The sequence below is a fragment of the Xiphophorus hellerii genome, chromosome 6, assembly GCF_003331165.1.
Source record: "Xiphophorus hellerii strain 12219 chromosome 6, Xiphophorus_hellerii-4.1, whole genome shotgun sequence".
NCBI lineage: Eukaryota > Metazoa > Chordata > Actinopteri > Cyprinodontiformes > Poeciliidae > Xiphophorus > Xiphophorus hellerii.
In genome coordinates this window covers 10775491-11060027 of record NC_045677.1, presented here as the reverse complement: position 1 = coordinate 11060027, position 284537 = coordinate 10775491, and the positions used below count along the sequence as shown (strand labels likewise).

Sequence of the window (284537 nt, the reverse complement as noted above, 5' to 3'; positions counted from 1 at the left end):
GTAAATAGATTCTACTTGTGTGTAATTTAATCTCAGTATAAATCCAGCCGTTCTTTGAAGTCAGAGTGTTTTTTAGAGATCACCAGAAAAAACACAGCGTCATGACACAGCGTCTGTCTCTATGCTGTAACTGCGAAGTAATTTCCCTGCTGGGATGAATAAAGTACTTCTATTCTATTCTATTCTAAAAACCGCACACAACCTGAATACACTATCCCTAGTATGAAACATGGTGGAGGCAGCATCATGCTGTGTGGGACTATCCTGTGATAGGAACAGGGCAAAGAAAGAATGAAAGAATCTGTATCTCACGGAATTAGTCCGAAAATAATTTCAAAAATAAAATTTAAAAAAGTAAAATTGCTTTAAAGGTTATGTTGAATTACCTTCCTGACAATTGATATGTACAAAGCCAAACCTCACATGCACCGCACGCCTCTTACTGCTCTGTTTTTTACTGTTATTGTGAAAATGAATGTGTGGTTTCAGCTACTACTCAGAATAAAAATAAACAAAAAAGAGGAAGAAGAAAGCTATTTAAGCATGTTTTATTTGGCAACTTGACCCGTATAAAAACAGAACATGATATAAACAAAATATCAGAATTAAATTTTTTTTTTTAATTTTTAATCCTCCAAATTTTCTTGAATAAATTGTGAACAAACAAGCATGGCTTGACTTATTTAACCTTTCTGCTCTATGCATAATTTACAAATAAGTGTATTGTTGTAATTAGTTTTTTCTTTCAATGTTAATTCATCTGTTTGTTTCTTTTTACACTTTGTGGACGTTAATCTGATGTTTCTGTGAGGGGCGGGCCGCTGCTGCTGCTTTCACAGGGGCTGACGATCGTCTCCACTTCGATGATCTCAGTCACCAGATCTCTGATGATGGACACGCTGCCCAACGGATCAGAGTCCGACTCTGAACTTTGGACGTCTTCCTCCTTCTCTTGGGTTTGCTTTTCTTCTGCGTGGTCCGCTTCCTCCACCTCAGCTTCTACTGGGCTCTCGCCGTCCGTCTGATCGTCATCCGGAACTTCTTGCTTCTCCGTCAGCTGCTGTGTTGTTGAGACAGTGGCGCTGCTAGAATCACCTTCTGTTGGCGCTACACCTTCTCGTTGTCCTCCATCTTGCTCTTCAACTCCGGTCTCATTTTCGTCATTCTCTGACGCTTCTCTCTGTTTCTCCTCTTTTGCTCTCTCTGCCTCCCAGTTCTCCTTGATTTGGCCCGTCAGGTACACCGCCCTGTCGGTGGTCTGCTGGACCACAGGCTCCATGGAGCACGGTGCAATCGCTTCACTTAGTGACCCCAGGCTGAGTTTTACAGGACCCTCTGTGCCGGGCGATTGCATTTGTGACACAGACTGGACAGAGGAGGTCTCTGATGCCTGATCTGGAGTTTGGCCTGAGGTCGAGAGTTCAGGTGTTACTTGCGTCGATTCAGCGCTTGGAGTAGATTCAGTTTGTGCATCATCTGTTGTCTGGATCAGGACAAGCGGAGCTGGATCAGGCGACTCCTGGACGGCGGATCCTGAAGCAGCCGCATCAACTTCTTGAGCTTCGGCTCCATCCACGCTGGAAGACTCGACTGCTGTTGTGTCTGGTGCTTTGGATACTGCCTCGCTTTTATCCTCTTCTTTGGTTTCCATCACACTCTGACCCTCGTTGCTCTCATGTTCCTCAAACTGCTGCGTCACAACAATCACAGGAGACGGAAGCAGAGCGCTCGGATCAGGAGACCGAGCAGGACTGGGCTCACGTTTGGTGTCGTCCTTAAGTTCTGCATCGCTCTCAGGGCAAACGTCAAGCATTTTGTCCTGATCTTCCTCCACAGGAGCGGTTTCTTTATCAGCACTTTGCTCCTCCTCTAAGGAGTGTCGAGACTGAACTGCTGGGCTGTCAGGAGCAGAGCGAGGAGGCGTCTGTGCCAGCAGGCTGTACTCACTAATGGCTAAATCTGACGTCTCCAGCAGGACATTATTACTCTTCTTACAAGCAGCATCCTGGAGTGCTATAAAAACAAAAGGCATTTAGAATCATATAAAGTCCAAAAGAGCATATTTGTAGAACAGAAGTTGCACCCTGACTCCCAGGAATATGACTTTTTATGAACACTTTTCACTTCGACAAGATTGTCTTTATCTTGAGGTCAGATAATCTTTTATCCTGGACATGATGGTAATTAGCTGCTTATGGTCAAAGACTGATTATGTCAAACATGTCATCACGTCCTTTAATCTAGTGTTGTTCAAAGTCAGGGGCAACCAGGGGTTGCAGGGGGTCTTCAGAAAGCGGGAGGGAATATCAGAAAAAAAATTTCACAAAATTGTTCAATCAAGTATTCTTACCATAACTTTTAAAAAACCTAACATTTTTCAATTATTGACAAATAAGTTAAAATAATTTGCTGAAATATCATTTGCACAGGAAGCACTAGATTTAGTGCTTCCTGTGCTTTTTGCTGGAAAAAAAAACTTCTAAGAACTCCTGGCCAATCAAAGCCAGAAGGCACGAAGTATTTATGCTCTGTTTATGCTCTGACGTAAAGCACTTTGAACTGGCTTGTTGCGGAAATGTGCTACATAAATAAACTGGATTGACTGATTGATAAATGAATGTGATAATTATTGAATAGTAAATAAAAGTGAGGAAACAAAAGTTCTAAAAGTTGATGTTTCCTTACATATTTTGTAGAGTTCTCTGTGAGATTGCAAAAGGGATCCGCAGCCAGACGTTTGGAGAGTCATGGCATGGAGAGGTTTGGGAACCCCAGCTTTACAGTAATGACTTTATTCTGCTGGTTACAGATTTTAATAGGGATTATATACTTATATATCTGTGCAATTGTGTCTCAAAGCGTTCTGAATGACACGTCTGGACCTTGAGTAATGACATGTTGCAGGAGGAAAGATATGTTACGCTTTGGGACTGCCTCTTCCTGAACAGCAAACCAAGGGTTTGAATTTATTTGTTACATTGGCTGCATACTGAGAACTGGGTGTGTCACAAGGGGCAGTAGGTGTGTGTGTGTGCCTGTGTGTGGGTTTACCTCTGTGTATCTCCTTTTGGAGGATGTTTCTCAGAATGTCATCGTAGACATTGTGAACCAGAATAAAACGGCTGTAGTCAGAAAAAATGTACTGCTCAAACTGCTGGAGCTCCTGTACAAACAAAAGCCACACGTCAGATTTATACTGAGTGCAGTGGGAGTGGTAAAGGCAGGCGGCCTCCAGCCAGCGATGAGTCTCACTTACTGTTTTGTACTTGCTGTCCATCTTGCTGAGGAGAGAAGGCAGAGCGATCTCCAGCAGAGATTTCTGATACAGCCTCCTCTGCACCACTCTGCTGTCGTAGTCCAGCTGCTGCTCAAACACACACATAACCTTTAACACGCTGACTGAACACTTGACTTCATGACAACATATCATAGGGGCCCATTGCAATTAGCTTCTGGCCATTAGACCGGACAAGGATCTGTGTTTATCTTGCTGCCATTCACAATCATTGAGATGGTGACATGGGAAAAAAACAAAAAACTGGCCAAATCTCGCAGCAGCAAGAATCAGCATCTTGGGGTTTCTTTGACAACCACAGATATACATTTGTGAAGTCGGCTAAAGAACCAACTATAAATGGATGTGTGTACTTTGGTTTGATGAGAATAAAATTAAGCTTCTTAGCAACAAGGTAAACATATGGAAAAGCACCTCTTACCCACCTGTAAGTATGGAAGAGGATCTGTGATGGTGCAGGATTTTCTTTTCTTTTTATATATATATATGTTTAACTTATCTCACAGTTACACTCAGCATTGATAAACAGTCTTGCTTTTTTTGTAGCTGTGTATTATCTCCCTGTGGATAATGTGAGAGCGTAAGCAGTGCTGTGTCTGTGGGGTTAGGAAAGGGGCTTCCTTTTAGGATTGAGACGCCGTCCTGTACGCACAGGAAGCACAGTTTCTCACATAGATCTCACATTACATTTTAATAAAGCTCAAACATTAAGCCTTTTTATATTTAGACTTCTAGCATATTTTCCCATGAAACCTAAACCTCGGTTTGAGTTGACCTTTTTGGCCTGGATGGTCACCAATGCAGTGGAGTTGTTCACTTTACACATTGACCTGACTGACTCCTTACTTTGTTTTATTCCCCAAGGCATATGTAGTCTTTTTTATTTCAATCAAGGTATTTTTTAAAAGAATTGCATGTGTTCACCCTGAATATTTGCTTATATTATTCACTGCATGACTCCATGGTAACATTTTTACCTTGAATACTCTTTCTTTAGCTCTCTCCATCTTGTCAGGAACCTGAGACGATTGCAGTCTGGTCGATGGTTGGAAGAACCTCCCCAAAGTGTAAACGGCGCTGTCCAGTAGCTGCAAGAAACGCATGGAAAATATAATGAACATCTCTTTCCTGACCTTCAACTTTTGCCCCCTCCTCCATGTCACTTTGCAGCTGCAGCTGCACTCAAAGACGAACATCCCACCTGCTCCATCTCCAGGTGTGCAGAGTGAACGAGCCTCTCGACGCTGCCGAGTCCAAATCTCTGCCTTAAGTTTTCCAGTTTCTCGCTCAGGTTCTCCACCTTTCTGTAGTCTTCATCCAGTCTGATGGAGCGCAGAATGGTCAAGATCTGGAGAGCACACACACACACACCCACCCCCACACACCCACACACACACACACACACACATTCATGTTAAACCACATCAAGAAACTAAATGTGGACGACTCAGGCAGGAATTCACCTTTTGTATGTCCTCCACTTTTCCATTTGTGAGAGTAAAGGTGGAGTTCATCTGGGTTCGGAGCGTGCCCTGCATCCCCAGAATTCCTCCTCCGATGTGTTCGGTTAGCGCTTCAATGATGGAGGGCATGTAGGGCATCACAGCCTCGCTGCACACTTTCTCCGCTTCCTCACATATGTACGCTGGAATATATTGGAACATATTGATAGCATGTTCAGACATGTATTTTGCGTGAGGTTACAAAGTCGTATTTTCTGAGTTGACGTCAATATGGAGGTGTATTACCTCTGACTTTCTGGACCAGGAAGTCCTGAGAGGTCATTATCTGGTCCATGTTGGAAAAGATGAGCACCCCGCTGGCTGATGCAGTCTGACGACACTCCTCCCTCAGCGCCTCCAAACCTGCAGTCAGCTGTTCCAGCACCAGAGTGTAGGTCGCCTGAACCGTCTGTACATACAGAAATACAGACTAATATTAAATCAGGCATGAGACGCCTCTCCTCTAAGTTTAGGGTTTGATTTTTGCTTCTCACTGCGTCTTTCTGAGAAACGACAATGACCGATTTGGAATCAGAAGAGGAGGCCATATCTTTAAAAGTCACCCCAGTCTTCCGGTTTAAGCCAGGAGATCAAATTAAGATTTTTTTAAAAATGGGTTTTGTTTTGCTACACGAGTTATTCTCGGTTTTGTGGCTGAATGTGAATTACTCACACCCTGACCAAGACGTCAGATCACAAACATTTTTTTTGTGATTAAAAGCAATAAGAAGTCACACTGCAGATATAGATCTGTTGCTCACATCATTTCTTACAGCATTTAATTTAAAATAATAAAAAAGTAACTAACAGGAAAATGAGACATGATTGAGTCAGCTGCTGATGTTACGTGACATGAGGTTTAAGCTTTAGAATAATTGAATTATTTTAATGTCAGAACTCAATATTGTGCTTAGACAGAATTAATTCATTAGTTCCATTTCAGATGAAAAACATAATGAAAAGGTTGTGTTCAAACTGTTTAAATCAACAAAGTGACCTTACTGTATGTAAAACTCGTTCTAAGGAAAAGCACTACCATCAGGTAAGATAAATATTGAGCTACCTCGCCACAATGACACGAAAAATATTTGGTGGAGTCATGGTGAGGCTACCAGTACTGCACCAACTGTTGCAAATTTCAGTGGCTGCATCATGCTGTGGGCCGTTTCACTGCGAGTCATGCTGGCATTTAGCACAAAATCGATAAATGAATACCTTCAAATTGATCAACTTCAGCTCGAATCACCATTTCAGTGTTCAGAAACGTGGTCGGATCACTTATCATAGTTTAATTTACCAACAGAACAACAAGACACTTCTGACCAGAACTTTCAGCACTATCACGTTTTTAAAAATTTTTTATTTTTTTAATTGTTCTTGACATCACCGTGTCAGGGCCCGTCAGAAATGAGTAATCGCTACCCAAGGCGGCAGCCTTGGTTTTAAACAATGACTAATAACACACAAAACACTCGGTTTGTTAGTAAAACTTACTGCCTGCCATTGTCGGATCCGTTCAGTCTTCTTGCCCTTCACCTTAGACTGAAGCTGGCTCTGTAACCATGACAACACTTCCTCCATCACCTGGCGGGCCAGCACCTGCACACACCCTGTACGTGAGGCCCCCTGCTGACAGCTCACAGGCAGACAGGAAGCTGTGGGGTAAAGTTGCTGACCTGTTCTTCGGTGCCCAGCAGCTTCTCCCAGGATTCATAGCAGCCTTTCTCCTGTCGGTACAGACGGAGGGCTCGGGCGTACGCCTGGCTCTCGTGGGGCAAATCCTGCCAGGGGTCTGAGGGAAGTAAGGACTTTGTTAGGACTTCTGGAAATGATGATCATCCTCTCTTAAATGCAAACTTATCAATTTTTGTTTGATACATTTGAATCTTTAAATTTCAGCTAGTTTAAAATCAAAGCAGAACTGGTGGTTTAGATTGGTGGCGCTGTGCTTGGTTTGATGAGTAACCACAATGTCCTACTTTGAGTGCCTTCTCTTTGCTGCCTGACATACTGTATTTCTGTTGTTTGTTGTCAAATGGTGTAGATTAGAAAAGAAAATATGATGGTAAATATCTTCTCTTGTATTTTTCACTTTTCAGCTCTAACTATGTATTCATTTCTACATCAAACCAAAATATACCAATCAGCATTTTTCTTACTATTTTTAAAAGCTTCCTTCCCCACTGACCAATAATATTCCTTTGGATAAACGTTTTACTATTAAGCCATTGGGTACTTTTTTCTTACTAAACTTCAGTGTTTTGAGGAACAGAGAGTTTCGATTTCAGAAGAGACGTGACTTTCCATTCTGTCATCGTTTTCGTGAAAGCAGAAGTCCAGCAAACCATTCACCTGGCGGGTTTTATTAACCTTTCGAGAGACATCATGACGCGTGTGCAAAAAATCCCAGGAGAGACACAATTAGAGACACAGACTTAAACAGCAAAAACAATATGAAGGTAGCGCCTATTTACTGGAAACCTTTGATAACATTTTTAAAAATAAAATAAGCATCAACACAGTGGTGAAACACGTGCTTACAGTGAGTAAGGCGTTTTTATTCATGAATCAAAACTTGGACGCAAAAAAACCATTCATACCCCAAGACTTGTATTCATTTTTTGATCAATTTAAGGAGAAATCTTTAATTTTCTCCCTGATATTTGAAGGGGATATCGATCTGTCGATTGTTATCCATCCCTGTTTCATGTATTGTGACTTTTTAGACGATTTAATGAGCAGCAGCTACTGGTGACTATTTATGTCTTAGTTCCTGTCAGCTCATGATGTCTTTGCTCAGATATGTCATGCCTTGCTTTCGCAACGACCTCATGACAACTTTGAAGAGGGGTTTGTCTTCTGGTTTGTATCCTTGCTAACCACAGAGGAAGTGAGCAGCATTAATATTTTTATCTGTCGCCAAGGCAACTGCCACAGCATGAGTGACAAGCTGAAGCCTGCTCATGCAGCTGCTGCTTTCGAAACAGATGTCAGCTCTACTCTTCAGCAGACTCAAATATTTGTGCTTGAAACAGAAATCAAACTCGTTATGAAATAGTTGAAATCTAATGTGTTTTCTTCCAGGATTGCCCTACAAGTAGCTCCATTCATAGTCAAGTTAACCCCACAGCATCATGGCGACATCGCCGTGTTTCTTGGTTATAACGTGACATAAAGTGGAAAGGATTATGTGCTACGTTGTCTGTCTTGATGTAGAAAACTGAGTTTAGCTACAAAACTGCACAGCACGTCTCCTACAACTGATCACTTTTGACATTTTGTCATTTTGTATATTTATCACCCCCTACAGAACCGTGTTGTAACTGTTAATTTGTCCTGTAGGTTAGTGTTTTACCAAGGTTGCGGTGTCTAATACAGGCCCTGAGGCCAGACAGGAAGTGATCTCTTTCATCTTCTTGTTGAAACAGGAAGCAGGTGTGGCCTGTGTACGGCAGATGCAGATATACAGCAAACATATCTGGAGATGACGCCCCTGAAGAAGAAGAATCCTCCTTCACTCCTGGACAAACAAGCATCCATGTTACAAATCTGTCATTTTCAAAAGATGATATTGATCTTTGAATTAGCCTGTTTTTATATCATGCTTAAATGACTTCGAGAGGGTTTTAAAAGACTCCTGGCGCTGGATTTAAAATCTATAAAATACGAAAACAAACCATAACCCATGTTAGATGTGACCAATATAGCATTCATATGTTTTTCAGATTCGGTTACATGATTTTATGCCCCCAAAATAGATGTTTATCTTTAATTTATCCTAGTTTTCTTCATGTTCTACAAATTACTTTGAAAATTATTGCTGAGTCGTTTTTTTATTTATATAAAAATAGCCTTTTGAAGAATGTGATTGCTTCTGTTTTCTGATATGTTTATGTTGTTGATCCCGTTTTTCAAACTTAGTGTGGTTTCTACTTTATCAATTGTCTCAAATATACAACATGGCCGTATGTGTTTGCTGCTGCTTAAACGTGTGGATCATTTTTGCCCATTGCAGCTTCCTCTTTAAAAAGAGAACAAGATGACGAAGACTGCAATGCCAAGCTTGAAGTTTCAGAGTGATTGCATGCCCACGTTTTCAGGAACACACGCGATAAGTGCAACAAATTCAAGATTGGACTGTGATCCTCTTCCTTCTGGTGTGCAAACAGCAAAGTTACAATTGATGCAGTCAGGACTTGTTTGCAGATCATTTTGCTGGTTTATACAGCTCTAAATCCTAAATAAATCCTACATAATAATTCTGGCATCTGCTGGAAGCAGGATTTCAACCAGCAAACTAAGAACAAATTAAAACAGACAGCAAGGTCTTCATTTATCGTGATTTATTTTATTGTGTTGTTTTATTGTGTTTCAAATTATTTACATCTACCTTTTTATTCTTGAGTGATTCCTCATTTTGCAATTGTGGTTTTCTTGTCAAATTACTTTCCTACAGCTACTCAAATCTAGTTAGGCTGAAAGTGATTGTTTTAATACATTTTTCCCTATTTCTTATTTCTTATTTTTAATTTAAGAGAGTCGTCTCAGTGGAGGGAGGCAGAGGTAGTCAGTTTTTCCATCAGTAAAGCTATTCGTGTTACTGAGTTGGATGAAGTGTCGTATAAAGTACCATCGAGTATTCCTGCACAGATTTTCTCCAAGTGAACTCTCGACTCTTCCTCACTGGTGAACACGACTCCTCCTGCTGGCTGCAGGACCAGCTTAGGTGGAGATCCACGACTAAAAGTCTGGACAACAATATCCAGGATCAAGACGCCATAATCAGATGCGATGTAAACAAGAAAAAGGGTTTATTCGATGCTGGTTTACCTCCATGCTGTCGTGTATTTCCACTTTGTAGTCTCCCTTCAAGACAACATATTTCTCCTTGGATTTCTTCCCCTGCTCATCCCAGGAGGACATCTTAACGCTCCCCTGGTACAAAACCTCATCTCCGTCATTCTTGGGCTTCACAGAAACACACAGACAGAATTACACATCTTCAGCTGCACCTAGCGTGAATTTATATGGCATAGATGGATAAACTCTGAACACTTGCTTGTGGTTGATTTTTAATTATTTTGGCCCTGATTTCGTAGATAAAGGACAGCCAGTATGAATCCTAAAGTTGTGCTGATTGGATATCTACATAGTTTCAGTTCTCACCTTTTGTGTGAGCAATAAGCCATTCCCCTCTTTCTTAGGCTGAAACTCCTGGTGAATGTGTCCAAGGTAGGTCACGGAGTACTGCTGGCGGTAAAACCCACTGAAGCTCTGAAAGGTACCGTCGACGAGACCTGCAAACACACAAGGAGAAAGATGAAAAGGTCAAGCAACATTTTATCACTCAGTTCTTACTAAACTCTATAAAACACAGAGTATTATAAATTGTTGGGGAAGTGAAGAATGGCCTTCCAATTTTTTCCCACTATCTCAAGAAAGAAAAACTTGTTTTCTGGTAATATGAAATAGTTACTTTGGTAAACAATGGTTGCATTTTTGGGATCATAAGATGATTATTGCCCAAACACCTGTGGTTCTGCTACCCAGTTTATTGGTACGAGATGCCCTGCTGCACATTTTCCTCATGGGATTTTCAAGCCATAGAGATGTTTTTCTTCATATTATCAATTTTGTTTTCACAAGCTAATGGAAATTTTTTTTTGTTGTCATTACAACATTACAGAATACCTTGTAACAGTGGCAATAAAGCTAGCAATTTTTTCCTCACAATAGAACAGTTTCCTGTTTAAAACTTCTCAAAGAAAATAAACGGACACAAATTTAATGCTCTTCTACATCCGTTCCAACATTTCCGCTGTTAAGGCAATAAAACAAATATATAAAACTGTTTTTTCTTGGGTTCATGGAGTTTAGCTTGTGTTATTGTAGAGTGGCGTCCCATTAGCTGCACTGAACAAACTGATTCGTCCTCATTAGAGATTAGAGTGAGCTATTTAATCGACTCAATCGATAGATTTAAAACTAGACGTTGCTCTCATAATTTTTAGTAAAATTCAAGAATCAAATTTTTGGAAGATGGGCAGCCTCACTTCCACTTTATCATACGCTATGCTCTTAAATTTATGATCCTTCACAAAAGATGGTATGTAATAAATTCAGCAAGGGGTTCACTTACTGACAACAATACTAAAAAAGGTTATTTATGCCCTTAAATGCATCCTGTAGGTCAACCCTGTGCAATACAGTCTCAAGTAAAGAATGATTATTCAAACCATCGATTGGGTCAGTGGCGTGGTTTTTATCTTTTCAAAAGGTAAAAGACATTTAAAAATCTAAACAAAACCAACTAATTAATAATAAAAATTTATTTTGTTTTATCTTTTTATGAATTAGACATCATTCATGAATGATAAGAGTGTAATCGTTCATGACGGCGCCCTCCACTGGATACACCACAAGTTACTGAACAGTGAAACTTAATGAAACCTTCACTTCACTAAGCATGAAAAAAGCCTGACCTTGTAAGCATTCAGAGTAAGTTTGAGACAAATTTGCAAATTTGCTTTTGCCACTCCCTTCATATTTTGATTTTCTTGCAAAATTTCAAAGAAGAATCAAACGTGACAGGGAGACATTTAACTTTTAAAACTCATTTGATCATATTCCCACTCATCTTTCAATTTAATTAATTACTGTCAGTCGTGGATCAAATTCTTGGGGGGGAGAAAAACTGGAATTGGACATTTTCTTTTAGCATTCATGGTCAGGCATGACTTTTCCAACTATGTTGCAATGGAAAAATAGCTGAGACAGCTAAATTGAAACGGATGCAATGTTCTCATGGGCATTTATCACCACCAAACAAATGGAAACCTGCACCAAGACTTGAAAACAGCAAATGTGTATACATAAACAAAAAATAAATGTGCAAAGGACTGGGGTTTGAGGTTAATCTCTATTAATTTTTAAAGGAAGTCTTATAACAAATGATTATTTAAAGTACATAAGACTCATTTTAGATTAATTATTTGATGCTTTCCTACTTAGAACTTGTCAACATGTGTTGCACTAGTTAATAAGATGTTAATACGTGGTGTTGACAATATATTTTATTTATTTTATTAGATAAATAAGACATATTTATCTAATAAAATATATTTATTTTATAAATATAAAAATAAATAAAATATATTTATTTTATTAGATCAAATAAAATTAAATATATTTTATTTTAAGTGAGTATTTTTTGATTACTGAATTAACTTCCATCTGATTCATTTGTAAAAACATGAACACAAATGATATACAAACCTTTCTCAAGAGGATGGATTAAACAATCAGTTTATTCTTAGTTTGAACTTTTCAGTGAAGTGTTTATTTTCTCAATTGGACAGATTCACAGTTTTTAATTTGATTACTTTGTTCTAAAGGTCATATGATGTTATTCAGATGCTTAGCATTTCTTAGCTTTTCTAAGAAACACTAGTATTATTATTGACATAATATTGATCTTTTACACTTTGTAATTCTTTGGGAATGCTCCTACCTAATCCTACACAGAGCCCCGTCGGTATCTATGTGAGTCTTAGCAGCAGTTTTTAGGTTGAATCCCAAATTTAGAGCTACATCTTTATGTGGATCTTGCCAGGAATTATGTGCTAGATCTCCAAACTGTGCTCTCGTGATTTGTTTGAATGTGGATTTGTTATAACCTCTTGCTTAAAATTAGTTTGCTCTGTGAGGCCAGTATCACACGTTCTGTCTCGGTCTGACTTTCATCTCACAAACTGACCCAAACGCAAGGATACACAGAGAAAGATCAGACAACCCATAATAATATAATAGTTGGAAATAGCTGCAATTACATTCTAGTTTGCAGGGAAGATTAGTGACAGGATGTGTCTGAGCTGATAACACATATAGGAATGCGCACATGGAGGAATAAACAAAAGCACTGACATTTAAGGGAACCACAATGTTGGATTGGTTTGTACTTTGTTGATCGTTTTAAGGAAAAAATATCATGAATAATCTGCTTCTAAATCTTCCCTTTCTCTATTTATTTTAGACTGAAGTCATCTTGGTGGTTAAAGTGGGTGACATGCAACTGCAAGGTTCTTGGTGTAACTGTAGGGACCTTTGCTGATTTGTCACACCCCTGCCCACATTTCCTGTGTGCCGCTCCCCCGAACTCTTTCCACTAATGTCAAATATAATGAAACTTTCTCATATAATATCAGCACTGCAGTCTCCAAAGCTGTGACAGAGTAGTTTGTAGCAGTGTTTCCATCATTCTGGGGAAATTATTTTTGCCACAGACTGTTTATAGTTCGTATTATGTGGCTTGAGACTCTTTTAACACTTCACAATTAGGCTCAGGTCCCGTTAGATAATCAACTTAAAATTATATACCTAAAAACTGCGCAGATTGGAAGATACAATGCATAGTTCAAAATGAAAGCCCTGTTTTTAATCCATAGTTTTCTACAGATATAATGATCTATATAATATATTGTTTGCTACGGGTACAGCTGTAGTGGTTTTTGAGACTGAAACTACAGCTACTGCTGCTTTTGAATCAAAAATTGATGTATCTGAATCATTCAAACTTACATCCCTGCGTCTCTAACGTCTCTGCTCTCTGTGTAACATCTGTCTTTTTTTGTTTAGCTGTTTCCTTTAAGAAATCCCATACATCAACGCAGATCGTATCGTAACACCGGAGTCAGTTACGCTGTTATAAACATCTGATAATGAAAATACAGAAAGAATAATGTCTTCACTACCTTTGATGTGGTTGATTTTGGCCTCATCCAGCAACCCAGAGGAAGATGCTCCCATGCTGTATGTTTCCTTTTTTCGTCTACAAAAGTTGCATTAACTGAATTTGTATGCACTGTGTGCACAGGAGCACATCTCAACTGAGTGATTTACCCTGAAGTGTCAAGAAGTTTGAGCTCAACTCATTTCCTGTTTTTTTTTTTTTTTTATGACTCGGTGTGTGTGTGTGTATAGTTGGGCGGGGCTGTTAAATATGAGGTGAAATGTGTCAACAGCATCAAACTCAAATGTCACCGCTTTCTTTGCAGGGCCATCTGCTGGCAAAATGTGAATTGAAACACATTGTTTTGCACAATTTTCTGACTTTAATGCAACTATAGAAATATTATTATGACTGTAGAAAATTAGTCCTACTCAATGTGGAATAGGAAACAGCTAAAAAGAGCTTCAAAGAACTAAAATATGGATCAAAGTTTTGAAGCATTTTGATCTTCTTTTACTTTATTGTTGGTCACTTTCTGTGCTTTAATTTGAAATACAAATTGAAGCACATTAGTTTATGTAACATGTTTTGTAAAATGACAGATTTTGACATATTTTATATGTAATAATGGTGTGTGTAATACAATGAAGTTCAGTGACATTTGAACTTTATTTAGGGTTAATTAAAGACACTAATTGATGGCAGATGGTTCCTGACTCCTCTTTGAATGTGGTTAATTCAGAACACAGCAGGATCCCCGTTTATAACAAGCAAGCTCACTACTGCATAATCATGTTAATTATTTCTTGATTCATTACTTTAATTCCTAAAAAGTTGCTTTATTCAACTTTTACAGGATATGGGTCACATTAATAGTGGAAAATATACTAAAATGAAATATTTAAATTTTTTTCTTCACCTATTTTAGTTTTTTACTTCACAACGAACTGGTATGTGTAAGCTTTTATATGCATTATAGTACCCAAATCAGTTAGAAGTTTCATATTTTAATCTTTTACATTTCTGTTAAGGTACATTATAATATGTTTTTTCGTTTGAATGAGTTTGGGTTTTGTTCGAGAAAGGAAAGATTTAAAAAGAAGGATTTCAGGAATATGTATTTTCAATAAACGCGCTTCCTCGCATCTGACCAATCAGAATCTCTGTTGGTTGCCTAGTAAATGACAGAGTTGTTTTGATTGGCTGGCAACATTTGGCTATAATTTTCCATCTGAAAAGTCCAATCTGGATCCTCTCAGGCGCAGTCAGTACCGTGTGGACCGCCTAGGCAGTTCATTTTACTGACTAGACGCCGCAAAAAAAAACAGATTTAGAATTAATTTTATTAAAATATAACAGTCCACCAAGGCCTAACTTTATAAGTTGCTTTTCTATATCAGTTTTAGTGTGTTTTATTAGGATTCTCAGTCTAAAATGACTATTTAAAGACACTTTAAACCCCACTTTTTTGGAAACCAAATTGTATTTCCGATCAAATTTAAAGAGTTATCGCGCGCGCTTATATTTATGTGTTTATTGCCATCAGACAGGTAAGAGTCGCTCGGCTGTTTTGGCAGTATTTACCTGAGAATTACCTGGAAATAGTAACCACACAGTGCTGCTTATGTGGAGAATGTGGCGCATTCTCTCTGTGTTAGTTTTTTGCTGTACTATTCGCGGACTCGACGGTCTGGCGGCGGATACAAGTCAGGACCGGGAGGAGTTGAATTTGACTGGACCCCAGGAGCTCAGTAAGCCGGACAAAGGCGCCCCGTCCACGGGGAGAGCTGAGGACAGAGAGCAGAGAGACGCTCCAGCTGGGAGTCTGCAGCCCACCAATGCACCTCTGGAGGATGAGCTGGACAACCAGGAGAATATAATAAGCCAGGTCAGTGTTATTGTTATCATATACTCAGTTTAATGCATTTCATTAGGATTTTATGTGACTTATCAACTCAAACTAATACTTAAGAGATCTGTCCTTTTTTTTCCTACGATTTAAACGCTTATGGCATACCTTTTACTCCGACATCACTACTGTAAATGAATGCAGTTGAGCTAGCTGACTTTATTAGTCAGCTAATTTACAGACAGATTACCCCAGAGCATCAAGATCAAGAACAGACAAGATTGAGGATGAATTAGCTTTAGGTCTCACATTTAGAATCTAACACTGCTCAGTCCATCATCTGACACCGAACCCACCAAAATGTGGTAACCCACCTGAACTGACTGGGTGGGCAAAGAGAGCAGTAATCAGAGAAGCTGCAAAGAGAATTACTATAACTCTGGAGGAGTTGGAGAAGTACACAGCTCAGGTTGGAGAATCTGACGGCATGCTAGCTGTACGTCATAGACTCCAGTAAATCCGATCTTTATGGAGGTGTGCTAAATTTCCCAGAAGCCACGTAGTGGGTACAATAAAACACTTGACGGAAGGTGATCTGGTCAGAGAAAATGAATATTAATTCTGTACTCTTTGGTCTGCATGCAAATGCTGTGTGTGAGGAAAACACTCCAAACATACATCCAATGTCACAGTGGTCTAGTTTAGATCAGGGGTGTCAAACTCCTGTCCTCAAGGACAAGTGTCCTACTAACTTTAGATGTGTCCCTGGCCCAATACAGCTACAAGAAATGTCTACTAATGGTTCAATATTAGATTCAGGCGTGTTGAAGCACAGCCACAGCTAAACGTTGCAGGACACTGGTCCTCAGACACTAGAGTTTGACACTTTTTGCTTTGTTAGGACCATATTCAGGTGCTATGATGATCCAGTCAAAGTCCAGACCAAGATCCATTTCGAAAATTAATTAAGAGACATATGTTTTAAACTATATTTTATAGCACATGCAAATTATATTCAATATGAGGTGAACTTGAGGTTATCTTGAGCCATGCTAGTTCAAAAGGGTAGATCATAAAAACAGGAGTTTATATATAGTTAGAACCACAAGCAATGGTTTGTTTTTTCTTTCTTCACTGAATCAGTTTACTGTCAATCTTATATAATGAGCAATTTCTTGCTGAAGGTTTTGTGTAACTTTTGCAAAACTTTCCATTTACTTCATCACACAAAAGCCACAGGAGACAACAAAGCACTTGTGCATTCAGGACATAAGCTTTAGTTTTCCAGTTTCATATTCAAAACTGGATTGGGGGACATTTGTACTCTCATCACATCTCACTTGCAAAATAGGTCAGCATTTTATCAGTACTTTAATCTAAATCTAAACCTTAGTTTAAATCATAGGAAACACCAGACTTATGTGTGTGTGTGTGGGTGTGTGTGTGTGTGTGTGTGTGAGACGCTCACATTATGGTAAGCGTCTCCATCCATCTGGCAACTGGTTATGTAACATCTTTCCAGCTGTAGGAGCTCCAAACCAAAAAAACTGCCTGTTTGTAAACGGTTGTAACTATCTTTTCACAAAAGGCTCATCTCTGCTGCAGCTGCACACCATCAATCATCCTTCTGTTTACTTTATATTTTGACGAATGATGTTTTTTGGGGGGTTTTTCTGATTATGTTGCACAAACTAACAGATGGGTGTTTCCACTTTATGTCGACTGTCTGGAGCAGAAAGGAAATCCTGAAAAAGATCCCGATTCTTCTCTTTCAGCTGCTTGGAGACTATGACAAAGTTAAAACAGAGTCGTCTGGGTCCGACTGTGTGTGCCGCTGTGTGGTTCGACCAGTCAAGCGCTCTGACTGCAGCCGCATTCATGACAGCGATCCAGCATCGCTCTCCCAGGACTTTTACACTGTGGAAACAATCACCAAGGGGACAGACTGCAAGAAGTGTGTGTGCATGGCTCCTCCTTCAGCCGTCAACCCCTGCGAGGGAGAGTACAGATTCAAAAAGCTACAGGAGGCAAGCAAAGATGACATCAAGGTAGAAACTGAAAACTGGCTTTTGGTAACTGGTCAGGAATGAGGATGTTTTCTATAAACAATACTTTCTTCTGACATTTAGTCTTGTGTTTGTCTTTTCCAAGCTGGCAACCATCATTGATTTATTAGAAGGCTCTATGTATGGAATGGACTTGTTAAAGCTCAACTCTGTCACTACCAAACTGCTGGCCAGGGTGGACAGCCTGGAGAAGGTGAGTGAATTCAGACCCTATATGGAAACGATTAATCAGTTTAATAGATTATTAAAATACTAATTGACTAATAGTTAACTAGAGTCTACAGACTAAAAAAAAGGGCCAGTTTCTGAAAGAACAACATACTGAGCCAAAACTTTACAACAAAATATATACATTTTGTATTGAAGATAAAAAGCTCTTCTTTGTCTGTAAATATGTCTATGCAGAACTCCGACAAGTTGTGAAATTTTAGCTTAGCTAATTAAAAAATTTTAAAAAACCCTATCAAGAATCTTTGCTATTCAAACATACTTTGGAGGAATGCTATGTTGTCGCATTTTAGGTAATGAAATATTTATTTTCTTATTTAAAAAAGAAATTAAATTATTTGTTTATTTATATTTTTTAATACATGTATTTCTGATTTTGTATGAATTAGCAACTTTTGGCTTGGAAACCAAAATTGATAAACCAGGATCACATAATTGTTTTCTTACATGTCTTGGTCAGTTTTATGATTTAGCATATTAATGTTTTTGAGAGCAAACGGTCAGAGATTCCACGTCTGATAGCCTGGTGAAGTTTCCTATGATGCCTCCAGAACCATTAAACAAACAGAAACAGTTCATAACCTAAAATCCACAATTGCCTCGATACGATGCCGACCAGAAGTTTCAAGGTGTGCTGGCCTTGAAATATTGCAGATATTAAATCATTTCCCTTTAATCTGGTTATTTTCCACTAGCATTGATCAAATCTCTTAAAGAAATCAAATCTAGATGAATAAATGATAATAACAGACCCCAGATTCAATCTTACATTTTTGGTGAAGATATTTGAAAATGCAGTTTGTGAATAAATTTAACCGTTTATTTAAAAAAATATTTTGAGTTCTTTTGAGTCAGGCTGCATCCAGCATTATACATGTTTTGAATGATGCACATCTTAATAGTGATGGGTTTAAAACTTCTGCATTTCAGTCACTTGCTTCATTTGACATACAGATTGGTAAACTGGAACGAAGTATGGAAATATCTGATAATGTGCTAAACTGGTTAAAATTTAATTTGACAAATAAAAATCTGGGTGTGAAAAAATAAGTTCCTCAAGGGTCTGTTCTCAGCCCGCTATTGTTTAAACTTTAACAACCATATAAAGGCTCTTACTCAGTTTACTATCATCTTTTTAAAAAATAGGGAAATGGATGATATTACGTTAAATTACGGCACGTTAAATTATGGCACTGTCTCCCTGTGTTTAAAAAGATTGACTTTAAAATGTTGCAAATTGTCAATAAAGCACTGACGGGTGTTAAGACGTACTAAATTTCTGTCAAACATGAACCAGTCCAGAATTAAAGAAAGTGATTCAGTATTTTTGTTTTGATGCTCCTCAGTTCTGGAGCAAACTGCCTGAAAACTTGAGATGTTCAGAAATTGTGGAATAATTATAATTAGGATTCACGTTTTCAGTGAATTTGTTTGTGCACCCCAGGTTTTTACAAGGAATTTCACTGAAAGAACAAAAGAGAAAGAGCGCATAAAGGAGAAAAATAAGGACAAAGACAAGAAGGTTCAGCTGAAGAAAAAGAAAACCAGTGAATCAGAGAGACCTGGAGCAGCTGCCAGCAGCCAAAAGAAGGTAAAAAAAAAATCAATCAAATCAGAATCTAAGTAACATACTTCTTTGAGAAAAGTCTTATTTTTGTGGCTGAAAAGTCAAAAACGTTTAGTCCACACTTTATCTTGCAGAAGAATCTTGAAAGTCAAATAAAGAACCAACAGCAAGATGGCCGGGTACAACAGCAGCTAACCAAGAATGAGACAGAATCTAAAGCTTCTGTCAAAGACAAGAACACTGTGTTCATTAGAGGAGTGACCTTCTACAAGGCAGATGAAGACAGCTACAAAGAGGAGGAAGACGAGGACCAGAAGAAAGGAAGAGGAAAGAACGGTAAGTGTAATGGTAGAAGTGTACCACTAGCATTTTCGGAAAGCAGTCATGTAATTTGTTCTTTGTCTTTTAGTATTCTTAATCCCGAAGGTCGCAGAGGATTTGCTGAAAATTGACAAGCTGCCAACTGTTACCAAAAGTCCTGAACCGTCACTTCCTCTGAAGCCAAACCACGAGGGCCTGAACAACACTTCACCCACTCATCAGCCAAAAGCTTCCTCAACAACCAGCAAGCAAACAACAAGGTCAACTCCTGCAACCATCAGAGTGACTGAGCAAATCAGCCCTACAACTCCACGACAAATGAAACCCAAGCTTCAAACCAAGAACGGAGATTTTCCCTCCACCACACCTGTCACCCCACACACCACAGATACCAATATCCGTCCACCCGGTGAAGCAAACCCCACCACGCCACAACCAAGACCCAAAAGCCGCCTCAACTGGACGGAGAACCCCGCTGACCAACCAAAGGCCACAAAAAAGCCAGGTAGAGTTAAACCCAAAGCTTTGATTTTGTGATGGTGCAGACTAATGTCAGAAGTCTAACAGTGGGCAAATATTTATGCTTGGGAGAACATCAAAGTTATGACGCGATACGGTATCAACAAGGCGTGATTTTCTTAAGGTATGATAACCTTGGGTAATTTTAACATCATGATGTTAACTAAAAAATTTAAAACAAAGATGCATAGCAGGATCTAATTGCTTTGATTTAACATAGAAAAATCAATAATTGTTTCTTCTGCTGCTAAAATAATATATTTTTTAAGTTGCATTAATTTTGCCTGCAACATTCTTTACTGGAAGTTTTTCCACATGGGTTAGAAAATGTGTATATCGTTTTTAAGTGGTTAATTTAAAAACTTTTTGCCAAGCAATGGAGCTTTAAAGGCAGCTGTACCTTAATAGTAATGACAGATTGAGTTGCTCTAGTTTGCACTCCTTGACTGTGTTTTTCTTGAGTGGAAATATTCCTGAAAATGATTAAATTAGTCTTTTATGAATGTATGCAGCCAGTTGATGAGCACAGAGTAAAGGACAAAAGAACTGTGGCATCATTATGATGAAATATTTGAATGATTTTGAAGCTGTAACATTTTAAACCCTATTCTTTTTCTCTGTTGCCTGTCAGGTGTGTGTAAGGACACAGTAGCGAGCATCTCCGAACCGGCCCAGCAGACCTCTTATGGTCTCAGTGACGGAGCCTGGATGAAAGACGCCCGTGGCCACGGCAAGGTCATCTACCTGACTAACGGTCACTATGGCAACAGCCTGCTGGAGTTTAGAGACATGGACACTTTTAAATCAGGTATCTGGAAGACCAAAAACCTCCAAGAGTCAATTTAATAAACATTTATTATAAAATAATTTTACTAATTATGTATTTAGCAATATAAGATTCTAAATACCAATTAAAACTTCAATGCTAATTATTTGTCCGATTATTAGGAAAATTTAATGGTAACACTGATCGCTTTCTCTCTGACATGGTGCTACTGTCTCTGCTCCTAATATAGATAATTAACGATTGATCATAGAAAGCCTGTTTAATTCTCCTATACAATTGCAAAAAACGAGAAAATGACTGTATTTTCCTTGAATTTGTGTTTGATAAATATAAAATCTTTAGGAGATTATCAAGTGGATATTTATCTGTGAAATCAGAAACATTGGCAGAAATAAACGGTAAAAGTTTAAATTGGAGAAACATTTCTATAATGCTTGGAATGTCATCTCTAAGCAATATATGTCTAGTTTGCATGTTCTGAATGATTTCTATAAATGATTGACGATTTTATAAAGTACCATGAAGTTACTGAATTGTGTTTTTACCGTTTGTGCTCAGGCCAGCCGAGTAATTCGTACAAGCTGCCCTACGATTTCACCGGAACGGGCCATGTCGTGTTTAATGGCGCTTTCTTCTACAACCGGGCTTTTAGCAGGGATGTGATCAGATTCGACCTGAGACGCAGATACGTGTCTGCCTGGACGACGCTTCATGATTCCATCCTGGAGGAGCAAACTCACAGGACTCAGACTGAAGTAAGCCTGACCTGATGTCAGATGAATCAGGATCATTGAAAAGTATAGTATCATATAGTTGTTTAAGGTTCTACTGTCTGATACGGTAACCTTGAGGGAAAATACCACATTTTAACAGAATTTCTCATTATTTGCAGAGTATTCATTCAAAAATGTAAAGCTAAATGTATAACATGATCCCATTATTTTTATTTAATGAAATAGTAGAACAACGACTCCGTGTGGGATTCTTCATAGCTCGACTTTTGGGCCACTTGATATCATAGATATAAAAATATGTTTATGCTCTTCCTAGCTCTGACAATGAAGCACTAAAGCATCTCTTATCGTCTTATCTGTGTGCTGATGACATAGGGTGAGTGTATAGGTTCAAATTTCCAGTTCTTAATTCCTCCAACTTAAACTTGGAAACGTTTAAGTTAGAGGAGTGAATTCATCATTTAGAACGTAAATGGATTAAAATGCGACACTCATCTAGATTTAGTGACATGCAGTTCAATGATGCTAAAGACCACAGGGCAAGTAAAAATCTCGCTGTTGTTATTGGTGCCGACCTGTTAAAATCGAGATAAAATGTACCAATAAATCAAGTTATTAACCTTCTTTACTGCATGTTTTTAGTCCTCAGTCATTTACAGCCCGTTTGATTTTCCAGGTGGAGTTTGCGGTGGATGAGTCCGGCCTCTGGCTGCTCTATCCCGCTCTGGACACGGAAGGTTTCCACCAGGAAGTAATTCTCCTCATCCAGCTCCATCACAGAGACCTGCAGCCCATCCACACCTTCCGCACGGGCCTCCGACGCGGCCGCTACGGCAACACCTTCCTGGTTTGTGGCGTGCTTTATGGAGTGGATAGCATGGAGCGTCGCTACGCCAATGTGACATATGCCTTCGACACGCACACGCTTACACACACCGTGCCGAGCCTGGCGTTCACAAACATGTACACACACACTTCCCAGGTGTCCTACAACCCACTAGACAAAAAGCTGTACGCATGGGATAATGGACACCAGATGAATTATGATGTCGTCTTCGCTTATTAGTTTGACAGGAGGTCAGCCTTAGCGGACAGAAGAAATAAGCTACTAACAGAAGATTCAGTTCAACTGTGTTTTGTTTAATGACTGTAGATCAGTCAGCTGACATTACTCTGCTGCAATCAGCAGTGCAACATTTGCTCAGAATTTTAAAAAACAAGTTCTCCCTATGATTTATCTCAGCCTTTGTGTATCTGCCACTCAGAAACGTCCAGTCTTTAAAAACTTACTGAGAAATTAAGCATGCATGACCCCTTAAATATCAAGATATCACAACTACTACAGAAAGTTTAGAAGTGTATTTAAAGAAGAGTAGAAACTGTTGTGAATAAAGCATTAAGGAATTTTTAAAAATCAATACAAATTGATTTTTTTTTCTGTAATCAAAGCCATAGAACAGTCATGTAGAAGCTGATTCCAGATTAAAAACATCTGCTTTCTGGCTTTTTTCACATTTTAAGGGTTTGTCAGTGATAACCTTGTGAAGTTAGCTATAAATGGTTTTCCACTTTGCAGCAGCTTGTAAAATCCTGCAGGAAAATTTCAAAGTTAGTTATTGTCTAAAGTTAAACCGTAAAACGGCAGGTTTTCTACGCCTGACTACCCACCTTCATGCAGAAACGAGCCAGTCCTAAAGGCTAGATTTAGCCCTGTAACATCTGGTAGTTTTTTTGTTTATGAGCTTTGGCTTTCTCAGTTTAACTGACTGAATAAAGTTTTATGAAGTTACCTATAAAGGGTGTAACCCCAAAATAAAGACTGGTGAATCCTTAAAAATCCAAATTGCAGATATCATTTGTTAAATTTCGCCACTTCTTTGCCGACCCAATGTAAAGACAAGGTTAATCACGACTGATTACCTGCAAGTTTTACTTTTTACTTTGTTAATTTATAATAAATGTCTGAAAAGACCAAAAATAACCTGTTCTTTTCCAGACCTTCTCTGTTTCTTTTTCTTTGTTCGTCATCTGCATGCCTGTCCAGCCTGTTGTGGACATTATTTTTAGGAGCTGATTTAGTTTTCCTGGAAGCAGCAGAGCCACTGGAAGAATCCCAGAGTGGAAAATAAGCCCAGATGCTGGTGTACGTCCGACTGGGAGTGCTCGGGGCACAGACCAGGCCATTTATGTGTTAGAAAGCCTCATGTAAATTCAAACAGGGTGACGGGTAGCCATTTGTAATTCAAACAGGCCTTGCACGCCCCTCCAGCCTGGCTCGGTTCAACTTGGCTAACTTCCTCTTTTAATGTGAAATGGACTGAAAAGGATGTGAGTGATTGACCAGAAGAAAATGTTTGAAGCAGCAGGAGTTTATATCTGCTTCATGGATAACATCATTATCCTTTTGCAGCTTCAGACATGTGGAGTCAAAATAATTCACTAGACTAGAGGTTTACCTTCCAGCACAAAAGGAACTGTAAGCATATAGGGCTACATTGGAATAGTTTCGATCAAAATGTTAAAATGGCCTAATCAAAGTCACCTAAAACCATTATCTGTAATTTGAAAACAAATATTCACAAATGCTCTCTTTCTGGACGTCCAAAGCTGAGAGAAATACCCCAAAAGAGTTCCAGCTGTAATTTTGGTGGCAGATGCTTCTAGTAAAGCTTACTTGGACTAGTCCCCCTAGTCCAAGTAAGGACTAGGGGGACACAAATACAACGGACACTTTTTATATCTTTATTTGAAAAAAAACCCCTTTAAAATCATAAATTATTTTCCTACAACTTGACATTTATGTTGCGTTTAGACATTTAGTTTATTACATAAAATTCCAACAAAAAACATTTTGTAGTTCCAATGTGACGAAATGTGGAAAAGAAATTGCAAAATCTTTATGTGCCTGACTGAGGGGAAATAATTCTTCAAAATGGCTGACTAGCGTACATGCACGTGTTAAGTACAAACACATGAATTCCTGCAGAAATGTTCCACTGAAGCCCTCTTAATCCTCAGGAGTTGACATCAAGAGTTACGTAACCTTCATGTTTCAGTGGTGGTCTGCGAGCGAGTGCGGTAAATGACCACCAAGCAGGATGCAGGAGAAAGACGCTCATTCAGACTCCTAGAGCCGAGCGCAATGGGGGCATGTGTGTGTTCTGTAAAACTGCCTGTCCCTTAACTATTAGCTCTCCACCTCATGAGAGCAGCAGGACCACACATGCACATCTGGACACTCTATAAGAAACTTAAGGTATACTATCAAAGAAAAAGAACATCTGCATCACAGCACACACACACACCTATGCATATGACAAAGAAAGGAGTGGTGTTTAAATGTGTATCCCTTTGTGCCGCTGAGCTAAATTTGGAAAATAAAAACAGTTGGAGGCAAAAAAGGAACGATATGATGGGGGATCAAGATATGCGGGTCATAAATGCACTCAGTCACCCAGAGGTCATTTATATTTAACTGTGCAAAATGACAAAGAGCGGCTGAGGTGGTTAGAGTAAGAAATTGTGGAGGGGAAGGAAAAGAATGAAAATATATCACGGCAGGGGAAAATAAGGCTGAGTGGGAAGCTAGAAGTCAGAGGTCACAGGAAATGTGTGGGAATGAACTAGACTAGACCTGAAACTCTCAACTCAAAGTGAAGTCAATGCGACTTTAGGGCAGAAAGCAAAGACATCATACAAACATAAAACATATTTTATTACTTTTAGATGAAAAGCTATTTGGGGGTTTGTCTTTGAAAAAGATTTCAGTCACTAATGGAGTAAAGTTATATAAAAAAAAGCTTTTGACTATGTAAAGTACCATTGGGTTCCTTGACTGAGAAAAAAACAAGTATATGAGGTCTGATGGATATGTAGGACTCACTGGGAAACTATTGATTTGTTAATGTTTTTTTATTTAGAGAAAAAAAAGACTTGGAGCAGATTCTCCAGATTCTGGTACAGATTTGTTCCACAGATGCAGCTCAACATTAGAAACAGGTGTGTGTCAGTGCCAGTGGGGTTTAGAAAGTTAAATCATCTTCCTCCATATGTGTGCTTTCAGTCTTTACCAAAACAACTACACACAATACAAAAGATTTCCACCTTTTATCTGAACAGCATAATCCTACTCAGAACTGACTCTTTGCCATTATCCTGAAATCATTTAATTTACATTTTGACTTATCCCAGGGATTTGATGGAGCTGGATTCTTAATAGTTTTATCTGTTCGATAAATAAGATTAATGAGACTTTTTCAGCTGCACTTACATGAATTCGTACTGAGACATTTTGTTTTACTAGTTTGACCTCTGAAGTTGCACTAGATTTTATTTAAGGAATATCTGAGTAAGGGATGTCAATACAAATGCATGCCACACTTTTCAAATTCATATGTGTGTTAATCAGCTACAAAGAAATCTAGTAACTAGTCAAAATGCGTTCAGGGGAGTTCGAATAATTTAACGACCCTGCCTTTTTGTGTGTGGTAGGCATAATTTAATGAAAATTTTCCCAAAAGTGATGATGCTTACAAACTTTTACATTGGTTAGTATTTTTCTGAGGCCTGAAGGCATAAATGATGCCATTTTGTGTGCATTTGTGGAGTAATTTAGCAAATAATTGCCTGGGATACAATGTGCGAAAGCCCTGGTCTAACTTAATCATTGTAAATGTTTTCAGCATTTTTATAAATTTAAGGATGAAAGCTTTGTGTTGTAATGTTTTAGTTTCCATGGAGACCCTATACTGCTTGAGAGGAAATACTAGAAAGCAGCAAAGCGGATGAGAACAGAGTGAGCACAGAGGGCAGGAATGAAAAAAATAATTGAGGAGAGGGGAAACAGGACATGTGAGATGAATGAGAGGAGGAGGAGAAGGAGACAGGGGAGAGAGCTAATGTGCAAACCAGACATCAGGCTGCAACATCTGTTTTTTCACTTTGAGCACCTCAGACAGAGACGAATACGGCCAAGGCACTGATAGAAATAATGCTGCTGGCTTCTGCTGTGGAGACGGAGACGATGCAGAAATATCGAGCATATAAACGCGAGGAATCAGATGAAAGCTTGGAATATTTTAACGGCGATGTGTATTAATTCACACTTCAATCACACTCAGAGGAAAATATATTTATTATGAAGTCTGTCTGTTGCCTAGAAAATGCAAAAGAAACAAAAAGAATGTGATGTGGAAAGCTAAGAAAGAGTTCTCACACTAAACTGCATGAACTGCACTTCTTTTAAATACTTTTGTTTAAGACAGCCAAAAACTCGTTTAATGCCAGAGACCACAAATTGTGATAACCACTTTTCCTCTTTGGCCCAACAAGTACAGCAGATTTCTTTTTGAGTGTAATTCCCGTCCAAAGTTCCCACGAGCCAAGACACATGGAGACCACAGAGTACCAAGGTAAGGGGATTAAACCTGACTCACATGATCCATTATGTGACTCTTTCACTGTTAACACACCAGACCTGGAACTCCTTAATGGATCAGGTTTCAGAACGTGGATCACCGTATTGCATTGCTGACATTTGACAAATTTAAGCTACTTCATTGCCCAAAAAGGATGATCAAATCAGGTTAGTTTATGCAAAATGATGCACAAATACCTAATGAATAGAAATGTGTTATGTATTTTAGCAGCTATTTAAAATACATTTTAAGTTACAAGATGATGCAAATATGGGGAAAATTGAATAAGATTTATCTGAGCAGCACAATTAAATAAATGAAAGGCTGTGTAGTCGACCTTAGCAGAAGCTTAATACATCATGCAGAGGTCCGACTACAAACACCGAGCTTAAGTTAAAGTACCATGTAAGAAACAAAGATAAAAACCTTCATAAACAGAGGAGATGGACGATTTTAAAGGCATTTAAAGAGACAAGAAATGTAAACTCTTAAGCTTAAGAGCCTTCTGTAGAAAACAGTGTAAATAAAAATAGTCTTTCACTGTTTTTAAAAGATTCAGCCAAAAATATAGACAAGATAAAAGCATTCCAGACTCTCAGTGCCAGAGGGTTCTGTGGATTTAAGAGAGCAAGCACGAAACATTTTTATTCTTCAGTGAACAGATTCTAATCGGATGATGGCATAAAAACATGTTTCATGACAGAATAGTAAATGGATTAAATTTAAATAGGACATTTGCAGTCAAACTGACCGCTCAAAACGCTTCACTCTACAGACACATTCACTCACACTTATACAGCAAAAGGTGGGCAGCTTAGCATTAAGTGCCTTTCCCAGCAGCACAAGCTGCAGTCGCACCCTACAGCCTTGATGACTACTCTACCACTGAGCCAAAGTCAATATCTCTATTAAAGGGTGTGTAAATACTAGTTTACCTTGCTAGTACTGTGTTGCCCTTTGACATTCTGAATTGTCTTAACTCCTCATGTCTTCATTCCACAGATTGAACAAAGTGTTAGAAATATTACTCAAAGATTTTGGTTCATATTGACTCATATTGAGTTCTAGGTTCAAGTCTACACACTTGAACCTTAGGTTGTGCCATTCAAATGATACGTAACTGGGACTTCGGGCTGAAAAGTGAGCAAAGACAATATTCTCCACACCATCATATCACCACCGCCACCCTGAACCTCTGAGGTAAAGCAGGACGGATTCAGGTTTTCATCTTGTTTACGCCAAACTTTGTGAATTTAGTATAAACACATTTCCAGATCAGATCTGAGGTCAGATCTGATCTCTCATGTTAACAAGGATTCTTCATAAAAAATCAATAAAATTATGAATTGTCTATCAAAAATATTTATAGATTTTTTTTTAACTCCCTGGTGCTGATCTCCAGTGCTAACCAGGTATTGTGGACAGGTTACCAGTCCATCACAGAGTAGATAATCATGCACACACACAAACAGTTTAGAGACCGGCAGACCGAACATGAATATTTTCAATAATGGGAGAAAGCCAAAGTACACAAACTCCCCAACTTGGATTCAAACCTTGCAGTTTCTTGCTGTGCACACATGCAGGTACATCACAAAAATGTAGAAGAATTTACATTTTCTTTTACAAATTTTCAGAAAATGTTTCAGAAATCACAAACTGTTAAAACAACTTCAACCACAACATAAACCTTTGGTATGTTTTGCTATTTATGCGTGTCCCAGTCTCACTATTTACAACACATTAGAAGGTATTTTATAGACTTTTGTGTCAAACTCAATGAAGAAAAGTGTTTTAGATTCGAAAGTATATAACAAATACACTGCAAATTTATGGTAAATACTTATTCTTAAACATTTCAGAGCAGAGATTTGCTAAGCACAAGCGCTACAATACATTAATGTGGGTCTAGTTGTTTGCCTGCTACAGTAAATAAAACATGTTGGAGAAGCTTTTATTGATTTCCTTGTTATCACACTCATTCTTAAAGTGTTGTTAACTTGATTATTCTTGTCCTCCTAAAAAGCTGTGCCTAACAGTCAAACCACAAAGAGATGATGGATTCAAGTATTTCAACAGCATTTGTGAAAGGAAAGAAAATCTGCATTTTCTCTTTCCAAGTACACATCTGGTGTCTGAATCACTGATTTTATTATCACAATAAGTCAAATGTCAGGTTTATTTGCTGACAAAATGCTGCAGACATTCAGTACCATACAACCGGGAGCTCTGGCGTGGATCTTCAACACTTCTGAGCTTTCAGGATCTGCTTAGATAAACAGATCTAGTTCAGCTAATAAAACACGAGTACGTCATGAACTTTCTTTAATTCAATTACATGCACTTGTAATTCACTAGCCCAGCACTTCAGGTTCGTCTGTTATAGAAGATAAGAGGAATGATGCCATTGGACTGCTATGAATAAACTTGCTCTTGTTCAAACAACCATAATGTTTGCTTCACAATTCAGTAATAAGGTTTTTTCTACTTTACTTTCATATAATATTATTATTCTGAATTGTTATGCTAGCACTGTTTTTGGCAAATATGTGCATAAGCCCACTGCTTTGTTTAGAAGCAACCACACGGAGCAGCTGCAAATGGATGAATTGTATCAGGAGGTTTCCCTACCAAAAGAAATGATTTTGCATCATTCTGATATCCACCCTCAGTTCCTACACTTTTTTCAGTCAGATCTTCATCCCAGTCTATTTTGGTTCTTAGAAACCTGGGTCATCAAGATTCTCCTACCCCTACTGACAGAACCTGGCAAGTGGACTGCATTCTAAGTTACGTAATAAGTTATATCCTCGTTTAAAAGTGTTTGTCAAATACATTTAAGGTGTCATGACTGTGTTGAGATGAAGTTGGACCCAAATGCAGATGAGGCAGTGGTGTCGAGAAGATGTGATTATTTAATAATTTAAAAAAAGATGATTAAAAAAGTAAACTTACAAAACCACTGGGAACACAGGAAGTCAGAGCAAACAGGAGCCAAGTTCAAAGATATTGCTGATTGGGTTTCAGGTGTGATAACAAATAATCAGAACTAAGAACTCAGAAAAACCCAAAACAACCCAGAACCTTTACATGAACGTAACATGTTGGTCAGGGCAGGCATCACTTTCTGGAGGCTTCTTCTTGTTAACGGGATAATTCTGGATTTTGAGGGAGCTTCTGTTAAAAAGTCATAGGCATGAATCCAGATTCTCATGGGCAAAGGGTAACAGCGACTCCATGAGGGGCTAAGAGCCAAGTGGACTTCTGCTGTCTTAAAACATTTAATGTTTGTAGCTGGTGTATATAAAACATGTATTTTACCATCTCCACTAGGTGGAGCCACAGTACACACTGAAACAGTTTAAAAATGCTCTGAAAAAAAAACCTTGTAATAAAGCAAGGTTTTTCAACAATATTATGCTTCTTTGTTTTAGGTTTTTAAATGTTTTATTAAACGAATTGGATAAAACATCAAGTAAGTCAGAGTACTTTTCTCTCTCTACCTACATAATCATTGCATGGACCGTCAATCTAGGATGTAGCTGAAACACCAGGATTAATTTTTATTTAACTATGAACCTTTGTGCTAATAAATTGCTGTAATTGAAAGTAAAACTGTATTATTTGTCTTTAATATGTTCCGGTTGTGATCGTTGGATATTTAGTTTTTGATTTATCACTATTGACTTCCCATAGTCAGTTCATTTCTTTAAGAATCCGTGTGCTTTTAGTGCTACACTGTAGTATTTTATATGTCTTTCCACAGATAGTAAAGTTACTACCTGTGGTATTTTAGGAGTTGTGTGTATTCTTAGGTTTGTTAATGTGTTATCCCACAATTAATTTACTTTAAATTTATTGTCCTTAAAAAACTAACAACTTACTTTGATGTTATCTTTTATTTTCTCTGTTATTCAAAGCTCAACTGTGATTGCTTTAAATTACTTTACTTTCAACAGGATTTCTAGTCTCTTTTTATTGGAGAACAGAACAACGCGGTTGTAAAACAGTGAGGAACTGGTTTAACGACAAAGTAACATTTCAGAGTCAAACAACCTTAAAAAATCTCAACATTTAAAAACAGGTGTTTTGAAGTTTTTTCTGTCCCAGCACACAAATGTTTCAACAGATAGGGAAACATTATATTATGTTTAGATCATTTTGAAGTGCAGTTATGAAATGTTTTTCAATTCTTCTATAAAAAATATTTTGGATAGACTTCAAATCCTTAGTTTTTGACTTACTCTTGTCACCACACCAGTGTGTTCAAACACTGAAGAGCTGCTTAACTTGTGGGTGTTTACAACATTTCCTGCATCTTGGTTCAATGATGTTCTTTAACAAATCTCTCTGATCTTCACAGAGCGGCTGGATTTCTAATCTAAAATCACACCAATGGAGTGTGTTGACAAATGTATTTGTTTCCACACTTTTCAAAGAAACCATTTCACTTCGGAATGATGAATTACCTTGTGTTGGTCTTACACATAAAACCTAAATGAAATAAAAGGTTGGGGCTATAATGTGACAAAAATAGAAAAATAAATGTTCAAGAGGCACAAACATTTACACCTTCGTACAGCACTTCATACTGACAGAGCTCTCGCCGCTCCTCCGTCTGGAATGAGGTTTATCTTGATCAAACCTTCAGCCCCTTCAGGATTCCTGGTTTTAATTCTTCTTCTAGTTCTGTCGGCTCACAGAGAGCTTTAAACGCCTTCGTGTTTTACTCTGGCTGACATGGCTCATCAGGGAAATCCTGAGCTCAAGGAGAAATTTTGCTGCATGATCTGCCTGGACCTACTGGGGGATCCGGTGATACTTCCTTGTGGGCACAACTACTGCAAGAATTGCATAGAGGGCTGGTGGAATGAAAAGGAGCCGAGTGACACGTACAGCTGTCCTGCATGCAGACGGAGCGATAGATCCAGGCCTAATCTGGCAAGGAACACTCTGCTAGCAGAAGCGATAGAACTGCTTGGAAAGAGTCCAGCTGCACCTGAGCTTTGTTCCTCTTCTGGCCGTGAAGATTTCTGCTCCAATCACAAGGACGAGCAGATGAAGTTATTCTGCCGCACTCATCAGACATGCATCTGCGGCCTCTGTTCAGTGGAGGAGCATAAAGGTGATGACATAGTGTCAGCTGAATCGGAGAGGACTGAGAAGCAGAGAGAGATTCACTCAAACCTCCAGGAGATTCAGGAGAAAATTAAAGACAGAGAAGAAGACATTAAGAAGCTTCAGCAGAAGATGGGGGCTATTGATGCCTCTGCTGAGGAGGCAGTGAGGAAGAGCAGCGAGATTTTTGCTGAGCTGATCGACCTGTTGAAGGAAAGAAGCTTGGATGTGAAGCAGCAGATCAGGAGGCAGCAGAAAGCCGCAGAGAGTCAGATCAAACAGTACAAAGCAAGACTAGAGACGGAGATCTCTGAGCTCAGAGGGAGAGAAGAGGAGCTCCAGCAGCTGTCCCACACAGACGATCACATCCACTTCCTCCACAGCTTCTCGCTGCTGGGAAAACCCGACAAAGCCACAGATACGCTCAAATTTAAAGAATCTGCTCCGTGTTTCTTTAGGGATCTGACAGCAGCGGTAGCAGAAGCTGGAGGCAAACTGAAGCGCTTTGTTCATGAGGAAACCACGAAGACGTCAGCGATGGAGATGGAGCTGAATGTGGTGATGTCACCAGCTGAGCCCAAGAGCAGAGCGGACTTCCTGCAGCGTTCCCATCAGGTCAGCCTGAACCCGAACACGGCCCACAGAAAGCTGCTTCTGTCTCTGGGAAACAAGAGAGTCACACGCATCAACAAATTCATAAGTCCTCTTCATCCTGACAGATTCACAGAATGGACTCAGGCCCTGAGCACAGAGAGCTTTACTGGCTGCTGTTACTGGGAGGTGAAGTGGACTGGGAGAGTTACCATAGCTGTGGCGTACAGCAGGATGAGCAGAACAGGAAGGCAGAGTGAGTTTGGGAGCAACACGGAGTCCTGGGCTTTGGATTGCTACAGAGACTGTTTTGTATTCGGACATGACGGAGTAAAAACGTGCGTGTCCGGTCCCCAGTCCTCCACGGTGGGCGTGTACCTGGACCACACAGCAGGGAGCCTGTCCTTTTTCAGCGTCTCCGACAGCATGGAGCTCCTCCACAGAGTCCAAACCACGTTCACTCAGCCTTTACATGCCGGGCTTTGGGTCGGTGTTTGTGATGGATCTACTGCTGAGTTCTGCTAACAGTTTTTACGAGGCATCTTGTGAGACCGGATGAAAACAGAAACACCCCATGCTCTGCTGTTTCCCATAGAAGAAGATTGGGGCTGAAAGTTTTCAGGAAATGGGCTAATGTCTTCCAGGGGAGCAGGTGGATTCTTTGATAAGCAGGGGGGAAAAAAACATGTTTATTTTAAAAAGAAAACAGACGAGGCAGAAATGTCAGTGTTTTATTCATGGACTTAAAGCCAAAATTGAGATAATGAACTAACTATGCTTGAAATAGATGTAAAATATGTCTTCATCTTCTATATAAAAAAGTTACTTTGAATGCAAGTCTTCTGAAGATGCCTGAAATGTGCAACTCCAGGAGAGCAGTAAAAAATTTAGCATAGATCTCTTCTATTAAGGCCTCAGAGGTTTGTTGGAAAACATTAAAAAACAAACAGCATCTTCAAAATGCAACTAAGTGGAAGAAGGAGCTCTGGTCGGATGAGATGAACGTTTTGGCAAACAAGCAAAATGCTTTGTGTTTTATAGTTAAACTCTCAGATAACAATGCTCCTTCAGTTTTGAAAAGAAGTGGCAAAGCTGCAAAAATTGTACTTTTAACACTTTACATCACATTGCTGCTGTAAAGAGATAAATGTTCCATCAATAAGTGAAAGCTTTATTCACACAACTGAAGAAATATCTACACCATGTTCCAAATTATTATGCAAGTGATATTTTCTCAGATTTTCCTAAATGGTCAATGCAAATGATGGTCATTATAATTTTCAAGTCATGAACTATTACAGTATAAATCAAATTTTACTGAACAAAGTTCCCCATGAGAACAATAATTTTTTCAAAAAATAAAAAACTCAAAACACACTGTTCCAAATTATTATGCACAGCAGGTTTTCTAAACATTTTATGGATTATAAAGAACTGCAAACGGTCATTCTTTAAATGGTCACATGTACTAAAATCAAAAGCTATTTCAATCAAAAACATCTTAACAGACCAAGTTACATGTTAACATAGAACCCCTTCTTTGATATCACCTGCACAATTCTTGCATCCACTGAACTTGTGAGTTTCTGGAAAGTTTCTGTTTGAATTTCTTAGCAGGATGTCAGAAAACCTTCCCAGAGCTGCTATTTTGATATGAACTGTATTCAGATCTTCTGCTTGAGGAAACTCCAAAGGTTCTCAATAGGGTTGAGATCAGAGGTCAGAGGAGGATGGTGACCACACCATGAGTTTCTCCCCTTTTATGCCCATAGCAGCCAATGACACAGTGGTATTCCTTGCAGCATTCATTGTCATGCATGAAGATGATTTTGCTACTGAAGGTACGGCTCTTCTTTTTGAACCATGAGAGAAAGTGATCAGTCAGAAAGTCCATATACTTTGCTGAGGTCATTTTCACACCTTCAGGGACTCTGAAGGGGCCGACCAATGATTCTCTCCCCATGATTTCGGCCCAAAGCATGACTCCACCACCTCCTTGCTGATGTCACAGTTGTGTTGGGATGTGGTGGCCATCCACCACCAATCCACTACTGCGACCATCTGGACCATCCAGGGTTGCACAGCAGTCATCAGTGAACAAGTCTGTTTGAAAATTAATCTTCATGTACGGCTGGGCCCACTGAGACCGTTTCTGCTTGTGAGCTCTGGTTAGCGGTGGCCCAATAGTAGGTTCATGCACCGCAAGCCTCTGGAGGATCCTCCACCTTGAGATTCCAGAGGCACCAGCAGCTTCAAATAACTGTTTGCTGCTTTGTAAGGGCATTTTAACAGCTGCTCTTTTAATCCAATGAATTTGTCTAACAGAAACCTTCCTCATTATGTCTTTGTTCTGAATCAGCCACAAATCTCTTCACAGTACGATGATAACGCTTCAGTTTTCTTTAAATATCTAATGGTTTCATATCTTCTCACATGGCACCACACTATCTGATGATTTTCGTCAGCAGAGAGATCCTTTCTCTTTCCCATATTGCTTGAAACCTGTGGCCTGCTTAATAATGTGGAACATCCTTCTTTAGTAGATTTCCTTTAATTGAGCTCACCAGACAACTAATCAACCAGCTCTCTGAAATTAATTATAATGATTCAAAGAGCCCTGACACACAATGCCATCAATAAATTTAATAGCACAACAAAAAAACTTTATCTTTATGACACTTAAATCCAATTTGCATAATAATTTGGAACACGGTGTACATGTGTTTACTGAATGCCACTCCATTTTTCTTTATTTAAATACAATATTTGCAGGTATATTACATTTACAGTCACATGTATGCTCAGCATAGATGTTACTCGTTGAAAATAGTTCTTATAAATTTTTACATTTTCTTAGATTTTTCATTTTTACCATTACAGAAATGTAAAGCACAAATGTGAGCCATATTAAGATTGGCTCCCGAGTGAGGCGTGTGTGTGTGCGTGTGTGTGTGTTATTTCTGAATGTGAAGCAGCCGGATCTCGTCTACCCTGTTGCGATGCAGCTGGAAGGCGGGCATGACCCAGCGGCCGCACGAACACTGATCTCCGCACCAACTGAACGAGCCCAGCTTGGAGCGACACTTTGGACAGAGCAGCTGCACAAACACAGAAACTATGTGTTTTTTTATGTGAAGTCCAAGGAATATTATCCAGTCAAAGTTTATTTACACATTTACAACTACCTCAGCTGACCAAAGTGCTTCACAAGATAAATAAAATAGAGATTTTATTTATCTCTATCATAAAGAGATAAATAAAATAAGAAATAAAATGACGTTTGATGAAAGCAAAATGCAATAGTAAAGTTGGCCGTAAAATGCTAATACAAAGGAAAACCCAGACATACTTAATTTCAGCTGCAACAATTTCCGCAAAACTCAAATCAATTAAATTCTTTCTTTCTTTTTCTTCCCTTTTTTGAAGGGAAATAGATGAGTTTTCAGTCTGGACTTAAACTGACCAACTGACAGAGAGAGGAAGACTGTTCAGTCTGGGTGCTGCACAGAGGAAGCTCTGTCACCTCTAGTCTTCAACCTGGCTTTGGCCAATTTTTTCTCAGGGCTCTGGGTGGAGCGTAGGGCTGCAAGAGCTCACTTATCCTCACTTATGCAAGAGCTCACTTATCCTCCAGACAACTCAGTAGTTGTCTGGAGGATATTTCAGAAAATATGTCCCTGTGGTTCAAAACCGTTGCAATAACCTTATTTATACGATGCATAATGTTTCGTTACAATAGCGAAGAGAAAGTTCCTCAAAATTCCCAGATACTCCAATTGATGTAAAAAAGTTAAATAATAATTACAAAGTGCTTGATTCATATTTAAATTACATTAATGACCAGAATATTTCTTTATATATGAAATTATTTTCAATTTTTTTCTAATCTTTAGATATATATATTTTTATTCATGTTGTCTGTGATGTTGCCTCTGTTGTGTTCTTTGTGAAAGGAATCAGTAAATATTATGTGTTTTTGCTCAGTAAAAAGAAGAAATTGTCTGGAGGTTTTTACCCACTGAATAAACAGTATAGTAATCTTTGTGAGATTTCTGTGCTGCTGCAACAAAAGATAATTCTTTTTGCACATATTTATTGCATATTTTTACAAGCATCACTAAGTTCAGAGTGGAAAACAATGCAACTTATGGTCAAATTAAAAAATTTATGTTCTGGTAAGAAAAATGTTTATGCTATTAACTTAGTATACATGTGATAACTCAAAATAATTCAATATTTTTGGACAATTTTCCTCTAAACACTTTCTTACCGATGAGAAGTAGGCATGTTTCTGTGGTCAGACTCCCTTTTTTGTCCCAGTGTATGGCCCTAAGGATGTCTTACCTGTCCATTCATCACTCCAAGTAACGCCGGTTCCATCCACTGAACCGGCTCGATGAAGTACGAGGTACACTGGACTTCTCCTGAAAAAACACCGCAATTCACGTTAGAGATTAAGAGAGAAAATCCAAGATCAACATGTCCACCCAATAATGTCCTGAAACGTGGATAAAAAGCTTTTTTGTCCCCAAGTACTAGAACTAATACGGAAACCCACTTTGACCAGGAACAAAGGCACATCCAGCTTGGTGGCAACGATGTGTTTGCTGCATTGTGAAGTGAGAACTGACTCTTACCTGTGAGGTTACTGGGCTTCTTGTGACTGAAGGCTGATGCTCCCTCTCCTACAGAATGACTGAGAATACTGGAACCGCGAAACAGAGTCCGTCTGAAGAGAGACAGTGGACGGCAACGCAGAAATAAACATGAAACATCATACATGCAGGCGCATTTGTGATGCAGCTTTAGCAGAAGCAGTTTCACTAAGAAAGCATACTGAACTATGTGTAAGTTGAAGGAAAGCGAGTGAAGTCAACTTACCTGCATTTTCTGCATCTGTAAGACAATTCAGAGGAGTTGGAGTGGGCGGGGTCACATGCAAAAATCTCCCTGGGCAACTCTGTAGCGCCCTGCTGTAACTCTGCTCAAACGAACAGACCAGGGAGAAGGAACAATCAGAGAAAAAAAAAAACAAACGCAAAAATGATGCGCTGCGTCAAATGCAAGGAGTTTCTCATCTGGGTCTACCTGGGTATTTCTCTGTGACCTTCTGCAGTCTGTACTGTTTGTAGGAAGGACTGGATGGGTCCACTTCGCAGTGCATGGCTTCATAGAGATGCAGCTGCTCCTCAAAGCCACTGTTCACCCTGAAAACATACATCTGGAAACTAACAACTGGAAGCAGAAATTTTGCATCGTTGGGTGAAAACTAACTTTGCCGTTTACTCTCATTGTAACAACAAGGAGAGGCATGCCTCTGAGTCCCTATCTGTAACTGTAATCTGGACATTTCTGGAGTTTTATACAAGAAAGGTTGCTCACATTGGTTCAATCGAGACAACAAACATTAGTTTGTTCATTTGTGTGAAATTAGACATGAATTTCATAAGTATTAACCTGACCAAATAAAGTTTTATCTCTACGATGGGCACAGAGCAGGCACTCACTGGACATCCTGTTTGAGACTTTTCAGTTTGCTGTAGGCCTCAGTGAAGCCCAGCTGATGTTTCTTCATCAGATACGCCGTTACGATGGCGGCACTGCGACTCCGACCCGCCTGGCTGGAACGTGTGTAAAAACAGTGAATAAAAAACAGAGAAACAGGTACTCGCTGATGTGAGAGCAGGGAGTGTTTGATTCGATTTAAAGAAAATAAGAATCTAATGACAATTCTCAGGAGAAAAGGTGTAGTAATTCACCTTTGACCTCACCAGTGAACGAGTGCCGCTCCACCCGCTTTAACCGCCTCCTCAATGAAGACAAAACAGGCATCCATGTGACTGAGGAGGTCAGACGCGGCTTCATCTAGAACGTCGATCCACTTCCTGGAGAGCTTCCCTTCAGCAGGGAGCAGCGGCCCGGGATCCACAGAGTCCACAGACAGGACGTGAGTAACAGACACAGCGTCCAACGCCTGCCTGTCGTTCAGGTCGCCCGCAGTGCCGATGTACACACCAGCGTCCACCAGCAGCATGGCTGCAGAGAGAGGAAAACAAAAAGGTTGTTGGATAATGTTATTTTTTTAGTTGAATGCTTCTTCAAAGACTTATTCTGCTTTTGGCCTCATTCAATCTTGGATCTGATCTGTTGTCTTGTTTGAGCACCTTTACAATACTGTGAAACTTTAGGATAATTTGCATTAAATAATGAAACCCATATCATTTTCAGCTACTGAAGTATTTTAATTTGTTCTAAAAACCTTTCAAGGCATCTTCAGTGCAGAGAAAATGAACTTGTACATTCAATATTCAGTTAAGGAGCTCATTTTCACCTTCAAAACGGCATTAAACAAGTTTGCTATTTCGTGTGAAAAACAAAATTAATTATTAAAGTGACTTTGAACCTGAGCGAAGAATTTCTTTCCAAGGTGTAAAATATAACAGAAACCCTAAATAATGTTCATGTTTTAATGCCCTCTACAAAATCTTGAACTACAGATTTGTTTAAAATGCATAAACATAATTTATGAGATTAATCACTTTATGATTGATCCATAATTATAATCTAAGCGAACTCTTTCACAGCAGTGTGGGTATTTAAGTAAACACATTAAAATGTAAAGCCAAAAGATTACGCTAAAATTATTTTTTTGTGCCGATAAACATCTAAAATAGTGAAGTTGTTTGCTCATTTGTTTCAAAGACGTTGCGACGGACTATTCAGATGAAAACTGTAATCTTAAATTAATCACAGTAAACAAGCATGCTGTGTTAGTCTGCAGACCCACCTGTTCAACTAAATTATTTATTTTCCCCACAAAATCTGCAGCTTTCAATCTGGTCTGATGAGCCTTGAGCATAAATGTGTCGATTACAGTGGAAGCGAATATAATAAACAAACGCCGAGGCAAATTCAGAAGCAAACGAAGGACAGCAGCATGATACGGTGGTGTTTGGTTCGTCGCTTAAAGAGTACGGTCAGAAACATAAGAACGTACTCTTGTGTTCCGGTCTTATGTGGTTTCTTTTATTTTGGAAAACCCTCTGTTCAGAATGAATGAATGAATGAATGAATGAATAAATAAATAAAAAAATAAATGAATAAATAAATAAATAAATAAATAAATAAATAAATAAATAAATAAATAAATAAATAAATAAAGGGGACAGCAGTATGTATTTATAATTATATTATTGTGTTTTGACAAAAATATTTTCATCGGTCTCAAGTCTTTAAATCTTTCTGACTGATAAAAGTCTGTTAGTCTGAAAGGGTAAATTTTCTTTTTTTACGGAGACACAGTTGAATGAAAAGAATAAAACATATTTTATGAAAGCAGATTTATTCTCGTAATACTAAAACCTCAGTTGTTATCTGAATGATTACATTTCAAGTAGTTACTAAAGAATCAATAACTGAACTATTAGCAATCACACTAATCTGACAATTAATTAACTAACAAGACATAACAGACAAACATGCAATCTAGATACCTTAAAGAAATTCTGACAAGATTTGAAAATTAACGTTCAGGTTTTCTTTAGTTTATTAAAGACCAAACGGCCCGTCCCTGGCGAAAGGTAAACTCATGAACAAACTCAAAAATAAATGCATCACTTGGATTTCTAAATACCTCACTCTACTTTAGGAAAGGTTTAGACAATACATGCTCCAACTAGAGATACATCCACGTTTGTATAATTTGTCTATTGTGAAGTTGTAGCCGTTCCATCGTTTAAAAGGATAAACACATTTATTTTTTCTTTGTTTGCATGTGTCATCTGATTTATACATTTTACACAAAATATTTCTGGTCGAGTTAATAATTCCTAAATCAAACTAATAAAGAAAAAAATCTTAATATTATATTTTTTTTCTCACTTAATAAATGTTGTTTTAATAAAAGTTTGATTTTTGATGTTTTCAGTGACACGCTGATGCAATAAAATGTTTGTCACAAAAAAAGATGTTTTGAAAAATGTAAAGTAGCAAAATAATGCATAAAACTACATAAATATAGTTAGAAGCTCATTTTCACAGCCAATAAAAAGAAAAGCAAAATCTACGTTTAAATAAAAAAATTTTTAAAGATCTATTAAAACACACCAGGAAGAAATTTTTTATTGTGTTAGGTAATTCCTCTTCAATTGGGCAAGAATAATACATTAGAAATAAAGTTATAAAATAGGAAATTTTAAATAAAAGCGGTCGCAGTGTGCTCATTTTATGAAGTCATTAGTAAACAAAAGAAAGGTCATTCTTTCTGCACTGGAACAATAAAACTTCACCATGAAAGTGACCTCAACTATAAAACCAAAGAGCAGAAACAGGGAGGAAGATACCAAGAACATTAGGTAATGTAAGAGTTACTACCTCTGAAACAGAATGAAGTAAGTTTATGGTTATTCTGTTGACTCTTATTACAGCAGCTACAGACAGAATGAGGCACATTATGTCTGCAGTGAACAGTCTGACTTTGTAGTTCATTTTAAAACAATTAAATGTGCTTCTTCTTGTCATGTCACTCACTTTAAACGCACGATGGCTGTCTGGTGTCCTGTCTCTTGACACTTACAACATGTGCGGTGCTCTGAACCGCCCGCCAGCCTTCGGCCCACAGTCTGTAAATGGTCATAGTGTGGGGTGCTAATAACGTTTTATGAGCTTCTTTAATCTGACCGCCTGACCAATACAGTACAACCCTGCTGGGACTACACCCATCCCTGAGCGCTCATTAAGGCATAATTAACTGCGAGAAAGGAAGTGTATGAAGACAAACACACAGAAAACACAGTGGAGTTCAGCAGGTGAATAGGAAATAAGTGGGTGTGTTTATGCGTGTTTGTTCTGTTGACTCACACTGTGTGCGCTATTGCTCTACCAGATGCACAGTTGCACAATTTTAAGCCATTTGATATAAAAAAGTTTAGAAATTTGACCAGATTAAATTCTCTGTGTGCAACTGTTGCCAACAGCTACAGTGTTTATTTCTCATAAAAGTTCACATTTGTACTGTATGCTAATTAAACTATTCCGGGGACCAGCTAGTAACTATGCGTGATCTCTCATTGTATAGGCAGGAAGCATGAAAACGTTGTTTATTCTTTAACAGAAATGCTCTGAAGTCATGCCTATAAAATGTAGTCATATTTCATAAATTAGTATATGTGTTACGATGAGGCTCAGATTAAAAGTCAAAAGCTTTTCATTAAGCTCGTGTTTCTGTATTTGTTTTTTGTAAAAACCTAACAATAAATGCATCTCTATTGCTGCTGCAATATCTCACAAATACCATCAGACAATCTGTGTTGAATTAATTTCATTTTAATTACTTCTGATACTTTTCATAATAATTGTGTGCTGTTTTGTGCTATTTAGATCAATATTAGATTATTTTTTTAGATTATTATGCAGAGAGACTCCTATTATTGCAACCCATTAGAACGAACTTAGAATCCAGACAAAATTCTTCCAGAACAGGAACATTTAGCTTTTATTATTACTTAGAAACTGTGGAGTACTCATTACTTTTACAAATTTAGAGCACACTTTGAAAGACCAGAGAATACTTATACTTATCTAGTATCCCAGAAGTCCAGAGAATACTTTCTTACTTACTTACACTTATTTGGCAACACAGAACAGGGATTAGAACTTGGAACCCAGAAAAACTACTTTAGCAATTTTAGACTCCTTTTCTCCCAACCCAGGAAAGGAATTAGACCAGAGGATACTTACTTATACTTATCTGGTAACCCTGAATAGGAGTATCTAGTTTATTTACTTTGGATCAACAATATTAGCTTTTTCTTCTTTTGCTCTTTCTTTTGGTTTATTTTGTTTGTATTTCCTTTTAATTCATGTAAAGCACTTTCTACTGCCTAGTTGCTGAAAATGTGTTATATAAATAAATTTAATAAAATAATCAATTTCTCATTTCTGGCTCCGTCAAAAAAGCCAACCTCTCCGAGACGATGTTTAAGACCTGAAAACAGATGAACAATCGAAAGTCCACCACAAACATGTTCAAAAACAAATTATTTCAGTTTTGGCTCCGGTTCCTCGTCATTTAAACTGGTTGGTTAATGGAAATTTTAACCCAGGGGTAACAGTTGGGAGTGGGATCATATGTAACTGGAGACCTCAAATGAAAAAGATGAAGGAACTTCATTGTTTTTATTTGTGAGGCAAAATGACAAGGAGATTTCCAAGTACTTCAAAGGTATTAGATGGCATTTAAAACATGTCCCTAAACTTTTGTTATATGAATACCAATGAAAGTAACTAGAGTACTTTGAAATAACTTACTTTCTGCTCACAGTCAACTAATCAAGCGCAGGAAGCATTACCGGCAGCGTAGGACGTTTAAAAACACCTAGACAGTTTTTAATTAGTCTGAGGGTGTAGTGTTAGTGTGTTCGTGATGGTAATTAAAAGTGTCCTGTGTCAGTGGCTTTCCAGATCTGGTGCGTCATCCTGTTCCTCATATAAAAGCCCTACAGTCTGGCCCAGTGGCAGAAGGAGGAGAGAAGTGATACATAAAGGAGGTAATTTACGGTTACCTCTTTTCTGCTATCACTTTCTTCCTCCTATCGTTATAATTTATGTGTCCTTATCGTTGTCCCAGTCAGATTTTGTTCTAATTAAGACATAATATGGAGAAGATGATGACCAAACTGAGGCTTCTGCTGCTTTGCCTTTCTGCGACCTATGCTGCTGCTGCTGCACAAGGTAAGTCTGACACTTTCACAGGACTGAACTTGGACTTTCTGATGTTTAAAAAAAAAAAAGAGTGTAATGAATTTTAGATCTAATATTCATCTGTGCATCATGTTTCCCAATATTATTCACTTATAATTTATCTTGTTATATTTCAGGACTTTCCAAGCTGTGAATTATGTTTAACTCTGTTGTTTTCAGGCAGCTGCGTCGGCCGTTGTGGGGAGGTTTTCACAAGAGGTCAGCAGTGTACCTGTGACTTCAGCTGCCTGCAGCACAAAGAGTGTTGCCCTGATTTTCTGGCTACCTGCACCTCCAGTAAGATACTGACTGCATCCAGAGCCATTTTTCTTTTTGCACACGTCAAAGTAAAATTTATAGTCTAAATGTATGGACTTTTTTTCAGTATATTGTATCATGAATATGAATGTTGCATCTGGATCTCACCACATTTGATTTTGGGTTCAATTCCTTTCTGTCTTCATGTCCAGCAACGCATCTCAAGATGGAAGTTATATGTAAATACACATCACAAGGAGTTCTTAAATCTTTATTGACCTTCTTTTTGGTTGAAAACATAACTAATTTGATAGATATTTTATGTGAAAAGGCTATTATTTTAACTGAAGATAGCTACGCTTCTTTTATGCTTTGTTTTAGTTTCCTTCAGTCTTCTTCCAGTTAATTCATTTTAACTTTCTATTGCCAGTTTCTCTTGATTTCTTGTCCACTCATCTAAAAATCTCCCCAACCTCTTTGGGATTTAAGATTCCTAAATTAATATTTCCTCCTTATTTTGTGTTTATGTATTTCTAGATATTGACTGAAGGTTTTCACTACTATTTTAAACAGCTGTTTCTATTTCAAACTATTTAGACTCTTTATAAGTTAGTTGCACTAATTGACCTTTTCATTAATTTTGTGGATTTTTCATATTAATGTTTAAATCTTTCACAACACTCTTCCTTTAAAAGGATTGGCTTTGTTTTAGTGAAAACTTGTCACCTTCAAGTGATCATTTTAGAGGCCTTTTACGCATCAATATCTGTTTCTTGATCAGAATAACATTTTTCTATGATAACTGAACATTTGATCTCATAACATGTTAGTTAAATAACCATTCAACCCAGCTGACTCAGACGGACGGAAGCTGATCCGTGTTTCTGGGTCTTCTCAGCTCCGTCGTGTCGGGGCCGCTGCGGTGAGTCGTTCAGCAGAGGTCGGATGTGCGAGTGCGACCCTCTGTGCGTCCAATACAACACCTGCTGCCAGGACTTCCAGCTGCACTGCGGTAGGAACCTCCTCGTATTCCTTTGGGGCAAAACTCTTCATAAACCTCAAATTTTTTATCTTTTTTTTTAAACATAAAATTTACTATAGTACATAATAGGGAAGTAGGAGGAAAAAGATACATTTTGATTATTACATTTTTTTTACATATAAAGTGTAAATTCAGCTGTTTTGAAGAATTCACATATAAATTAGAAAACATTCGTGGCACAACAAAGACAAAGCAGACAGTTTGGAGGAAGGTTGTATTGGCAAGACATGGCTATCTACCCCTATGAGCAGGCCAGAAAATAAAAACATTATTCAGAGAAGGAGCGAAGAGGCCTGCAGTAACTCTGGTGACGCTGAAGGGATCTACAACTCAGGTGGAGGAAACTGCAGACAGAACAATTTTTAGTTGTGCACACAACAAATCTGCTCTTCATAGAAAAGTGGCAAGTAGAAAGTTCAATCCCAACAAAAATCATAGAGGTTTGTGGCTGGATGGGCCAAAATGTGAAGGGGTATAGATACTTTTCCTAGGAATTGTAAACTCATGCTGCTGAATTATTGATGAATCAGCAAAACTTTGCTAATATGCTGCTTTTGTTTCCACAGATGCCGATGTGAACGTCCCACATCATGGCGGCCCCCAACCTCTGAGGACCACAGTCTCCAGTTAGTAGAAATATTTATGTTGGCGATAGTTTTACTACAAAAAAAAAATTTACTTTTCTATCAGTCATTAGTTTGCAGGTTTTCCACAAAAAAAACAAAGATTTGGGATTAAAATTCTTAATTATTATCCCCCAATACTTTGTAAAGTCTGACACTGAGAATATGTAGGACTTTACTGAAGTCAGACGGTGATCAGAGAAACAAAAGCGTCAATTCAGAAAACTGACAAAAACACATTTTTGTAAAAATGTAGACCTTGAATAAAGAATAAGTATAGTTGTTCTTTCTGAGCATGTTATATCTACCAAATAACTGTTGTGTTCACCTATTTGTGCTTTGTTTTCTCATCTTTACCAGGAAACAGGAACCCAGGCAGGAGTCGGCATAGTTCCAACAGTGAGAGTGAGGAATGGTACACAGGTAGATCGATGTGATAAAGTCAAAAAATGGCTTTATTTTTTGTCAATGAAATGTAATTATAAACTTGAAATTAAAAACAATTATGCTGTGCTTATCCTATCACTTGGAGTTAATCTGTTTTCTAGTCAACACAAATAGTCTAAAAGGGAAAGGAGAATTCACTGTGGATATCTGCAAACATTTTGAGAGTTAGCCACGTCAGTCAGAACACGTTTCTATGGTGATCAACGCTGTGTTGTTGCTTGTTAACCTCTAAAGGCAGAGGTGGGCGTTGTCCTCAGTACCCTGGAGGTCAGTGTTCAGGAAGATTCGGCCCCATAAACCCTCTGCCAACTGGCTCACTGGGCTCCAATCCTGCCATTCCAGGTAAACATCTATAAGCCTAACTCTTTTCAATATTTAGAATTAAATCCCATCTCTAGTTTTATTTGTTGAATCTTGGATCAGAGCTGAAAGATATTTTCATTTCTTCTCCGTCTTGCAGGTGAAAGTAACACCCCGGTACGCCCGCTGCCCGGGCAAGTGTCTACCTCTCTGGGTGGGGCTCATCAGCTCTCAGCAGTTCACCTGCCCCGGCCCAGCAACGGTGCTCCGGTTCTGGATGGCAGAGTTCCCGTTAGCTCCTCCACCCATGGAGCTGCAGATGGGAAACTAAACGCCCAGCTGGTGATCACCCCAGGCAGCCTCAATCCATCTGGGCCCAGTCAAGGTAAGCTCACAACCTCCAAAACTGATAGATTTTTCTCTCACATTTACTTCTTCATAGTTTAATAGTCAATGTAATTAGCTTTTTGTTGGTAAAAATAAGGACTCTGCTCTTTTATTCCCATCAGGAGGTCTGGCTCAACCCAGACCCAGCACCCTGCTGGATGTGGCCCAGGCTTTGGGTCTCTCTGTTGGACAAAGAGTCCCTGAAGGACCTGGGACAGGTACGGTTAGTGATCTTATCAAGGTGTCCCTTTTAATGGGTTCTTGCTAATTTACCTGCATGTGTTTGTGTAGGAATGATGTCGAATGCCGACCTGTGCAGTGAATCCCCCATCAACGGACTGACCGCTCTCAGCAATGGCACCGTACTGATATTTAAAGGTCAGCTGTCTGATCATCAACAGGTGAGTTCAGTAATTGTGGCTAAAAGTGTGTAAAGTGTGTGTGTTGCAGGTGAGTTGTTTTGGGCTGTTGACTCCGTCGGAGGCTCCATCGGTCCTCCGCAAAACATCAGAGAGACTCTGGGGGTCTCATCGCCCATCGATACGGTCTTCACACGAATGGACTGCAATGGAAACACCTACATTATCAAGGTATTAAACTCAAAACGAGGCAATCACATCTAACATCCTATCAGACCTGGACCTTGTTGGATGTCTCAGCTGAATCCAACACCTTGAATGAAAAACCTATTTTAGCATGTTTGATCATGACAAGAGTTTGTCTCCTATAAATATTTGATTCATTAAATTAAAAATAAGATTCTCAAGGAGAGCTATGAATCAGAAAAGAGTCCAATCTGGATTATAAATTCATATTCAGGCAGGAGGAATAGTACAAAACATGACTTGTGTATTTTCTGCCTTAGACAAATCCTGTAAAATATCAGTATTATCAAAGGTTAACATCAGAGCAGTTTAGCACTGTTGAAAGCCAAGTAGCAAAACAATTTGGCTTTAAAGACTTCATACGACCTCAGCCTTTTTTCTATTATGCTGAATATTACACATTTTATTTCACATCAAGGGTTAAGATCATAGTTATGATCTTTGCCTTATGCCATGAAAAAATGTGTCAGACTGTGTGAACTCAACAAGATGCTTCCAATCTTTGGTCTCATCAAATTAACTAATAATTAATAAAATTTCGGTTCTTTTATGTGATGGAACATGGCCTTGAATTATCTCAACATGTATCCTTAAAATAAAATATTATTTTACCAATTAAATCATTGCAGTTTTATCTCCATATGGCCAAATTAAGATACTGCAGATATTTAATGCTTAATTTCAAAAGGTTCTCGACAAATGTAGAGTCATCTATTTATTCATATTTTAATAATTTCTCAATAGGTAGTTTTATCACTACGTTCTGCCACAAACAAAGACATTTTTTGACATGTGACCCAAATTTAAAATAAGTTTGACGGACCTGATTTAAGCCGCTTACTTCATGATGATGGGAGTTTTTCATCAGCTCTTTGTCCGTTGCCTAGGGAGACCAGTACTGGCGTCTGGATGAGAACCTGATGGTGGAGCCTGGCTACCCGAAACCTTTGACCTCTGAGTTTCCAGGTCTGACAGGACCCATCAGCGCTGCTCTGGTGGTGCCGGCCACCAGGAACAGACTGGAGACCATCTTCTTCTTCAAGCCGGGTGAGCAGGAAGCAGACGCAGTAATACGAACACTAAGAGGATCCAACAGATTTAAATCTACGTATCATCGTGTCCAGATGACGATACGACAGATGGACTGGTTTCAGACAGCGACTGCTTGGGTTTGTTAAAACTAATAAATGTTGTTTCTGTCTGGCCTCTAGGAGACATAATGCAGAGGTTCACCGTCCTCCCAGGCAGCTCTGCGTCCTGCAGGGACCAGCCAAGAAGCTCCATGCTGAAAAACTTTGCCCAACAGGCCGGTTAGTAAAACAGATATTTTGATGCGATCAAGTAAGGAGATCGCATCTGTTTTGCTTTAATCCACTTTCATGCTGTTTTCATTTTAGCAGCAGACGTTCTTCTGAGCGGGGAGATCAACATCAAAGTTTCTCTGACGGGCTTCCCGTCCCCCGTCACCTCCGCTCTGTCCATGCCCGCTCCCCAGAGCACCAACCCGTACCAACACTTCGTCTTCTCTGGACGTAAGTACCAGTCTGATCTGGATGTAGACCACAACGTGAGACACAGTCCTCAACAGTCTTCACACCCCCTTGACTTCCTTTTACAATTTGTATTTCAAAAAGTTTCACGTAATGGACCAACACAAATTAGTGCACATGAGTGGAATGACAATTTTAAGTGGTTTTCAAAACTGTTTTATACATAAGAGGATGTGGCATATATTTCTTTAAGCATTCCAGGTAGAAATTACTTTTACTGCAATGACACCAAGTCTTTACCAGCTTTTCATATCTAGAGTCTGGAAAGTTCGCCCATTCAAAGCTCTAGAAATTAACTTGGATGGGATGGAGAACATCTGCAAAAATCAATTTACAGGGTTGCATTAGATTATGATTTAGGTTAGGACTTTGACTGGGCCATTCTAACATGAACAACCTTGTTTCTAAGCCACTCCATTGAAGTACTGGCTCTAAGATCTGGGTCTTGAACTCTGTCAACAGATTCTCCCCCTTAGTTGTGGATCTCTGCAGCTCCTCCAGAGCAACCAGGGGAGTATTTGCTGCTATAAAGCAATAAATCACAATAAAAACCCTGATTTTTTATTTGTTTTGTGCTAGTAAAACAGAGAAATTGACTGGGTTGGAATAGTTTCAAGACACCGACTATTAAAAGCAGTGATGTGCCATAGTCACTGGCATATCAAAGCAAAAAATCCTTTGTTTGCTATCAGCATTCAGAGATCAGTACTTAAAAAACAAATAACGGAGATTAAAAAAAAAGTGAATATTGAAGGTTTATAAACAAAAATAGAGTAATGTGATTTGACAATATATTGTGAATTTTTCACCTTTAATTTTAAAGTGTTACATGCCCATTCCATTACCTTTTTTTGTTTGTTTTTTGCAGAACTATCATCTAATGACACATTTTTAATCATTACGGAGCCTCGTGTAATCCTGAACTCTTTGTTGTCTACACAGCTCTCTATTTCAGAGTCCAGATTACAAGAGACCTGCCAGTTCTGGTCAAACCCGACCCCCCGGCCTCCCTCACTCCTCTGCCCAACCCAATCCTGAGCCCTCTCGTCATGGCGACCAACCCTGCCAACCCGGCAGGTCAGAACCAGAACCCCCACCACCCGACTAATTCTATCAGATTCTGGTTGCGCTGTCCATAGGCGCCTCCAGCAGAGAACACTGGTTTTCTGCATCAAGATATAACAGGATGTACTTAAAGAAATGCTTTTTGCAGTAATTCACTGCTTTTCAACACTTTAGATGATGTAACAGTTATCAAATTTGAACCATCCGATTTTCCGTCTTCCTATACAACATCTAAGGACTTAGAAGAAAGTCATCACATGACATTGCTGCTATTTGTTATTCCACTTTATTCTTAAAAACACTTGCAGAATAGGCTCAAACAGAACAAAATAAAAACAAATCAGGATTCGTCTGAAAATCTAAAAACAAACAGGACAAATTACACCAAACCTCACTGGATTTTACAATCAAACATCTCTTATATGAGAAAAGACAACCTGGTACGTCTCCTATAAAATTGTGATAATAAATTTTTATGTGACCTTTAAACTTTTTGGAACATTGATGTTTAAGTGGGTTTTCTTTTTAAATGTCAGCGTCAGGCCACACCCCCTTTTCATGTGGCTCCGCCTCTTCCTGCTCGAGGAAATGTTCCTAAAACGAGAGATGAAAATCTTTTTGACTAAACGGACCCATGCTGTGATTAAACATGTTCATGTCATATATGCTGCTTGTTGCACATCAATAAACTGCTTTATCATTGTACTCTTGAGTCACTGGAGTTTGTTTAATTGCCATTTAATACAATCATGAAGCAAAGGTTAGAAAGCCGTCGGTTCTCCTTACCTGTGCGACTGAGGAACCGTCCTCTGCCTGAGAGGATGCTCATCTGACGCTGGCTTGTTACTGAGCGAGGCTGACTGTCACTGCTGGTGTCTGGTTAAAACAGAAAAGTGAGAATTTACGGAAAAACGTTCAGTGAAGGGACAAGCAAACAAAAACAGGTTTAGTAGGCAAGTGAGTACAACATATTTCCAGGTGAAAACAACAAAGTGCTTCCCAAAAGGTAAAAACTGTTGTGAACACAAGAAGGTAAAATACATTCATAACATTAAGCAGATAAGAGATGAGATCATATAATCAAGCTATAACGATAAGCCCGTCAAAAAAGGCCTATTTACTTTTTAAAAGTTTTTTAAAAATTAAGGTGCCACAAAGATGGAGGCAAACTACAACTTATGGGTCATGGCTGAAAATATTGATCTCCTCTGGTCTCCAAATGAGTCCCTGCTACAAATAATGATAATGGATTACAAGCTGCAATATCAAACCTGTTTAGATGGTGAGGGCATCAAAATGGTTAATAGATCAATGAAGTTTATTTGTATGCCACATTTCAGCAGTTCAAGGTGCTTTACATCATAAAAACACAAAAATACAAAATCATAGGACACAGTCAACAGTTGAAACATTATATTTTGACAAGTGAAATTGTTACACATCAGAATGTTTCAAATGCAACTCTAAACTGGTGGGTTTTTAGGCTAGATTTAAAGGCACTCCTTTTTAAGTGGGAAGATTATGCTCCAGGTGAACATTTTGGAAAAAATAGCCCCTTCAATGATGCATTTTGGTGAATTTTGCAAAAATAAATGGACAACATTCAGACAGGAGACAAACAAACCCGACGTGAGCCTATATTACAGCATGATGTCCTGGTAGGTTCAGCAATCCATGTTTTTAACTCATCGCTTCACTACCTGCCCATTACTCTAACAGCAGCTGTTAAAGCTGTAAAACTGCCAGAAGTAATTCACTTGTGACATAAATGTTGTTAATTTTACTTGAGGTGTAACGTGAACATTAATGGTCATGACTGTCGGCATTGGGTTTTTGTTATCCCAAACAGAGTTAGTTATTTTACATGACGAAAAGCTCATGTGACTGGAGGCCATTTTTTAGTTCCAGCATCAATGCTGAGGCATTCACAGTGTTTGTTTGTTGCAAGGTGCTGCGTTTTTACCCATCATGAAATCAGACCAGTAGATTTATAATTCATCAGTGTTGAGTGGAGACATGCCACGCTTTAGCTTTTTGGAAACGTTTTAACCCTGGTGAGATACTTTGTGTGATTGCTGCATAACAGACTGGTGTGTAAGGGCGATTTTATCGTCAGACTTCTTGTACAAACTGTTGGCAGATCTAGAGCATGAATGAGGAGCAGACATGGATTTAAATCAATCACAGAATCAGTCAGTGAGGATGGGATACCTGGACAAAACTATTTAATTTGAACAGCCGTTTTTCATTAGATCAAGCTTTACATGCTGCTAACAACAGCAACTGTTGGTTGAAACCTGAGGACGCTTAATTAACTGAATAACGTAAACCACAATAATCAAGAATTTACAATCCAGGCCATGATTTAAGATTAAAGGCTTATTGAACGGAGTAAATTACCAGGATCTTGACTTGTAGACGGCAGGGAGGCATCATCACGTTGCTGTCCTGTTGACTCCAGGAGCATCTGGCTGTCCAGAGAAACGTCAATATCTGGACTGAATACAGATACAAAAACTTTGGAGGTTCCATGGAAAAAAAACAACATATTTTCCTCCTGATTTAACTAAACACATTGTATTCAAGAAATCTGCACACCGACATCATCTATGGAGGTAAATGATAATTTAATAATAATGGCTTGCTCTGTGTTGCTCTTTTATGAGCAAAGTTTAGTTTGTAGCACAGATGGCTGGTACTTTTGTTATGTTTTATAAAAATACATGAGTATGTATTCTAATGAAAAACTAGACATTAAATAATTTCTTTAGTAAAAAGCTTCAGTGTTGCAGCTCTTCAAATCCTTTACAGAACTGTTAATGTATCAAATTACATCCTCTTTTACAACAATACACCATGTTTTCTAGCGGCGCTTTTCTGCTGTCAAAACCGTTTAACATCATTATTTTATTTGTTCAATTCAAAGTAAAAAATGAACATAATGTTAACTTCAACATGAATTCCTGCATTAGATCCTCACCCTTCTCCTTCGTGCTCCATGAAAACCTCATCTCCATCGTCTGCAGCAGCAGCCATCCCAGTTGAGGCAGTTACCATGGGAACTGACTGGGAGGCCAAGTTGTCGCCACTGTCAGAGGGCATATTCTCTGTAAAGACCGTCACTGAGGGAAACAAGAGTGTTAGCAAAAAGGAGTATGCCAAAGAAACAAACAAACAAACAAAAATAAGGTATGTGTCGGCTCACCTGGTGCAGCCACCTGTAAAGGTGTGGTAGGGACACTCCTCCCTCCGCCATCTTCATCATGAGCAGCCAGGAAGAGCGGAGATTCATACATCCCCAAGCCTACATGTACAAAAGCATTATCTATAAAATCAGATGACATTGCTAGGAATAGTTTGGTGAAGTCACTGTGTGTGTGTGGTTTGCACCTCCTTGAGACGCCAGCTGTCCCAGGTCCGAATGTGAAGCTGATGCCTGCTGCAGCAAATCTTCCGGAGGCCCGAACCTGAATCTGGTGGAGAGGCCTGCTACCTGTGGAGAACTGAGGAATTAAACACAGTTAGCATCGGTCATTCCCACACTGTTGGAAAGGAAGGAGAATAAACGAGCGCAGCGCCTGCAGAGATTCCTCCATGAGAAGAACAACAGGATGTGTATGACTCTTACTGTATAGCCTCGGCAAAACCATCGGTGCGGTGCGGGACCACCAGAGTGGGAGTACTGGGAACCATTCTGTCATCGTCATCAAAGAACGGCTGTAGAAACACGCAGACATTCTCAGCTGACATAAGCACCTTTACCTGCTCGATAAACTTCACATGAACTGATCAGCCACAAGATTTTATCCTGACAGAACAAGTGATTCAGTTTCCATACAATGTTCTGCCAAGAAGGTAAGAAATTACAAGTCAGAGCTTAGTAGAGGGGAGTCCAACAAAAATCATCTGAAGAAGCCAGCGATGTGTAATTTTTAAAATAATTTAACCACTGATTGTATTGCCAGATATATTGGCATATCAGAAAAGCGCGTTTTTATGTAATTTTCCGTATTTGAGGGCCTCCAAGTCCTGTCATATAGGTATGTTATATGTAGTGCATGTGTATTGGGATGAAGTGTGTTCTACAGTATCAGAACTGAGTTAATATCTTAATAACTACTAAGGTCTGATTAAATGTTTATAAGTGCCCCCTGGTGGCTTGAATAATTATTTCCAAATTACATAGAAAATAGTTTGGACTGCTGTTAGCTGGAGTCACTCCAAGCATTAAACATAAAAAGATGATTGAAAGTTCAATAAGGCAGACAGAGCATCTGCATAAAGCGTCATGAGATAAAATTTGTAAAATTAATATTCAGTATCTGCTGCAACATTTGTGTCATTTGTAAATGCTGAAACAATGGTATACATGTGCTGCCAGACTTTAAGTCTGGCAGCACATCCTTTACAGAACTGTTAATGTATCAAATTAACAGTTCTGTAAATTTGATACATTTGTTTTGGGGGTAACTTCTGATGGTAACTTCTTTCTAAATAAATAGAGACAACTATTTATGCTTGATTCTTAATTAATTACGCTGAATATAAACTATAAAGTCAATCAGACTAGTAATATAATCAAACATGATCATTTTCTTACCATGGAGGCTAATCCAGGAGTTAGTTGAGGTCCACGACCCGATGATGGTCTACGAAGTTGAGACGGTTGTCTCTAAAGAAGAAAACGAGAAGAAAAAGCAGACATTTCTATCACAGGACTGTAGATGTGTTTATTAAAAACTAAATTATAGATTTATATCAGAAAGCTCCAAAATTAACAATGCTGTGATTGCAGCAATGTTTTCGTTGTATTTTTATTTAAATGCAACATGATAGCGGTGTAACCTTCTAAAATGAAGCAGCTCCTTTGCAGGGTGAAAGTTAAACTCTTATAAGTTTAAAATACTTTTATCACGTCATCGCAAATACTTCAGTACTTGGAAGATGATTTAAAACATTAAGAGTTAGAATGAGTTTTTACTGTTCCCTTTAGTAAAAAAAAAAAGAAATATCCTGAGAAACAAGTACACCACTGACGCTGCATACTCCAAACAAAACCTCTTGTCACAAAAGTCAAACCTTTGTTAATATAGAATGATAGGTTTTGGTTTTACCTGTGTGTGTGGGGGTCCCAGTTCAGGTGCCGGCGCTTGGATGAAGAGCCGGGGTGACGGCCTGCGGGGCTGGGAGAGGCGGGGCATCAGGGAGGAGGAGCAGGGGGAATGTGCAGTGGAGCAGGTTGGAGGGTGGTGGAGGTAATCCCTAGCAGATCCTAGATCTGCTCCGCAACTGGTGCCTTCTCCTGAAGGAGACAGCGACTCGGTTTGGCGATGTCAAAGGTGTGCAGGAAGTGGTGTTGTAGGCTTTGGGCTTACCGCTCTGTGAGGGGTCAGCAGGGCGCTGGGAGCTGGTGGGGGCGCCACTCACATTCTCCTCAGCGTTGGAACCCCCTGAAGGAGCGGCTTCCTCTCTCTCATCTTCAGCCTCCTGACTCTCCTCGTTGTGCTCCTCTCCTCCTCTCATCCCGCTGTCAGCAGCTCCATCATCATCTTCTTCGTCATCTTCTTCCTAAGACAGTGATGAACAGAGAAAGTTAGTAGCAGAGACATGTGTGCATCTAAAAAAAAACAAAAAAAACACTAATTGGTTAGAAAAGAAGACAAACCTGCTCTCCTTCTGCTTCCTCTTCATCCTCTTCTTCGTCTTCATCCTCTTCTTCCACTCTCTGGTCCCCCTCTTTGCTCTCCCTGCTCTCGCTGTCGGTGTCGATCACAATGACGTCTCGAATTAAAGCCGAGCCCTGGGAGCCCTGGTCAGACGGGACGGACTGGGAAACTCCTTCGTCCTCCTCAGAAAACACCTGGAAGCCTTCCTCTGGGAGCTCCTGCAGAGTAAACACGGACAAATTAAAACACATTTGTATATATATAACTTTACAGTTCTACATGTAACAAAAACAAAGTGGAAGCTTGGACTTTTTGTTTTATGCCTTATTGCTTCTTGAGTCATTTCATTCAGGTTCGTAGTATTTGTTTGATTTTATTTTTGTATACATCCGTGTGATGTTTCTGCCTCATGTACAGTCATATTAATTAAATTAATGTATTATTTAAAATGTGAAAATTAATCTTTCCATGAAAAAATAATTAAACAGAAGTATTAATATAAAGTGTGTGTAATACCTGCTCACAGGTTGTTATTTCCAAGCGGTACTCTTATTCTGATAAATGAACTTCATCAGGATGCCGATTCTAATTTTTTAATATGACAAGCAGAAGATTTTTGCAAAAATAAAAAGAACGTCTACAAAATGCATTATTTACCGAGGTCATATTTGATGCAGGGTTTCCCCCAGTGTATTATAAGCCTGGTGGGCTACTAGGCTTTACTTGTGCCCCTACCAGGTTTAGCACTGCTTATTTATTTAAGTATTTTTAAAATGTTTGCATTTTTTAAGACTTTATAGTTGATTTTCAAGTATTAATCTTCCAATCTTTCAACTCACATAATTATTAAGTGATATTTTCAAATTTTCTGTCAACTTTTAAACATTTTTAACTCAAAAACAAGACAGAATGTTGGACGAAAGACTGCCCTAGCAAGTTTTCTGGGGGAAACCTCGTGATGTACTGATTTTTTTCTACCAGGTGGAGTTACAATGGTGTGTCAGAAATAATGTGTAAATCTTACAACAATCTGTATTGTGTCTATTTTCTAAAAAATGGTTTTGCTTCATTTCTCTCTAAGAACCGACCCGACTGTCATCAGGCGAAACCTGTTGCTCTCCCATGTCCCCCAGCTCTCCTTCCAGCTCTTCATCACCCTCCATCTGCAACAAGGCAAATTACACATACCTCATTTTTGTGCAGTAATTCTCATTTTTAAACTGTAAAACTGTTTTTAATACATCAACAATCTTTAGCAAAGGCAAAAAAGAAGAGAGCACTGAAATGGTAGATAATATTTTTAGTCTCTGTTTGATCTTTAATAGGATTCCACTGTTTCAACTAAAGCCAACCGTGCAAAGCATAAGGAACAGTTTGCCATGGCATCGCCTTCATTTAAGTTTTGAATTTAGACTTTATGCACTTGTAGTTTTACACCAGACAACCAACTTTCCATAGAGATGGTTAAGAATTTTTCACAGTTCAATAGAAGTTCCAACATGTGACAGAAATGGATCTAGAACAAAGTAAAAAGTGAGAAATACGGCAAATGATAAAAATTTAAATAAAAAAGGTGTTTATTGTGTTGTTTTAGTCTCTGGGTGTTGCAGACCTGCAGAGCGATTGTTGGTTTCAGTCGCAGTTTTTTAGTGTTCGGAGGTGTTTGGGAACTCTCAGGTCGACTTTCCTCTTCCTCCTCTTCGGTTTCTCTGCTTCGCTTTGAGCCAGTTTTAGCTACACCAAACAAAAACGTGAACATCGGCTTATACACTAAAATCAAACATTTGTGTGCTGTGTGCTTTATGGTAATGTCTGAAGTTTCAGGGTTAATTGCATCTGAAGGCGATGTTGTTGATCACCTGTTGAAGGCATGCAGGAGGAGGATGAGGAGGATGTGGATGGACATTCTGCCTCTATGCTGGAGCCTGCGTCCTGATTGGCTGCCTGCTGTTGGGTGGGCTGAACAAAGGCCGTGGCCTGAGTGCTGGTTGGCTGAGTTAAGGAGGCCAGAGGATTCATGAGGGAAGAGCTAGTGGAGTGAACAGAAGCTCCTGTAGAGATGAGAACTGTAGAGAGAAACACATTTTACTCTCCCACATCTAAAGTTACATTTGAGTTGTTCATTTTTATTTTATTTTAAAAGTTTCTGCGTTTTTACCCTCCTGACTCTCCGTCTGTGTAGTGGGCATCACTGTGGCTGTGGGTGTTGGGATGGGAACAGGTGCAGGTGTAACCATGGGCCTGATGCTGGCGCGAGGGGTGGCCTTGCTGCCGGTGGACGGACTCGGCTTGTTGCTGGGTGACTGAGTGCTTGGAGTGGGCCGAATGTTGGCGGTGGGTGGCTCAGAGGTGCTCAGGCTGATCACGGAAAAATTGACATTAAGACAATCAATTTGATTCAGAAACGAGAAATTTACTTTTTCTAGATCATTTCTCGTCCATCCATGAAAAACAACGTTATTGAATCCAAATGGAGCTTTAATCCTGCATAAAACAACAACGAAACATTCAAAACAAAAGCAAAGTCCTTGACGTTGGTGTTACCTTCCCCTGTCTTGAGCAGGACTTTTCAAAGAAATTTGTCTCTGGTCTGAAGATCTGGGCTGATCCAACTGTTGGAGGTAAAATTAACAAAAAAAAACAAAACAAAAAAATCAAGTCAATAAATGTATAGAAGAATCTGCTAATTTTAGCATATAAAACAAGATGCAGTATTTTAACAATTCCATGGTGTACCTTGGCTACGCCCTGGTCCTGAGTTTCCTCCCTCCCGTCAGAGTGAGCTTGTGTCTCTCTCAGTTCTCTCAGCTCTCTGTCCATTCGAAGAAGTCTTCCTTCGTACTGAGACTTGAGGGCGTTCATCCTGACCTCCAGCTCCTCTTTGCTCTGCTTCAGCTCCTCGTTCTCCTGACTGAGCTGCTCTTTGGCACCTGCAGGTGAAAGATCCAGACACTCAACACAGGAAACTAAACTTCAAAAACAATGAAACAACTAAATGTAGTTAGTTAAATCGTCAAAATATTTTCAGGTCCAACTTACTGTTTACTTGGCCGATTTTTAATTTGGCTCCCAGAATGGCCTTTTTGGTCTTCTCCTCTTTCTCAGCCATCTGCAGTTTGAGCTGATCTTCTCTGTTCTTACTCTCAGAAAGCTGCAGGAAACCAGATTAAATAAGATTCCAACATTAATACAACTATTGTTTTTACTTACGTCTTCATAAAAGTGCAGAAGAAACCAATCAAGAATGGATTGCATAATATTTAAAGCGAGCACCTCCTGTTTGAGCTTGGTCAGCTCATCATGCTGTGTCTGACTGAAATCTCCAGCAGCTGTGGAGTCATTGGCCTGGATAGACTGGGAACTCTGGCTGGTCAGTGCTGCTTGGCTAGCTTCATGAGCACGCTTAACTTCAATTAGCTGCTCCTGCAGTTTCATAATCTCTGCTTCACGCTCAGAAACGGTCTTAAAACACACAAAAAAGTACAAAAATGAATAAACACAATATGTACAACTGGATCTACCAGGTAAACACTCCTGATGCAAGTTTAACTGAGTTATGAAACATTGCCTGTTTACAAACATGCATCATTAAATTAACATTTGGAAAATATTTTGTCCAAATATTAGAAGCAGCAAACGTATTCAGAGTTTGTCCCTAACCTTCTGCAGGTTGTTCAGTTGGATTTGAAGCTCTGCCACCTATGTGAGGACATCAGATGATGAAGAAAAATGATCAGATACCTTTTACAAAAAGAAACCGTGTGTTTAGAAAACATTAACTCTGTCTCACCTTGTTTTCGGCTCGACTGAGAGAGGTCTTCAGGTTGCTGACCTCCTGACTGTGGTTCTGCTGGAGCTCCTTCTCTTTAGCAGCGTTCTGCTGGACTGCCTCTTTAGCCTGCTGAAGCTCCTCCTGCATCTGCTGCATCTGGTTCTGCCTGGCCTGGGCCAGAGACTGGACCGATTTTAGCTTGATCTGTGACTACAATCAGAACAGAAGAATATGCAGTATTAAAAGCATAAATACAATTATATAACACAAACGTAAACAGAGAAATGTTTTGTTTACGTCACTAAACAGAGCAAAATCCTAGAACAGTTTTAATCTCACCTGCTGGAGTTGGTTCTTGAATTGGTCAAATACTTTCTGCTTCAGGGCCAGCTGGCTCTGATTCTGCTGCAACTGGGTCTGGACCTGACTCAGCTGGGACTGGGCCTACAAAGGTAAAAAATAGAAGAAGAAAATGATTTTGAGCAGCTTCTTTCCATTAAAATTAGAGATAACAGCTGATGACATCCTGTTGAAATATGGTGTTGCGCTTAAGCGCTTTACAAAGCTAGACACATTTATAGACCATCGATAATGGGCTGAGCCTGTTTTGAATAAACTCTTATTAATAAAAGAGACAAACTGAATCAGAGAAATGTGCATTTGCATATTTTATTTGAAAGTCAGAGTAAAATGAAAAATCATTGATTCTCTGAGATCAAGCTGAAGAGGGAAGTGAGAAGGAGAAGTGAAAAACATACAATTAATTTTTATTCTCTTCAGAATGGGAGAACTTCCCTTTCCGTTCTCCTCATCCTTGAGTTTCTCTCACGCTTATAACAAAGACGCCACAGTTTATGCACTTCTCAGGCTTACACCTGTAACCTTGAACCAAAACTGGTTCAGATGAGTTGTCTGCTCCTTCTCAAAAACTCCTTCTCAGAAAACGTTTATCGGTTTTGCTTTTCCCCAGTAAATAAGCCAAAGTTTTATTTTGTCACAACAAGCCCTTTTTGGCTTATGAGGTTACGCTCTTAACTACGACGCTAACAATGCTTGATTAAAATCAAAAGATGCATTTTAATGGTGCACAAACTCCTTCCAGCTGCAAGCAAAGCTTTTATTTTCACCAGAGTGCCCCAAAGTGCAGCAGTAATTTATTTACTCAGATTTATAACAGAAAGGCTGAATCCTATGTTCAGAAAATACATTTATTTAAATAACAACCATGGAATGGAATGGAAACAATGGAAAATAGAGGCAACAAGAGACTACTACTACCTGGTTTATGGATTCAAGTAAGAAAAAATACAACATAAAAAAAGTCTTCAGTGAATGTGTGCATTTCCATTAAAAAAAACTATCTCTGCAGCAGTTTTATGTCCTTTTAAGCACGCTGGCACATTCAAAATAAAAACTTGACGGAAACATCTAAAAACTATACGGAATTAGCCAAAAAAAGGCAAATAGGATTTTTCTTTTGGATATGGTTTGACAAGGAAAATAAGCATGAACACCTTTAATTGTAACGCTCTTGCAGTTACGAGTCCTTTGCTGAAACTAGCATCCACTTTTGCTACATCTTGTGGTTTACCTCTTTTAGCCAAAGTAATCCCAAACAGGCAACTCTGTATTTTTTGGCAACTAATTTCGCCATTTTTGGACTTTTTTGTTCTAAATTTTCAAGTTAGTCTGTGTATGTTTACAAAGTCCAAAAGTCTCCTGAGCGAATATATTGCCCATAATCATTTATTTTACTAACAAATATCAGTTGGGAAAATTTTGCAAATCGTCCAACCTTAGTGCTCTGTTCAAAAAAGCTTTCAAACCGCACATTTAAAATGAATTTCATTCATGGAGACAACATGCAAACTGCATGTGGTGAGACCACAGTTTGGGATTACAATGCAGGCTTTTCTTGTTGCCAGGAAACAGTGCAAACCACTGGAGCACAGTGGAAAGCAAAATAATACAAACAAGCCCTAAAGCATCTTTATGTCTGTGTGTGTCACCTGTGTCAGCTCGTTCTGGCTCTGTGTGAGCTGGGTTTGGAGCTCCTGGAGTTTTTCTTTGCTCTGCTGATGTTCCTTCTGAGCCGCCTCCAAGTCCTGCTGAGACTTCTGAGCCTGATGGGGGAAAAAACAAACAAACAAAAAAAAAGGTCACTGTGATTCACCCAAAATCATCTCGAAAAAATAATTGCGCAAACATATTTATGCCAAACATGATCTGGTGTCAAACTAAATATTTGTAAATTAATATCTATATTTTATAGAGAATTTGCATCTATAAAATGTCAGATTTGTTTGCTAATTATATTTATTGATACTAATAAAGTCTGAATAGTATTCACAGCTGTTTGGGGGATAAAAGGACTAAATTTACACATAAGTTATAACCTTTTTTTATCAAATCCTTAGTCTAAACAAGCTAAAAATGCCATTTTAACTCAGCAGACCATGCATCCACTATTTAACATACTTGGTCCTGCTCAGGAAAATCCTAAAGGAGGAATGCTTACTATTTACAAAATTAATTGTTGTATGTTGTATTTCTTAAACTCTTAAATTACATCCACCTTTTGAACTCACCTCTGCCTGCCTTTTCTGAGCTTCCTCCTTCAGAGTATGTAGTTCATCTTGGGTCTTCTTCAGGTCGTTCTTTCCAGAAGTTTCCCCAGCCGTCTGGAACCCAAACTAATTATTAATCACTGCATCTTTCATTCACGCTCTTCAACATTAGGTCTGTAAAGTCAAAGGTTTCTACTTTGTGACTTAGATCAAAGATTAAGCAGAAATAAGAAGAACAATTAAAAGTCCCCATAAAATTACAATATACTGCTTTAGAGACGTTACTCCCTGACTAAAACCTGAAGCCACGAAATTAGGTAGACATAATCTAAACTAAATAACATATTTGCATATTTTTAACTCCACTACTGATTAAAATTGAATTAGATATTTAGATCTACATTTAGATTTTTTTATAGAAACAAAGTAAAAAGTGAAGCTGTGACAGATGTTCACAAAAGTAAAACCATTTCTAAACACTCCGGCTGAAATGAATCCATTTTTAACATTAATCCTTCACACACAACTGGTTGACAAGCACCAGCTTTAGTGGAAATAAGCATCTAAAAAGGTTTTACATTTCTGTATTGATTAATATCAGACTATCAATCTTTATTTGACCAAAGTGCTCCGTCCTACCTTATCATTCTGGGCTTTCAGCTCCTCGTACTGAGTCTTGTAGCGGCGTCCAATCTTCTTCACCTGAGTGATGGTCCTGTTCTTCTCCAGAATTTCATTGTTTTTGGTTTCCAGGTCTTTCTTAAAAGAGTCTTTTTCCGATGTCAAGCGGACCACAGAGTCTTTGAGACCTTGAAGCTGGGCTTGAGCTGAATTGCTGCTGGCGTTGGATCTAAATCACAAAACAGAATCAGAGTAGCAAAAATAAAAACGTGTGTCTCTTTGTATTCCTGCTGCAGTTTGAGTGCAACTCCAAGAAGCGCGGCAGTGAGGTGTGTTGTACCTGGCCAGCTCAGTCCTAAGCTTAGCCGCCTCTTCAATTAGCTGCGCTATGCGTTTCTGTTGTGCCTCTTTTTCAGCTGTGATTTTCTGTTTTTCCTCGGCGTCTCCCTCTTTTTGTTGGCTGACCAGGTGCTGTGGACACAAAGACTGAAATTTACTCAAATTGAAAAAAATTAAGAGAGACAGCAACACAGTGCACTACAACAAGTGAAAAAAAACACCACAAATATATATGTAAAGATAATAATTTTCCACAGATGTCTAAGTTCTGTAAAGTGGCAACTAAAAAGAAACCTTGTTACCTGATAAATCTTTGAGTTCACATAGAAAACAATTCAATAAGAATTTACAGCACAAAGGGAAGACTGATGGATAATAGTAATGTGTATCGATAATAGACAAATGTATTTATATTTGCAGTCCCAAATGCTAAACTATTTGAACACTGGTGTCAGGCTTTTGATGGACATTTGAAAATGCAGCTAGACTTGTTTGCTATTTAAAGATGCATTCAACCACTCCAGAATATTTCCCTCTTGACAAACATCCTAAATTTTCCCACATTATAACACAAAACTTATTCTATGACTGAGTCCTGAACCACTGTTGATAAAACACTAAAAGAGCAACTGTTTCCTTCTTACTTGAACTTTAGCCTTCCAGCGTTTGAGGTCGTCTTCCAGCAGCCTCTTATCAGCCTGCAGGGAACCATTTTTCTCCGACAGTATAGACAGAGAGTTATGCAGGGGGGCGATGTCTGACTGTAGCTTTGTTACCTGGAAGGAACAAAAGAAGAAACCATTTATGATCAACATCTTAAATGTCTTCAATTAAACATTTGTAATGTAATATTTCAGTACAACTGAAATACCAATAATAGACAACCGGAGGCAGCAAGAGACAGTATGAGAGTTACTGCTTGGTTCTTACTTTAGCCTGAGCCTGCTGAAGCTCCAGTTCCAGCTTATCTCGGTCCAGTTTCAGCATCCTGTTGTTTTCTTGCAGAGCGCTGATGCTCTCCATCTTCTTCAGCTGTTCCTGCTGCTCACACAGAGTCTTGCTGGTCAACTGGGGAAAGTTTAAACCACCAGACACTTATCATTACTATCTATTCCAGCTTTACTTGTCATGAAAGGCATTTCTGCATTGGTCAAAGGCCTGCAGTCTCGTACTTGCATCCTCTCTCTCTCTCCATTTAGAGCTTCCTGCAGCTCCTTCAGTTCTCTGTCTTTGTGCTCGACTTGCTGTTTGTAGCGAAGAGCCTCTCCTTCAGACGCCTCGGACTGAGCAACAGCAATCTCCTTCTCGCGACGCACAAACCTGAACAACACGCAAACACACTGAACTTAGCAACCTTTGCCTGGCACAAAGTAAAACAATCATTAAAGCACTGCTCTCTCACTTTGTCAATTGACAGGAAAAACAGTTAACACCTCAGAAATCTGGACTGAAATGAAAAATTTCATAAACCGCAGTTTATGATTCATAATACCTTCATTTCAATTCCCAAAATATACAAAAACCAGTGCTTTATTTGGCATCCAATCCAAACCCGGTTCAACAACCTTGGATTCAAAATCAAGAAGTAAAAGGAACTTGAGGTAAAAAATAAATAAATAAATTTTAAAAAACAAAATCAAATAACCCATTTTAGATGGGAAAAAAAACCCATTGGACCACATATTAACCTTAACTGTGCTAATAATCAAAGAGTTAAATATTCTCAAAAAAGTTACTTTTGGTTAAGAAGTTGCATAATTAATTGGCAATGCTTGTGTCAAAGCAGATGCAGTGACCCCAGCTGTGGTAGAGGTCTCACCTAAGGATTTCCAGAATCTGTTCAGTGGTTTTTCCGTCCTCACTAAATGAAAGGTCCAGTTGCTGCTGCTGCTGCTGTTGCTGCTGCTGCTGTTGGCGACTCCTGGCAGCCATTTCATCCATCTGCTGGAGCAGGAGACTATTTTGTTTTCCCAGTTCTTCAAAGCGAGATTTCAGACTGGATAGCTCTTCCTGCAAAAGAGTGGAAGCAAATTTGTTTCGACCAATCAAAGGCTAATGTAATATAGATATTTCAGCTTAAAAACACATCAAAGACCTTTACGATGGTCGTACCTTTAGTCGCTTCTCCGTTGTAATCCAGACATTAGTTTTCACTTGTAGGAGGGAAGTAGCTTTCTTCAGTTCTTCTTCGATCTCCCTCTTGCGTGCTGCTTCGTGCTGGGATGTTTTCTTCAGCTGCTGCAGAGCCTCCACATCGGCAGCATGAAGCATCAGCTCTCGTTCGTACTTGGCCTGCGCCTCGCCAGCTAGCTTAGTCTGAGGGAAGAATAGAGTTTGAGTAAAAGCCTGATTTCTAGACAAGCGAAGTTGGAATTTTAAGAAGCTGGTTTCTTTAAAATGAACCTGCAGCAGGCTGTTCTGTGTGGCTTTCTGTTCCTGTGTGACGGCGGCGGCAGCTCTCTCCAGGGCGTCCTGCTGTTCTGTCTGACTGGCCTTCAGACTGCGCTGCAGCTCCAACACCTCAACAAACAAATCAGGTTTAGACTCACTCCGAATGAATCGTGGCCAGAAAATACATACCAAAATGTTCATCAAATAAATACCCAACTAAGGAATTAAAAGCGTTTTTATTAATTTAAGTGAGCTTCGATATTTTAAGGGTGCGTTCCCACCAGCCTTGTTTAGTCCACTTTAATCCGACTCCACTTCTTTAGTCTAGAAAGTCCTGTTAGTTTGGCGAGGTGTGAATGTGCAATCAAACTCTTGCGCTGACCAAAAGATCGAACTCTGCTCCACCTACAAACTTCGGTCTCGGTTCAGTTGAAGTGAACTCTGGTCCGGTTCGAATTCAAATGTGAACACCAAACTAAAACAAACCAGAGAGTCTAGCACTAGCAGGAGAAATGACTTGAAGTTTTTGGCCAAAGACAAAAGTAAAATCTTACAATCGCTAAAATCTGACGCTGCTCCATTTTTGTTGACATTTTGTGGTGAAGTTGCACTCAGTGTCTTCTTCAGAGGTTTTAATTATTTTTCCTTCTGCGGATTTTGGTGCAGCGTCTCCACAAGCGAGGAGAGGAAAGGATTTTCAAAGGATTTGGTTTGTTTGACACATTGCAGTATGAAAGGGAATCACACCAGCTGAAAATGTAACAAAAGTAGTTTACTGGACTATGAGGTGTTAAAACACCGTAAATGAGTATGTTATCAATAGATCTAAAAAGGTTTGTATTTTCTGACCAAAAATATTAAAAAATGTACTGAAAAGTTGTTAAGTAGTGTCTTTCACTGTTGGAAGTTCTATTTAGAAAAACTGATGAGCATGAGAAGTTTGTTTCGCCTTTTAGTGCGGCTACTCTGCATAAGATCAGAGTGGATCACTGAGTTAATCTAAAATCTCGTTCGGTGTAAGGAAGACATCGTCTCTTTAGATTAATGGTCCTCCACTGCTTAAAATGGCAAAAGGAGCAGCTGGGCCCTGCTGTAGCAGCCGAGATGGTCTTACTTGTTTCTCCACTGCATCCACAGCCTTCTTCCTCTCCTCCAATTCCTGCTGCTTCAGCTTCTCCACCTCTAGCATCTTTTTCTCCAGCTGCTTCTGCACATCCTCCGACTGCTTCAGTCGGACCTCTAGAGGAGAGCGTGACTGAAGAAAAGACAGAAACATTGAGTATGTCCGTGTTTACTTTACTATATTCAGCCAACTTGGCACCATTGCGTTGTCTACCTCCTTTTCTTTCTTCAAGCTGTCTTCCAGAGTTAGAACTACAGATCGGTACTGTTCAACCGTGGCATTAGCGTTCTTCAGCTGCTCCGCCAGCTCAGCGTTTTGTTCCTCGGCACTTCGTAGTTGAGCCTTCAGGTCTGAAAGCTCCTGCTCTGATTGGCCGGGCTGCGGAGAGGCTGCTGGCACTGGGGAGTGTACTGTGGGAGACGAGCAGAGCCGCAAACACCGTCATCACCAAAACTCAAAGGTTTGTCTCTAAGTGCTGGATGTATCATGTGCATACATATGCACCTCTGAGTGGAGCCCGCAGGGCAGCAGATCTGATGATTGGGGTGGTTGTGATGCCGGAGGCGGTAGTGGCTTCGGAGGAAGACACAGACACCAGCTGAGCTTTCAGCGTGGTCACCTGCTGCTCAGAGCCACGCAGAAGCTCCTTGGTCTTCTGCAGCAAGATGTTTTGTGTCTCCAGCTGCTTCTTTGCTTCTAATAACTGGGCCTAGAATCCAGAAAGACGGAGCAGAATAAAAACATTTATAGTAAATAGTGCTTGAAAATCTAGCTACACTGTGCTTAAGAATCCTTAACTATGTCAAGAAAGAGAGAAACATTTTATGTACATCCATGGTTCGTCCGAGGGCGTGTCGCTGAGCAACTTCTTCCTCCAGCTTGGTCTTTATTGAGGCCAGTTCAGCCTCCAGCTGTTCTATTTTGTTGTTAAGTCGCTGGCGAGTCTCCGTCTCTGTACGGTCCATGGCCAACTTGAAAAAAAATAAAGACAAATTAGATGATTCAAAAGAAAATGTATGTGTATTTACTGACAAGAAATCTATTGAATTAAATGTAATATTTAATTTTAAACAGTCACCAAAAAGCCTTCAGCGGCAACTGCTAGTAGAACAGAAAGAGAGGAAACCAAAAGGATCCAGTTTGGTTGGATACCTGTATGGTCTTCAGGTTGGTCAGCAGAAGGTTCTGGTTGCGTTGCTCAGCCAGAACAGCTTCCTTTTCTTTATCGAGCCGACACTCTGCCTGCCGCAACATGTCTCTCTCTTTAGTCAGGTTCTCCACACGCACCTGCAGAACGGGAAGGGAAAAAAGTGGTTGTTAGTGGTTCATAAACTGATGACTTAAAGAAATAAATCCAGAACTTCTATGTTACCAGACTTACTGATATAAACTAAATCTAGCAATGAAGTATGGTAAAACTCGTTTCAAGAATTTAAAAAAAAGATCTCAAAGTAAACTGGCAAACGTAAAGTCTTATTAAACTAGAACTAGAAAATAGCCATCTGTATTTGATAAAAGATAAAGCAAAAAAAGAAAGCAACAAATGAATGCAAAGTCAGATGAGAGAAAAAGTAAAATATATACTCTCATAAAGAATACAAAAGATAGTGCCAGTTCACTATCTTTTGTATTCGTTATGAAAGTGTGTGTATATATATATATATATATATTTTTTTTTTCTGCTAAAACGTGGATAAGACTTGGTTGATGTCAGCCTTTTATGAAGACAAATGTAGGTATACAAAAAATATTGATTTAATTGAAACCAATTAATAGCTGAAATTTTATTTTTTTAAATTATTCAGAGGACTCTCACTAGAAATAAAGTCTCTATAGTGACTCAAGTTATATTTTCTCTGTTTTTTTAGTTTATGAATTCATAAATTTGAACATAACATGAATCTTTTTGAATAAAACAAAGCTATCAAGACATACATGGGTATATATTAATCTCAAATCAAGTGTTTGAAAACGCCAATATGATCAATGGTTATTGCTGAAGTGAACAAAATAGCATCCAAGGTCCAACACAATCTGACGTTTAAACTTAAAACAATATCCCCAATATTCTTCTTCTCCCTCACCTGTTCCAGTGCCAGTTTTTCATTGGCCTTCCTCAGGTCCTGGACCATCGTATGGATGTTGTGCTCGTGCCGCTGAACTGTGGCGGCCATTGTTTGGTTACTCTTCTGCAGTGCGCTGATCTCTCTGCGGTAAGCTGACACAGTTTCCTGAAGAATCTCATACCTGGACAAATAGATGCACACTTATCTTAGGAGTTGAGGACAGAAACAGGATTGTTTTTGCTGCTTACTTTAAGAAAAAAAACAAACCTCTTGTTACTGAAGTCCAGCTGAGAAGTGAGTTTGGCGTGGCTGGAGCGGAGCTCCGCCAGCTGCTTCTGCAATCGGTCGTTAGTTTCATTCAGCATCCGGTCATTCTCAGCCTTCTCTTTCTTATACAAGGCAAAAGAGTCGTTGAGCTGGAAGTGAACAGATTTACTTTCAGAGCGGAGACTGGGACGAGATTTCCGTAATCCATTCACCGTGTTAGAATAATAAAATGAGGGAAATAACCAAGCCTTGTGAAAATGCGAACCTGTTTTAGAGCAGCTTTTGTGTGAATGGTCTGGCTGGACTCTGCCGCAGCGGCTCTCTGAGGAGTGGAGCGAGTAGCTGGGGCGGAAGGACGGAGAATCAACTCCTGACCTGTCAACAAAAACAAGCAATTATGACCTCATTCTGTTAATTAGACGCTTCCAGTTGCATATTTCATTTAATCCGAGTATGATTTAAGTTGTAAACTTGCCCTTTCAGTACATTTTCTTATTTTATATTTTTCTTTTTCTGCGACTACATGCTTCCATTTGTCTGTCCCTTTGTTGGTACAATAAGTCTCCTCACTGAAGGACAATAATGGATATTTCTATCAGAGCTCTGGTGTCACCTTGAGGAGGCAAGCTGAAGCCGGTGCTCTGAGTCAGCAGAGCCTTGAACATGTCTCTCTGCCTAGCGTTGGAGTCGGCCAGCTGTTTCTGCTGGTTCCTCTGCTCTCTCAGCTGCTCCACCTCCTTCTGTAGTTTATCCACAACAGACTCCAACTCCGTTATGCTATATGCAGAGATAAAAGATGATAAGAAGAGAAGAAGGCATTTTCTTTTAGAACGTTTGTGAAACACTTCCAATAAAATAAAACCTACCGACAGGATTTCTTACCGTGCGTTATCCTCCCTGGACCGCTCCCTGCTCTTCTCCTCCTCCAGCTCCCGTAGTCTTCCCAGCAGGCTTTGGTTCTGTCTCTGGAGCTCCATCACGCTGCGGAACGACAGCAGGCTCGAGCTGTTCACCTCCGAGGTGCTGGAAATATCGGAGGAGCTGCCGTCGTCTTTGGACACCCGATTGCCGCGCGCTTCTTCCAACTCGACCAGGAGATTGCACAGCTGAGCCAGGCAAGTTAACACGTTAAACTCCAGATCTGGGTTACTGCTATGAATTCACACTGAATATCCGATACCTGCGCAGATGAATCCTCTAGTTGCCTCTCAGCCTTTAGTTTCTCTCTCTCCATGGCGTCGAAGCTCTGCTTGGCTTCATCTTTCTCTTTTTGCAGACTGTAGATCTCCTGGTGGCATAAAATGTTTTCCCATTTATGAAAGACATTACTTAATGCCACTAAGTGAATAAATTCATGTGCAAATAACTTGACGCACCGTTCGAGCTTGTTCCAGTTTGTTGCATAGGGAAGCCATTGACCTCTGCATGCTCTCATACTCCTCTCTCTGTCGCTTGAGCACAGGAGCTTTGGACTCCACCTCCTGCACTATTTCATCAAGGACTTTGCTCACCCTCCTCGTCTCCTGCTTCTCGAGCTGCAGATGGGTCTGACACTCTGCGTATGCATTATATAGCTAAGGGAAACACAGAAGGGGAATGTTTTACTCAGAAAAGTGGTGTCTGAATATAAAAATTCAACTCCAAACTCTCTCCGTGCTTGAAAATAAAGAAATGTATGTTTATTTCTAGCCAAAGTAGGGCTGAAACAATTAATCGATTACTGAAATAATCGTAAGTTAATTTTGTAGGTGATTAACTAGAGCAGTAATTAAGTCAAAACTGTACAAAATCAACTTCAGTTAACTGGGTTTATTTCTTACATCGAAAAATTTCATGCCAGGCTTGACAATTGCAGCGATGGCAGTCGCTGATGGACACATGGAGTCCAGCTGTTCTTCTGTCAAAGAAGACCCGCCTGCACGGGGAAAACACAGAACATTAGCACTACAATTACCATTGCTACACTCCATCTTCAACAGAATGAACACTGGCATCTGCAAAGTGTGTGAGTGAATATTCATACAGCAGTTTTTTCCGGCAGCCTTCATCGTTGCATTTTCCAGCTCCTTCTCCATTTTCTTTATCTTCTCTCTAAGTTCTGCCTCAACTCGTACCTTTTGCTCTTCAGCATCGGAAACTTTCTTCTCCAGACCCTTGTTAGCTGAAAAGTCGTAACATCGGTCAATCACAGAATATCAGAGATGAATGGCATATGGAAAGCTAAAGTAAAAAAAATACTCAGAGGTTCTACCTTCTCCTGTCTCTTTGACCAGCTTGCTAAGCTCCTCCACTGCTCTGCTCAGCTCCTGGTTCTTTGCCTCCATGTCAGTCGCTGCACCCTGCAGAAGGAAGCACCCCACATTGAGTTTTCTTTTTTTTAGTAATCAGTGATCAGTAATCAAGAGCTTTAAGATTTAAGTGGTTCTGACCTTGTAGAGTGAAGATAACTTGACATGAGCGTTGAGCTCAACACGGTATTTCTCCTCCATAGCAACCTGTTCATCCTTTGCCTTGAGGGACAGATGGTAAAAGAAATATACAAAAAAAGCAGACATAAGAGGGGAATCTTATCTAAAAATAAGTGTACATATATAGGACTAGGACTAATTACCTGTTTCAGTTTGTTATTGAGATCTTCAGCTCTTTTACTTTGGCTTTCGCTGAGTTCTTTCAGAGAAGTGAGCTGACTCTCAAGTCTGCTCACCTGTTGAAGAGAAATATTATAAGACATTAAGAAGCTAAACAGAACAACAAAACCCAACCCTAACATAGAAGCCTGCAGTATATCAGTGTTTTTATCCCCAGGTGTGTTTAGATGTTTGCCACCTGCTCGTTGCTGCTCTGCAGACTGCCCTGCAGCTCCAGTATCTCCTTCCCCTTCTCTCTGTTGGTGTTCAGTAACTCCTCAGTTTTGGTCGACAGCTCTGCAGTTAACCAATCAACTTTCTTCTCCAGCAGCTCTTTCTCCTGCTCCATTCGTTTCTCTCGGTGCTACAATTACAGTGATATATTATCTTTTAGAAGAAAAACTGCCTCTTTGGCTTCGTAAACTGCCTTGTAAAAGCATTAACATCCTTAAGCCATTGAGTGGATTTTACGTGGCAGACCAGCATGAAGTAGTACATCATTGTGAACCGGAAGAAAAGCTATCAGACCTGCACAGAGGCTGTCGATGACTGTATTTCATCCAGCTTTAGCTGGAGCTCCATCTTTAGTTTGTTGGTGTCGGTCAGCTTCTCATTCAGACGTTTCATGTCCTCTAAAAACACAAATGTCACAAATTTAGAAGAAATAAGGCAAGTCTTCTGCAGCTACAAACAAAAACCTGAGATGAGAAAACATCTCTAAAACAATAATGGAGATTTAGCCGTATTAGCACATTGTTTAGGAGCTCTGTAATATTTCAACGAAGACCTAAATAACAAAGTTACCTGTCAGGTTCTCCACCTCCTGCGTTCTCTTCTCCAGCAGCCTCTCCAGTTCTCTCTTCTCCGCCTCAATTTCATACTTTGCCTTGGTTTGCTGCAAAAAAAGATTAAAAAATACACAGATGCAGTACTATAACAATAGTGAAAAATCTAATTTGTTATTATTTCAGTGATTGAAACCAAAACTTTTGAACAACTTTATTGATCTAACAAAAACCCTTAAAAACACACATTTAACACAATCATGTTTGTGTATAATAAAGCTTCATTTGACCAAATTCAAACATCTGACGGACATTCAAGTGTCATCTGACCATAAGTAACTGTGTTTGACTGTATTTGCATAATGACCCACATTATCCATATACTGAATTTACCTTGCTGGACCCATGTTTTTAAATAAATATTTATGTACCATAATTAATTTCATTTTGGGTTTAAAATAGATATATTCTTGGAATAATTAATTCATACTGACAAAAAGGTTAAAAAATAAATTTAAAATAGAGATAAGAATAGATCACATAACTTTGAATGGAATAATAAATTATGTTAATCATATTTAGGAGCAGATCTGTCACATTAAGCAAATTAACCAGCCATCAGTACCAACCAGGGAGAGGATAAAATTAGGTTTGGGAACTGTTCATTTCCTTTACCTGTTGTGGTTGTTTTTCTTCACTGGTCTCATCCTCTATTCCTTTCAAAGAGCTCAGCTCTTCATCTGCACAAAGAGAAACATTCAGATCAAACGTTTAGCAACGTAAGGAAACCGATTTATTGGTTATATAATAAATAGATGAGAACTCACTTAGTTTTTTATTCTCCTCTTTCAGGATCTGCAGGTCGTTTGTGGCAGAAAGGATCTGTTCTTGGCTCTCTGTCAGTTGTTTCTCAAAGTCAAAGTATCGTTGCTCTGCAGGGACAAAATATTCAGCAGGTAAGCAGGGATACATAAGAATATGAAAGTAAATTTTTCTGTGCAAAAATGTTGACAAAGAATGTGTAAATTGCTTAAAGGAATATTATTAACTCTTTAAATTTGTGACAGAGTGAAAATTAATGTATATGGCTGCTTTTGTCACAATTTATGATGTTGACAATTATTTTTAGTTAACAGATTATTTATTTAATTTTTAGCAAAGACTTTTTTTCTACATCACCGTGTGTTATGATAGCCTGTAGGGTGCTGTCTGTGTAGTTCAGTACCAGTCTGAACTACCAGTCAGTATATTTATTTATATATATATATATATATATATATATATATACAAAGACAAAGTACAAAGATCAAAAAACACTTTTAGAATATTTTGCATTATTTTGTGATTTTGGCCTTCAAACAGGAGATTACTAAGCATCGTGTGATGAATCCCTCTCCACCGCCGAAGTTAGCTTTTAGCATGGCACCGCAGCTAGCACAGAAGGGTGATTTTTATCCAAAAATTGATCAAACACGGCAATAGTTTGTACACCGAACGACACAAATAAAGAAATTCTAGCAGTCAGGAGTTGTCTACAACTGGTTTATGTCATTTTAACACTAATAACAGTGAATTATGATAGTGGCTAGGCGGATGTTACTCACCACTGTCTGCTTTGAACCGCTCATGCTGCGTCTTTAGCGCCTCGTTAGCATTCTGCAGGTCTGCTACAAACTTCTCCAGCTTGTTTTGAACGCCTTTCGGGAGTTTGTTCAACTCTGTCCGCTCTAGGGCCTGCAGTAAGACGACCGCCATCTCCACCAACTCCTCCCCCAAAACGAAAGAAATAACTGGACTCCAAAGTCCTTAACTGTAGTCCTGGACTGTATTCTATCACCAAAACTGAAGAGTACGGACGACGGAAGTCTGAAGCTACGTTAATAGATGATACAGGAAATACAACTTAAACTTTCAAAATAAAACTGTTTGTGTGAAATGAATGATTTTCACTGTTAATAATAAGCACATGTGTGGACATCGACATTAATTTAGTTGTTTTTTAGTTGTTTATGCTTTAAAGTGTGACTTTTTAGGTTCATAACTACATTAGTACTATCGGATAAAACAAAGCGTTTGAGTCTTATTTTGAAGAAAACATGGAAGTGCTTCTTTAATTTTAGATCTAGCTTAACAAAATACTTTGAGCCATTCATGACGATATAAATATGCGACGGATATATGTCACAAAACAATTGTTGAAGTTGTAGTTTTTTTCCTCCTTTTGCTTTGCTGACGAACCACAGCCAGCTGTCAGAAGTGATTATTTTAGCTTTCAGGTTTGTACATATTTCACATTTGCTTCTATGAGGAAATTTATACACAGTGTGAAATTTATTTTGCTGAAACCCGTGGGTTCTTTTTTATTTGTAATCGGGCAAAACCATTACATAAATACATAAATGTAGCAGGAACAACTGACTAGCTAGTAAGATACACAGCCAGGTTCTTATAATCGACGAGCTTGAGTTTTGTTTCACGTAATTCAGCGACAAAAGGGTGAGTTTTATTTCGAATTTAAACTTTCGTCTTATTTATTGGTCTGTTTGTCTATTTTAGTGCTGTTCCAGTCCTCCACATGTCTTTCCCACTGCAAACCAACAAACATGAAATATTAAAGCTCATGACTTTATGTGACTTTTACTTTTCTTTCTTTCACAGTATGGGTCGGAGCTATATTGTTGAAGATGATGTGGAGGGATATCTGTCCAGACTGTGTTCACAGCTAGCAGGTCCAGTCACAGGTCTGCTTATTGGACAGGTGGGTCTTTGCACTTGCACATACTGTACATTGCTCTTCTTCATACTTATTTTAAGATTTCTCAGTGCAGTTTTGTGGTAGATCAACACTAAATTTTGGATGTTTGCGAAGTGGAGCAGTCTCTGCCAGCTAAGCACATCTAGAAACTAAATATTTAAATGTGAAAAGAAATTTTAATATCTCCACAGAATCCCAGTTGAATTTTGGTTTGAACTTTGACTGGGCCATTCTAACACACAAATACAGCTTCCTTCGATACCATATTTTTGTAATCCAACAAGTACAATTTGTGTGCTTATTTTTGTTAATGACAGCTGCTTTTCATGTTACAGTTTAATAGGATATTTGTCCCAAATACATAATTTGGTAGATTTTTTTTTTTTTAAGTGGTTGGAAAAAGGTACTGAAATTATTCAGTAAAAATACAGAGTGGTGCCTGGATGTCAAGGGGAAAAAATGTTAAATCTGTTTCAGAGATAATGTCTTGTGTATATTTAAAATCTGTGCTTTAAAATGATTAATCATTTGCACAGTTTAATGTTTTGTGAGCATGTTTTGTGTGTTGGGAAATGATATCAAGTCATGTTAAGTACTAAATGTTTCAGAGCACGGTCCAAAGGGATTTTGTTGTTATGGCAACAAGGACACCCCAAAACAATGAGTCTGCAGATGGCGGGAAGTCGGTGGACAAAGAGTGGGTGTCTGAGCACGCACGACAAGTAAGTAAAAAGATTCACACTTGTAGATACTGCACTTGTAGATGTTTTGAAGTCTTTTGCATCAAAGGAGTTAAAAAATGTGTTCATAAAATATGAGTCGGTTCCAGTGGTATAACAATATGCAATATGGAGAAGTCTGTCTGAATATTTGCCAGTGTTGCCAGCTTTAAACAGCAAGACTTTGTTGGTTGTTTCCAGGTATCCAGGATGCTGCCTGGAGGCCTGTCTGTGTTGGGAGTTTTTATAATCAGTGAGAGTGATGCCAAGGACACTCTAACCACGCTCCGACAGGTAATGGGACATTGCGCATATTTTAAAAACATGTGAAAATAGCTGGAAATGGTCAACTTTATAGACCTATAAGATACGTTAAGATAAGATATAACCTTATTAATCCTCCACCGTGGAAATTACAGTTGACAGCCAAGAAATAGCCCAAGAGTCTGAGAGCTCTCTGTGTGTGTTTGTTTGGATAGTTGGTGTTTTCGGTGGAGAACCTGATCTCCTCGGAGCGGCTCTGGACGCCCGCTGATGATGATGTAACAGACTGCGTCACGCTGCACGTCAACCCCAAAACCAGGAAGTATCCTTTTTCCCACAGCCGTGATGTTGTCTCTACCTCACACAGTGTGATGGTCTCTCTTTAACCTCTACCATCAGAACTGTCTGCAGAACATTTGACATCAAAGACCCCAAGGTTTGTGTGTATTTTGTCTTAAAATGTCTTTGATCTGCAGCTGTTACAGTTAAACCACTGTGCTCTCCTTCTATAAATGTGTACGTTTCAATACGTAGTTAATATTTCAAAATATGTTGATTAAGTTTTTTTGTCCACAACTTCTTCTTTTTATGTTTAGCCTTAGGGTAGTGGAATTGTAAATTATGATCCACTGAGTTTTTTTTTTCTTTTTTCAGAGTGTGGCCAAACCAGCAGACTGGAAGTACCAGTCAGGTGTGTGTTCTTCCTGGGCTACGGTGTCCTGTTGCCTGAGTGTAGACCTGATGGTACCACTCCCAGAAAACATGGCCTTCACAAGAAACATGGATGATTGCCTTAAGGTATAAAAAAACACCCACTCTGATTCATGAAACATATCATACAGCAGCTTGAGTGGAACTGGTTTTAGCTTCTTGTTTGTTTCAGGAGGAGCTGAAAGTTTGGGCACAGCAGATTGAAAGGGGAGTTTGTCTCATTGATGGAAAGAAGCTGCCAGAGGACTCAGAGCTCAAAGCAGGACAGGTTGTGTAAACATAAACACTACAAGTAAATAAATTAACATGCACATGATAATAAAAACAGATTATTTGGAGTTGGATTTAATGGTGATTATCTTCACTGAAACTTTCAAGTTGACTTCTGCTACCAGTTTGATTAAACCTGCAGTGTTCTCCTACATGCTTAAAAATTAAGTTATTCTACATCTTTAATGCATTTTATACCTGTATACAAAAAACAATGCAAAATGCCTGGCATATCTACCATTTGTTTTATAATAAGAACTTGCTAACAAGTGAAGTCCACCTATTCTATGATTATTAATTAGAAATTAACACTCAGCAGAAAACACCAGAACAGCAAACAACCCTTTGTGCATCTTTTGGGATGTATAATGTCAGATTATGTGTAAAAGAGAAAAATATATTTTTTATCTACTTTGTTTCCCTCTAGAAAAAGAATGTGAGACAGACCATCTTAGCTCAGTTGCTCATCACACCGGTAAGACACGCACAGCATCAGCCACATTTGTCCGCACTCCTGGTAAAGATGTCTAAAAAAGCTTTATTATAAAGTCACCTTATAATCTCCTAATGAAAGGTTTAGAAATTTTCAATTAAGTGCATCTATTTGTTGAAATTAATTGAGTGAAACCAAATAACTTCAGGCTTACGAAGCTTGTTTCTGGACACTGAAAGATGCTTTACAATGAAATCAGAAATTCAAAGCGAGCAGCATTTACACGTTTTCTTTATAAGAGTAAAAGTAATTTCACCGTCTGTGATTCTTCAAATTAGTCAGCTATTTTTGTTAGGTTTAATCTAACTTTTTTTTCTCTTTCTTAATAAATGCACTCAATTTGGAGGATATATTTTTCAAACATTTTCACTGTAATATTTTATTTGAATTAGTTTTAATAACTTTCTCCTTTTTACAGTTTTACATCATTTCCAGGCATAGGAACAAGTGGGGTTCACACAGAGAAATCTACTCTTGTTGTACTTTGCAAAAATGTTCTGCGTGGCGTGAATAGAGGTTTTGTGTAAAGTGATATTGGGTCCTTTACCTGAACTTCCTCTGGGTTGTAGGACGTGCAGACGGCAGCAGATGTGGTCCAGCGGTGCGGAGGCTGCGTGTCGGTCAGTGGAGCGATCCACAGCAGAGCTTTCCTTCACAGCAACAAACCAAAAGCTAAACTGGCTGAGAAGGTGATGCTTGTTACAAGCTGACAAAATGCGTAACTTAAAATAATTTGTCGACTAGTTATAGTTAAGGTTTTTGTTACGAACAGCTGCTGAAGAGAGATATCGTTTCTACGGTGGCCACAAGAGTTCAGATGCTGCTGGAGGAGCCGCAGACACAAAATGAGGAAAACAAGGGCAGAAAACAGATGGGTATGAAGTCGAACTTCACATGGTGGATTCAGTTAGTTATATGATTATTGCTGTACAGATTTATGTGTGAACTCAGGGCTGTGGTTCAGAATGACCTGATTCCACCAAATCCAGTTGGTTTAATGGTTTTATCAAGACCTTGAGACTTTTCCCCCCTGTTTTTTAAAAAGACATACTAACCTGGCTGCACCTTTATATTTAAAAGTTATAATTTAAACACCTCTGGAAATTACCCTAAAATGGTGCTTGTGGGATTTAAAAGTACTGGTGTGGAGTGATTTTTAGCAAAGCTTAGATAAATATTTCAGAGTAATCATCATTACAAACACGTTTTATAGTCTATCTTTAAGGTTTAAAGCTTTTATTACGGCTGTAGAATATATTTGGCGTATGGCAGGTTGTTAGACCTGAGATTAAACATAAATTAAGTTATCTGGAGATATTAAAAGCTTTATGATAATTTTAAAAAATCCCAAGTCACCAGAGGGGGAGCAGTAGGGTTCCATAATGACAAAATCATAAAATTAAAAGAATAAAAGGTAGATTGTTGTTGTAAAAGATGTTTCTGCTCTTGTTTGTGGTTTCAGAGCAGTTGTGCCTCCCTCGTCGTGTCTTCTGCGCAGTGAAATCCACTGGCCCGCTGAGTGTGTGTGACTACCAGTTTAGTGACGAAGGATTGTCAGAAATGACCGACCGGTTCAAGGAGATGTTGGACATGGACGCAGCCGAGGAAGACTTGGACGCCACTCAGGAAATGATTGCAGAAGTCATAGAGAGCGAGGTTACAGAAGGTACTAACAACGCTGTGCTGTGATTTTGCTGAAAAAGCCTTTTTTACTTATTTTTTTAAAACCTTGCCTACAATTATTCATATCACTATCCAAATGCAGTCTGCAAAAGACAGTACCATGCTGCGATTACGTTTGACTTAATTTATTTAGCAATAATTCATAACAAATGCTGTCTCAGGGCACTTCAATGACATGCATTCCACTTTGGTTCCAGTTATCAAACAATACAGTCAAAATAAGTGCATTAGTCAAACAGGTAACAAGTTTCTATATAAGGAAATTCAGCTGATTGCATTCAGTCATTAACTTACTACAATTCTTCATAGTGAGCCTGCATTACTGTTGTTTAGCTATACTGGTCTATAGTAAGCAAAATTTACTAAAGCAAAACATAGAAACTTCTTTTTAAGCACAAATCTGATTAAAAGTTATTGCAGCTGATCAAGTAAATATCTCTCATTTTCACGTTGAATAACTTAGCTGTGAATGCAGGTGTGATGTAACCATGGGTGCCTGATTCATTACATTTTATCTGTGTGTTTCAAGAAGAATCAGCAGAAGAGAATGAGATGCTGGATCCCTGGAGAAACAACTACATTGGTGAGGTCCATCTGCCCACGTTAGACCTCAGCAGCTAATTCAAGTTATATATAGATACAGAAAGTATTTGCCACCTCTTTCTGCTTTTTCTGATTTCTGCTGTTTTTACTTTGTTGTCTTGCTAACATGTTTTGATCATCTTTTCTTCAAAATGAATATTTTGAATATTTATTTATTCTTTGTCAAATGCATCCTATTAAAAACTGAAAATTCTTCTAATCTAACAGTGTCTTTGTTTTAGAAATGGGTTGCTGAATTAACATTTCAAAATCCTCCTCCTTGTTTAGGTGTTGCCATGGCTACTGCTGTCGCCCTGCTGGCCTTGGCTGCATCAATTGTGTATCTCAGTGACGTCTGAGGCTCCGTCCAAACACTAAAATGAAGTACTTTGTGTCAAACTCTTCTGGAAAATCTCTCACTGAATCAGAAAGCAGAAGAAGGGGTCCCAGAGGAGATGGCGACTTTACCCGTTTACGTGAACAGTTCTTGTTGAAATTTAACGTGTTTTCTTAGTGATACATTGCATCCTATTTGGAGAAAAAGAGAGGCTTGGCATTAAACACTTCAAAAGAGACACTTCTTAAGTTGCTAACCGTGGTGTAAAAAGTGTTTTTCTATTTTCTCAAACGGTGTTAAATAAAACTAAATATTTACAGAAATTCCTTCATCTGTGTCTTGAGTTTTTCCACTTTATTACAGCAGGATTCATCCAATCAGGATGGACTTTCCTCGAGCTCGAGTGTGTGTGGGCGTGGTTTGCCGTAGACTGAGAAGGAGCGATGGCGAGTAATATTGGCATAAACAAGGTGGATTATTTAATCTTTTTTGCGTCCCAGAAAAGTCGTCAGAGTGAGCTTGTCTTTAAATAAGGTAGTCCTCATTTAAAAACATATTGTATCTTTTTTCATTTTGTCAGTGTGATTGTACGGAAGCACATTACTGTCACGCAGGGGAAAAAAATTCCGAGCACTATCCCTAACTCACTGAGAGCGTCTGTAATCAGAACTGTGACTAAAATAATAATTAATAATAATAATTAATTAATTAATAATAATGGAGGAAGTGGGTTGCGGTCTAAGAGAAATTCAAATGTTTGACTTTGTTATAACGTGATGCGTATCTTGAATTTTATATATATATACAGTACAGACCAAAGGTTTGGACACACCTTCTCATTGAATTCAGTGAGAAAGTGTGTCCAAACTTTTGGTCTGTACTGTATATATATATATATATATATATATATACTAGCCCACCCTTCAAATATCATCACCACCAGCCGCCACTGCATGCCGGGCTCAACTCTCCCTTCAGAGGAGGAGCCTGAAGCCGACATTTTGCCCCAATTATTTGACTTGCCCAGTGCCCCAGTGCATAGCACCCAGAAATGTGCGCCCAGCTCTGTTGAACTTTGACCCTCAGAGCGATAACATCCCCATTTGTCGGTTTTTCCTTATCAGCTGAACAACCTTGGCATTTGTGGGACGTCAGACTGCTGTCTACCCTCTCTGTGGGGAAAGGAGTGAGCCGGTGAAATATACGACCTCCTGTGAGAGTATCAGTTGTGAGCTTGGCAGACCTGGACGGAGCTTCGGACGGCTGATCCACAGCTAAAAGCCCAGAATATTCAGGCGATCATCTTAAAGCAAAACAAGAAGATGAACAGAAACTTGAGTAAAGATCTCCCAGACATTGAGGTAACTTGTTGCATACACTTTTTTATTTACGGCTGCTATTACAATCAGTCAAATCTTATGATTAACTGTCCATATTATAATGTATCCATTGCACACAGTGTGAATTATGTTTTCAGAGTGCATACTTACTATGTTATTAAACAAGACCAATGTTTCTCAAGCGTTAGCACCCCTGTTAAAATTTTGGGGGATTTGAGGTGTAAGAATATTGAGGCTATGATAAATAATGAAGAATTGTTTTCAGCATGTGACATATCTGGACTATTTAAGGGGGAAAAAACTATTTTATGGGAAAAAAAAGCCAACTGCATGAATTGGGATCTTTGAACTTATTCTTTGTTGAGGCACCTTTTAGTTCAATTTTAGCCTTTTGTCTTATTGTGCCTTCTCCTGTTAATTGTTGTTTATCTCCCCAACTAGAATTGCCTCAGACTAATCCCATGATACAAAAGTATCAGTCAGGAGAAGGGTACAAAATGTTTACAGCATTATTTAGACTTTGACTTAAGAATGAGTCTTAAACTTACATAAAGTTTAAAACTTAAAATTAAGACTTGGACTTTAAAAAAACAACATTTTAGATTTGAATTATCATCTTTTATAATTAACTACAAATAGATTTGTGGAATAGTCTCCAGCATTGATTGTGAAGTTCAACAAGGAGTTATTTTGCGTCCAATAAACCAAGATAAGTATTGACCTCTTATGAAATAATTTTACCAGTAAAAAAAAAGTAAATTTTTTTCTGGGCTTGTGCTTTTGAAAAAACGCCACATTTGTTGTTCATTTACTTTGTAAGTGGGAGCAGAAATACTTTAACTCATTAATGGCTTTTCAGAAAGCTTTCAAACCAAGAAATTAAACTAGTTAAAACACTATTATCATCTTTAATTTTTAGTTCAAATTTGCAGCTTTTAATCTGCGAACCTGAGATTTCCTAAATGCTCACAATTCCACATAGCATGTGTAAAAAGACTAAAACTGGATTAAAGACATGAGTGTCTATAGTGAGACAATATCACACAAACTCTGAACATAATCATACTAACATGAATCAATCTTTTTGATTCACTTTATTTAGGCCAGTGTTTTCTGTCCGACCAGTAAAGCACAAGGACAAAGTTATATATACACTGCTCAAAAAAAATAAAGGGAACACTCAAATAACACATCCTAGATCTGAATGAAAGAAATATTCACATTGAATACTTTGTTCTATTCAAAGTTGAATGTGCTGACAACAAAATCACACAAAAATCATCAATGGAAATCAAATTTATTAACCAATGGAGGCCTGGATTTGGAGCCATACACAAAATTAAAGTGAAATAACACTACAAGCTGATCCAACTTTAATGTAATGTCCTTAAAACAAGTCAAAATGAGGCTCAGTATTGTGTGTGGCCTCCACGTGCCTGTATGACCTCCCTACAACGCCTGGGCATGCTCCTGATGAGGTGGCGGATGGTCTCCTGAGGGATCTCCTCCCAGACCTGGACTAAAGCATCCGCCAACTCCTGGACAGTCTGTGGTGCAACGTGACATTGGTGGATGGAGCGAGACATGATGTCCCAGATGTGCTCAATCGGATTCAGGTCTGGGGAACGGGCTGGCCAGTCCATAGCTTCAATGCCTTCATCTTGCAGGAACTGCTGACACACTCCAGCCACATGAGGTCTAGCATTGTCCTGCATTAGGAGGAACCCAGGGCCAACCGCACCAGCATATGGTCTCACAAGGGGTCTGAGGATCTCATCTCGGTACCTAATGGCAGTCAGGCTACCTCTGGTGAGCACATGGAGGGCTGTGCGGCCCTCCAAAGACATGCCACCCCACACCATTACTGACCCACTGCCAAACCGGTCATGCTGAAGGATGTTGCAGGCAGCAGACCGCTCTCCACGGCGTCTCCAGACTCTGTCACGTCTGTCACATGTGCTCAGTGTGAACCTGCTTTCATCTGTGAAGAGCACAAGGCGCCAGTGGCGAATTTGCCAATCCTGGTGTTCTCTGGTAAATGCCAAGCGTCCTGCACGGTGTTGGGCTGTGAGCACAACCCCCATCTGTGGACGTCGGGCCCTCATACCATCCTCATGGAGTCGGTTTCTAACCGTTTGTGCAGACACATGCACATTTGTGGCCTGCTGGAGGTCATTTTGCAGGGCTCTGGCAGTGCTCCTCCTGTTCCTTCTTGCACAAAGGCAGAGGTAGCGGTCCTGCTGCTGGGTTGTTGCCCTCCTACGGCCTCCTCCACGTCTCCTGGTGTACTGGCCTGTCTCCTGGTAGCGCCTCCAGCCTCTGGACACTATGCTGACAGACACAGCAAACCTTCTTGCCACAGCTCGCATTGATGTGCCATCCTGGATGAGCTGCACTACCTGAGCCACTTGTGTGGGTTGTGGAGTCCGTCTCATGCTACCACAAGTGTGAAAGCACCACCAACATTCAAAACTGACCAAAACATCAGCCAGACAGCATAGGTACTGAGAAGTGGTCTGTGGTCCCAACTGCAGAACCACTCCTTTATTGAGTGTGTCTTGCTAATTGCCAATAATTTCCACCTGTTGTCTATTCCATTTGCACAACAGCAGGTGAAATTGATTGTCAATCACTGTTGCTTTCTAAGTGGACAGTTTGATTTCACAGAAGTTTGATTTACTTGGAGTTATATTGTGTTGTTTAAGTGTTCCCTTTATATTTTTGAGCAGTGTATATTTTAAAAAATCTTCTATTTATTTTTTCAAAAAATCTTAACAAAAGGCTTTCAACATCAAATCTCAAAAATATAGCAAAATGGGCCCAAAGGAAATCAACTAAGGCATACCTAACTCAGGATAACAAACAAAAACTGACCTCACACAATGAACACACATTCATACACAAAGGCTAGCGTACACAAACAAGGAGGGGTGGGAGATGAGACAAAGACAAACAATGCATAAACATAAATAACTAATTCAAACAAAACATTTTGACTACAACACAGCTGTAAAAACAAAACAACCTAACACCAAAAATGTTTTAGCAGTTATGCTATTAGTAGAGAGAGAGGCAGATTGTTTAACATCAAGTCCCTGCTTCCAGCAGCCTGATGGTTTGTTATACTTCCTGGTTTGCCTTTCAACCAGTTCTGTTCCCCAGCAGCTCCTTCAAACTCAGCAAAACAAAGTAATTAATGATTCAAATAAACAAAAGGTGTTTACTAAATGTGTGCACCCATAATACTAAGCAACCTAATTCAATAAGCACCACAAAAAGAGTGAAATTATAAATATATTGTGTGAAAACATTTAAATAAATACTAACACTGGGGAAAAGATGGAGGAACCTCCACAGCCAGTTATTGACACTACAGTGTTCAGCAGTCTTATGCTCTTGCATATCAGCAGGATGAATTAAGAGCCAGAAACCATACGGTGTGGTTTTAACCTGAGTGACTGAACTTACGTAAGAAGCCATGTGATTAATGTACAAACTGTAGACAAGTAGCACATGGTGGGCAGCGAGGAGCTGAGTGAGCACGTGAGCTAAAGGATCAAAAGTTAACCATTAAAACCTGCATTTGCACAGACAGTAAAGTAAACATTGAAGAGCTTCTTGGTAATGTTTGGATACTAATGACTGGAGGAAAAGGTTTGTTGCAGCTACTCAGTGGATATAAGACTTATAGATTTTAAATAATAAATAACATAAGTACAAAATGCATTACTGTGGTATGAAAAAATGCAATTTTCATTTCTGCTGGCATGTGTTGATGGAGCAACAGGTCACTTCTCTTTGGCATAGTGTCCTTGCAGTTTATCATTATCTCAGCACATTGAACCCAAGCCTTCTATGAGCCTCTCTTCCAAGAACGTTCTTGTTTTTGTAGTTTGTTGGGGTTTTTTACCAGCAGATAACCGTTTGCTTTTCAGGCAGATAACACCAGAGGTTCTTATACAGTGACATTAATCAATATGGATCTTTTGTTTGAAAAAATAAATAAAAATAATAAAAAAGTAGTTAGTCAATTTTAGTAATATTAATACATTGCTTTATGCGTCTTTATATTTGATTTTGGATTATAACAAACAACACCGTCACCTAAATTCTAACTCTTACACTTGTTTTCATTTGTTTGGAAGGCACACCATGATAAACAGATTCCAATAATAATGGCATGTGAATTGTCTTTTATTCTGATATGTCAAATAATAATTAATAATATTAAATGTTGTGTTTTCACTAAGAGAGAAATATTTGCAATTAAAAATAAAGGACTGAAAACATCAGTGTGTAGTTAATGTTTATTATGTATTTAAAAAATGAATTGGGTTACTAAAATTACATTTTTCAATAATATTCTAATTTATTGCAACTGTATTTTCTGATTGAAACCTTTTTGGCGGGCTTTATATTATAAAAGCAAATCCAATGAGCCTTTACTAATAAACACATAGGCGCAGATAAAAAAAAAAAAGAATAGTCTAACTCTGTTAGAATCTGATTACCTAGAATAATTATTATTTTCTTCTTTTCAGAGCATCCTGGCTCTGAATCCCAGAGTGAAGAGCCATGCTCAGATCTTTTCTACTGCAAGCAAGAAGAAAGAGAAGAAACACTGGAAGAGAAACCCTGAAAGAAACTGTGATGTAAGAAAGTCATACATGACTCACACGCATCGGTGATGTCGGTGTAATTAAATAGCTGGTGTGTTGCTCGACTCTGCTTGTTTTCAGTCTTGCATGAAGTTAGAAAACAACTTTGATGACATCAAGCACACAACTCTGAGCGAGAGAGGAGCTCTCCGGGAAGCACTGCGGTAAAAAGAAACAATGTTGTTTTCTTAAGCAAATGAATCCCAGGCTCAGAAACAACCACATTATGCAACATAAATAAACTTTCTGAGATTAAATCGGGCAGTTTGGCCTTCATATGTAACTATAATTTGTACCAACAGAGAAGAAAAACATTACTAAGATTTTACTTGATGCTGGCAGCGTCTCTCACTAAAGCAAAATGTAGAAGTTTGAAGTCCTTTTAAAACAAAACTCTGTTAGGAGAGATTTTAATGATGACTAGACATGCAACTCTTCAAGTTCAAAACAATAAATGTACATTTTTCCAGTAAGACCTGAGCTGCCTCTGGCTCACTCATAACTCAAAGAACTAAAAGTGCATCAGATTGTTGTGACAGTGAAAGTCAATGTTCTGCATGTTGGACCTGACATGTGAGCTTTTTTGTTGAGAGCATTTTCCAAAGAATTTACAGTGTCACTTAGATATTTACATTCTTTTTAGTAGTTGTTTTTATATGCTATTTTATTTTTGTTTTTCTCTGATACTCTACTTATGTTTATCATTCTTTTCATTTTAAGATACTTTAAATTTAGTTCACAAGAACTTTAAAAACTTCTAAAAAGTCTTATTTTCCTCAGAATTTAACAATCTTTAGAATACATTTTTCCTATTCTGTTGTCAGTTTGTTGAATGATGTAAATTTTGTTTCCTTTTTTACTAGTAAAAGTACTTACTAGTACTAGTACTAGTACTAGTATCATTAGCTATGCTAATGATGATGCTTATTTGTTGAATCTTTTGGGATTGCATCATTAAAAACTTGAACTTTCAGATAGTAGCAGTTCATTTAATTTGAAGAGTGGAAGAACATGAACCAAAATCTGTTTTCAGGTGTCTAAAATGCGCCGACGCTCCCTGTCAGAAGAGCTGCCCAACAAACCTGGACATCAAGTCATTTATTACAAGTATTTCCAACAAGGTATGCAATCAGATTCTTCTTGTCACAAAAGGATAAGAAAGTAAATAAAATAGTTTATGTGTCTGTGTAACAGAACTACTATGGGGCAGCGAGGGCCATCCTCTCTGACAACCCTCTGGGGCTGACCTGTGGGATGGTTTGTCCCACATCAGAGCTGTGTGTCGGGGGCTGCAACCTGTACGCCTCTGAAGAAGGACCCATCAACATCGGAGGGCTGCAGCAGTTTGCTACTGAGGTACAAATATCCTCTGCTCCAGAAAAAACACTAAGAATCATCAGCTGTGGCGACCAGCTGCTTGACATCAGTTCGATTTATATACCAGGGCATGTTATTCTTGCCCCTTTACTGATATTGCTCAATTGTAATCATCCTCAGTTATATTAGCAAGCAGGAAATAATGCAAGCTTTTAAAGGTGTGAACACAAATGTGGACGGTCTTTGTGTCTCTGTACAGGTGTTCAGTAAAATGGGCATCCCGCAAATCAGAAACCCTGAACTCCCACCAGCCAATGAGATGCCAGAGTCCTACCACGCCCCCATTGCTCTGATTGGCTGCGGCCCAGCTTCAATCAGTTGCGCTTCTTTCCTGGCCCGTCTGGGATATGATAATATCACTATATTTGAGAAACAGAAGTACATCGGAGGACTGAGGTATAATGACGTCATACCAGCTCAACATGTTAGAGGATGCCCCCCTGTAAAAAGTACATTTATTATTCATATTAAATGAATAATAAATGTTTAATTTATTAATCTATTTCTATAGGAACAAGTGTTTGCTGTCAAGAAATACAGAGTATGTGAATGTTTATAGTCTGACTATAAGCAGTTTAAAACGGACTACGAAACACAATGACATCAAATTAAATGCGTAGTGCTGATCTACGACTGAACAACTGATCTATCTCCAGAAAGTGATTCAGTTTTCTTTTAAAATTAATCAAGTCAGTCAAAATAATGAGGTAAAACATTTTTATGAACAGAAATCTAGAAAGTGTGGTGTGAATTTTTATTTAATCTCATTTACTCTGGCATCTCTAAAAATCGAGTCATTACCATCTACCAAATCTGACAGGCTGTTCGGCTACAACATTAGAAGCAGCAGAGGTCCATTGTATCTTTGTTTCTAGGACAGGAACTCCATAATTCTGGCAATCAGGGAAAAGTGACCAGGAGAATGTCAAAGATGAAGGAAACTATAGAAATAGAAAACCTGTAAGTGGCTGCAAAACAAACTTCAGTCACCCTCTAGTATGATAATCACCTTAAACATATACCTAGAGCTACAATCAAATGGTTTAGATCAAAGCATATTCTTTGATCATATATTAGACTGATTATCTAACCTTCCAACCTGACCCAGCTCTGCTTGGTATTTAAAGAAGAAGGGCAGCTCTAATTGGGCCAAAATGTGCTTCTATAAAGAATTCCTGCAGGAAAACTGAAAATAAATGCACACCACACTTTTCAGATTTTTACTTGAAAACAATGTATTTTTTCTTCTTCTTAATTGTATTAATATAATATTAATATTTTATGTTTGTCTATATCACTAAATTCCAATAAAATGCATTGAATTTTATTAGTTTTATTTCTATTAGTGTTTCCATGTAGAGTTTGCTTAATCTTTGTACAGAAAAATGTCACAAAAGTACCTCTGAAAAAGGGGAAATCTTGACACTTCAGTGCTTGAACTTGCTCTTGCAGCACCTCAGAAATCCCTCAGTTCAGGCTTCCCTTTGAGGTTGTCCAGTTTGAAATCGATTTGATGAAGGACCTGGGAGTGAAGGTATTACCTTTGCTTTCTCGTGGCACATTTTGATGTTTGTAGGAGTTGTTGAGTCTTCACAGTTTTGTCAAAATGTGTGCAGGTGGTTTGTGAGAAAGGTTTAGGTGTTAATGGAATGACTCTTTCATCCCTGAATGGGGAGGGATTTAAAGCTGTCTTCATTGGGATTGGTGAGATGAATCCACTCATCATTACTATCAGCTATAATCCACATTAAGATCGTGATGTTTGAGAATGTCTGTGTGTGTTTGCATTACTCCAGGTCTCCCTCAGGCTAACAGGGCCAAGATCTTCCAGGGTTTAACTGTGGACCAAGGCTTTTTCACTTCTAAAGACTTTCTGCCTGTGGTGGCTTCTGCCAGTAAGAAAGGTAATCAATTCTTGCAAATAAACATTTGTAATGAATGAACAATTACATATATTATGTGAAAATACCGATCACTTTCAGTAGCTAGGTTTCTGAAACTTAGCTTGGTTTAGTTTGGTGAAATATATCTTAAGGCAAAATGCTGTGTAGGCATGTGTCAGTGTCGCTCTCCGCTCCCGGAGTTAAAGGGGGTGGTGATCGTTTTGGGGGCCGGTGATACCGCATTCGACTGCGCCACCTCAGCTCTGCGCTGCGGAGCCAGGAGAGTCTATGTCTGCTTCAGGAAAGGATTTACCAACATCAGAGCAGTTCCCGAGGAGGTATGATGAGGGCTCACACAGATGATGAGACACAATGTTTTAAAAACAGATAATTTGATGATTGCACGTGTTATTTCTGGTTTGTCAGATGGAGCTGGCTAGAGAGGAAAAGTGTGAGTTCCTGCCCTTCCTGTCTCCTCGTGAGGTCATCATGAAGAACGGTAGGATCACCGGGCTGCAGTTCTGTCGCACCGAGCAGACCGAGAAAGGTGATTGGTTGGAAGATGAGGATCAAATTATCAGGCTGAAGGCTGATTACATCATTAGTGCGTTTGGGTCCATGCTGAATGACCAACAAGGTAAGTTGTCTTCAAAGAATTGTGTTATTTCTATGTTATCACAACTACAGATTAAACATAAATATTTTCAAACTTTAATTTTTAACATAGGTAATCATTAAACATGTTACTATTTAAGCTTTGTAGCAACAATATATTTTAAATATGCAATGTTAAAAAGAATCTAAATGCCTTTTCTGATTTAAAAGTGTCCCATTCCACTCTTCATGTATGTTTTTGTAGTGACTGCAGCCATGGCTCCTGTGAAGCTGACCCGCTGGGGAACTCCGGAGATAAACATGGAAACCATGCAGACCAGCGAACCCTGGGTGTTTGCAGGAGGAGACGTTGCTGGTATGGCAAACACCACAGTGGAGTCTGTGAATGACGGCAAACAGGCTTCATGGCACATTCACAGATACATGCAGGTAAATCCGTCCTAGTATGGTTTATTAGTATCTATTGTCCTTAACTAACTGTGTTCACATTTTACTTGACTGTATAAACAACCTTAACATTGTTCCAAACATTTGGTTTCTAAGATTCAGAAGATTTTCTTAAGATTTACTTGAGAATTGTTTGACTGTTTTTGACAGTCGGACAGGTCTAAACAGAGCAGATATGTTAATGATCACTGTTGGAGAAAGGTATTGCTGTCATGCAGGCTGGTTTAACATAATGATGCTTATAATTCTGAAAAGAAATTCTATCTGTTGTTTTTCTAGTCTCTCTATGGACATACAGTGGACACCGTCCCAAAGCTACCTTTGTTCTACAGTGCCATAGATCAGGTGGACATCAGTGTGGAGATTTGTGGTCTGAAGTTTCCCAATCCGTTCGGCCTAGCTTCTGCTCCTCCCACCACCAACACAGCCATGATCAGACGAGCCTTTGAGCAAGGATGGGGCTTCGCTCTGACCAAAACCTTTGGACTGGATAAGGTATAAACACGAGTGAGTTCATACAAGAGTGAACTCAATTCTATAGACGACCATCTGAACGAGCTGTAAAAATGTGTTGCTGTAGGATCTGGTGACCAACGTGTCTCCTCGTATCGTGCGAGGCAACACCTCAGGGCATATGTATGGACCGGGCCTGGGCTCCTTCCTCAATATTGAGCTCATCAGTGAGAAAACAGCAGCGTACTGGTGTCAGTCTGTCGCTGAGCTGAAGAAGGACTTCCCTCACAATGTAAAGGATAAGTCAAGTCTTTCATAACACCTGCTAATTAAAACAGTTGGGACAGTTATTAAAGAACTATTATTTTTAACAACATATACTATTACATATGGACTCACACAAATGTTTGTGTGTATTGTGTCTGCAAAACCATGTAAAACAAACAGAGGGAATCATTAAGTTATTCAAAACATCTAAAAACTTTCTTTATCTTGCCCAGATTGTGATCTCTAGCATAATGTGCAGCTACAACAAGGAAGACTGGACAAAGCTTGCCAAGATGGCTGAGGTGAGAGAATCCACATTTTATTGATTTTTATCCCACACAAAGTGTGGTCAGTATAGTGATGATGGCATTAACAGGAGGACATTGTGAATATGTGTGTGTTTAGGAGTCAGGAGCAGATGCATTGGAGCTTAACCTGTCATGTCCTCATGGAATGGGAGAAAGGGGAATGGGACTGGCCTGTGGACAAGTATACACACTGCCAAAACGTTTTGTGTCGAGTTATTAGAATTATTATTATTTAGATCTTTAAGCACACAAGCTTTGCGGAAGGACGAATAACCTCTTTGACATTTTTAATTTTGTGTTGTCAGGACCCGGTGTTGGTGCGAAACATCTGTCGGTGGGTGCGTGCAGCAGTTTCCATTCCTTTCTTTGCCAAACTTACACCAAATGTCACCAATATTGTTGACATTGCCAAAGCAGCACATGAAGGTAGAGGCTTTTCACCATAACTTTTTCCACTTTTCTTTTTTTTTTCCTTTTTAAAAGTTGAACAGTTAACTTTAAGAACACCAGAGTAAAAATGGACGACTAGCAGAAATGGACTTATTCTTGTACTTGTTATGTGTTGTAGGTGGAGCAGATGGCGTGACAGCCACCAACACGGTCTCGGGTTTGATGAGTCTGAAGGCTGACGGCTCTCCCTGGCCATGTGTCGGTGTGAGTAAACGCACCACATATGGAGGAGTGTCTGGTAAATATTCAGTTCACCTTCTGAAAAACAATACAGAACAATGTGACACAATTTATCCTGATTCAGTGTCACACAAAGCTACACAACAAAGAGGCCTGTGAATGGACTTGTTACACAGTAATGCTTCACAAAATATTTGGGATATCTGTGAACTAAAGGCTGACATTAAAGAGTTGATAGGTGTAAAAAAATATAAGAGCATATTGGAAAGTTAATTACATATTTTAATTTGTAAATATGGAAACATGGTATTTAAGGAATCCATACAATGTGAATTCAATGTAAAGCTTAAAAAATAGCTGGGAATGATTTGTTAAGCAATGTTTTAGCATCTTGTACTCCAATAGTATAAAACAACTGCCTCTAAATGGAGTACTTACTTTCTAAACACTGTTGGGTGCAGGTAACGCCATCAGACCCATCACTCTGAAAGCCGTGTCAGCCATTGCTAAGGCAATCCCCTGTTTTCCTATCTTGGCCACCGGTGGTATCGACTCGGCAGAGAGCGGACTCCAGTTTCTCCATGCTGGAGCCTCAGTGTTGCAAGTAATGACAAAAATACTTTTACTTGTTTTTCTTCTAATGTGAGATTGATCCATACAATAAATGTTTAGACTGTAAATTCTTATATGGACAAAAATAACATAGTTGACCATCATTGTTACTCTGATGTTCACAATGCATTAACACTCCTATTTTTACCAACAACGGTGCTAGCAGTTCAGTTATTTCTAGTAGCGTTGTGTGAAACAGTTACTGTGAAAGGAAGCAGCTGGAAGTCTACATTTTCTTCACATAATCAGTATATGTTTTACTTAGTAGTGTAAGATACAATAAGTAGCTGTTAAAACCTTCTTCTGTGTTACCAGTAAACAACCAACCATCTGTTCGACATTTTTTTGTTAAAAAGGTATTTTGAGTAGAAATAATGTGTGTATTTAATACACAAACATCTGTCCTCATCTGTCTGCTTATAACAGGTGTGTAGTGCAATTCAGAACCAGGACTTCACACTAATTGAGGATTACTGTGTTGGTATGTGACACCACCTCATTTTGAACCTCTTTACAATCTTTAGATTGTTTGATTCCAGGCTCATGTTTAGTATGTGTTTAGGTTTGAAAGCCTTATTGTACCTGAAGAGCCTGGAGCTAAAGGACTGGGACGGTCAGTCTCCTCCCACTGAAAAACATCAGAAAGGAAAACCAGTTCTCAAACTGGGAGACCTGGTTGGGAAGGTAAACAAATAAAATCTTGCTATAACTGAATTAACATTGATCAATGGATTGGCTGTTGTGTTTGTAGATAATCTCTGATCTTTGGCAATTTAGTGGTAGCAGTACCATTGAAAATAACCAGAGGTATTTGAATAAATATTTCATAGTTCCTATTTATTTTTGATGTGTGTTTACAGAGCCTTCCTAGCTTTGGTCCATACCTACAACAGAGAACTGAAGCCATAGCCAAGTACAAAAGTGAACTCAGAAAAGCTGGTAAAACAGATGTGTCAGAAACAAACATCAATCGTGTCAACCAGCCCAAAAGACCAGTTCCTGCTGTCAAGGTAGCTCACAGTTTTGATATAGAATAATCAATTAATTTTCATTTAGTTAAAAAGAGTTTGCTGTTTTTGTAGGATGTGATAGCCAGAGCGCTGCGGTACATCGGAGCATATGGGGAACTTAACAACATGGAGCAGGTACACAAGCTGTTTTTACAAACTATAGCTAGTTATTTTTTATTTAAACTTTTTCTTCCAGATAAAATACAATTTAAATGAGGACACCAACTAAAGAGTCATACATCATACATAAACAATATTGAAGTCAATCCATATTTGTCATTTTAGGTCCAGGCTCTGATAGATGAAGATATGTGCATCAACTGTGGTAAATGTTACATGACTTGCAACGACTCAGGATACCAGGTACGCCTTTCAGTTAAATTAAAAGCATTTCTCTTATTATCAAAAATATAGATTTTAATATAGTTTTGGTTTTTATCAGTTTTTATTTGTTGGAGAGATTAATATGATTTCTATATATCCACCCAGGCTATACGGTTTGATCCAGAGACCCATCTTCCTTTCGTGACGGACAGCTGCACAGGATGCACTCTTTGCCTCAGTGTCTGCCCCATTATAGACTGCATCAATATGGTTACCAGGACAACACCTCATGTACCTCAAAGAGGCATACCCATTAGCCCTCTCTGCTAAAGGGATTATAAAACAGAACAAACCAATTAAATGTTGAGATTAAGCATTTTTGTGCTTTAGTTTGAGACAACTGCTCTGGCAAACTGGGTCACAGTAAATCAGAGTAGTTTCAAAGAGATTTTATTAAAAAGAATAGCTAATAAGGCATTAACTAATCTGTACAATTTTTTTTTACAAATAATTTGTATTAATTGCATTTGTTAATAATTTGTTATTACTTGCATTTGTTAATAATTTGATTAATGTTTATCTTGACTTTGTGGTTAACTTTATGGTTATCTACTCATCAATGGGGCAACTGAAAAAGCTTATAGCATACATTGTATATTCATGTATAAAAAAAAATCATCCCTACTGTCCTCATGGAGTTGAATAAAGCTTTGATGTTGCAGTAAACCATCTGTACTGTTAGGCTGAATGACACATTAACTGGGTTCTTGTTGCAAAAACAGAAGGGACGTGTGTGCATGTTTGTGATTAAGAAAATGTTGTTATAATTAAAAATGTTATATTCTGACATAAAGGGCTTTAAACATCTGTGTTTTAAATATATTGTAGAGATATGGGTCCTTTTTAGAAAGTGTATATTTTCACAAACCTAACAAAGCTCCCTGACTATGTAGGAAAGACAACCTTATTAGAGTAGGTAGACTTCTGAAAATACAATATCCGACTTCAGTTATTTTAATAATGACATGCTGGAAGGTGAAGCTTTACCTCAGTCTTAAACCTTCGCTACCTCTAACAGATTTTTTGCTATCATTATTAGTAGTAGTAGTATTAGTAGTATTTTTATTAGTAGTAGTAGTATTAGTACTCTCTGAAAGATACTCCCTACCGGAAGGTGGCGTTGAAGCGCCCTAAGGTTACTGTTTGTCTCCAGAAGGAGAAGCACGCCCATTTTGCTTGCACAGTGTATGTCGAAGTGTGCTGGCATATCAGACAGACTGAAGAGGACAAAGAAACGCAATGGACGGGTAAATATCATCATAAACCAAACGAATGCTTCTGTTTTCACCCTCCATAGTTGTGTGTGTGTGTATCAGCCGAAATTGCGTCTTGGATTCAGGTTTTTCGAAGCATGCTACATGTTGGCTAATGTGTTATACCATCGTTCTGAATCTTGCGAAAAACGTGATACAGCCAGCAAGTCTCGGTCAGGCAATGTGGGGAATATCCTGTCTGTATCCAGGCGTATTTTAATTTCACAACATGATATATTGCGTGACAAGACACTTAACCTCAGACGCTGAAGCTAGGAGTGTAGGGGAACGATACAGTAAAGAAAAAAGAAACGTATTCTCAATTTCTCGGTCAAATAATTTGCATTGTAACGGTAGCTAGCTGTATTATTATCTAGAAAAATAGATATAAAGGACTTTCATTACATGTTGACACCATTGTAGACTTTATAATGATGTTAGGAGCTGATAATAAAGCAGTTTGTTATGAGCCATGCTAATTGTCTGTCCACCTGTCAGTTGGTGCTGCTAGCTTAATCCCAACTGAAATAACGGTCCTTTGTTTGTTTGAGGCCAGTCTGCTGCACAGGACCGAGACTGTGATCAATGCACGGCTTTATCTCCGTTTCCGTCAAGCCTCAGTGCTGAAAAACAGCTGCTGGGGGTCAGAAATGCAGTCTCTTTTTCATATGGTGATGACCTTATATAGGGTTTATGCCTGGAATCAAGCCGCGTCTTTTGTGGACAAAACGTAACATTTCCAGAGTAAGGAAATAACGAAAGGTACAATGTTGGTTAATTTATGTCCTTGAATTTGCATTTAAACATGTGAGAAATGTTGCTCACAATCATATAAAAGTTTACAATCGAAGTATATTTTTATTTATTGCCATGAAACGTTCATTTTGTTGTTGTTAGCGTCAGCTAATTAGCCTGTAAGCTTGTCAGACCCCATAAGGTAATGTTTGTTACTGTACAATTTGATATTTACACCAATTTTTAAAAAGCAATACAATTTTCTACCTTTAGCCCCACAAAAAACATGTCCAGCTTGCATTTTTCCATACTTAACACCCAGGCATCCAACCATCATTCCCCTTCTGTTATTCTTGGTGTGTTGGTTGGGAGGGTGTGGTGCCTATTGCCGACTGTCATTGTTAAAGTTAATAGAACAAAAATTGTGGGAGTTCTTAGTCTTGATGTATTCAGTGAACAGAAGGAAAAAACAGGGTTCTGTTCAATAATTTTAGACTTTATTCACTACTTGAAATAATGGAACTAAAGCTGCCAAAGGCACAAAATGGCTTGGGGGCGAAACCACCCACACTTATTTTATGATTTAGATGAAATGACGTTATTTTCAGATACATATTTATAAGTAAGTATTAAACCACTTTTTGCACTTTTTACTATATAATATTATATCATTTATATACTTCACAATTCATCATATTGTACAGTAGTGATGAGACTGCAGAAATATTCTCTCTGCCTTTTCTTCAATATCTTTTTTTCCATTCTATTTCCAGTGATGTTGCAGTTGGTGTGAAGGTAAACTACATTACTTATTAATAACAAAACATTTTTTCATTACTCTGTGCTGTCATATCTGTCCTGTTCATTTTGTATTCAAGTTGGAGAATAAAAATGTGACTTTCTGCTTTTTGTCCTTGTTATTTAGAGAGGCTCAGATGAGCTGAACATGTATAGTAGCAGCCCCAACTCAATGACAGGTGAGTTTGATCAAACCTGCTGACATACTTTATTTAAACATCTGCAATACATTTTGTGCTCAGAAAGAAGGTCAGGAAATGACATGGGAAGTTGTGTTCTGTAAACAACTGAACCTCAGCAGATTTCAAATTGATAGGTTTTTTGTTTTTTTTATTCAAGTAGTTATTTACATGTGCAGCCTGTATGCCCCAGCTCCCCTTGTGATGGCTACAGTCTGTCAACTGTTGGATTGAGACAGCATTAAGCTACAATGATTTCTGTTTAATGTTTTTGCTTGTGAATCTATGTTCAGCAAACGGTAGTGACAGTAAGAAACAGCGCCTGGACGAGTCCCCTCCCTCCAGAGTGCTCCACATCCGAAAACTTCCCAACGAAGTGACAGAGACAGAGGTCATTGCTCTCGGCCTGCCCTTTGGAAAGGTCACCAACATTCTGATGCTGAAGGGAAAAAACCAGGTAGACTCTATAAAGTCCAGGCACATTAATATAGGCTTACTGTATAATGTTGTTCTCTTGGTTTTAAATATTGGCGATTTCATATGGTTCTTGTTTTTTAGGCATTTCTAGAGTTGGGTACAGAGGAAGCAGCCATCACTATGGTGAACTACTACACAGCTGTAACACCACAGGTCTGAAATCAGTATTTTTATTTTTCTCATTTTATTAATACATCATTTTGTTTTTAAACATAGTCAAGTATTTTTGTTGTTTTTCTTTAGGTCAGAAATACTCCTGTCTTCATCCAATATTCTAACCATAAAGAACTGAAAACAGATTCAGCTCTGAACCAGGTATAAATGGGCCTCAAATTTCATTTCAGACACAGAGCTTTCTTGAATCAACCATTAACAGACGTTGTAGCGGAAGAGTTTTCTCATTCTAATGTTGTGCGCTGTTTTTTTTTGTTTTTTTTGTCCACCCAGAGAGCCCAGGCAGTCCTGCAGGCGGTGTCAGCTGTCCAGGATGGCAGCTCTCCATCCTCTGACCAGGGCGTATTGGAGCTCGCTCCGCCCCCCAGCCCTGTGCTGCGAATTATTATCGACAACATGTTTTATCCTGTAACACTGGATGTTTTACAACAGGTAAACTCTGAGCATTTAAAACGTTAACACCGATAAAACATTGTTTATTCATGTGGTCTTTGAAAGACCCGTGATGGAACGATCAGATTAATAGCATTCATTGTTTTCAAATAAATCCTTTTTATGGGTTTTTTTCTCCTTTGTTTCAGATTTTCAGCAAGTTTGGGACAGTTATGAAGATTATAACCTTCACTAAGAACAACCAGTTTCAGGCTCTTCTGCAGTTCAGTGACCCAGTCAATGCTCAACAAGCTAAACTGGTAGGATACCAGTCAACACTGTGACCCACTTTGATCACATGATCTAATCCCACCCAGTGATCATTGGGATCATTAAAGGAGTCTTTAGTTAACAAAGAATTGAACCACTTTTTGTGAAACTTGAAATTTAGTTTTGGTCTACCAAAAAAAAATGTTGCTGGTAAAGGTGACGCAGCATCAGCTGTCACTTTCTAGGTAAAAGAACAACATGCGTTATTACTTGTTTAAGTTTTAGTTTATTTACTGGATATTCTGATTGATTATTACGTATTAATGGTTTATGAAAAAAAAATTATAATGAGCCTAAATCCTGAAACTCCCTTGTTAAAAATTTTAATTTCATATTTTTTATCAGGTTAATCACTGAATTTCTTTACTTTCTAAAATTGTCACTTTTAAGTTCTTTGACTTTAAAAAAAAAAAAAATTACATTAAAAAAAGATACCTTTTAAAATGTTTACTTTCACAGCCTTGTTCACAGCATGTAATTATTGTTCCTTTTTTAAAACAAGTGTTAGTTTCTTTTCTGCAAATAGAGTATGCATGAGAAATACTAAATAAAGTATGGTCACTGGTGACGCTCACACTTGCTTCTTCTCCTCTAGTCTTTGGATGGACAGAACATCTATAATTCGTGCTGCACTCTGCGGATAGACTTCAGTAAACTGGTCAACCTCAATGTTAAATACAACAATGATAAAAGTCGTGATTACACCAGACCCGACCTTCCGACAGGAGATGGAGAGTCAACCAACAAGGATCATTCTTTACTGGGTAAATACTCATCTGTTATTGACCGTTTTTACAATGTTCATTCATATGATTTTATTTGCTGTCACACATTTTACTCTCCAACTGAAAGACCTCTACACACATTTTTTTATCTGTATTTTTTTCTATTAAAATAATTGATAACTTAATGCTACTGTGCATACAGACATGTGCTAACTGTAGATTCATATCAAAGGAAATCGTTTAACTTGATTAACGGGTTAAGGGTTGATGTACTATAGATTTCCTAAAATGGTACTACAATATGCCATAGGTTGAGGCAAAACAAACTTAACTTGCATTTTATGCAAAATATCATGTTGGAAATGAATCCTAATAATTAGAAAGTGAAGTGTGTGTGGGGAAAGTTAAGGTTCCACACTATTCAAGATAAATACATCAGTGTGTTGCTCACAATGCTACCCCGTTGTAACACTGTCTTATTATCTTTTGGAAGATGCCTGTGTCATTTCTGATGGAAAACAATTTTTCTAAAAAAAATAAATGTTAAACCTTACTCTGCATTATGATATGAGCAGTTGTTCATACAAATGTTTTTGTCTTGTAGGTACCCCGTCTGGAGCTCTAGCTTCCTACTCTAGTGGAGGAGGTTACTCATCATCTCTCTCCCTCTCACAGGGTGGAGGTACATATATTTTTTTTCCTTTTAATTTCCATCCACTTGTTTATCTATATGTCCTGCTAGGATAATTGAAACTGTCTTCAATTGATCACATTCTCAGTGATTCACTGAGCTGAATAATAAAGAAAAGCTACATAAGAAAAGTTACTACAATCTAGTAATATAGCTGAGGATATTTCAGTTATTTTATTTGCCTATTAAATCAACGAGGAACAATTATTCCGTTAGTTATGTCAATCAATGAAATGAGAAGCTGTTTGTCTTTAAAAAGAAAAAAGTTCAACTCATTCTAGTTTTTTTTCTATATTTTGGTGTTGTATAATTCAGACTTGTTTCTTACCCTGGGCTTTCTCTTCAGGAGCCATCAGTCCCCTGAGCGCTGCGGCGGCGGCGGCGGCTGCGGCAGGTCGCGTCGCTCTCTCTGGATCCGGAGTGTCAGGTGTCCTGTTGGCGTCCAACCTGAATGAAGAGGTACACTAACCATAAGCAAAACTTTTCACACTAAAATCAGTTCTATAGGCTCTAGTTTTGCTCACTTATATATTTACGACATATTTTACAGTTTTGGATGATTCTTCTGAGTTAACAGTATACATTCTTGTGTGGGTGTGTGATTGTATGAGTGCTATGCATAATTTATGTTACTTTTTATATAAATATGGATCCTTCACCTCAGAAGTCTCTTTAGTTCTGTGTAATCGTCCCGGATTATTATAGTGACAGGATGACTGTGGAGTATAATGGTTTACAGTTTAGTTTAAATAAATAGTTTCACTTTCTCTGTCACTTTTTCTAACTCTTTCAAGACTATTTTTGGATTAGGATTTTTATAAATGGAAACACACTGAAGAAACCCCACACTAAGACAACTGTCAATTTTTTAAAATCATAAACTGACTTTGCACCATGGTAAACGCAGGTTTTTAGCACCATAATCAGTGTGGTTTTCTTCTCACAGCATTTTTACATTCTGATGAGGATTTATTTCTTCTACGAGAGAGTCAGCCTTAACTTGGCACAGTTTTTTTTCTTGCACTAAGAATTGTTTTTTTTGCGTGGGCATATGCATGAATTTCTTTTACTTTATTTTTCTAGCCATGAACTGTAATGTTCTAAACTCTGAGGTCTTTTAGCTAATTATGTCCAACCACTTTGTCCGTACCAGGCCGTACATCTTCAGTTGAACTTTTGACATGTTTTTTTTTTTTCTGTACCTGACAGATGCACAAAATTTATTCTTTTTATTTTTCTTCTTACAATTATGTTTATTCTCAGTCACGTTTTCTGAATTCCAAATATGTATCTATTTTAATATATCTATCTCAACTGTATCTGCTATCCTTTCTTATGTTTGTTGCTGTCTTTCTCTCTCTCTCTCCTCTGTCTGTTTCTCCAAGTACCTGGTGAGAGGATAAGGCCAAGGTGCAGGAGTTTTATCTTGGCCGTATTAAACCGTCTCACTCTTCTATTTACCTCAAGACCAGGAGACACATGCCAGCAGTGCTGCGTTTGAGCACTCTAAAAGGGTTATCAATGCGCACTACTGTAAACCGATATGTTTTAAGAACATTTAGTGTTGGCTTTGGTGACGCTGATACGAGGAATAATGCGTGTGCTTTCAGTATTGCGCAGTAGAAGATAAAAAATGTTCCAAAGCTGTGGTGATTCAGAAATAATTTGGTGAAAACATAACAGATTGAAATTATGCCGCACACTTTTAACAAAAATGTGGTCGCACTTTGTTTAAAAAGCAAGAATTATGAGCAGTGATAATGCAATAAACGATAGAAAGTGGGTAATTTCTGGTGGTTGAGTTTCTCAGTTGCTCATTATTTGAAAAGAAATCCAGATATTGTTATTAGCTGTTTTATTTTGGTAATGTTTCTCTGGCTACTACATTGCCATCTATGTAGGTGTAATAGTAAAATTATTAAACTGACCCTATGTTTTGCTCTGCAAGCATACACAATGCTGGTTTTGAACATGCTAGAGTTGCACAATCGCTTGAATCGAAAGCAACTTTGCAATATCAATCATGTATGTTCAACTAACTTTTACTGCTCATAAGATGTAGATTTAGTCGCTAAAATGCACATTTTCAAAGATTAGACTCTTTGAGAATGAACACGATAATGAAAAATGAAGAGGAGATTTAAGATTATACGGGTTAATCCCAACCAATATAACTATGGTAATATTCAGTCATATCAGATTGGCATCTTTTCCTAACATTTACAGGCCTAGGATACACACTTTAATTTTCTATGTACCGTAAATTAAAAGTGGTTGAGTGTTAATTTCAAGCATTGAATGTTGAGTCGTGTCACTTGTTCCTCATCTCCTCACTCTGTCATCAGTTTAAAAAAGCCTCTAATGCTCCATGTTACACCACATGAACAACCGGAATAAAACCAACAAACCCAAAGACAAATGTTTGTATTTAAGTTTGAAAGCGAAGATCCACCACTTTTTCCTGGGTATCGAATCCAAAATCCATCCATATCCATCAATTGGTCACATGTCTGTTTTGTGTCAGCATCGACCCCCACATCTCAGCATATGATGTATTTTTTTTACGCAGGACTCACGGTGTTTTAACCTAAATCCTTTAAGCATTAGAAAGCAAAGGCCATATCATCTTTCTTTGGAGTGATAAACTCATCAGTCTGACCTTCTCATCACGTACGGCAGTCCTAATGGTGCCTGTTTACCTTCAGCCATCTGCTTCATGGTTCTCCCGCCGCTCATTCTTTTACTCTGAGGTTATGATTCGTCTGGAGAATCCTTTTTTGTTTTGTTAATTTCCTCCCATCCCTCCTATTCTTCACTTTTACATGCATCCAGCAGAATGAGTGTGTGCGCGCGCGAGTGTGTGCTGCTGAAATAATGGAGTGAGACTTTGGAGTCCTTTATTTTGCGTGCGTGCTTTTTTGACTCAATCAGCAATCATTCAGACTCCGTTGATGTTCCACTGATGCTCTGTTTACTGACCTCTGCTTTGGTTTTTGTCCTCCTCTCCTCCTTTCTCCCCTCCCTGCCTCCTTTCTTCCCTCCTATGCTCCTCTCATACATTTTTATTTTCTTTCCATTTGACTCTCCCTATAACCACACATTCTTTAACGCTAAATCTTCTTCTGAACACCTTCCATATAAACCTTTTCTCTACTTTTCTCCCCGAATTACTTCCTTCTATTCTACTCACATTTCTTAATCTGAACTGAACTGGACTTTGGCTTTGCCATTCTGACCTCACCCTCTTCCCCCCCAAACTACCCCCTCCATTTTTGCTTCACCCCTCATCATCATGGAAACAACCACCACCTCCCCCTTCGTCCAACGCTGGGCGGTCTGATCTCTACCTTCGTCTCTCCTCTTCCTCCTCCTCTGCTCCTCCTCTTCCTGTCCTCTGCTCTGCGGTCTCTCTCTCTAAAGATGGTCACGCCTCAAAGTCTCTTTACCCTCTTCGGTATGTTCAATCTCTTCTATTCTATCTGTATATCTCTCTCTGTTAATCCAGTTTTGTTCACTTTCTTCAGTGATGTGGTGGGCACTCTGCTCTTCTCTATCTGCCTGTTTTTTCAAGCTCTTCTCTGTCACATTGTACATTGCAAAGTTGAAATATGCTACTGTCTTTACACTGAAAGAGCAGTGAGTCTGGGAGATTGTCTCTTTGGTCAGCTTATCTATTAATTGATGAGAACAAAGACACCAGAACCATTTAGGTCTTATGAAACCTTTAGCCTGGTCCTTAGCTTGTAGATTTTTGCTTCGTGAGTTAAAATGGGGGGAAGAAATCCAACCAGATCTCTTGAATAAACTTTATAACGTTTCTTTTCTTCTTTTTTTTTTTTTTTTTTGACTGATCGAGAACTGTCCTGCTTTCCTCATCATCCCTTGCGTTTGTTCCTAACCTCCCCATGAAAAGTGACTTGCAGAAATATTGATTTTCCTCAAATATAGCGTTCCAAACATGAAACTCACTGGGGCTTGCAACCAACGATTATTTTAATAATTAATTAATGTACCAATTTTTCTGATAATTAATAGAATTTTTAAAAATATATTTTACAGATTTACATTGAGCCACTTTTTTTTTTTAAATAGAAAATTAGAAATACATTAAAATATGAAAATGAAATAAATAATTAAATTCCTTTCTAAAGTAAGAAAAAAGGCATTTCATATAACGCAGTAAATCTGAACCAGGTAAAGCTTAAAACTGCACCACTTCAGGAGTTTTGGCCAAGACGTATATTTACAGACAAATGTGTTTTTATCTTGAATTCAAAATGTCTGTCTTTTTATGTATAGTTTGGTTTTATTGCTGCTCTTAATGTTTTGTTTTTTGGGGGTTGGGGGGTGTTTCAGCACATTGCCTTTTTTGAGTCTGTTTACAATTAATCAAATACTAAATTGGCTGATGACTATTTCAATAATTTATTCATCACAATTAATCTGATCGTTTCAGCCCTAATTTATATTGGGGTTTCATTAGATACACCAACTCATTCAAAATGAAGACAAATTATACCAGTTCTGACATTTTCTGCTCCTGTAAATCTGAAAATTGTGGTGTGTATTTGTTTTTCTGCCCCATTTACTCTGAGACCCCTAAAAGAATCTACTTCAACCAGAGACCTTTAAAGGTAACTTGAATGTTAAATAAAATCCAGGTCTGTGTTAGTTAATCTAAGCAAGTAACATGAAAATATCTGATGCTTGAAAGCTTACATGTGAGTGAGATGGACACCAAGAACATGTGTTTTTGTTTTTGCATGTCATAGCTGTTCTAACGCTAACATTGAGCAGATATGAGCCTAGTTTACGCACAGCCAATCTTAAACTCTCTGTGAAGCTATCCCCACTGATGCTCTGCAGAGTAACATTTGGACAGGGAGCCAGGTCCTTCAGGGTTGATGTTCTCACCACATTAATGGGTCAGTTGATCACAGCAATCCAGTGTACTCACCAGGACTCACTCTAGCTCTCCCTCTTTGCCTTTTCTCTCTCGAATTTGTAACGAGTTGTTGTGGTCATATAGTTGATCTCTCTTTTTCTTAAACTGTGCTGTTGGGATTGCCTGTCATCCAAGCCGGGCACAAATATCTCTAAAAGTAAAAACATTACCCCAACAAAAGCATTAAAGGAACTCTGTTGATTTTTTTCTTTTTTTTTTTTTTTTTTGTTTGTATCTACATAAGTGTTACCAGCAGCATGTTCTTTCAGGTTTAGTAGTGTTCTCTTCCTGCACCGTTTTACAGTTTAACCACCTAATCAAGCTGCACTCATGCCAAACATTAACCTGCCAGCCGGTTTGAGCTGTGTGTCAGTGTTAAAGTTCAGCTGAGGTGTCGCCACATTAAACGACTCAGATCATTTCAAGCACTTGATTGAATTGTGGTAGAAGTCAAATTGGAAGAGTCCATCTTTTCTTTTCATTTGTCTTTCTAGCACTAACTTGATTCCTTTCATCCTTCACACCTCTTCTTTTTTTATCTTGGTCGGCTCCATCTCTCCTGCTCTGTCTGTTCTATCCTTCTCATCTACTCCTCCGCCCTCGTCTCTCCTGCTCTCTCTCTCTCTTTCTCTGTCTGTCTCTCTCTCTCTCCCTTCAGGCGTCTATGGTGATGTCCAGAGGGTGAAGATCCTCTACAACAAAAAGGACAGCGCTCTGATTCAGCTTTCTGATGGCAACCAGGCTCAACTTGGTAAGATGTAGTAGTGTCGTAGGTATAAATTTATTTCCGACACTGTGTTAAATTCTAGTGGGGAGTTTTAAAGGTGTTGAAGTTTCTCATTTTCCCATCGTTCATGTTTTCGTTGCCCGTAGCAATGAGCCACCTGAATGGTCAGAAGGTGTTTGGTAAAGTGATGAGAGTGACTCTGTCGAAACATCAGACGGTAGCTTTGCCCAGAGAAGGCCTGGACGACCAGTTACTCACCAAAGGTAAGATGATTCATATTGTTATGATTTGCATTTCGTTGCTTTTTAATAAATATTATGAATATAATCTTTGTAGTCTTGCATCAAGTCTCCCTCAGACGGTCAGGTGAACAAGCAGGATTTTTGCAAATTTGCATCATGCAGTAATAATGAGTCCTAATCTGACGCTGTTTTAAAATCAGCACCATGTATCTACTTTACCTTGATAAATTTCTCTCAGGTATTTTGTTCCAGCCATTAGTTGGTGACGGTCTCTCCTTTTGCAGCAAGATAACAATCTACAGCACAGACATAATTTCATATCTGAATGTCTAAAAACACATAATAAGGACTTTTTTTATGTGGCCTAGTCCAAGTCCAGACTTGAATCTTAATGAGGTTCTGTTGCGGGACCTTAACCTGGCCATTCAGGCTTAAAAACCATCAAATGCAGCTGAAATAATTCATTCCTTAAAGAAGAGTCGACCGAATTGATGAAAGAGAGATTAACGAATTAACTTTCCTAGTGACAATGAGGCAAAACACTTCGGTTTGTTTCAGTGGCTTCGACAACCGGCTAAAATGACAGCAGCCGTCGGCTCAACCTTGTGAAGCAAGCAGGCCACAGCTCCAATACAATCCTGTCGTCTCATGTGAACGTTTTGTGTTTGTCGGACAGATTTTTCTGGCTCCCCCCTCCATCGCTTTAAGAAACCAGGATCTAAAAACTTCCAGAACATCTTTCCTCCATCTGCAACACTTCACCTCTCCAACATCAGGTAGAAGAAAATTCAGACGCATTACTTTGCAGCCTGGATCGCAGTTATTTCACCCAGTAGACATCGATTGGTGTTTTTGCTCCTAGGGATGGAGTCGGAGAGGACGATCTACGCCGCCTGTTTTCCAACAGCGGAGGAACCGTCAAGGCCTTTAAGTTTTTTCAGTAAGATGTATTTCGGAACAATCAGAGCTGTTTTAAAGAGGCCGACCTGTCACTGTTGATTTCTCTTTGAGTTTGACTCACAGGAAATTGAGGTGTTACAACATTGTCCCAGTCTGATCAGATTTTTATCTAAACTCAAAGGTTGATAAGGATCCTCCACGAATCCATGTTGATGGATTCGTGGGATGGGAGGAAAAAGTTCACATGATTTAGTGTTGGATGAGGTGATCAACAGTTCATCAAGGGGAAATTTGCTGGGTTTTAGTCACTCGTTAATTGATAGTTGCATCACTAAATAAACAGTTGGGTTTTTTTAATAGCACATCCGGTGTACATATACAATAATTTTTAACTGTGCTGTCTTGTTCACAGGGACCGTAAGATGGCGTTGATCCAGATGTCGTCGGTGGAGGAGGCGATTCAGGCTCTGATTGACCTTCACAACTATGACATGGGAGGAAATCACCATCTTAAAGTTTCCTTTTCAAAGTCCACCATCTAACCCGCACACCAAACTCCTAAACAACATCTTTGACTAGCAAAGAAGCCACTACCATTTTTCTTTTTTATTATTTTCTTTGAATAGTTTATTTTTTGTTTGTTTGTTTTGTTGAAGTATTGTAAAAAATTCCACTAACTGTGTTTTCTTTCTTTAAAGCAGTGAAAACTGTCCTGCGCTCAGTTTCTTTTCGAAGGCATCTCTGCTTTGACCTTTTCCTCCACTTTAAAGAGCAGCAAAACACCAGCTGAATGTTGTTTTCTTTTAGTTCCGATAGGTCTCGATCCACAGCAGTGTCACTGTTGAGTTTTGTTACAGGTGAACAGACGTTCTTTCAGAAGTAAAAACTAGTGACTTTTAAGCCACTACTTAGTGCAAAGTGCTGTTTTGATCTTGTGTTGCTTCACACAGAAAACCTGTGACTGTTCAGCTTCCGGTTCCCTTTGGATTAGTGGAGGAGGACTGAGGTCTCCTTTCATTTTCCTCTCCACGTTGAGAAGAAAATGACATTCTTCATGCTTCAAGGCAAACCACAGTATTACCTTTTTCAACCCTTAACTTGTCTGATTAGTGAAGTGCTCGGATTTTGATTGATATAGTCTCAGTGCACCGCTTCACTTTGTTCAATCTCACCATTTACATTAATACAGGTCAGTTTATTTAACAAAAAAGAATCTACACTGAGGGTCACTCTGAAAAATGATTTGTTTTCAGTAGGACCCTCAGGGTAAATACTGGGGCATGCAAAGTTTTTGGGCATCTCTAATCAAAATTTATTTATATTTTAAACTCCCTGAAGCACTCAGTGTAGCACAAGCTTCAAGTAAAAACAGTAACCTGTCCAAACTGTTTAAAAGCATAATGGCCGCTTACATTAGATTCTTAGATTTTAGTTCTAGATTGAGAACAGATTAAAAAATAAATTGGATATTAAGTCGTATAATGAATATAAATCAAGATGTTATTAAAATCTGTAGAAAATACTAACAAGGATTTAAGATTTTAAATTAAGCCTTTGAACCCAAACCTTTTTGCATGGTCTTCAAAGAATGCCACATTCCTAATTAGACAAATAGTTTTCATTTAAAGGGATAAATCATATTTTTTACTGTTTCACAGAAGCAAATGTAACCACACTGGCTCTCATTAAGCACCGTTCAGCAATCCTCCGGAAAAACCTTTTCAATCCCTTCCTTCTTTAGACGTTGCTACACACAACCCAGGTGTTTTGTTTTGTTGATGCCATGCATCGCATCCTTTGCAGGTCTTCAGTTTCCAGGGACGCTCAGAGACCACCAATATTTCGTTGTGTTAAAAGTCGTAAATCAAAAGGATTTACGTTTGTAGCTTTTTATGCATGGATGGTTTCCTTAAACTCAGCACACACCGTCTCATATCAAGTCAGACAGGACACGAACATTTTATGAAAAGTCTAAGGTAATTTCCTGTCCTCTTTGACCAGGAGAAAAATAAATCAGTCACTCTACTTGTTATACGGAACAACCACAGATTTACCGACTCAAACTCATGACCACAATCCCTTCATAGCAAAAGATTTTGTCTAAAACCGTTGATAACAGCAGTGTGAGCTCATGGCCTTCATTTGAAATTGCCACCATTTGCGGATGATACTTTGGTGTTCCTGAATCCTCTTTTTACTGCTGGATGTTGAATGTATTGATGTTGCCACACTGCAATCATTACGGGGGATCACCATGCAGAGCTTGCTCACTATGACGGACGGAGCCTGTTCAAATCGCATCTCCTTTGTTCGAAATGCAGCTGGGTGCATGCTACTGCTGTGTTTAAATGAGGTTTCTACATGTGATTCTGCTTTCGGTCTCTGATTTTGGGAGATCTGTTGGGACCACATGTGCCTTTAGTCTGTAATCTGGTTTTACTGGTGATACTTTAGTGTATAAACGGATCATTTTATTGGTTATATTTGCTGGTTTTGTGGTTTAAACCTGTACAAAGCCAATTTTTTTTTGAACGTTTGTCGAATAAAAGCCGAGTTCAGCTTTGACCTTCCCAATTTTCAAGCATTTTCAAGGAATGCTCAGGAGGTTTCGGCGTACTCGTCAGAAGCTTTACTCACAATTCCTGATTTAAAACGGAGAGAAAAAAAAAAAAAAGCAGACGTTGCAAAGCCGAGGTGAACTCGAAGCTCGAGGACATCTCCAAAGTAGGTGTTATTTTCCCAACAATTTCTCATAGCCGACATTTTTATTTTTGAGGTTTTATTGTAAATTTTCTACTTGATTTAAGTCTGTTTTGTGAAAAGATTTCAGACTAGCACAAATTAAACTCGTCTTTTCTACCAACAAGCGCAAGTAAACTTGTTTTTGTGTATGAACTCGAAGCCTTTGATCTCATCTGTATCTTACCTGTAATAAACTTGTCTGTTCTCACTGTTCAATTCTGCCAATCTCACTTCTTTCTCTCCACTTTTCTCTCTGTTCTTTCTCAAACAAAAATAAAAAAATTAGACATTATTACCTTTTTACAGAGATGAAACAAGGGCATTCTTGAGTGATAATACATCCAGCTTCCACGTTTTTCTCTCATTACAAGCACAATGCTATTTCATTGGGATTTTAGTTGGTCTTGCAGATTTGTTTACATCTTTTCATATCTGTGTCATGAATGCATAAACAGCTGTTTGAAAATTGTACGTGCCCATGTTAAATATCCATTAATACATCTTAACTGTCATGGGTGCAGCTGGAGTAGTTGAGTTTGCTCTTCTAACACAGGACTGAGTGAGCTTGCTGTGGATGAAACAAGGATGCACACTGATGAAATGTGACACAAATGGAGGCTCTAAAAATCTTTTATATAAATGGGTCTTGATTGGATTTGTTTCCCAATGGCCTGTTTGTGAAGTTGGATCCTGCGCTGCTCAGTAAAATCTAAATCACTTCATGCGAGACCACTTTGGGGAGCAGCTTGAGACTGGACTGTTGAGTGGGAAATTAGCACTAAGTGAAACCTCTGCTCTCGTCTCTCCGTCCTCTTTGATTTCTTTATCAAACGGTCACTAATGAAGCTCTCATTTCAGCCCAGTGAGCCTCTAAAAGGGAATAAGGGGGGAACAAGGAGGCAGACAAAAGACAGCAAATCTGGACTGATGAACTCATTCTTGGTAATTAGCAGTCTTTGGTAAAGCCTGAATGGGTTAGAATGGAAATACTCAGCAGCACACACCCATCCGAGCCACGATCTGAATCATGCTGTAAACATCACACTTGAATATAGAAGAAAACATTAAGTGCTCTGACTCCTGTTTGAAAACAAGCAGCCAAAAAATTGTCATATAAAAAAAAGACAGTGTAAATAGGACAATTTAAAATACATAGTCCACAACAATTCTGTTTTTTGTTATTTTATATTTGATGTTTTGACCCTGCCTCAGAAATTAATCTTGGCCTTAACTATAATACCTATCTGATCACTGCATATTTAAATATTACATGAATATTATAGTGACCTTGAAGCCCCCTGCTGGAGTGAGGGACTATAAGCAGCTGCTAAGTTGTTTGCTTGGGGCCTTGGCAGTCTGGTTAAAATTAAAGCAGAAAGGGTCAGATAAAACTCCACAAATCTTGGATCTTACATTTCTCTTAATGCAACTCATAATGGACAGTGTTTTTGTCTGTTCAGAAAAAACAAGTAGTTAAATAAGACTTATTTTATCGTAAAACACAATGTAAAAGTCCTGACTGAATTTTAATGTCTAATAAACTACTATTGTCCTCGTCTGCAGCAGGTGATAAAAGGCCTATTCGGATGAAAAATGTAACTTTCGCTACACGCAGTTCCACTGCTCACCGCCAGAGGTCGGTGTAAACCAGACGTTGCAGCCTGTCGAAGACTAGAGAAATAGCTTACATCATAACGGCAATAAAACCAAAGAAAAAAATATGTAAAACCTTTACCTGTGTACAAAAATGAAATATTAATATCAAACAAATGAATAAACATATTTAAGCTGTAAGTAAGAGTAAAACCTGTGACATGAGTGAGGAGTTTCTATTGGCATCAATCAGCCTAAACTCCCCTGTATATTTTATAACTGGACCCTCATTATGTGACCCAGTAGACACACACACACACACACCCACACACCCACCCACACACACACACACACACACACACCCACACACACACACACACACACACCCACACACACACACACCCACACACCCCCACACACACACACCCACACACCCACACACACACACACACACACACACACACACGTCTAAAGAGGAGAATAAAGGCTGATAGAGTTACAGTAGTGAACAACTGCTGTGTGGTGCAGATGGTGGACGGAGATTCGCGCCAGGTGCAGCTTCTGTTGAGCCCTGCAGGTGGTATTCAGCTGAGTTAGCCGCCGTCCCTCTGGCTCTTACGTCACTTTCACCTGACTCACCTGTCGATCCGCACCGTGAAACACGAAAACACGCGTTTCAATTAAGCTACTGTTAAAAACAAAGAACATTCAGAAAAAAAGTTTTGTTTTTATTTACTTTGATTTGTGGGGTGAACAAATCAAAGAAACATTTGCAGCAACACTGAAACACATTTCCTCGAGTGGAAAAACCTTCAAATTCTTCTCATTTACAATCAGACTAATCGGAGAAGTGATATCTGTTTTATTTTTGCTTTTTTTTTTCTTTCACAAAAAATATCCGCTGATGATTTAAAAAAAAAACAGCATTTTTAGAAAGTGCAATGAAATTCTGCTTTGGTGCATTTGGATCGATGGCATCACAGCTGATCAGTTGGTATTAGTAAACAATAAGATGACAGGGTTTTTTTTTTTTTTTTACAGTTTCACAAATATTCAAGTCACATTCCAGTCTGCCTTCACAACATGCTTTAATCTGTTTTATTCTTTAAAATGGTTCCTTAAATCCATCCGCTGTCCTCAAATGTGACTCCAATCTTTTACAGAATTCGTATGAGCACCTTTAAAGGAAGGAAGGAATTTGAAAATCAAATGGATGTCCAATCAGCTGGCTCCTACCTTTTGTGACGTCATCAGAGGCCTAAGCTCAGGGAGACTGTAAGCTGACCTAAATAACAACACAACAGCAGAAGTTATAAAAACCTGATCGCGTCACGTTGTTCTATAGATGACAAACTATGACAAATGTCTACATTGCTTTTGGATTTATTGTCTCTGTGAAACCACCATTGCAGATAGTTGTGAAGCTCAGAAAGCAAAGTTATGTGCAGTTTTTAAACGTGTTTGCAACGATGTGACTGAGCTAAATTAATTTAACCTCATCTGCATTAGAGCGAAGGGTAATAAATACATCCAAGCCGCCTGACCACAGTAACGTCACATTGACGACTTAGCCCTTTGAAATCAAGACCAAACATTAACATATTAACAGAGACATTCTTTTTATGGCGTTTTTCCTGTTTCCTTTCAAAGAGGCCGGACTCCTGCTGAGCTGTTTGGGATAATTTCCTGCCGTAATATTCATGATCCATTCGCTTAAAGGGAGAAAAAAAAAAAAGACAGACACATTTTACTGGCAAAATGCAGCAACTACAGCAACACACTACTATGAAAAAGCGTCTTCCGAACCTGATTGGTCTACCGTAATTGATGGAATCATAAGTTCTGCTTTCTACCAGAAAATCCTGAAGGAGGATTCGCAGCAGTCGGTTTGTGATTTTGAGATCAATCAGACATTAACCCAGAATCCACCTGCCTAACCCCAAACCTGACCGAAACTCAATTCACGCCCTTAATCCTAAACCTAATCCCCAAAAAATAAATAAATACATTTCTTCTTATTGGGCCTCATAAGGAGCAGTGGGTCACCACCACATAGTTTGTATTGGAAAATTTTAAATTACAAGGTGAGAAATGCCGAAACACACAGAAATCAAGCTAATTATGTCTCTGAATCAGTTCAGTTCTGCAAAGAAGAGTGGGTCAAAGTTCCTCCACAGGTCTTTACCAGTTATCTCAAATGCTTTTGGTTAATCCTAACCAACCAGTTAGGATTAGGGGGAAATTACTTTATTACATGAGGCCATGCTGGTTTGAATAGCTTTTCCTTAATACATGAAATAACCAATAGCAAAATGACCTTTTGTATTCACTCTTTATCAGATAGTAAAGATTGTAATGAATGAATGAATGAATGAACGAACGAGCAAACGGATGGATGGGTGGATGTAAGTAAGGAAGAAAGGAAGGTTTTATGTGACCAATAGCGTTTCTCCTCTCTGATGACCTCACGGCCCCCCTTTCCCCCCCTCCATGTTGTGTGTGTGCTCAGTGATGCAGATGATCCTCAGATCTCTTCCCCTCCCCCGCAGGGCCTTCATTTTCCTCACTCACACAGTCCTTGATGGAGCGGGAGAGAGGGCAGAGAGAGGGAGGGGGAAGCGGGCGGAGGTCATTAGTCAGGGGGAATGAAAAGAGAGCAGCCGCCCCAACACACACACACACACCCCCACACACACACACACACGCACACACACACAGAGCATGTACAGGCCTTATCCATGGGTGACAGCTACATCAGTGTTTGTGATGATGTGACCCCCTCCCTCCCTCCCTCCCTCCACCACCAACAATGCTCCATTAAGACCCAGCCTGGTGTTGGAGGAGCAGCAGTGAGCAGGTTAGCTCCTCTGCTGCCTCGTTGTGTAGTAAACATGATGGAAAGCCTCCTTTCTTCTCGCAGACCGAGATCTGGAAAACAATACAACGCCATCGATCAAACGGAGACAGTCCTCACTGTAGTGAACAGGGAGACAGAAAGCAGATCTGGAAATTAACAGATCACATGACATTCATTAAAGCCTAATTATCGTTTGGCTCATGTGCTTTTAGGTGTTGAAGGACAATAATCCCATTCAGGTTTCACACAGCACAGGCTTATGTTTCTGTTTCAGACCTCACTGGCCCTGTTACGGGCTGTTATTCTGTCCCAACTAATGCAGTCTGACTGTGTCCTAATTTGTCATAATAAAATCCGAAGATGTGACATTTCTAACAGTAGAATTCAACATCTGTGACTATAGACAGTTACGTTGAAATGGAGAATAAGTGGGGAAAGTTCAAGGCTTTCCACACAAACTAGACCAGCCTGGACTCCAAAGATGGCTTCCTTTAGATGAGCATTTGCTTTTGTACTGTGGTTTAACAGGGAGGGACTCATATGTGGTCTTTCTGCTACTCTTTCATCATCCTACTTTATGGTTTCTTTAGATGGGGGGGAAAAAAGGTTCTTTTGGACCTCCGCTGGTTTTCTGATAAACTCTCAAGTGGTGTGGATGTTTCTTATTTCCAGTCTCACTGAATCTCTTTTGGGGCTTTTAAAGGGGCAGTGTTATTGCCAAATCAACTTCAGCTTTAGCTTTACATCATGTTATGATGTCATTCCCTTATCAAAAACAAACCTGGGGTGTTGCTTTCTTTCATGGATGTTTGAGAAATCTTTTAATCTCCCATGGCAACCAGGTGTACAAACACCTGGGTGGATTTAGCTCTGCCTTCGAGACGCAGCTTCCAAGCTTCCACCTCACAAAGCGGCCCTCCCTCATGACTCCTCCCCCATTCAGCTCCTTCAGACTAGCCGGCAGCTATTAGCAAACACCTGGTGCAACTGCACACCAGCTGAACTCATGATACGAGCCACTCCTCAGTGATCATATTTAGTTTTTATTGCATCTTCCCAACAACTGAAGTTGACAGATTGGAAAGAAACTATGTCAAAATGGAAAGCACATAACACCTTTAACACTTGAAAGGTAAATATAAGTTGCACAGGCATGCGTCTCCGTACCAACAGCACCAGAACTCAAGAAGCTGGTGATAATGAGGTTTTTTTGACTTCATTCAGCATGCTGCGGTTTTGCTTTCAGGTTTGGACAGTCAGACTTGTTGCCAGATGTTAGTGTCCTCCACTTGAAGACTCTGATTTCAAATAGTTTTGGAACGTCTTGCAACTGGTTAAAAGGACTCATCAGCTGCTACAATCTTTTTTTCTAAATGCCTCGTTATTTAGCAATATTATTATCATGTTGATTGTACTGTTGATATAATCTATTTCTGATACTTGAATCTCCAAGTGTTTATATGAAAATATCCACATCCTGTTCTGGAATGTCCTATTTCTTTTTTTTTTTTTCTTTTTTTTTACTGCTGTTTATACCATGCAGTATATTTTTGTCAGTAATGCGATATCAAAATCTAAATATTTCCAAGAGTACTTTTGGTATTATACTTCTGTTTGCTCTGAATAAACAGAAAAATCATGTCTGCTGAAATCAGACATAATGGTGCAAGAAAGAAAAAGAAAAAGAATAAAACATATGCAAAGTATCAGGTGGATAAAGTGGCTGTTTTATGTCTTAATCTTTCAGAATAAATCATCTTTAGCTGAATGTTGATATTGTAGAATTCAGAAGAAGGAACTGTAACAAAAATCTGCTTTTTTCTTAGATTTTTAGTTTATTTTTACATTTATCTCCTTCATAATACCGTCCATTTGTATTTGGGGAGAGCCGCCCTGCAGGACCATGAACTCATCATATTTGGTGCAATAATGCAAACTGCCTCTTGTGCATGTGACATTTCTTTATAATTTATTACCCTGCCTGCTGCATTCAAAGACCGGGTCATATGTAATGAACATTTTGTATTAATGAGATTAGCGCCTTCTTTGGCCAGCAATCCGTCAGTCCATCTGTCTTTTCATCCGTCTGTCCGTCCCCTCATCCATCCATCAGCGCTCTGTCGGCCAGCCAATCGATACCTGATGTCAGGATGAGGTAAGTGATGACTTCAGAGTCATTAAGTGATATGATAGGCGGACACGGTGCCATCAGCAGCCGCAGCTGGAAATGGATGGACCCCAGACACCCTGGCTCGTATTTCACTGGTCCCTCCCTCTCACACACACATTTATACACTCCACAGACACACACTAGCCCTGTGAGGATCTCCTATCTCCTGCCATAGAAATGGATTTTTCCTCTGCAGACCACACAGGCCTGATTCATATCTCTATTGATTTAGATGAGGAGATGAACTGAATGGGATGAAATGGGATCGGCCCCTGAAATAAATTAGAAATTAATCATATTGATCAGATCCAGATACACACATGGCAGCAGTTACACATATAGTGCATAACAAGACTGACTGCAGCCATGCGACGCTCCTCCCCGAGTGAGCCGTAATCTGAAATTAATAACGCAGCAATACTGCTGAGAGCGCCTTGAGTCTCCTCAAAACGCCGGAGGTCATCACAAGGAAATCCTGGCCCTTGCTGCAGCTGAGCGGCTCCAGGAGAAGATGCTCCAGTCACATTTCAGCTGCCTGATCAGTGGTGTCTGACAGGTAGAGCTGATTGCAGACGTATTCATAACGTCTAAGCCAGGGGTGTCAAACTCCAGTCCTCGAGGGCCGGTGTCCTGCAACTTTTAGATGAGCCTCTGCTGCACCACCTGAATAGAATAATTAGGTCATTAAGGCTCTGGAGAACTGATCTACACAAGGAGGAGGTAATTAAGCCATTTCATTCCACTGTTTTGTACCTGTGGCACATCTAAAAACTGCAGGACAGCGGCCCTCGAGGACTGGAGTTTGACACCTGTGGTCTAAGCGATTACAGATTCTTTCACAACTTCAGTGTGTTTCACTGGGACAGAGCAACATAAAATAGTGCACAATTGTATTGTGGGAGAAAAAGGATTCAAGGTTGGATTATTGTCCAAATGAAAGTGTGACGTTCTGTGAAGGCCTCAGAGGTCGTTTTTTTTGCAGAACACTAGTGAGCAAAGAGCAGCACAAAGTCCGAGGAGCACAGCAGACAGGTCAGGGAAAGAGATGTGGAGAAGTTAAACAACTAAATCCTAAACTTTGAACATCTCATAGAGCACAATCATCTGAAAATGGAAATACTGCAACTCTATCAAAACATGACTGCTCACCTTATGTATTTTGCGGAATACAGAGCCATTTTATAGCGCCATCTAGTAACTGTGTTTCTGTATATTTCAAACATGACTTAAAAGAAATTTGACTTCATAATTTGACACCTTGAAATTGGGCCTCTGTCTCTTTAAGAAGCTCCTGTTCTTTCAGACCCTCCTCATTGAGAATGTTATCACAGCGACGCTTCTCCATTAAATCGTTCCACCAGGTGTTTGCTAATTGCTGCTGTTGCTAGTCTGGAGGAGCCGAGTGGAGAAGAAGAAACGAAGGACTGATCCAGGATGCCAGAATACAGTACAAACATATAATTTCATTCCCATTAAAAACAACTGAAGTGTTTGTTTGTTTGTAACGTGAATCAAAGCAGAAGTTCAGCGATGTCCATACTTTTGAAAGGCATTTTATACCAACTGGTTTAACCGCTGACACATCAGACTGTTGTTTTCTGCAAATCACATTGTAATCTAGAGAATTTAAGCTGTTTGGAAAGAATCCACTTAATTTAGCTTTTGTAACCTTTCACATATTTATTTGGGGATACTTACTTATACTTATCTATCAACCCTGAATAGGAGTATCTAGTTTATTTACTTTGGATCAACATTATTATTATTATTATTATTAGCTTTTTCCTCTCTTGCTCTTTCCTTTGGTTTGTTATTTTGTTTGTATTTCCTTTTAATTCCTGTAAAGCACTTCCTACTGCCTTGTTGCTGAATATGTGCTATATACATAAAATTACCTTTTGCCTTTATTTGCAGAATAAGACCCAACCATACTGTAACCTCATATAAACAGGTATTTTGTCAGACCACTAACAGGTCTAAGTGTTATCCCACCATCTCTCACTACTTCAGAGGCCTTGCTTCGATATAAGACCAGTCCATGCCACCGTTAGATGCTTGCATTATGGTTCCTGTGAGTTTTTTTACAACCCCAATCAAGTAACTGTCTCATAGAGCTGGTTCTCACTGGCAATTCCCATAAGTGAAACTTAAGTGGTGTTTAAGTGCTTTGACTGACATTGAGCTTTCTGTCCCACTGAGACTGACATAGAAGCAACATTTTAATCATGTTGACAGGAAAAACGCAGAGTCACTGCATGCGTCTAAATGCGCGGCGTCCAATAGACGTATTTAGGTCCACTTTGTTTGGTTGAGGCTGTGTTCAAATTGAAGGATTCGACGGGTTTAAAAACAAGCTGCAGAAACTGAACTGAAGCCGCGTCAAACCGACAGGCACTTCTCACTCTCTTCCTTTGTTTGATGGCAGATTGCACGACCAGCTACTTACTGGGTAACGTGAGAGAAAAACCACTTGAAAGAAATGAAGGAAATAAGCGCAAACAGCTTCCAAAGGTGTTGCATTTTCTGATTCTGCAACAAGGTGCCTCCACTGTGCTTTCCTAAAACTGTGTTTTTAAGGTTCATGAATGCTTCAAAAGCTTGAACATAAACTAAAGCTAAAATAAAACAAATCCTTTTTTTTAATCCTTTAAGAAGCTGGCAATGCTTTACATAAATATTAGCCTTATTCCACTTGAACAAATATAAGTTTACACTTAAAAGCCTTTCTCTGCATCAGCTGAAGACAAAAGAAAGTAGGGTTACAACACTCCGGAGGGCCTGTAATGGCCACTCCAAAACACAGACTTTATTGTCTGTCAGTATATAATTTGGTGGTGCGTTTAGGGACAAAGTCCATTTGAAAGACCAGTTTGTGCCCATGCTTGTTGATCATAATGTATCTTCAGTTTTCACATTCCAGGTGCCGTTTCCTTCCTAACGATGGCGTCTGTTTTGTAAAGCGCACCGGTCCTTCTTCCTGCAGCGGAACAAGTGAACACAAGCTGCTACTAACTAACCCTGCTGGGACGATGTTTGTCCCCATTGTTCTCCTCTGAATGAAAAAAAAAGGGAGCTGCTGAAAAAAGACCAGCAAACGTCTAGCATGGGATCGCTTGCCAGATCCAAAAAAGTTTTACTGAAGCAACAAGACACGGACGTGAGGTCTAGACAGACAGACGTGTTTAACAGAATATGCAAATTGGTGATAGATAGCGCTATGAACAGGTCTACAGTTACTCAGTAAACTAACCAAATAAAGTCAATAATTAGGTAAACATTAATGAGCATCAAACAATGAATAACCGACATTATACGGCTCTGACTTCAGGTGTTTTAACTGACGAAACTAAAAATGTAGACTTTTGACATGTGAGCCAAATGAGAAACAAACAATTTGAGCATTGATACTCTAGAAGTAAATTTAACTTTACAGGTAATAAAAATCTGAATATAATGAAGCAGAACTTGACTGGGAAGCACCTGTGAACAAACATGAAAGGTGGTATCCAAATAAGGCATAAGAACAACTTGAAAAATGTGCATTTCCTGTGAAAATGCAGTGTGAATCCTGTAATTGGAATTAGCATACGCTAACAGATTACACAGGCCTTTGTCGGCTGTCCTAGCGTCAGAAACTAACCCTAAATCAGTCAAGCAGCAGATTTGTCAAGTCATCTCAGACTCAGAGGAAACCAGTTAGCATAGTGGGATTTACAAATAATCTGGACTGAAACTTGTTTAAGAGCTGAAAGCTACAATGTAGAAACATTGCATCTTTAACATAAAGTTTAAAGTTTTCAGGAACTTTAACCTTTAAAAAAGTACTTTAAAAGGCCTGTTGGTTCTACAAGCTGATTAACTCCTTTAGCGGCTGGAAAATATCTAGAGAAGGGCTTACTTGTCAATAAACATTTAGATTATAACAAACATCTTTTAAACAAGAGGATGTGAGCTGTAATTCCAGTATCTTCAGCGTATTTGTGTGTTTCTACAGTAGAGCTGTGTTCGTTGGGATCTGCTTGATGCTTTGAATCTCTAGTTTAAGAAAACTTTCTCACGTTGTCTCACAATACAAATTTGATGACTGGGGATCCGCTTCTAAATTGTGACCTCAGCTCCAAAATGCAAGTGTCCTCGCAAAGGTACTCATGTAAGTGTATCTGTGTATGTGTGCGGATCGGTAATTGAATCAGTGGCTCTCGGTGCCACATTTCTGCCATTTGTCTCCCTTGGAAACAGGAGAGAGAGACATAAAACCCCCGAGCAAACAAGGGGGACATCTGGACCTGTCTCTTCCTCTCTCCTCCTCTCCTCCCCCGCTGCTCCTCCCTCTGACTTGCTCCTCTCTTTTTATCCTGTTCTCGCTGCGCTCTGTCACTCTCTGGGGGCTATCAATCACAGTTGCGATGACTGGGCATGCGGCTGGCCTGTAGGTGGTCATGCCGACGGCAGATGGCTCTTTATCGCTGGAGCCCTGGCCTCTCCATGACAACCGCAGAGAGCAGGAAGTGACACATCCAGCCGAGTGGAGAGAGATTCATCTGGACAGGAGAAACAGACACACACACACACACACACACACACATGGCACACACACACATGCCTATATTCCTATTTTTGTGGTGACCCAAGCTGAGCAGATTGCCTTTGCGGTCCCTTTACATTAACCTCTCCTGCTGAAGCTGATTATTAAATCATATTTAATAACCATAAAATGAAATAAAGGTTTTATTTGAATATCAAGGGTACATTATTTGGGTCTCCACCAAACTGTAGCTGGATCCAGGTTAACAGGACACACAAATGTTGCTATAAACACAAACTCGTTGTGTAAGAAAAATGGCAAATATACAGTACGTATAATTTACGTACCATTTACGTATAATGGTGGAAGAATACTGCAATATACAGTATATATATATGCCACGGACACGCCAATCCCAGAGTGAGGTATGGTGGTGGTAGCATCTTGCTTTGGTGATTTCTTCAGAAAGGGCAGAAATTACTTCCCATTCAATCTGATGGAGCTAACACTATTGTAGAAAAATAAAAGCCAAGACACACTGGCTAGAGAATGCAGCTCGAAAGAACTTTCTAGCAAGTGTTGTTAAAAATGCACGCCTCACTTTTTTGATTTTTATTTCACTTCACAACGATGTGCTACTCTATGATGTTCAACGACAAAAGAAATAATAAATGTGAGTTTAAAATAACATGATGAAATGTGAGTTTAAAGGGTATAGTTGTTTTTGTTCTCTCCCCTGATCTCTGCAGCTCCTCCAGAGTCACCAAGAGATGAGATGAATTGAACTGGAATGAAACAAAGCTCTGTGAGATCTTTCCATAGCATCACTTTTTTGTATTCGTATTTTTCCAGGCAGAAAATCTTATTTGCTTTCAATTTAACAATACTCCATTCATCTTATTACAAATGTGTTTATTTTAAGATGTATTTATGTGTGGGATCAGTCCGGTGCACAATATGACGCAGTGCCTCTCCCCGAAAGTGATATCTGGATTATCATCAGCGCTGCAGCTTAGTGTTGCACAATAAGGCTGGATATTCACTAATCTGAGCTCATTAATTTACAAGTTAGCTGGCAGAGCAGAGCCTGGCAGAACGCTCTGAAGTGGTGAGCAGTCAAGAAAGACAGAGCGTGTTGACAGAGCTGCTGAAGACTCATCCAACAATCCCTGCTCAACCATGTGTTTCATCTGACTTTATGCATAATCAATATAAATGTTGGAAATGATTTTATTCTTCCAATAAAAAGATTATTGCAGTCTTATGTTACAATTTGCATTTTCACATGCAGCAACCCAACAAAGGCCGACAGAAAACTGGTAAATCAGACCAGATTCAGATTCCTGGAAGGAGAAATGAGGGTAGGAGACGAGAATGCATGCTGTGTTTCACTGTGTGTGTGTGGGGTGTGTGTGGGTGTGTGTGGGTGGGTGTGCGTGTGTGTGTGTGTGTGTGAGAGAGAGAGAGTGGTATGGGGCGGCTGGTAGATTTCACGTCCCACTTCCTCCTGCAAGGCGATTAGGCCAGACGTCTGTCACACACACACAAACACACACACACACACATCCGAGTCTCTCCTGCCTGCTAAAATAAACACACCTCCGCTCAAACACCTTACATTTCTCCGTCTATGTGAGGACACCCGATTGACATATTTAGTCCAGTTTGTTAACTTCGTGACTAAAACACGTCTTTCATTACTTTTACTAATTCGCGCAGAAACTGGAGAAAGCAAAAAAGAAACATTGTTCAAGTTAAAACCACCTGAACCTAAAATACTAAACTTGTGAACCAAAGCCCAGTTTTTGTTTTCTGTTGTTAAAAACACGTTTGGGGAGTAAACTCAATGTATTAGTTTAAAACTGGTTGTTGTGTGGTATATTAGGCAGAAATGGATCAGTATTGACCCATTTAATAACACACACACACACACACACTATGAGGTTTGCCTGTCAGTTTGTTGGTTGTCAGCAGCTCCAGTGGGAGAAATGCCATCTCTGACAGCCTGGATGGACTGCTACATACATGTCCACACACACACACACACACACACACACACGCGCAATCAGCACACCCCCACGCACGCACACACACACACACACACACAGGGCACAGTGAGTGATTATTTCCTGGGAAGTTATTTCACCTCAGCTTCAACCTTTGGAGTCACTTGCAGCTCCCGTTTCCTGCAGACACGTCATAAATAAAAACAACCGCAACATCAGCATCAGACCAGATCATTTGGTTTTATTCAAACTGGGCGTCTGTCTTCACTCAGACTCGCTCTAAGACTATTTTGCTTTTGGGGGAATTTTCTGTGGCTAAATTCATTGTGTTTCATGCCACGGCTGACTTTCCCGTGGCAGTCATGAGAATTTGAACTTCTGGTGTGTTGGAAAGGTCATATTATGTAATCCTCCAGGCTTGTACCTTTAAATGTGGCCGAGCGAATCACAGGTGCCGGCGCCTTGACGAGACACGAACTCTGCAAACCTCTGGGGTAAAAACAAAAGCCTGACACCTTTTAAATGACCCACTTGTTGCAATTCTTCAACAATTCAGGTTTTCCAACATCTTAAAGGGACAGCGTTATTCACTCTTGGTACCTTCATTTAACACAAATCCTGATTCGAAGAGCCATAAACCAACCAACAAGGCTTCATAAAGTAATTAGCAACTGGTGTTGACATTTTTTTAATCTGAAAAATAAAGAAAGTGGCCATGTGCAAAGTGATTCACCTGCTGTGGTTTATAATAATCATAGTCTCAAGAAAGTATTTGGATTCTTTATTAGCAATAAACATTATGAAATGAAAAAACATTTATAGCCACAATCGTTTACTTTATGATGTCCATTACTAATATGACTGAATAATAACTAAATAAATAATAAATGTGAGTTTAAAATAAATAAATAAATAATAAAATTCCAAAAGAGATGCTAACTGTCCATACAAGGATCCAAAATAAATGAATGAAATACCACACTAGTCTCACCGAGCCTTAGACCAAAACAAATCAGTCCAGGAAGTATGCAACGTAACGCATCCCAAATTGATTTAAAAAGTTGTGCACCATTTAATCACCAAATTTGGGAAGGTTCCATATTTTAAGGGATGTGTGGGAACTCTAATCATCACAGTTTATGCAAATGCTTTTTTTTATGAGCCTTTGAAGACTCCTCTGTGATCTTTCTGTGCAAAAACTGCTGCTGCCTGAGAGAAAAGTAAAGTAGTGTGAAAATCAGTCAGAAAGCTTTACGGAAACTTTGTGTTTTTGCTTTTTCTCCCCCACTATTTTACTTTTAAATCAGTTCCTCTTCTTGGAAATCTTTCACATTCTCTGTTCTGGGTGAGTTTCACACAGGAAGGTCACCGATGGCGAACGGCCTTCTACCTCCATGCACTGTCTGAACAGTCATAGCTGGATGTGTAAACAGAGGCCCAAAGCAAACATGGAAGTTTAAAGGGTTCACACAATCATTTTTGCATAAACTTCTCTGGTGTTTTCCAGATTTTTGTTATCTTAAGACAATAAAGAGCCACTTTTGTGCTCTGCTCTTCCTCAACTAGCTGTTAAAACCTTTATGCAGAAAACTTTATTTAAAAAAATGGATGAGTTTCTGTGTAAATATGGCCAGCGAAGCTTTCACTTTGAGGCCTGACATGCAGGTTGATGTGTCAAAATCAACTATTTTTTATAATTTCGGCAGTTTTGAACTTCAAATTTAACTGGAATCAAAAGCAGCTTAGGCTAGACTTCTAGTTTTATTGGCCATTAAGCTATATGTTGGTAAATTTGTGCAATGCCTGCAGCCACAATAGCTCAATAATTTACACTTTTCTGATACCAATCGACAAAAAGCCAAGCCGACATTTTTAGCTGCTAGAGGGAAAACAGTGTTTTATTTCCTCATCACAAACAAGTTTTTTTATTCCCTTTCCCTGTCATGCAGAAAACATATTTGGATAACGGATGGTTTGGAACAAATGCAAATTTAGGAGCTCGTCCATAACGTTATCCTTTTTAACCCAGCGTTATATGGAGCTCTTCTGTGACAGTGTTTTCTAATAAAATATTGAAGATCAATGACTTTAGCACAAACCGTGGGTAACTTGGAGAAACAGCTTCGGTTTAAGTATGAGGCTAAATCAACCTGACTAAAACCCCTGCGACCAGACCTGAAGATCAAACTCCAATCTGATGGGAATCAGGACAAAAAGCAACACCAATATCACTCATTTACTGAGAGCTAATAAATAAATATACATAAAAATTAGAAAAGTGTTTAACATTTTGTAATGTTGGCTGGCTCTTCCCGACTACCGTACTATAAGCCAAACACCTTTGGACTTTCTTTGCCCTTTAATTATTAAACTTTAATACCTTTTACAGTAACAACTAGTTTTAAGCTAATCCACTCCATTGTGTTTTTTGGACTAGGTTGAATACATTCTGCTCTGTTCCCTGAAACTGATGTAAGCCATATTTTTAAGCCATTTGTGGTAAAGATGCAATGTCAGAAGATAAATTATTAAATATAAAGCTGTTTTGTTATACCTCCTTATTTCCTTTAAATAAGCAAAGATATTCACATTTAAGGCTCAAAATATTTCCCAACACAATGGCTTGTTCTGTGAATATTTGAGAGATCTTAAAAGCCTGAAAGCAGACTTTTTATGACCCTGCAGAAACATAAAATTTATTGAAATTTATTCACAGTGGCTCTCAAAAATGTCCCCACCCTGTAAAAGTGCCAGATTTGTGGTGTAAAAATTTAACTAAATAATAAAAAACAAATTCCACACATGCAGCGCCAATTATTCTGCACAATTCAACTGGAAAACACATCAGTAAGGTGGGGAAATGTGGAAACCCCCCCCCAAAAAACACAAGATGTTTTGTTTGCCCTTTAATTATTAAACTTCAATACCTTTTACAGTAACGGCAATTATTTAAGGGTTCAGCCTTAAATAATTGCTGAACCCTATTCCGTGTTCTTTCCAACATGCATGTATATGCCATGTATTTCGCTCAGGTTTGTTTGCTGTAAATAATGAGACAAAGGCAGAGAGTTGGTTTCCTAGGCGAATATCATGATTCACTTTTATTAAAAGCATCATAGCTACAAGTCATCATACATGATGTCTCAAAAAAACAAAACAAAAAAGAAAAAAATTACACAAACCAAAAAAGAAAAAAGGAAAAAAAAACAAAAACATTTACATGGTATGTCTGTAAACTTCAAGGCTAGATAAGAATTTTGAGGTAATGCTCTTCAGCTTGCTGGCTAAAAGTAACAAAATGTCCTTTGTTTTCAAGAAAAGTAGCTAAGTAATAAAGGTACCTGATTAACTTTACTCTTTAACACCAGTGCATCAACAGGAAAAGAGTGAGACAAAAAAATTGATTGCAGTACTTATTTTGTCCTCATTTACAGTTTGCTTCTCTACTCATACGACACTTGTGGTTATTCATAGGGTGAGCGTGTTGGGAGAGTGATGTTGGAACATTCAAAAGCTGCCTCGGTTATTGCTGTCTCAGCGTTAGAGAGGAGAACGAGGATCTTTGTGACGGAGGGGGGTGGTGGTGTAGGTGGAGGGGGGGGGGGGCAGCGGGACGAAGACCTCCGACTCACTTCTCTCCCTGGCCGCAGAGCTTGTCGTTTTTAAAATGTACTTTTAAATATTGGAATCACTTGCAGCACTTTATTCTTCTCAGACACTAGAACTGGCCTTTGAGGGTTGTTGGAGGAGGGGGGAAATAAATTAAGCACCACTCGTGCTTTCAAGTACTTATAAACTTAACTTAGCGAGCAGAGTTGAACTACATGTAGAAACTTTGAAAAGTCCTGTCTCAGTCCTGTTTGTGGCCAGGCCTGGTGTCAGTGTGTGTGACTAAAGCAAACAGTCTTTAAAGAAGGAGATCGCCACAGGGGAGCAGCACTTGGTCTGGAACTACCGGGATGTGGAGGAAGATTAAAACTACATTTCGACGGGGCAGCGACCGGGAAATAACGCAACGACCTCTTTAACGAATCGACCTGAAACGTTGCGTCCCTGCTTGGACCGCCGCTCCAAATTCATTCACGAAGGCCCCTCTTGTGAACAGGGGTGGTGGTGGTGGCTGGGTTTTGGCAGCATGAAGCGGACCAATCAGAAGGCCTGACCGGCGGCAGGACCCAGCCCGCCCGGCAACCCCGGAAAAGACAAAACAAAACAGAACCAAAAAAAAAAAAAAAAAAGCAGCCGCCTCCAAAAGGAGAGAGACACCAATCGGATGTGGCAGTAGGAAAGACTCCAGACTGGTTTTCAGTGTGGGACTGGGTTTAACAGTATCGATTCAGCGTGCAGACAAACAGTCAAAACGAGGAAAAAGGGGGAAAAAAAAACAACAGGAGAAACAGTCATATGACCTACGAGGGGTTAGTGTGTAGTGGTAGCCTCCTGAAAGTGTGTGCTGCTCTTCATCAAGTATACGCCTGGATGGTCGAGAGACGGAGAGAGTCTGGTTTGATTTCCTCATCAGTGTCTTACTGGTCTGATATGTGAGAACTTAAAACAACATCTGCTCTAAAACAGAGCATCTCTATCGATTCATTTTGCAGCAGCTTTATCAGACAGACAGCAGGATGAGCTGTAATGCTGTTTTTCTTTCTTTTTTTTTTTTTGAGAACTGACGTCAGAAGAAGCAGCAGGAGCTTCTTCTTCTGGTTTGGATGAGACGCTGCCGGCAACAACATATCGGTCCAGACAAAAGGAGAGAGAGGCATAAATGACTCGAGAGCTGAAAGCAGCAACAATAATATTAATTAGAATAATAGTACTATTGGAAACATGTGAAGTCCTATTTTGTGGAAAAAAGAAAAACAAAACAAACCAAAAAAAACAAAACAAACAAGAGGTGGGTGCAGAGTTGACGGCGCGCACCGACCGGAGAGAAGGAAACAGTCTTTGAAGGAGAGCCGAGCTCGGCTGAGGATTTTTCCCTGACTACACTATCGATCAGAGAGATTTAACTTAATACAAACACATCTCGTCCTCTCTGACGCATAGTAAATACACCTGGTTAAACGACAAAAACGTGAAATAGAAAACGTCAACAAAAGCTCAAAGGAAAAACAAAAAGTTTGTAATAGTTTGGATATTTCTGTTGGAGGCGTGAAAACGTGCAACAGAGGGAGGAAGTGTTCAAGGCCAGTCAGTTTTTTTTTTTGTTTTTTTTTTACGTTTTCCCGCTTCAGTCACTCGTTCCGTTCTGGGGAGACGCCGCCGACTCCTCCGGCATTCCTCCGCCCGTCGCTCCTTCCTCTTTCTGCTCCGCCGAGTCCGTCTCCTCTCCCTCCTCCTCTTCCTCTTCCTCCTCGTCGTCCACAGCCTTCCCGTCGTCCCTCTTCTCCCCCTCGGCGTCTCTCGGCGGGTTCGGGGTGGAGGCGCTGTCGCCCAGCGCCCCGGCCATGGCGCTCTGCAGCTCGGCGAGGGAGGCGGTGGGGAAGCCGGGCAGGCTGAGGCCGGCCAGGCCCGGCGGGAGGAACATGGAGGGGTAGAGGAGGCTGGGCGCCATGGTGGACAGCAGGAAAGGGTTGAACGCCAGGGAGTTGGCCGACATACCGGCGGCGGCCAGCAGGGCGGCTGTGTCCCCGTTGATGGAAACCTCTGCTGGAGCCTCGGCAGCTGCCATCTTAGGAGCACCGGACGCATCGCCGACAGGTTTCTCCTTTTTTTCAACCTCTTCCTCCATCTTCCTCTTCTTGGTCTTTTTCACACCACCCTCCTCTCCCTCCGCCGCCTCCTCTTCTTCATCATCTTCCTCTCCCATCTCGTCTCCGTCTTCTCTCGCCTCCTTCTCCCTCTTTGCCGTCTCCTCCCCGTTGCCTCCGTCTCCCTCCAGCGTCCCGTTGGTGTTTCCGGAAGCGGCGGTGGCAGCGGCGGCGGCCGCCAGGTTACCTCCAAATATTCCTCCAAGGCTGAACATGTTGGGAATGGCGGCGGCCATATTGGGCAGCCCTCCCATGCTGGGGATCATGAGGGGCAGCATGGAGGCGGCGGCAGCGTTGGCGGCAGACTGTTTGGGGTCAGCAGGTGGCGGGAAGGCCATCAGACCAGCAGCCAACTGGAGCGACTGAAGGCTCTGGAGAGACGACAGGTCCATCCCTCCAAACAGGCTGCTGAGCAGCAGCGGGTTGATTCCCCCTGCGGGACACAAGCGGAGTTAAACTGAGCCCAGATCAGATCCGTCTCCGTCCGGAGCAGAGCTGTACCTGCAGAGGAAGCGGCTGACGCCAGCGACGCCTGTGCAGCCTGCGCTGCCGCTGCGGCCTGAGCGGCGGCGGCCGCCTTCACTATCTCCGATTTGGGTCGCCGCCCTCGACGACGAACGCCTTCCTCTCTGACAACAGGGCCGGTCAAAAGGCGGTCAAACATGGCTTCCGGGAGGAAACCCTGAGAGGAGGTCTGTGGTTAGAAGGCGACTTGAGGGAAACCGCAGCAGAGTCGATACAGAGGAGACACTCACCGACTGTTTGACGATGTCTGTCCAATCAGGAGCGATGGAGAACTCGGGGTTCTCCAATAACCACCTGGGGAGCTCCTTCATTGGTGGAGCCATGGCCCCACCCATCTAAAAACCAGGAAGGAGAAGTGATCAACCAATCGTCACCTTGACGAGGCGTTTGTTCCTCAGAACCCTCCTCTGCTTTATTCTGTCCTTTACAAAGTTAATAAGTTACAACCACAAGCTTTATTGTACTGTTTCTTGAATGCACTACCAAGTAGATTCTTTGTAAAACTTTATGTTGGTTATGTCAACTTAAGTACATTCCAACTGCCTACAGGAAAAACTAAATTCATAGAACTTATGACAAAAACTAAACATAAATGGCCCCAAAAGTAACAAATTAATCATAATTTGACTTTTTCGTATTGCTGTACTTTCTCCTGTTGTTTCTGAGACGCGTGTCAAAATGGACGTTTACCTTGCGTCCATTCCGTCTGTTGACCACGGGGACTCTCTCGTCTCCGGTCAGCGTGTTTATGTCGATCTTGTTGGGGTTTCGACAGCGATGGCGCTTCTGCTTGGGCTTGGAGAACTGAGATAACAGCAACTCCTCGCTCTTCTAGAAACGAGAACAGAGAGGTGAGGTGTGAAGAACAGCAAAATTAAAGAACAGAAAAACGTCAGTGAAACGATGAATAAATGAGCGTCGTATGAATGAAGAGCGTTTACTGGTGTGAATCCAGTCATGTCCATGGTGTATGTGGGATGCTGTCTCAGCCACTCTCCTAGGTCTTTGCTGGAGACGGGCGTCTCCTCCTCCTCCAGGCTGCCTGAGGCCAGAGAGCGGGCGTTGGGGCTCTGCTCCGGGACGCTGATCGGTCTGTGGGACTGGGGCGCTTCCTGGACCGCCTCCACTCCTGAAATCTTTGTCCCATCGGAATCATCCTGGAAACGACGAAGGATTAGTTTAACTTGAAGAAACCTGAGCACATAAAACATCTTTAAAGGTGACCTAGTACGCTTACTTGAACAGGTTAGGTTAGTTCTATAGGATATCCGAAACAATTGTTACATTTTTAGCACCAAATCATTCTTAGATAATGAGATTTCAGTCTGGTATTTTGAGCTCCTTTCAGAATGAGCTGCTTTAGGGTTCTGTCTCTTTAAATCCAAAAATACCACATGGTCTGTTTTTAGAAGCAGTAGAGAGTAGAGATGCACTAATCAGATATTAATATTTGTATCGGTCTTGATATTGAAAAAAATTCTAGATCAGGTATCGGTGGCAATGTACCTGACCAACAAGGCCAGATCTATTTAGTCTAGTTCTATGCTTTGTGCTGTGACATCATGCTTTCTTATTCATTTTACATTATATTTAGATTACATTCCTAATTGAACTTTCTCAGCCATTTGCAAAAAGTTTTGCTGTAGTTTATTTTAGTCAACCTTTTGTTTTTGTCAGTTTCTTTATTTATTTATTTTACTTTGTTCATTTTACTTTGAACAAAGGAAGTTGTGTTGTATTTAGATGTTTGGCCAAGCTTGTGAAGCTATTAGCGTGTACTGGTGCTGGTTAATGTCTGTGTTAAAAAAATAAATAAATGAAGTCAATCCTGTATCAGATGCTAAACTTCAGATGTCTTCATTGGTATCGGAAGTGACAGAAGACCCAAAATGGAAGTACAAAAATGTGCAAAATGTGAATTGAGCATAATGCGTCCTCTTTAACTGTTGCACGTACCCCGGCTGCTCTCTTGTTGCCCATGAACAGCAGCTCCAGGCCCTCCACATTTTTCCTGCGGCCCCGCCTCCTCTTCGTGATGGGCAGGTCGGCGTCCAACGAACCGTTGGCTCTGTGCCCGGAAGGTGGGACTTGCTGAAGCAAATCCATCTGGGCCTTGAGGGAAGGGTTCGTCATCAAGGCACTGGGGAAGCCGGCCAATGACGGAGAAGCTTTGTAGTGGTGGTGCACGCCCTGATGGAAGAGTTTCTGTAAATCACCATGAAACCATCTAGCAGCTTGTGGGGAAACTGAACAAGGACTTCCTGTGAGCACCTTAGTGAGGTCAATGGCCTGGTTCTGAGACTCTGCGGCGGCGTGGCTTTCCCTCAGCTGAGCCACCATCTCCATCAGGTTCCGCCTCTTCGCCGCTCTCTCTGCCTCGATCTCAATCTTTTTCCTTCTCCTCCTCCTCTGTCGAGGCACCGTCAGGCTCAGAGCGTCGTCCTGAACACAACACGTCCGACGGTTAGCGATCAACAGGAGCAACCTGCCAAACTCAGGGTGTCATTCGCATCAACACTCACATGAACCTGCGGAGACAGCGTTTTGTCTTCGCTCCCGCTGTACGGCGTGTGGATGCCGGCCATCGTCAGCTCGGCAAGGCTCCGTCTCTGCAGCGGGCTCTCGCTCACCATGGCTACGGCGGCTGCGGTTGCCGCGGAGCCGTGACCGGGCAAGAGGTTGCCAGGGAAGTCGAAGACGTGCCGTCTGTTGACGGGCCACTTGCCCTTCAGGACAGCCTCGCAGATGTTATCCAGCCTGTTGATCATCACGCGGTCCTGGACAGAAAAGGAGAGGCAAGTTTGTTTGTTAGGATGTTTCTGACTGCAGGGAGTCAACATCTTTAAAAAGTAAACCGTTTTCAGACATTACGGACCAAACAATTCAACTAGAAAGACTCAGTATTGGCTTAATTAATTTAAGCCAGTGGTGTCCAAACTTTTTGCCATAAGGGACAAAATCCTTATGCTAGAAGCATGTGACCACAAAAATGTTAGATTTATATAAAATATACAAAAAAAACTTTTTGGCACCGTTTTTATTTTATTTGCTCAATAATGAACTTCAAAAAACATGAAAATTTTATGGAAAAGAACAAAATTATAGTTTGTTTTTTTTTTTTTGGTAGAAAACAGAAAAACCAAGTTTAGCAGATTACATTGGTACAAGACAGATCCACAATTATTATTTTTTTGAGTTAGTTTTTGTCATTTCAGCTGCTTGATTTGCTTTTCAGAAGAAGTCGGTCCATGATTGTGGTTCTCATTACTCCAAAAACGATATGAACGCAAAAACATTGATAATAAATATATAATATATTTTTTGCAACTAACGTACATACAAGATGAAGTTATTTATATGTAAAAATGTTGCAATAAAAGATAAAAAAAAAAGCATAAGATCTGCATCAACCACCTATGTTTGCAGGTCGGTGGGGTCGCCCAAAGTCCTGCAGAGGGCCACAAATGCCCCTGCAGGTTGACCAATTCTGAAACATTTGAGTTCTATGGCAGCAAAATAAGCAATATATTTGTGGAGGCTCTTGTTGTAGACGTACCTTAGGCCAGAAAGAGAAGGCGTAGGCGCGGTCCTGCAGGGTGTGCAGCACAGACGTTTCCTGCAGGTCGTCGGGACAGAACTCGTCTCGGGTCTCGTCCCGTACGGATGTGCTCAGAGAAGCGATGCTCTCCTCGTCGAAGTTCTTCTGCCCTGCGCTCGCTGTGAGGAGAGAAACAAAGTCACATTCGGAAGCCTTCATTTAAAAAAAGATCTTTTAAATTGTTATCAAGGGATCCAAACTCATTTTATTCTCTTTTCTTGGAGCTGATGCTCATTAAGACACTGACGAGTCACAAGGGGAAACACCAGAAATAGGCCTGTAGCTAGGTGTTGGGGTCAGAAGAGAGATGGGGCGGCGGGGGGAAAGAAAAGCAGCAAAATCAAAGTAAATAAAGGATGTTGAAATACCTTCAGCCTGAGAGGACTTCTCCGATTTGTCATCTTCATCCAGCCTCTCCTCCTCCTCTTCCTCAGGGCTTTTCTCAGTTTCAGCAGACTTTGGAGATTTAAGACATTCAGAAGTCTCCTTCTCCTCGCCATCTTCCTCCTCTGCAGTCTTGGGGCCAAGTTGTGCTTCAGCAGAGGATTCTGGGAGCTCAGCGCCAACGTCTTTCTCGTTGCTTAGATAATATTCAGGGCTTGTGCTGCTCTTTTCTTCTGTCATGTCGTGATCTTGGTCATTTGTCGTCTGGCTTTCTGGTTTCGCTTCATCATCGTCTTTCTCAACCTCTGGCAAAACGTCTTCAGCTTTGACCTTCATGAGTGAAGCAGCTGCCTCTTCTTTCCCTTTATCAGCATTGTCCTGGTTTCTCTTTTGCTCAAGGGGTTCAGTCTTCATACATGGAATGTTGCTGGAATCTTCCTCCTCCGTTTCCATTTTTACCTCCACTTCTGTTTTCTCTTCTTCCATTTTTACAGCCTTCCCTTCTTCCTCCTCTTCAGCTGCGTCCACGGCCATTTCGGCAGCGGCTGCGGCACTCTCCAGCTCTGCAGTCGTGAGAAGTGGCGCAGAGGCCGCTTCTGCGATCCCCATCCCGACTTTGCCGAGTTCTCCAAGAGAGCCGATGCCGACGGCGCCTCGCTGACTGGTGAAGCGCTGGTGGGCCTCCAGGAAGCCCAAGGTGGGGTCGTTGAGGATGTGATAATCCGTACGGCTGACGCCGTGCTTCGAGGCCCCCAGGAGGAGGTCACGGTCGTGGCGCCCGCACTCCCACCACTCGGGCAGGTCGGGAGATGGCTGGCAGAGCTTGAGGCGCTCAGAAAGCAGCGGGTGAGGGAGGACCTGCTCTCGGATGCGGCGCAGCAGCTCGATGCGGTACAGGGTGCGAGAGGCGCGCTCCTCGGTGATTGGGTCAATGATCAGGGTCGGGTCTGGAAGTTCTGAGGGGGAAAAAAAACAACAACAAAAAATCACAAGCTGAGCTTAAGAGAAACAAACATATAATGTCTTGCAAAAATAATTCCCTTTTCCTTTTCACAGTTTGTCTCATTATAAACACAAATGGCGGCGTTTAGGAACAAAGAGGAGCTTAATTATAAATCATAAGGAGAATGATGCAATGATTTCAACATATTTTACAAATATATGTGAAATTTCAAAGGGAATTTATAATCAGCCACCCTGAGTCAATACTTTGCAGAATCAAATTTAGTCTTTAAACTTTTTACATCTTTAGATTAATGCCTCCTGCCCTTTATTGTACATAAAAAACAGGGCTGGGACTTTACCGTGTTAATTTTGATTATTACATAGATTTTAACACATTAAAAATGTCAATTTCTTTGTCACAAGTATTTATTTTTTTCCAGGGGAAACCTTCGTATTTGCTCGTTTCTGATACGCCTGTAAATTTGATGCAGAAGAGAAATCTGGAAATGTCAGAGCCGACAGCCCACATTACTAAAGTTTTCTTTTTTTAAAAAAAAAGCTGCCCAAATGATCGGGGATTTCTGAAATACTCATTGAATAGCAGATTAAAATCTATAAATATCTTTGTTGTTCATGTATATAAAAGCAATTAATTGCACTTAATTACAGAACCTGTGATTAACTACTAAAAATAAAGTCCCACCACTAATAAAAACACCTCAAGTTCAGTCAGATTGGGTGGAGAGCTTGAACAACAATATCAAAGTCCTGCCATGGATTCTTATTAAGATTTAGATCTAGAGTTTGACCATTTTAACATATAAAAATGTTTTTGATCTAAACACTTCTATTGCTGTATATCGAGTGTCGTTCTGCTGGAAGCTCAAGTCGTTAGCAGCCTCTAACAGGTTTTCCTCCAGGATTTTCCTGGACTTAACTCCATCCATCTTCCTATTAACTGTGACCCGCTTCCCTGTCTCTGCAGAAGAAAAGCATCCCGACAGCACAATGCTGCCAACAGTGTTTCACCTTGAGAATCGTGTGTTTATGGTGACGAGAAAGGCCGCACAAGGCATTCGGCATGTTGTCCAAAAAGGTTAATTTTTTAATTCATTCTCCTTGTGCCGTCTTTAATGTGACTGTAGTGGTTTTCTTTTTGCTACTCTTCCATAAAGGCCAGAAATGTGAACAACTTGCCATGGTAGGTGGACGGTTATGTTGCGGTTGTGCCATGTGTCGTTTTCCATTTTTGGATAATGAAATTAACGTCTTGACTTCTACTCATTTACACACAAGTCGACTCTTTTTGATACTTCTGAAGACCGAAAATGTCTTACTCTAATTTTTTTTAAGGGCTATCAAAGCAAACAGCTCTAACACAACTGCATGGCACAGATGTTTCAGATAAACCCAACTTTTCAGTTGTAGTGTGAGAAAAGAGTAAACCACTTCTGTATTTTGTGTCATTAAGGTTTCCCCCAGAAAACTTGCTAAGCCTGGTGGTTGGGGCACTCGGCAGTCATTCATCCAACGGCCCGCTGTATTTTTGGGTTAAAAAATGTTTAATGCCGACAGAAAATTTAAAAATATTACTGATAATTATGTGTTATTAAAATATTGGAAGATTAATATCTGAACACCAACTATAAAGTCTTTAAAAAATGCAAATATATATTCAAAAAAACCTTACATAAATGAGCAATGCTAAGCCTGGTGGAGGCACAAGTAAAGCCTGGTGGCCCACCAGGCCTATAACACACTAAGGGAAATCCTGCATTATGATCAGTAAAACTTTCACTGCTTGTTCCTTTTACCTGTCTCGGTCTTGACCTGCATCCTGCATACCCGTTTGCACATGGCAATGAATGAGTAGTAATATTTCTCCAAACTCTCATCTGTTTTTTTGTCCAGCCGGGCAAACGCTCTGAACTGGGTCCAATCAAACTTTTGACGTTGCGTATCAAACACGACTCCAAAGGTGGACACAACACGGTAGAAGTCTGCCTCCTCACGACGCGTCCACCTGAAAAAAGATAAAAACAAATACCCATAAGGTGTTAATAAGATCAGATTCATTTTAAAACTCTATGCAGTGTATTTGTTGAACACAACAGTACCTTTGTCTCCTCTCTCTATAATACAGGGATCCATCAGACATCAGGGAGTTGGCCGTCATCACTGGCGAAGCCTCTGGCAGAAACTGACTACCTTTGGCAAAATAAGCGCTTCCTTTAGCCAAATATGGGCTTCCGTCTGTCATGAACACCCCCGTGCCATCCTGGATGTACGTGGTAGCGCCTCCCGTTTCAGGAACCATGGGGATGGAAGGCAGGAACTCCCTGCGTCGTCGTCGGCGACCGTCGGGTCTGTTGAGTGCCTCCTGACGGAGCTGCTCTCTGCGGTTGGAGCGCTGGTAGGCCGTGATCAGACGGCGAAGCCTGGCCGTCAGGGCCGAGGCCGCTGGCCAATACAGTCGCTCGCTGGAGCCAGAAGCTCCGCCCACAGACGGTACGTTTTGGCCATTCTCACCTGATTTAACTGCAAGGGAAGGAATAAAACTTGATGTATTTAAACTGTTTTCATAAAATCCCCTGATATGCATCTGCTGGATACAGGCAGCTAATAAAACACTGATATTTTATGTCAGCTTGTATTTTGTTCCAGGTTTGATGGATTTGGCTCCCGTTTGGACAGCTTAGTCCAGTAACTGTAACAAACTGGGACATATGGGACACATAAAGTGACATTTGTGGGCTGTTAAAAAATAGCTAACTTTTGCAGGTTTGATGATGTGTTTTGTTGGAAAATGCTGAATTGTTCTTCTGCCAGTTGTTTAGTACCCTGAGCTAATTTATTACAAATTAATGGGCTTTTTTATTGTTGTATTCGGTTCTATTAATTAATATTAATTTCTTACTCTCAGAAAGACCTTAAAGTTTTCATTTAGGATGAATCCATATTATTTGGATGCAGAAGCTGATGGCTACTCTATAAAATCCTTCGAGTTAGGAACTGTGTTAGGATTGGTGCCCATTTCAGTGCCATTTCTGTTTTAAGCACATTAACCTTCTTCTCAGTGAATTATATATAAACCAGGCAAACTCATAAAACAATTATATAGACATGCACCAGTCACACTTATTGCCTTTTATAGGAACACATTGTTTTTAGACTAGATGGCAGCGTCGGCCTCTGGGACCAACTAATATGAATTTAAGATGTCAAAACAGTCATCTACTGCAGGTTAGATATTGACTCCTTTTACCAGAACCTAACTTCAAAAATCCTAACTCCGCCCCTTTAAAAGTGATGAGTCGGAACACATTAAGCAAATCCTTAAAATTTTATCAAACCTTTGGTCAATATTATTGTTTTCTCATCATGATTTCCACTGGTATAAATTACCTTCAGTCTCGCCTTCAACTGCATCATCTTTGTCATCCAGGGGAGAGTTGGTGAAATCGTCCAGGTCATCTTTAAATGGCATACGTATCGGTTTATACTCTGGATCCTCATCCTCACTAAAGACGTAAAGAAATAACCAAGAAATGAACTTAAAATTTAAACAAGGAGTCGATCTAATAACAAGATATCATTAATGTTAGGGGTGGGCGATATGAACTTAAAATTTTATAGCAATATTTTGTGGTATTATTGTGATAACGATAACTGCTTATTACTTCTTTTTTAGATAACTGTAAAATACTGCTCTGGAAAAACATAAACAGTTTTATAATATACTTCTTTAGAACACCAGTCACATAAAAAAGTGTGACTTGTTCACGGAAACTGCATTTAATCACATTTTCATGTTTATTGACGCTCGCATTGAACAAACAATGGAGAAAATACTACAATGCCGACAAACAATAATTGGAATTTATTGTACCAACAATAAATCTAAATTCTTAGAAATGTATCACGATAAATGCCTACCCCTAATTAATTTTTTACTACACAGGAGAAAACATCAGACGCTAGTACAATACAAAGTGTCACGTTCAGTCTATGCAAAATAAAAAAATAGTAACAAAACTCACAAAAAGAAGCACTAACTAAGCTTTTGTGAGAGCAGGCCTGTCTTTTGGTCAGCTGTCTTACCCCTCAATGCCATCTGCCATCATGTCAGAGCCCCTCTGTTCAGCGGCGATCGCTTTGGCGTCTGGCATGCCCACTCGCTCCAAGAAGCACAGGGCAGGGTCGGCACGCATGGAGTTGTACTTCTCATAGCCTGAAGGATGATATGTATATGAATGCCAGGAACACAGGGCAGAAGGTGTGGGAGAAGCTGTGGTCTGGATACCGGTTCACTTCAGAGAAACTAAAAAGGTTAATTTTAACCAAGGCTGAAGGCAAACTCTCGGGAGAAAGGCTGGATATAAGTTGTGCTTTCTAGCTTAAGTGTTCAACAGACGGAAAGCTGTGCAGGGAAACGCATGCACACACAGCGTCCATATTAAATGAAGGAACAGACAAAAACAGCAGCAGAAGGGCAGACCCCAGGAGCCAGCTGCTGACAATACACAGCCTGCGTGCATGCGCGTGTGCACACACTCGCCTCTGGCCTGCATGTGCGCGCACCGATCCAAGTGAGCCTGCAGGTGCTTATTTGTGTCAGAGAGAGGCGAGGGAGGGAGAGAGGGAATGAGCAGGAAGAGGAGTAAAGTGTGTGTGTGTGTGTGTGTGTTATGGAGTCCTGTGAAAGTGAGCTACTGAGTGTGATAAACTCTGCATGTTTGTCCGTTAGGAGCGTTCAGGCAGAAAAGATTGGAACGTGCAGATCCTACTGAGACGCATCAGGAAGTACAGGAGAGGGAGAGAGAAAGAGAGAGAGAAAAAAAGAAGCGGAAGGAATGGGAGCAAAATGTGAAGGAGGAAAAAGAAGGAGGGAGAGGACAGGAGGAGGAGGAGCTCAGGAAAACAGCCACGCCATCTCTTTAACCTTTCATTCATCTCTCTCCCTCTCTCTCCTTCTCTCTCTCCATCAAATTTCCATTAGGAAGATGTAAGGCAGCGCTCCTAACCGTCGCTCCGTCTCACTCTCGCAGCTCCGTGCCCGCAGCCAAACGTTAATCATCGGGGCCTTTATAGGCCATCACTCTTCTGTATGTGTGTGCCGAGCGTTGTTTGGTGTCTGCGCACAAAGCTGGGTGAGTATGCGTGTGTTAGTCCCCCTGAAGGGCCTCCCTAGTGAATAAGGATTATGATTAACTACGGGTGAGGCCTTTTGTGTTGCGCTGTGTGTGCTTGTGCGTGTGTATGTGTCCTAATTGAATCATAGAAGGTGGCAATGATGGAAAAATTATGACAATTATTCCAAATTAATATGAATGAGGGCCTCTATATAAAGCAAATCAACTCTGAACGCATTAACCGGGTCCACACCTATTGGTCGGTAATAGTTTAACGCAACATTTTCAGATATTTAAAATAATAAAAACCTGAGGGTAAAGAATTTGATAGTGAAATGCTGAGGTAAACTTTGTTTGTAAGTCGACACCTGTAACTGTGTGTGTTTTGTGCAGCCAGTGGTGAAAACAGCCATCAATCACCCTCCCAACTGCACTCCGAGCCTGCCAGCTGCGTACCGCCGTCCCCATAGCAACACCAATCAACTGGTGGCAGGACAAGCGGGTGGTATGAGCGCTCGCCCGGTGTGTGTAGCTGCTTGCGTGATGCTTACTCTGCTGGAAGCCACTGGAGTGTCTGAGTGTGTGTGAAGGTGTTGACATTATCCAAGTGTGCATGTGTGCATGTGTGTTTCCGTTACCGTGTTTGAAGACGCCGATGAGCAGGGACTTGTCAGCCTCCGTGTCCCACCAGTCAGCTGGGACCTCAGCGTGGAACGGCTGAGGGATCCAGATATCCAACACGCTGAGGAACAGAGACGACAGCACATTATTATCAGCCTGAGCTATTAGTGGATCCTTCAGTATGAAATCAGTTTAGCATATTCATCCAGAAAAGAAAACGTCTAAAAACCACACTTTTATGGGAGTGATACATTAAAAGTTAACAAAAAAATGGTCCCTATATGCCAGAATATGCAACATGTAGGGTGACTTATTAAAAAACAAGCATACAATTTGTTGTTTTACTACTGATATTACATGTTTGCTATTTTTTTAACTTTCAAAATCAGTCTGTTATGATAAAAGGAAAAAAAAGAAAATCTTTTAACTATTTTAGTTCTCATGTAGCAGTTCATAAAGAAAAAATGGAAAATGCTACAATCTGAGTTATCAGGTTGAGCATTACAAAAACCAGGAATCAGAAGCTGCTATCAAATCTTGTAATGAATCCATTTTGAACCCATTTAAAAAGTTCTCAATTATCATAAAATGTATGTTTTTAAGACGTTTAAGCCCCTCACACTGCATTTCCTTCTAAACACAACTGCAATATAAAGCTAAAATGTAACTCTATAAAAGAAAAAGTAATGTTCTTCCAGTCACTTCAAAACTCAGCTTTGGTTTAGAAATGGCATCACATAATATAATAAATAAAACAAAAAATTGTCTAAAGTATATATTACTTACTGCAGCTATTGCTACAAATTTTGTTACATCATTCCAAACTTCAAAATAGGATATTTCAAATTCTGAGAAAATGAAGGAAACACGTTTTCAAAGACATCCAAGCAACCATGCAGAGTTTATTTTGTTATCACTTAAAACATTTGAAAAAGGCCACATTTTGTTGTTAGTTTTAAAATGCCAGACAAGATGGTGGAAAATTACTTTTTCTTTTCCGAAGTGGTGCTCGTTATAAGAACCACTGCTCTATGAGTCCAATCAAGACCATCTGGTTTTGACCATGCACGCAATTAAACTTTTTTTTTTTTTTGATGCTTAAACACAGAATAATTGCACAAATATCCTCCATTGTGAGAAGTGAATTGTATATCCAGCCATTTCTGGAGAGAAAGGGTACGAAACACAATAGGAGCAGAAAGACTGAGGGTGACAGGAGGAGAGAAGAAACCAGGGAAACGGTCCCTTATCTCTGCAAACAGCAGCATGCCTGGCCTTGGCAAAACACACACCAAACGTGAGCGCGCCAAGACTGGCATGCTAAATCCCCCTGGCATATGTTGGCACGATGGCACCCCGTATGCTCTTGTCTGGCACGCGCTGACAAGCGCACACACATTCGGGTCTGTCACAGTAGCCATTGAGCGTGGAGGAAGGGAGAGGGGGGAAGAAAAAAAAGGAGGTGGGAGAGAAGCAACTTTGAGTGCACATGCTCCCCATTATAAATGCATTCACATCTGGGTGGCGGGGCAAAAGGGGGATGGGAGATGAGACTAAAGAGCACTGCTGGAAGAAAGAAATGGACAGATGGCAAGGAAAATGTAAAGTGAGGAAAAGACGGATAAGGCAGGGGAGGAGTCGTCAGGAGGAGGTGAAGGAAGCATTTCCTCTAACATTTACATCTGGACCGTTGCACTGCTGCGCTTGCTGCCATATTGGACCAAAAAAAAAAAAAAAAAAACAAACTTCTAAATAGGTCAAATGGTGATAAAAAGCTTATTTTTTCCAGATAAAGTGTGTTTTGTGTCATCAGAATAGGAAGCCATCTGCCAAAGAGGCCAGTAGCACACACTGAAATACACTTTAGTAATAATTCATCACTTGTTCTTAAAAATATCCGCTTCTCGACTTCATGTGAGCTATAGAGCCTCTCCATTAGCTTTTAAACTGCCTTTTGAATTCTAGGAAAATTCCTCTGCAGCAGCGGTATGACGTCTTTTTCTTTGTCAGGTAACATCAGGATGTCATTCCACACACAAGGTGAGGAACGACATGGATGCAAAGGACGGTTATAATACTATAATAACACCTTTTAGGTTATTTACGGCTTCGAAACTGGAACTTCAGGTTATGCTTAACTTCTCTGTGAGGTGAAAGAAAGCTGACATAAGGAGTTCACCAACCTGGAGTCGGCTCCTTCCAGAATGCGCTCAGCTTGGTCACCGATGACTTCCTGTCGCAGATAATACAACATCCGGACTCTCAGCAGAACCCTAGAAAATGGAGAGAGAGAGAGAGAAAAAATGACTTAAAAAGAATCTCTTTTCCAGAGTTATTAGCTGAGCCAAGCTCTGTTGGCTTGTGACAATTTCACAGTTAATTATCTTGTATTTAATTTAGCAAAGTGAATTAATTATGTGGGATTCCAGGCAATTTCCAGAGTTTGTACTGCTTTTTATCATACTAAAAACATGAATATAGAAGTTTTCTATGAGTTTAAGGCAGAGCTTTCCACAGCAGTCAAACTAAAAAAAACAATGAAGCCATAAATACCACAAACAGATGGATGGATTTGACAAGGAGGCAGAATGACACAACTGTGTTTTTAAATACAAATGCCACATTTTATTTTCCTATTTCTAACTAAAATATACCAAATATTCTTTTTTTTCACATTTCCAGTCAGCAGATTAACCATATTGATGTTTTTAACTAGTTTAAAGTGTATTTAGGTGGTAACTCTACATGACAACAAAGAAAAAACTGCAAAGGGAACCCACTTTTTCCCTTTGTTGCTTTTGATGCCTAGTTGGATAAAATAGAGTAAATTTGAACTTGATACAAAATATGGTATATTCCAGTTAAAAAGGTCGTAGTGAACAACAACTAGGAAAATAGATACTGTATACTAAACGTTATTTAGGTGCATCAGAGTAAAGGGGGTTGAATACAATGCATGTCAGGCATAATTTTATTTGTAAAAACTGCAGAAAACTTCCACTTCACAGTCATGCACTAGCTTGCGTTGGCCCCCCAGCACCTCACCTCCTGACAAACTGCACTATAGTTTGCGGTGGTAATGTGACAGACGTATTCCAGGGGTGGCAGGTGGAATACTTTTGCAAGGTATTGAAATTTTACAGCGCCCAGTTACAGTATGTGATAATTATGTTTTTGACGTTTCAACTCTCAGATGGAGAATTTGACACACTTCCTTCTGCACATCAGTGTTCTGCTACTGTCATCAAACGAATAGTCCTCTCTCTCTCTCTGGACACAAATTACAGATGTTCAGCATCGCAGATCGCTCCGAGCATTTCCTCCGGAAAAGAGAAATGAATCACTCCAGGCAGCCGGCAGCGAGAGTCAGATATGATCTTGTGACACTGGGAACACAGCTCGCTATCTGGGAGATTTGCTTCACTGTAAACATTTGTCACCAGATTTGTCACCAGCAAGAAGCGGTGTTGGGAGCAAAAGACAAGAGGGGCAGAGGCTGAGAGGATGGAGCGGTGCTGGAAGGAAGGGAACAGAAAGTTTGGAGAGGAGCTGAAGAGGAGGGGGTGATGAAGACAGGCCTTTGCACCTCATTCTCCGTGCGTTCGGGTGCGTGTGTGTGCATCAATGGCATAACAAGTTGCAGAGCGTGTGTGTGTTTGTTGGCAGGCTGTGTGTGCTCATCCATCAATGTGCCAGGCCTGATTAGCCACACAACGCTGTGCTCCAGCCTAGCAGATGGCACCACATAATCACCCCCAAGTGTGTGTATGTGTGTGTCTGTGTTTGTGAACGTCTTTTACCCACTTCCAACAGGTCTGCCTGCCTAGCACCTGGGCTGGCACCCAGCCAGACATACACACACACGCACACACAGAAACTTCCCTGTCAAGAAGGGGGAAAGAAAAAAAAAAAAAGAATATCTTGGAACTGAATTTGGAGGGCAAAGAAGCATATCTCCCTGACAACAGGGGAGAAATCTGACCACAGAAGTGTATGTGTGTGTGTAAGCCTTTTTAAAAAAATTTTTTTTTAAAGTTTTAGATGCACATACTGAAACCGAAACATCTGCCGCCTAAATTCGTGCCGCATTTATGAAGCATATTTATTCTCCATCAACTGGCAGCCGGTTGGGCTGTTAAAATAGTTTGAAATAACATTCTATAAGCTGATATTTAACGAAGGCTTACTTGTTACAGTGATGTTTCAAGTGCCTCTTGTAGCTGTCCTCCTGCAGTAAATGGTCAGGGTTGCAGGTGGCCAGCCAATCAGCTCGTGGCGTCTGAGGAGGAGGAGTAGTCATCTTGCCCTTCTTCCCCTTCCTGCCCCTGGGAACGGGGGTAGAGAGACCTGGGAAAGGTTCAGAAGCATCTAGTGAGCCAAATTTTCTGTTTTTTTTATGATAAAACTTTTATTAGCACATATTTTCAGATTTATTTTTGAATCTGAAAAAAAAGGTGGATCATAAACAACAGTCCTGACTGATGTGCAACACTATGCAAAGTGTTGGCAGTAAAAAATGGTAGATATTTCTAATGTCTTCTTTTAACGTCAGTGTTGTAGTTTTAACTTTATACTGCTGGTTCGGCTCATCTCCCTTTCAAAGAACTGATTGCTATAGAAATGTTTCTCTTTGCTGTTTAAGTCCAATAAAAACCCAGCGCTACATGTTGAAACCAGCAGGATTGCACATCTTACCAGAGTGATTCGTCAGCGTCCTGGTGGAGCCATCTTCACTTGGAGTGATCAGGTCCCAGATGAAGCTCTTGATGTTCTCGTCGCCACGGTAATGCAGCAGACAGTAGGCCAGGAGAGCCCTGCAGATCGTCTCCACGTCCGCCTCCTTCAGGGGACGCTTGAAGCGGCCGTGAGCGAGGATGTCACTCCACCTACCCCAACTAAAGAGACGCATGGGAAGACAAACTGCCAGTGAGTCATAGTTGCAAGAACCGGCAATAAATTATTATTAAAAAAAAAACAAAAAACGATACGCTGCGCTATAAATCAGAATAATTTACTGGCTCCTGAATGGAAATTTAAGATAAACAGGAAGAAATGTAATTTTTCTTTCGTAATACTGGGATCTACTGGAAGTCAACATGACCCTCATCCATCATGAATATTTACAAGCATCCACCTGATTTGCTCTACATCCGCTCGTCTCTCTCTCAGCCCAGCCTTCTATCACTGCTTGGATCCCACACCACGCATTTCACCAGTCTGCTGACTTAACCACTACTGGCAGCCCAACTAGTCCCACCCAAACATCCCTCTGAGTGTGTGTTTTCATGGATCACAGCCCATCTCCCCCCACTAACTAAAGACCCACTGGCTGACATGGATTTCCTCCCGTTTTCCTCTTTCATATTTCTTTTTACTGCTGCTTCTCAATATTCACTGAAGCATGTGAGTCTGTCTTTTTCTAGAAAATGGAGGGGGAGGCCAAAGGAAAGAGATGAGGAATATATATATATATATATATATATATATATATATATATATATATATATATATATATATATATATATATAAAAACATGGCTGAACCGAGATGACGGACCTACTCAGACAGTGTATTTTTGTGTCCTACAGCCCCGGGCCACAAGACTAGACTGTAACAATAACAATGCTGATGTCTCACTAGCATCACTGTTCGTTCTTTTACACACACACCAAGCAAGTGAGCCATGAAAATGGAAGGGCTCACCAGATAATTAGAATCTGCAGTAAGTATGTCAGCTAGGCTGCGTGTAGGACACTGTGATGCTACATGCTGAATGAGTTTTAGTTCAGATGATTCTGTCACACTAAGATTGATCATTTTATTGTTTTTAAATCAACATCCATATGTGCAATGTCTTAATCTGTTTCACTGCAATTTCTGGTAGGCGTCATGCATTCCCCTGATGCACAACAATAATATATTTCGCTGTTGAATGGACTGCAACTACTTTTAATCTCCAGTTCCTGGTGTACAGCTTTCCATTGTACTCAGAGTGTAATGGCAAAGGAGGAGAAAATGTCGGGGAAATGTGGGTTAATTGTAATTGACGTCATCACTGCAATCGCATATTTTCCTAAAATCAAGCAGCCCTGATCTAATCTAAATACACCCAGAAGTGTCTCGGAAGAAATTGTAAATTTTTTTTGGGAGATTTCTGAAAACCACAAGGGGAAAAAAGGTATGCAGAGGGAAATTTGGGGGGGACTTCTCTATAAAAGGTGGAGGTGTGAGAGAATAAACATATGTAAATACCTCGCCCATATTATGTGAGTCACTAGACTAAGTTAGATTACAGGGGGAGGCAATAAAATTGTGCACATTGGTATAAAGAGTTATAAAAAGCCATAAATTTGATTAATATTGTACTGCAACCTTTGTTTTACAATGAAAAACTTTTTTAATTCAACCTTAAATTTTTTACTCATTTATTCAGTTGGTTAAAAGAAAGTAATGATTGCCTACAACTGGGGCACAGTTACTGGAACCTGAAACAGCCCGTTAATAATAAATGCAGCAACATTTATTAACATTTGACTTTTTTAGGTTGATCACTGTTTCTATGAACTTTTATGTTTATGGCTATTATAAATGAGATGACACAGACACGCCTTTTCGTTTACCCAATGGCCACAAGGCAGGACGACTGCCCATATTTACATTGCTGCCTCCCAGTGATCGGGAAGGCAAGAAGAAATTATGGAAGAAGCGAGACTATTCAAAGGGTAAAAGTTGAAACGAAGTATCAACAATTAAAATTGTTGAAATAAAAAGACACACTTTTCTAAATTTTTTTTGAACAACTATCAGTAAATGTCGCCAGGACTTTATTATCGGTTTCTTATAGTTTCCCTTTGTTTAGAAAACAGCAGTTCAGTCCAGTTTTTAGGCCTCAGAACAAAAACATTTTTAAAAAGTGACTGACCCGTAGACGAGCAGGTTCTTCTCCACCCTGAAGCACTCGGACCGGGGGTATCCCTGGGTTTTGTCTTGAGGCCGTCGTTGTTTGGAAGACGGCTTGCTGGGCTCGTCGTCGTCGCTCTCCAGCTCAGAGAACTCGAGCATTTCGTCCTCTTTCACGCTGCTGTAGTGCCGCGTCTGCTTCCTCACCCTGGGCGTGTCGATCACCAGAGTGTTCTGCACATAAAATCAGGACAGTACTTTCAGTTAAGCATTTCTTAAGCCTACATATGTTCTTATTCTGCCACCATCTTGTTCTAGAAAAGACTCTGGGTTTTATTTCAGACGGACTAAAAGTCCAACCACAACATTATGCAGAGCGCCTTCTGTTGCACACCTCTGAAATGACCCATTTGTAAGTTCCTTGTACGTGCCGACTGCCATAACTATTGTAAATGCTGCAAAAACATGGCATCTTCAGCTCTGAATCTGATTAACTGGATATTTGGCTCTGCTCTTCATTGCTGATATCGGGGAAATTTGCCGTCTAGCTCAAACATAAACTGGCAGTAATTATGTTGTCTAATGAATTACATTTTTGTTCAATTAATTAGATTTTTCACTCCCTAGCAGCCCCATTAATATGTGCAAACAGGGCCGTAGTTAGTCCCACAATTATCACAGAGCTGCAGTCATTTCCATTTTAACGTCACACAATAAGAAATCCCCCAGGGAATGGCCTGGATTCACGCTCGCAGTGGTGGATTAAGTGTTTCAGTGGAGGGCCCTCAACAAGAGAAGTGAGAAATACACATAGAAAAAGGAAAAAGAAAAGCAGAAAACGATATAAAGCAGGAATATAAAGACTCTGGTTAGCAGAACGTGCAAGCCAGCGTGGAAGAAGGTAGCGGAGGCCTTGTTTCTGTGTGTGCATGTGTGAGCACAAGCCTAAGTGATATCTCTGTAGCCTCAAGGCATCTGCGCTCTGTTAAGTGGAGCTAAGCAGCTTACTCTCCCTCGCTCGCTCAAACACACACACGAGAGCAGGGAAACATGGGTAATTAAGGAAGAGAGGAGATTCCCAACTGTCAATATTAATCTCCCTCTTCCTCTCTCTGTGTGTGCTTCCCTCCTGTCCTGGCTGTCTCCTGCTCCCAGGCCATCTCACACACACACACGTCCTCCTAGTGTGTGGTGAGAGCACGCAAAATTTACCAACGTGACCCCGCTTTATCGCAAGGAGATGCACAGCAGTGTGTTTATGCTGTTTGACAATCTGTCTTTACCACGTGATCTTATGAGGACTTGAGAAAACAAATACCACATTTGTGATTCCAGCGCATCTACATATCAGTTTAATATAAATGTTTTGAAAATGATTTACAGGGTTTAAGGAGAAAAAAATAGAACTATAAAGCAGCAATAACTAGTCTACAACTGGCAGTCAGGATCAGTACTTTTAGTTGATCTTTTCTCTGATTGAATGTAAATGTTGTAAGCGGTGCTGCCATCTTGCCAGATCCCTCTTGAAAAGAGATTGTAGTTCTCAACGAGTTTCATTATCCAGTTAAATATAGGTTTTTGTTATTATTGTTATTACATTTAATTAATGAAACATTTTAACCAAAAGAGAAATGCTTTCCTCCAAACTGCTGTGTTTACCAGGAGTTTCCTGGTGGCAGGGAAATTTTGCTTATCACTCTGACAGGGAACAAAGAATCTGATTCATGCTTAATTGAGTATAAAGCTATAAAGTTGTTTTAAAGGTTTCAAAGGCCGACCCAGTGAGAAGTAAACAAGATAAACAGGCATACAGACACCCTGTAAGGTTTGATTAACATTACAGAAACAAAATAAAAAAATATATGAGCAGCTGAAGTTATCACACACAGTGAACCAATTGGAAAGAAAAAAAAAACTTGTTTTTTTTTATTACTGGTGATTACATCTGATATATAACTATGTCTACTCCTGAATAAGTCTTTGATAAAGACTGATTAATGCTGTGTTCATGTGTGTTAATTTGCAGAATTTGTCCAAAAGACAAAATTTATTAGATTAATTTTAGTCATATAATGTCTATCTTCTTATTATTTTAACAAAATTATAATTTCAACCAGATAAACATCTGTATATAAACTATAGTCTACATGATTACATTTTAAATAAAGCTTGTAATTGAAACAAATAGTTTCCCTTGAAGAAGCACTCAAGACAGAACTGGAGGCTATTCATGATTACTTCGAAAGGCTTAATTTTGTTTATTTTGTTCATGGTGGACGTAGCATATTAACCACACATTTTATAATTAAGGTGTAAAAATTTACCATTTTTGGTTGTATTAAATGTGGAAATTCTCCGAAAAAATGCCTATTTGTTAAAGAAAATAAATTATTCAATAGAGAAAGGTAGCTCAATAGCTTTTTTACTACTGCTGCTACAATAAGCCAACATTGGTTATTACAGTTGCAGTCGTCTATAATATTTATTATTTTGATTTGACAAAGCAAATGTTAAGACTAAACACTTGTTTAAAATAGTCATTTTGATCAGTGGAGCTCTTTCACTTTCCATGCTGACAGCTAATGGTTTATTTAAAACTCCCAAATCTGTCTCTTTTTAGAAAAAAGTGTAGTTGCCTTCTTCCTGCTGACCAGCAGTGCACAGCAGCAGGTGGAGGCAGTGGTTGGAATGGAAAAAAACCTTTGGTCACCCCAGAATTTCTCTAGAATCTAACGACAAAGATTTTGACACAGAAACATTTCAACAGGAGGATGCGGTCTGTTGGCGTCGTACCCGGCCGTTGATGGAGTCCATGTCCAGCTCTGCTTTCTTGGCCCATTTCTGCCAGAAGTCTGGATCCTCCAGAGAAATGTCTGTTCGGTTTCCTGTTGCAACGAAACTGGCCTGCAGGCAGATGAAAACATGTTTGTGTAATTATGACATACTCGGCTTCGCACACAGAGAGAACAGGCGCTGTGTGAGAGAAAGCAAAAATAAAACAAATTAAAGGAATTTCACCTTAGCAAACGTGGAGCCTTTCCCCTCCGACTCGATAGTGATGGTGTGGGTTCGTCTCTGGAGGATCTGGTCGATGTCTTCCTCGCAGAATTTCGAGCCTTCGTCTTCTTCGTCCATCAAAGCGCCATAAGCGCCTTTTCTCAGTAGGTCTTCAATCTCTTTCTTAGACAACTGCTGAACCTGGACAAGGAGTTTTAATTAGAGAGAGTAATCAAAAGATGGTCAAAAACATGTCAGATTCTGAAATTAGACATTTTGGCCAGGATGGTAAGGGTGTGAGAGGATCTGCTCCGACTCACCCCGCTGTTGGCGTTCTCTCGGCCACTCATGCTCTGGAGGACGGCCTTGTCGAGCCCGAGCTTCAGACTGGCCTTGTCAAACATCTCCCGCTCGTAGCTGTTCCTGGTGATCAGGCGGTAGATCTTCACCGACTTGGACTGGCCGATACGATGACATCTCGCCTGAGCCTGGTGGAGAATTTTGAGACTATTTTTTTCCCAGTTTACATGTTTATTTTCATGCTGTTTTCAGTGGGACATGTTCCTACCAATCAGAAGACTAAATAAATTGTCTGGTGAGTGAACAGATTGGCAAACAGTCGGGATGGATAATTGGGAAAAGTGGATGAACAGAAATGAATGGTTGCAGGAAAGGATTAATGGATGAACTAACTGACAGATGGACAGTTACCAAATAATTGGTTGGACAGCTAATTATCGGATGAATTTAAACAATAGACAGAAAATCTAGAAAAACAAATGTTTTCATGCTATGCTTTCCCATTTATACCCATTTGAATATAGAAAGTACCTAAATTGCTATTTTTCCACTGAAGATCCACTCCGCAAAGGAATTCTATTCTTAAAAGTATCAAAATCGCCAGATGCAATGAAAAGCGACCCAGTGGCAGCATGGGGTGTATACCTGAAGGTCATTCTGAGGGTTCCAGTCAGAGTCGAAGATGATGCATGTATCCGCTGCGGTTAAGTTGATGCCAAGCCCACCAGCTCTGGTACAGAGAAGGAAGACAAATCGGTCCGAATCTGGTCTGGAAAACCTGTCGATGGCCGCCTGTCGCAGGTTCCCCCGAACGCGGCCGTCTATCCGTTCATATGGATAGCTGTGAAAAAATGGAATGAAATAAGTTCAAACAATAACAGGATGTCTGACAGTAATCTGTCAGTTTTACTTCCATTCACTTTAACACAAAGTTGTACTTTTTTTAACCTACAGGAAATCAAATTTCCATGTTATAGAAGTTCTTTCAAGGAAAGGCTGGTAAAATTAGACAAATTCTTGATGTGAGGACATTTGTCCACAATCAGTTAATATTTAATAAAGCAGATCTTGACTATTGCTAAATCTCTACCCAACCCACAAGTTGTCCTGGCAGTTTCTTGCTTTACCAGGAAGACGAGATATATTTGTGGAGTGTCAGACAGAGCAGTAGCTTCTTAAAGAGACAGAGGTCAATTTCTAGGTGTCAAATTGCAAAGCCAAATTTCCTTTAAATCATGTTTGATACATGCAGCGGGGCCTGCCACGACAGCAAATTTTGCTGGACAATAAATTGTCCTAGAAATTATTGTGAGAAAAGATAATATTGTTTTGAGATCATTTTAAAGTAATATATATTGATAATGGCATAATAATGTAAGTTTGCCCTTTCAAAGATTGATCAACTGTAATTTTGAGAAGTGATTTAAATATCCAAAACAAAACATGACCAAAAACAATAAACAAAAAAGGAAATGAAAACCACACACAACCTAAACAATAAATAAAAGTAATTGTGATGTTTCTGTAAACAAAAACGCCCTTCAAAAAAAATAGACTGGAAATTATTGAGTTCATTTAAATTTATCATGCACTAGGCTAATATACAGCATTTTTTTATTTTAAACTTGATTATGCTATAAAATGGCGACATGTGCCTGAAAAATACATGATACTTCCACATTAAAACCTTTAGTAACACAAAGAAACCTTCATCAAACAAGCTAGAAACAAGTTTGTCTCCCTGCTCACCGTCTCTGGATGAGGTAGTCCTCCAGAATGTCCAGGCAGCGGACCATCTGACTGAAAATCAACACCCTGTGTCCTCCGGCTTTTAGTTTGGGCAGCAGCTTGTCGATGAGCACCAGCTTCCCAGCTGCCTGGATCATAGCTTGGAGGGCCATTTCAGGCACATCAATCCTGCCGCCGTGGGAATCCCTGAACTCCTCGATGATCTTCTCCTCCGCTCCTAGACGGCAAACAGGAAAAGACAATCATCATAAACGGCATTCTGGGCCAATTTACAGCACTATCCATCCATTATGGGGCAGAGCAAGCACCATTTATGAGGTAGGGGTGGTTGCAGCATTTCCTCAGCTCCATCATGGTGTTGAGGAGGTTGGGCACACTAGCTGATCCACTTCCTCCTGCGCCTCCTTTGGACAGGAAGGAGAAGTTTTTCTCCAGAATGGCCCGATAGTATTTCTTCTGGATGTTGGTCAACTCCACCTAACAACAACAAATCGATCAGCTTATTTCATTTCTCCACTTGAGAAGCTTTCCTATAAGAGAAAGCTCTTTGAGGGCAAGTCCTTTACCTCTATAATGGTTTCTTCTTTGGGGGCCAGGTTCTTCTCCACATCCTCCTTCAGTCTTCTAAGCATCATGGGCTTCAAAATACCTTGAAGTTTTTGGACCTGATATATCCAAAGAGCAATGTTATTTACCAGGTAACTTATGGGAGGCTTAGAGATATTTTCCTTCATGTTCACAGCGCTGGACTGGTTAGCTCCAGTTACCTGTTCTTCAGTCTTCAAGTCTCCAAATTCAGTCATGAAAGTCTGTTCAGACGGGAATCTCTCTGGTTCCAGGAAGTTGAGTAAGCTGAAGAGCTCCTCCACTGTGTTCTGAAGAGGAGTTCCTGTCAACAGGACTTTGTGCTCCTGGAGGACAAAGCAGAAAAAGGATATACAAATTTAGCATTTCTAAAATTAAAAAGCAGGAAGCGTCTGCAGGACTTGAAATCCTGGAAAGATGGGAAAGAGAGATTACATTAGCAAAGCCGAAACACTGGGCTAATTAAAAACGAGTCTTCCTCTTTCTAACTCTCAGTACGTCTAAAAAAAAGAAGACATCCACTCACCATATCCATCATTTTGAGCCCCTCCAGCAGCTTGCAGTTTCGGTTTTTGAGGCGGTGGGCTTCGTCGATCACCACGCAGCGCCACGGGATGCTGCGCAGCTCCGGACAGTCGGCAAGGATCATCTCGAACGTTGTGATGACAGCATGGAACCGATACACACCTTTTATTATCTTACCCTGGAGAAATGTGCAAAGGAGAACGAGGACAATAATGAAGGGTGCTGAGACGAATAAGTAACCCTCATTCAATATTGATTCCTGAAATATGGTCACACAGAATCATCAATCTACAAGTAAAAAGCCAAGCAACACTGTGAAGCAAGTATTTTGAACAAATCTGTCTACATATTTTATAAAATTTAAACAAAGATAAATTGGATTCTGTGCCTCAACCCAACTCAATAAATTTTACTCGAGTGCTATTTAAAACCCCTCCTACATTACATCTTTTAAAATGGGATGACCAGCACCTTGAATCGTTCACAAAACTATCACGTTACAATCACAAACTTCTGCTTATTGAGATTTTATGTGACAGATTGTGGCAGACTATTGCGTTAATAAATGTGCAAAATATCTGACATACATTTTACTTCAGTCCCTCTGTGTCAATATTTGCAGCTGAACGTAATTTGGATTATATGTCTACCAGTTTTACAAAGTGTAAAGATAGAAAATTTCACCACACATTCCCAATTTGATGGCCCAGTCAAAGTTGAGAAGCAACTTTGACCAGACCATTCCAGAGTTAATATTCTTTGATTTAAACTATTACCCAGTAGCTCTGGTTGCATGCTTAGCGTTGCTGTTTAACTGGAAGGCGAAATTCCACTCGTTTGAGGGGTATAAAAACTTTTACGAAGCATTGTATTGTGGAAAATGACTCAGGGCTTTAAAACTCACATCCAAAAACAATTGGATCTCTTAAATAAATACCAGAACATGGGAGTAGTTTCAAAAGTTAGGTTAGCCACTGAGGCCTGCAGAAAAGCAGTCGAAGGACTTTGAGGAAGGCTTTAATTAAAACTTTACTTCTACTACTCCATTTCAGACAAAGCACTGAGTTGTTAGACTGGAAATAATATGAAATCTCAGCTTATGTCTGGTATTTTCTATATTTTTTTCCTCCCATATTTGAACCAAAAATGAAAAAAAAATAAATAAATACTAAAAGTGTACAAGCCTTCACAATTCAATTGCAGTTTCCATATAGTTATCGTTCCACGGCATCTTTTTAAAACCAGCAAAGCAGCATCAGTTCTGCGTTGCCATTTTGGCCTCAACTTCCCTTCGTTTAGATTCTACAAAACGCTAATTTATGTTGAAGCCTGCACATGCATGTTTGCATAGAAATGTCTCTGGTGTCTCCCGTCTGCGGAGGATACAGCGGATGGGAGAAAAGAACACAAGGTGCCGTCTTCACGACCTGGAGGATTACCTCTGGCAGGATTAGAACGAGCAGCCAGCGAGCGCGCTGCTCCTACAGCTTATTTTCTTCGGGGACTCGCTGTGGCGGAGGTTATGCCGAGAGATGTTTGCAGCATTGTACAATGAGAGCTTACAGTATAACAGCTTACAGCTACAGGACTGTAAAGAGCTTAAGTGGCCAAGGAGCAGTGTTCATCCTCGGCCAGCTCAATATTTGAGCACTGAGGGGGTGTTCAGATGTGCTGACCGATCCATGCAAAAAGGTTTTGTTTATAATAGGCCTCCTGCACATCCCACTTCTCACATGGACACAGTTAACAGATAAAATATCAGGGCTAATAATAGCTGCTGACATCTCCTTAAAAGGGCAGATATGCTTTATAGACAGAGAACCTAAAAATCTTAGGATTTTTTAAATAGTATTTTTTTTTATATGTACTTCGAGCTTGGAAGTCAAGCAATGTCCAAATATAAATAGTTTAGAATGTCATTTAAGAAGATGATCACTGCATATCAATAGGAGAAATAATTACTGCTGATACCGCTATGATCAATGTTATTGTTACTATTTAAAGTTGTCAAATATTACTTGATTATGATATATTGATTTAGAAAGAACTTTAACATGTTGAAAATGAAGCTTTCTTATAATGGCATGCAATTATAAATGAACTGTACTAGTTAGATATGGATATAAAAATACTAAAGGAATGTTAAAACCAAGTTAATTTGAATAATAATTTATTGAATTATGATATAGATGTGAGAGGGGTGGGTTTAAAAATAAGTCCATACTTCTACCCACTCCTTTGAATGTGTAAATATACTTTACTACTGTTCGCATTTGTCTTGATTGCTTTTGTTTTAATTTATTTTCTTTGTGTGTAACTATTTATTCTTTTTATTACACTGCGTTCAATAAAGTTCAACTTCAAAACGGCACAAAAATTAAACATTTAGGGTTGCACCTCTCTAAAACAGACAGCCACTATCAAATATCAATAATATAAAAGACGTGTGGCTGCCAAAAAAACAACATGAAACATAACACAAACTGGAAGGACAGAACAACATTAATACCACAGCAAAGCCACATCTGGGCATGAAAACTACCTGCAAAACAAACTGAGTTTCCTTAAAATAACTTATTGACAGAAACATTACTGCAGTTAATTCTACTGCAGTTAAAACTAAAAAGTGAGACTTTCAGCTGTTTCTATTCAAAGCCCAAAATGCTTTATGCAACTGTACGACTAATATCTAGTATTACTGTTCATTTTATTTTATGTCTCACCTTTCGAAATGGAAATTATAACTACTAATCAAAAACAAGGCAGAAGGAAAATTAGGTCATTACAAAAGAGTGAAAAATAAATCCTGCAAGTTCATAAATTCTTCTCATTAGCAACTCTTTTAAACTGTGAACGTAATTTGACTGGGAGAGAATGAGTAGGAAAATTAGAGTCCTGACAAGGCCTTTTTTTTTTTTTTTACCTGTGCGTCTCTGTAGTACATCTCATAGGCCTGGATGGTTTTCCGGCTGGCCTGGCTGCCATGGTAGACCACCACATTGAGCTCCGTCCAGGTCCTGAACTCTCTCTCCCAATTAGGGATGGTGGAGAGAGGAGCGATGATCAGGAATGGCCCCTCAATGCTCTTTATGTATATCTCATAGAGGAATGTAATGGACTGGATGGTCTTCCCAAGCCCCATCTCGTCTGCCAGGATACAGTTACGTCTGCGGATGATGGTGATGTGGACAGGATGAAAAGTCAAAAACAGATGGATTTTAGATTCTTTGTATTTAGTGTCACTGAACTGTAAGAATTTCTCCTGCTTTCGACGTAGGTGCTCTGTGTACACTGAGGCCCTGATGTTAAATTCCATGAATTTTCAAGACCTGTCTTCATAAAATAAAAGATTTTCCCCTCATTCTGGTTTAGCCTCGCCAATTTTCCAGTGGAGTTTGTAAGTTTGCCTTCCACTGTAGTGATCTAATGCAAAAAACATGCGGGACACGTTGGAAAAATACTTGGTAATGCATCTCTGGAAAAGTCTGTCTTCCTCTGCAGCTTGACCATATTTCTTAAATATGTGTCAGATAGTCCAGAAAATCCAACTGCGGTATTCATTTTCAAACAGATGACAGACTCAAACGCACCATTTGTAATCTTTAATTCAATTCCTTCGAGCGCGCTTGCCTAAAAGACTCTCAACATACAATTGGAGAGTATATTTTACTCCTGGATGGCGCCAGTGGGGAAACTTAAACAGCAAGATCGAACAGAGACACTTAATGTTAACTTTAATGTCCACTTAAGTCGACTTAATGAAGTGCTATTTCATGCACAGGACAGAGCACCGGTTAGGAGATTCATCCTGGATAACACAATTAATAGTCACTTACGAGTTGTACCAGTTGAAAGTCAGCCAGTTGAGGCCTTCGAGCTGGTATTCCCTGAGTGCGTTGCCATTCCTGTATTCTCTTGAGCTCTCCAGCTTTTTCCAGTCGGCTGCAGAAGGCCGATCCTTGACACAAGTAGAAATGATACGAGGTCGTTAAAGCGCAGAGAGGCTCATTAATCCCCGGTGAATTATCAGGGCGAGGCTCCTGAAGTTGGGGCTGCAGGGTTTAAAGCTCACTTTTTCAGCTTTAATGAGCAACTTCTCCTGCTTTTGGACGTACGTTACAAATGATCCCCATCCAAGCCACTCAGCTGTTCCTGCGTGATGCTTTTATTAGCGTCTCGGTTTTAAATATGCAGGAAAGTGTTAGTTATGCATCTTCATTGCTTTCGGTAAGAAGATCCTTTCTGGAAAATCAAGACGAAGATAGCTTTATGTTCAAACAGCGAGGAGGTGAGTTGGGTCGATTTGCGCAATCTGTCTGTGATACGGCGACACATGATCCAGAGAGTCGACACGGAGAGAAAAACGAGCTGCAAGCTTGTCAAACAGTACACAACTACACAATCTGGAGCATTCATAGCATCACTGTAACAGGTTGATGCATGGGTGGATGGAGACCATTTTAAAACTAAAAATATAGACATTTACTTTTGATTTACAGCAAATTTGTACATTTCCTATATTTTTAATTAACCACCTCGGTTACATAGTCCTTTGGACTGGAGTATTTTTTATAATTACGCTGTACTTATGTTGAAATTTTGGCCTTACTGTACAATAATTTTATCGTGTTCTTATACGCATTTCATATTCTGTCTTTGAGTCTATTTGCAATAAGGATATCTATATTTTATTTATATACAGCATTTCTAAACAGGATAAATATGGAACCTGAAAAACAAAAAGCAGGAAAAGACAAAGGGTAAAGATGTTTGAATAGATGGAAGGATATACGGGTGGACTAAAACAAATGCACTAATGATGAGATGATTGGAGGTAGAAGGAAGTTGAGGAAAAAAGTGTGGTATGATAATTAAATGGACAGAAAAATAAAAGTTGGATGATCAAACAAATGGATGGATATTGATCATTTTGGGGAATTAACTCTGTAAATGCTTTCACCTTTTTTCCATAACTCTACATATCTTAAAAATTCCCCCAAATTCCCAATTGTTCCAGATGAAACTGTAAAAAAACTAATTTTTAAGTTCATTTGGGACTTTTCTTCATGGGTTACAGAAACCACTGTAGAGCAATAGTTTACATTCTGAAGTTCCTCAGAGGGAAATGAAAGTCTTCTGCAATAGCTGCTGTCTGACAATAACTAGAGGTTAAATAAATCCCCCTCCACTGTATGATGGAGCATTTCTAATATCTTCCTTAAGGGAAAACAAGACAGTCGTTGAAAAGACGGACACGGGAGCAGAAAGAGGGATAGAGGAAAAAACACCACAGTCAGCCAGCCAGCTCCCTCTGTTAAGCATTAAACATACTGTTAGTGGTTTGGCCTGGCCACAAGAGCAGGGCGTGTGTTCATCAGCGTGTGTGCTGAGAGCGTACGACCACAAGAACGTGGCCCTGTGGAAACCAGTTAAAGGAGCCGTAAATCTAGAGGAGGAGGCAGCCGGCCAACACACACAGAAACGCATCGGCACGCCCACCGGGAGGAGGCTGGGAGGCGGACGGCGCCCGGAGAGCTTCTACTCACCACTCGGTTAGTGTTGGGTTCGCGCGCTGCGATGCGTTCGTATTCATCTATCTTAGATTGGTCGATGTCCGCCTTTAGCTCCCAGGTGGCGTCTTCATAAGGCAAACTGCACCATTTCACCAAATATAAGGTGACAATCTAGATGGAGAAACAGGTTTGGTGAACTTTAAAAAATGAAAAATAAATAAATTTTGTGGTGAGAAAAAACAAGGAATGAGAAAACCAAGAAAAGGGAGCAAAGTACCTCTCCATTTTCATCTGTGCTCTCTGAAACATCCAGGACTCGGTCCACCTCCACATAGTCCGGGTTAAAAGGCTCATCGTCCATCTGCGAGACAGGAAGAGGAGATTTACGCTGTAATTAGGAATGAACCAAGTTATTTAATCTCCAAGAAGAAAATAAAACATCAAATATCAAAGAAGGCTGTTATGGTTAACAAATTAATCATGAGTAATCGATCATTTAAATAATCGTCAACTAATCTAGTAATCAATTAATTGTTAGCTGGGATATGCAGCAAACGATACCATTTTGCCATTTGCTGAAAGAACAACATACTCAGAGCAGCAAGTAAAAACTGTACAAACAATATGTACATTTTGTATTTAAGGTAAGTAATCTTTCTTTGTCTGTAAATATGTTCTACCCAGAATTTTATCTTCACCTGGTTCTATTTTTGTAAAATAAATAAATTAAAAAAAATAAAATCTCCCACTAAGCACCCTCTGCTATCTTTTCCTACAAGTGTACACTTGGGGAATGCTATGCTACTGCATTTCAGGTAACAACATGTTTATTTTCTTATTTTTTCAAAAAAGGAATTGAATTATTTGCTTAATTGCAACTTTTAATATATTTCTAATGTTGTATAAAAAGGACTTAAGTGGTTAAAAAATTTGCAGAATGTGTCCATTTTTCCCTGAGATATCATCAGAATAATCGATTACTAAAATAGTTGTTAGTTGCACCTCTAATTTTAAATATTGACTTAAAAAGCCTTTTGGGTGCAGATGGTTTCCAGCAGTAAGTGATGATGAGGTGGCAGATCTCTGCTCTTACCTCAGTGATGAAGTTGTTGAGTTGCTGCTTGGCTTTAAACCTCTTTATCTTCTGGTGGATTCTCTTGTCCTTCTCCAGCTCCTCCAGTTCCGACCAGCGACAGTGCAGGTATGAACTGAAACAAAACACACACTTCAGCTCCGTTCTTTCAGAGCAATGCTGCAAGTACACTAAGTGTTAGTAAGTATTTTTGGATCTAGTTTCTAGCGCAAATATGTTGGCACACTTGAAATAAGACAAAACTAACTTATAACTAAATTTTTAGCAAGATGTAGGAGCTTGTTTTAAGTTAATAATTCCTGATTATTATCTGCCAGTGGAACTAATACTTTTTCGGAAATATTACGGAATTATTGACTTAAAACAATCTCCTGCTTCTTTTCAAAAATACTTGGTAAGATTTTGTGCTTTTGCAGTGAAGAAATTCATTCAAGCAAACACCACAGGGAACTAGCTGGGGCAATCACAGGCAGCATCTTTAACATTCCCTTCTCTTCAGGTGAAGTTTGAAAGTGTTATGAAACAGAAATGATTCTGACCAAGACTGATAAGAATAAATTCAGGCAATTACAAACACGTATTATAGGACAAGATTGCACAAAATATTACACTAAAGTACAAACAATGGTTACTTATACTTTGTTGACAAGTATACTGATCAAATTTAATTGTTTGCAACAAAATTTTACTATTAATTTGATAAAAGGGAAACCATTTTTGCTGGTACTGAAACACCTGGTGTTGTTTCTGATGGGACGAGGCAGTAAGCTGCTGTGGTGTTAGCGCAGGAAGTGTAAAAGTGAAAGATAAAAAAAGATAAGTGCTGCAAAAGTCAACATATAAAAGCGTACGCAGACTTTGTTACAAAAGCATCACGCCTTTGAGTCACAGATGTGCTGTGCAACCAGTCGGGCTACAAGTTTTACAATGAGAGATGTTGGTTTAAACATTTTTTATGCAGCACAACCTGTTGATTATGTCCTGTTTCATTTGTCATTACTTTATGAAGATTCTGCAACATGTGCCGTTCAAAGACGGGGGTCATTTTCACATATACTGTGTAAGAATGGACAGATTCAAGGTACGTCAGTGTTTAAACAAAAACAAAAAAATTCTGTCAGACCATTCCTATGGGCTAAAGTTCTTTCAAAAGAATTGTGGTGCTGAAACAAACATCAAGAAATATGAGGGATTGTTTCCATTTCTAGTACTGCTTTTTATGTGTTGTAGCATTTACAGTATAAATATTTTTTATTTAGTTTGATTTCTGAACTATTTAACTTTGCTTCTCAGATTTGTAAAGAAATGTTTAAATCTACCGTCGATGTGCAATTATTTTTTTTTCCATCTCAGCCAAACGGTAACCTCGACACAAAAGGCCAGCATGACAGGAATATCATGCATTTAGCAATACGATGGCATGCAGAGACTGCGCTGCTACCACTTATGTTATTGATGCTAGAATAGATCTGAAACCAAAATAGGAGCGATTGGCGCATAAAAGAAAATTGAATACGGCTTTTCAGGCAGAATGTCCCGAGCTTTTCACACTAATAGACCAATGGACGCCCTGGTGTGTGTGTGTAGAGAGAACGGGTCTAAAAAAAGAGGAATCCTTGCTGTGAAAGACAAAAGAGGTAGAGAGCCGAGAAAAAAACTCGAGCTACAACGTACAAGCCCTTGAACTTGACGTAGAACTCCTCCACCTCCACTTCCTCGCCCGACTCCAGCTGAAAAGGAGGAAAAGAATAAGAAAGGTTAATAATCACAGCAAATATAGTAGCAGAACGGTGAAAGAGCAGAAGTGGTTTGTCATTGTTATACAACATGTGGCTAAAATGGTAAAGTGGGCTGGAAACCGTTTCACACCAACTATCAGTTAGGGAGGTTGGACTAAGTGAAAGGTTCAGTTTCTGTTGGCAGTCTTGCACATCTGGGACCTTTTGATAACAATTAGTCAAACTGAAGAATACATTTAGGTGTTTTACTGTAAAAAACAAATTCAAATTGAAATTTTTGAGTAAAAAAAACAAACACTTTATTCTCACACTTGTGAAAGAAGAAAACCTAGTAGGTCTTAAGTTGTTCTGACTCATTCACTTTAACGTAGCCGCAGCAGGCACACACACACACACAATCATTGTACTACCACTACTACTGTAATGCCATGAATCATCAATCACACACGCGCGCACACACTGCCTGAGGAAACACTAGCTTGGCGTCTGGCTTAGCTAGCGTTGTGGTTTTGGCTGTGTGCCAAGCCTGGGGTCAACTCTGAATGGAGCTGTGAGAAAGGGTGTGTGTATGTGTGTGGGTGTGGGTGGGTGGAGAGTCCCCCCACTGGGAGTTGGCTGGCAAAGCACAATTGGCTGGTGAGTGAGTGTGTGTGTGTGTTGGCTGAGCGACGACTTTTCCTTAGTTAAGGCGCATAAAACAAAGCAGGGCCGACACACACGCAGTCAATCAGAAACACACATATTGAATTACAAGAACCCTTGTATCTGCTTACAAAGTGAATATGGGCCGACTTAGCAGTGTGTGAGGGCATATGTCTGACTGTGCGCGTGTGTGTAATCTCCTTAGGCCAGCTGTGGAGCGACTACTCACATGACGTAAACCATGACTCAGGCCGGTCTGAGTCATGTCCGCGCACGCATCTGCGTGTCACCGTCTGTGAGATGAGCTATATGGTATAAAATATTCACTCCCCTTACACACATTTTAGTGACACACAGGTCTTAATTCATATAATTCAATGTGATGTCAGCACACCCTTTGCAGCTCTTCAGTTCGGTTCTGCTGCAGTCAACTCCCTTGTGTTCATGGATCCTGCTTTGTGCAAAGATATGCCATAATATCGTAACAGGAAGTGGCCAACTAACAACTGTTCCCCCAGAGTCGAGAACATGAAACTAAATACAGCTCTCCTGGCTGCAGCCAAACCCAGACTCATGCATGGCATTGCGAGTCAGAAAGGCATAATTTGTCCCTCCGGGGAACGCTCCTCCAAAGGCTCTAGAGTTCAGCGGCGGCGTGCTTTAGTTCACACCCGCGGTTCCGACTCTTTGCATTCCAATTGGTGATGTAAGGCTTGGATGCAGCTGCTTGGCCATGGAAATACTTTTACCTGTTGGCATTTTCCATCCAAAATGAGGTTTGTAGCAAAATTGCTGGCATATCTCTTAATGACCTGGGTGACCTCTATAATTCCAGGTCTTTGAAGAAGGCCAGGATCATTTTTGGCAGATCCATGCCAGCCTTTGGGAGAAGAGTGCTCCCTTTTGGAGACACACAAAGCCATATTAGTAGACCAAGAGACTGAAAAGAATATTTTATTCCAGCTGCTATTAGCCAAGTCCACTTATGTTTTTTGTAACTTTTTGTATGCGTTTTTTATGTCTTCACTGCTGTCTGCACAACAAATTGCCCCTTGGGGATAGAAAAGTTTACATGACCCATTCCATGAAGCTCTCTAATCACTGATCTTGAGCTAATCTGAAGGCCACAGACTTTGGAGGTCTGCAGATATGGACTCTGCTGAATGCTGGTGAGTTGCTGTTAACATACTTTAATATATTAACACCAATAGTTCACTTTGTAATGTTTAAAAACTAGAAGCGACCAAACTCAGAGTGACACATTCTGTCAGAGTGACACATTCTGTCACCTGTTTCTGTAGAAGCAGTTTGCATGCCTAGCTGCTTGGTATTAAGCCCCCGTGGCTACTACAATGGCTGAAATACCTGACTTAATTGTTTCAAAGGGGAAGGGAGTGAATACTTTTTGAAATGTATTGTACGTACTTGCTTCTTGGCGCTGCGCATACCCATGATCTTCTCCACAACAGGCCCTTCAGTCTCAGTCAGATCCTAAAGAAAGGGAACAATTACATTTTTGTTGTAGATTAGCAAAAGAAAACTCTAAAATATTTGCTTTGTGAATGGAAGTAGTTGTATGGAAAGCTAACTTCATGTGAACGCTGAGGTAAAAAGAAAACTTTAATCTTTGGTGAGTAAAAAGTTATAGTGAAGCAAGATGAACCAATTCCAGGCCTCACCTGTTGTTGTGAGGAGGATGAGGGAGATTTTGGTGTTGGTGAATCGTCTCCGCTGTCATCGTCCTCAGAGATCCTGAACTCCAGGTCCTCTGTGTACCTCTTCCTCTTCACCTGCCGACTCGAACGGCGCTTCTGGAAGGAAGAAACACATCAGCATTTAAATGATCAACGAGGACTGACATTGTCTTACATAAACATTCACACCCTTTGACCTTAATTACATTTTGTCACATCACATCCGCAAGATTTGATGGTTTTCATTAGGATTTCATGTGACTGACAAAGTTAAAGTGATGCATGATTAAAATTTAAAGGAAAAATACTGTTTAAGGTTTTCCACTAATAAAAATTGTGTATCCAACTGATACTTTTAGATAGACGAAGAAACCCAGCAGATATGTCAGGAGGAAAAGAAAGGCACTTTAATTAAGGGCTACGTTATAAAACAACCCATCAGGTTTTCAACACCTGCCTGGCCTCTGCTCATTTGCTCATCCAAATATGGGTAAAGTCTGGCACAACTGCTGAACTTCTGGCTGAACTGAGAGAATCAAAAAAGCTAAAAGAAAGTGCCAAGAAATTCTGTTTGCAGCAGCAAACAGATGCTTTGGTCAGATAGCAAGACTGAACTTTTTGGTCTATAAAGCAGTGAAACTGAACACAAGCCACCGCCACGCTTTAATCAAAAAACATTTTCAAAATCTTGCACTTAACAGTTGTTAACAACGGTGTGTCGGTTTCTTAAAATATTAATACAATGCATTTTGAGTTTTCAAGGTAGAAATTCAAATATTTTTTAAACACATGGCTCAGCATTTAGTTTAATTAATTCACTTTTCCCCCAAAAAACAGCTTTCATTTTCATAATGCCTATCCACTTAAGTCAGCAAAATGCTGATTATTTTAATGCCTAAAATCTTGCCATAAAAAGAAAAAAGGAAAACACCAATCTGAGACTTTAGGGAACATATTAGCAACACAGCTGCTAAAGTACCTTTTTTCTGTTGAAAACCAGGACTCTTCATGGGCAACAGTAAGATTTACTCATAAATCTCAGTGTGAGGAGGGGATGCAACAGCTTGCTTTTGTTCCTCTAATTAGCACTTCACATTTTAAGCAGGCATTTATAAAGGAGTGCATCATGGCGCACGCTACCGGGGTTTGATAGTAAAGAGGCTAAATAGTATTTCTGAAGCAAAATGTTTCCAAAATACATCACTGGCTAAAAAGTTGCTGACGGAGGATGGCAACAACCTGATTTGCGCGGTTGGCCCGTGGGTCTGTCAACAAGGCTGGTTTACAACACAAACGTTCACTGGCTCAGCGCCTTCTCTACAAGCTGTGACCATGAGTGATCAGAAGTGGTTTGATGGCCTTCTGCTTTTTTAGCTGGGCTTCCTGAAATAGCCTTGGTGTGGTTATTAGAGTTGTGAATTTGTATTTTCTCCTCACTTCCTAAATTGTCAAATCTCAACATTTTTCAGGATATTTTTCAGGATTTGTAAACTTTTCCTACAGTAAAATTCAAGCAATTTTCAAGCAATTTCAAGGTAAGTTTTAAAACATTTCCAGCACTACACTTTGGAGATGTAAACAAAACAAATGAATAAAAAAAAAAACTGTTATGTGATTTATTACTGCTATTAATAATGTCTTGTAATAGTATTCTACATGCTTAAACACAATATTGCCAGCAAATACTTATATTTGCTGGCATTTAGAAAATAGAAATATGTTTGCTAATTCTAAAAATAAACAAGAAAAGTTTAGTCTGATTTAACTTCTGACAGTGAGAAAAAAGTATGTTTTTATTAGGCGTATAAAAATATCGTAAATAACATTTTCCAAAATTAGGCTTTGAACCAAATGTTAGATTTCACTTTAATTCAAAACTGTGCAATATGAATATCAAGCACTTTCAAGGACTTTACACAGAAATAACACACTTTCCAAATGTTGAAAACACCAGCGCCTGTACGCACCCCGTCTCTTGCCTACCTGCACACCATCATCATCCTCCTCTTCAGGAGGAGAGGGCAGTGGAGACTTCACCTCCACATCGTCACCGACTGACAGCTCTCTCTTCCTCTTGGCGTCCTTCTTAGCAGCGCTGGCCCCGCCCTCTGATTCCACCTTTTTACTGCTGTGGGAATAAACGATTGAAAACATGTAAGCAGCAGGATTTGAAAAAGGGTAAAAATACATCAAAACTCATTCTTTGTAAGACTACCTCAGTAAAAGACAACCAAACCTTCATGTATGTGTGTGTGTGTGTATTTTTGTGTGTATCTGTCTGTCCCAGGGCAATCGCCATGTTTGATTTACCCATTTAGAAATCATTAGTGTGCCTCAGGCTCTGGCACACAGGGGGTTAATATGATGAAAGACTGCATGGAGGCATGGGAGCAAGATGGAGAGATACAGGCACAGAGAGGAAGCAAGAGGGGGGTCCAGAGAGACAGACAGGCAGACAGAGAGAGAGGCCCCTGAGAGAGGAGGTGGGCGGAGCCAAGCTCTCCCCAGGCCTCCACTAATCTCTGGCATGGAGAGGAAGAGGAGCTGGCTCCATCTGCGAGTGTGTGTGCAGTAACACCACAGAGGTGAGAGGACACTCAGCATCCCTCCGCTGTCTCTCGTACAGCATGTCTCCGTGTTCTTATGCGCCGCTCGCAGGAAGCCAACTTGCTCACAGTCTGTCCTTTATTGCTTTAATCCCGAGTTTGATCGGCCACGTTTAAGGGCAAATTTGCAATTCATCACTCGTGTGTATTCCTGCCGTTTTTAGAACAATGCCAGCCTTATTAGGTAGACGTGCATTTCTGCAATGCTGACTTCCTATTACACGGTACAGTACGGTCCAACTCCACATGACTTCTGCCTCATTTTTCACTGCAGATAGGATCATCTTGACATGTGGAGGAAAAGCTTTTTATCACTGCAGCACGTGTGAAGCTATGGTGACAAAAACAACTTCACTGCCCAAGTTTCCATACAACTCTATTAGCCGATACATGTCTTCTAACGCTTCGTTTAGACAGAGCGGTACGAAATGGGTCGATGCACTTTCCTACATTATTTTAACTGTAACGCATCATCCTGGTGCGGTACAGTTAGGGTGGAGGTACTGGTGTCAAACAGTCCATCGGCTGGTGGACAGATAAACGTCACTGCTTACGATAAGCACAAGATACACTGCTGTGTTATGTTTGTTTTGTCGTTAAGCTAGCAAAGTGGTTCCCAAAGTGTGGGGGGCGCAGTGCCATTGCAGGGGGGGCGCAGGAAGCGGTATGGATGAATGAAAAAAAAAGTTACACAAAAATGTTTAACTGTCAAGATGATTTGTAGTTTGTTTTGTTGCAACCTGAAGTGTTAAATAAACTTCAGTGGAGTTTGAAAACAAAATATGTGTATAGGTTTATGTCTGGTTGAACGATGTGTGTGCTCAGTTGATTTTTTATTTTTTTTTCTTGGGGGTGTGGGGAGGATTTTATTGTAATCCATAGGGGGGGCCCAGAAAATCTTTGGGAACCACTGAGCTAGCATAATGCCACATTAGGCCTTTGAGTTTAATCTCGCTTGTCCAGTGAGAATCCACTGTAACTGGCGGTGGAAACAATTTCTGGAGTACGCTGGACCATAAAGTAGAATACCGAACCGTACCACTTGGTGGAAACGAGGCATTAGTGACCAAAAATGCTTTGGCAAGTCAGTAGATCAGATGCTACGTCCACACATGCAAATAAAATTTGGGTGAAGGAGCTCTTGCTGTTGCAGTATTGCACATTAAGTTCCCGTTTTCATAGTATGTTTCAAAAGCCAGAGAGTAAAAGTAAAACAGTGTGCTTTGATTGTGATCTAATATTTAGTCATTGTTCAAATTGTTTTACTTAACACTGTTTAGGCTCCTGTGTGTTAATTTTCTTATATACGTTAGCTTTGTATGTATGAGTTTACTTTAAAGTTTTATGGTATTCAATGTCCTAATTAGATATATATGTATATAATATAAAGGGCGGTTGATAAAGCCACTAATCTCATTAGAACATATTTATTTTCCAAATGAAAATATGGCAAGTCTGTGTCCTCCTGAAAGAAGCAGATCTGATGAAACATCTCCACCACCAGAACTATAGAAGCTTCTGCTTCAGCCAGAATTTTAGAAAAGAGGCATAATTTTTTAAAGCAATCAACAAAATACTTCAAAGTAAAAAAAAAACAAACAACTATACATTGCACACACATTTTTCAACTACAATGTGTGTGCAATGTAATTGAAAAATCAAGTGTGACATTTTCAAGTGAACATTTTACAGCATTGGTGCTCACTATTCATGTGAGAGTAAAAATCAGAAGAGAAATTATAGAAAAAACAATATTTATTATTTCAGACAACTTGGTGCTGCTAAAAAAGTTCTTGAACAATAAACTAAAACTTTCCACACCAAGGGCGTAGGTTTGGTCTACGTTTTGGTGGGACCTTACAACTTACTCACCAACTCACCAGCATTTAAAATGAATGCTACCACTGCGTAGTATATTGAAATATTAAACTAATCAATGTAGATTTTCGTTTATTTATTTTGTTTTTGTTAAAAAATACATATGTTCTTTTTTTTTTATTTATATGGCAAAAATCGGTCGGGACTATTTTATATCCCTTGAATATTGGTTGTGACATGTCACGACCGTCCATACCCAAACCTACGCCCATGTTCCACACCATTATCTACAATATTTGTTGCGCTGACTAGATTTAAACGCAAAAAATTATATTTGTAGAGCATTCCTGAAGATTCAAAATTATTTTAAAAAATTAACATGGCTGAACGATTTCATAAAGTTGCTCACACTTGGGATTAAAACATGTTTCTCCAAAAACATGGAACTGGATCCCAGATAGAACCAGCAGAGTTTGGATAAAAAGGGCCGATTTCCATTACAATACAAATGCTACATTATATCTTTAGGCCAGACGGAAACAATTGTCCAACTAACCTCCTCCCAAACTGACGTTAAAACTGTGTGTGTGTGTGGTTTTTTCTGGGCTGAGTCTGCCCTCTGCAGAACTGTACGCCAGGATCGCTCTCCTCCACCGCCTCTCCTCCTTCCTCCTGCTCTCTCCCCTCTCTCTATCTCTCACCCCCTCTCTGTCCCTGGGGCCCTTCTCCTTTCATCCTCACGCCAAGAGCAATCACCATCTCCGTGGTAACGGCTGGTCATGTGACCTGCACCTGTTCCTCTGGCTGGTCGCCACACGCTGGAGCCATCTGGCCACACACACACACTCACACACAGACTTCTCCACTTGGCTGCCTTCTCCCCTCTCTTCCTCCTAGCGTCTTCATGGCCTCACTTCCTAACTGCAACATCACCTCTCGGCTCGGAGCATCTCTTCAGCCCTCTTCACACCAATCTTTCACCACTAAGAGCCTTTCGCAATCAATGAATCAAATCGGGACAATAAAGTGGAATTCAGCAACTTTCTTTTTCTCAAATGTGCCACCTTAAACATGTTTTTGGTTCCAACAGAAAAGCATGATTTTACATTTTAAGAAAATTATAAACAAAGCATGTAAATCGCTTAAGCAAGGTATTACAGTCACTAGATTTGAGATTTAGAATTTGTTTAAGATCCAAACATGTATTGTGTCTTAGTTCTGATATAAATTATATGTCTATATTAAACTTCACTAGCATGTTATAGTCCTAATTTCTGCTTTTATACTTTCTACTGGCAGTGAAGATGACACAGAAAGCCTTTCAGGTCAGACTCACCCAGCTCTGTAAGCATTTTTTTAACAAGCCCAAATAAACAAGCTGACTTGCTTTTTCAACCCACTTACTGCACAAAATTGCAGATACGGTTTAAATTTTAAGCTAAGTGCTTCCACAGTTTTTGGGGATGAAACTTATTAAATCTTATTTTATACAGGCATTTATGTCAGTGAAATTTTACTTACTACTGGAAACGTAGAAGCCCAATAGAAGTAGGAAACTTCGAGTCACTGTTCATAACATTTTACAAACAAGTTACAATGTTTAATGTACCTTTCTAAAAGTACATTAAATTAACTTAAAAAAGTGAGATAATTTAAAATAAGTTATAACTTATAAAGAACACACAAAAATTTTATGTAAACCGAATGGCAGTGCTGTATCTCGTTGGCTAAGTTTCCATTAACCATCTAATTGCACTCAATGAAAACAAGCCAATTTTAAAAAGAAAAAAAACTCCAGTTTTTGAAGAAATTTTGTGCAAAGATGAGTTGGTTTTCCACTGTATCCAAATTAGTGCATAAACTGCAATGGAAATAGGCCTGTCGCGATAAACGATAAATCAATTAATCGTACGATAAATTAAAACTATCGACGTCATTTCAATTATCGGCATTATCGTCTCTTCCGGCCTTTTTCTCTTTCTGTTAATGACACTGAATGAAAAAGGGCTCTGCTCCGGTGCTCTCCACTGACTCCTCCCTTCCTCATTTCCTTAGTTTAATGCCCAGCGCACACGACACGATCTTAGAGCTGTCAGCCGATTGTCGGCCCATTTTCAAAACCTGACAGACCACACATTAGCCGACAGAAATCCTAGGTATAACGGTTCGATCGGGTTCGGTCCTGCCCTGTGGTGTCCAACAATGGGCACAAAATAATGGCTACAAGTCCAGTGAACTAATTTTAAAACCAGGCATTAATCAACGCTTTACTACAATCTACCTGCAATGCATGTGGCTAGTGTCAGCGTAAAGTCCTGACTGAATGAAAATCATTATAACCTATTTATGTCACGTTAACGAAAAACAGCTGAAAAGTTTCTGGGTTTATCAACTGCAGTAGCAATTTCGATCCAACTCCTCCTCTTGTCATTTCTATATTCTTTGCATGTTGAATAAATATTAATGCTGTTTCCACATATCATCTCCGATGTCCGCTGGACTTCGGGTTGCGCCGTGTCAGCTGTTTGGGATTCCCCGACGTAATTTCCCCTCAGAAAGCACGGAGGAGAATCCGCGCTTTCTGATTGGCTGCCTGTCACATTCAACAGGTGTCTTTAAAGCTCCCAGTCTGGGAAAACCCCTGATTTAGATCGGAGCGGCAACGACGATCTACCGTAACACACCACACAATCTTAGAAAGACCAACAATCTAAGATTGTTGTAAGGGGAAAAATAGGAGCAAAAAATCATGTAGTGTGAACTATTGCATCAGGTAGTTGGATGTGCCCATCTTCTCTATTTCTGTATATTATGTTGCCCTTATTACTGAAGGGCAACATAATATACAGACTTCATAATCTGCAGTCTTTTGGTTGAATGCAGTATTTATTTCCACTTTGGCTTTATGTTGTTTAGTTTCTTTTCAAGTAAATTTTTTGTTAATGGAGACTGAGAATCCGTTTTGTTTTTGGTTGTTTTGTTTATTTTGTTTATCAGTTCCAGTGTTAAGTGTTCTTTTGAAAATAAAGTGTATCTAACTTTGGCAGGAAATCGCCTGCATTATTACGTAATTTCCACTAAATCAGTGTAAAAAGGTCTTCAAACAATATTATCGTTTATCGCAATAATTTTTGAGACAATTAATCGTTCAGCAAAATTTGCTATCGTGACAGGCCTAAATGGAAACATGTTTTTTGCATCACGAGTCATGTGATCAACACCTGGATGTTACTTCTGGCAGAAAAGACAAAGAAGATGACAGGAAGTGTGGTAGCATGTTTTTAATGACTTGAACAAATTTACTCACGTGTTTTAATTGTGCTGTATTTAATGGAAACAACTCAATTATTATATTGTGTTTTATTTAACTTTAGCAGAATATTGATAAAGTTTTGTGTACATTTGTAATGGAAATACAGCTAGTGTGGCTTTCTAATGATAAGGCCCTGCAGAAGACAGTGAGGGGAGCTTAGGTCACTGGAGCGCTCCTCCCATATTGTTGGAGGCTCCTCATGTTATTTCTATAAAGTTTATTGAGCTTATTTTATGTGACTTTGTCTTTATATCATAGCAAGTACAATAATCTTTTTCTTTTTAGCTAATCAAATAAATGATACCAAAAAAAGAGACAATGGATCAATAACGAATCAATCTGACAAAAAAACCTCAACTTTTGATAGAAATTTTGTAATGGTTGAGTCACAAGAAACAAATTAGCAGTGGAAAAATATTCATTTTTCCAATTCCAAAGCAAATGACAGTTTCTCCTTTTTCTACTTTCTCAAATGTGTCTCATTCACCCTAAAGTAGGTGTGTAGCAAGGCCATTCACACATCCTAGTCTGCTATGGTGCACTATAGGAACCATCAACAAGGAAGCTGAGATGATGCTTTCAGACCTGGACACTGCAAAATAGGAACAGGAGCCTCTGAGTTAAATACAGAGAGTGATGGAGACAGGAAGAAGACAACAGCAAAGGGGGTCGGGGGTGTAAGGGACACCTGCTGCTGTGATGAGTCATAGCACCAAGCCTCTATGGCCCTTCCTCTTTACAATAAAAAAAAAGACATAAAGAGGGGTCAGTAGGCAACGCGCATGCAAACATCTCTGCATGTTCAGAAAGTGCTGTGTGTGCATTCATGTCTACAGAGATGCACAACGCAAGGTGCCTGCGTGCAGGTCGGACTTCTTTGTGTATTGCAAACAAATCACCCCTGCACACACAAACATACGCGCAGAGGGAAGGGTGTGGCAGCTGAGAGTGGTGTTATTTATAGATGTGCTTCCTCAGAGAGAGGTAGACGGAGGCGACGTGATGGAGGGAGCAGGGGGGAAAATGAGGATGGAGAGGAAAGGCAAGGTCAGAGGAGAGCAGTTAGCTGACTGGACAAGTCAACCACCTGATTCTCGCCGCATCGCTCACACCCACTCCTGGACAGCTTAGAGCATCAGTAAAGTGCACAACTGAGAACACCCTTTGTTGTGCGTTTTAAATCAAATTTGATAGTGTTTTTTTCTTTTTGCCATAATGAGTTAATGAACCAGGAACTTCCTTACTTAAAAAAATAGTAGTAGGCATGTGCTAGTTACCTGTGCCAAGATATACACGGGTTTTAGAACGTCACAATTTTGCCGCTAAACTTTTTCATTAAAATGTTTTTATGATTTAAGCCGTTTTTATTGAGATGCAGAGGAAAAGTGTTGGACAGAACCTGCACTACAAGGCAAAAGTTTAAAAGCAAGATCAAATTAGCATAAAAGAAAACGTAGAAAGAGCATATCTTCATCTGCTCATAACTTCAACAAAAACTTGAATAGTAGTCGCTTACAATGAAATTTTACTACAAATAGGAAAAAAGTATTTTGTTTCTTGTAGTTAGCTTTCTTTAAAGTAACATTATCTGGCTGCAACAGCAGCATGGCATGTATACCATTTGAAAACTGATTTGTTTTGTTTTTTCTTAATTTGCACTGAAGAAATGTCTCGCAAACCTTAACCATAAAATTAAACTTTTAACATCTATTCTGCTGCTTGGGACAGAGAAAATTAAAGAGTACAACTCATCGCTCTCAAGGTAACATTGTTATATTGCAGGTGGCATAGGTAGTATAAATAAAATAATTGCAATGAGTAATTTTTGTATTGTTAATCAAAATACATTATATACATAAAAAAACATTATATATATATATACTGTATATAGACAATGGAGAGATGTGTATTTTTTACTCAAAGTTTTAGTGTGAGAATCTCACACCAGCCCATTCCTCCTTTACAGCTTGCAGTAAAAAAAAAAACAAGCACCGGTGGATTATAGTTAGCTGTCGTTCATTTTTTAAAAAGCTTCTCCTGAGTTAGTCAGAAGCACATGTTATTAGGTGGAGTTAATAAATGTGCATGTTTTTTTAGATATTCAGCAAAAATCAATCCTAACATGAAAAGTCAGTGACAAATACAGCATAAATTACCAAAATGCAACTGAACATGCTCATAAAAAAAGAAAAATGAGAACACTCACGTACACACCATTATCCCAATTTCAAAGTCTGCAAAGGGGCCTATATAAAATGAACTGCCTGGTGTGCAAACTGTTGTTGCCCCAACTTATTCTGCAAACGCTTTGCTGACAAAGTGTGACTTCTGAGAATGCCACAAACATGTCAATAAATGGTAGTGAAACCCAAAAAGCAGCCTGTGCTCAGATGGTTTTACAGCACAGCCCAACATCCCGTTTACACTCAAAGTTAAGCCTTCCGTCTGCTCTACGGCGGTTTATTTGTTCATAGAGAAATGCAAATACAGCAAACAGAGAAAAAAAAAACATACTGCAGTGTGGTGTGACAAAAAGAGAGAGAGAGAGAGAGAAAAACGTGAGGTTTGCAGCACATATTGCCTGCCCAAAAATCTAATGGAACATGAATGCTGGCAGCACCCAAAAACTTTTTTTTTTTTTTAATAGAAAAAGGGTTTGTGTTATGGCTTTAAGATGCAGTAAATGAGGCTTTTAAGGACATTATCAGATTTGGGAAGGAAGTCCTGCTGCTAAGAACAGCTAAGAAAATATCTCTACTTAATGGCAATTAACATGTAAAACTTTTAAATGATGTTTTGTCATTAAAAAGACACTTGTTAAAAGACTGGAAGGCTTGTTTATGGAGAATGAGCTATGACTAATGAAGTCAAGTTCATAAAAGCCATGCCAAATTTCTTCCCAAAAAACAAAACAAAAGAATTATGCTGTATTGATCAAGTGTTATGCAAGTCCTTGACTTCAATTACAAAAATCAGATGACGCAAAGGAAGATATGACGAACCCCATCAGGAAGGGATGGCTTTGGGAAAGGAAGGAATAAAACAGGAGATAAATGGGTTATTGCAGAGGTCCACCATTTTAGAAAAGGAGTGAATGGCCAGCAGCCATTATTATGCTAAATTAACCTGGGAGCTCCAGGCCACCACTCAAGATGGAGGAAAGCCTGACAACAGATAAGAGCCAGTTTAGTTTACCAACACACACAGGGCTGAGAATGGACTCCCCACCCCCACATTTCCTCTGCCCTCCCTCCCTCACACACACACACACACACACACACACACACACACAGCTGGGGCTGTGGAGTGGTCAGCAGCATGGTCCTCATTATCATTAGACGCCATTTTCTGCCACAAAGATTACCAACGACTCCCCCTTCCCTTCCCCCCCTCAAGACATGCATGTGCACACAAAAGTCCAGCCCACTCATCTGCCCCACCTCCACGCCCCTGCTCTCTTCTAGTGGCCGGCGTGTGCACGCATTCACACACCCACCAAACCTCCCCCAGCGCTGACCCCCTGCCTGCTGCTGCTGCGGCCCTCCTCCTTCACCAGGGATAAAAAAAGAGGCCTAGAGGAAAGAGAGATGAGAGAGACTGAAGGACGTGGGGCGAGAGCGGGATGGGGGGGCGCGTCCTGACACATTCCTCAGTCCGATCAAGTTTCCACCTTCACAATGATGTGCTGAGCCTCGCAAAACACCCCGAAGCCCTCTACAGTTCTGCACTACTCGTTAGATTATGGACTTTATGAGACAAAGTGCAAAAATCAGAGATCCGGAAATCAGAGTTTTGAGGCCGATTTCCAACATTTGGGTTTTGTAGAGTTTTGAAATCCCAGTGGTGATATTGGCCAAATTTACTTTTACTCTTGGAAGAATAATACTGAATCTTTTAGTATTCCTACAGCTAGAAAGTATTTATAAATACAAAAAGCTATTTTAAAATGACAAAAAAACTTGAAATGCAATTTTAAATTGTCTTTAGCATCATATGCCAGCAATTAGCATCGTTAGCCCAGTCTGCATGGCAAATACAGCAGTTTTCTTGTGCATTTCCTTTAGCAATGGGTCCCAAAAATTTTAACGTGGAGGAAACGATTTAGTCAAAAAGCTCCAGAACCTGGCTTCAGGCTTCAATTTTATAGCACAATTAAGTAACTATGCTACCCTTCATTATGAAAAATGCTACAAAAATCAAACATAAAATAAATTTGACTTTGTAATTTGATGATTAGCAATTGGGCCTCTGTCTCTTTAAGAAGCTCCTGCTCTTTCCTACACTTCGCCTTCAGCATGTCATCACAACAATCCTCATTATGCCATTTACATTCTAAGGAGCATTGAACTAAGAAGTAGTTTGTATAATCAGATCAGAAGATGCACAGTTCCACCAGGTGATTACCAACTGCTGCTGCCGCTAGTCTGGAGTAGGGTGTTTAGCCTTCCTATCATCTCCCAAATGTCATGCTCTCTCAAAGTCTGAAGAAACATATGGAAAATAGTTTTCTTTTAAACCCCATGTTTGTTCTTCAAGCCTCCTCTGACTTCATTTTCAACCCTTTACTGGTAATGAAAACAATAAACTGCTGTTTCCATACCAAAGGGTGTTGTTCAGAGTGCCGCCTCATAGTGCTTAAACATGAGAAATTTACCAGTATGGTAATGGTTGGATTTTTCCATTTCTGAACAGTTGGGCAGAACCAATCAAAATAAAAATCATCAGCTGGTAAACAGTTTCTTTACGTCTACGGCAGAAAAAATATTCATATCCAGACAGAGTAATCGATACCTATAGGAAACAACAGTGCTTAACGTTTGCTGCCTCAGAAAGTAAAAAGAGGGATGTGATAACAGCTATTAGAAAAAGTGAGAGAAGGCAGAGATAAGACCAGAGAGCACAAAGTAAATACTCAAACAGAGGTAATATCGATAAAAACTGATAAGAATTACATGTTCAGTCAAGAAAATCTCTATCCTGCTTTAACCATCCTTCTCTTAACACTTTCTTTTATCAGTCAACATCTAGGAGAACTAAATATGCTATATTTAAAGTGAGTTGGACCACACCATCAGTGAATTTATCCGACTAGGAGGTGTGAATTCAGAGCCCAACGTATCCAACTGATCTGTGCCATAAAACTCTATTGTTCAAATAGAGGGAGCCATTAAGTAACATGTTCCTTCGTTATAATGAACACACACTGTGGTTTATTTTGACTCAATCCCACATACACTCTCCTGCTGGCAGAAATGCTCCACAGAATCCAAAATGTGTGTTAATCCACCACCAGAAACTCCTACTCGAGTCTCCGAAATAATTGCACAGCTCATAAACCACAGAGATTTACTCTGAAAGGATAATGAACATTTAAAAGGTTTACAACAAGTGTCACTGAGTCTGTCTGCGACACATCCAGGGAGGGTGACAGGCACGACCCGGAGCAGAACTTCACCTTCCACCTGAAGTTCCAGCCGCACAGCTCGGTGTCTGACACAGCGATGTATGAATATGACTGATACTTGGATCCGTCACGGAGCCCTCGCTCCATGCTTCGCCAGTCTCTGTGATCAGAGAGTCACACCCACATAAACACTGTGTGCTACAGTTCACAGCTCAGAGGTTGTGACCCTTTCAGTTCCCCCTGGTCGGTCACATGAGTGATGGATACGGCGTGTGCATGTGTGTGGACGAGCTTGTGTTTATGTGTATGAAGTCACTTAGGGTTTTCGATGTAAATGCATGAAGATTTTCTCTGATGCATCAAATCAATCTCGCCTCTCAGACTATCTGGAATAATGACGAGTGGAATTGAGAGAAGGTGAAATAAATACGGAGTGTATTTTCTCAGTCACTTTTACTGAAAGCAGTTTGAGTTTATGCGGAACCAAAAATATAACAACCTAGTAATAAACCCAAATACATTTTAGGAATTTGAGAATTGTATAGTATAATAAAGCAACAATTGTAGAGGAAGTTGCACACAGACGGTTTCAGTTAAAGGTACCACCTGGACTCTTAGCATTTATGTGAAAATAATTTTGTCACATACACAAAATTTCATTATCAGTTTTTCACAATGTTGCAAATCGTTTTCAATCAAGAAACATTTCCCATCCAAAATTCTCTCTAATGCCATCACACACATAAGCCAGAAAGTAACCAATTAGTTTTATTTCAGTTTTTCCAGTTGTGTGGAAGCTGGGAAGCTGTAGATGAGAACAACCAAAGCAGTCTGAACGGGTCAGTCTAAAAGCAAAGGGAATATAAACAGTTTGGTCCCAGTTAAAGTTCTGGACATGATACCCGTCATCACCGTTTGTTTCAGTGACCCATAAATCATGGTTTCGGAGTCATTTGGAACAAACTGGCTCAAACACATGAGGGTGAAGTCTGTGCAACTGCAATGAAAGTGGAATGCTTGAGAATCTAGGTCGGAATATGTAAATGTTTCTCGTCGCCACAGTGTGTGTGCGTGTGCGTGTGTGTACGCTAAAGCCATCTGATCAGCTCAATTCTGGTGATGTAATTAACCCAAATAACCACAACGGAGAGTTAGCTGTGTTTTCTTCAGTACACTTCTGAAAAATTGCATTTTGCTAAATTCTAATGTGTTTCAATTGTTGAGAAAAACAATAAACCACTGGATATTATCTTTATAAGTAATTTCAGGTGTTTCTACCTGGTTTTCTTGGGAGTCTTGGCCTTGGGTGTGGTGCTCTTGGCTTTCTTCTCCTTGGGCTCCTTGGGCTCTTTGGGAGTCTTAGGTGTTTTGGGGGTCTTCGGGGTCTTGGGCTCTTTGGGCTCCTTGCCCTCCGTCTTCTCCTTTGGTTTCTTTTTCCGCTTCTTCTTCTCCTCCGGTGGGGGCAAACTCCCTTCAACAGCTCCTGTGCCAATAAGCTGTTCACTTGCATTGCTTCCTGCTGCAGGAAACTCAGACTTTATGTCTTCATCTCCTCCTTCTCTTGCTTCTTTCTTGCCTCCATCTTCTTTTTCTTCCACCGCTTTAGCTTTCTTTTTCTTCTTCTTTTTTGGCTTGGTCTCCTGATCAGTAGGCTTCTCTGTGCTGATAGGCTGGCTGGGGGCTCCGGCACCAACCGTCGGCCTGTCGGTAACCATCATTGAGGCATCACCTGACAGGTCTGAGGGGGAATGCTGTGGGAGGAAGAGGGAGGGAAAAAAATCACATTTAATAGTTTAGAAACTTTAAATGGCAAAAAAATAAATGATTCACTTGACCATAAAAAGCCAATTTCAGAAAAGACATGCAAATTATAACCGTTTTAAGTGAAAAATTATGAAATGCTCCGAGAAAGTAAGACGGAATTGTAAATGCTGGTTTAGCAAAGTTTTATTCACTGATAACTACAAAAAAATATTTATTCTTTCAGACTAAAAATACAGGAATATGAGTTGAAACTGGGTCATTTCGTCTACTGTATATTCTTAACCTGCATGACATAAATTTGCAATGTTAAATCAGCAAAGCAGTCACTTTGAATTTTGACAAAAATTAAAAAGTTAAACAATTATGACTGAATACATCATGATAGTCTGACAAATACTCTACCAAGTGTGTCTGCTGATTGGTTACCAATATCAAAACATAGAATTTAAATTATTCATTTTCCTTTTCCAGAGAAACTATTGCACCAAACTGTGACAATCTGATCCCAGCCTCCTGCTTTTGTTCTGCTTCAACACCAGTTTGTCAAACCAGCCTGTCAGTCAATACTGATGGATTGAAAGGTGGCGGTTGAGTCCGTCAGTAATGGCAGCCAACAGAGCAGAGGGGTAAAAGGGGATCATCTTTCTATCCATCCATGAGCACGGCTGCCATCTCCTCCCCATCCTCGACTCCCTGTTGCTACAGTTTCCGCCTCCTTCCCCCCTCCACCCCCCCGCCTCGTCCTCCAGCAGGCTAACCTTAGTAAACAAACTGGCTGACACCTCATTTTTCCTCTCTCCTGTAGACTAATCTCGGTGCTCCTTCTTCCTGCACCTCCTCTTTGCTCCCAAGTAAGCTTTCGGTGACAGGAAACTGGTTACCAGCTGTTGGGAGCCTCTCCAGCTGCCTCTCCTCCCCCCTCCTTCTCTTCTCTCCCTCCCAGCCTCCCTCCCGCTTTCTCTCTCTCCAGCTGCTCAGGGTCCCAGTAGCAGATGGGAAATCAGGCATCATGACACGAATAAATTATCTCCATACTTCAAAAAGGCACAGCGAGGGAGAATGTGTGTGTGCGCGCGCCGTAGCACAGCCAGAGACACTATGCCTTTGAGAGTCCGTTGGTGTGCATGTATAACACGTGCGCTTTTCTTTTTCCTTTACGCGTGTGTGAGCATCAGCAAGTTTCTCTCTCTACACACACACACACATACACTATAGTTTATTCACATGGAGGAGAAAAGAGTTGGGATGCCATCGCTGAAAGTTCACTTCCATCAGAAGAATGCTAATGTACACACAACCCCAGAAGTGCTGCAAGGTCACACATCACACAACCCCCCCCACAAACACCTGCTGACACACACGTAAACTGAGCCATTTAGACGCACAAATCTGGGGGAAGGGAGGGTAAACCGGAGGAGTGAGGGATAGAGAAACGGTAGCGGAAAAAGAGAGAGAGAGAGATGGTGAGATGCAGTGCCAAGAGATAAATCTGTCCTCCTGCCAAGCTTCTTAGGTAATCAATCACAGGAATGACAATAGAGATGCACGGTGTGTACACAATGGCGCGCGTGCACGCACACACACACACTGCTGCGTCAGGTTTGGTGTTCTGCAGTATGAATTTAACATGTCGACATTTCAAAGCATCTCCAACCAAAAAAGGGCCATTATATCGTCCAAAACATGCTAAAGTGTAACTACGGTACGGGTCATGAAAACCATCTATTGTCTAATTATAGACTTTTTTGACATCTGCGGACTTCTGTTTTGTTGTATTGCATCTATATTGCTTAAATATTCTGTCAAACAACTTGCCTATTTAATAAACCATGTCCAGGGGGAACAAAAGCAAAATAGTTTCAGCTGTAGTCAAAACTTTGCTGCATCTGGGATGATAAAACAAGCGCATCATTTGACTATCTTATAAAGTCCAAAGGTCTCCCATTACCATGCCGCCAGGAAATGCTGTACAGCATCAGGTGGACTTTCTCCCTAGCATTAAATACCTTATATATAGTGACGACTGCCATTTATGAAGCTAAAAGCTGTAACAAAAGCTTTCATTGCTCAGATAAAAACCACTGGCATAAACCAGACTGTCTAATGCTCCAATCTAATGCATCATCTTAAGGAATCCAAACACACATTTCGCTAACAAAGGCCTTTTATAAATGGGATATTTAATTATGTATATTCAGAATTTGCTTTAAAAAGTTAGTTGTGTAGCAAACACCAAGACTAATGTTTGGAAAAAAGAATTTCTATTAAAGGACGTTAGGAGGTATAATGCAAAATCCAACTTTTTAAAAAGATTTATAACTTTTAAACTAGTGTAACTACTAAGCTCATCATACAAACTGCAACACTTTTAAGAATAGCTATAAACGGCATCGACCGCATGGAGAAGTATTGTTGTGTTTACAGGTTAATTACATGCTACATTCAATTGGTAGAAACACAAAGGGCAGTTTATCACAAAAAATATATAATTGTTAATATTAATAGTGCTTTGACGGCATCTTCTGCTCACAAGACAAGACATAATATTAGGATATACAGTATATTGCTTGTTTTTACAAATAAGTTAAAAAAACCACAAATTGTGTATTAAAACCATTTTGTGGAATCATCTAGTATGGATTTTATCATTAAAGGTTTGCTTCATGCTGGTTTGCTTCAGCTTCATGCTGATGGGATGCTTGAAAGCAGATGAGCTGATAGGACCCATGCATGTATCATGTATTCATCACACTTTTTTTCTTTATTTGTTGTCCAATAGTACTCACTTATATATTTGCAGTTTTTGCTACAGCGTCTTAAGAGGCAGTAATGCACTGAATTATATGCTTTCTCCTCAATGTAGAAGAAAGAAACGAGGGGAAAATGTGATTTCTCAGAGTATTTTTGTAGTTCTGTGTTCTTGTTTTCCCCGAGGTATGAAGTATCCTAATGGGTGAACCTAGAAAACCTGTTCTAATTGTATTTAATGAAAATATGCACCGTCACTAGAAACCCAGCAGTATCAGTGGAGCAAATGTAAACCCGTTAAAGTGTGCTCTATTAGTCGATTTAAACTTGAACTACAAAAAGTAAAAAGAAAAGAAAACAACAACAGTCGTGATCTTACCCCGTAGTTTCTTTGGGGAATGTTTAGTGGCACAATTTGATAGGGAGTATTATCACTGCAGTCAGTGCGGTCTGGGCTGCAAGCAATAACCTAGCAGACGTTAGTGGGCAGATGACACAGGCTTGCCATCCAGGTATAAATTGTTAATTATAACCATCAACTAGAGATGTGAAGGAGGGGACGCCTCACTGAAAATCTCACACACCCCATCATTAAGTTAGATTCATGACCCAAATGTGGGTTAAACACTCTTTAATCCTGGAGAGGACTTATAACGCATACAAGCTTGCAAGCCCTTTAAAGAGTTGTCAGGCACTGCTAGTTACAAGATGTAAAGACGTAGACTGGCTGCAACACTAATTTTGATCATCTACATTTATAGCAAAGTTTAAACTTGATTGGTTGAATGTCTCTGCAATTGTTGTCCTTTCCTTTTTGAAGATTTGACCTCCAAATGTTTTACCAGTCGGAAAAATAAAGTGAGACGTATGTTTACAGAATAAATAGCAATCACAAGCTTCCAATATTTTTTATTAAAACATTATGTGCAGCTCTCCAATATGTATGTTGGGGGGGGGGGGGGGGGGGGGGAATAAGGTCCTGGATAAATTCTAGGTAGTACTCCGTCCACTTCACTGCATTTCCTGTTCAATACATATTAAAGCTCCCCCCTAGCCTAGCAGGTGATCTAAAATTACTAACAAAAACATGATGAAATTGGAAATTTTGTGTCCAGCTGCTCAAGTGCACCTCATAACAAGATTCAGTTAAAGCGATCTACTGCGGATATTCACAGAGCCATTTATTTTGTTGAACACATTGTTTTAGAAAGAGCAAACATGACATTTAGAGAGAACACAGACAGGAGGAGGAATCCAGAGCACAATTTGCTTTAATTTGCTGAAAGTCTCAACAAAACTAGCAGAATGAGTAAATTAATTTGAGAAAAACAGAAAATCAGAACAAGATGTGCCTCTACGCAGAAAAGCGTTTGCATGAAGCTGGAGAATCTTAGCGAGCTAAATAGCATAACAGCTCTCTGACTGTGAGATGAGTATGGGGGGAGGGGCGAGACAAGCATGTTATATGTCAACCGGAGTGCTGCACGCAACATTGTGTGTGTATGTGTGTGCGAGTTGTAGAATAAAGGTCACAGCACAGCATTCTGCCGGAGCTGTGACCTTGAGATGCTGACGAAGGCCCGCGTGCGTGTGTGTGTGCGTGCGTTTGTAATAACCATGCTTAGTGAACAGATGGAGCTTAGAGTACCAGACATGCAGTCATCATGACTGACTGACTGACTGACTGACCGACCAGCTTGGTGTGTGTGTGTGTGTGTGTGTGTGTGCGTGTGTGTAGCTCTTTCTAACAAGTGCATCATGAGATGAACTCCCTTTCTGTGCCACACACACCTCCTCCTCAACTCCTCTAGTGAGGCTCTCCTTTTTCTCAAGGCAATTCACCATCCTATTCTGGACCAAACCATCAATGCTTGTGTATGTGTGTATCAACAGGGGAAGCGGGGGCCGGCAGCTTAAGTCGGGACGGAGCACGCGGCGCGCCCAGGCGAGAAGTGGGGCTCACCAGTCAACCTGGCATCTAGGTCAGGAGTCCTGGATAAATTAAGTGTGACGGCTGAAATGTCAACCACGGAACGCGGAAAAAACGCCGTCTTGGAGATGGGGAGCGCTAGGCGAGGGTAGGGAAGCAGACGGAAGGGAAAGAGGGGACTAGCTCTGTGTTTGTGTGGCCACAGGGCTGCTATTGTGCATGAATGGGTCAGTGGAGAAAGGGGGCTTTGAGCAACAAAACAAGCTAATGGAAGGCGAGGGGCACGTGACGCAGGCGACTCCAACACACAAATGTGACTATTGGAAATGAGAACTTCTCCCCACCAGCCCTCCTCTCTTTTGCTAAGGATCCTGTGCTCCTCATCACATGCATTGTGTCGTCCCAAAATATTTTCCCCATGGAAGTGAATCTGTCAGATTCTGCATGTTTCGCCAATTCAAATGTAAGACTTCTTAAGACCATTATGAATAAAATTCAAGACCGATATCTCCTCAGAAATGTACAAATGTCATCCAGCCAACTGGCGATAAATTTGATCTTTCCCACGCAAAAAGGTTAGATGGCTAATGAGGTATGTTAGCAGCTAGTTAGCGGTAGCTTCAGCCCTCTTGAGTCAGAGAATGCAATGAGTGTGACTCAAAACTTTTGCCTGACAGAAAAGTCCCACGAGTGAACAAACTCCCATATAATACATCAGATTAAATAGTCTTCTATTGACAAAATTTAAGGATCTTTTGCTGCAATACATAAATAAATAAAAAAAAAGAGGTGGTGAGTTTGTTTGGGGGTTTTTTTGCCAAAATGACTTTTTTTGCAATAAATGACTTAGGACATCATTTTAGGAAGGTGATACTATTTGGCAAAGCTGCTCTTTCAAAATGGATTTAAGACATTTTAAGGCCTTAATTTAGACACATGAATTTAAGACCCTTTGAAGACTTTTGGAGGATTTGGGACCCCATGTCTCTGAAGTTTCTATTTCACCAAGTGTGCATATTTCAAAGTGACGTCCAAAATCTGGGCTGTTTATGGAAACTACAACTAATGGTGAGATGACCGCATTCCTCCTGCGAAAATATGTTGCCTCTTCAACAACTTAATACATATGAGATGAACTACAGCTATTATAGGATGTAAATCTGTTAAAACTGCAGGTTTACAGTGAAAACAGTGAAGTCAGACCAACAGCATTAGCAGGATTCCTTGGTAGCAGTTGTGATTTAAATGCTAAAGAAGATCGCTACAGACTGAGAAAATGGGAAATCTTAATGTCATTTTCAATGTACAGAAGAGAGAAAAATGGGCTCCTGTTGAGATAAAATGCTGCTTTTCGGTAATGTAAGTTTAACTGTGTTTATGTTGAATACATAAATACACCAAGGTTAACTGCTTCTTTAAAGTATTTGGATGTAATTTCCCTAAAACTGTCATATTTAACATAAGTTACTGTGTTTGCAGGTTGGTAGAAAAAAAACACACCAAATAATGCTCTTACATAATTTGAAGTTATTTCATATTGAAATATGAATATTCAACGAGGTTAAACAGGGAGAAGGCTCATTTACACCCTTTGTATGAAGATACGAAAAGTACTAGCACTTTGATCTGCCTCGTTGCTGAAAAAGTACTATATAAATAAAATTACTTATTCTACTACCATCACCCAACCAGAGCAGTAGTCTGGAATACATTTCTACTACTGGCCCTGGTTCCTGTAGGAGGAGAATGCCGCCAAAAAGCTGCCCTGGTTCCTGGAGAAGATTCCAGCAGTGAAATCAAGTTGTATCACTCTTTCACCTCAGTTTCACAGCCAATTTTACAACCTTCTAAAATCTTACCAGACATTTATTTTATCTTATAAACCATCTGCCTTTTCTGCCCATCTCTCTGTACTTCTCACTACACAGCATTAGGTCAGTGATGATATCCCTGAAGTGGATAAGACAAACAGTGAGAAAGACAGACAAGTGGAGAGAGAGCGGAAAGAGAGGAGACGAGGAAGGGGGGGGAGACAGGAAGGGAGGTTTCCTCTATAGAAGGTGGGGAGGGGGGAGAGTGGGACCAAGAGCGAGGAGAGATTATTCTGGTGGCGCCTCTGTGCGCGTGCCTGTGTGCATGTGTGTGTTGCACACGTGTCTCAGGATATGCAGCTCACAGGAAGCAAACAGCTGCAAGAATCCATTCCCCCCCTCCCCATACACACACACGGAAATACAACCACACACAGGGCAGACACCGGCACACACAAAGGGCAAAAACACACACAAAACCCCAATGATCCAGTACCCGATACACCGCTGCGTTCTCAAATGTCATGTACACACACACACACACGTTTATGAACATGCGCACACACTTCCCTTAGACTCCAAAAACATACACACAATTTCCCCACCCACATGAAAAATAAACATTCACATGAAAAACACCCACACACAAAAACAAATGCGCATAGTCTTGATCTCTCTCACACTCGCAGCTTCGCTACCACATCAAAGTGTTCGTTTGATGGAGACTCACCTGTATGTGAGGCACTTTCTGTGGGGTAAGAGGGGGTGAGGAGAGTGGGTGGGGGGCAGATGGCTGAGGTGCCCATGGGTGGGAGGCCTGGCTGGGAGGAGGGGGCGTGCTTTGCAGGTGGTGGGGGTGTGGGGGCAGATGCGTGTGCTGCGTCTGAGTGTTCTGGGCAGGTGGAGCTAAGCCCTGGTTAGGGGCAGGGGCTCCGTGTTGACCAATAGGCGGACCCTGGAACCCCAAAGGAGCAGACGGCATGGGCTGCCCACCTCGAGAGGCCTGCTGCTGGGCCTGGAGCAGGCGCTGGTCCACCCCCTGGCTGACTGAGGCTTCGTGAGGCCCTGGAAAGAGAAACCAAAGATGAAGGATTATTATAGTGGTGACAGCAATACAGTTATAGGAGTTCCTCAGGGCTCAGTCTTAGTACCACTCCCATTTATTACCTCGCAACAGGAATGGTTCCAGTAAACGTTTCATTTTTATTCTGATGACACAGATAATCTTTGGACAGAGTCCATACAAAATCTGGGTCATATTCTTTCACTGTTTTTTAGATTTTAAATGTTGAATTTGTCTCCTACTGCAAATGTCTGGGCTTTCTTTCTGGCAAAACATTTCTAGATTTTGGACTAAGATGCAGATGAAAAATCTTTAAACAAATATTTTATGGTTTTTTTTATTCAATTCTTCAGACTTGATGGTACAAGATTTACTTCTTTGCTGGCTTTGGTGATACAATTAAAGACTCACAAAGTTTTGAGATTTAAGCCATTGTTGGACTGTTTTGTCAACTTGCATAACGAGGCATTGATACATTGCAATATATCAATGCCTTTCAAATAATCATATCTACATTAATCAAAAAGTCAAAACAAGGTTAAAATCTGTGGTCCCAAGATGTTCTCTGGGTCCATTAAAATAAAAACCCTTGTTTATGGGAAAAAAGAAGAAAAAAAATTATTTTAAGACTTCGTATCCCAGTAGAAACTTGGCCTTTTTTCTTGTTGCAGCTACATTTAAACCTTTACTTGTTACAATGTAGTTTATATGCATCTTTCATCTTAAAACCACCATTATATATCATGGAGGTTTAAGATTCATCACAAATTTCAACAGACACAAACATCACTATAGATTTGTGTTGGATGGTTAGACTTATCTATTCATATTTTAATCTGCAAGGCCATTTTGGGTCACCAACCTTCACAACTTTAGTTTTTTCAGTTGTACACTCATCTAGACATTTCAGAGGGTTACAGTCATTGGCTCAAACATGTTTTCTTGGTTTCTGCACCAAAGTGCCATGAAGAGCTAGGTTACCCTCACAGAATGGCCTGAAAATGAAGGCTATTGTCTCTTTTTGAGCATTTTTAAGGACTTCTGAGTGACTGAGGCACCAAAGTTTGTCTGTAAAGGACAGACTTTTTTTTTCCTCTTGTAAAGCAGGTTTTATGTGTGTATGGTCAGAATGTAATTCGTCCTGTCTTGGTCTTTTCTCCCTTCTGTCCTGGAACGGACACATATATAAAAAGAAAATTATATATTTCAATGAGTTAAAAATATAACCAGTTAAAGTATCTGCAAAGAATATAGGAAACATTTGGAAAAAGTTGGAAGAAAACATGCAAAATCTTGTAAAATTTCTACAAGCCTCATCTTTGATCCTAAGCAAGATCCCACAACTCCCCAAAATATAGCACCTTCTGACTCTTTGATCAGAGCACTGAGCTTTGGAAAAAAAATAAAAAAAGTTAATCCATTAAATCTGTGCGTTGTTTCTAAAGATACCAGCAATGTTTCCTTATTTCCACCGCCTTAACAAAATGAGCGTGAACAGAAACTCTCACCGGAACCAACATGGTGCCAAATGTTCTCAACCATCTGTTTAATAAAAAGAAACTTCACCAGCCTTGTTTTGTATTTAGACTCTACAGTTGGTGCATGAGTGTAAATATGAAGTTTGGCGGCTGCTTACCTTGTGGTTGCTGGAGCCGAGTCGGCCCGATTTGTGGTCCACGCTGAGGCCCCATGCCAGGATAAATTTGCCCTGCACTGGGAGGCATGTTGTGGGGCTGCTGGTGTTGTGGGTGTGCTGCAGATAGGGAGGTCTGGGGAGTTCTCTGTGCATGGGCCATAGCGCTGGGCGGAGAATGCATTGCTGTGTATCCTGCGACATCCGGAGGCCCGGCTAGTCCTGCGCTGGGGGGTCTTCCTTGCTGGGGAGGAGGAGTTGGGGTTCCCAGAACCCGCATTGGGGACATAGACGACGGGGAGGGGTAAGATCCCTGAGCTGGGGCGGTAAGGTGGGATTGGGATTGGTTTGGAGGTTGGGGAAGATTCGGGGGGTGGTTTAGGGGATGCATAGGCTGGCCTTGCTGCCCTGCCTGCTGCTGCATTGAGGCAGAGTGGGGCTGGTGGGGTGGAACAGAGGGGTATCGTTGTCCCTGTTGCCCCGGTGCTGAGCTCACTCCCTGGTTGAACCTCTGGCCCAGCTGCCCTGCTCCCATGGCCTGGCTGGTGTTAGCGCTGACGTTAGCATTAGCCCCCTGGCCCATCCCAGGCCCCATGGCAGCATATTGGGGCTGATAGCCAGGGTACTGAGCACCCCCGAATGGTGCCATGCCCTGTTGGTGCTGGTGTGGAGGTTGTCTAGAAGGGGAGTGTGGGTATCGAGGTGCGTGGCCCATGTTGGGATAGTTCTGGGGCTGCGGCTGAGGCTGTCTCATCTGGACCCCCCCCATCCCAACATGTCCTAAGTAGTGAGATGGGTCCTGAGCTGGAACGGGGGCCATGCTCTGTGAAGGGTAGTGTTGATTCATGCGTGCTGCACCGGATGTAGGAGGACCTTGCATGCCAGCGTAGTTGCCTTGAGACATTTGGTAGCTTCCCATCTGGTTGGGACCAGCCCCTGATGGTGCTGAAGCCTGCTGATACACAGATCTGCTCTGCTGCTGTGGGCCCCAAACTCCGCCCCCGCTTCCTCCTGCTGCCCCAGCATCACCCTGGTACCCGTGGTGAGTGTTGCTAGAGTTAGCTGGGGTGTTGTGGTAGTGGGAGGTCATGCCGTTCATGGCCGTGTTCACAGTCGGCGAGCCCTGGCTGGGACCGTTCTGGGCCATCATCCGTCCTCCGGGGGCACCCGCTTGATCGTAGCCTGTATACGGGCTGTGCTCATACATCTGCCCCAGTTTGGACTGCCCCGGTCCGGTCCCAGTGCCGTGAAGCATCCCTTGGTGGTAAGCCCTGGTTCCCTGGTGCTCGTGGTTCAGAGATGGGTTTGTGGGTGGGGCGAGTGGGTTGGCTGGGCCAGCCGCTGACTGCTGGGGGAAGCAGTCTCCCAAACTATCCAATTCGTCCGAGAACAACCCTGCATCGTCACCAAAGAGGCTCAACATCCCTGGGTCCGCCATGGCTGGGTGGTGGGCCCACAGATGGGAGGTGTGCTGTGAAGTGAAGAGCTAACCACTAATTTGAAGCGTTCCACTCCATCGTCCTCATTAAGGTTCCTGGAGAAACAGAAAAAGAAAATAAGATGTTAGTGGAAATATTCATAACAGCAAAGAGCAGCTGTAGGTTTTCGCTTTGTGTGTTTTGGTATTCCACCTGCAGATTACCAATCACAGCCCATCAAAGGAAATCCAGCCATTTTCTTTGCTCTGATCTTTCACAGACTGATAAAATCATTTTTTGGTAAATATTGCTACTTGCCGAAAGGTTTGGAGCATGATTAAAGTGATCTTAAATAAAATCAAATCATGTTTTAAATTTAAAATTGACAATGTAGCATTTCTCTAAAGCACTTTCCTTACATGAAACCAAACATGAAATTGCAGTATTCAGTTTCTATTCTCCTCAAATTTTCAACAAACTCCCAGAAAACTGCAAAAACAGCCAAAAACACTGAGCTCCTTAAAAAAAAAATGTTTAGAGTTGCCTTCAATTCATAATAACAGGATTCATAGTAACAGGTACAACAATATATTTGATGATGATTTGACAAAATGCAATGTTCATTGCTTCTTTCATAATTTGTTGAAGTATTATGCTTTTATGGCGTAAAGTACTCTGAACTGTCTTATTGCTAAAATGTATACTAATAAAGTTCACTTATGAGGTATTTTAAAGAATTCACTCTGAACACTTTCTAATTTTTCCAACCCTAGAAGTTGCAAAGATGACCAAACAACCTTAAAGAAAAACTTAATTATATGTAACCACAACAACAGGGGGAAAGAGATGGAAAAAAGAAATATATATATAACCTCCACACCAGAAGAGAGACTCATTTCGCATTAGCGTTCCCCGCACCCTGCCCCCCAAACTCCAATTCACAACTAAACAAAGGAACTTCTTTTCTTTGCTAACACACACTTGGAGTCACCAAGTGTGTGTGTTTCTTTTTTATCAGTGTGCGTTAGAACAAAGGGCCGAGCAGATGCAGCTCTGTTTGAACAGCAGCAGCTGCCATCCAGCTAGGAATCAGCCAGCCACCGGGGCAGACAGACTTTACGTAAACCAGTCAGTCACTATTTAGCTACTCGCATGGCAGCCCATTCAATAACTATTCAGGCAGATGTTTCAAGACAACAGAGCTAACCACCTGCTTGCTTTTTTTTTTTTTAAGTTTAAGACCCCCACTTCTCCTAGAAAGCAAACAGGGAAACGCACTCAGGACATATACGTTGGTGAAAAATAAGCCGTGTTAAAATTAGAACGACCGATATGAATTTAATTGTCATCCTACTGATTCGGTAGCCCACGCAACATCCCATTCTGCGTGAGCGAGAGGGCGGGGGTAGGTGGATTGAAACATGCATCAGTGAGTTTGAGTAGTAGAGAGCAGGACAGGGAGGAGGTGGGGGGAGGTTTGCTTGTTGCTTCTATGCGGTGCAAAAACAACACCCAAGCCAACTTGTACCGCTGCTACGGTTTCCCTCCCCCTTGAACCTCGTTTCTTTCTTCCTCCACAAATCTTCCCTCCCACCCACCATTTTTTTCCCCTCAGCCACTTATGGGTTCATTACAGAGCGCAGCAGGTATCAGGGACCAAACCCTCATTATTTCCCCAAACAGAGTGGGCAAACATTAGTAAAGTTTCCCTTATCGATAAATATAATGTGCCTGAATGTAATTATGCCCCCGTACAAAATCCATTCTCTCACATTATGTGTTGCAGCAGCACAGAGTTATTCTGAGGTAGCTGTTTTAGAGAAGTGCTAGCAGAAAGCTAACAGCTAAGCTTATCTCTCAGGTCTGCTGACATATTTTAATGTTTGAATTGGCCAAAAATAAAAAGGTGCTCAATAACAATACAAAATCTCTCAATTTCCTAAGAAGACAAAGGAAGAAACTTGATGCTATTAAATTTTTAAGTAGTGTCACTATTTCAATAAGGCTTGAAATTTATTAGAAGGCGGTTAATCTAACTAAGTCAGACACACATTTGAGTACCTTTATTCTTTCAACTCATTTAAACGTTCAAACAGGCTAATTCAGTAAGCTACATTACATCAGCCTGAGATGTCAGAGTTAAAAAAAAAGAAAAAAAAAGGATTCTCCTTGAGGATTTTACAGTGCCAGGTATGAGCTTTTACTTCTGTTGTGTAAACAGAATGAACAAGTCTTTTCCAGCATTACTTCATGAACCCAAAACAATCTACCACAACAAGTCCCGTTTGATTTTATATGCACAGTAACTGAAAGATATCCAAAGACACGCACAGATATCATATATTGACATTGCTTCAAAAGAAAGCTTCACTAACTCGAATGCATAAGTCCTTTCCAAATTCTGAAGTGCAGTAAATCCAACATTCAACAAGTTTTATTTTGCCTGGAAGAAGAGGAGCTCAATCTGGCAGAAATAAAAACCAAGAGTCATATATGTCGTTGATTTTAGTTTTTGTGAAATGCTTTCCAACATGTGGCAGAATCAGGTTAAGTTGAACCAAATATTTTTTCTATATGTGTGCACAAAATGATAGTTAGGAAAAGAATGGAGGAGGGCTGGGAAGTGGCCCGTGCCCGTTTTATCTCCATATTCATTTCATGAAATTATGGACACCAGAAAATAGTGTTTACAGTAACTTAGGAAATGCTACTGCAAAATTAATGTGCACAACATCAATATCACAAAGGAATATTTAGGCGCAGGATTTGGATGTCAACAAGATATCAAGTGCCTAGCATTCCGACTCTGTACTTCAATGCTATTTCTGGTTCAACCATAAAACCAAAATACATAACGTAGATGATGGTGAGTGGGATGCTAAAGCTCACAGAAAGTGATGGGATCAAATATGTGGAGAATGTGCGTTAATTGGAACCAATATTGACATGGCAAGATAATGTCACAACTGTACATTGTACAAATAGCACAATATAGATGTTAATGTCTCTAGGCTCAAATGATTTTGTCCAAAATGAACATTTTTCTCCAAGATCCAGGTTGCAGAGTTCTGCAGCTTTTATAGCTTACCAGATACATTTCTACAGATAAAAATACAACCATAAAGTAATTACAATACATCTATTTAATAAACAAGAGAAATGGTTCTTATGTTTTAGATCACTCAGCCAAAATAAAAAAAGAAACATTGTAGAGTGTTGATTCCCAACACTGCTCCTCATGAACCACTGTCCTGGAAGTTTTCGACGTCTCCTCACACACCTGACTTAAATGAATGGGTGATTAACAGGCTTCTGCTTCACTTCAATTGTCATGCTATCATTTGAATATGGTAAGGTAGAATAAGGATACATCTAACATGAAGGGTAGTGGTCACCGACAACCAGGCTTGGGAAACACTCTGGTACCAAAGTTGACAAAGTTATGGTGATAGTAGCCTCTTTCACAAAACATTTCCATCAAATCTCTCATTACAGAGACATTCCACAAAGCTGTGAGTTTTGAAAAATGAAGCTGGCAGTTCTTTACCAGCATATGGTGGATATATCGTCATTGCTGCATCAGCGTGAAGTACTGATGCCATAAAGGACTATTTGGAGCATGACAATTGTTGGATAATATATGACCTTGTATTTCACATAATGTAATATTTAGCGAGGTTGGACAGAGTATCATGTCAGCAAAGACTCACAATGAACAGTAATGATGGCATTGTCCAAAATGCTAAAAGTCACAGAGTGATTATCATCAGTCTGAGCCCTGGATGACGGAGTGTCACGTGGCATAGATGTTGGTGGACAAACTCAGTTTAGCCGTCCCGTTACTGCCTGAGCAGGAGCTTCAAATTTTGATGATGTATCTCACATTCTTGCCATTCTCATCTGAAATGACATTTGACTCTTGTTTTTAATTTTAATGTTAGCTAGTTGACCAAACACGTCATCATTGCTACATCACCCCTTCGACCCACAAAACTGAATTGCCCAAATACGAGTCAGCTGATATGGGTTAAGTTATTTTCCTCCCCTCCTCGGCCCCCGATTCCAATAAAGACAAAATAAAGCAAATTCCATGTGGCTCATGAAGAAGAAACATATCTTGCAATATATCGAAATAGGATTAATTAAAATTAATGCAATTGGGGCCCTGTGTGTTGTAGAGGTAAGAAAGGTCTCTCACATACAGAGGCTATAGTGTCTTCCCCCTTCTTTTCTCAGAAAAATGCCACTGATCATATACTTGCACAATATAATATTCATCATTTTACTTCACTTGTGGTATTGGGCCTCGATTTGCTTAACAGATTACCAACAGAAAAAGTAACCCAACACAACATGGTGATCCATCAGTCACAATGTGTTCCTGTACTGAGGCCACCGTCTCAGGTATGTGGGAAGTTTCTCATTGCTGAGTCATCAGGTTGACTCCAGAATTGTTCCAACAGACCTCAAAAACGAAGGGCTTCTTCTGTATAGGTATTCCATCTATGCTTTGGGCTCATAGTGCTGGGTCAAATGCTCAGCTGGGAGAAACACTTTAGATTTGAGACAGGCACTAACAGGTTTGTTAAGTTCTTTGTACAAGGACAGATTCAATCACTGAATAATTACATACATTTTTAACCTGGTTATGACATTAGACTAACAGACACTTATTTCTAAAGCCATTATTTAAAGTGGAAAATAATTTTTCGAAACTATATAATCATACTGTTTAGGGTAATAAGAAGAGTTGATTGCATGGAAAGTATAATAATAAATAAGGTTGTAAATAGAAAAACTCTGTTCAAAGACTAAAACGTACAAAGCGGATCAACTTTACTTTCACCTCAACAATCAACCACGAGACTAGAGATTCAACATTTGAATAAAGTCCTATCTTCAACATGAACTAAATTCACAAACCAGTTCCTACATGTTTAGCATAGAATCAGAGTAAAGACAGACTTAATTACTTTAAAATGAGTCAAGATATAGGTATGGGCTTGTTGGGTTTGTACAAAAAAAATTAAGCAAATACTGGAGAATTTGAGCAAAATCTGAAGCTATGAACCTTTCTTTTTAAAAAGTAAATTAGTGCAAAAGCCTTGGTAGAAAATTTTCTGAGATCTAATCTGCAGAAGTGAGCTTGGCTGCTTGGTAACAAATGCAACAACATCAACCTTCGCAGACTAAGAAGATCTAAATAAGTAAGTACACAGTCTTAGATTTTTCCCTGCCATGACTGTGTAATTCCCCCTTTCTGATGAATAAGATTCTCTGCTGGTCATTTGCACCCATGTGTAGCATGGTGGTTCCCATCATGCCAACAATGGCAAGGCTTCACAATCAATGCTGGTTAAAGTGTAGTGAAAGCAGAAATGCTGCCTTATCAAGATTCAAATAAGCTGCCTACCGAAAATATAACAATCACAAATGTAATGGACAATAATGATATAACACAACAGTTTCATTTCATACAAAGCTGAAGAAAAAAATTAAACCCAAAAGGTGTCATTTGAGATTTCTTTTGGAGAGACTAACTTTCTATCGTGAATTACAGTACTTGCAAGGTGAGTAGCAGCACAGTGAACCCTTAATGAAAACTATTCCCTTAAAATTTTATCTAAAACAAATTTAAGTCTTCAGTAAAAAAACAAAACACTACTTAGCCCAAGTGCAAGAAACTTTAGTATAAAGTAAAAAGCATGTCACCGTTTCATGTTTTCCATCAAAAATACCGTTTGTAATTATAAGAGCTTACAAAAACTACACTGACAATTTTAAAATACTGTTTAAAAGGTTAAAAAAAAAGACTTTGGCAGTTTTATTATTAAAAAAAAGAACTTTCCGACAGCAACTCAAAGTTCAAGCAGAGAATCAGCTGTTGGAGTGGTGCGCACAGCTAGATTATGGTGTGCGCTGCAGCTGAAAGGCTGTTTTCTTGCAATTCAATCACTACAGGAAGGACAAGAAAAGTTTCACCACGTGTCTGTGTGTGCGGCAGGTGAGAGTAATTGAGTGTAATTTCACATCCTTTTGCAGCAAGCTACTATGAAGGCAACCGATTTCCTGTCAGCTGTGTCAGAAGCACACTACTTTATACCATGAATTATACAATAAAAGATAAATGTAGCTATACAAGCACTCAGAGGCTGCAATGCGTGTATCTGTGTGTGTGCACACAAATGCAATGAATGATTTAATCAGACCACAGCGTTAGTTAAAAGAAGGAAAGCAAGAGATTATTGGCTGTGCTGAGGTTCCTCGTGTTTTTGTCTGACCTGTTAGCGTGCCCACGAGGATAAAGCTCGACTGCAGCCTGGACAGAGCTTGCATCAATAATTGCTCGCATGAATGTCATCCTTTCTGAAGTTGGTCGTCAGTTCCTCTGTGAAACTTAGTTTGGCCACGTAGAAAAAAAAAGAGAGAGAAAAAAAAACAAACAAAAAAAAAGACAAGTCCTCGCCTCCCTTTCTGATTTGTTTTCTTTACCACTTCCTCCACCACCTCAGGTTAAACTTTAGCTCTTGTCTCTTTTTTTATTTTGGCAGTAAACAGAAACATGCAAACACGTGCACACCTTGGCACCAAGGTCCGGCTGTCATTGCACAGGGAATTAAGTGACTGGTCAACGTGCCAGTTCAGATGCAAAATCTCAGAGGATGAAGCGTTTAGCCCTTTGTGCGTCCTTCTGCTCCACCTGCCAAAAGCACACGTGTGGACGGGTCGAGGTGATGCTACGTCACGTCCGATCTGACCACCGCAGGGGAAAAAGTAAAAAAAACAACAAAAAACATTTTTCTAATCTGACCTAACTTTCTGCTTCAGTGCTGCCAGCCAACCTGAACCCGTTGTAGATTTATCTTGAAGCCACAGCTCAAGATGAGGAAGCACAGACATTCTACCTCTGCAAACTACTTGGTACAGCCGATAATCGGCTCCATGTTGAACCTTGCAACTGAAAAGTGTTTTTTTTCCCCCTTTCTTACAGATACCTGTAGCTGCACATCTGCTCCAGCACATCCCAACTGCAAGGTTTCCTCTCCCTTCATTTTTGGAAACATGACTCCAGACGAATAAGATCTCTATATCTGTTGCTATCATAACTCAAGCTAAATAGCATTCTGATCGCACTGGCAGGACTGGATGTTAAAACAGGAGCCATTTTTTGATTTATTTAATACAGACAACCTGTTGAGAGCCATAAAACACAATAAGAGGATGTAACAGCAAAACGGTACTCAAGTCAGACTCGGATTTATGAGCACTAAATTAAGCAATTTATATTAATGGAGGGGCTTGCCTAGCAACAAGAAGGTCCTGGGTGGAAATTATAGCCGGGACCTTTCTGTGTGGAGCTTATATTCTCTTTGGATGCATGTTTGACTGAATGGAGATTTTTTTTTTTCCCTTTAAAGTGCATGGTTGTTTATCGTAGCGTTGCTATGGAATGGGCTGGCAATCCGTCTGATCTGCCTGCTACAGACAGGCACCAGCCTTCCCCCACCCCTGCAATAATTAAGCAGGGATGGATGGATTTATTAACGCAGCCGTGCCATACACATACAGGGCTGTCTGATATTGGGAACTCGTGCCATTGCGATACTATTGTTGAATATTGCAATGACAATCTCCATATTAATTAACCCACATTTTGCTCAGTCTTCTCTTTCACTTCCATCATCCCGATGACCTCACCACTCTCCTTGAGCTTTAGCGTGTCATTAATTCAAATCTAAAGCAGGTTTGTGCATCAAGGGCAGTGAAGGTCTCTCTAACTGGTTAAATACACCAGCATCCAGGGCTTCATGTATGGCATTTGAAATGCAACCGTCTACCAGACACTGCATCCACGCAGTCCTTTGCAATTGCAAAGACTGCAGATCGAGATACGGTGCTGCTACTGTTAACATTGCTGCAACTTTGTTTTTACGTCATTTAAAATCTTTGATTAGACTTTATTGTACTTCTTAGAAGTGGCGAATTGTGTGGGTAAAAATGATCAAAGACATTTTATGATTGCTTAGTTTCCCAATTCTACCAAAAACTTGATAAACAAGATTAACATCCAAGATCGTTATTATGAGAACAGGTCGCTCCAACTACATCTGGTCTGTTGGAGCTCTCATTGCAATTAGAGTCTAGATTTATGGCCCGAGCCCGACCCAAACCGAAATTCGGGCCAAAATTGTTTGCTTGATGGTTGGATCAGGCTGAGCTGCGGCACGCTTAATAAGCCTGTCAAACGAGAATACACAATATTAAGTTGTGTTGATCTACTTCTTATAGTATAAATGGAGGGGTAGGTGTTCTACTCTGTTGAGGAAAGAGTGAAAAGAGCCAACGTTCATTAGCCTGCAACAAGTGCAGCGCAATACACAATAAATGTGCCCAGTTCTGCTCCCATCAATCACACATCCCAGATGATTTCCACCTGACTCATCCTGTGGTTACCACAAAAGGCAAGATGGAGCTGGAAGCCGTTAAAAGCCAGAAACGAGAAGAGTTACATTAGAAGAGTTAAATTATGGTCTAAAAATGAAAGCCATAAAAGCTTAATTAAAATAACGAGCCGGGTTTACTTTGGCGTCAGGCCAATATTTTATGTTAATTGGGTCAGATCGGGCTGGGTTGGATTTTTAGGCCCAATCTAAACTCTGATTCCAATCCCAACTTTAGCCTTGAGAATCATTGTTGGATGCCTCACATTGTGTTTCCAACCAAATGGTTCCAGTAGCTAACCAGTTCTGGCTCTACAGTCAGATCTTAATTGGTTCCATAGAAAAGAACAGCTTGATTTTCCTCAGCTGGTGACACATCATTAACTCACTAAAAGCATCTCGTCCAGTCTCCCCCCCCCCTTTTATTCTGAAATTTTACTAATAAAAACGGCGGAGGAAGACCTACATCCTTTACTAACACTGTTATAAAAGAGCTATGATTATGAATGCTTCATAATGAGTCCATCTCTAATCCGATTGGTACCAACACCATCTCACATTAGTCAAGGACTGATTGCGTTTCAGAACTGGGTTGGTAACAGTATTTATAGACATCCAGACACTCATTTGTTTTGACGTCTGCTTGAAGTAAAACACCTCAAAAGCAAGCAAAGTTCAGAATTACGTCTTTCAAGTGATTAACCCAAAAAAACTGCAACAATGACAGCCTGTTGTACAGTCTCAATTAGAAAAATAAATGCTTTATAAAAGGAAATCTATTACAACCAGAGCAACAGCATTAAAATAAATAACTTTCCAACATGTGCATCTGCAAGATTCAATTAAGTGATTAACCAAGATGTTGATACTCTAGAGATGGTTTAAGTAATTAACTTACACAATTGGCAAAACATTAACAATCTTCACTGTCAAAAAAAGAGAAAAAAAGAAAGAAGTAGTCTCTAATGAGGACAATTAAAACGCTTCTAACTGGCGGCTTTTCTCCTCTTCTCTATCACCTATTTACCAAATAGGTTCTGCAGAATGGAACCGTGATCCATCGAGTAAGCGCCTGCCTGTTTGTCACAATTAATCAAGTTTTTGCTTCGTTAAGCACGAAAAATACGAGTTTGGATGCCGCCATCAGTTATTTAATGATGCCGTTTTAGGATACTCCACAATGCCAGCAGGGACTGGACACACTTATTTGTGGTTGTTCATTTGGACTCGCGAGCAAGAATTTCAATAAGACAATGTGGAGGTTTAATGACTGCAGAGTGTGTGTTACCAAGTGCAACAGCCTCTTCAAATTCCTATCTGTCCAGCGACAGAAAGAGAGGCTCTAGCACAACAGAGGGCTGGGAGTAATTTGGCTCCGCTGGCCGATGGAATGGTGTTTTATTTTTTCAGAGGTGACAGCCTGTGCATGGTTAACCAAATTGTTTATTAAACTAATCCCACAGATTAGTATTCAAGACATGCTGGAGCCAACAAAAATGAACTGAATGAACTGCTTAAAAGGTATAAAAAAGGACCAAAAATGCACATAAAAACCACAAACAAAACTTCAGGAAAAGTTTTAAATCAACCTCTAGATAATCATGTGGGCTTAAGAAGTGCTTTCTGCAACTTCGCAATTGCCTAAGTGATTAAAATCATGTTGCAAAATGCAAACAAAACCCAGAATGACTGAATTTATAACCCTTATTGCTAACAAAAAAAAGAAAAGACTATTACTAAAAGACACTAAGTAACCGATTTGGGCAGCTGAACAGTTTCTGTGTGGTGGGAAAGGATTTTCCTCAGAGTTTCTGTGTGTTGTTACTGCAAGCAAACTTTGTCCCAAAATAAAACTGGAGATTCTGTAGCAGGACTTTGACCTTGAAGTGGCAGCAGTTTCCCCTTCAAAGCACAAACAGGGAATATGGAAAGATTTTCAGCTCCGTCACTGGTTGAGTGAGAATAAAGAAACACATTTAAATAAAAAGTATTCATACTGCTAGAACTTCTTTCACTACTCTTGTCAAGTTACAATAACCTTTACGGGCAAATTCTGAGATGGACCAACAGACGGGAGAATATGGAAGTAAAATGATAACCGTTATTTTACAAACTGAAAAGTGTGGCGCGCTGTGATATTCTGTGGTTTCGATACCGATTCATCGCCTCTTAGTCAATACTTTGTACAACCACATTTCAGTGCAAGTACCGCCCCAACCCTTCTCTGGCAGCCGTTTCTACCAGCTTCGAACATATAAGGACCAAAATTTTTGTTCAACAGCTCAAGCTCAGTCAGACTGAAAGAAGAGTGCTTGTGAGCAGCAAAGTTCAGGTCGTGGTGCAGATGCTTCGTTGGATTAAATTTTAAAGCTCAACTTCAGCTGGCCCATTGCTTTAACCTAAACCAGGGTTAGGCAACCTGCCGCTCTGGAGTCCAATGTGACTCTTTGTGTCCACCACAGTGGTTCTTCATAACTTTGACAATATATTTAAATATAAATATAAAAATGGCTACTTTTAGCATTTTTAAAAGCATTTTAAGGCTATATTTGAATACAATTTCCACAAAGGTGAGACACTAGCTATGCTTACAGTCGCAAAATTTCTTATCGGATTGAAATGCATTTGGATTGAAAAAGAAAAATTATCCAAATGCATAATTTATATAGGTACATAACTACCAATATTTTCCAGACTGTAAGTTGCATCAGTCGAATAAGTTATGAAGACAAAAAAATAATGATAACAGATAAAAACATCACATTGACATAGCGCACACATGCGCTTGTGTGCGCCTGTGTCTGATTGTGGTCAATTCACCACAATCAGCACTACTGTTCACTAAATGTGCACTGATAAATTGGTTGGAAGATACATTTCCTTAAATTTGGGAGATCTGTGATTGGCTGATAACTTATAAAGCTGATCTCGTCCACCTGTCGCCTTTTGCTTGGGGTTTGAGAGGTCTGATCCACCCGCTAGGTCAAGTCTGCAAGTTTGCAATTAACAACAGTCATCCCACTGTTGTCAGTTCAGTGCCTTTCTTGCTATATTTAGCAACATTTCAGACAAAAGAAGAAAAAAAAAAAAGATATCGGCCAAAATCGGAATGGGAATGACAGGCATGATCAGTAATCTGCGATCAGCCAAAAGACTACACCCTTAGTGTTTACATGAACCTTGCTCAGATCATCAATTAGCATAAACCTCCCATCCTTCAGATTGCAATTTCACTTTGATCGAGTTGAGCCCAATCAGAATATTTTGACTGCGATGTTTACATGACATCTTTATTCTGATCGGCTGTTTATTCCAGAGTAAAAGCGTCTAACAATGACACAATATGTTATTATTTTGCTAAGTTCTTTTGTAATTAGGCTACTAATTAAATGTATTTTCTTCATTTTCCACAAATTTGGAAAGTTTCAATTAAGTAAATGGCTTTACTGTTTTGTTATAAAAGTTTGTTTTCTTTGTTCTTGTATGTAAAATTAGACAAGAATCTTTATTTAGTTATAAACCTACTTATACAGTAAATAAGTTTGCTGTTTTCAAAAGGGTCATATGCGTTTTATGGCTCTAGACAGTTTTATTCATTAAAAATAAGAGCAAAAAATGTCTCTAAAGATTGTAAAGGTTGCTGACTGCTAAAACCATTCCAACGTAGTTCTGGCTGGATCATTATTCTCGCTGTAGGTGAACCGTTTCGCAGTGCTTAATAGGTTTAATTTCAGAATTGTCCTGAATCTAGCTCCATCTACCCTCCCATAAACTAACCAGCTTTCAAATTTTTGGCTGAAATGCAACAAAATATGAAATGGCTTAAAGAGTGTGAATACTTCCACCCACAATGGACTGTATTATTCAGTCAGTTCCCATCCGCTCCCCCAAAAAAACAGAAATAAACAACCAGATCATTTGAGAACACTTGTAGTCGAGTTGAGAAATAATCTGGCAATCAGCACCCGGGCTCAAAAATTCACAGACCGAGCAGATCTGTGAAACCACAATTATCGAGGCCACCCGTTCAGCCAAGCCGAAACCACAGAATATCACTGCCAGCATAGTGCAAATGAATGGCCTCCCTGGCAGCTAGCAGCATCACAACGTCTTCCACTGTAGTGAATGAGACACAGACCTTCATTTAGAAGAAAGTCAATATGAAAACACTAAAGCAGACCTCAGTGAAAAGGCTTTCTCCTGTCATTTCTTGAAGGATGCATTTACTTCAGTGTAAATGGATCTTCAAAATGCATTTTATCTAGTAGATTTAAAGTTGCAATTTTTACAATGGGTGATAATTTATCGTATTGTTTCTCATTTATTGTGATGAATCTCATAAGGTTTTGATTTCTCCTCATGATAAATTCCTATTGATGTTTACAAACAATAAAACTGTTTGTGCGGTTGGGGTTGTTATTTTTACGTATTTTTACTATTTGTTTAATAAAGTTGTATCAATAAATATCTATAAATTTCAAAATATAATTAACATTTCTTTATGTGACTGGCATCCTACTGAGGCGTATTACAAATGAGAATGTTTTTCAAGAGTTGTATTTGTGTTTGTGGAGTTATGACTGCTGAGCCATGCAGTCACAGCCATAAAGTTAGCAAAAAAAAAAAAAGAAGAAATAAATATCGCCACTTTTATTGTTATCACAATAGCACCACAAAATAGCATGATAAAACTTTAAGTTCAGGTCGCCAACCTCCAGTTATTGCACATAAATGCACTGTACCACAGAGTTCAGCTTCCAGCCAAACTGAACTCTGCGCCAGGAGAAGAAGCTGGTGAGGCTGAATGAAGCCATGTCGGCGACATCAGCTGCTGGAAACCTTTGCAGGAGTAAAAAAACCTGTACATGACACACCTTTCCTCATTCCTGCTCTATGTTAATTATAATGTTTGTAAGCCTGAGGAATGTTGTGAACTGCTTTGCATGAAGCTGTCGCTCTTTACCCAGAGTCAGACGGAAGCACTTCCATAGTGAATTCTTACTTTTAAAGGTACTTGAGATATTTCTGTCTTTACTCAAGTGGAATGTGGTACTTCACCAAAAAGCAGTGAAAAGAAAACTGGCGTATGCAGCGTTAGTCTGTGGTGAAGGAAGGAAAAAGGGGAGGGAGATTAGCTAACAGCGACTCAATGCAGTCTTGTCTGCGCCGTCGACAGTTTGGCAGCTAAACTGTCTGTAGCCTCCAGGCTTTACTACAGGCTCTGCCATGTCAACAACACCATGTTTCCTCTGAGACGCAGACAGACAAACAAACCAAAGCCCAAGAAACAAAGTACAACGGCAGCCAGGCAGATTCAACACCTGAGAAAAGAAGAAGAAGAAAAAAAAGTGAGTGATCCCCCCTCTTCCTCTGGAGGACACGTGTGCACCCACCCACCTCCCATTACCACCAGGATCTAAGCCACCATAATTTATACCTTTGTTCCCAAATGGAGGACAGCATGCAGGAGCTGGCTAGCTGCGTGTGTAATTACGCTCAAGTGAGGGGATGCAAGGCCGTGTGTTTGGGGCAGGGATTTGAGGCCCGGAAGGAAGGAAGGAAGAGAGAAGAGGAGGTGGGGAGGGCTGAAGTTGGGGGAGAGATCAAGAGAGAGAGAACAGAAAAAGAACGAAAGAAGCAGTGAAGCTAGAAAAAATCTGGTTATTTTACGCACGGCTGCTTTGTTAATAGACAGTGTGTGTGTATGTGTTTGGGGGAGGGGGTGCTTTGAGGGGGTGGGTCAGCAGGAAAGGGCTGTGTTTATCCAATCTGTTCCCTGCCTTTACCATGTGGTAGGAAAAACCACTGGCCGACTCTCGGCCCGATCCCAGAGGACGCAGAGGCAGAGACGGACAGACAGGGAGAGAAGTAGGCCACAGGGGGTGGCCAAGAAACCTGCTAGCACAGGGAGAGACAGAGACACAAAATGTGTGTGTGTGTGTACGCGCGTGTATGTGTAGTTGTGCACGTGCTCACTGAGCTTAAGAACCTGTTATGTGGTTTCCGAAACTGACTCTGTAGTCTCTGGAAATCACTTCTTTAAGCAAGTGTGTTGAAGTAAGCAAACTAAAAGCAAACAGCATCAGGCAAAACCTGTTTTACCACCTTATATTAGTTCTGGTTGTCATGTTAAAGTCCTGAAACTGATGGAGAAAAAAAGAAACACGGAATCAAACATTTAAACCTTTCAGAAACAAGTACTTTGAAATATGTAGGCAAAGAAGAGGTGAACATCACTCCACATATTTCTGCACAGAGCTTCAGGCTACGCTTTTGCTTGTTTGAAAGCTGAAACTGATTAAAATTCAGAAAATATTAGGATCAAACTCATCTCAGTGCATAAATGTGGATCTTAATCTATAAAAACATTTACTCGACAACAGGCTGCCACTGAAAATGTTTTCCTCCAGCATCTAAATTAGGAATGTTGAAGATTAATAGACTCATTAAGTTTCAGTCACATGTGCTTGACGCCATTACACACACAACGCATAGTTTTGAAAAATTTTTTAGATTCATTATGTGTAAGATCCTATTTGTTCGCATTAAATGTTTATGAATGATTTCGGAACATGCTCTTCTTCCACCACAGTTTCTGCTGTGAAACGGGATTGTTTATTTACAGTAGCAACCCCTATAGTTTGGGAAGAGAACTGCACCAAATGTGACAAAATAAACAGAAATCTCACTTTAATCACCCTCAACGTGTGGATCAGCTAATATTCTTACAGAAACAGCTTACAGTAGGAATTGGGGTTAAATACAGTATCAAGTAGTGAGCTATTTTTACAAACCTGATTTGACCCATGTGGTTTTAGTAATATGCTGAGACCCTCCCCTCCCCCTTTTCTTAAATTCTCAGTACAGCTGATTCTAAATGTCATGTTTTTCCCAACAATTTAGATATTCACCATTCATAAGCGGCTTAATAAGTCCTATTTGAAGGGCTAACATATTTGAGGTTCATGATCGAGAAAAATTTGTTTTTACTTATTGCTGAGATTCCAAAACAAAAACGAATCGGCTATATAGCAGGCTTATAATTCAATGAGGCGTGTTTCAAATTAAGTTTGATTGTAGTATGCACAACATTTTTTAATGTTGGAAATTTAAAGGAAGGTATACATTGTTTAGGCAAATATTGTCATTTTATACCACAATCAAGTAGCTATGACACATTCAGTCATAAAAATGCTGTCTATAATTAAAAATGACTTAAAAAGAAAATTTACTTTGCATCACAGCCACATGTGACACCTTGAAATTGGGCCTTTGTCTCTTTAAGAAGCTCCTACTCTTCCCGATACTCCGCCTACAGAAGAGCATTAAGGTGGCAGCAGTTCAGATTGCCGTCACAGACCTTTTTGGTATTGAATGTGGGGGGAATAAACGTAGCCCGAACTTTGCTGAAAAGAATAAGCTCTATGTCCAATTAGTGACAAGTAGTTTTGCAGTATCTTTGTGCAATATAAAAAAATAAAATAAACCACAAAAATTACTTTCTTCCATAGTTTCTATCAGAATAAAAGAATTCAGTTCAGAGTGGACATGTCTTCCATGCTTTAGACTTTGAATTGGAGCGGATCAAAAGGCAAGTTGAAGTTCTCTCAAGCTTTGATTGTGATTTACTGTAAAAATGCATCTGATAATGTCGAGGCCTGCACATCCGTTCAAGCTTGGAAAAAGGTGAGGCAATTGTAATGCTAAGGAGAACCGAAAGCAGAGATGAACTAACCAAATTCTGACTAACCAGCACACTAATCATGAAAATGGCATTTTTCATTTTTGTCAAGCAATAAAAATAAGCAAAAAATAATTAACACAATTTTTTATGACCTCCAATACAGGAGAAGCTTATATTACAGAACACTGATCAGTAACTTCTTCCTCATGTAGTTTAAGATGCTGTGATCTGGTGTTAGTCTTCAGAAAAAGATGCATCCATGGAAGATTTAACTATTCTGAAAGGTTTTAATATAACACAGTTATGTGAAGATTTTTCAGGTTAAGTGCAATAAAATGTCTAGATGAGCTGTAGCATTATGTCTGGACCACTACTTTAACTAACTACAGCTACTCATCTGAATGCAAGAATTACCTATTATTAACAATGCTTAATATAAAATTACATTTTTCCATCTCATCTTTAAACACTTTATCCCCAAAAATAAACTGAAATGTTGCAGCATGGTTTTGATTTGTGTGAATAATCCAACCATGTTCTTTTGGTTTTGATCAGAAACTCTGTGTGGGACCTGTCAACCTAACTGAGGATCAGAGATCACAAAGCTGCAGGTGAAGGGGAAATTGCTGCTCATCGATGAAAATGACTTCACATTGCCTGCGGTCCCAGGTTGTAGGCTTCGGGGGAAACCCTACCACTTTGTTCAAAAGGTTCAAAGACTGAGGGGCCTTTCAAGACGTACAGGATTCCTCCCTGCCTGTGAATCTTTGCAGAAAAGGGGGCTGAGTATCCCGTTTCAGATCAAGTCATAAGAAGGTTTGGAAACGTTTCTGCTGAACAAACACGAGAGGTAGGACTTTCCTAATCCTCTTTCTAGATTTTCACTTTTACATAAAATGTGAATCAATCTAAACCTTCAACGAAGTGATTTTAATGAGGAAATTCCCATAAAAGTGAAACCACTAAAGCACTCATCTATGAACGAGCAAACGCTGAACACAGACCATGCTACCATCACTCCTCCTCCTCCCCCCTCATCAATCACTGCTGCTATTGATGTTTTCTTTTAGACCAATGGGAAAAGCCAATCTGGAGTGACTCCCCAGAGATTGGTCAGTTTTTTCTTAAACTCCACCCATCTGACTGCTAACAACCAATTAACCTCCAGGGTAGTTGCTTTAAAGATGTGGGCTAACTTCTCCCCTGGGACAAACGCCCCTTTCAGCATCCTGTATGAGATCCAGGGCTCCAGTATATGTGGGATAAAAATCAAGCTGCGGACATTTTGGCTCATCTTGAGTATTGGATTGAACCAACATTTAATACATGAAACAAAAATAAAATCAAATGATTAAGAAAGGAAATGTGGAAGAAAGTTCTAAGCGTTCCTACAAGACTCCACACTTTGGACTTGATTTTTGTTTCTCTGTCCTGATTTTAGGACATTATAAACCTGTTTGGAGTTGTGACCTGATAAAGCCCATCATGAAAATATTAAGAAAGGTCAGGCTTTTTACTGGCCAATGTTAACTTCTTTGAATTCTGACCTGCCAATTTGGATTTTGATCGAATACGTTTTTTTTCTTTTTTAAATTGTCCGAAAGAACTGTACAGAAGAGAAAAACAATGTGATGCAGGTTCTTTTATGGAGGCAACAGAAAGTTAAGCAACTGTTAAATTACTCTGAGCTCAAAGCATGTCTGAAACTTTTATCCGATTTTTTCTGAAATAAATAAATAAAAAAAAATCAAAGCACATACAGCTGTGGCATAAGTTACTAATCTGTAAATTTAAGAGTTTTGATGCACTCAATGAAAATGATTTTACAGGATCTCTGATCAGAAGCAATGAAGGACAGATCCAGTCTGACCTCTAGCCAGTTGACTGTGGCATCTCTAATTTAAAGACCAAAATTTTTTTTTAAAATGCAGATTTTAATTTATTTTAAAATGTAGTCATCTGCAGGAGTAGAGTAGGGACTCAAAAGTGTTTAGATGTTTCAACTGATTTATGTTTAGATGGTGAACCTGTCCTTCAGCCTCCAGAAACTTGAACCTTCATCTTAAAATAAGAAAAGCTTCATCATCTTTCTATTCTTATGGTGCATTCACACCAGCCTGTTTAGTCCGCTTTAAACAAACTCCAGTTCATTTGCCGAGAAAGTCCAATTTGTTTGGAGAGGTGTGAACGCGTAGTGGAACTTTGGTCCCTCTACAAACCTAGGTTTTGGTTTGGTTGAAGTGAACTTTTGTGCAGTTCAAATGCATATGTGAATGCCAAGCAAACCAGAGATGGCTCAAAAGGAGGAAGCCCACTACAGTGCAGGGCATTCAGGGTATGCAAACAAAACAAAGTCTGGCATTAGTGGGATAAATCGCTTGAGGTCTTCTGCCAAAAACAAAACAGAATCTCTACAACCACTAAAATCTGCCATTTTAGTGTCAAGAAAAAGGTTGCGCTCAGTGTCTTCTTCATAGGTTTTTATGTCATTTTCTTCAGTGGTTCTTGGTGTAGTGCCACCAGAGGTGAGGTAGAGGACAGCTTTTTCACAGGGTTTGGGATGAAATCAAACTGCACCAGCTGAAAATGTAACAAATGTTGATGTTTCAATCAAACTGAGTCTACTTGACTATCAGGTGTGAAAACACCCTGAAAAACTTTGAAAACAGTAAAAACAAGTTCCAGACTTCTCAAGACCGTGCAGGAGCTTTGTTTAAAGACCGAGTACCTTTGCTTAACATATTCTTTTACCACCCATCTTTCTCCTCTCTGACCTTCCAGATCCATCTCCACTAACTAGATGTTGATTCCACAAGCAAGCAGCACTTAACCTTTCATCGGGCATGTGAATCACTTGATGACATGACATGACAGATAACACAGCGAGACAGAAGAGGGGTGTGCGGACGCCACAAAAGAGCTATTAAACCCCAGAAAGAGCCGGAGAACTGATGAGATCCTCATTGCGCTGACACCGTTTTTTAGTGATGGGATTCATCAGCAGCTGACGACACAAAACTCCCACGTATTTTCAAGTGGAGCGTCCTTGAGTTCGCCTTCCGCATCCCAGCACAAGGAAGGCTGGTGGTCAGGAAAGAGAGAATACGCTCAAGATCCAGACTGGTTGAGGTCAAAAGACAGGATTAAAATGCACGCACGCATATGGGTCAGAGATGTACTTGACTGGCCGAGAAAACACGTCCAACCCACACACACACACACACAAACACTTCAGAGCTGTATTTACGCCAGCCTCTCTTCTAGGCACAGCACTTGGTCCAGAAGGCCCTCGCTGCAGGGGGAGGATAGGGGTGGGGGAGGCAGGGACGGAGGAAGAGGGGGCAGAAAAGGAGACAGGTGAGGGAGGAGGATGAGAGAGCAGGAGAGACAGTGATGACACTCGGTTTTGAATGTCACCATGGTGCTAAAGCTCCCCGCTAACCTTTTGGCTGGAAATGATATGACTGGAGGGATAGGGGAAGGGAGAGTGGGGAGGGGAGAAAAACGACAGGCAGGCAAAGATGGAGAGAAAAAGAGATGGAAAGGGTGACAATGAAGAGAAGGAGAAAGGGAGGAAGGGAGAGGGGGGGGGGAGGCTCATGCTTGGGCAGAGGAGTGGGTGGGTGGAGGTGGAGCAATAGATGGCAAAGATGAAAGAGATGGAGGCAAACAACAGCACTACTTCCATTCCCTCCCAAAAGGGCTGCTGTCTACGACACACGATGATGATGGGAGACAAAATGGCCACCCTAACAAACACCAGTCATCTGGCTCAACCAACACTGGCCTTTAAGCACTGAAGTGACCACTCCACCACACCACCTGCTGCTACCTGACCTACAGACTGCACGACACGCTCCGCAGTGGGGCTGAAAACCTGTGACATCCGACACGAAATTGTATTTTTCTCCCCGTTCCCGGAGGGAGAGGACGACGCTTTTCTAATTACTTTCAAACCGAATCGGGAACAAATCTGTACCCTAAAAAAACTTTGGGAGGCGGAAAAAACCTGCGGTGACGACATAACTCTGCCCCAACAAGGTCTGAAAACTTTCTAACACGCAAGCAGCTGTTGGTTGATGACAGAGCAAACCACTGCCGTAGAAAACACCTGCTCATTATTCTCCTGCCAGCAGTCTTACAACTTCCACTTCAAGAGCGGTGTAAGAAGCACAGAGTTGCTAGAAAGGCTGTGAACAGATTCCAACTTACTCTTCCAGTCGGTCCATGAAGACAGCAGGCTCTCAGAAAGTAGGATCTTTGTTACCAATTCACAAAAACACCCGAACTGCACAGAGAGCCAAGGATGCATCAATTTACAGCCTAATTCTCCATTAATGTGCAGCTCAGCTGCTGTAGTAAAAACTATCTTATTTTAGCTAATTGTTTTTATCTTTTCATTTTTTTAACCCATCGTGGTTGTGCTTCAATATAAATTAGATGCATACATATATTTTGATGTATGAATGAGAATAAACTTGTAACGTTTTTACTTTTTGCTGGATTAAAAACCGATATCTCCAAAGAACATAAAGCAACGTTCTTGAATTATTGTACATATGGGAAGAAAATTAAAAGACTGAAGTTGGTAAAAATGAGAATCAGCGGCTCAGACCTCAAAGAAAACCAGAAGTCCCTACCAACACCCTAAAGAACAAGATTTTTTAAAGAGGAAATTCCTACGCAAAGTCTTGAGTGGCCACCCTTTTCACATTTTCTTAAACTCAGCTAAGTGTAGAAACAGTGGCAATATGAAGAATACGGATTCAGGGATCCGTCTTTAATGATTTCTGGCTGTCCATCTTACCAATATCTTGCTGCCAACTTCAGCTGAGTTCAGTAAAATGAATTTATTCTTTCCACCTGACAGCAGAGTACATCAACCATCTGCTTGATACTCCTTTCCTGGATGGCCCACAGCTACTACATGCAAACATTCCCTCAAGAAAACAACTCCAACCAAAATTAAAGACAGCTACACTCCATCGCGGATGTACAATGTCAAAATTTTCAAGATATAAAATCTTTTCCGATATCTGTCAGCCCCTAAAGTGATGTGAAGTTGAATAATTGTGTTGTAATTGTTTTACCCCAATGTCAGTGAAAGAGTTCTTGTTAATGTAATACTAAAACCACATAATCAGTCTGACGATCTGAAAAATAACCACACATGGTTAGTACATTTAGCCACATCACCTTCCTTCACACCCAGAGGCTGCAGAAGTGTATTAAACTCTTAAGTGCTGCTCACAAAAAAAGGAACTGCTTATATTTCACCAATTTTGAAAGAATCAACTTTGACAGCCGTTTAAACAAAGCATTGGACTCGGTGCTAACGCATCAAATTCAACATAAAAAAAAGAAAAAACCCTTGGCAATGAAACGGTAAAAGGATTACAGGAACACCTAATTTAAAAACTTCCTACTGAACCACGGAGACCATAATCTCTCTGAGATTTTGGTCTTTTATTCACATTTCTTTCTACATTCGCAAACATTGAGTTACTGTCAACATTACATGTTAGCGTAAAGCATGAACTGAACCTGGCAGGGTTATAGGCAAAGGATTATTTTTCACGATCAAGAAGGATGACTACAATCCAAGACCATAGGAAGAAAACAAAGGACAAAGTGCCAAACTGATACTCTAGAATGAAGAAAAACAATTAAACTAAACATTTTTAGACAGAAACGTGAAAATACTTTAACATGGTATATACAACTAATGAGACATTCATGAATAAAACACACTACTAAGTCATGTAGTCACGTAAAATATCTGAAAATGAACATTTTCAGATACTTTAAGACAATATCTGCTTTGTATCACACCAATTTGTCCTTCATCTACTTCAAGAACATTCTTTTTACTTACTGCCCTTAAATACCAACCTATCATTTTATCTCCTCACCGGCTCGCTTTGCTAGTTTGAGAATTTACATTTACTCTTCAAAACATGGAAATCTTTCAGCTAATCAACACTGATCGCACAAATGATTCATAGGTCAGAACTACAGGGAGCAGCTTCTTCAAAAACATGACAAACTGATGGTCATCAGGTCTAAACTTTCTTTGTGTTCTTCCCAAACTGAAGAAGGCCGTTACACCATACAAAACTATATTCCTGTGTTAAGTGGAAACATTCAAATCAGACATTCTGACAATAGATGGCTGTTGGTGTATAGATGAGGTTATGTAAATTAGGTTGGAAAATCAGTTTGCTTCGTATTTGATAAACATCAAAAATTAACAACTCCACTTCTTCTCAGGCTATAAAGTTGTAGCATGCACTTGCTTTGAGTTTAATAAAAAATCCAGAACAGGTTAAGGACACATACACTTTGAAGCAAAAATGAGAGAAAGCGAGCAAGTCTTTAATTTTAGTGTAAAAACTGTTGCATATTTTCCGTTTTCTCTGTGTTGTAGATTGAGGCCAATTCGGCCTTTTCAATACCAGTTTCCAGTTTTCTTTTATTTTGAGCACTGGCCTGCCGATTTTACATTCAAACTTACGTGTGTTTTAATTAAACAAATAAATGGAAAAAAACTCTGACCGTAAAGAATAACATGTTGCATGTGGATCGATGGAGATAGCAGAAATTACTCAAAATAAAATAGTTTAAAAGATATAAAATCATTATGTTCAAACTACAAAGTACACCAGAAAGTGTTGATTTTTAATTCCAACAAACAGAAAAGGCAACTACCAAAAAGCCTAATTATAAAGGGACAACCCTTTTCAGGTCTCAAATCACCCCAAGGTATTATTTCGTTACAAGTCAGCCACAAACCAACTTTTGTCACTAAAAGAGAGAGAATTTTTTAGCCACAAGAAAAGAGGGATACAATAGAGAAGAGACGAAATACTACCGAACATCTGTTGTGTGCTGTGTGTATGTGTGTGTGGTCGGGGGCCTCTTATCTCTCCCTCTGTGGCCCGCTAAACATGACTAGCTGCCATCTTGGCTCACAGAGACAAGGTGGAGGGGGGTAGCAGCGGCTCCAGGCTCTCTGGCAAAAAAAAATAACGTACCACAAATATGGATGCTTAAAATGACACATTGAATAAAACCGCTGCGCAACAATATTTTTTTCTATTTTTTCCCCCCTAAAATTTTAGCTCTGCCCTAGTTGCGTGACAACGGGAGTGACCATTATGCAAGTTGACCGATTACAGAAGAAAGATGGCAGAATAACGCAACAAACACAAACAGAGCAGTGAAATTGGGTTAGGCAATAATGTCAAAAGTTTTGTTGTTTTTTTTCTCCCCCTCCGCAAATAAGCTGTTGCAACAAAGATGAAGCGAAGAAGCACTGGCAGGTGTTTTGGGCTGCGTTTTCCTCCGTGTCCACACCGAGTAACAAGTGTAGCCGTAACGGTTACTAAACTTGCGTCGCCGGACACAATGTAACAAACAAGCTCGTTACAAAAGCTCCCGTTAAAAAAGTAGGATACTCCGTGTCTATTAAACTATCAACATCGGCAAAAAAAAAAAAAAAAAAAAAAGTGAGGTAGAAGATGCCTGAAGTTGTACTTCGACAAACCGACACATAACCGCCCCGAGATGGTTAGGCGCTAACTCCGGGGGGGCTAATAAGTGGTCCTCGTTTGTACACAATAAGGATGGGAGCTGGGCTAACAGCCTAGCTGAACTTCTGTGTCCTAGCGCTGGGCCAACCTCCAACGGCTAGCACGGCTAATTAGCCTATCAGCGGTATTTCGCACGTCGTTCCGGACCAGGGAATGCTTCGCTCATCTCGGGTTATGCCTCTTTAAAACTCTTTACCCTCCACCCTAGAGCCCGACACAGAGACACTGATCTCTCCTGGTCAATTTAATAATATTTTTAAATGTAAAGTATGGCAGAAAAAATGTTTAAAAAAAAAAAAAACACGGTATATGGAGTGACCGCCTGGCCTCACAGCTTCCCCCCTCCTCTCCTCCGTCCCTTCCGTCCAATAAAACAAGCGACTACTACAAACACTTCTTGCTGCCCGGTTCTCCCACAAACAACAGCTACTGAGAAAATATATAGTTGTGTTTTATAACTTTTATGTAGAAATGTTTCCTTAAACTCGCGGGAAGCGTGTTTGGCTCTCTGTGCCAAGTGTTGTCCGCTGGGAATCTCCCTCGGAGAGCTCCGCTCATTCAGCAGCAGCAGTGACTCACCTCTACGATCGAGCCACCTCGTGTCTCCTGGAAGCTTCAACACAATTAGCTAACGGAGCTAACGCTTGCGATTTAAAACTGAATTAAGTCAATACCTCAGCGCAGAAAATCCATAAAGTTGTCAGGTGAACTGATTCGGGCACACATGAGCCCTCTGTGCCGTCCTGGGAATATTTCTTTCCACTTTTCAACTAACTAATGGGACCGCTGAGTGTGTGAGCGATGCAGCGGGTGGCAAAGCTAAACTTGCTATTGTTAGCATGTAGGCATGGCAGCTTCATGGACCTTCAATGACTTTATGTGTAAAAGGAGATGATAAAACAGACGCCGAATAAACGAGCAGTCATCGAAAATAGCCGTTCCTGCGAGTTAGCCCTGAAGGAAATGCCCGTCGGGTTCGGAAACACAGGCGCACGGTGCTTTAAAGAGTCCGATTGCGTTGAAAAGTATGGAAAACTTACTATTCAACGATAATATAAACTGTTTTAATTCAAAACCGCCGTACACTGAATTTCCACCCCATTCATGATACAGTGTGTTCGGGGAAAAAAATGTAAATGCACTTAATAAAAAAGAGGCATTTTGTTAGCTTACCCAACAAGCTCGGTCACTTCAGCCTTTTATCAAATCAACTCCTCGTTAGTACGGTACTATCTCCGCTTGCTTGGAAAAAAAAAATCCACCGTGGTCCTTTTTCAGTTCGAAATATAAATAAACAGAGGGGGAAAAAGTTCAAGTTTCTCTGTTTTTCAGGAAATATTTCTCCGGCGTATCTCGCATCCGCGACCTCGCCGACTAGTGTGCGTTGCTCTTCTCTCCTTTGTGTTAATTTCACTCAAATCGAGTTTAATCCGATCGATCCCTCGGCTGGCCGCGCTCCCGAGTCCTCCCCTCCAGACACTCGCTCACCTTCCTCGGCCAGGGGGGGCGCGCTCCCGAGGACCTCTCTTACAGATAAACAGGCGGCGTGCGCGGTCACTGACCCTGCCGTGCCCGATTGACGCTCTATCTGAGCTCCAGTTTGGGGATGCAAAATAAATGCATTGGCCTTCGTCTTGCGGTGCCTAGGTGTTCGAGAAGATTATTATTTAACTGTTTATTCACATTACCATATCATACAAACTTCTGGCACACAGAAAACCGTTTTAAGCATTAATTACATTTATATGAATTTATCAGAAAATCTCAATATTTTTGCCATTTTCTGTGCTCCATATACGGTATATTATTTTATTGCACTTAAGCAATTTTTTTTCTTTTACAATTAAAAGTGCTACTATAGCTTTAAATGTTGTGTTAGAAATTACAGTGGTAAACCTCAGCTGAATGTTGGTTTTCAGATTATGTCAGTAAAGCACATTTACAATAACCTGAAACAGGCCTATGTCTCTCTTACCAACATAAGTACATCGCACTGTAAATATTTCACTAAACCTATAGTTTACATTTATAGGTAGGTTAACAATTAAAAACAATCAAAAACAGAATATTGATTTCGTATTGGTTTTCCACATGCGCATTAATTATGTATGGAAAGGTTGACCTTAAAGGGAAACTACAGCAATTTTACATATCAAAGTTCATTTTCCGTATGTTGGGAAACACCACTGCACTCAGATCATTCAGAAAGTTTTCAGACCCTTTCAAGTTTTCCACGTTTTGTAATGATTCTCATCAATCCCCACACAGTTCCCTTCAAAGTAAAACAAAACAGTTTTTTTAAAGTGGTAATTTGTTAAAATAACATTCAATTAAACACTAAACTTTTCAGTTTGGATCAGCAAGTTAACAGAATATGCAACATCCATCAGTCAAGCATGACAATAGCAGCGGCATCCTGAGGAGACGTTCTTCTGAAACACCAGAGCGAGAGAGCAGAGGAGACTTAAACTCAGACAAAACTGGGGGCACCTTGGGACTCAGCGTGTTTTTTACACATACATGATGGTGATGGTAGTGTCATCCTATGTGGAGTAAAATTGTTTTTACTTACAGGAGCTAAAATCCAGTCAAGACCAGAGACAAAGAGAGAGAGAGATAAAAAATAAAAAAACAGAGACAAAGAGAGAGGTAAACACTGAGACAGACTCAAATAAAAAAGGACCAGGTGGAGATGCCTCAGGGTTAGGGTTAGGCACCAATTTCTTCCACCGGTGAGGTTTAGTAGTTTCGCACAAAATATAAACCACACCTGCAATAAAGTCTCTCAACATGCCATTTGAATTTGCGTTAGCAGACAGCAGAAGAACTGGAATGCTATTTGAACCAGAGAAGGAGAAAAAGAAGGAAACACATATAAAGCCAGATTAGATTTAAAGTAAAGTCAACAGAACACTTCATCAAGTTTTAAATACAAGACTTTCCTTCTCAAATTAGGAGATTTACTCAGCAATTTTAACACACACTCCCTAACACAACCATGTCAGTGGGCATAGTCCTCTGATGAAGTTTTTTTTTTCTTTCTTGACACAGAGACTAGAACACCAGTGTCTAAATTCATCACATTTACTTATCTACTTTTTAGATATAATGTCACAGAACCACGATTCATTAATAGCAAACAGACTCTAGCAAAGTATCGATATTGAATACTATCAAAGAACCAGTGGAGATTGAAAGAACGCAACAAAGAAGAACAAGCCCTTTCCTCACTGACTGGAGCAGAAGTGGCACCACCCTGTTTGAAGTACACAGTGAATTTTCTTATTGTGTTTGACCAATCTAAAGTGATGAAATGATGATGCGTATTGCAAAAAATATGAGGGACCTGCAGTAAGCTGATTTCCGTGACCGTGACACAATCTTTAATTTGCTTATCCTATTAATCTAGCCTTAGGAAAGACACGTACAAACACATCACCACACACATACGCATGCACTTTCTCTGATACACAGCCTGTCCTAACTCTCAAGTCTGTCTACTTTTTAACTTCCTTCTTTTTGCAAAGTATATAAAATTTCATAAGAATGTCCTAGTAAGATTGCTTCGTACTTATCTAGATAGTCAACAGAAAGTATTGAGTTAAAACTTATTAACATTTTTTTTAAAAGGATCTTATAAATGTACAAAACTATTGGCAAACCAGAAGCAACACAAAAGCTAGTCTCATCTCTGCTAAACGTTAGGGTCTCTGGGACCTTTAGGAATATATTCTCAGGATTAATGAGACAAAAGAGGAACTTTTCAAAGACGCGTGTCTTGCTACATCTGTTGAAAAACCCAAACAGTAAATGAAGTGGTAAAACATGGTCAAACATTGTGGTGGTGGCACTGCAGTGGTTTGGCAATGTTTTGCTGCTTCAGGATCTGGACAATTTATGATAATTAATGCATTTTGCTGTCCAGCAGAAAACCCTGATGAAGAATGTCCAGCCATCAGTTTGTGACATTGAGCTCATGCATATGTGGGGCTACGATGCAGGACAGTGGTTCAAAGTAAAGGTTTTCAAGTGGCCTAGTTCAAGTCTGAAGTTAAATTTGATTGACAAGCTGAAAAGGTTTTAGGAATAAGCAGGTAGAGTAGATCACTACTTTTTCGCACAAGGTCATGCTAGTTTGGATAGATTTTTTCTTTGGAGAAGCAAAATCAAAATTTGAAAGCAGATTTTTTGTAATTACTCAGATATTAATAGTCCTTTGATAGTTTAAAAATATTTAATCATCATCAACATCAATTGAAGAAAATCGGCAAGGGAGTAAAACTTTTTCACTGCACTGGGAACTAGAATCCCTGGACTTACAGTATATCATGTTTGATTGCACAATAAGGGTTTTGTTTTTTGTTTTAAATGTACTTTTTCCTAGTTTTCCAGAACTTTGCAGAGTATTTTCACCTGCAGCCTGTATTAATCAACGTCTTCATGCAAGTCTCGGTGTAAAACGAGGTCAACCTTACACAGTTGTCTCATAGTAAATCAGGCTAAGCTAATGAGGTTTCAATGTTTTCTTTGAAAGAAAATGCTTCATTCTTATTGCCATACTCCTTAGCCTACAAACGTGAAGAATACAAGAGATCGCCTCACATACAGAACAGAACCAGTCCAGTTGGAAATTCCTGCAGCTCCTTCGGTGTTTCTGTTTCCCTCTTGGCAGTTTCCACCTTGTTTTTACAGACATTTTGGAAAAATGCCCAGCTTAAGAAATGTCAGAGTTGTATCACATTTTTTCCAATTATTGATGCCTGCACTGCACTTTTTGTATCCCTTTCCTGACTGATACCTTTGTACAATGAGGTTCTTCATATTTTTTATAACTTCTCTGCAAAGGATGACTTTACGCAAATGTGGGAAAATCGTACTACAATGGATGAAGTTTATTTCAGTTTCACTTAATCGGTCTTCAATCTTCAGCTCTGTTTGATAGAGCTGAAGTCTCGACATTTTAATAATTTAAATAACAACCACCATACATTAGCCACATTTCATACAATGAAAAGGAAAAAGAAAATATGCTGGCACTTTAGCTATGCTAAAGCCTACCTAGCGTATATTAGCATGCACACATTAGCACCTAAATCATTATAAATCCAGTTCAAATTATGAAATCTTCAGGATAACCCATAGACAAATAACTATAACCTATTTCCTTATTCATGGTAGTTCACATTAATCATAAAAATGGGATACAATTCTTTTATAACTTGCACTGTCCAAATTTAAGACTCCAATCTCCTTTTTATCGTAGCTAAACTTCAGCTTGTAGATAGCAGGATGCCAGACAGATGAAGCTATGGGCTAGCAGAGTCATGTACATACTTGTGTCTTGGAAAAGGAACACATTAAATGTGATGTTCTCAGATATTATGAATTGTTAGTGCCACTGAAACGTTACTGTTAAATCAAAAGCCATTCCTTCATGGTCAAATGTTCATTGTTTATCGAAGTTGGAAGGACCACGTAGCTAGTCCAGGAGTCATTATTTGGACATTATTATACAAGGTTAATTAAAAATCCTCCAAAAAGGCATTTCCTGCAGCTTATAACTGATAGTATTCATAAGGACAGACCTCCCATCAGTTTTTCTTATCGCTGGGCAATCATGAATTAAAAGGAACAATTACGATCTGCAGCTGCTAGTAACAGTATTAATTTCATCTTAGCCTTTCCAGCTGCAAGGGTAAGAGGTCCACGGGCCATTAATAAAGGCGATGCTCCACTTAAAGGTTCCTGCAAATCATGACAGTGCAACAGTTGGCATGAATGAACAATGTCAGGATACTGCAGGCCACAGAGGTCAAGTGGATTTCATCCAGCATTGCTTTTATTGTGGACGCTTGTCTCTCCTTTTCTCCTGACAAAATTGGCTGCTGGGCCGGGAGAAACTGACGAGCAAGAGACGCTTTAGGAGAGAACACTTTCTACACCTTAAAGGAAATAATTACTGCACACTTGAATGTTCTTTTACAATGTAAAATCTTAAAATCGACTAAGACGCAATCTGATTTTTCTTTTATGAATTGCTTCAGCCCACTTTATACATTGCCACCAAGATTTGACTGATTCATCCCTATTGACTTTTATTTTTTACTACAAGCATTGCAATTCAATTCAAGTCCCAGCAGATACAAAATGTTTTTTTTCCCTTTGGTCAACTCATGCTGATGTTTGCTCCAGGATGGACTGTGACATTGTGTGAAAACGTATTTCTGTTTTTGACTGGATTGAACCTTTATGGCTCTTAGTTTGTAAATATGCAGCCAGAATTATGTCAAAAGTTCAGTAGCCGCTTGCTAGGTGACATGTAACTTAATGTTAATGGGACGTAGGCTTGTATTTGAGTGGGTTTTATTAAGATCCTGATTGATTAGAAATACTCCACAATCAGTTCAAACATGTGGAACCAGTGTTTGCTTTGGAAATCTCTCAACTGATATGTTGTATAATCGCCCCACCCAAGAAAAAGAACCAGTCAAAATCATCGATTTAAACCCCATATTAATGATATTCATCCCCATGATCGGTATAAAAGTCTGACAAGATCTGCGTGAGTCATGAAGGTTCACACTAAACCTGAACTGAACTGGCGACGCTGTAAACGTGTCGCAAACAAAAGGGCATTCTCACAGATCGAGGAAGCATTTCCGGGCAACATACATGTCTGAAAATGTTTCATTCATTAAGCAGTCTCTCACTCTGACCGACCCTCATCGGGGAATACATCCTCCATGACGGCTGAAGGTCAAACAGCACATTTCCGACAGTGCACAAGTCATTTCCTCCACATTTTAATGACTAAATCAGCCAGAAACCATGTGGAAAGCTTGCAGCTTAATGGACAGAGGGGAGGGGGATTCAGAAAACACAACTACAGGCTTTTATTTAAAAAAAAAAAAAAAATCCACAAAACCATCAAAATGACATGTTTAGAGTTTAGAATGTTTTATTATAGTTTATTGTGATAGCATTTTCATTTTTTCTTTTTTTTAGGTTTTATTTTTTCCAAAGAACAAACACAGCAAATAACTTTGAGGGGAAGGAGGAAGAGGTAAGACCGAGAGAGAGAGAGAGAGAAAGGAGGACCACATACATAAGATAGATCAATCCATAGATAGATAAGTAGGTGGGTAGATAGATACATCAGGTTTGGCTTGATCCTCCTCCTGTAACCACGGTGGGTTCACACGTACACTCACGCGCGCACACTACATGTCGGTTTACAAAGGATAATCAGCATCAGAATAAGATTAATAACCATTTGAATATACCAAAGAATTTCAAAAATAAACTAATATTAGAGAGGAGCACACTGCCAAGGAAAACGGACTCACTCGCACTGATGTCAAACCGAAAAGTTACACGGTTAGCTTGGAGAGAGAAGACAAAAAAAACAAAACAAAACAAAAAAACTACACAGCTCGGTTAGATAGATAGGAAAATATTTATACTTCATCTACGCATGCATACATATACTGTATGCAGCCTGTGTACATGTGTGCGCGCTTGGAGGGGATAAGAAAGGAAAGATTTGTTTCAAATGCCCCAATTCATACACACACAAAAAAATTTAAAAACCAGGCCTCTTTCTAGATCAATCTCCCAACGTGTGCGTCTATGCGCAGCGCCAGCTAACTCGTTAGTGGTGAAATGCCTTACTGCAGATAAAGGGTCGCTCATTTTCGCAGCTGTCCAGGTCTCTCGGGGGGGAAGGTGGAGGGAGTGTCGACGTTAAGGCAGACAGCTGATTTCAGGTCAGACTACGGAGGGGCAGAGGAGATGTCTTGCACCAGCCCACTTTAATATTGATAAAACACAGGTAAACACAATATTTTGGCATTAAAAGTAGGTACTGCACAGTCTGTGAAAGAAAAAAGTGCAAGAATGTAAAAAGGGGGGGGGAATGGAGCAACAACGAGTGGCCGTAGAAGCAGAAAACGGGGCTGATTACATTTTCGATTTTGAAGCATGAAAAAAAAAAAAAAAACCCAAAAAACACTGCAGCAGTCATCGATCAAGCTCTAAGCAGCACACGTTACACATCTGGCAGCTAATTCAGGGTGGAAATCTTAGCTCGCTTATAAGGGAGATGCTCTTGACATTTTCAGACCGAGTCAAAGTCCCCCCACGAGGGACTCAGAATACCTTTGCTTGGTCCTGTTAACAGCCTGTTATCATTCATACTTGTCATTTAAAAAGAAAGGGCACATCCAACCCTAATGCACCAGGGCGGCTGAGCTCCTTTGGGTTTAAATGAGAATAGTTTGAAATGGTAAAAAGCTGTTTTGAAGGCCCTGAGAAGCGTCTTTCCACGATCCTGGCTAAGACTTTTAACTAGACCACAACAACATGCCACGCTTCATCTGCAACAGCCAACTCAGCTACAGAAACCTAAAGAGCCATATATACACAGAAATGCGCCCGATAAATACATATAAAAAAAAAAAGTCTATTTATTTTTCCATTCGTTTTTCTTTTTTGTCTCGACTTCATAATGACATCCATCGCTCGACTACCCTTAACGTTTGTTTTCTCTTTTAAACTTTCCCGCTCGACTCTTCTGCTGTTCCAAAAGGATCGATGTTCGCACTCAACAGTTTGGTCTATTATTCTCTACCCAGGCGTTTTAAAACACTTTTTCAACAAGTTTTTTTTTTTAGTGTTTATGAAATACAAAAAAAAAAAAAAAGAAAAACCATGTGTGAGCTGACAAAGAGGACACAAAGACTGCAGGACTACAAAGTAACATGACAAAGATAATGAGGGGAAAGCATGGACAAAAATGACATGATTTGCATCTTTCTTTTTCTCTTTTTTTTTATACAAATAATACAGAGCGACTTGAACGCCTCCCACACATCACAAACTAACATCCTGGAATATTTGTGCTGTCCCTACACTCACAGGCACAGCATGAAATCTGACTCAGCATGCAGAAACATGTCCTGCCATCATGTCTTGCCTTTAAAAATGCGTAAGGTTGTCTATATAGACACAACATGGTGCCTGTTTTTTTTTTTTTTGCTTTTCTTTTTCCTGACTGCTCAGTTCTAACAAGGTCAGCTCACCGCAGCCAATGGCAGCTCTTCGTCAGTTTCAGTTTCAATATACCAACATCCACGTGAATCGAGAGGAAATGTATGAATTAAATGGCTGCCTTAGGTTTGTGTTTTTACTCGAATGCTTAAAATCGTTTGTGTCCATCCAAAATAAAGTAGAAAACGTCTGAAATAAATGTGTAAATCTGCAGGTGAAGCCGACTCTGTCTTCATACAAGGATGCTTAAGACACTCAGGATGCACACATGGATGGATGAAGCGGTAGAGAGAGAGAAGTTAAACTGTTAGTGGGCCTGGACAGTTCTGTAGAAACGCGACGGAGGGTTGGAGAGGGCGAGGAGGAGGAGGAGGAGGAAGAAGGGCTAGGGCTGGAGGAGGCGGTGTGTTGTGGGACTTCAGCAGCAGCCGCCTCCGGCATGTTGGCCTCCCTGGCTAGTGGACAGTGGGGAGTTGGTGGTGGGATGCTGGGGTCCGATCTTAATACCATTAGCCTGTGTGGAGAGAAAAACATAGGGGGAAAATAAAAAATTAAAATTAAAACTTGTATAAACAGTTCCTTGATAAAATAAGGAAGTGAGGAATATTTGTGACGTAGAAGACATTTTCTCAATCTGATTTGAGGTGGAACTTTGATGGAAAAAAAAAGAAGTAATTTGAAGAAATAAATATGCTTTAAAACTTTCATGTAAGCTTATTAAGCCGTTTCCCACTGAAGGTTGAACCTCCCACCAGAGCTCAAGTCTTCTGCAGCCTCTAACATGTTTTCTTCGAGCGCTGTTCTGTATTCAGCTCCATTCATGTTCCCTTTAACTTTGACCATATTCCCTTTCCCAGCTGAAGGAAAGGATCCCTACATAACATTTCACAATGACTGCTGTATTACCTTTCTTTTATGCAAATTAGTTTCTGTCAAATCTCAAAAGTAAAAAAAACACAAGTAGTGATTCAATAATAAAACAGTACAGGTAATTTTTATAACAATACAGGATGTGAAACCAATAACTAAAAATGTAGCGGTTTAATATGAATGGACTGGCTCTAAATAGAAATCCAGATGGATCTTGTTCTACTCATCTGAGTGTCAAATAATCTGGACAAGTTTAAATTAGCTGCAAGTTATCTTAAACTTGGGGGAAAAGGAAGATTGGCAACTTTTAGGTCAAGCACGCATCAAATTCAACCTTTTCTCAGTAATTCCCCGATGTGTGTTAATCTATGGTCGATGGGATTCGAGCGTCTTGAAAATGGTGCAGAATCAGATTCAGTCACCCACATTTATTTATTCAAAAACACACCCATACAGCACATTAAGGCTCAAACAATTAATAGGATTAATTGTGATTAATCAATTATTGAAATAATAGTCAACTAATTTAGGAATCGACTCATCATTAACTGGAAGATATACATGAAAAAGCTCATTTGGTGGAAAAAAGAAACCAGTAATCAAGACAAAACTGTAGAAAATATTTACATATAAAAATATACATTTTGCACTTTTGTCTAAATGTTTTAGCCAAACTCCTCAAGTGGTGTAGATTTAGCTCAGTAGTAAAGGAATGACATTGAATAGCAGTTTAAGCAATAAAACGTAATTTTTTTTAATTAGAAAAGGAATTGAACTGTTTATTTGCATCTTTTAATGTATTTCTAATATTGCATAAAAAAGGCTCAAGCTGTTAATTGAAAATTTTTTAGAAAGTGCCATTTTTTTTAATCCGATTAATAAATTACTAAAATAATTGTAAGTCTTACGAGGCACACAGAGTTAAGTTAAATAGTTCCAGAAACACTAGATTTCAAATAAAGTTTAGTCTTATTTGGGCAGAAGCTGAGCTTATATAAGAGCTCCCATTGCATTTACTCTCTACCATTTCATAACTTCACTGGCAACTTAGAAAAAAAAAGAAAGAAAAAAGAAGCAATCTCACAACGCGTTAACCATGACGAGGGAATATGCTAATTGAAAGCACAGACATAAACGTGCAATCACATTCACCAACTAAAATCGAAAGACGTTTGAATAACCGCTTGATATGGCTTTCAAGGTGAGATTAACGGCACACAGGGCCTGCGGGGCTTTCTATTAGATCACATCATAGAGGGAGCAACAGGTGCTGCTGCGCTGCACAAAGGCAGAGGAAACACCAGCAGCAGCACTCAAGGACAACAGGATAAAAAAGAACAGCACAAATAAAAGAGGAGTAACTGAGAAGGAGGCAGGCAGGTGGGTGGTAGGGAGACACTTTCATCTCTCTGAGCTGTAGTGCTCACTTTCCCTCTGCGTTTCATCAGCTCTCTCTCTCTCTCTTTTCCTTTCTCTCTCTCCCCCCGTGTGGCTGTAGCCTCGCTTGCTCTCTCCGTCTGTATATATTTATCTCTCCCTCCCAGTGCAACTCTCCTCCTACACTCGGTAGCAGTGGAGCCTCTGGGAAACACTGTATGCCTTTAAATCACATTTATTGAGCTAAGGCCATGTGTGTGTTTTCTCATAGCGGCTGCCAACATTTCTGGTGGGGCTTCCCTTTCTCTCTCTCAGAGCTCAGTCAGCTGATGTGGTTTGGCCGGCCGGCCTCCGTCTGACTGTTACTAATAACGAAAACACCGAGTGGCTCACCCCAGCACTCTCTGCCCAACACCTGCATTCGCTGGCTAAGGGGCCGAATACAGTCCGAGACACATGTGGAAGCAGTCAATACATTCACACGGGTCTATTTATTACCAACAATAGCTAGCATGTGTTAGCTGTTGCAGACTGGAAGGCCTAAAGACAGTAGTTTTCAAAGCTGTAAAATGGGTGTACCACAAGGTTCCAATTTGGGGCCACTGATGTTGCATTGGTATATCAACGATCTGCCTAAAAGCTGTACAGACGTTCAGTGTCAAATCTATGCAGATGACGCTGTCGTAACATAAATCATGTGATTGTAAAGACTCAGCATGACAGCAGGTGGTGGAGCGCAAGAAGAGGTCAAAGATGGGAGTGATTATAAGATTTTTATAGTCTACAGCTCACCTCTGGTAAAAAAAAGAGAGGCTTGGATGCTAAAGCTTAAGCTCAGGGGTGGCAATCAATATTATAATCTGAATATTCAATACAATTTTAGCAATTTTATGTTTTGTTTTTTTTCTAGCCTGATGCTGTGGAGTTGTTGAAGTTTAAGGATTACGATCCAGAGCTACCACAAAGTGTCTCACAATCAAACATGTAGTCAGTGTTTGTACTACAGTTATTGATCAGAGTAAATAAAAAAGCACATGACTTCAAATTTTTAGTCGCTGTTTGAGATTCCCAACGTAACATTAAAACTCATAAGAAAAACCATAAACTACAAAAAGCTCTAGAGGTTTTGGAGAGGCAGCCAATGGAAACATTGTGAAATCGAGAAAAAGAAAAAGGTATGACATTTTGAGGTTTGTTGTTTGATTTCTACAATAAATTCCAGAAGTAGTTGGAAAATTATTTTAAAACCGACCAGTGGCCATAACAATGGAGATTGTAATGCAAAAATATCTGTTATTTAACTTTTTGCATTTAGAAAGAGATAATAGATTTAGATTAATTCAGCACCAGTAGTGAAAAAATTAAGATTACAGACAATTTTCAGCAGCTAAATCTCTATTGTGGCAATTCCTTTAGTGAAAAAAAGGCTCTTTCAGAGCATTGTTTGGCATTTGACCAGCCCTTAATCATCCTCACTACCCTAAGTAAAGTCTAAACTCAGATATAAAGTCAACCAGAAATCAAAAGAGTAGTGAAAGGGGCCTTCTCTCTATTTTTAAATGAGTATTTATGACTCATATAATTTTTTTTACACAAAATTATGCAGACATGGAAAATGATTCCTTAATTTTTTAGACATAGGAACCGGGTTTTAAGTTCTCTCTCTATGATTAAGTAAAGTCTGTATTTACGTTCTGGGTCCATATGTGCACGAGCGCCATCATGACTTATGTAACCAGATAACATAGGGACAGAAACTATACTGTGTACTTAACAGGTTGCAGAGATTGCCATCTTGATGACTAATTATCAAACCGAGAGAGTAACCACTTATGTGAAAATTTTAATAAATCATGCAGTGATTCAAAAAGGACTGAAGGGAGTATGGCGGTGAATTCTTTCCTTCTTTATAAATACCTGACAACAACCAGAAAAGATTTAAGGCAACGGCGATGAAAGAAGTGGCGCGACGCGAGTCAGTCGTCCACTCTTTGCTGAAGGGGTGTGCAAAAGCAGAGACAGTACAGGTAGCATGCAACAATGCTTTACAGTGATGTAACATAAGGGGAAAAGGCCGGGTCTATACATTAGCGCTTTTAGGAAGTTCTGTTTTAGAAACAACCGCAGATGTTCTGCTTTTAATGGCGACGTCTACAAAAGGCTGTAAGCAGACATCTTTAATGCCTGAAAACTGAAAACAACATAACGATAACAGGCTATGGCTGAAAGAATGGAAAGAATGAAGAAGTGGGGAGATTAGGCTTAGCAGCAAAGCACATATACTGTATATATATATGTATGTGTGTGTGTGTTCCTGAACAACTGCTTTCTCACAGTCAAAAGGCGAATTAAAAAAATTAACTGCGTTCTCAGTTGAGGTGAGAGTGGGTTGTCTATATGACCTCCTTTCTGATCAAGGGGTCCTGCTATCGTCAGCACTTTCGTTCCATAGTGGGGTATTAATTATTGGATGTAAGCAGACGCAAGTCGGACATATATTGCACACCCTTAACTTGTCCAATTCGCAGTTTGCTCTTGGTCCGACCATCTTCATGTGGAAGTAATCGGATTAACATTTCAGCTCAATGACTGGCTGCACAACTAAACTTTTCTGCTTCCTTTGCTGTTCCATAGATAGAAATTTGGCTGACAGTGACTGGGCTGACAGGCAGCTTACAGGCTGACTGGCTGAGTGAGTGTTTGTTTTCTTGCTGAATGACCGAGACCTTGTGGGACGTGAGGAATTTATGAGCTGGCAATATGCCAAGAGAGCGAAAAAGAGAGAGAAAAAGGAAGAGAGAGGGAGAGACTAAGGAGTGAAGAGTGGAAGTGGAAAATAGAGCAGAGGAAAGGAGGAACACAGGGAGTTTTGCTTGGCTGGAGTCAAAGGAAGGAGAGGGTTTTCTTCCCCCCCTTTCCACCTCTTTTTTTTTTTTTTTTTTGAGGCTAGAGGGAGCGTGGCAAACCACACACACAGCTGGAAATCCACGCTCAAGAGAAAAAGGGAACAGAACAAAGACTGGAAAAGAGAGGAAGAAAGGCCCTGAAAAAAAAGAGGACAAGAACCCAGAAGCTTAAAAAAAAAAGACAGAAAAACAGAGGGGTTTTAGTGTGCTTTACCTCGTTGTTGATATCAAACACGCCCTCCTGGATCTTCTCATAGATCTCCTTGGCTGTGTTGATGAAAGCCTGAGACGGAGACAGGAAGCGAGACAGATGAAGCGGAGAGATTTGATTCATATTTGCGCGCAGAAATAAGCCCGCACAGCTCTTTGGGAATTTTCTTTTTAAACATGGTTGCCTTACAAAATTATTTGGTGGGTGTTTCAGTAGCTAGCAAGGGTGTTAACTTCACCACTCTTGACTTCTGATTTCTACCAGGCTTCCAATCGCCTTGTTAGAAATCTCCTTATTGACTCCCAAAACTGTTTTTTTTTTACAGTAAAACCACCCTTTTACAACGGAATGTGTAAACTGCTTTGCTGAACATTTCATCCGGGTGTGGCAACTGTCCGTAAAGTAATGCAGACTTCCTGGTTAGCTGCGGAACATTCAAGAGCTCTGCATGTGGAAAAACACACCCTGCAGACAATAATAAACCCCAACCGGTGTTGTGAGAGCACATGCATGTGTTGTTGATGTTTGTGCATGTGCGTGTGTGTGTGCTCTGAGCCTTTTCATTTGCACTCATCAGATTACAGAAAACTTTTTGTAAGGCCACAAAATGACTGGCATTGTTTTCCCCAGATAATAACTTCAAAAACGAGAAGGGTGGGAAAACTTTTTGGATAAAACAACAACAACAAAAAAACTGAAATCCTGCAGCCTTCTAAAATCCAGTAAAATGTAGTCTTAAGAAACTCAAATGGGAAAAATGTGATTTTAATAAAGGACAGATTCACAACTTTTCTAGCACCTATTCAAAAAAGAGATAAAACAATCATGCTGAGTGTGCAGTGAAACAACAAATGGTTGTGCTAGCTTTGTAAGAAGACCGAAGGTAAGTAGAAACAGATGCTGGTCATTTCCCACTTCCGCTGTTTTGTAGCCTTCTAGCTCTGGTCAATTCCAGGTAAACAGCCCCAGTCACCGGACATTTTCTACTGATCCTGCCTCAATCTGTGTTCCCCTTGGAGATGTACTGCACTCCGTTATACTATTAAAATGTTAAACTAACCTTTAATTGGTTGATAGCCTGCCGTAAAAAAGAAAATTTAGTTTTACGAATCCGATAAGTGCCATCTACAAGTGGGGTGTCACTCTGAGGTTTTTGGTTTGAACAGGGGTCATAATCTATCATGTGTCATAATCACAAATAGAGTAAAAAAATTACTATTTAGAATCACAAACCTAGAAAATAAATAATAATAAAAAAAAACATCTGTAAAGGTTTAAATACATGGAAACAGAAGAATTAGCAAAGGAGGCAAATTAATCTGGAGTCATAAAACACCAACAACTACTGCAATTACATCTAGTTGGTTTAATAAGACCCCAATTAGTCCCCATTATTGAAATAGGCTAATTTGTCCTTAATGTGGATGCAAGTCTTTTACAAGGCATGCTAGAAAAGAATCTTGTTGAGCAAGTACACTACATTAAAAACAAAAACAAACAAACTTTAAAGTCAGCAAAACCAAGCAGATCATCAAGGAATTATTTTACTTCACCATCTTTGAAAGTCTTTTGGTGGCTCTGAGCATGAAGACACATGCTGTCATGTCTATAAAGTATGTCTGTAGCTTTATATGTGTCACCATTTTGCATAGTGTGGGTGTATTGGGACGAAAGGTTTTATCGTCTTTTACTGCGCCTGGAAGAATAATGGTACTTTTTCCTAAGGCATCAGTGTCTCCTCCTATGTTTTTACTTTCCATACTTAACCATGACAACCTGAGGAGGAAGGCTGTGCCTCCATGTGATCAAATGATTAGCTGGATTATTCAAAACGCAGGTTGGACTGATGTCAGCGATAGCCACTTCAAGCACACAGCATGCAGAGGTGAGTAAATCTTCATAAGTATAGACAGAAAATATGAATAGTATGGCAGGAGATTACATAATGCTAGTATTAATAATAATTACCAGTTGAGGCAATTTCATAGCAGTGGTAGATGTGTGCGGTTTACATGCAGAGCTGTCAAGGAATAATTGTATATGTCCCACAAATATGTAGCAGTGAACAGATTAGCTTTGGAGATATTTATTAAAAGATACAAATCTTTCATATGTCAAATCTAGCTGGACTTCTGCCAAGAATAAACAGTTACGTTGTGTAAAATGTGTCCTCACAGGAGACAGAGTACAGCTAATCAGAAGACGGGGACTTTTTAAACACTTGTCTGTTTTGTCTTCTGCTTATAAAGGATGTTTGTTCAGATTTTACCAGCACAAGACGTCAATTCAGTTTTAAAGTATAGCATTTCTTAACGGATGCTATTCAAGCGCCTCCAACGTTCTTAGAAGTTTAGGTATTATGAAGGAGGATCTTGTTAGAGAATACAGTCGGACGTTTGTGTAGATCAGGAGTAAAATTCAAGCATGGATTAGCACAGAATCCATCTTTCTTCTCCACACACACACCCACACACGCCGTTACAAACAACTCAGAGGATCAAAGTTGATTCAATAAAGTGGAATTAAAGATCCCAGAGCGACTGCCCTATGACTACAGGTATCGATGCTTCTGTCTCCAGGGGAAGTATCTTATGAGTTACGATTGGAGGATTTCAACTGGAGAGCAATAACTGGGATAAACTATCTGAGCGACTTCAGCTGCTATTCCACACTAAGAGGCTTGCAGACTGTTTCACTCAGCACATATGTAACATGCAAAAAAAAAAACTGTGCTGAGAAACGAAAAATGTGTTCTGAACTCCTCTCTGGCACCTGTCAAAAATAGACTGAGCCCAAGGGTGCTCTCTATACTCTATGATGTCCTGCTCCCTCCTGCACTCCTTCCTTCCCTCCTCACATCACTACACCTCTTGTTCCTTCATATCTCTCTATTGGGGAATGATGACGAGGTGAGACGAGGGTTAAACTAAGAACTAATAAGAAAATACTCTACAGAAGAAATAACGGGAAAGCACAGGAGAAGAGAGAAATGAAGAGCAAGAGGGGAAGTGAGCAGTGGTTGGTGAGAGGATCTTTATGAAGGATTTAGGAGAGGGCAGGGAGATGAGACGATGAAAGCATGCTAGCAGGATCTCTCTGTCTGTCTCTAAAGACCATCCCATCAACCCCAGTGTCCACCCACAGACCCTGACGACAAACTCTGCACACTGATTGGCTGCTGGATGTCGCTGAGGAAAGGTGGGGTGGAAGTTATGAATATGTATGAACTTTAACTGGTTGATATACTGCTGGAAAATAGGAGGAGAGATGATGGGGGAAGGAAGGAAGGAGAAAGAAATGAATGGAAGAGGGCAGGAAGGCATAAATGAGGAAAGGATGGAAGCCGCGCCGGAGGAGGGGTGGGGACGGGAGAGGGGGATGACAAAAAAAAAGAAAAAAAAAGCGATGACGAGTGGGAAGGGGGAGGTGAAGTATGAGAGGTAAAGAGCAAATGATGGACGTCGAGGGATGAGAAGGGATGGAGCGAGGAGAGATGAAGGGAAGGGAGGAGAGGAGAGGCATCAGGAGGATTCAGAGGACACTAATGAGACAAATTAATCATACCACACACACACACACTTATACCCCTCCCCCCAAATCTTAACCCCAGAAGAGCGCAGCTCAACAGCGTTGTGGGTGTGAGTGTTTGTATGATATAGACTGGTCAAGAGAAGGTTGGAGAGGGACGAGGTTAAAAAAATCTAAAAACACAGAGAAAGAGTGTGTGTGTGTGCGGGTGTGTGTGTGATGTGCCTCTGGGTGGCATGCTGTGCTGTGTAGGATGGGATTAGTTATGTGACTGGATAAGTGAGAAGGGGGTCCCAGAGGAGCAGGCCTCGCATTCACTGCAACAACACTAGGGGTGTGTCTGTATGCAGGGCGGAGCCATGCATTCAGCGTGCTAACTGCAGTTCAAAACGTTAACGTGATCCATGCAGGGTTAGGCTCCATCTCTGTCACCCACCCTGCTGCAGCTCTAAAACATGGACTTCGACTAAAAGTGCAACGATCAAATGACAGTTTAACCCTAAAAAGGACAGAACATTAAATGCAATCGCATCTAAAACTTATTTTTAATCACACTTATTTGTGGTAGCGATGCACCAATCAATCAGCCAGAGATATGATCTGCCAATTTCACCTTGATCAGTGGTTGGGAGATCAAAATCTTTTCCCCCCGTTTATTAAACACAGGAAAACTAATAGCGACTTCTATTTTTGTCTATAATTCAGTCAAAATAATGTACTTTGGTACACTTTACAGTATAGTACAAATTGGAGATGGAGATGTAGTATGCTTTAATGCAGTGGTCCCCAACCTTTTTAGTTGCGCGGACCGGTCAGCCCTTCGCAATTTTGCTGCGGACCGGGGGGGGCGGGGGGTAGTGGTGCGCACAGTACTCCTATGTTGTTTTGTTACTCATTCAATTGGCTCAATTTTGACGAGCAAGACGTAACCGGTAAAACCGGTTTAGGATTTTCAAAATAAAAGATCCGGAAGTAGTTCGTTATTTCTTGCGCGGCCCGGTACCAATTGGTCAACGGACTGGCCCGGTGGTTGGGGATCACTGCTTTAATGCATAAATAGGGATAAATGATCATCAAAATCCAAATTGGAATCTGAAAATAAAGTATCTGAGTCCATAATCAAACCCTGTATATTAAAATGATTTTGACGAGTTATTATTTGCTCCAAATTGTTTTTATAGTTCAGTGGAGAGAAGATGTTTTCATCCAGTTGGTTAAAGGAGCATTTAGGGATTTCAGATTTGCCTTATTTCTGTGACCTGGTCATATATTTACGTATGAGAAGCACAACCACAGGGCACAGTCAAAACAGCCTACGTCCGGGACCATGCTACTTTTTTCAAATATGGTCTCAAACGTCCTGTTAAGCATCTTAAAATGAGAATATATGCCAAAACTAAAACAATGGGTAATTTGATTCGATTAGATGTCTCAGAAAACATAACCTTTAATGTGCCAATACCCAGTAGTTAATGTCTCGCCAACAATTTTCCATCCCCAACCAAAAGAACCACAAGAGGGTTTGATGACTGCCTGATTTAAAATATAAAACAAAATCTGAGCCATTTTTACAGATTTACTCCAAGTCTTCAGAGAAATCCTTCAATAAGTGCTCTCTGCTGCAGACAAACAGAGCTCTAATTCCAGCTACAGATGTCAACAGGCAGCACCAACAACTGTGAAAGAACAGATAATGGCTGTGAAATTGTGGTGTGGCCTGAGATTTATTTGTCTGCAGGGAAAAGGGCTGTTTGGCATTAGCGTTGACCTGTATGGAGCGGCGTATATTTCACGATGACAGGTGGTGTTTAAAGCCGTTCCGAACTCAGGTTCAGGTAAGCTGGTAACCTTAATCCAGTCATTACAGCGGCCATCATCAATTGCTAGTGAGCGTGTGTAATTACCTCCTCTACATTAGAGGCAGTCTTGGCTGAGGTCTCCATAAATATGAGGCCGTGTTCTCTGGCGAAAGCTTCACCTTCCTCTTTTTTCACCTCTCTCCTCGACTCAAGATCGCTGAAAAAACAAACAACGATTTCAGGTAAAATCATCCTAAAATATCAAAAACATCTTTTAGCTGTATTTACCTCTAAAATTTCTACAATGAACAAATTACTCAATCGCCTAGAAGTTCTCAAAATTTTGTCACGCTGCAACCACAAGGAGCGCATTTTACTTACAAAGCAGTGCATGTTGTGAAGTGGATGGCAAATGAGTTTTTTTTTGTTTTATGAATAAAAATCTTAAAGGTGTGGTGTGCATTTGTATTTATCTGCTCTAAGAAAAATCTGGACATTTCTTTACAATAAAGTGGTGCTGATAAAGTGCTCCCAGACTTTTGATTTAAAACAACTTTCTTACAGTTGTGTGCTTTGTTTCTAGCTGACTGAAGTTTAATGATGAAAATAATCTATATTTTCCACTTAGAGCATCATGAAACCTCCAGAAAAGTCAGCAACTGCCATTATTACCAGCGTATGTCTAGAGCAAAAGTGAAATTTCACATTCAAATTTGCCTGGCAGCTCGCTTGATTTTAACTTTACCTCACATGGTGTTAAATTACAAATACTTGCGTACAGAGAGAAAAACGTATAGAAAAAATACAATTGAATGCCAAACTTTCTTACTGTGCACATTTTAGTCTAGACACACCTGTAAGAGGAGAGCACCAAAAGAATATGAAGGCATTCCTTTTCACAATAGAATATTTTCAAGCGTTGGTGATCGCTGCCACATATTGCTGATGGTCCAGCTTTAAGTAGGCCAGTATGTACCCTTCACTGTGGAAGAAAGGAGTAACTCTACCTTTTGTTGCCAATGAGCATGATGACCATATTGGAGTTGGAATGTTGGCGGGCGTCCTCTAACCAGGTCGTCAAGTGGTTGAAGGTGTCCCTTCTGTTGAGCAAGCACAGATTTTTAGTTTTTGTCTGACTGAACTGTGAAACTGGAAACGTAACATACCAATAATTTGCTGTTATATATATATATATATATACACACACACATTCACACAGACCCCAATTTAAGAAGTGACAGATATCACTTTCTCTTGAAAACTGTTAGGTGATGTATCACTTCCTCTTTTATTGCTTGAAACATTTAAGAGAAAGAAAAGGCTCAGCTTGTCGTCTTCTGATGGTTTCAATAGAAACATTTAAACTGTCTTCTGTCTAATTTGAGATCGGGTTCCCCTGAGAAACTACTGCTTTGGTGTTTTTGATAGCAGGCATATGCAAACAGTTATGCAGGAAGTTTATTGCATTAGACCATTATTGCATTGCACCAGAACATGCATCAGCAGTTGTTCCTTCCTATTTGAAGGCTTTTACATGTTCTGCACGGTGCAAACAAAAAACAGGAAATTAAAGACAAGAGCTTGATGTGTAGCGAAGATTATTCAAGCATCACTTGAACATTAAACGTTCTTTGAAAAATTCCTAAGAATGTGGATTTACCAGCAGATTCAGAGAACCAACCTGTTCTGGTGGCGTTAGACTGAACTGCAGATTGTCACGTAATGTTCCTCAGGGCTGCATTCTTTACCTTGTCCTTTTCATAAATAGGATGTCCAGGGGGCACAGTTTTAACGAGTGAAATTATGTTATTTCCTCCTTTTACTTTGCATATGATATTTAGCTACATGAATCTATAAAAAAACTGATTATATGTTTTGGATTGATCTGGATTAAAATTTAGACTGACCCGAACTATACCTGTATGCCTTGTGAAATGGCTTAAGATGGCATTTGTCAGGAATTGGGTAAACATAAAAAAAAAAAAAAATGTTTAATTAAACTAAATAAAGATTATATCCAAGAAATAAAGTCCAGGTTGACTCTTAAATGAACCATTAATATTCCAAAGAAATATTAATTTCCTTTTCCCTTTCTAAGGAAAGGTAGAAAAAGGAGTAAAATTCTGTTTATTTATATTGACAAAAACATTTCCATCAAATAAAATTTTATTTGAAACTCTAAATGCAAATGATGGAAATGTTTTTTCAATACATTTGAACAACAAATGAACAACAGGCCATCAAATTTATGTCCTCCATTATTAAAAAAGGCACAATTTTTATCCAGCTTTAATCATGTTTTTCACTTCAAATGCAAAACGGGTTTATCTCAAACTAATGGCAAAAGCCCACATTGCCGACAGAATAAAGTGGCAGCAAAAACAAGAGGCTAGGATCATAACATTGCTCAACAGAAAGTCGTATGACTCATTTCATGCATTTAGATAAGGTGCTGTAGATGTTCACTAAACATAAAGTTGAGCAGTAGCAGCCAGTTCAGACATGTTTGCAATAGCAGCAGGGTGGAGAGAACTCGATGGTATAACAAATTGAGTACAAGTAGAAGGTTGTACGAGAGAAAAAAAAAAGAAGAGATTTCAGGAAGGAAGAAAGGTGTCTGTGTTGCCACGCTTGCAGTCAAGTTTTTTTTTCTTTTACTACTGAGATGCAGACTAGTGTAAGCTTATCTGAACATGCATATCATTCCTTTTTCATGCATCACAGAAAAGGCTATTATTTAAAGCTGACTTTCAGTATATAGGTCTTGTGCTGAGAGATAGAAGAACAAGCCTTTTCAGTGTTCCTGAATGCATCCTAATTGTGCATGATTGGCTGGGTTACCTTGTGATGTCATAGACTAGCAGTGCTCCGGCTGCTCCTCTGTAGTAAGATCTGGTGATGGACCGGAACGACTCCTGACCGGCCTGCACACACATACGAACATGTTAGCTAAACAGATAGAAAATAAAACATGAAACGCTGAAAATATCCACATCTGCTTATGCTCTTGCTTTGTTGTCTGGGCTGAAAACGCATCTGATTAATCACATTTAACTTAATAGCGAAATTCGTTTGGAACTCCCTGCGTAAAGTCCAGCTCCAGGTTTTCAGGCACTGAGGAAGACAGAGCGGAGCCTGTAACTGGATACAATGGAGATCTGTCTTTCACTCTCCATACACCCGTCACAGAGTCACTACTTTCTCTCTGCGAGCATGTAGGACCTTCCAGTTTCTCAATTTATGCTAAACAAAGGAGGTCACATAGCACAGGCTGCAGCGCTGAAGAGTTTCGGATCAGACGTGTAGCCATCATGTCATTCTTGACAGCCCATCCTGCTCAGAGTCACCTTGTACTTTCACTTCCTCTTCCATTATTCCCCTCTCATTGTTTCACCTTTCCTTTGTCTTCCTGCAGTCCCTCATCTCTTCTATGAATCTTCCCTCTTTCCATCCCTCTTGTCACTATCCAGCATTCTTACTAGCTATCCACCCACCCCCCCATTCCAAAGTCTATTCATTCTTTGGCTCCGTTCAGTTGTACATTAACAATGTTGTCTGTGTTCGTCCGGGCCACGGAGGAAAACAAAACAGCACTCTATCCCAGCAGCTGCGAGTCCTGCTCTGCTCTGACCTCATCTGAAAAGCCAGACAGACACACAGGCAGCAACACCAAGTCAATGAATCATTCAGCAAGTCAGTGCACCAGGCAGCTAGTTTTGTCTCCCAGAAACAGAGGGAGGTTGAGGGGGGGAGGGATTTAGAGTCGGTCACCTAACCAGCTAGCAAGAAAGCAATGAAAATACTCGGCTTTCGAACAAAACGTCAAACTAGTTGGTTGATGAGGAGTCGATAAGTTAATCAGAGCGCAGTCGACCAGCCTGTGATGCCATTAGTGAATAAATGATAAATAAGAGTGTAAGAGAGGGAACACTGTGTGTGTCTGCCATCTGGCCAACAGGCCTTTGTGCAGAAACACACACACTTATTCATATGGCAAGTGCAGCCCACACAATGATCCAAATGGCTTCTGTGTTCGCATTCTGGTGACGGTGCATGATTGCAGAAGGCGAGCCTGGCCAGGTTTCAGTTCGGCTTTCACTGCTCCGTACCTGGACGGCCAGGTGAACAGTAGTCGTTGTCTAGCGAGAACCAAACATGCAGGACTGAGACACCAGAGCAGCTGGGACAGATACATTGCAGGCCGTTTTGCTCTGGTCCTGTCACTGTTGATTTTTATTTATTTTTTTAAATGGAGTTCTAACTCCACCTGCTGGTCGACTGTTTTACTGCATGTAAAAAAGCACTTTCTTTTTACGACACTTTTCTTTGTATTTTTTATGATACACTGCCCCTACATGGCTTGGTTCAGAACAACTCAGGAAGCTTTAAAAAGGTGCTTACGGCAGTCAGGAAGACATTAACCCCTTAGCTCCTTCACAGTTAACATTTTTCCCATGAATGGGTGAGGGGGTGACAACTAAAAGGGAAAATCACAGCAGCGCTTAGCACACACCGTTATCCTAAAGAGCAATATTAATATTCAGAATGGTGTTTTAAATCAGAACTATCCAATCCTTCTTCCTCTTATGTAAAAACATCAAATTAAAGAGCATTTTGTAGCTAAAAACCTTAACTCGTACAATGTGTTAGCATGTTATGGCTTAACACCATATTCTGAATCTTATTTCTCTTCTATCTTGTAAATCTTGGGGAAAGCAGTTTGAGTCCAATACTTATCAAGAGAAAATCAAGAAAAAATGTATAAACTGTCAAAAAGGTTCAGAATGACCGCAGCATGTGTGACCACTGGACACATGAGCTTTCTGGAGGTTTTAGCTAGCAGGGCACAGTAACAAACAAAGTAAATGGCAGGACTTTGTCATCTTTGAAAGTTGCCAACCAAAGTTATGTGGCTTTAAACTGGATTCAGGACCAACAACAAAACAGAAAGCGAAAACCACCAGCATTATACGTTATATATTCAACCAAAAATATTAAAGCAACATTTTCTGAGGTCAGCTGGTGACTTGACTCTACTAAATTCCAAACTGGTCACTGCAACATGTGTGGAAAGAGGGCCCAAAGCTAAACAGTTTCAAAAGCAGTGAGGTGTTTAAACTGAAGTCAGATGAAGCCCAGAGATGTAAGAAGCCATTTAAAATTGTATTGAAATTGTATTTGCTATGGTATGTCTGCAGTTGATTCGGACTTCAAGGTAGAGCTAAACCTTCAGTAGATTATAAACATTTTAATGGAGTTTAGCAAAGCTTCTCCATCTGGCCCTTTGTTTCGCTCAGTCTCTTTCTATAAACAGATATGCTGAAGGTGGAAATGTTGACAGTCTGCTGGAAATTGCAGAATTAAAACTGTGAATCTAAATTTTATAGAAATACACATTACTATGGAGTTTTTCATAATGCTAGCTATGCTAACTGCTATTTACGATAATTGAAGAAGGTACAAAAAACAATTTACAAAGAAACTCATAGCTTCAGAGCCAGACAATGTCAGCTAGACGTAACTATACTACATACAATTCCTTACTATTCAAAAGTTATAAAATATATATTTATCTATAAATAGAAGCCTGAAGGAAGACGTTACTGTCATATTTAACACCTAGTTTAAGAGATTTTTAAAGCAGCCTTGCAGCATATTATTATATCTAAATAAAGGCTTTAAAGCAGCCTTTATGTGAAGCAACAGTAAGAGGAAATGGAACCGCAGTCAATAGATTATTTACCGTATCCCAGATTTGCAATTTGATCTGTTTGCCATCTATAGTGATCATCCTTGCGCCGAACTCCACACCTAAACGGATAAAAACACAGAGGAATAAGAACTGAGCACGCTTTGATAAAGACTTGTTTAAAACCTTCTGATTAATTAATCAACTGCATGCATTTATAAATTATTTAAAAGGTTTATACATGATCAACACAGAAAGACTAAAAAGAGAGTTATCATATGGAACAAACGGAGAAGACAGAAAAAAACAAATTCTGACACAAAGAACTCTAAAAAAAAATGTTCTGCATGTAGTGAAGCAGAACTCTTCAAGCACATATATCTGACATCTAAATACCTTTCTTCAGATGCCAGACAAAGTAAAGCCTCTTTATTCAGAATGGTTTGATCGGCTTTCATTCAAACGTTGTCCTTTTAATGCCACGCCCAATTCATGCTAAATAAATAAATAGTGGGACCGACCCAGCTCTGGATGATCATACGAAAATCTATTTGCATAGGAGGGGCAGACTCTTTATGAAAAATGAGCCGTGGTTCCCGGGCTTACGTGTCAAAGGTGTGGTGCTTCTGAGACGCACAGTGTGAAGCACTGAAGCATGCTTTTTAATGCAGATACAACTGAGATCAGCAATGAGTTGACAAGAAATAGGTTTCATCAACAATTTCTCAAACAGATATGCATACAGATGTTTTCAAAGTAGGGAATTCTCTAAAGACTATTTGCTTAATAACACAGGTACAAATCAAATAAGTTGTTTGCGTTTTAAATTTAATATTCAAAATTATGTTTGGGATGTTAGAATTTTAAATGTAAATATTACATTTTAAAAAGCATTTGTAAGTTTTACAGTGTGAAGGATAAATAATAATTTTTTTTTAGTGTAGTACAAAATGTTATTTCTGGCAAAGTGCCTGAGTTTGTGTGTGTAATTAGTGTTTAATATTTCATCACAACACTTAAATGGATATACTCATGTCTTTTCTTACCAATGGTGAGGTCGTGAACCGGCTGAAACCGCTTGTCTGTGAACTGTAGTAATAGACATGACTTTCCCACACCTACCAAAAGAAAAAAGGGGAAAGACGTACATCAAAAGAAAGCATTTCAACAAGACTGAGCACATCAGTGTTTGTGGGTGACTTAAATATAGGCTTACAAATAAAATCCATGCATATTTAACATGAGAACAAAGTTCAGATGAACTCAGCAGGGAGGTTATGCAGCTCCCTGCTACTGTTAACTGTTTGTAAGTTGAGTGATCAGCTGGTTACATCCTACATGTGATACCACAGTTTTTTCCCCTGGTTGAAAAGGCACTAATCAATCTGCAGTGATTAACACTTTGCTACTCATGATTTCAGCTCCGAATGTTGCTTAAATACTTGAAAGACAGAGTAAAAAAAGAAAACTATCAATAAATGCCCATGTCAGGTCATTTATTCAATATGGTAAACTGCAGCGTTACAGATGTTAAACAGAAGTTGCAAACTAAGGCCTTTGAACACATTCTGATCCTGGTCAGTCGCTTTCACAGAAGACAGTATGTGTTTTTTTTGTCGATATACAACTAAAAAGTAGTTACTCTTAAGACATTTCGATACACACAATATCTTGATAGCTGATGTGCTGTGTGTAAATTTAAAAGTTGATTTATTTCACATTTCCAACCCAAGTTTTAATAAAAAATTTTTATGTTTTGGCCTATATACCCATTCATAAAACATCAATTTTACACAGTATCAATGCTGACACCCCTCGCGGGTAAGACAATAAACTGATTGATGAACAGGTGGGCTGTTCAGAGTGGTGTAGCCTAGCATTTAAATAATAGAAAATGAAGTGGAAGGACAAAAATGAGGAGGAGAAGGAAAAAAAGGTAAAACAGATAATGAGAAATTTGAGAGTGAACCAAATTCCAAGTTCAGAAAGTGGACTTCAGTGTACTGAACTGAACTGACCACTTTTGTTCTCACTTTTCTCACTAGTTGCATCACCATTTTTCCACCACTTTTCCCAAGGTATATAAATCTTAGACACTATGATTCATGGATGGGCTCAAAAGAATAATAAAATCAATTCAACTTTGCAATTATACTATTAGCATACAGAGATTTAATACACAACTCCCGATATTCAAAATATCAGCATCTGAGAAAGGCTTACGAATGCTATATCGCATTTTGGGTTCACTGCTACAATTCAATATACTACACAGCTCTTCTAGAAAACAAGCATTATCTAAATTAAAAAGTGCCAAAGTGAAAAGACACCAAAAAAGGTGTGGATGAAGTGCTAATGAGATTGAAAAAGAGAGACACACAAGAAGGTGACAAAGCAACATGATGCACCTCCTCTGTGGTTTCCAAGGATCGACGCTGCCAGGCAGTGGCGTTGCTAGGCAGGGACAGGGTGATGACAACGATAACGGACAGAAGGATCTAAATGAGGAGGCTTTGGTAAAAGTATAATAATCATACCATCATCAGCTCTATCACACTTATACGGGAGGTCTGTGGCTATTTGCACTCTCTTCTAGTAATGCTAGAATTATGGCAACAGAGAACTTTATTCTAAATTGTGCAACGTCTTACCATGTTGCCACCATCCACAATGCTTATAAAATTATCCCAGCGTCATTCAACTTTCCCTTTCTGGCCAGGCAGCAATAACTTTGATGCCTAGGCTACAGAAAGTAAGGGCAAACTGTCTACAGCAGCCTGCAATCAAAGCCTGTCAGGCTACAATGGTGAAAGTGGTCACAATCATAGTAGCAATTAGTGGGGAACTAGGTAATGTTGCTATAAAAGCACTTTCATCCGGTACCAAGCTGTGGTAATGACACCTCATCACAGCTTACCGTGAAGATACTTTTAACTGTACCCACACAAACAAGAAAAATCTGAGAAAATACAGACAAACAGGAGGGAGCACTTTGGAAATTATATGCTGGTTCTTTACTGTAGTCTTCTGAAGGAGGTTTTAGCTTGAAATAAGTACTATTACAAATGGACCTGTAGGAGGTATGTCAGGAGCAGGCGAGGGAGGATTTGTTTAACACACCCAATAAGAACGACAAGACATGGCCTGGTATCATGGTAGGCAAAGATTTTTTTTAAAACTGTCAGAATGTTCTTGTGGTTTTCAGGGAACATGTCCACAAAATGTCAGGAGAACACTTTGTGTGTTAAAGCAAGTTAGTCCACCAAACCAGCTGGGAAATCGTAGCTAAACAACTTCAAAAGCAAGATTTGTTCAAATCTGAAGATAAATAAAAGATCAATAGAAAGGACTTAGTTTGCAATAACTCTTCATGAGGAAATAATCTGCTGCAAGTGGGTAATTTTGAAAATGAGCCTGTTATTTTCTGATGCTAATCCAGCATTTCATTATTGTAGAAGAACTGACATCTGATCTGATTTTTTCCTTTTTCAAGTGAGGCTGATCAAAAGCAAAACTAATCTAAGGAGTTTTCAACATGGAGTTCACAATGTTTTGATTGGCTACTCTTCCCAAGAGCCCGCCCCCAGCTCGTGAAGAGAACAGGTTATTTCCTCTGGTCTAGGAGCAAACTGGTGGTGGGATAGGACTGGGGGTTTTTTTAGTGCGTAGACCAAAGTTTGGGCAGTGGAAACACAAAGAACTGGTGCTTAGTAAAGCTTAGCAGTAGTTAAGCGCTGGAACTGGAGTAGTGAAAAAGATCCTGAAGAGAATCTGGGGTTAAGAGTTTCCATCAACCTATGACAAGATATCACATAGCATGTATGTGGCAAAGTGAAGTAAAGCACAAATTCATTCTTCACTCAGGGACACCGCTAATATGATTTTCCAGTTTCTGAAACAAACTGTAACTGTAGTCATAGCAACTAGTTCTTTATGACCAATATCCTTACAAGCTGTCCAAATGCATAGAGTAAAATTTTGACACGAGTGCTTTGTTTGTGGGTATTCACAAACTGAGACTTTATAATGATACATTTATAACTTAAATAAAAGATAGCCCATTTAGAAGAAATGACACTACAGACACTAGGGTTTTCAGTTGAAATAAAATGCTTATATCCAGCAGGTGTAACATTTCAGTCCCATCCAATATGAATGTTAGAAGGCTAATTAGTGTTAAACACAAAGTACAGCAGTGGCTGACTGATGTCATACACAAAAGAAAATGAAAGAAGCCGGGTGATTAATAGGAGTATTATTTGGGCGTATTTCAGATAAACTAACTGAGCTGCAGTCTGACAACAACAGGAGGAATTTTAAATTAATTTGGTCCCATTTACAGAACACACCATATTTGATGAGGCCCCACAGCTTGACAGGTAAAAACAACAAACTTTGGTTTCCTATTAAAGGAAAAGGTGCATCAAAAGTGGATGCATTTGGCTGGATGTGTCAGTTTTCAACCGACCTATGCGCCGCTGCTGCTCTGCTAAGTAACCTGAAGCTTAGCAAGGTCAGCAGACTGCATCCCAATCCCTGCTGAGGAGTCCAGCATGGTGTCAGTCCATATAACCCGTCCTCACGCTTGAGCATGAACTAAAGACGCCCTTCAACACCTTTGAAACACCGAATCTTTTCTTAAAACAAAACAACTCGGGAGATTTCCGGGGTCTGATTCTAGTTTTTAACAAGAGATTTATTCTCCACTGTTGTATTCTCAGATTAAATTATTCTAAATTCCTCCTGATTTACAGGCTGGCCCATTAGAGTCCGCAGTGCAAGTCAAATCACATGACAGCTGTGAACCACAGGGATGACTCGCTTAAAATTCCACTTCTTGAAAGTGAGCTACTTCCCTTTGGAAAATGACATCTTGCTAAACGGAGCTTAAAAATAGTCCTGAACAATATTAGAAGTCTCATAGGAATGTTTCCCCTGCTTAGATGTATCTCCTTCTAGTTTATACATTATTTAGTTTAGCTGATATTTTCTTATGAAAACAGTTTCAGCAAAAGATTGGCTATGAGTAGTTCTGCACATTCTTACCTAGGAAAGTAGAGTTATATTATAACAAAATAATCTTAGCCACATGTACAGTTAGGCTCAAAATCATTGTGGTTTAATGTAATCTTAATTTTACAAACACATTTCTAAATGGCACGATTAGAGTCCCGAATTGAATTTGATGAGGAATCTGTGAAGAAAGGCAAAGATTAGGGTGATGGCAAGGAGAGTTTCCATTGTAAAAAATCTGGGGGTCATAACCAGAAATAAATCTGAAGGAAAGAACGTACTGATTATCAAAATACTTAATGAGTGAATGGTGGGGAATTCTTGTAAAGTCAAATTTAAAACATACAATGGTAGAAATTAAAGTGTTGTTGAAGATGCATAAAAAAATCCTTGTGATCAGACGCCAGAGAAAGCGTGGGATTTCGAGTTTTCTCAGCATAGAATAATGTAGCACCATCCCTCCCCCACCTGTTGCTGCCCAATTCTGGTCCAAAGAAGCTGTTTTACTTTCCATTTATTATTTATTTGTTTTTTTTTTTTGGGGGGGGGGGGGGGGGGGGGGGGGGGATATTTTTGGCTGCGTAAAGACCCTGACAGTCAGGATGTGGAAACTGAAGGATCTATAATTGTTACTGAGGTAAGGATCTTTATGCCAATAACATCTCTGGAAAGCCTGGCCTGAAAACCCGCAGCCATCCCACTTGGAACAGAATGCCTGTTTTTTCTCTATAAGAGCTCAATCTATAATTATTTACTTCTGAATGTCCTCGTCGCTGCCTTATGTAACAGAGCAAAGTCTCTCGGCCACGCTGGATAGAGGCCTAACTTGTGTGTGATACACAAGGAACGGTATTTCTCCTCATGTAGCTTGTTTGATGTCAGCTACCAAACAAGAATGGCGAGGAGAAAAAATGTGCTATAAGTAAGTTTGCTAAATGCCTGTATGCACCACAAACCCAGGGCAAAATGATGCTCCTTCCTGGCTGAGTGCTGATTAACAGATTTTACATTTCAGAAAAGGCCTGAGGAAGTTGCTTCCTGTGTTTTAAAAAAAGGAAGACTGATTGGCAGTGAGTCTTGCTCGTTCTCCTAACGACGGCTGCATATCAGAAATAACTGGATGAGTGAACTGATGGAATTTGGTCAGCATTTCTAACTGATCCTGTTGGACAACATATGACACACAGTCTGTCTCACTGATGGCATGAGGCCGGTTAAGGTGAGACTGTAAATGCCGAAGGAGTGACTGGAGACTTTAGTGACTTTCTGTATTTCAGTGATAATTTAAATTTAGCACATAAAGTGATTTTTTTCCATCAACTCCTAAAAAGAGCTCACAGACAGAAACACTCCACTCGCACACCTCTAATCTCTGTGGAGACGACGGGTAAAACAGAGAGTGTTAAGATGTGAATCTTAACTAATTTGTAAAATGGCAAGACAAAATCATGCAAAATATAAATATTACAATGTAAAACTAACTGCTACAGCTGAGTATATTTCTAGAGAAATCAAAATATTCAAGTTAGGAGATTAGATCACTTTTTAAGAATACACAAAGCCATTTGACAACTGGCATATGTATTAAACAGTCATTTGCAAATTTACAAGCAGGGCAGATATTTAAACTATTTAATCAGATAATATTAGCATGTCATATTTGTATTACTCCATAAAGAGCAAGATTTCAAAGAGTTTAACATTCAAAGAGTTTAGAGCCTTACCTTTTGTGGTTTTCTATACTTTTGACGTCTATGTGTCCAAATTTAAAATAAAAGTGTTACTTGCAACTCTACTAATCAATGTTAAATGATTTCAGCTGTTGCAAGAATACTTTTTGTTCTTTTTCTTTTCTTTGAAATGCAGCTCATATTATCCATTTTTGTTTTAGCTTTATCCGTTAATGTCATGACATTTTTAAACCAGGGCTATCGTACTGTGAGAATCTCACAGTAACCTATTTAGATATTCAACACTGTTTCGTGTTGGGATATGGTTTATTTTTTTAAATAAGTGTTTACTAATAAAACCAATAAAACACCACATGCGTGGGGCATAAAACTATTATTATTAGACAGTTCTGACTCTCTCAATCGCAGAAAACTATAATGGGCTGTTAGCTGGTTAAAAATGGAAACTTGGCTCTCAAGAAACGCTGTCAAAAAGAGTATACTGAATACTAGAAACAGGAAAGCAAAAGAATTTTGGGCTTTTTTTATTTAGATAAATTGCTCTTTTCATAAAAGAAAACCTGTTTCTGAAGATAAAACTCAGCAGCGAAAATATATCTTGGTCTGACAAACACATAGTCAAGCTGGGACCTTGGCAACAACTCACTGAAGCATTTATTACTAGAAATGACAAGAGCCAGCACAGCATGATGCTGTTTTGCAATAATCTTCAAGTAAACATGGTGTCCATCACCAGTCATCTAACTGGATGAAATTACAGTAGGGCCCTTAACATGTTTATAACTTATTTCAGTGTTGTTAAATTTTATTACTTTAATTTGATGCTGCAGTGAAAAAGTACATGCTGAGCTGTCTAAAGTAAATCGTACTTTGAAGCTGCTATCAGACCAGTCAGTCTTCCCAACACTGTTTCATCTTTAAGGTACTGCAACATTTAAAAATGCACTTGCGCAGCTAACTCAACAGCCCCCACCATTAGTAAACAGATGATAGGATTGTCTTCATAATTACGGGGTAACCAATTAGGATGAAACACAACTTCAACAGTCCCGCAAAACACAACCATCTTTTCATGAGAAAAGAGAAGCTAAAATCAAGAACATAAATGTGATCAAAAACTAGAAGTGTCTATACGCCATTTCAGTGGCTTTAGCTTTAGGCCTATGTGTCAATGCTAATTTTAACTGTTACCGGTGGTAAATATAGAACAAAAATATACACCACAGTTCTTTTCTCGTCTGTTTTGAGAAGCAATATGATGACAATTTGCTGTCGTGACAGCTGGTGCTGAACATTTACTAAAAGCTAAGCAGTTAGCGGGTATGCTAACACCCCCACCCTCGACGCAAACGGACAAAAGGCCAAACATCTGCCGGCGTGAACAACCACAACGGTACAGTGATGATGGGGAAAGCATGTGTTTACTTATCTATCACTGTCAGTGTGTTTCTGATACGTTCTGGTATGTTAATAAGAGAGAATTAGAGCTGTCATCCCACCCCTTGGGTCTCTGCTTTTACCACGTCATTGGACTATCCAACACTGCGGAAACACATCGCTAACTGGTAGCTAGGTGCTAACTGAGTGCTAACTGCAGCTTACCCGTGTCCCCGATGATGATGTATTTGAAGAGATACGCATACGCCATTGCCCCTGGTTGTGGCAGTCAGTTGTCTTAACCGTTACACCTTCGTAAAACCGAGCGAGAGCCGTGAGAAAAGAGAGGCTGATAGCTTGTTAGCCTGTTTTTTTTCTGTATCGGTGCTCAGGAAGGAACAATAAACAGCCAGAGCCTCGGCTCAACGTCACACGGTCCGCCCTCGCCACGCTACAAAATGATATGTTCATGGTATCCTCGGAAACGTCACGATGTGTTTCGATGCGTCGTACAAAAGTTGACATTCGAGAATCAGACAACATTCAACGATTCATCTCTTCTTATTCTGCTTAAATGTATACATCAGCATTCTGAATTTTGTATTATTGTCTAAAGTAAACTTTAACTGTTGTTATAAAATAGTAAACAGATTTGTAAAACAGAATTGTGAAGCTTATTTGGCACCATTTACGGGTTGCTATGGTAACTAAGTCAAGAGAAAATCGTTTTAATGCCTTTTCCCCCCTCTTTAAATAATGTTATCACTTGTGTCACAAACGTGTCTGTTGTATTTTGAGAACCACTCAGTTCATGTACAAAACATTTTATATGAATGTGAATATAAGAGAGAATACTCGAGCTTAACTGTTTTTATTATAACTCTCCCCACTTTGTTTACAGTCGTGCAAAAAAATTGAATGTCCTGCTCCCTTATATTTCACCACAGCACAAAATAAGAATTATTGAGCATATTTTGGTTTTGCTGTTTCATAAACATGTGTCAAACCTTTTGAAAACGTTCTGGACACACCCATGGAACTAAACCTTAGTTACATCTGAAAGGTTTGAGATGTGTGTGAAGGAAAGTTTAATCCCAAAATTAAAACATAGTGAAATGTAAAAATATAGAGAAACGAAAGCAAAAGCAGGCCTTTTTAAATTTACAATTCAAAGTATTTGGAGATCCTCAGCTTTGTAATAGCCTTAAATGAAAATGCTGCCAAACTTTATTTGTGGGAAAAGCTTCCACAGATAAAGGTTGATCCTCACATATATTTTGAGCTCAATAAAAATATATTAAGAATGATTTAGTGAAATACAAACTCATCTATATATTGGAATTAACTGATTTTTCAATCAGGTTATAGCATAATTTTGTAAAGAAAAAAACAACAACAAAAAAAGCATATCGTTTTTATCATGTGAATGCTCCCTGAATTTTTCCAGATATGTATTTTCAACGTGAACCTCGACTTAAGTAGATTTTGGTGATTCACCCGTTCATTTTTCTTTCTTTTTGCAGTCACTGTCGAGAGGAAACAACTTAGTTCTTTTTCTGTGTTGATCAACAAAACAGACAAATAGATTAAGAAGATTTCCAAAACAAGTTAAAGTAACATTTTAAATCTTGATGGATAGCAGCAGATCACAAGAATACAAACCTGATCTGTATTTGTTTTTATGAGCTTGTTGTGTCAAGACTAGATGAATGAAATATTGAAAACTGAAGCCATAGGGATCAGTTAAAGCCCATTCAGATTACTTATTAATTACGTACTTCTCCTGTGGCAGCCTACACACTGGACAGGAAGAAAGCAGAAACTTCAAGAAGAAAGAGGGAAACTCGTTTGCATAATATTACAATTAATAATAAATACTGTATGCTCTTTGTATTTAAAAGAAATATTGATATACATGTAATTCCACTTGATGGCAGCATGGAGCAACTGTGTCTTTGTGATCCATGCTAAAATTTACAGCCCTTTTATGAGCAGACCACCTAATAAACATAATAAAGAAGGTTGGATTTGTAACACATTTTTAGTTTGACTTTATTCTATTGCAATATACTTATTTTAGGTTATTTTCCACATCTTAAGATCAAAGATTTCATGGTACCGTTTGCACGTCAGGCTCAATCTACATTTTTCATACAATGAGCAGAAAAAAAAAAGCAATTTAACAGAAATAACAGAAAGTACTCAAAGTCTTTCTAAAAACGTATTTTTTCTTCTTTTATAGAAACTGGTAAAAGGTATAGATAAATTCTTATTCCTTACAAATCCCTGTGTTGTATCAAAATTTGTGGAGAATGAGGCAGACATGGGGTGGCAGCTGGTCAGACGCTCCACGCCCTAATCAGACCAAAAGCTCCATGGTAACTCTTCTGCTGGCTACAAAATTTAATTAATTCCACATCGGACTGAATTTTTCCTGCTGAAGTAGAGCATCGCTCATCAGGGGATTCAGTCTTTTTGGTTTTTTTTAGTTTATCATTAAAACCCACTGATTAAATCTATTATAACAGACATTGTCTGTCATGAGGAATAATTTTTACATCTATGAATGCCATCGTGTGTGCAAATATTACATCAAAAAGAACAGCGAGGAATCAAAATACTTATTTTACTTGTGTTTTTTTGTTTGTGTATATACGTATCAAATCTGTTTTCTTATCTTATTTTTTTTTATCTTACTGTAGATTACATATAAATACAGAATTAAGTCTTGAAAAGTAGCTTGAATTCTTTTTTTTTAATTAGAGCCATTCTCAAATCTGTAAAATGCTGCCTATAAACTGGAAGGAATATGGTTGACTTTCCATAAATTAATTGCGTAGCTTTTAGTTTTAATTTATTCATTTTTAAAGAAGGTTTGCATTCTGTTAATTAGCCAGCAGGGGGAGACGTGTTCAGTTGTTTAAAGATTTGACTCAGTATAGAGGTCACACACTTATATGCATGTTGCTTCACACTTCCTCTGTGTGGCAATAAACGTTCATGCTACATAAAAACCCTATATATTTATACATATGTGGGGCAGAAGACACATTCAGTCAGGGTGCAGTTTTGGACTTCAGGTTCTGTTTTTAGATCTACTGTAAGGAAACAAGGGAGCTCGCCTTCATTTTGATAGCTCCAAGGACAGCTTCCATATAAAGAATGTAGGGTAATTAACATCATCAGCCTGCAGGATGTGGATTGGAAAAGAAAGAAGAGGAGAAAAGAACTAGAGGGACAGTCAACTTTTTACTTTCAAACATATTTCTGAAAACAAGAGCACAGAAAAGTACAACGCCCCATTTCTGTTTTCTTTTTGTAAATTTAATACGGTGGACATTAGGGAGCCTGAGACGTAATTCGAGACCCCTGCCAAAGTTTGAGTTATTGAGAATTAGTTTTTCTTTTATGTCCATCTTGGAGTCATCAGGGTGGGAGAACAGTCGGGGCTTTTATTCTGCACATTCTGCCGCTTTCTGTCTATTTTTCTCTACCGTTTCCTTCACCCAGGGGTGGGTGTGTGTGGCCTCCAAGAGAAACACCAGCATGACCTTCCTGCCTGCATTCCGACATGCAGACATACAAAATACTGCCAGGAGACCCCAAACAGCAGTAAGGTTAAGGCAATACAACACACAATGCTGGACTACATGGCTTGAAACAATGAGTAACATTTGCTTCCCATTAAAGCTGCACTTATCTGCCTTTCTGTGGAGGAAAGCCACAGTGGTCAGGCACACCTGCAGAGAACCAGAGAGAGAAAGGAAAAAAAGAAATGGTGGAAGAGATACAGCAGCGCAAAAAGAGAGAGAGAGTAGGAGAGAGAGAGGAGGAGGAGCACAGAGGAAAGAGAAACAGGCTGACTGCTCCACTCTCATCCATTAGTGGCTTTGTGGACAACAACTAAAGAGAGGGAAGAAGGCGGATTACAGACTTTTAAGAATAACAAAGAGGATAACAACCAACCTAAAGACAAAGTAATAAGGAAGAAGAAGAAAAAAGAAAGTTAATACACTTGAAGGAATCTTCCCAGCAGGCTGAAGAGACTTAACTTTGTCTGCAAGTGAATGAACTTAAACCAGCGTGACTGAGAGAGCTGGGAACACGGATCTGTTTCTACCCAAAGCGAAGGAGCTGGAAGGCACCATGGCCGACAACGTGAACGAGGAGTCAGACTATGTCCCTGGGAAAGATGAGCTGGACTGGGGCTACGAGGAAGGTAGGCTGGTCTCTGCGTGCACACGAGGGGATGCTGAGAGTCAGAGTCTGGAGGGGGGCGGAGGGGCGACAAGGTGGAGCTTAAATCACGTTTCAGAAGACTCTGAAAAGTTTCCATTTATTTTCACTTGCTGATTTTTAGGTGAAGATGTTGCCTTCATGTATGCTTAATTAATTCAAATGTCATTTGAAGTTTGCACGGCCTCTGCAACATTGCTTGTTGTTGTAAAATAGCTAGGCCCCTCCTTTACGTCGTCTCTGAGGTCAGGCACTACATTTGGCTGAAGAAGATGAGAAATGTGAGACTTTTTTCAACTGTTCTTACAGAGCTGGGAGTGTCTCAGCAAAAATTATTCACATCTCTTGAACTTCTCCACATTTCATGATGTTACAACCACAAATCATGATGTAGTGGTGCACAAATCCTCGTATAATTGTGAAATCTGAAAAGTGTGGAATGCATTTGTATTCAACTCCCTCTTATCTGATGCCCCTAAATACAACTGGGACAACTATTAGACACATCCTGCTTACATTTTGCATGAGATGTTGAAAAGTGTTATTCACATGTACTCCGTACAATTTGTTTGAACTTGAGGTATTTTGCAAAAAAAAAAAAAATTTGCAAAAATGTAACTCTGGATATGCAAAGTCAGAAGAGATATTTCCCAAACAACTTGCAAGAAGTATCAGCTCACAGGGCCTGACTACAAATGCACACGACACTTTAAAATGTTGCTTAAATTTTTTTTTTGAAAGCCATCACTTTCCTTCCACCTCATAAATTTGTGCTACTTTGTGTTAGTAAAAAAAAAAAATCTCAACAATCCAACAATCTGCACTGAGGTTTGCAGTTGTAACATAATAACATCTGAAAAAGTTCAAGGTGTATTCAAGCTTTGGCAAGACCGTGCAGCTACTGCAGCTCTGATCAAACCTTTCTTTGGAAATGTGGACGTTGTCATAATTGCTACCAACTTGATTCCTAGTTTGAAACAGTCATTTTAGTAAGATTTACAGATATGCAAACCGTCATTCTTGTCTTGTTTCACTTTGTCTTCCTTCTTTTGTTGCTTTTACTGAGCATCCAAGGAAGAGCTCTGATGCAATTCTGTGACTGTTCCTGTAAGTATGCCCAGTGATGCGAAACACTTTCAATGCATGGATTAGATGTGACTGTTTGACAAGGAAATACCACAAGAATCCCATATGAACCCATTAAACTTCATGCTTTCACATTCTGGGTTAATTAGGAATAAACAACTGCAGCAAGACACTTTTTAAAGAACAGTTGCATGACTGACTTGAAAACCAAAATAAATTTTTTTTCTGCAGCAACACAAACACTTTTGTTTTCATCCCTGGTAAAATCTTCTTGCCCTCTCAGCCTCTATGAAAACCATTAGACCCTGATTACATGCTAACTGGTTATTTGGGAGTGAAATTCTACCTTCACAACGTATAAACTATCCAGGGACTTAAATTGGAATTGTGTGCTTTGCTTAGGCAAGGTTCAGCTTTTGACCAACCAACAATGTTGATGGATTTGGTATGAAGCAGAGCATGAATTTGTGGAAAAATCCTAATGGCTGTTGTTAGGTTTGGTGGAGGATGAATGATGGTGTCAGCCTGTTTCTCTTCTGAAGACCTTTAAAACCTTGTTTGAGTGCTTGGCGTGAGGGAATCTCTTAAAATGGATTGTCGATCAGCATGAAACTAATCCAAAATATGTGGTAGAAAACACAGAAACAAAAGTAATTTAGCTAGAAACACGTATTTTCTCATGTGGCAATTTTTTCCCTTTGAGTGAATTTAGTCAAATAGAGGTTGGATTTCCCCAAAAAATGTTCATATTGTAATTGTGTTGCTATACAATAAAAACAGATTTATTTTAGGGTACATCTTTACCAGAAGTGCTAACAAATTTGTATGCGTCTGTAAGTTCACACAAGCTTGTTATCAGGTCAAATCTACACAGACTCAGTTCATCCATAAGTGAAGAAATACAATGTTAAAATAGATTTTACTGTTTGTAAAACTTAACAGATTTATATTTTCCACTCCATTTTCCACGTGGAGAGCTTTACTGTGTAAACACAAACCCGAAACAATAACAGTCCATGCTAAGGCATTTACTGAATACTGATGCAGCTTTTTCTCTTGGCACATGTCAGGATGTTCTGGTTGTTAGTGTTTTTTTTATCCAGTGGGAACGAGTTTCTGGCAGGCTAAGCTAGCAAGTTTGTAACCACAACTTGACATAAGCATATAAGTAAAAGAAGGAGCTCTGGCTGATCTTAAAACGACAAAATGAGAGGAAAGAAAGTCAAATCGTCTCTACTGGGCCTTGCAGAGTTGAATGCAGGGTGAATTTAGTCTTTTCAGTGCTGCAAGGAAACCCGGTGTGTGTTCAGAAAACTGTTGTCATGGCTTTAGTTGCTGAGGAAGGAGGGAATGTGGCAGCCTCCCCTCTTTTCTCCAATGGTGAGGAGAAAGGCATCAGTCCCTGCTGCAGAAAAGCACATGCTCTCTCTAAACTCTCTAAACTCTCTAAACTCTCACTCGGCTTGTATTTTGGAGGGACTAAAGTTTTTTAAAGTGATTGTTTCCTCTTCCTAAAAACTCAATTCAACGTGTTCTGCTCTCACTGTGTGATGATGTCGCTCTCAAAACTGAAGTGAAACCAGACTGTGAGTATCACTGATGAGTATCATGGCGTCTTCCACATTCAGTCAGAGTAAATACAATGAATTTGCATCCATAAGCAATAGATTCCATCTGATACTCTACAGACAAATACATACAAAATCTTAGTCTCTATACTCTTTATGCATGCTTGCATGTTTTTTTTATGATTACTTGTATTAGGTAGGACAATCTGACCCTGTTTCTGTAACCATGACCTGTTTCATTTTCAAGATCTCAACACTCTCACAGTCACAGCAGTGACTACAGTGAGACGTCCTGTTTCAGAAAACAGAAAGCTGGATGGACCTCACAGGAGGCACAGAGACAGCAGATGCAACACAAAATCAACTGAAAAACATTTGACTTTGACTAAAGGAGAGACTTATTTATGTGTTCATGTGAGACTCCTTTTTTTATTTTTTTATCAGCGCTCTTCATGGATCACCGTACTCTTGAATAAGACAAAGTTGATTTAAATCAATCTGAAGGATTCTATTGGTGAATTCATTAAATGAAACCTGTTTTTTTTAATTACGGAACATTATCATTATTATTTTTTCTCAAAGTATTTGAATAGGTTTAGTGCCATTCCTTTAACACCTAGTAACCCAGTAGAGTCATTAAATCACAAAAATGTGGTGGTAAACCACCTTTTGGTTTCAGATGGAAGACTAAATAAAGACGATGCAGCTGGACTGTTGTTAAAATGATTTGGATTTTACATATTTAATGACATAGCATGTCTTACGTATTCAGAGTACTTTTTGTTTCAAATCCAAACATGAAAAACAGAGTAGAGAGAACCACCCCGATTCATCATTTCCATCAGAATACTCCATCACAGGTTTCAGTTTTAATAGTCTAAGACACTAATTTCAAACTTGACGAGAAAGGACGGCAGAAAATGACTTATGCAAACAATAAAATGAGTAGGTAAGTAGGTAGTGCCATTTTGAATCACCTCTACTGCCACATCCTCTGTCAAAACAGCGGGTTTTCGTCTCTGTGAATAAAATACATCAGAAATACATACGGTATTTCCAGGATGTAACCTTTTAAAGCTTGATGAATCGGTGTGAGAGAGCATCCAGCTCACCCCCACGCTCCAGGGAAAACACATACCACACAGACGCAACAACCCCAAACTCTGACGTTCAACCTTTTTTTTTTAAAACGTATTACCTCCAAACAAATCTAGTGGAACCAACTGTCTTCAGCAGCCACCTGATTAGTAATTAGATCTCATCTCAGTGTAGTTTAACTTCAGTATAAACCCAGCTGTTCTGTGAAGGTCTCAAATGACAAACTGCATTAGGAAGATCAAGAAACATACCGATCCTGGAAGAAATCCTCTTCGAGGCTGCAAACAACACACGACCAGAGCTATAGCGGAATGAATCAGGGTAACACGTGTTAGCATGGCCTATTTAAAATCTAGAACTAAATACAATAGAGAATTTGTGGCAGTCAATCTGACTGAACTTGAGCAATTTTGTAAAGAGGAATGAGCAAAAGTTTGCCTCTAGATGAGAAAAACTAATAAAGACCTCAATCAAACAATCAATTTTATTTATAAAGCACCCTTCATACTAAAAGCAGCTCAAAGTGCTGTACAGATCAATTAAAACAAACAATTACCCACCCCAACCCCACAGGGGAAAACACACAACTGCATGGAAAATGCAGTTAAAAAGACGGGTCTCTTAAATACAGCAACATTTTCTGCGGCCCTCAGGTTCTCTGGCAGACCGTTTCACAAACGGGGGCCGTAATACTGGAAATAAACCTCACCATAAGTGTGTGTTCTGACTCTTGGGCTTGTTAATAGTCCGGTGCCAGAGGACCTCAGGGCCTGCAGAGGTTCGTAAGGTATTAGGAGTTCTGCAAGGTAAGATGGTGCAAGACCATTAAGCCATTTAAAAACCAGTAAGAGAATCATAAAATCAATCCTGAGACGTACTGGGAGCCAATGCAACGATTTTAAAACAGGTGTGATGTGAGCCTGACCTTCTGGTCTTGGTTAGCACTCGAGCAGCAGAGTTTTGTAACAGAGAAGGCTGTTCAGGGTATTTTTTAGGGAGACCAGAAGGCAGGGCATTACAATAGTCTATACGGCTGGAAATAAAAGCAGGCATCAGAGTCTCAGTATTAGCGAGGGAGAGAATAGGACGAACTCTGGCTGTGTGTTTTAGATGGTACCATCCTGTTTTAATTATTTGTTCAATATGACGAATAAAAGCAAGATCGGAGTCAAGAAGAACTTAACACACAAAACCTGCAGGAGTAATTTTAGCAAAAGATGGTTTGCTAACAATACAATTACCACTTTCAAAACTCTTTGTTGTTCTCATTCTAATGTGTCATTATTCACCTCGTTGGCTTTTCACAATTAAATACAATGGGATGAAATAAGATCCAGTTAAAAGGGTGAAGGTATATTTGCAAGGCACCGCATTATGCACGACAATCTTTCACGATGACGAATCAGACTTGGATGGAAACATATATGTTTGCTGTGGATTTTCACTCATAGGTGTAGAATGGGGACTCCATTTCCCAGCAGCCAACGGCGAGTACCAGTCTCCGATTAATCTCAACTCAAGGGAAGCGCAGTATGACCCCTCCCTCCTGGATGCTGGCTTAACACCAAACTACGTGGTGTGTCGAGACTGTGAAGTCATCAACGACGGGCACACTGTCCACATCCTTCTCAAGTCGAAGTCAGGTCAGTCCCAGGAGACATGCTGAGAGAATGCAAGAAGTATGCTCAGGTATCGATGTTAGTCTCTGTGGTTTATTGGTGTTACTTGCTACAAGAGAAAACAAAATCACCTCTGTCCAACCCCATATGACCCATTTTCTCCCCTGCTGAGTCGCTCTCTACATGTTGAATTATGCCTTTGCTTCCTGTTTACACTTGCTTAGACCTCATTGTGGTTTCCTTTGCTTTTGTCAGTGGTTACTGGGGGTCCATTGCCTAGTGATCATGAGTACGAGCTTCACGAGGTTCGATTCCACTGGGGCAAAGAAAACCAGAGAGGATCAGAGCACACCGTCAACTTCAAGGCTTTCCCTATGGAGGTACACAGGACAAGCAACACACCCTGCTCCAAGAAAAACATTGTGTGTTTATACCTCCGGATCAGACATTGATCCTTATAAGCATAACATTGGAGCTGCTTGAGCCCAAACAAGTAACTCCTCTGATATATTGCGACTATCATTTATTTGGAATACAGAAAAGGAGGGATCTCCAGATCTCCTTTTTCATATTTCGAATCCTTTTGCGACTCATAAAGCTCACAGGCATTGTCCGATTTTTTTAATGTAAGATATCAGCCAGCAGCCTCTGTAACTCGAGATTAAGCCTTCAATCCACAGAGAGAACCTTATCAGGTGTGTTTTGAAGATTAGAGAGATGGCTTGCAACCTGGATGACCTAGCAAGATCCATAAAAACATAAAAATGACTTCACTCACCCACTCTGACAAAGTTAGAGTGGGTGAGTGGAACGTCATTCTCACTAGTCTTCATGTATTCGTTACACACGTACACATCTGAGAGGTTCATATCTTAGTCAGCTCTTATGTGGAAGATAACATGGTACGCAACTATTTTGATTTCATTTAACCCGCATGAGCACTGGAATGCAGATCTCAACCAAATTTAGGAAAAATTACAACACATATTATGTGTGTTGATCAGGTAAAAACTACAAAGTTATAAATCCTGCCTCTTTTTTCTACATGTTCTGAAAGTACACACAGCTCTCTGAGCGAAAGACAAAGTGATCCTTAAGGGTGTGTCTATCCAGGAATGATGATGTAAAATTTGCTTTTATTGCCTCACGAGATGCATCCATGACTTTTCCAAACTGAAGATGTAAAAGAAATCCAGGAATATTAATCTGTTCCATCAAAGCGAGTTTTATACCACAGGTTAAGATATTTACTTCCCAGAACCTCAATATGAAGTAAAATCTACAATATCCATTTAAGAAAAATCACTTCAGGTCTGGTGGTGTTCAGTTTGTTTAAGTTAATACTTTGTTCCACTAGAGGTCGCTGTATCAAACATCTGTGATGCTTTCTGCCTGTTTAGAGAATATTTTATTTCTCTTGATATTCGATTTGGCTGCTGTGAGTTATGCAATTGAAAATAAGGCTTTGGCTTTTAAAAGTCCCATTTAATATATTTTAGGAAAAAAAGAAGAAACAAACAAACAAACAAATAAATAAATATGGATAATTGTTTAGTTGTCGTCAGGCTGTCCACAGCCAGTCCTCTCCAGAGTGAATATTGTTGCCCTCATGTTGTCCATTAGCTTATCTTACAAGAGGAAGATGCAGGATGGAAAATTAACCAGCTGACATCGGAGCAGAATCAGGTTTCACCGAAAGCAGCAGACAACGTTGAAACCAAATGTTCAGACACACTGCATTAAAAAACACATTCCCTTTCTCTTCGTAAAAGTCCGACTGAAGTGTAATTTAGTTTTAGCTCAGTTAGGAATAATTCCAAAGACAGGTTTTTAGATCATTTTTAATAACTTAATTCAAATTTAGCTCAAAGGCATTTTACTCACTCCGATAGTGAGTAAAATTCGATAGAATTACTGGCTAATTATTTAGGTATTGTTCAAAAAAACAACCTTTCACGATGGTTTGCTGCAACTTTGGCCCATTCCTCCTGAAGGAACTGGTTTAACTGATTGTAGGTCGCCTTGCTCACAGGCACCTTTAAATCTCTGCCAAATAACTTCTAACGGGATTGATATCATCTTTGTTGTCAGGATGAATTTTGATGGCATGTTTAGAATCATTGCACCACTTGTGCCCAACAAGCTCAACTTCCTGGCTGTTGTCTTAAAATGTTGCTTGAATATTCCTCATGATGGCATCTATTTTATGATGCCATATTTATGTGTAGGCACATAAAGTGTTACTAAATTGTAATATGGGTGGACATTACCTTCATTTTTATACTTGCATGCCATTATTTGAGCAGATAAACCCAAATGATGAACCACATCTGTGGAGATCTACAAGCTTAAACTATCAGAAGCTTGCAAAGCGACGGCATCATCATCTGGGTGTTCACAAAATGTCTCAGTGCTTGTAAGCTTCTCGATTTGGCGTAAGTCATTTTGGTAATTCTAAGTCACCTTCTTTTTATACAGTGTATTCAAAAACTCTTCTTCAGCTGTAAATGTAGCACACAGTGGGATTCCAAAAAAGCAATTTTTCCAACAAATTTTGGCGAAATTAGATTTGTTTTTTGGGGGGTTTTTTTACAGAGAAATCAGGGTATGTCCAGTTCATTAGACTTTTCATTTGGAAAGTTTCACAGTTTCCAGTCAGTCTTTGTTTTACGTAAACCAGACGAGGAGTTCATCACACGCATCTGATGTTTCCTGCACACTCATCGTGTTAACGACTAGAAACGCCCTTAAGGTTGCAGTTTATGTTGTATTGTCTTTTTGTTTTGTCCTCAGCTCCATCTGATTCACTGGAACAGCACTCTCTTTAACTCACTAGAAGATGCTTTGGGGAAGAAGAATGGAATCCTCATTATTGCACTTTTTGTCCAGGTAAGTACACCTGGAACTCAGATCATATCAGAGCTTTGTTTTTTCTGAAGAGGCTAGAGGTCTTAGTGAATATTTTATTCAGGAAATGTAAATTAGTGCTTGCATTTAAGTATCATTCTTCTTTCGTCCAGTAATATGGTTAATAAATTGCAACATATTATTAATTAGCACATTGATAATCTCATATTACGCATAAATAAGGCACCACCATTACAGCCACTACAAGTGAGGTGAATAAGACTCATTATTGCTTAAAAATATCACCTGCTGATTCATGCTAGCTGACTAAGATCTCTTATGAAGTGGCAGCTCGGCTCTGTGATGAGTGACGGTACCCGAGGAAAACACCTCATTCTTTTGAACCCAGTCATTCCTGACCTCCTGAGGTCTCAGTCTCACACATCCTGTTTTCTACAATGTCTGTTCTTTAATCTTCCGCTTTTTCTTCCTGCATGATAACAGAACATAGACTTATCTCTGCTGAAAAATGCAGCTGACATTGTGAAAACAGCCACCGGCAGCAGTGATAAGTCTGTGCTGAAACCCAAAACGCGTGTGTTTTTTGTATCAGATTGGCAAAGAGCACCTGGGTCTAAAGGCCATCACTGAAGTCCTACAAGACCTGCAGTACAAGGTGAAGCCTGTGTGATGGCGAACAGGAGAGATTTTATTCAGAATCGCAGCGTGAGGGTTGATGTGTCGTGAACGTAACTGCTTCTTTTTGCCACTGCATTTTCTTTAGGGGAAGAACAAGATAATCCCATGTTTTAACCCCAACACGCTCCTACCTGGTAAGACAGACATGATTTGATCTCAAATCTTCATGTTCAAGTTAAAACCCTAAATCTTTGAGCAACACTCAAATATTTGCTAACTCAAATATTTGAGTTAGCAGCCGAACAGAATAGCATATGGAAAATAACACTGATTCTTCTGGATGCCGCCCGTGTAAATTAGAGACATGTAGAATAGAAAAACAGGTTTATAAATGTTTGTTGTAGTAAAACAGAAAAATCCCTTTTAGATTATTCTAGAATAAAGCTGTTGATTCCCTCTGATCTGTACAAGATAAAAATCATACAGGGTCAAATAAATGCATCTAAAGTCACCGATATGAAGCAATGTGGACCTCGACTGCATGCCTTTTGTAGCCATCAGTAAGCTTTTGGCATAATTTTCTTATCAGAGTTAGTACAGTTCATTTAAACTGGTTGGTTTCCTGACATATTTTAATGCTCTGAAAATTGGATTAAGGTTCTAGCCGTTTTAAAAGAATGACATCAATAAGTGTTTGGGATTGATGCCATGCTGGAGCAAACAGTTGTTCCCATGTTTCAATAATCTGAATAAAAATGTGACCATGAGATTAAAGGAAAGTGGCTTTGGGACAACTTTTACCATGAAGTGGAAGCTGCTACACCACCAGTTTCCACAGTGACATGGAAAAGTGCTTCTTTCTTAAGAGGATGTCAAGAAAGAAGCAAAAGCTGACACCTTTTTAATGAACAAGAATGCGTATTTTCAGTTTCTGCTCACTTGGGAAAAGATTTTGCTATATTTGGCTGCAAGGACAAGAACAATATTTGGAGGAGTCAAACTGGACAGGACAAATTTTGGGTGTGTAGTCGCAAGTTGGGGAAACAGTAAGCTTTGCTTCCTTTTGTTGCGCTAGCTGCTTCTAGCAATGCCAGCAATGTTTCTCTTCATTTTATAAACTGCAAAAAGTGACAAAATGTCAAGTAGGAAGTTGTTTACAGGCTACATAAAATCCCTCATGCACATAGTTCTAGCAAACATCTGTCAGTGAAAGCATCAATCTAATATTAGCATATGCAAAACCCACAAGATGTGGCAAATATGTTAATAGGGAGAATAACTACCAGAGTTTTGTGCTCAAAGTTTCAAGGAAATTGGATAGCAACATAACATCTGCAGACAAAACATGACTATTGTTGTTCTAATGTAGCAGGTGGAAAGTCGGTGCTAGCGTGGGGGAGGAAGGGCGAAACATCTGACTGGTATTTTGAGAAGGAAAGAGGGTTTCAGAATGTCTGACGCATTCATTATTTTTGCCACATTGGAGTGCAGTATGTTCTCTTTGTAATTCATAGTTTCATCAAATCAAATGTTCCTGTTGGTCCTCTCCTCCCTTTTATTATCACTACTAAAGCCAGCGGATAAATTCCTGAGACTTTAACTTGTTTTGTAGTTTGTGCCTCTCTTGAGCCCCTAATAAATACAGAACAATCCCTCATTCCCATTTGAGTTAAATTCTGTCAGGTCTGTTTGCTCTTATTTAAAAAGAGCAAAGGAGGGAAACCTATTAAGTTCTTGCAAAAGCCAGCATTTCGACACGGTATAATTGAGGATTAAATGTTCTCTTTGTGATCATTAGACCCGCTGCTGAGAGACTACTGGGTGTATGAAGGATCTCTGACCACACCGCCTTGTAGTGAAAAAGTGACCTGGATACTTTTCCGCTATCCCCTCACCATCTCGCAGCTACAGGTATGGAGTCAGACATTTGGATTCTCCCACAAGCAAAAATATTTTCTTTTTTTTTTTTAAGGTTTTCTTCATCTTTAGTGGCTCTCTCTCAGTCTGAAACCACCGTCACATTGAAGAAAGCATAAACTGTTTACATTGAAAATAAAGATTGCAGCAATACAAATCAGAGGTGTGACTAATCATCTAGCTAATGACTGATTCACCTAGCTTCCTATATTTATTTATTTTCTCCAGCATTTTATAACGAAATATACACTGCCCAATCCGTCTTTGATTAATATTATTCTACAGGAGCATGAACTACAGTTTTCTGGCATTCTCCATGCAACGGGCTCCATGCAGGAAGCCTTTCCACCCACTACCAATCCATAAGTCTGTCATGTTGCCTTTGATTGATTTAAACTTTAATTCAACCTTTGCCTGACTCGTGGCTCTCTTCCAAAGGTTTTTTTTTTTGTTGTTGTAATAGATAAAGGTGCTAGCCCTCTGACATTTATTTATGTCTTTCATCTTGACTACACTTTGGCTTGCTAACCCTTTGAAATGCTCTCACTAAGAGGTCTTTCTGCCAGTCCTGCCTCAGGCCATGTGTACGGTGCGGGTAAACAGGGCGAAAAGAAAGCAGGCGAGATCTGAAGACGATGAATCAGTTTGTTTGGACTTAATCAAATACGCGTGCATCCATACTTTAAGACATGAACAGAATTCTGTATTTCATTTCACATTGAGTTTTAAAATGAAGATTAGGAACAATGTAATAATTTTTTTTTTTTATGGCCAACAGCACAGAAGGATTTAGACTATGAGCATGTCAGCTGAAGCACTTAACAAGAGCCAGTTTTCTCCTGCGGTTCAGCATAATGGAACAATTAGAAGGGGGTCAAATGAGCTATTAGTGGCTCCTGATTGCAGCAAATCCGGACATGGACAGATAAATGCGATTGACTTACTCTGATAAAGGCAACTTCCATTGTTGTTAAACAGATCTGGACATGTGGACATCAGTAGGAAACACCGCAGTGGCCAGTTGTGTTGTTGTTGTTCAGTAATGAAACGTATTTATGTCTCATGTCTTTCGTGTGGGCTCATCGGGTCCTACAATTTTGAAAAGCAAAAATTGGTGTGTGTCCCTTCATTTGTAAATAAAAAATAATTTATCTTTTTGCTCAATGTTTGATCATGCAGGAGAAAGGCAACAGTGATGTAGATGTATATTTTTTCTCCCAATTCTTGCCTAGTCTAGTTGACATTTCTTGTTTTCCAAGCAAACTACATCATCCACTTTCGTTCATCATCAAGGTTTTCTACTGGAATCCATGAGATTAGAATGAAGAAAACTTAAATAAAAAATGTTAGTTTATAAAACTGCAGTGCTTTCATCTCAACTGTTAATTTTCTGTTAATCTTAGCTATCCTTTTATTGCTTCTTGTTCCACATTTCCCATATTTATCTCAGATTTCATCTCTGATCTAAACCAACAGACTACCGGTTCAACAACTGTCAGAATAATCTGGCCAAAAATACTGCAAATAATGTTAGGTGTGCAAAATGAAATGCACTGAACATACAGACTCATCTAGTGGCGTGAAGTTTTCTCGTCATGCTTTAACTGGATGAACCGAATAAAGCATAAAAACCCCCAGCAAGTCCTGCTTCCCTAGAAAACGCACTTCAAACATCCTGTTGTTATCAATTGCTACAAGACACACTCACTCTGTGTGTGCAGAATGAGTGTGTGCAGAGTGAATGTGTACACATACATGCCAGACACCAGTTGCCATGCCCACAGCCTTTGCACATTTAGAGGGCGCCGTAAAAGTTTCGGCAGCCAACCAATTGCACAGCAGTTCAAGAACTTCTGTTTGTTTTAGCGATGTGGGTGATTCTCTCTGTTACGTCTGTCTAGAAGAGATGCAATCTGCAACTGCAGCAATTTCACATAAAAAGGAAGTTGCATTTTCAGGTTTTTTCTGCTTGTGGCTTTGATTTTTAAACGTTCTGGCCAAAGAACGACAAAACCGTAAACTGTTCCCTCAGCAGACCAGAGATAAGACATGCATCGCCTACACACCTTCTACTTGAATTTTCTCAAACATTAATGTTTTGGAGAAATAAAACCTTTTATAAAGAGAAAAGTGTCTGAATAATCCAACAACATCATACCCTCAGATGTAGCAGTGAACCTTGTAGTGAACTGTCCCTCAGTAAGGGATTGAGGGACATGAGGTTGGGGCCTTTTTTGTTTTTATTTTTCACTTCTCTGTTTGCAGATCGAGGAGTTTCGGAGGTTACGGTCACACATCAAAGGGGCGGAGCTGCTGGAAGGAAACGACGGGATGCTGGGGGACAACTTCCGCCCCACCCAGCCGCTCAGTGACAGGATTGTCCGCGCCGCCTTCCAGTGACTTTCACTTTCCTGTGCCATCTCAGTGAAACTCTGGGGCCTACACATACAAAAATAGAAGGTAACAGAGATCAGCTGTCCCCGATTGCAGAGGCAAATGCAAACTTTTATCCTTGACAATCTGGTTCTGTCTCAAACAAGAAATATGAAACTTATGCAGCATTTTCGCTATGAAAGACACCCCAATCCAGAATGTGTTTTACTTGTCCCAAAACACCATCCTCAGAGTTATAAGTGTGCTCAGCAGATTTCCTCTCAGGAGACACATTTTTTAATGGAAGAAGGTGCATTGTCCCAGAGGCAGCAGATCAAGCCCTGGAAGAACTAACCCAGTTCACTTACTAATCTGGGACTAGCCTATATACATCGCAGTGAAAGAGGAGGCTTCAGATTTAGCTCAGCAGCACTGCGGCAGAGCTAAACGCAGAGCGGTGGGGAATAGAAAAACATTTTTAAAAAATACCTAATTCCATCAGTCTAGACTTTTAACCTGAAGGGTTAAAAATCCCCAAATTGTTAGAAAAAAATCACAAAATTAAGACGCTACACTGCCTTGAAAAATATTTGACTCCTTTATTCTTGTCTTCCTGTCTTTTTTTTTCAAATCTAAATATTAAAAGTCATCCAGTTTCTTTTTCAAATATTAGACAAGTTTAACAAGTAAACACAAAAGTCAGGTTCTAAACGGTAATTATCAAGGAACCATAGTCTGCCTTGCCTGAAAAACAACTGCTATGAAGGAGTTATGGCTTAAAACTCAGGCTTTTTAGAAACCACAAAGGTGAACTCCCTTTTGTGCTTCGGGTTATTGTGCTGAAACCAAGCAAATTTCGGCAATCTTCAAATCACATACGCAGTAGTGGTTACAACGAAAGCTATTGGCACAAATTATATATGGCTTCTACATCACTGAGCAAGATTTTTCATCTAGATATTCAAAAATCAGCTGTTTATGCTTGAAGCCCACAAATGTTAGACTGTGACTAAAATGTTCATTTTTGTTATCTTTTCTAATAAGTCATTACTCCTGCTTATTTAATTGCTATACTCCTTAATTCATTGCATGCTTTGCAGTTCAAAAGGAAAGTATTTTAGGAAAGTGGATTCCAAAAATACGGTTTCCATGAATGCTTATTTGACCTGCGCAGAGTTCTTCATGACCCTCTGGTACAGCTGGATGCAGGAGAGCGGTCGTAATAAACTTGCACTGTAGTTTGTATTTAATTTGGGGGAAACAGAAGGGCTGGATGTAAGCAGAAAAACAGAGACATGTGTCGAAAGGGGGAAGGTAGAGGGGCTCTGAGATGAGGCGAGGTGGGAATGCCAGAGGATTGAAAGAGGAGGAGGCAGAAGGAGCAGAATGGATAGGAACAAAAGGGGGCTATTGTTAGAGGGGTGAAAACAGATACTGATGTGGTCCCTGCAACACAAGCCCACCTGTGAATGAGGTAGAGGAGAACTGGTGTGGAACAACCGAGGTCAAAACATCCTGGTTTCATCATACAGGCGATGTTTTCCTACTGCTAGCTTGCAAATGCTGGGGCTAACAATGGATACAAGCTGCACACGCCGATAAATCTCAATATGAACTCCCCACTGATGAGAGGATGTGCTGTGTGAATAAGAATCCTCTCTTTAAAGTTTTCCTATCCATCATTTTCTAATGTTATTGATGCTTTTAGCAAGACGGCTAACTCATTGACAAAGTTCATACAATTGTTACTTCATAATAAAGTTGTAATTTGATATCTCGCACTTTGAACTGCCTTGTTGCTGAACATGTGCTATGTAAATAAAATTACCTTACCTTACCGTAGCTTTGTAGTAAAGAAATAGGACAATTTTTTTTTACCGTCTGAGATTAAATCAGGGAGTTTAGAAGCCCGAGAACGTCTCTGGTGTGAAGTAAATGGTTGGGAACTTCGTGTTGAGCGGGTGTTTGCTGCAGAAGGGACTGGTCCACTTTACAAAATATATGGGATAATAACCAAAGAACATTATGTGGATGTATTGAAGCAATTTCTCAACATGTCAGCCAAGCTGTGGTACAAATAGGGTTACCACGTGGACAGTGACCCTAAGCACAGCACCAAATTGGCTACAAAGTGGCTTGAGGACAACAAAGGCAATGTTATGAAGTAGCCATTATGAAGCTGTGATCTCTGTCCCATTGAAAATAAGCAGGCCCATTGAAAGTGTGTCTGTGAGCACAGTGACCTGCAAACATGACTTATAAGAGTAATGGACCAAAGTCCAGGTGAGAAAGGTGGAAAAAGATCACCTAAAATCACCAGTTGCAGCCGTACAGTTTAAAGATATTTCTACTTAACATTATTATTGTTAAGGTATTGAAATATACAGCTCTAGAAAAAAGATTAAGACTACTGCAATATTATTAGTTTCTCTGATTTGACTTTTTATAGGTTTATGTTTGAGTAAAATGAACATTGTTCTTTTATTCTATGAACTACTGGCAAAATGTTTCCGAAATTCTAAGCAACAAATGAGTATATATTCGCAGAAAATGAGAAATGGTCAAAATAACGAAAAAGATGCAGCTCAAATAATGCAAGGGAAACAAGTTCATATGCATTTAGAAACAACAATACTAATATTTAAACTCAGAAAGAGTTGAGAAATCAATATCTGGTGGCATGACCACGAGGTTTTCAATGGGGTTCAGTGCAGTGGCTCTCTTCAGTTTTTCCAGAGCTGTATAGTATAAACTTCTGGAACTGACTAAAGTAATTCATTCATATACAAGAAATACATTTTTGTGAAACCTAACTGATTTAAATCAGAAAATGTTAAGTCTGATTACAGTAAGTCGTTATACACTGCATGTAAACACCTTTTTTGGGGGGGGTTCTTTGAGTAGGGTTATTGTCTTTGCAGGTTGTAGGTTTGATTCCAGCTTCCCCCAGTCACATGTCGTCAATTTGTTTGTCAGTGAATGAATGTGTGCAACTGAGCGTGGCAGGGTGAATGTAGCTGTACTGTAAGGCGCTTTAAGTGGCCAGTATGACTAGAAAAGCGCTATATAATGCTGTACATTTCACTGTAAGGCTTTTATCGAGGCTTTGTGTTTGGATTGGACTGCAAGCTGTATGTAAAGATGGAAAATGTTCAATTTTGCCTACCTTTTGCAACACACACAGAGGTCAAACCCCATTAACCTTTTACTAGTTTGCCCCAGTTGTGTTTTTTTTCTTTTCTCTCCACCTTGGTAAATGAGCAACAGTGCTGCTGAAAAGCTGCTTACACGGGAATCATAAAGAAAAAAGGCCGTAAAGGTTTTCCATTCTTTCCGTCTTTTGGTCCCGGGAGGACTGTTAAGCACATCTGGATTTCTTTTAATGAGATTCATGTTTTTCTTTCTCTACAGAAGGAGAAGAAAACAGAGGAGTGGAAACGGGAAGAAAGAGGGGAAATTAATGTGATAACAGATCTAAGACAAACTAGAAGAGGATGAAAAAGCTTTTAGTGTCACCACCTTCACTCCAGGCTTTGTGTGTGTGTGTGTGTGTGTCAGTACATGTAAGTGCAGCCATCGTTTTCTGTATTGTTTCTCACTCCTCCCCGTATTTTTGCTGTTCACATCGACTGTTCATGTGTGTATTTGTTACACGTTCGGTTTGGGGCGTTATTGTGTCTGCGTGCTGAATGTGTGTTGTGACTAAATGATGAGGAGTTTCCGCAGTCGTCACAACAGGATGAAGAATCGTCCGCAGACGAACAAGAAGCCTGAAAAACACACACTGGGATACAGTCTCACACACTAACCTGTCATGTTCTCCATATTTTAATACTCCACTTAAAATAATACTATTATCATTCTTATGAGATGAATATTAATAAACTTAAATATATATTAAAAAACTGTTTCAAACGGAAACTGTGAATAAATGGCTTCTGAAGTTCTATGTTCCAGCTCATTTTCCTTCTTCTGGCAGTGAATTCAACATCACTTTCATCTTTTAAAATACAAGTGAAATAAAAATGATTGCTTTCAAATTAACATATGAAAACAATATGTGGTTGTTTTAAGGTACTATACATCAAATGGAGCTGGTACGATTTATAGGAATGATGACTGTGACTGGAAAGAAACAATAAACTACAACTTACTAAAAAAAAAAAAAAAAAAGAGTCTGTACATGGCCCCCCAAAAAGAGCATCTTACATGCCATTCACAAAGCAAACACATCTAATGACATCCAGATGGAAACTGGCCAATCAAGTTAAACAGACATGGGAAATACGTTTTTTCTTTAGCGTTAGAGACCAGTTGTTGTCTTTTGACTCACAGCGAGCTTCAGGTGCTGATATCAAGACTGTAAGAACTACAGGAGTCCGATTTGGGGAAGGGTTCCTAAATCAATTGCTAGTTTGGATGTTTGTAACCCTATAAGTCCTAAACTTAGCGGCGACGATCCAGCCAAATTTATGGTACCGTAATTTCGCCACACTTTGCGCTATCTGAAAAATTCCAACGTTTTTTAAAATGGGAAACGTTGCTCTTTCCAGCCATTACGGTAATTTTACTCCTGTCCTTGGCAGGGAAATTAATCAGAGGGGGACTCTTTTTTAATAGGCGGTAAATTACGAAAATGCTAGATATGGAAAGTTCCAGTTGTTATGGATAAATGGGCAAATATATTTACTCACAGGACATTTAAAGAACTGCGTACAATTAAAATAAACAAAAAATATCCAGGCGGTGGTTTTAAATTTAGGACATAAAGGGTTGCATTTGTAAAAAAAAACAAAACAAATGAATACTTTCTGTATTTCACTGTTTAACTTGAAAAAAGTGTTAAAATCAAGTCAAATTGTTTTTTATTATATGGAGTCTATATGAATGTGTACTGCACAAAGTTTTGGTTTATTGTCAGAATAAAAATGAAACTTGTGCATTCTTGACTCTGCAGCTTGTTTTTTTTTTTGCTCCTCTCCTCTCATCAATTAAAATGCTGGTAAAGTTTCTTTTTCACATCTTGAAATATGTATTCTGCTTTTGAACTGCAGCCTAAATAACACACAGCTTCCTTTAATACCCCAGCAACCAGCCTATCCACCCAGTCATGACCTGGTCATGTATTTATTGGTGTGGAGATTATAGTTTATGCGTTATTGCTACTTGTTGACATCCTTTTGCCTGCAACTAAGTATGGGAAGCAAAACTTGCAAGTGTTGTAATGAAATATATTACTCCAGAAAACCTTTCCAAGATCTTACAGAGAACATCTACCGACTGTGATTATCTAGCTTGTTGTTCACATTTTTGTAAATTTAAAGTACAGAAATAGATATGTTGGCCGACTTTGGTCAGTTCTAAAGTGTTTTAAATTTTTATACTGCATTTAAAAATAAATATACAATTGGCTTCAAAATCTGTTGTGCAGAATTGTTCAGTCTTCCCTTTTCCCTTTATATTTTTCTTCCAAGCACTCAGACTGCGCTGCCTTGTAATGTCTCCAAGTGAATCTTTAAGCACTTTGTAACATCCATGAGTAGATTGTGGCTCAAGTATAGGGAAACTTAAAGGTGCAGAACATTCCTTTTATTAAGCAAAGAAAAAAAAACTAATATGACAATTATTTCCTATTTTAAAGCGCAGAATAACGGCAAATAAACTTTCTAGAACTTGAAGCTTATAATAAGGATGTGGATTTTGCGATTTCCAGACGAGATATGTGGCTCTAAAATAAATCTTTGTTGAGTCTTTGGTTAAAAATCTTTAGAATGAGTCCAGAGCAGGGCAGGAACAGGTAGCATTAGTATTATTTTCTCAGTGTAACACAGTGTGATTTTTCTATAGTTATTTTTGCCCAGCCATATTGTTTGCAAGCAAATCTGAAGGTGTAAGTGTTAAACTGCAATTATACTTTTGTACATCTTTGGTGTTCAGCTCAGTTTGCTGTCACCTCAAGTCAAACACTCTCAAGATTGCTCAAATATTTGCACAAACCCTTCGGTGGACTTATTAAGGTGTGGTGGTTTAGTCTGCTCGGAAGCAAACATTAGTTAAAGTCATGCATCGTGTCAGATCTCCTCGGCTGGATGTCACTGCTGCTCGCAGAACAACCGGGTTCAGGGGTCGTACAGGGATGGATGCAGGTCACAGAGTCTGATTTTTAGCATTGCAATATTTTGTTTTGTAAACGGTGCGTCATATGTTATTGCAGTAAGAAAAGACTAACTGAGAGAAAAATAAGTAGTTTCATTTACCTCATTTGCTTTGATACCTCTAAGACTGTGACTTATATTACTGAAAATAAATATGGGCTCAATTTTTTTAAATATGTCATTTCTACATTAATTGCACTGAACTGGATGTTAGGTAATCAGAAAAAAGAAGGCTGAATTCACTTTACACATCAAAGTTATACTTTTAAAAATGCTCAATTTTCTTTCGCTTTATAAGTTATGCTCCACTTTGTGTAAGTCTATTAAAAAAAAACAAAACAAAACATGTAAAATTGGTTGGTGTTTGTGCAAAAAACGTTGAAGACGAATTAAACTTTAGTAAAGCTCTGCAAATCTAAAATGCAAAGACTCTAAACTTCTACATGTAAAGATTTTCCTTGTGTTTTGGATGAAGCCTTCGGTTCCGTCACAAATCACAAATGATGTAGCCTACTTGTGCTGCACTCCAATTAGAACAGGCTGCGGGATGAAACCAGTTTTGTTCTTCAAATAAAAAATAACAGAAATCAAAGAGCAGCCTGACCTCCTAGGTAATTATCTCTGCCAACAACTCCCTCTGATCCAACACTGCAAAATCCTGATGGCTCAGGAAAAAGATAGAAAAGAAATACACGAAAAATACACACAAAAAAGTCTAAATAAAACTCCCTAAAAGTCATCATGACAGCACAGCAGTATTGAAGGTAATGTCAACAGAACGGTTTATTGAAATATTATTACAGTAAGCTATAGGTAGAGACTGTGTGTAAGTTATTGATTACTTTGCAGGCTGAGCCCAACAGACTCTCATCTGTGCAGCTACAGCGCCATCTGCTGTTAGAACGCATCCCACAGAAAACTAAGTCTTTTATTTTATTTTAGTTATTTTGTGCAACCGCAGTATAAATGCATTGAACAGTAACGTTACAGATAGCTACAACGTTAGCTTTATATGTGAAATAAGCGAGGGGCAACAACGCTGGAGACTGACAGAAGATAAACAGAAACACGGTGGAGCTTATCGTCCTGTCTGTCTGAGACCGCAGTGGTGACCGTGAAACAATCAGATCATCTTATTTATTATAATGAAACGGATGCAATATGTGGGGAAATTTATTTTTTTTTTCCAAAGGGTTTTGAAATCACTGCTGGCTTCATTCAAAGACAGGCATCAGATTATAAAAGCCTAATTTTAAGGAAGGTTCTAAAAAACAAAGGAAAAAGCTTTATCTCTTTACCTTGTTCTAATGATTTCACCTTTTAATTACATTACTTTCTGTATTTCCTGCAGGTGAAAATACAAATCTCACCCAATCTTCACATTTTTAGCCGTGAGTTTACATTCGTTTTAGTAATTGCATCCAGGGCCAACCCAATAGTGGAAGAGGAAGAAAATGTAAAGCTGCTGAGGGCCCACTGCTGGCTTGGTGTGTAACTGAACTTTACATATACATACAAGACCCCAAAACTGTTTTGATTTACGTACTATACTGATAGGCAAATGTAGAAATAAAATAATGTTTTTATTTTCCGAATTTGAGGGAGCTCCAGTAAATGAACTGCAATTCAAATTCAATCTGGATAATTAATGCTAACTGCTACTTTGTTCAGAAACAATGTAAGGTGATTTACAAACATGGGACACATTGTTGCAACCCCCTGGTAATGACTGAAACCCCCCAAATGGTCACTGAAATAACTTAAACGGACAAAAGTGAAAAGATAAAAAAAAAAAAAACTAGGTCTGAACAAAAACGATGGCACAGAAAACATTGAAAATAATAACCACTTTAAACTAAGATGAGTCCTCTAATTAGCATTACACAACATTCAAGCTTGTAATCAGTGAGTCTGCCTACATAAAGGGTGACAAGTAGTCGTTGTGCTGTTTGGTGACATGGTGTGTATTACACTGATCATGGACCAGAGGCAACGAAAAAGAGACTTGTCCCTGGAGCGCAGAAAGAAAATTATAGACCAGCCACAACGCTTGAGAAAAAACGGGAACTTTTCGGTGAAGCCCAGCAGCTTCTATGTTCGCAGACACAAAAATTAAACATACCAAAGAAAACAACCCTAATGTGAAATATTGAAGCTCTGGGCTGCTTCTCTGCATCTGGCACCAGGTGCCTTGAATCAATGCAGGGCATAAAAAAATTTAAAGACCATCAAGGCATACTGGAGAGAAATGTGCTGCCTTGCGTTAGAAAGCTCGGTCTCAGTTGCAGGTCGTAGGCTTTCCAATAAGATAATAACCCAAAACACACAGCCACAAACACCCAAGAAAGGCTTAGAGCAAAAACACTGGAATATTTTGTTCTTTGTTTATGAGCCCCGATTTAAATCCTGTTAAACATATGAGGATGGAGATGAAATGGGGTCTGGAGAAGGAACCCTTCAAACTCTAACCAAATCTCAAAAGCAATGTCAGATTGCAGGACAGAGATTTACAAATATTTTGGCACTACGTTCATTTTTTGGTGTATTTGTTTCTGTCCGCTGCCACAGTATGGTCTCTTTGACTTGATCCATTTCATGTATATGTGTATACAGTACAGACCAAAAGTTTGGACACACCTTTCTAATTCAATGGGTTTTCTTTATTTTCATGACTATTTATAAGGCAAGAAATCCCACTTATTAACCTGACAGGGCACACCTATGAAGTGAAAACCATTTCAGGTGACTACCTCTTGAAGCTCATCAAGAAAATGCAGAGTGTGTGCAAAGCAGTAATCACAGCAAAAGGTTGCTACTTTGAAGAAACTAGAATATAAGGGGTATTTTCAGTTGTTTTACACTTTTTTGTTTAGTGCATATTTCCACATGTGTTATTCATAGTTTTGATGCCTTCAGTGTGAATCTACAATGTCAATAGTCATGAAAATAAAGGAAACTCATTGAATTAAAAGGTGTGTCCAAACTTTTGGTCTGTACTGTATGTCTGTATAATTCGGTGTATTCTAGCCCAATTTTGTTTCTATGTTAATGGTATGCTGCTATCGATGTCACTATTATACTGCCTTTACCTTGTACCTCACTTTAAAGCATAAATACATTTTGACAAAAAAAAGCAATATCATATTTCCTTTGGCTAATTTTCCTGAAATTTTCATTTACTTTTACTTTAATGGTTTTCAAGTTATTTCAGTGACCATTATGGGTTTTTTGTTCATTTACAGGGGCTAGTAATATTAACTTGTGTGTGTGACAGTTAAGCAAAATACAACTTCTTATAAAATTCTTTTTTCCCACCGCTGAATCATCAGTTGTATATTATAGATTTGTTTTTTGCTTCTTCTTCTTCTTTTTTTTTTTGTAAATCACACTTTAAGTTTCAAATCATGAAAAATCTTTAGACAAAAATTACCTGAGAAAACACAAATGATGTTCTCAGACGAGAGTATCTGTCTACCGCCGGATCTGTTGAGTCGAATAATAATAATAAAATAATAACCTGCCTGACAACATGAAGCAGACTAAGAGAGCTAAAAAGCAACGCATCTCAAAAAAAGGTTCAGCATCTTCTTCTGAATTCACGTTCAGATCATAAATGTACAACTTTTCTGATTGGTCTTTCTTCCTTGTTCACCTCTACATTTTTAAAAAGTGATTAAAATGTTTAAAATATTTAATTACAGCAGGTTAGTAAAGCGAGTTTGGACAATCTAAATAACACATTCTAGAATATTAATTCAATGTAAGTTTATGTAAAGACATTTTTAACAGTGACGGTCAGAACAATAAATCGTTTACATTTGTGTATAAATATGTTCAAGGTCGGATTTTTTTTGTGTGCTTTAATGTTACATGTACGCCTTTCACACCATTTTATAAAACAGAATATCATGTCAACAGTCAAACAAGGTGGTGGCAGAGTGATGTCTGGGCGTACTCTGCTGTATCAGGACCAGGACGAGTTGCCTTAATTGATGTGACCCTGACTTTTGTTCTCAAACAGAAAATTCTGCAAAAATCTCAAACAGAGCAGGAGCTCCACCTTTGAATGGCAAAAAAACGAAGATTTTTTTGAGTGACCTAGTCAAAGTCTGGACCTACATCTGACTTGGAAACTGTGCCATAACCAAAAGTAGTCTGATCATTCTTCAGAACCCCTCATTGTGCTTGAGTTAAAACAAATATGCAACAAAAGTTTCAAAAATATCCCCACAGTGATGCAACCTTTTGGTTTGTCTGGCTCTTTTCTGTTAAAAAAATAAATTATTTATAAAAATAAAAAGACTTATTTTGTATTTACTCTGGTTATTCTCATATGATTTTAAAAATGTGTTTCATGATCTGAAACATTTAAGACGTGACAAAAAAACCCAAAAACAAAACAAGTGAAGAAGAAATATTTTCTGAAGCATTGTAAATATGAGACAAGCTGTGAAGGATGCAGCATGCAAAAACGGAGGAATGGAGGAATAAAAGCGATGTTCTAAATCTATCGAGGAAGGAGCCAGTTTAAAAAGCAAAATGGTTTTGCAAAATGTTATTTTATTTATTCTAAATAAATAAAATTGTAGCTGTACGTTTCACAACTCATTTCCCCCAAAATGACATGCATCCATTTACTTACGGCGTCATTCGTAGTGGAATTTTAGAAAGTAGTTTCTGCTTGTTTGTACAACCTGGAGAGAAATATTCACTTGCTTTTGAAGCAGCAGATCAAGTGAGCCTCTTTGTATTTTCAACCTACTCAACTTGGTTTGGATAAGAATGGATAAGGATGGAGCGTTCCTCCATTTTCAAGGTTTTGAAGGTCTTTGTCACGCTGATCCTGGAACGTTGCTTTCCAGCCTCTCTGTTAGAAACTTTGTGATCAAATTTTATTTATTTATTTGCATAGCACATTTCAGCAGCAAGGCATTTCAAAGTGCTTTACATCAAAACAACACAAGTCATGCAACATAGAATCAACAGTGGAAACAATACATTTAATCAAGTGCCATCGTTAAATTCGTAATTGATTACGTTTCCGTTACAACTCTAAAACAGGTGGGTTTTTAGTCGAGATTTAAAGAAAGTCAGTATTTCTGCTGTTTTACAGTTTTCTTTAAAGTTTGTTCCAGATTTGTGGTGCATAGAAGCTGAATGCTGCTTCTGATAAGACTCATGTAAGCATGCAGTTCCTCTCTGTCTAGTTGGAGCAGATCAGACTGAACAGACACTGGACATGTCTGCTTACTGTTAATGGAGTGCTGAGAGTAGCTAAGAGTCACAGTTCATTAGGGGAAACTTCTTTTTCTTCATTTTCATTTTATGCCATTATCAGTCATCGTCATTGAAAATGAAGACCCTAAAAGTGTTCCACGTTGCACGTCTTAATAAATACCATGACATTTCAAACCAGGCACATATTCTATTTTATTTTTTCGTCATCCTGAGTTGCATTCTTTCCCCGTTTGTTTTGTTTTGTTTTGCACTCTTCTTCACATCCTGCATCTCCGCTGTGCCCACACTGGCATTTAAGTGCATTTGAATTGATTTGAGAGTGAAACAGAAAGAAATAGATGGAGAGAGGAAAGGAGAGAAAGGGGGGGATGGGAGAATGTTGCCATGACAACTGCCATAATAATCATCCTAATGATTGATGTGCTGCGCTGCAGTTCTTCCTGTTTTTACTCTTTCTCTATTTTCCCCCCTCTTTCTCTTTTCCCCTTTCAGTTTGCCTCTGCCTGTCTGTTTGTGGGCTTCCCTCCTTGCATGGGTTTTGTTTTCTGTGCCTCTGTTATGCAGCATAATCACGGTATAATGAACAAACAAACAAATACTCATTAAAAAATGTTTTGTTTTTTGGGGGGGACAGAAAAAGACTATCAAATATAACAAATTGTCCAAACAGATATTCTTCTTGGGACTCAGAATGAACAAATCCTAGAGCTTTATTTGATATTAAATGTCCTGTTCAGGAGTCTGAATCAATCTTTCCGCGTCATTGCGTTAGTCTAGTCAGGCGTTGTGTCTGCCTGTGTGCGGGAGTGTGTAGGTGTAAGCAGTGTCATGATAGATAGTCCTGTAATATAAAACATGCATTTATTTCTGTAACAGGTTACATTAGAGCAATTCAGTAAGAGAAAATGGAATGAAAGGCAAAATATTTCAAGATGAATATTATTTATATTTGTTGTTTTCTAACAGATGAGAGTTGATGTCGTCTATGATGTGTAATAATTCTGACATATAACACAAATTTTAACACCGAGGTGATTTACTTTTTAGTTGTTTTGGGTTTTTTTTTTTTTGCAAAAAAACTGATTATGTTGATTAAAATGGCATACCTAAATTTCCTCACTGTGGGTATTTCTATTCTATTCTATTCTATTTTACTCTATTCTATTCGGCCAGGTTTTGTGTTTCAGTCTTAAATCTGCATTTTCTTTGCTTTATTAGTGAAACTTCCAATTCTCCTACCAGTGTTCAGATCATCGCCGTCTTCAGTGAGTCCTCTGCCACATTAACAATTAATTCTGCTTTCTAATTCCCTTTGCAATATCCTTACTTTTCAACTGTGTAGGCGTGTGTGTGTGTGTGTTTGCGCAGGCATAAGACTAAATGTCAAAATGCAGTAGACCTCATCCTCACATTGTTCTTGATTCAAACCGACAGCCTGTCAACAACACGCCCATCTCTTTTCCTTCCCTCTCCTGATATTTTTCTTTCTTTTCTCTGAGTCCCCATTCGCGTTGTGATCATTGAGGTTAACACGTATCTCCTCTGCACACGAATATTAAACACTCTGAATAAAACTCTTTTAAATGGGGAACTTTAAACTTTTTTAAAGGGGAAGCATTATGTGAAATTTACTTTTTTGAGCTTTATATCATGCTGTAATGTTACCTCAAAAACAACAACATAAAATAACTGGAATGTTGCCTTGATTTTTTTCATGCATATTTGAGAAATCCGTTAATCGCCCATGGCAACAATTCACCTGATTGCATGTACCTAGCAGCACCTTTGAGGTCGAAGCTCCTCCTCGGAGCTGCAGTTTCCAATCTTCCGCCTCACAGAGCAGCCCTGTCTCTCAATTGCCCCACTCAGCTCCTTCAGACTAACCAGCAGCAATTAGCAAACACCTGGTGGAAATGTGCATCCGCTGAGCTCATTATACAATTATACAAGCTACTGCTCAGTGCAACTCCAGGAAAAACGTTGTTACAATATAGTAAATATAGCAGAGATGTTTTAATGACTTCCTAAAAGAGCAGGGATTTTTAAAGAGACAGAGGCCCAATTTCAAGGCGTTGTTTCTATTAAGTTTGATTTAATATATTTATAATATCTGAAACAACTGAAGGCAACATAGTTATTTGATTATGCTATAAGATGGCATTGGTGCCTGGAAAACGAATAAAAAAATACTTGAGAAAAATCAGTTTTCTAACTAATGTCAAATTTAGGAGACCCTGTAACCAACAGCTTGTGTTTGTGTTGAAACACCTTGAATGGAACCAGTCTTTGATGCTGGTATGATGGAACCAGTCTCTGATGCTGGTATGATGGAACCAGTCTTTGATGCTGGTATGATGGAACCAGTCTCTGATGCTGGTATGATGGAACCAGTCTCTGATGCTGGTATAATGGAACCAGTCTCTGATGCTTGTATGATGGAACCGGTCTCTGATGTTGGTATATTGGAACCAGTCTCTGATGCTGGTATGATGGAACCAGTCTCTGATGCTGGTATGATGGAACCAGTCTTTGATGCTGGTATGATGGAACCAGTCTTTGATGCTGGAATAATGGAACCAGTCTTTGATGCTGGTATATTGGAACCAGTCTCTGATGCTGGTATAATGGAACTAGTCTTTGATGCTGGTATAATGGAACCAGTCTTTGATGCTGGTATAATGGAACCAGTCTCGGATGCTGGTATAATGAAACCAGTCTTTGATGCTGGTATGATGGAACCAGTCTTTGATGCTGGTATGATGGAACCAGTCTTTGATGCTGGTATGATAGAACCAGTCTCTGACGCTGCTATAATGGAACCAGTCTCTGATGCTGGTATGATGAAACCAGTCTCTGATGCTGGTATGATGGAACCAGTCTCTGATGCTGGTATGATAGAACCAGTCTCTGACGCTGCTATAATGGAACCAGTCTCTGATGCTGGTATGATGGAACCAGTCTTTGATGCTGGTATGATAGAACCAGTCTCTGACGCTGCTATAATGGAACCAGTCTCTGATGCTGGTATGATGGAACCAGTCTCTGATGCTGGTATGATGGAACCAGTCTTTGATGCTGGTATGGTAGAACCAGTCTCTGACGCTGCTATAATGGAACCAGTCTCTGATGCTGGTAAGATGGAACCAGTCTCTGATGCTGGTAAGATGGAACCAGTCTCTGATGCTGGTATGATGGAACCAGTCTCTGATGCTGGTATGATGGAACCAGTCTCTGATGCTGGTATGATGGAACCAGTCTTTGATGCTGGTATGATAGAACCAGTCTCTGACGCTGCTATAATGGAACCAGTCTCTGATGCTGGTAAGATGGAACCAGTCTCTGATGCTGGTATGATGGAACCAGTCTTTGATGCTGGTATGATGGAACCAGTCTTTGATGCTGGTATGATGGAACCAGTCTCTGATGCTGGTATGATGGAACCAGTCTTTGATGCTGGTATGATGGAACCAGTCTCTGACGCTGGTATGATGGAACCAGTCTCTGATGCTGGTATGATGGAACCAGTCTTTGATGCTGGTATGATGGAACCAGTCTCTGACGCTGGTATGATGTAACCAGTCTCTGATGCTGGTATGATGGAACCAGTCTTTGATGCTGGTATGATGGAACCAGTCTCTGATGTTGGTATATTGGAACCAGTCTCTGATGCTGGTATGATGGAACCAGTCTCTGATGCTGGTATGATGGAACCAGTCTTTGATGCTGGTATGATGGAACCAGTCTTTGATGCTGGTATGATGGAACCAGTCTCTGACGCTGGTATGATGTAACCAGTCTCTGATGCTGGTATGATGGAACCAGTCTTTGATGCTGGTATGATGGAACCAGTCTCTGATGTTGGTATATTGGAACCAGTCTCTGATGCTGGTATGATGGAACCAGTCTCTGATGCTGGTCTGATGGAACCAGTCTTTGATGCTGGTATGATGGAACCAGTCTTTGATGCTGGTATGATGGAACCAGTCTCTGATGTTGGTATATTGGAACCAGTCTCTGATGCTGGTATGCAGTGGTGGAGAAAGTACTCAAAAAATGTACTTAAGTAAAAGTACAAATACACAGGCAAAAATGTACTCAAGTAAAAGTCAAAGTACCACATTAACATTTTACTTAAGTAAAAGTAAAAAAGTACTGGCTTTTAAAAATACTTAAGTATTAAAAGTAAAAGTACTTGCTGAATACATAACCTAATCGCTAATATCATTAAGTGTGCCGATAGTATTTAATTTGAATACATCATAAATGTGCCATTTTAATAAATAATGTCACAGATTAAACATGTTCTTATTGTGTTTATTCTCTGTAAGAGTTTAGACTTAAATATGTGATTCTATGCATCATAATTTCAGGGATGGAAACATCTTATTTCCTGTCCTAACGTAGCATGAACTTCATTAGTGACATTTATTTAGAAAGAAATCCAACTGAAAGGGGATGGAACGAAGGTGTGGGGGGGAAGACATGCAATCGAGGAGCCACGTAGCAGAGTTGTAGTCAAGACCACTGAACACGAGACCAAGACCAGCGCCCTGCGCTACATGACACAATAAAATGAAGTGCACCTATCAAAATTGGTTCTCAGATTGATCTGAAAGATCCACATTTCCATAAAAACACCTAGATATAAATACTTAGAGCTGAAATATATTTAACCAGTATCAATTACAACTCATTTCATTCTGTTTTGCTTTCATCGCTGTGCTACAATCCGCAGAGGTCGCCTGCCATCCCTATAAAAATAACGCCCTGGGCGGTTGCCCATATCAGAAACCACAACTGTCTGCACCATTAAACCATGAAACATAGCAATTAACTGTAATTGCTATGTTACAATTACAGTTGTAATTGTAACATTACAACAACACTATGAACACTGTCCAACGACGCAACAAGCAGAAGGAGCACCATGACTGTTCTCATCCTCCCTCCCACTGCATGTTTGCCACCATGACAGGAGACAAAATCAATCAATGAGCATGCTCTGTGTTCATACGTTCAACTTTTACTTATTCGGCAATTAAATAAATGTGTGTGTGTATATATATATATATATATATATATATACAGCTATTGCAGTGTATACAAGAACAAAGAACGGCTCTCAGTGAGGCTTCAGTCCCATCAACCTTAGTGAAGATCCGTCCAGAAGAATCGGATCGTTCCTGAATCCACACAATAATTCAGCGCATGAGTGACAACTTTTTTTCATCGCAGATGCAACATGTGTCTCAGTACAGCTAGCTTTGCTAGCATCACGTCCACAGATCTTACCTTTCTTTAAGCTTTCCTTCCAAGTGACGCTAAAAGTTGGACAAAGTCCCGCCGTCTGTGAAAGCGAAGCGCTGCTGGTTTTACATGTCGTCATATCTTATGATTTATGCAGCTATTATCGATTAGTTAGACATCTTCTCCCGCTCAGAGGAAACCACTGCGCATGTCTGGAGCTCCGCGCTAGTAAAGGGGGAGGCGATGGGTGACAACAGACACTAAGTCACGTTATTGCTTGGATTTTACGGCGCCACCTTAAAGTCCCTGAACTTCATATTTTAACGGACAAAAAGAGAGCAGTGCGACTTGGATGTAACGAGTAACGCGACACTTTTGTAGAAATGTAGTGAAGTAGAAAGTACAGATACTTACTGTAAAATGTAGTGGAGTAAAAGTAGAAAGTACCCATTATTAAATCTACTTAAGTAAAGTACAGATACATGAAAATTGTACTTAAGTACAGTAACGAAGTACTTGTACTTCGTTACTTCCCACCACTGCTGGTATGATGGAACCAGTCTCTGATGCTGGTATGATGGAACCAGTCTCTGATGCTGGTATGATGGAACCAGTCTCTGACGCTGGTATGATGGAACCAGTCTCTGACGCTGGTATGATGGAACCAGTCTCTGACGCAGGTATGATGGAACCAGTCTCTGACGCAGGTATGATGGAACCAGTCTCTGATGCTGGTATGATGGAACCAGTCTTTGATGCTGGTATGATGGAACCAGTCTCTGATGCTGGTATGATGGAACCAGTCTCTGACGCTGGTATGATGGAACCAGTCTCTGATGCTGGTATGATGGAACCAGTCTTTGATGCTGGTATGATAGAACCAGTCTCTGACGCTGCTATAATGGAACCAGTCTCTGATGCTGGTAAGATGGAACCAGTCTCTGATGCTGGTATGATGGAACCAGTCTTTGATGCTGGTATGATGGAACCAGTCTTTGATGCTGGTATGATGGAACCAGTCTCTGACGCTGGTATGATGGAACCAGTCTCTGATGCTGGTATGATGGAACCAGTCTTTGATGCTGGTATGATGGAACCAGTCTTTGATGCTGGTATGATGGAACCAGTCTCTGACGCTGGTATGATGGAACCAGTCTCTGATGCTGGTATGATGGAACCAGTCTCTGATGCTGGTATGATGGAACCAGTCTCTGACGCTGGTATGATGGAACCAGTCTCTGACGCAGGTATGATGGAACCAGTCTCTGACGCTGGTATGATGGAACCAGTCTCTGACGCTGGTATGATGGAACCAGTCTCTGATGCTGGTATGATGGAACCAGTCTCTGATGCTGGTATGATGGAACCAGTCTCTGACGCTGGTATGATGGAACCAGTCTCTGATGCTGGTATGATGGAACCAGTCTCTGACGCAGGTATGATGGAACCAGTCTCTGATGCTGGTATGATGGAACCAGTCTTTGATGCTGGTATGATGGAACCAGTCTCTGACGCTGGTATGTTGGAACCAGTCTCTGACGCTGGTATGATGGAACCAGTCTCTGACGCTGGTATGATGGAACCAGTCTCTGACGCTGGTATGATGGAACCAGTCTCTGATGCTGGTATGATGGAACCAGTCTCTGATGTTGGTATATTGGAACCAGTCTCTGATGCTGGTATGATGGAACCAGTCTTTGATGCTGGTCTGATGGAACCAGTCTTTGATGCTGGTATGATGGAACCAGTCTCTGATGCTGGTATAATGGAACCAGTCTCTGATGCTGGTATGATGGAACCAGTCTTTGATGCTGGTATGATGGAACCAGTCTCTGATGCTGGTATAATGGAACCAGTCTCTGACGCTGGTATGATGGAACCAGTCTCTGACGCTGGTATGATGGAACCAGTCTCTGATGCTGGTATGATGGAACCAGTCTCTGATGTTGGTATATTGGAACCAGTCTCTGATGCTGGTATGATGGAACCAGTCTTTGATGCTGGTCTGATGGAACCAGTCTTTGATGCTGGTATGATGGAACCAGTCTCTGATGCTGGTATAATGGAACCAGTCTCTGATGCTGGTATGATGGAACCAGTCTTTGATGCTGGTATGATGGAACCAGTCTCTGATGCTGGTATGATGGAACCAGTCTCGGATGCTGGTATAATGGAACCAGTCTTTGATGCTGGTATGATAGAACCAGTCTCTGACGCTGGTATGATGGAACCAGTCTTTGATGCTGGTATGATATAACCAGTCTCTGACGCTGCTATAATGGAACCAGTCTCTGATGCTGGTATAATGGAACCAGTCTTTGATGCTGGTATGATAGAACCAGTCTCTGATGCTGCTATAATGGAACCAGTCTCTGATGCTGGTATGATGGAACCAGTCTCTGATGCTGGTATGATGGAACCAGTCTTTGATGCTGGTATGATAGAACCAGTCTCTGATGCTGCTATAATGGAACCAGTCTCTGATGCTGGTAAGATGGAACCAGTCTCTGATGCTGGTATGATGGAACCAGTCTCTGATGCTGGTATGATGGAACCAGTCTCTGATGCTGGTATGATGGAACCAGTCTCTGACGCTGGTATGATGGAACCAGTCTCTGATGCTGGTATGATGGAACCAGTCTCTGATGTTGGTATATTGGAACCAGTCTCTGATGCTGGTATGATGGAACCAGTCTTTGATGCTGGTCTGATGGAACCAGTCTTTGATGCTGGTATGATGGAACCAGTCTCTGATGCTGGTATGATGGAACCAGTCTTTGATGCTGGTATGATGGAACCAGTCTCTGATGCTGGTATGATGGAACCAGTCTCTGATGCTGGTATGATGGAACCAGTCTCTGATGCTGGTAAGATGGAACCAGTCTCTGATGCTGGTATGATGGAACCAGTCTCTGATGCTGGTATAATGGAACCAGTCTCTGACGCTGGTATGATGGAACCAGTCTTTGATGCTGGTATAATGGAACCAGTCTCTGATGCTGGTATGATGGAACCAGTCTTTGATGCTGGTATGATGGAACCAGTCTTTGATGCTGGTATAATGGAACCAGTCTCTGATGCTGGTATGATGGAACCAGTCTCTGATGCTGGTATGATGGAACCAGTCTTTGATGCTGGTCTTATCACTTATCACTTTCAGCTGGGAGATGCTTGAGGGTTTTTATGTATTTCTATATTTATTTTGCATGTGCTACTTGTTTTTATAGCACTCCACACTATCTTAATGAAAAAAGATATAGACTTTGACTTTGCTTTAACAACACTTTCTTGTTTCCTAATTTTCAGTCAATCCTTGTTTTTTAGTCATTACCATGTTGAAGTTTTGCTTCAGCTTTGTTTGTTTTTTATTATTCTTTTACAGAAGAGTTTAGATTTTTCTGTTGCACCCACTGATCTGTGGAGGAAAGGATATTGAATCCTGTTATCAACGCTGGGCATATTGATCTAAATATTGATACCATCGGTACCAAAGTGAATGTTGGTATCCGATCAATACTAGTGTGATGAGATTTACACTTTTGCTTGACGTTTCTACTCTATATGTCCTGCAAATTACTTGAATTTGCTCACAGAGTTCACACCAGTGCATATGCAGGAATTAAAACGGCAAATATGAGAGGTTACATTTTCCATTGGAGAGCAGCAGGACCTTTGTAGTGTTTGCACTCCAACACTGTTTAAGTCTTTGTCTACTTTTATTCACAAAAACCTCAGTCTGACCTTGATGTTTTCCTTAGAGAGCTAAAGTGTCCTTCTGGTTCACCTCTCATTAGAGATAAAGGATTTTCTCCTCTGAAGAATCTTTGAAGTCAAAAATGCTATAGTTTTAGCCTTATTAGGATAGAAAAAAAGAATAATGATGATTACCTCAGAATAACTCTGGCAGATTAATCAACTCAGACCTGAGCTATCTAGGTTATTTCATATTTTCAACCACAAATGATCAAATGCAGATCAGCTTTCTTTCTAAAAAAAAAAAGCCATTTATCTTAGAAGTGATGAGAATTTCTGCCATAATCTCACCTGCTTTACATTTTATTAAACATGGAATCAATCAATAGAAAACCTTTTGCAGCTGAAGGGCAAGTTTAGTTTATATGGCCTTGCACTGCCTTTGCTTTGTGTAGTGAGTCATATCACTCTTTTCAAAACAGTTGCTGATTAGCTTTTACTATGCAATTCTAATTTCTCATTTTTAAGATCTAACTTGGAGCTAGACAATGAAGAAAAAAGATATCCATCTGAACCACGTATATTTCACGTTGTTGGCTTTCGGATGTGCTACAAAACAGTGAGGTGGAAACGTATGCCGATTTGTGACTGACTTGACGCTCCAGCAGGCAGCAGAAATTAATTTTAAAATAGTAGCACAAATATATTCTGACTTAAATGCATTGGTAGGTTTTCTATCACTCTAAGCAAGTCTCCCTGAGTGGTAGTGAAAAATATGTTTTTGTGCTACATTTATTCTTCTGTAGCAGCTTGTAATGTGAAGGAAAAACTCCCCAGCCTCTCATAGATGTAGCCCACTTCTTTATTTTTAAATAGCAGGGTGGAAAAAAATTAACTACAGTAAGTGTGAGCACACAGAGTACATCAGAACTGACACAGATCACAGGGTGATGAAGACTTGGGAAATTATCAGTCATCAGCTCATTAGAACCTCTAATTTGGTAAAATGTCTGCGAAGACGACAAAAACATTTACCTTTCACTGCTTCTTTTTATGACTTCATGTAAGCCAAGAGGTGTGCAAACTTCACCTATTGTTGAATTGTTTAACTGTATTCCCTTTTTTGCGCACAGTGATGTACAAAATAGCAGGATTTTGTGCAAGGTACTGGAAAGCTGAAGACCAGAAGA

The 284537-nt window shown here is 39.6% G+C and overlaps 12 protein-coding genes and 2 long non-coding RNA genes across 24 annotated transcripts; 9 read left to right on the top strand and 5 right to left on the bottom strand.

Annotated features, from left to right (window-relative positions):
• Window positions 1-532: 532 nt before the first annotated feature.
• LOC116721350 (protein Niban 1-like) lies at window positions 533-13706 on the bottom strand. The gene is made up of 14 exons (XM_032565012.1): window positions 13548-13706; window positions 9964-10094; window positions 9628-9765; window positions 9428-9545; window positions 8153-8317; window positions 6474-6589; window positions 6292-6396; window positions 5044-5206; window positions 4759-4940; window positions 4497-4643; window positions 4273-4383; window positions 3257-3364; window positions 3052-3163; window positions 533-2013 (listed from the first exon to the last, which is right to left on the bottom strand). Exons 1-14 carry the CDS (start codon window positions 13600-13602, stop codon window positions 791-793), a joined length of 2874 nt encoding a protein of 957 aa, XP_032420903.1. The 5' UTR covers window positions 13603-13706; the 3' UTR covers window positions 533-790.
• A 1085-nt stretch (window positions 13707-14791) lies between these two features.
• On the top strand, window positions 14792-23577 carry olfml2bb (olfactomedin-like 2Bb). Its single transcript, XM_032565015.1, has 10 exons — window positions 14792-15075; window positions 15158-15413; window positions 17150-17422; window positions 17526-17633; window positions 19113-19259; window positions 19370-19571; window positions 19645-20061; window positions 20707-20883; window positions 21421-21617; window positions 22273-23577. The coding sequence occupies exons 1-10, from the start codon at window positions 15053-15055 to the stop codon at window positions 22660-22662; spliced, it is 2190 nt and encodes a 729-aa protein (XP_032420906.1). The 5' UTR covers window positions 14792-15052; the 3' UTR covers window positions 22663-23577.
• A 7830-nt stretch (window positions 23578-31407) lies between these two features.
• On the top strand, window positions 31408-33536 carry LOC116721354 (tripartite motif-containing protein 65-like). Its single transcript, XM_032565019.1, has one exon. The coding sequence runs from the start codon at window positions 31754-31756 to the stop codon at window positions 33245-33247; it is 1494 nt and encodes a 497-aa protein (XP_032420910.1). The 5' UTR covers window positions 31408-31753; the 3' UTR covers window positions 33248-33536.
• A 1901-nt stretch (window positions 33537-35437) lies between these two features.
• On the bottom strand, window positions 35438-39686 carry dusp12 (dual specificity phosphatase 12). Its single transcript, XM_032565023.1, has 8 exons — window positions 39510-39686; window positions 38494-38758; window positions 38230-38343; window positions 37811-37929; window positions 37604-37703; window positions 37360-37451; window positions 37067-37146; window positions 35438-35820 (listed from the first exon to the last, which is right to left on the bottom strand). Exons 2-8 carry the CDS (start codon window positions 38754-38756, stop codon window positions 35677-35679), a joined length of 912 nt encoding a protein of 303 aa, XP_032420914.1. The 5' UTR covers window positions 38757-38758; window positions 39510-39686; the 3' UTR covers window positions 35438-35676.
• Window positions 39687-43193: 3507 nt separating this feature from the next.
• prg4a (proteoglycan 4a) lies at window positions 43194-49988 on the top strand. 3 transcript variants are annotated; one of them, XM_032565018.1, is made up of 15 exons: window positions 43194-43269; window positions 43350-43453; window positions 43643-43759; window positions 44619-44732; window positions 45329-45388; window positions 45746-45808; window positions 46067-46174; window positions 46293-46517; window positions 46642-46737; window positions 46811-46897; window positions 46970-47109; window positions 48012-48171; window positions 48336-48434; window positions 48525-48656; window positions 49617-49988. In XM_032565018.1, exons 2-15 carry the CDS (start codon window positions 43378-43380, stop codon window positions 49811-49813), a joined length of 1674 nt encoding a protein of 557 aa, XP_032420909.1. In that variant the 5' UTR covers window positions 43194-43269; window positions 43350-43377; the 3' UTR covers window positions 49814-49988. The 3 variants fall into 3 exon arrangements, with proteins under 3 accessions (XP_032420909.1, XP_032420907.1, XP_032420908.1); XM_032565016.1 differs by having other exon boundaries at window positions 48522-48656; XM_032565017.1 differs by having other exon boundaries at window positions 43251-43269; window positions 43354-43453; window positions 48522-48656.
• Window positions 49989-50006: 18 nt separating this feature from the next.
• LOC116721348 (nucleoprotein TPR-like) lies at window positions 50007-73826 on the bottom strand. 3 transcript variants are annotated; one of them, XM_032565009.1, is made up of 55 exons: window positions 73568-73826; window positions 72791-72895; window positions 72639-72703; window positions 71983-72073; window positions 71707-71810; window positions 71378-71542; window positions 71163-71255; window positions 70981-71061; window positions 70803-70890; window positions 70575-70712; window positions 70372-70466; window positions 69928-70125; window positions 69732-69839; window positions 69434-69657; window positions 69165-69328; window positions 68817-68926; window positions 68552-68700; window positions 68303-68465; window positions 67371-67505; window positions 67049-67189; window positions 66723-66927; window positions 66432-66628; window positions 66210-66350; window positions 65108-65224; window positions 64817-65020; window positions 64524-64714; window positions 63877-64024; window positions 63635-63772; window positions 63349-63480; window positions 62706-62836; window positions 62384-62594; window positions 61766-61858; window positions 61187-61300; window positions 59517-59621; window positions 59196-59387; window positions 59066-59104; window positions 58679-58867; window positions 58445-58556; window positions 58142-58335; window positions 57950-58017; window positions 57564-57763; window positions 57265-57471; window positions 57018-57139; window positions 56494-56568; window positions 55405-55623; window positions 55115-55307; window positions 54854-55041; window positions 54340-54411; window positions 53368-53456; window positions 53130-53242; window positions 52945-53043; window positions 52720-52861; window positions 52140-52237; window positions 50526-50615; window positions 50007-50333 (listed from the first exon to the last, which is right to left on the bottom strand). In XM_032565009.1, the coding sequence occupies exons 1-55, from the start codon at window positions 73716-73718 to the stop codon at window positions 50296-50298; spliced, it is 7434 nt and encodes a 2477-aa protein (XP_032420900.1). In that variant the 5' UTR covers window positions 73719-73826; the 3' UTR covers window positions 50007-50295. The 3 variants fall into 3 exon arrangements, with proteins under 3 accessions (XP_032420900.1, XP_032420902.1, XP_032420901.1); XM_032565011.1 differs by having other exon boundaries at window positions 61187-61274; window positions 61770-61858; XM_032565010.1 differs by lacking the exons at window positions 50007-50333; window positions 50526-50615 and adding an exon at window positions 50630-51881.
• Window positions 73827-74152: 326 nt separating this feature from the next.
• odr4 (odr-4 GPCR localization factor homolog) lies at window positions 74153-80103 on the top strand. Of its 3 annotated transcripts, none has more exons than XM_032566361.1 (14): window positions 74153-74239; window positions 74622-74721; window positions 75327-75440; window positions 75639-75731; window positions 75917-76023; window positions 76101-76137; window positions 76356-76499; window positions 76585-76680; window positions 77110-77157; window positions 77745-77864; window positions 77948-78050; window positions 78638-78841; window positions 79391-79441; window positions 79729-80103. In XM_032566361.1, the coding sequence occupies exons 2-14, from the start codon at window positions 74623-74625 to the stop codon at window positions 79797-79799; spliced, it is 1287 nt and encodes a 428-aa protein (XP_032422252.1). In that variant the 5' UTR covers window positions 74153-74239; window position 74622; the 3' UTR covers window positions 79800-80103. The 3 variants fall into 3 exon arrangements, with proteins under 3 accessions (XP_032422252.1, XP_032422250.1, XP_032422251.1); XM_032566359.1 differs by having other exon boundaries at window positions 79388-79441; XM_032566360.1 differs by having other exon boundaries at window positions 74179-74459; window positions 79388-79441.
• A 108-nt stretch (window positions 80104-80211) lies between these two features.
• On the top strand, window positions 80212-94558 carry dpydb (dihydropyrimidine dehydrogenase b). Of its 2 annotated transcripts, XM_032566357.1 has the most exons (26): window positions 80212-80311; window positions 80902-81138; window positions 85659-85769; window positions 85857-85939; window positions 86809-86896; window positions 86970-87131; window positions 87352-87548; window positions 88605-88686; window positions 88769-88856; window positions 88949-89056; window positions 89204-89373; window positions 89462-89672; window positions 89895-90079; window positions 90377-90592; window positions 90678-90842; window positions 91051-91119; window positions 91223-91306; window positions 91431-91551; window positions 91694-91813; window positions 92217-92359; window positions 92794-92848; window positions 92930-93051; window positions 93228-93377; window positions 93450-93512; window positions 93663-93740; window positions 93867-94558. In XM_032566357.1, the coding sequence occupies exons 2-26, from the start codon at window positions 81100-81102 to the stop codon at window positions 94029-94031; spliced, it is 3075 nt and encodes a 1024-aa protein (XP_032422248.1). In that variant the 5' UTR covers window positions 80212-80311; window positions 80902-81099; the 3' UTR covers window positions 94032-94558. The 2 variants fall into 2 exon arrangements, with proteins under 2 accessions (XP_032422248.1, XP_032422247.1); XM_032566356.1 differs by lacking the exon at window positions 80212-80311 and having other exon boundaries at window positions 80803-81138.
• Window positions 94559-94902: 344 nt separating this feature from the next.
• Window positions 94903-109267, top strand: ptbp2b (polypyrimidine tract binding protein 2b). 2 transcript variants are annotated; one of them, XR_004339664.1, is made up of 18 exons: window positions 94903-95008; window positions 96523-96544; window positions 96675-96726; window positions 97020-97183; window positions 97285-97356; window positions 97447-97518; window positions 97651-97809; window positions 97959-98069; window positions 98675-98843; window positions 99409-99486; window positions 99842-99954; window positions 102916-102949; window positions 105099-105191; window positions 105314-105430; window positions 106086-106185; window positions 106272-106349; window positions 106722-107785; window positions 107861-109267. XR_004339664.1 is itself a non-coding variant. In XM_032565589.1 (17 exons), exons 1-17 carry the CDS (start codon window positions 95001-95003, stop codon window positions 106849-106851), a joined length of 1572 nt encoding a protein of 523 aa, XP_032421480.1. In that variant the 5' UTR covers window positions 94903-95000; the 3' UTR covers window positions 106852-109267. The 2 variants fall into 2 exon arrangements, 1 of the variants encoding a protein (XP_032421480.1); XM_032565589.1 differs by having other exon boundaries at window positions 106722-109267.
• Window positions 109268-125271: 16004 nt separating this feature from the next.
• Window positions 125272-213630, bottom strand: chd7 (chromodomain helicase DNA binding protein 7). Its single transcript, XM_032565126.1, has 41 exons — window positions 213296-213630; window positions 186991-188521; window positions 185022-185356; window positions 177317-177789; window positions 164881-165025; window positions 162883-163014; window positions 162629-162694; window positions 160497-160552; window positions 158823-158937; window positions 158007-158090; window positions 157763-157900; window positions 156053-156174; window positions 155140-155383; window positions 152218-152394; window positions 151874-152017; window positions 151673-151771; window positions 151415-151583; window positions 151107-151323; window positions 150003-150198; window positions 149378-149545; window positions 149079-149258; window positions 148854-148964; window positions 146083-146294; window positions 143856-144055; window positions 143348-143507; window positions 141344-141433; window positions 139178-139281; window positions 137509-137638; window positions 136813-136928; window positions 135525-135945; window positions 135222-135430; window positions 132447-133418; window positions 132037-132197; window positions 131003-131257; window positions 130752-130922; window positions 130437-130670; window positions 129422-129637; window positions 129171-129311; window positions 128711-128815; window positions 128457-128637; window positions 125272-128388 (listed from the first exon to the last, which is right to left on the bottom strand). The coding sequence occupies exons 2-41, from the start codon at window positions 188423-188425 to the stop codon at window positions 127436-127438; spliced, it is 9837 nt and encodes a 3278-aa protein (XP_032421017.1). The 5' UTR covers window positions 188426-188521; window positions 213296-213630; the 3' UTR covers window positions 125272-127435.
• On the top strand, window positions 133428-135663 carry LOC116721424 (uncharacterized). The gene is made up of 3 exons (XR_004339598.1): window positions 133428-134503; window positions 135319-135461; window positions 135551-135663. It is a non-coding gene; the product is annotated as an uncharacterized LOC116721424 (long non-coding RNA).
• On the top strand, window positions 194589-209157 carry LOC116721425 (uncharacterized). The gene is made up of 3 exons (XR_004339599.1): window positions 194589-195440; window positions 205086-205380; window positions 207312-209157. It is a non-coding gene; the product is annotated as an uncharacterized LOC116721425 (long non-coding RNA).
• A 5425-nt stretch (window positions 213631-219055) lies between the features above and the next one.
• On the bottom strand, window positions 219056-246102 carry rab2a (RAB2A, member RAS oncogene family). Its single transcript, XM_032565372.1, has 8 exons — window positions 245857-246102; window positions 238597-238668; window positions 237605-237672; window positions 234703-234785; window positions 232869-232961; window positions 231967-232078; window positions 226538-226606; window positions 219056-221684 (listed from the first exon to the last, which is right to left on the bottom strand). The coding sequence occupies exons 1-8, from the start codon at window positions 245900-245902 to the stop codon at window positions 221589-221591; spliced, it is 639 nt and encodes a 212-aa protein (XP_032421263.1). The 5' UTR covers window positions 245903-246102; the 3' UTR covers window positions 219056-221588.
• Window positions 246103-249496: 3394 nt separating this feature from the next.
• ca8 (carbonic anhydrase VIII) lies at window positions 249497-267963 on the top strand. Of its 3 annotated transcripts, none has more exons than XM_032566423.1 (9): window positions 249497-249850; window positions 255071-255262; window positions 255494-255618; window positions 258032-258127; window positions 258699-258761; window positions 258870-258918; window positions 260523-260635; window positions 262907-263101; window positions 266426-267963. In XM_032566423.1, the coding sequence occupies exons 1-8, from the start codon at window positions 249778-249780 to the stop codon at window positions 263039-263041; spliced, it is 846 nt and encodes a 281-aa protein (XP_032422314.1). In that variant the 5' UTR covers window positions 249497-249777; the 3' UTR covers window positions 263042-263101; window positions 266426-267963. The 3 variants fall into 3 exon arrangements, with proteins under 3 accessions (XP_032422314.1, XP_032422315.1, XP_032422313.1); XM_032566424.1 differs by having other exon boundaries at window positions 249498-249850; window positions 255077-255262; XM_032566422.1 differs by lacking the exon at window positions 249497-249850 and adding an exon at window positions 250858-250974.
• Window positions 267964-284537: the final 16574 nt, after the last annotated feature.

What these genes read in the sequence shown, in the direction of transcription:
- LOC116721350 (XM_032565012.1), bottom strand. Translation starts at nt 13,602, where the DNA reads ATGGGAGCATCTTCCTCTGGGTTGCTGGATGAGGCCAAAATCAACCAC. An exon ending in AAATACACGACAGCATGGAG is followed by an intron (nt 9,546 to 9,627) that starts GTAAACCAGCAT and finishes ATTGTTGTCCAG; the next exon opens with ACTTTTAGTCGTGGATCTCC. An exon ending in TGCTGGGCACCGAAGAACAG is followed by an intron (nt 6,397 to 6,473) that starts GTCAGCAACTTT and finishes GGGTGTGTGCAG; the next exon opens with GTGCTGGCCCGCCAGGTGAT.
- olfml2bb (XM_032565015.1), top strand. Translation starts at nt 15,053, where the DNA reads ATGTGTTTATTGCCATCAGACAG. An exon ending in CAAGCAAAGATGACATCAAG is followed by an intron (nt 17,423 to 17,525) that starts GTAGAAACTGAA and finishes GTCTTTTCCAAG; the next exon opens with CTGGCAACCATCATTGATTT. An exon ending in CATGGACACTTTTAAATCAG is followed by an intron (nt 20,884 to 21,420) that starts GTATCTGGAAGA and finishes GTTTGTGCTCAG; the next exon opens with GCCAGCCGAGTAATTCGTAC.
- LOC116721354 (XM_032565019.1), top strand. Translation starts at nt 31,754, where the DNA reads ATGGCTCATCAGGGAAATCCTGAGCTCAAGGAGAAATTTTGCTGCATG.
- dusp12 (XM_032565023.1), bottom strand. Translation starts at nt 38,756, where the DNA reads ATGCTGCTGGTGGACGCTGGTGTGTACATCGGCACTGCGGGCGACCTG. An exon ending in AGTCTCAAACAGGATGTCCA is followed by an intron (nt 37,930 to 38,229) that starts GTGAGTGCCTGC and finishes GTATGTTTTCAG; the next exon opens with GGTGAACAGTGGCTTTGAGG. An exon ending in TACAGATGCAGAAAATGCAG is followed by an intron (nt 37,452 to 37,603) that starts GTAAGTTGACTT and finishes GTCTCTCTTCAG; the next exon opens with ACGGACTCTGTTTCGCGGTT.
- prg4a (XM_032565016.1), top strand. Translation starts at nt 43,378, where the DNA reads ATGGAGAAGATGATGACCAAACTGAGGCTTCTGCTGCTTTGCCTTTCT. An exon ending in GAGTGAGGAATGGTACACAG is followed by an intron (nt 45,809 to 46,066) that starts GTAGATCGATGT and finishes TAACCTCTAAAG; the next exon opens with GCAGAGGTGGGCGTTGTCCT. An exon ending in CTCCAATCCTGCCATTCCAG is followed by an intron (nt 46,175 to 46,292) that starts GTAAACATCTAT and finishes TCCGTCTTGCAG; the next exon opens with GTGAAAGTAACACCCCGGTA.
- LOC116721348 (XM_032565009.1), bottom strand. Translation starts at nt 73,718, where the DNA reads ATGGCGGTCGTCTTACTGCAGGCCCTAGAGCGGACAGAGTTGAACAAA. An exon ending in AACTGGAACAAGCTCGAACG is followed by an intron (nt 69,840 to 69,927) that starts GTGCGTCAAGTT and finishes TTATGCCACCAG; the next exon opens with GAGATCTACAGTCTGCAAAA. An exon ending in TGACCAAGCTCAAACAGGAG is followed by an intron (nt 58,557 to 58,678) that starts GTGCTCGCTTTA and finishes GGTTTCCTGCAG; the next exon opens with CTTTCTGAGAGTAAGAACAG.
- odr4 (XM_032566359.1), top strand. Translation starts at nt 74,623, where the DNA reads ATGGGTCGGAGCTATATTGTTGAAGATGATGTGGAGGGATATCTGTCC. An exon ending in GTCAACCCCAAAACCAGGAA is followed by an intron (nt 76,024 to 76,100) that starts GTATCCTTTTTC and finishes CTCTACCATCAG; the next exon opens with AACTGTCTGCAGAACATTTG. An exon ending in AAGCTAAACTGGCTGAGAAG is followed by an intron (nt 77,865 to 77,947) that starts GTGATGCTTGTT and finishes TGTTACGAACAG; the next exon opens with CTGCTGAAGAGAGATATCGT.
- dpydb (XM_032566357.1), top strand. Translation starts at nt 81,100, where the DNA reads ATGAACAGAAACTTGAGTAAAGATCTCCCAGACATTGAG. An exon ending in GGCTTCTGCCAGTAAGAAAG is followed by an intron (nt 89,057 to 89,203) that starts GTAATCAATTCT and finishes AATGCTGTGTAG; the next exon opens with GCATGTGTCAGTGTCGCTCT. An exon ending in AACTTAACAACATGGAGCAG is followed by an intron (nt 93,513 to 93,662) that starts GTACACAAGCTG and finishes TTGTCATTTTAG; the next exon opens with GTCCAGGCTCTGATAGATGA.
- ptbp2b (XM_032565589.1), top strand. An exon ending in TGCTGAAGGGAAAAAACCAG is followed by an intron (nt 97,184 to 97,284) that starts GTAGACTCTATA and finishes CTTGTTTTTTAG; the next exon opens with GCATTTCTAGAGTTGGGTAC. An exon ending in ATGCTCAACAAGCTAAACTG is followed by an intron (nt 98,070 to 98,674) that starts GTAGGATACCAG and finishes CTTCTCCTCTAG; the next exon opens with TCTTTGGATGGACAGAACAT.
- chd7 (XM_032565126.1), bottom strand. Translation starts at nt 188,425, where the DNA reads ATGGCGGACCCAGGGATGTTGAGCCTCTTTGGTGACGATGCAGGGTTG. An exon ending in AACCCAACACTAACCGAGTG is followed by an intron (nt 156,175 to 157,762) that starts GTGAGTAGAAGC and finishes ACTTGTGTCAAG; the next exon opens with GATCGGCCTTCTGCAGCCGA. An exon ending in ACATGACTGGATTCACACCA is followed by an intron (nt 129,312 to 129,421) that starts GTAAACGCTCTT and finishes TCTCGTTTCTAG; the next exon opens with AAGAGCGAGGAGTTGCTGTT.
- rab2a (XM_032565372.1), bottom strand. Translation starts at nt 245,902, where the DNA reads ATGGCGTATGCGTATCTCTTCAAATACATCATCATCGGGGACACGG. An exon ending in GGTTCACGACCTCACCATTG is followed by an intron (nt 237,673 to 238,596) that starts GTAAGAAAAGAC and finishes TTATCCGTTTAG; the next exon opens with GTGTGGAGTTCGGCGCAAGG. An exon ending in CTAGTCTATGACATCACAAG is followed by an intron (nt 232,962 to 234,702) that starts GTAACCCAGCCA and finishes CTTGCTCAACAG; the next exon opens with AAGGGACACCTTCAACCACT.
- ca8 (XM_032566422.1), top strand. Translation starts at nt 250,872, where the DNA reads ATGCAAACCGTCATTCTTGTCTTGTTTCACTTTGTCTTCCTTCTTTTG. An exon ending in CCTTCTCAAGTCGAAGTCAG is followed by an intron (nt 255,263 to 255,493) that starts GTCAGTCCCAGG and finishes TGCTTTTGTCAG; the next exon opens with TGGTTACTGGGGGTCCATTG. An exon ending in TACAAGACCTGCAGTACAAG is followed by an intron (nt 258,762 to 258,869) that starts GTGAAGCCTGTG and finishes CATTTTCTTTAG; the next exon opens with GGGAAGAACAAGATAATCCC.